The sequence below is a fragment of the Oryx dammah genome, unplaced genomic scaffold (genome assembly GCF_014754425.2).
Source record: "Oryx dammah isolate SB20612 unplaced genomic scaffold, SCBI_Odam_1.1 HiC_scaffold_11, whole genome shotgun sequence".
Taxonomy (NCBI): Eukaryota; Metazoa; Chordata; class Mammalia; order Artiodactyla; family Bovidae; genus Oryx; species Oryx dammah.
The window spans coordinates 12,052,361-12,268,303 of NW_024070195.1; the positions used below are offsets into that span (position 1 = coordinate 12,052,361).

Consider the following 215,943-nt stretch of genomic DNA (forward strand, 5'->3'; position numbering starts at 1 on the left):
CTGCACGTCTCTATTTGCACGTTTCTCCCTCAATGTGGGTCACTCCTACTGATGGGTCTTTGGGAGAAGTAACCAAGTTGAAGAAGGGATGCAGCCTGCACCGCTAACCACAAGTCGGGTACCAGGTACTTAAATGTGAAGTAAGTAATGGTATCTTCAGTTCGATCCCTGGGTTGGGAAGATCCCCTGGAGAAGGGAAAGGCAGCCCACTCCAGTTTTCTGGCCTGGAGAATTCCATGGACTATATAGTCCATGGGGTGGCAAAGAGTCGGACACGACTGAGCGACCTTCACTTTCACTTTCAATGGTATCCCCAACTGTCCGGTGAGCAGCCTGCCCCAAGCCACAGCTTCAGCGTGGCGCAGAACCGAGTTTCAAGGTGGGGTGGCCTGAAACCACTTCCTCTGTGCCCGCCACCTTACCACCTGCTTCTAAACTTGTTCTTTCTCGTGAACCCTTGGTGCTTCCCCTGGGTTCCTCAAACAGAGCCACTGGTCCTCAATCTCCTGTGACATACCTGCTAATCAGTGGGGACCCATATTACAAAATCTAATGCCAATTTTCTGTACTCTGCTTACTTCATCAATCGATAATTTAAAAACACTCCATGTGGGACTTCCCTGTGGTCTAGTGGCCAAGACTCCTACAGGTTCCCAACCCACTGGATCCCTGGGTTAGATCCCTGGTCAAGGAACTAGATCCCACATGCCACAGCTAAAGATCCTGTCTGCTTGCAGTAACCAAGACCAGGAGCATCCAAATAAATAAATATTAAAAACAGAAAACAAAAAAACAAGCACTCTGTGAACAATCTAGTGGCTACCAGTGGGGAGAAAGGAAGGGGAAGGGACAACATAGGAGTAAGGGATTTAAGAGGTACAAACCACTATGTGTAAAATAAATAAGCTACAAGGGTATATTGTACAGCACAGAAAATATAGCCAATATTTTATAACTGTAAATGGAACATGATCTTTAAAAATTGTAAATCACTGTTATATACCTGAAAATACAAAATATGAAAGTATTAGTCACTCAGTTGTGTCCTACTCTTTGCGATCCCATGGACATATGTTACAGGTATACAGTACGAGTCACAATTTTTAAAGGTTTTACTCTATTTATAATTCCCTGGTGGCTCAGTGGCTAAGACTCTTCACTCCAAATGCAGGGGGCATAGGTTCGATCCCTTGATAAAGAATCTGCCTGCAATGCAGGAGACCCAGGTTCGAACCCTGGGTTGGGAAGATCTTCTGGAGAAGGGAATGGCAATCCACTCCAGTATTCTTGCCTGGGAGAACCCCATGAACAGAGGAGCTTGGTGGGCTATAGTCCATGGGATTGCAAGGAGTTGGACACGACTGAGTGACTAACACTACTACTCTATTTATAGTTATCATATATAAAATATTGAATATATTCCCTGTGTTATACAGTATATCCTTGTAACCTATTTTATGCCTAATAGTTTGTACTTCTCACTCTCCTTACTCTTCGCTATCTTGCCTCTCCTTTCTTCCATCTCCCCATTGGTAAACATTAGTTTGTTCTCTTAAGTCTGCTTCTGTTTTGTTTTATTCACTAGTTTGTTGTATTTTTCAGAGCCCAGGTGTAAGTGATATCACACAATATTTGTCTTTCTGATTTATTTTACTTAGCATGATGCCCTCTAAGTCCATCCATGTTGCTGCAAATGGCATTATTGCATTCTTTTTTATGACTGAGTAGTATTCCAGTGTATATATATACACACCACATCTTCTTTGTCCATTTCTCTATTGGTGGACACTTAGGTTGCTTCCATATCTTCGCTAATATAAATAACTGCATACATTATCTTAAATCCTCACAGTCTCACTATAGACTTGGTGTTATTATCTTCACTTGTTTTAGAGGCTGATATAATTTCCTTAAAGTCGTAACTGAAGGTGATAGAACTGTGAGTTGAAACCCAGGTCTGGGTGATGCCAAAGACTAACTGCCACAGGGTTATTTTAGCAGTCTCTTTCTGTGTCACTAGGAATTGTCTCAGAAATTCTAAGGCAAGTTTAACAAACATGCTTTTAATCTATAGACCCTTCAAAACCAAATCTAAGGACCCTAAGGCAAGTTATTTACATGATTAAAATCCTTTAAAATATATAAAGATACATATAAAGATAGCATAGCACAAATGCGTCTGTGCTCATTCTCTGAATTTAATTTCTGTGGTCAGCCTTTATGTAGTCACTATACTAAGGGTTACGGAGAAGGCGATGGCACCCCACTCCAGTACTCTTGCCTGGAAAACCCCATGGATGGAGGAGCCTGGTAGGTTGCAGTCCATGGGGTCGTGAAGAGTTGGACATGAATGAGCGAATTCACTTTCACGCATTGGAGAAGGAAATAGCAACCCACTCCATTGTTCTTGCCTGGAGAATCCCAGGGACGAGGGAGCCTGGTGGGCTGCCGTCTATGGGGTTGCACAGAGTCAGACACGACTGAAGCGACTTAGCAGCAGCAGTATACTAAGGGTTATAATGACTGTTAATGACTGTTTAGTCATCTTGACCTCCATCCATTTGTGCTTTTGGGGGAAATGTATTATACTGTGATTTATTATAAGAAATGACCATAAAATTGAATGAGTATATGTCTTGGACTGCAAGGAGATCCAACCAGTCCATTCTGAAGGAGATCAACCCTGGGATTTCTTTGGAAGGAATGATGCTAAAGCTGAAACTCCAGTACTTTGGCCACCTCATGCGAAGAGTTGACTCATTGGAAAAGACTCTGATGCTGGGAGGGATTGGGAGCAGGAGGAGAAGGGGACGACAGAGGATGAGATGGCTGGATGGCATCACTGACTCGATGGACATGAGTCTGAGTGAACTCCGGGAGTTGGTGATGGACAGGGAGGCCTGGCGTGCTGCGATTCATGGGGTCGCAAAGAGTCGGACACAACTGAGTGACTGAACTGAATTGATGTCAAAGAATGTCAAATAGTTATACACTTTTAATAAATATTGCCAACTTTAATAATAACAACATGGAGTTTCAATGGAGAATATGGATATTAAAGGTATATGGTTCAAGTCATCTGCCATGCATGAGCTAGAGTAGTGAGCTTGACTGTCTCCATGCCAGTTAAGAAAAGACAAAGGAGGGAAGGAGAACTTGATGAAGAAATAGTGCCCAAACCAGGAGCCGTAGCAGCTTGGGAACGGCTGAATGGGAGGTACGTACTTGCAGAGTTTGAGGACTGAGATTGACCGGTGAAAGACGTCTCTGTGCTCGCCCCTCAGGCACACATGGGGAATGGCTTTCCATCCAGGGTATACCAGGAATCTTGATAATTCACACTTTCCTAACAGCTGCATTTCTTATCATCTTTGGCATATTTCTCCAGATTGCACAAAGCTTCTTATCTTGCGAACATTCTCTCTCTGGACTCCTGTCTCTTTCAGCTGCTTAGAAGCCACGTCTCTTAAATCTCCCAGCTGTCTTTCTTACCTTTCAGCCCTTGTTTTCTTTATCTGTACTTTTTTTTTTTAATCTTCCCCAGCTGCCACTTTTGGCACAGTAGTTGTCTCTGTTCTCTCAGAGTGAGACATTTCAGCACGCTGATGTGGGGAGGGAACATAACCATTATAACAATGCATTTCCAAATTAGCCCTGAAATCTAGCAAGAAAAAAATTCATCTCAGCATTCCTCCAACCTGGTGCACTGCATGAATCAACTCACGCAATTCTGAAAAGATGAGACATCTAAGAGACTTGCACAGAGAAATGCCAAAGAGAACCGCAGGGCACTTAATTGTCCAAAACAAGAGATTTCTCCCCTTAGAAATGTGGAATCTCTGTGGCAACAGCGTCATCAAGTTTATGTAACACCTTCTCAGTGGCATAAAATGTTAACTGGCATCCCAACTGTGTACAGAAAGGTGAATGCCAGAAGCTGGTGACAAATTTCAGTTCATATTGGAAACTCCTTGGTTTTACTTGCCTATCACCAATACCTATAGCTGACTCTAAGTTTTTGTAATCAATGTGATTGTCACACCTCATGGTAATTCTCTTGGGAGAATATTAGTGGTTCTGTGAGGTTATCAGATTTTCTTACCATGATGGATTCTGAGGGATTGAGAGAAATAACATAATTTTAGTTTGAGGGAATTTTTTAAAAATTACATAATAAGGGCTTGAGGACCTCTGAAAAAGAGGGAAAACTTTGGGGATGCTACACTGCTAGGCAGCTAGGAGTTTCTGGTTTGGCAGCAATCATTCATTTATTCCCACTCAAGAAATGCTCCAGGACTTCCCTTGAGGTCCAGTGGTTTAGACTCCCAAGTTTCCAATGCACAGATGGCATGTTCAATTCCTGGTCAGAGAACTAAGATCCCACATGCCACACAGTATGGCCAAACAAATATTAAAAACAAAACAACAACTGAAAAAAAAAAAAAAAACCTAAAGAAATACTCCAAAAGTAAAACGTCCTGGGTAATCTCTAGGTTCTCTTTGGAGCTGGCCAATAACCTCAGAAATTTGAACAAATCTGTTAAACTATCTTTGTGTTGCTAGTATGCTAATAAGTGTGTCATTCCAAAGAATGATATCAACCCATATTGAAAGTAAGTCTCTTGATTGTCCGAAATACATACCCACTATGATTTGAAGTAAATGGAACTTTTTATATACTTAATTAAGTCCAGGTTCTTGAGATGAGGGGAAAATCAACAAGCAAGGTCCATTTGAACTGGATTTACTCTCTTTGACTGTCATCTCAATCAGATTAATTGCCATATCTGAATATATTCTATAAAAACCTGCATTAATTATAATATGCCAGAATGAATAGTTGAACACACACACACATGTCTCCAAGTTACAAAGGGCAAACCCTTTCTGGCTATTGCTAATTAGATAACAATATGGATCCTGGTAAAAAAAAAAATAGTCTGTGTTAGGATAGAAGTTCATAGCTTGGTGTTCTGTGATGACCCAGAGGGGTAGGATGGAAAGAATGAGAGGGAGCTTCAAGAGGGAAGGGTTAGATGTATGCATATGGCCAATTTACTTTGTTGTACAGCAGAAACTAACACAACATTGTAAAGCGATTATAGTAAACTAAAAACAAATATTTTAAAAAAGGATAAAAGCTCTATAACTCTAAATGATGAATTGATATCATATTTGAGATCCTGAAGTTCCAGACATTATCAACTCAGTACTTCATAGCTCCAGGGAAGACAGGTCATACAGCCAGTGGAGTCTATGCTAAAGCTGAAGCTCCAGTACTTTGGCCACCTCAGGCGAAGAGTTGACTCATTGGAAAAGACCCTGATGCTGGGAGGGATTGGGGGCAGGAGGAGAAGGGGACAACAGAGGATGAGATGGCTGGATGGCATCACTGACTCGACGGACGTGAGTCTGAGTGAACTCCGGGAGTTGGTGATGGACAGGGAGGCCTGGTGTGCTGCGATTCATGGGGTCGCAAAGAGTCGGACACGACTGAGCGACTGAACTGAACTGAACTGACACACTAAAGTCATAATTATTTTTCAGAATCACTCGTATTCTTTCTCGTCTTGACAGTGTTCCACTTTCCTTTTCTGCCCCAATGACATCAACACTGGAATCTCACCTTCCTCGGGTATTACTGGGCATTTCCTGTGTATGCATGCTTGTGTGCTAAGTCCTTCAGTCATGCCCAACTTGCTGGGACCCCATGGACTGGAACCCTCCAGGCTCCTCTGGCCATGGGGTTCTCCAGGCAATACTAGAGTGGGTTACTGTTCCTTCCTCCAGGGGAATCTTCTGGATCCAGGGATCGAAACACTTCTCTTATATCTCCTGCATTGGCAGGCAGGTTCTTTACTACTAGCACCACCTGGAAGCTTCTTTCCTGTGTGTAAGGCATGTTAAATATACAATTAATGCATCTTTCTGGGATTTGGCTTCTGTGGAATAGCCAATGTATGACAGCTAACATTCCCTTGACATTACTCATTTTTATGAGATCTTTGAATAAATGACTTTTAAAAATCTCTGATAGAATAAGGTAGGAGTAACTAAAGTGGTGGGAACTGGTATTAAAACTAAAATATTCACTGTTTTATAGATCAGTTATCTTTCTTATAATTATTTCAGAGGAATTATTTGCAGTGGTAACCATAAAATTGTAATCATTTTTGTGATTTCGGTTATGTTAAGTTAGATAGCTAGTATGTGTTTACAGATTCTAAAGACACAGAGGAGATGTCAGTCTGGACATGAATGCAAGCACAAAGGCTATAAAAAGACTATGGGAACATGCAAGTGCATTGAAGAATGATGCAAACTGTTCTCTAAGGGTGGGAAAATGAAACTAATGTGCACCATAGTGTGAAGAATCGTAAATCTGAACAAAGAAACACTGAGCTGTTGAACTGTTCCAGGGTCTATTGCAGTATTACACACCATCCTGAAACAGAGTGTACAAAATAAAAAACATCCATTTGTTCATATTTGCTGTCCTTGTGGGTCAGAAATTCAGAGGGGGACAGCCCTTCTCTGCTATACAGTGTCTGCCCTAGACCAGCAGTCACGGTTAGAATGGCCAACGTGTCTGGAATGCATAGTGACCCAAATAGCTGGGCCTGGGAGGATCACTTCCAGGATGAGCTTGAGCATGGCAGTCTCAGGGCTTTCTGACTTCCTGCACAACACTTCAGACTTCACTGAACAAGGTGAAGGTTGGGTGACCTCTTTTGGCCCAGCCTGAGAAGTTACGTGGCAGTGCTTATGCTGTGTTCTATGGATTCCAAGTAAGTCACAAAGACCATGCTGCACTTAGTAGACAGAGGACTTAGACCCTACCTCTTGATGGGAGGAATAAAAAATATTTGGTGCCATCTTTAAAACTACCGTCTTAGGGACATCCCTGGCAGTCAAGTAGTTAAGACTTTGCCTTCCAATGCAGGGGGATATGGTTGGGGAGCTAAGATCCTCCCATGCCTCATGGCCATAAATAAATAAATATACATACAACAGAATCAATATAATAACAAATTATAACTTTAAAAATAGTCCATATTAAAAAAAATTTTTTAAACCCAGCCATATTAATAAAGGTTTTTTTTCAGTTACCTTGAATGCCTTTTTCATTCTAGTTCTCTTCCCCTTTCTGTGGCTGTGTTTGCTCATTTTTGAAATGTAGAATTGGTGTGCTGAGTTATGAGTAGTAGAGCCCTGGGATTTAGCTGTATAAAAGGTTACTTCTGATATAAACTAGTTTTAATAATAATCAAGTACTTTAATAACCAATACTTTGGCCACCTGATGCAAAGAACTAGCTCATTGGAAAAGACCCTGATCCTGGGAAAGATTGAAGGCGGGAGAAAAAGGGGACAACAGAGGAAGAGATGACTGGATGGCATGACAGACTCAATGGACATGAGTTTGAGCAAGCTCCGGGAGTGGGTGATGGACAGGGAAGCTATGAGGTCTCAAAGTGTCACACACGACTGAGCAACTGAACTGAATAGTCAAATAGAAATTCAGAAGTCAGCAGGGTATAGTAGTTATTCGATATAATTTATCACAACTGTTTAGGAGACTGACAGGTTTTCTAAATCTGATAACCAACTAGCCAGATGTTAGATTATGAGTCCAAATTCCTAGAGCTGGGATATGCACTGGAGGAAAATTAGCCAGATCTATGGGGCACAGTGACCGTGACACCAACAGCAGGAACCGACATCCTGAGGAAGCCAGCAGCCTACACAATTAGAAGGGCACTGTAGGGGGAGGTCAAAGGCTACAAGTTCAATTCCTGCCCCACCAGTAATTGCCATTATGCATCTGGGCAAGTCTCTTCTTTCTTCGTCTTCTGTTTCCTCATCTGTAAAAGATTTGACTAGAGAACCTCAGGATTCCCTTTCTTCCAGTTACAGTGACAGTGATTTTCATGCAGGTCCGTCCTACTGTGCTCCTAACAGGGCAGCTCTTAAAGCGTGTATGAAGAAAAGCTAGGGGAAAAAAAACTAAAAAGCATTTTTTTGGTGACTATCTTACAGTAGAGCTTCCAGCCCTTTGGCTGTTTCAGTGCAATCTTGCCTGTATTAAAATACCTACATGAGGAAAAGAAAGACATGAGAAAGAGCTTGAAGAGAAGGTATTTGATGCCAATAGGCCATAATTAAGATAATGGGTCCCTATGACTCAGGCAGTAGAGAATCTGCCAGCAATGCAGGAGACCAAGGTTCGATCTCTGGGTGGGAAAGATCCCCTGGAGAAGGAAATGGCAACCCACACCAGTATTCTTGCCTAGAGAGTTTCAAGGACAGAGGAATGTATGGGGTCACAAAGAGTCGGACACAACTGAGCGACTAACACTACATCAATTTAAAAATTAAAATAAAATGGCAGGTTAAATATATTAAAATTGAAAAAAAAAAAAAGATTTGAGTCTAAAGAGAGCTTCCTGGTCAACCTGAGAGGTACCCGAGAGTGATGTCTCTCCAGAGCAATGAGGACAATGGCCAGGTCCCTTCCCACCCACTCTGCACACTCAGCCAGGGAAAAGCTGCTCTTCCTCTGAGAGGTAGCATAAACAACAGCCACCTTCACATGGCCTGGGGTAAGTACACAAGTAGGCTACTGGAGGGGACATCTGGGCCTGCTGAAGTCAGGCCGAAAAGCTGTGTCATATTTGTCTAAGGCAACAGGGGCCTCGCTTAACAGTGAGATCCATCAATAATCCATGGCCCTGTGGAGAAAGAACCCTATTAATAAGATATGTCGCTGTTTGTGGAAGACAGAGCCAATGAGGCCCTCGTTCCAGGGAAACTGAATATGCTCAGAGTGACGCAGCACTCTCTGAACTTTCCAGTGACACCACCAGATAGCTTAGATCAGAAGCAATTTTAGAAGATACGTTCAACACACAGCAGTCCTTTCTGCCAGCCTCATTTGTTGGGGTCAAAGGCTGGTCAGAAACACACTTGACCAATGGGTCATTTATACCTCAATAGAAAGAGAAAAGGGAACTTCCCTGTAGCTCATAGGGTAAAGAATCTGCTTGTAATGCAGGAGACCCAGGTTTGATCCCTGGATCAGGAAGATCCTCTGGAGAAGGGAACGGCAACCCACTCTAGTATTCTTGCCTGAAGAATCCCATGGACACAGGAGCCTGGCAGGCTACAGTCCATGGACTCCCAAAGAATCGGACATGACTGAGAGACTAAGCACACAGAAGGCGGAGGGGGAGAGAGAAAGAAAAGGAAAGGGGGAGGGGGCAGGGGAGGAAGGAAAGAAACTTGACCGGAGGTTTTCTTGTTTGTTTGTCTTTAAGAACGGTCAAGGGCACTGAGTTATTTGGGGGCCTTAGGCTTTATATTAGGTCACTGTATAAGCATAAAAATGTTATCTGCCTGGTTTTAGACCCAATATGGAAGACTGAAAATCAACAGAATTCCCAAATCTATTTTTCATTCCATTTCGAGCTCATCATCTTCTAGATCTGTCTAGTTCTTCTTTATGGTAACATTTAATTATTAATTCTTCCTTACTTTTAGCTTCTAATTTAAGAATACATTAATAGATTGCTCACTAGGGAGTTTGCCAGAATTGTGGCAGGACAAGGTCATTAGTGTATGATGGCTAGGAGCTCGGACTTGGAGGCAGATGGATCTGGGACTGAGACTGGCCTCCACCATGCACCAGCGAGTGACCTTAGGCAGGTTCTATACCCTCTCTAAGTCTGTTTCCTCCTCTGTAAGAGGGGGATGATGCCTTCCTCATAAAGTATGATAATGCAAAGCATTAATAAAGGCAAGGAGTAAGCACTCAATAAAGGTTTTATATTTTGTTTTTCTTAATTATTCATCTGACAAATATTAAGTGTTTAATATGTGCTGGATATTGTCTTAGGCATTGGGGACATAGGAGCAGAAAAAAGTACAGCTTTGGTGCTCATGGAACTTATATTCTTGGAGGAGAAGAGACCAAAAATAAACAAACAAGTAAATATAAGAGGTGAAAAAGTAATCATAGAGAATAAAAAAGGAAAAGGAATTGAGGGTGATAGAGGTAGGAAGGAGGGTAGTGGCATCTTATTAGTTTCTCTGATAAGATAACATTTAAACCAGGAATAAGAATATATAAGGAGTAAGCCATGTGGGCATTTGTAGGAAGATCATTTGAGGTACAGGGCACTGCATGTTCAAAGGCCCTGCGGCAGGAGCATGCTTGATGTGTTCAAGGAAGGGCAAGGAAGACAGTGTAGCTAGAGCAGAGAAAGTACGGGCGAGAAGTGGTAGGAGATGAGGTCAGGGAGATGGAAGGGAGCAGCCAGAACATCATACAACTTTATAGAAGATGGTGACTTGGGATTTTACTGTGGGTGAGGTAGGAAGCCACCAACAGGTAGAAGAGTATCGATGTCACTGACATGCAGAGGGGGTGAGCTAGCATTCAAGAGTTGAGGCGGAAGTGTGGGCAGTCTCCCATGGTCAGAGGAGAGAAGACAAATTGTAAGGGCACAGATACAGATAGGGTAGTACGTGGGGTGGTGAGGGACAAGTTCACTTGTGATTGGTTCGATTTTTTTCAATGCAGTAAGTAAATAGTAATGTCATTATCTAAGAGCAAGGGCGGCAACGCATGTTCTGCAAGGTTCTGTGTGTTCTGGCTGCTCCCTGACCTCATCTCCTGCCACTCCTGCCCATTACTTTCTCCACTGTAGCTGCACTGTCTTCCTTGAACATACCATGCACACTCCTGCCCCAGGGCCTTTGCACGTGTAGCTCCCAGTGCCTGGAATGGTCCTCCTGCAAGTACCCATGTGGCTTACCTCTCTTATTCTTGTTCTGTGTTTAAATGTCATCTTATCAGAAAAGCTTCCCAGACTTGCCCACTTCCTATCTCTGTCTCTCCTTTTATACCCTCTTTCCTCCTTTATTCCTTGTTATTATCTTTATTACCTATCTGAAAAGTATATTTGCATGGTGATTTATTTTTGGTCTTCATGCCCCCGGAATTTAAGCAGCACAAGTACCAAAATTTTGTGTTTTGAGAAGGGAGGTGAAAAATCTAAGAGAACGGGCTTGTGGTGAGACAGAATAGGATCAACAAGCAGTTGTTCTGGTAAGGTTAATGGCCATGAACTTAAAGCACTGTATCTTTTTTAAAAATATGCCAATATTCAGAAGTATCTTGTTTTCTATCTGAAAAAATATTTGTACAGTTTCATGAACAAACAGGAGAAGTTAAAAAAAAAATCATGAGATTCCTAATGAAACGTTTCGGTTGTCATTCAAATGATGCTTACAATAAGTATTCCAAGAGTATTCCAAAGTATTCCAAGAACCTGATAGTTTAGGTCTTTGCTCCCAGGATGCTTTTCCACTTCATCTACCTCCCATTAGACACTATCTAGGAGATTCAGAAAAGCCATCTGGACCAAGGAACAGACTCTGACTCTCACTATAGAAGGCTGAACAATAGAAAGGAACTGCCTTTACTTACAGCTTTTCAGGTCTATATGTAGAAGGTTGAGTGTTTGATTTGCCCCTTTTAGGATAGAGCAAGGGACAGTCCTTGTTTATAATATGGCTAATTTATACATAAGTGTGGATTTGCAATTGTGTCAACTTTTCCCTGGTGGCTCAGATGGTAAAGAGTCTGCCCTCAATGTGGGAGACTCGAGTTTAATCCCTGGGTCAGGAAGATCCCCTGGAGAAGGAAATGGCAACCCACTCCAGTATTCTTGCCTGAAAAATCCCATGGACGGAGGAGCCTGGCAGGCCACAGTCCATAGGGTCACAAAGAGTCAGACACGCCTGAGTGACTTCACTTTCACTTTCAACTAAACTAAAAGGATAATATGACAGAAATTGTTTCCTCATCACTGGCTGAGAGAGAAATGTGTTTCTCTCTGGAACAAAGGTGAACTACATCAAGATAATGTGCTCTCCTTCCCAGGACCTATCTTGGGTTGCCTTGTTCATGAATGGTATGGTTTGAGTGCTGCTGATCCCTGATATTTTAGTATTATGGCCTTGAATTTCTTTCAAGGGAAGAAATGGAAAAAAAAAATGATGGGAAGACTCAGCCCATCATTGATCAGCCCCCAAAGGTGTGCAGTGTGACTAGATTACCAAATCTCAGTGGCTTATAATAACAAAGTTGAATCTCAGTCAAGCTACAAGCCCATTGTGTTTGGCTGCCATGCTGCTTCATGTTATCTTCACACCACAACTAAGGATACCCTGGCAGAGACTATCTGGAATGTGGCTGGTGACAGGGGAAAAAGATGCAGCAAAGCACAAACTCCTCAGGAATTCCCTGGTGGTCCAGTGATTAAGACACGGACTTTCAGTGTCATGGGCCCAGGTTTGATCCCCAGTCAGGGAACTAAGATCCCCACAAACCATGCAGTGTGGCCAAAAATAAATTAAAAAGCACAAACTCCTCTTAAACTTTTGAGTGAATGTGATACATATCACTTCTCATACTCCATTGGCCAAGCATGATTTCAGAAGGTTGAGAAGGTAGAATCTTCTCCCAGGAAGGACAGAAATTGGTAAACTGTAGTATAATCTATAATAGATGCTTTATTGAATTAAGTAGTACTGGATGAATTGATTAAGATTGGCTGAATTGAATAGACTTGGATTGGATCAGCCTGATGTAAAAGCAGAGTATTTGAATCAATGTGTTGGTGTGTAGTGTCAATAATTAAGCCTGAATTGAATATAGCATAAGACAAAATTGACTTAGATGGGACTTTGAATGCAGAGAACTGTATACTTAATGATGATGCTTTACTGATGAGAAAAGTAAAGCCTACATAGAAGAGTTGACTGGTCCCACATCACACAGAGTCAGTGAAGAAACCAGATTTTCACTTTTCCTAGTTTGGTTCTCGTTCTGTCATAACTGGAAGCCCCTCTGGAAAAATAACAATACCACCACAGTCCCCACCTATGTATTTACCTGATATTTATTTATAAAATGCACATTTTAGGTAAAATTTGAAATAATAAAGAGATAAGCAAAATCCACCCTCCCCACATCGTACCTCAGCTTTACCTCCAGACAAATAACCACCACTGACACCTGTTTATATATCTTCCAGAAACTTTCTGTCCGTGCACAAGCATGCATATGTGATGCATTTATACAAATTATATGATATATGTGCCATTTGCTTTTAAAATTTAACAATATGGACAGCAGAAATTAATACAATATTGTAAAATCAGCTATACTTCAATAAATAGATAATTAATTTAACAATTATCCTGAACATATTTCAGTTCAGTTCAGTTGCTCAGTCGCGTCCGACTGTTTGCAACCCCATGAATCACAGCGCACCAGGCCTCCCTGTTCATCACCATCTCCTGGAGTTCACTCAGACTCACGTCCATCGAGTTGGTGATGCCATCCAGCCATCTCATCCTCTGTCGTCCCCTTCTCCTCCTGCCCCCAATCCCTCCCAGCATCAGAGTCTTTTCCAATGAGTCAACTTTCTGCATGAGGTGGCCAAAGTACTGGCGTTTCAGCTTTAGCATCATGCCTTCCAAAGAAATCCCAGGGCTGATCTCCTTCAGAATGGACTGGTTGGATCTCCTTGCAGTCCAAGGGACTCTCCAGAGTTGTCTTTGTGAATCTAACCCTTGTTTAATGGCTATGTGATATTCTCCTATGAATACCACTATCTATATAACCAGCTAGCTATTATACACATTTAAACATTTCATATGTTTTCATATTACAAATGATGAAATACATCACCCATATGCTCAGACTTTGTAATTCATGTCTCAAGCCTGACCTTTCCTCTGGATTATTATACGACTTATCTACTGTGCATACTACTTATACTACTTTGTATTGTCACCTTTTTTTTTTTTTTTTTTTAGTTTTTAGAAAGTGTGGGTCATGTTTAAAATCTTTATTGAATTTTTAACTTCACTGGACTTTATTGAATTTTTAAAGTCTTTTAATGAATCCCCAACCAGGGATTGATCCCGCATGCTTTGTGGCCAAAAAGTCAAAACATTAAAAAAAAAAAAAAGGAAGCAGTACTGTAACAAATTCAGTAAAGACTTTAAACATGATCCACATTTAAAAAGAAAAAAAAATTGAAGCTACAAAGTAGATAAGTAGTATAATAATCCAGAGGAAAGGTCAAGTGGGAGTTTAGCTCCCCAACCAGGGATTGAGGGCTTCCCTGGTGGCTCAGCCGGTAAAGAATCCATCTGCCTGCAATCCAGCAGACCTGGGTTCAGTCCTTGGGTTGGGACGATCCCCTGGAGAAGGGAATGGCTACCCACTCTAGTATCCTGGCCTGGAGAATTCCGTGGACTATATAGTCCACGAGGTTGCAAAGAGTTGGACAGGACTGAGCAATTTTCACTTTCACTTTCAACTAGGGATTGAACTCACACACCCTGCATTGGAAGGTGAAGTCTTAACCACTGGACTGCCAGGGAAGTCCTTGTATCTTCACTTTGAATATTTAATAGCTATCAAAACTGAGATGGTCAGAAAAGAGAATTTTTGTGCGTCCCAATCAAATTTTTCCTTTCCTAATCTTCTTCTTCGCAGTTAATGACATTTCTGTCCACCCAATAATATAGGCTAAAATATTAGCAGTCATTCTTATTTCCTATCTTTCTTCAGTTCTGATATCCAATTTCTTGTTGGCTCCCGCTCCAAATTAAATCATGACTTCAGCCACTTTCCCTGACCTCCACTGCTGTTACTGCAGGCTAAGTTCTCATCATGCTTCACTTAGTTCATTGCAATCGCCTGCTTGCTGGGTTCCCTTGACCCTTTTGGTCCATTCACATTCACTGCAAAGTAGCCGGAGTGATCTATTATTTTTATTATCAAACAGCAATGTATTGGCTTGGCCAAAATGTTCATTTGGATTTTTCCAACCCAAACATTTTGTGCTACACGTCTGTGTACATTCTGTCTAGCGCACACAAGGCTAGGCAGACAACAAGCAAATACATACTATAATTCCTTATGGCGATAAGAGCTAAGAGAAAATTAAAGCCTATTGGGATAAAGCGTGATTGGGAGGGAGGAAGGTTACTTCGGATGCCCAAGTCAGAAAAAGATATTAAAGATAAGAAAGAGGCAGCCAGGTGGAAGAATCAGCAATATCCTAAGATGGAGAAAGTTGGCTGTGTCTCAGGACCAGAAAGAAAGCCCACGTAGCAGAAGTGGGCTGCATGACAGCGTGCACAACGTACACAGTGCTTCACTTGGGTCAACCCAATATACAAAAACGTATATATGGACATCAGTTCAGTTCAGTCGCTCGGTCGTGTCCGACTCTTTGCAACCCCATGAATCGCAGCATGCCAGGCCTCCCTGTCCATCACCAACTCCCAGAGTTCACCCAAACTCACGTCCATCGAGTCGGTGATGCCCTCCAGCCATCTCATATATATGGATCTATACATCCATAAAATTTAAGTGAAATGACACATATAAACTTTAATTCTTCTGTTTTACAGCTTTAATCCTATTATATCGATAGAACACTAACACAACATCAGAACCTTTTCTCACGTCTCTTTATAGTCAGTCCATGTCCCCTATCTCCAGACATAGCGATATAAAAAAATTTGTTCAGATTTTTTCCTCCTTAGATAAATTTAGCTTGTTGTAGAATTTCATATACATAGAATCAATTGTGTTCTTTTGTGTGAATCTTCTTTCACTTAGCATAGTGTTTTTGAGATTTATTTGCATTGTTAGATATATCAATAGTTTGTTCCTTTTTATTGCTAGCTAGTACTCTATTGTATACATATACCACAATTTTCTTACCCATTTTTGGGTTAATGAACACTTGGGCTGTTTCCAGTTTAAGGTTATTAGAAATAAAGCTTCTGTGAACATTTCCATACAAATCAGTTTTCGGACATGTATTTTCATTTCTGTTGGGTAAAGACCTCAGGAGTAGAATTGCTGGGTTATAGGGTAGGATTATGCTAGGTTTTATAAGGAACAGTCAGATCATCTTTCAAAGCTGTTATACCATTTTATACTCCCAGCAACAAAGTATGGGAGTGCCTGCTTTCTCTTTCTGCACTGTGGTTTTATTCCTTGTTCACTTTTTTATCCAGTATTTGGGGATGTGAGCTTTATATAGGCGTTCCCTACAATACTCCCAGGGCTTCCCTGGCGGCTCAGTGGTAAGGAATCTGCCTGCCTGCCAAGCAGGAGATGTGGGTTCGATCCCTGGGTGGGGAAAAATCCCTTGGAGAAGGAAATGGCAACCCACTCCAGTATTCTTGCCTGAAAAATCCCATGGACAGAGAAGCCTGGTAGGCTACAGTCCATGGGGTCACAAAAGAGTTGGACACGACTTAGTGCCTAGATGACAATACTCCTGCCTTGACTGGACAGTCGACTTTATCTCCTTCTCTGTGCCCTGAGCATCAATCAAATTAGAGATTAAATTCACCAAAGTTAAGCATATACCCTTAGGATAAAAGCCAGTTTCAGGGATGTACCAACTAGGATTCTGGTCTTATTTCATTTTGGCATCTGCAAATCCCTTACTTATTTGCTAGATCTTGAAAGCATTAAACATATAAAATTATCTGGAATTTTTAGTTGTTTTTAATGAGAAAGATTCATTTCACATTTTAATTGGATTAGACTTCATTTGGGACATCTAGTCTACCTTGCTGTTGTAATTGGAAGTCTCCAGAATGTACTTTAAAAACTGTAAACACAGGTTACATCACATCTCTGATTAAAATTTTCCAATGGTTTCCTATGGCCCTTAGAACAAAACTGCAGCTTCCTCTTTGACCTTCATGGCCCTGTGTTGTATGACCTGTGCTTACTCCTGTGATTTCATTTTAAAACACTACACTTCTGCTACGTGGGCTTTCTTTCTGGTCCTGAGATGCAGCCAACTTTCTCCATCTTAGAATATTGCTGATTCTTCCACCTGGCTGCCTCTTTTTTATCTTTAATATCTTTTCCTGACTTGGGCATCCGAAGTAACCTTCCTCCCTCTCAATCACTCTTTATCCCAATAGGCTTTTATTTTCTCTTAGCTCTTATCACCATAAGAAATTATAGTATTTATTTGCTTGTTGTCTGCCTAGCCTTGTGTGTGCATGCTAAGTCGCTTTCAGTCATGTCCAACTCTGTGCAACCCCATGGACTGTAGCCTGCCAGGCTCCTCTACCCGTGGGATCCTTCAGGCAAGACTACTGGAGTGGAGTACTCTTGCTATGCCCTCCTCCAGGCGATCTTCCCAACCCAGGGATCAATCCCATGTCTCATGTCTAACCTGCATTGGCAGATGGGTTCTTTATCACTAGCACCACCTGGGAAGCCCTAGCCCTGTAAAAGAATGTAGATTCCATGAGCACAGAGACTGTGTCTCTTTTTGTTTTCCTGCAGTTTTCCCAGTGCCTAAAATTGTACTGATAACCTGGAAACACTCAGTGAGGACTTGTTAAATGGAAGCACAAATAAACACATTGTGAAGGGACTAACCTCTGTTTACAATAAATGTAGCCATGCTGGAATATGTAAATATTAAATTTCCATTTAAAAATGAAGCTGACTTTCTTTTATTTCTCCTTTACCTAGTGTTATTTGGATTCTTAAGAGATTTACTAGGGACTTCCTGGTGGCCCAGTGATTAAGAATCCGCCTTCCAAGGCAGGGGACACAGGTTTGATCCCTGGTTCAGGGAACTAAGATCCCACATGCCGTGGGGCAACTAAGCCAGCGCACTGCAACTGCTGAACACTCGAGTTCACTGGCCACAACTAGAAAGAAGCCCATGTGCTGCAACTGAGGCCAATGCAGCCAAATAAATAAATTTTTAAAAATATTTACTATATGTGTGTATTATCTATGATTTACAGGGGAATTATTATTTGTTGTATAAAGAAGATGCTAAAAAAAAAAAATAGTTAAGGAATTTCCTGGCAGTCTGGTGGTTAGAACTCTATGCTTCCATTGCTGGAGGCCTGGATTCAATCCCTAGTTGGGGAACTAAGATCCCACAAGCCTTGTGGTGTGGAGGAAAAAAAAACAAACTGGTTTTCAAAGGGTTGAGAACCATTGTGTTAAGCTCTCCTGTGCTGTGCTTAGTTGCTCAGTCATGTCTCTTTGCAACTGACACACTCCTGTATCCATGGGGATTCTTCAGGCAATAATACTGGAGCTGGTTGCCATGGCCTCCTCCAGGGGATCTTCCCAACCCTGGGATTGAACCCAGACCTCCTGCATTTCAGGTGGATTCTTTACCGTCTGAGCCACCAGAGAAGCCCTAAGTGCTCATGACTGCCTATAACCTAAGCACCAGACCCGTATTTCTCCATGTTCTACTGAACAGCTTGCCCTCAGACACTGCACGGCATTCTAGATGTGTCCAAAGCAAATTTCATCATCTGGCTTCACAAAACTTTCTCTTTGTGCTTGGTTCCCACGTGTTTCACTCTTGGTCACAATGTCCCTAGCCTCACCATCATTTAATCAGTCATCTATGGCACCCCACTCCAGTACTCTTGTCTGGAAAATCCCATGGATGGAGGAGCCTGGTAGGCTCCAATCCGTGGGGTCGCAGAGTCGGACACAACTGAAGTGACTTAGCAGCAGCAGCAGTGTTATCTTTGGAGAAGGAAATGGCAACCCACTCCAGTGTTCTTGCCTGGAGAATCCCAGGGATGGGGGAGCCTGTTGGGCTGCCGTCTATGGGGTCACACAGAGTCAGACACGACTGAAGCAACTTAGCAGCAGGGTTATCTTTGTACCTCTTCAAATTACTTATGACTATTCTTTTCCATCCTCATTTCCATGACATAGTTCAAATGCTCATCATCTTACCTGTAGAACCTTGAAACATTCTTCTTTTGCATCTTCTCGCCACCTTCTATCTCTGTTATTCATAGACTATATAAATATCTCTCATATTATGGGCATGGAATAACAAAGAGGCTACTGTGTATAACATTGACCATATTACAAAATTCACATTACACAGCGCCCTTTCTAAAGTTTCAAATCTGGTCATATTCCTAGCACCACATTGCCTGCCAAAGTAAATCCATTCCCCTCAGCATGGTTATACCACCCAGGCTCCATCTTAGTTCTTTAGCTTCTTCCCCAACTCCATCCATGCCCTATACTCCAGCTATACAGACCAGATCTGCAGTTCTCAAGACAAGTTCTTATGTTGCCTGAACGGACTTGGACATATTTTCTCAGCCAGAGTCATTCCCATCCCATCTCCTCTGTTTTGCTGCCAGAATCTATAAACATCCTCCAAAACTTAGCTCAGCCTTCACTCCCACTGTGGAGTTTTTCATCTCATCAGACTGGATTGCCTGGGTCTGAAAAAGCCTGAAATCTCCCATAAGTCCTTGAAGTATTACACTTCTGTGCTGTCCTGTAACTTCTCATATATATCCCCCAACTGTAATGCTAGCTCCTGATAAAATCACAACCAGCCCCATGTTTATAAAAGACTAGACAATAAGAGTTATATAACAAGTATTTCTTGAGTAGATTAATGAATCTTGTATGGTATATTTCTTCTAAGGAACATAATTTTCAATCTCTAGTTTGTGAGCTTGAATTAATATTTCCCCATGGTACTTGAGATTTCTTTTATATGTCCTCAGAGTGGAATTTAATTAAACCATACTTAATATAATTACTGTATATCTGCCACAGGCAAAGCAATCTGGGCTTGAAAACAAACAAAAGACAGAATCCATAGTGTTGTGAAGCTCACAGTTGTGAGGTCATGGTGGCATCACAGACTTTTGAACTTTAATCAAAGTTCATTTTAAGGAGTGGAAAGTAAGTGAGGTGAAGTCTCAAAGACAGCTTGTAGCAGAATTAGACTAGAGCCAAAATTTCCAAGTAGGAAAAGCACAACATTGCACACACACACAGAAACACAGAGAGTAGAAGAGTGCTGTAAGTGCAGGAAACATTTATATTTAGCCAGTAAATGACACCTATTTTATTTTTTTATTTTCAAAGATTTATTTATTGTTATTTATGTTTGGCTATGCTGGGTCTTCGTTGCTGCACACAGGCTTTCTCTAGTTGCCATGATTGAGGGCTACTCTCCAGTTGCAGTACACAGGCTTCTCTTGTTGTGGAGCACAGGCTCTAGAGTGCTCAAAGCTTCAGAAATTGCAGCACCTGGGCTCTCAAGCACAGGCTCAATAGTTGTGGTGCGTGGGCTCAGTTGCTCCTCGGGGATCAAACCCGTGTCTCCTTCTTTGGCTGGCGGACTCCCAAACTGCTGAACCACCAGGGAAGTCCTGTTTTTATTTTTTTAATTTATTATTATTATTATTTTGCCATACTGTGTGGCATGTAGGATCTTAGTTCCCTGGTCAGGGATTGAACCTGCGCCCCCTGCATTGGAAGTGCAGAGTCTTAACCATTTGACTGCCAGGGAAGCCCCATGACACCTTTTTAAAAATTGGAAACACTAGTAAAGTGATGAGATCATTCATAGCCTCAGACAAGTCAGTTAGGCTCTGTGCCTCACTTTCTCTCGTTTATAAATCAGGGGTAATAATGGCTGCCATCTGGAGTGTTGAGGGAATTATAAATATTGCAGGTGAAACACTCCATCAGCTAGGCATGCTTTGGCTGTGAGCAGCATAAAACCCAGTAATACCTGAAGAAGGAAATGGCAACCCACACCAGTATTCCTGCCTGGGAAATTCCATGGACAGAGGAGCCTGGTGGGCTACAGTCCATGGGGTCGCAAAGAGTCAGACGTGACTGAGCGACTGAACACATTGAGGACTAAGAAATACAAGATATATCACTAATATAACACTTATTTGTACATATTATCACTTATTAGAACATCTGTAGGATATGTCAGCTATCACTTTGGAGAATCACATTATCATACTGAAATTATACTCAAAGAAGCCTAGGAAAAACAGTGGAAATATTTAAAGTATATTTTCCCTATGAAGGAGCATTCATAAATCTTACAGATTTCAAAGAATATAAAACATGAACTGGAAAACCCATGAAAAATATATTAAGTCTTTGGGTATAATAATTATATCTCTCGACTAAGTGATGTGTTATATGTTGTATCACATGCTTTTCACAAAATAAAACATGAGATTTAATGAATGTTTTTATTGTGAAAAAAAATCGTAACATCTTAAGCAAAGAAGCTTTTTTTTATAATATATATTAAAAGTCTGAATGGAGGAAGTTGCTGGCCTTAATCCAGCAGCATGAGTCTTTGAAAGTTTCTTGGCCTTTTCTTTATGTTGGTGGCCTCCTGCTGGTCACATGAGGGTTAAAGGGCCTGCCATCATGCCTGCATTCCAGACTGAAATGATGGGGGAAGGAGAAAGGTCCTGCTGGAACACCTGTCCCTTGTTATGGGGACAGCAAGTTCATCTAGAAATGCACAGCAGAATTCTACTTCTAACAGTGCTATCCTTTCACCATCCATAGCTAAACAAAAAGCTACAAAAGCAGCAGGTTGACTTTTAAGCGTCTGGAGTAGAAATATCAGGAGAAAGGGAATGGGGAGTAGCTTTAATTTTTTTTTTATTTATTTGGCTGTGCTGGGTCTTAGTTGTGGCATGCAGAATCTTTTAGTTGTGGCTTCTTGTAGGATCTAGTTCCTTGACCAGGGATAGAACTCAGGCCCCTGCATTGGGAGCATATAGTGTTAGTCCCCGGACCACTAGGCAAGTCCTGGGAATAGCTTTTCAGTAGCCAACAAGGCCTTTCACAGGAACCTACCATAAGAGGCTTAATTTTCGTTCTTGTTGTTTAGTTGCTAAGTTGTATCTGACTCTTTGTGACCTCATGGACTGTAGCCTGCCAGGCTTCTCCATCCATGGGATTTCCCAGGCAAGGACACTGGAGTGGGTTGCCATTTCCTTCTCCAGGGTATCTTCCCCACCCAGAGATCAAAGCCACATCTTCCGCATTGGCAGGTGGATTCTTTACCGTTGAGCCATCTGGGAAGCCCCAAGAGGGTTAATGATGAGCAGTAGTTGAAATTTTAAATAAATCTTTGAGGTTTGCTATGAATTTTGCAGTCGTCTTGATCTCTGCTCTCTTAAACAATGAACTTCTCATTACAAGGAGTAAACAAAGAATTGGCTGGTTTTGCTGTGTGGTCTGTGGCTTCATCACATATCTTACACATTTCTTGAGGCTGCCTGGGATGGTGGGGATTTGGCGACTTGGGTCATGAATGCCATTATTTTGTCATTAGCCATCATGGTAAAGATCCAGTATTAAGCTGGTCTTTATATCTATTTTTAACACCTTAGATTTGGAGGTAGAGGAAATTAGATGAAACCCCCAAACACACCGAAGATCATGAAATAATGAAAATGTAAGTGGAAACATGCAGAATCAATGCATCCTTTATCATTCTTAACAGCTTAAATAAAATGACTGACTATTCCCAAAGTCAAAAATAATTCAGAATTTAATTGGCAAGGGTATTTTAAGGTTCTGTCTTTTTCTATTTTTCTCCCGCTTTGGTGAAGCTATGAATTATGTTGCAGGCACTGAGCATCTTGAAATAGTAGTTACTAAGACAACGTCTTGAATTAAGAATTAATTGAATCTTTAAAAATTCTCCTATGTGCAGATACAAACATACTGGTATTGTGCTTCTCATCTTGCCTTGGCACAACATCTTCCTAAGAGGAGATTATATTCTTTAAATTTTGAAAGTTAACATTTTCACACCTCCATAAGTAAGTAGAATCCTTTCCACATGATAGAGAATCTTCTTCCAAAAGGAAAGCTACTTGCTACACATAACGGAGTCATATTATATGACTCAACTACCACCAAATTATGGTAAATAGCTGCTGTTATCTGAAAGCTGATTCCAGAGTTCCTGTGATTATTTGTCAACGATACCTGGGCCTGTTAACTGTTTGCTTTTCTTGATTTCTTGTTGTGAGCATGAGGTTCCTCCAACATGGTAAATTATGGACACTGAATTTGAGCTATGTAAGAGCTGGAAGACGCTCCTGATGATATGAACTAAGTATTCCGGCAGAATATTTCTGTTCTTTAGGGAAGCATAAGTCTTCCTATAGTCACAGAAGTTTAGAGGTAAAAGATACTGTCAAGGACACACGACTCAACCTACTTAATGTTATTCATAGAGAATCAAAGTACCGATTAGCTAAGTCACTTTCCCAGCACTGTAAACTAGTGGCAGGGGGAAACCAAAATCCCAGGTCTTCATAAACTTGAACTCCTTCACACTGTTTTACAGAAATAATAATGGTCCTCTACCATCTGCTTCCGGAGAAGGCAATGGCAACCCACTCCAGTGTTCTTGCCTGGAGAATCAATCCCAGGGACGGGGGAGCCTGGTGGGCTGCTGTCTATGGGGTCGCACAGAGTCAGACACGACTGAAGTGACTTAGCAGCAACAACAACCATCTGCTTCATTCTCTACCTCCAGGCTGTATGTCAACCACTGTGCTAGGTGCTATGGACACAAAAGGTGTTGAGACGTGATCTTGCCCTTAAAGAGCTCATAATCTTTAGAATCTTTAAGAGGAATGAGAAAAATGGGAAGGCCTTGGTCTAAGTAAAGTCATCTCTGCCCATATAAGAGAGGAAACAGTCACAGTGGTAGTGATTTAAATTAAATGAAGACTTTTTTCTTACTAATTCTGTCTCCTCTACAAAATCTGTCTTAAAAGGTTGTATAATAGCTTTGTGTCCAGCAGAATGAGAAAACGAATCTCCGGTCAGCCTTTTGTCTTTCTGCCTCTCAATGTCTTTGTCAATAAATAAGGATGATGACAGTGCTTAACCCCTAGACTTGTGACAGTTATAACACAGAATCTCTAATATGTGCATTACAGGAAGAATTTACTATAGACCAGGTGGTCTTCAGAGACTCTGATTTCTTTCTTATATTTATGCAGTCCAATTTTCATCTCTCAAACAATTTGCCCTTCAAGACTACAAGGTAAAGTTTTCTCAATACCCTTCCTTTTATGCCTTCAGGATCTGGTGACTCCCGAAGCTGTTGGCAATGCAAAGCTCTTAGAAATTTACAGGAGTGAGTGTGGATTAGGGGTGGGAGTGGGAAGAGTTGAGTAGGATGTGTGGAGTGGGAAAATGGAAGGAAAGTTGTAGCCAGCAACCACTGCAGGCTCCCCTGCCATGAGAGACGTGTGGCTGCCAGTCCTCCAATCCAGGCCAACTCTAGAGCAGCCAACTGAACTAAGAGCCTTCAGCTCCAGTGTTCAGGATTTCCATTCCATTCTCATTTCTCATCCACTGCCATATGAGTATCAACAGGAGCTAGTTTAGCATGATTTAGGCAAATGTCATTCTCTATGCTGGGAATAGTTAGAAATTTCTGAGGGTTTTTTTATTATTATTATCATAAAATAATGATGGCTTTCTTCATTGTAAAAAGAATATGTCATTTTTAAAAATTGGAAAGAAAAATGTTGAAATATAAACAGAATATTTTGAAATGTCACCATCTTCTAAACACAAGCATGGCAGTGAATTGCTGAGCAAAGATTTGATAGATGAATAATCAGTATTTCACCAGGGCTTCCCTCGTGGCTCAGTGGTAAAGAACCCGCCTGCCAATGCAGAAGACATGAGTTCGATCCCTAGGTAGGGAAGATCCCCTGGAGAAGGCAACTCACTCCAGTATTCTTGCCCGGGAAATCCCACGGACAGAGGAGACTGGTTGGCTACAATCCATGAGGTGGCAAAAGAGTTGGACATGATTTTGCAACTAAACAACAACATTTCACCACTGTTTCAGGAAAAAATGTTTTTCTTAGCTTAAGCTTTAAAGTGTCACAATCAGTCAGTCAGTTCAGTCACTCAGTCGTGTCCGAGTCTTTGCGACCCCATGGACTGCAGCATGCCAGGCTGCCCTGTCTATCACCAACTCCCGGAGCTTGCTCAAACAATAATAAATATATTCAGAGAATTCATTTGCATCATTTCAGGTATCTTGATTGGTATGTATATTAGTATAGTATGTATATTTTGTTCCCATAAATTTGTGAAACGTAAGTGAATATGTGTATGTCAAGGACAACTTTGATCTGTAATCATAATGAATTAATATCTAGTACTCTATGCTTTCTGGACATTATGAAATACAAAAATAAATGCCCTCAAAATGCTCAGAGTCTAGTTGGGGAAACAACCATTTCATTGCTGCCAGAAACTGACCTCATTGTCTTGCTAGCAGCTACTGACTGTGGTCCAAGATTCTAAAAAAAGACATCCCAACTCACAAGTCAGCTCCAAATTGCAGAAGAAATACAGTTGCACATTTACCACCAGTCCTCTTGTCTTCCTTTTCTATCTCCCGGTGCTCCCTCATCTACAGTCTATTCAAGGAGAAATGTGTTGCTGAGCCTTTGTTCTACTTATACATTAAAATGTAGGATTGAGGACATCCATTCACATGGGTCAGGACACTGGGCTTTAAAATTTTTAGATTATTCATAGAAATTTTTGCTCTCAGTTACCTAAATATCTGCCTTACTTCTTTAAAAGTATACTCGTAGGATAAAATTGAGTCATAGTCAAAAGAATGTTTGTTTATCCACTTAGCTGGTACACCAGAAAAGGGAGCCATATTTATCCAAATCTGAGTTGCTTGGCAACTGCATCAGCCTTCCATTCTAGTTAACCAGCTGTGGATGGAGCTGTTAGAGTCCAAGGACTGAGCTAACACTCGCATATTCACAGAAGGCCTAGATCTACAGCCAACCTGGCCTATGATCTCAAAAGAATCAATGCTTCTGGCATTTATAAGATAATAAGCTCCCAGATTTGAAAGGGGCCCACAATATTATTTAATCTAAGTGCCATCCTGTCTATAACTTCACTGCTGAACTCTGGACCAACTGCTGCATAAACGTCTGCCAAATTCAATGAACTATTAAACGCAGAACTTTTTTCAACAGTGCATTAGCATGCTTGAGTTTAAACAGATGGTGAGATTTCCAAATAATAACAGTGTTTATGTTTCAACATTTTTTGTTCTCCGATTTTCTTAAAAGGACACATATTCTTTTTACCATGAAGAAAACCATTATTGTTTATCCCATCTTTGGACAGTTTTTACACTTAAAAATTCTTCCTTAGACTGAGACAAAAATCTCTCTTTTAATTCTCCCCATTAAAGATAGTTTACCTCTTGGTGTCTTATAGATCAAATCTAATTTCTTTCCCACATAACAACGTAGCAACATTTTATCTTCATCTAAGTTTTTCTTCGAGGCTAAATTCTCCTTTTCTTTAATGAAACCTTGCATACATAGTGCTGAGTCCTTCATGATTTTGATTACTTGTCTCTAAATTTAAACTAGTTTTCGTATATTGTTTTGCAGGTGCTACTCTGAAGAGTAGATCATAGCCTTCCAGGGGTCACAGAATAAGTCAGGACTGTGCCTTAACTTGAACTGATGCCTCGCTTTTAGTAAGGCAACTCAAAATTGCATGACCTTGTTAATACACATAATATTTGAACTTGATACATTTTGAGTTATTGAAGACAAAAACTTCTATGGCTTGTCCACATACAAGCTATTAAACAAAGTCTCCTCCATCATGTTTTAGATTTTGGGGACCCAAATGTAAGGCCTTAAATTTACCCTGCTAAATCTCATTTTATTTAATTCTGTCTCTTGGGTTAATCAGTCAAAGTCTCTTGATTCTTCTCTCCAGGGTATCCTTTCTTTCAGCTTAAGTGAAGTAGCTCAGTCGTGTCCGACTCTTTGCAATCCCGTGGACTGTAGTCTACCAGGTTTCTCTGTCTATGGGATTTTCCAAGGCAAGAGTACTGGAGTGGGTTGCCATTTCCTTCTCTTTCAGCTTGCTGCTGCTAAGCTGCTTCAGTTGTGTCCCACTCTGTGTGACCCCATAGACGGCAGCCCACCAGGCTCCTCCGTCCATGGGATTCTCCAGGCAAGAGTACTTAGGGTCATATAAATATGTGATGAACCACACTGTTTATACTCTTCCCCAAGTAGATGACAAAAATGTTTAATGGATGCAGAGGACAGAATCCCACTGTAAATCTTGAAACCTATCACCAGACTGAGAGTGATCCATTAATCCACCTTTGATTACAGTCATTGAAGCAGTTACTCATCTTTGCCTCTAGCCCATAATCCACTCTTCATGAGGGATATATATATCAGGAAGAACCTTGTCAAATGCCTTCCAGGAGCCAGAAGAAGAGAACTAAGATATACTGGTCACCTCTTGCCTTCAAGTAATTTATATTACCTCATTTAATTCATTTGGTTAATTAACAAATATTTATTGATCATGTATTATATTCCAGGTGCTATTCTAGGCTTTGGGGCTATATAACAATACAAGATTTTTTTAAATTCCCATACATACAAGTATTATCCTCATTTTGCAGAGTAGGAAGTTGAGGCCTAGAGATGTGAACCAATTCCCAAAGTGAACATATAATTCACACACACACACACACACACACACACAATGAGGTGTGGAAAAACACAGAAATAATTACAATCAGCAGTTGTTTCTCGGTGGCACAGAGACTTGGGGATTTGGGAGGCTTCTTCTTTTTATTATTATAATAATATACCCTTTTTTCTGCTAAAAAAAATCCAGTTTCAGTTATTACTTTTTCAATAAAACTCTGATTCATTATGGTTTTATTAGTGGCAGGGTGGGGGAAGGGGGAAGGATAATGGTGAAAGATTAAGGACATGAACTTAAATTCGTTACCTAGAAGAATAAAGACAAATATAAGATACTCTAAATTACTTTGCTGGTATCTTCTGAATTAAATATAGTATTAGTGTTCTCTTTGGGAACTGAGAGCACTAAACATCCTCAATCCTCATCTTCTAAGCCATGGCTTGGGGCCATGGTACAGTATATATCAGGCTTCCCTGATAGCTCAGTTGGTAAAGAATCCGCCTACAATGCAGGAGACCTGGGTTCGATTCCTGGGTCAGGAAGAGCCCCTGGAGAAGGGATAGGCTACCCACTCCAGTATTCTTGGGCTTCCCTTGTGGCTCAGCTGGTAAAGAATCCACCTGTAATGCGGGAGACCTGGGTTGGGAAGATGCCCTGGAGAAGAGAAAGGCTATCCACTCCAGTATTCTGGCCTGGAGAATTCCATGGACTATACAGTTGCAAAGAGTGTCAGACACAACAGAACAACTTTCATTTTCACAGTATATATAAAAGCATATGTGTATCTTTTTTCTTGAAGCTCTTCCCATGTAAGATAGGGAAACTTGCCACATTCTTTTTAATACTTACATTGTATAATCCTGTAGGAATGTACTATATCTGATTAATACCAGCCTCCTGTTGATGGAATTGCCTTGTTTCTAGCATTCACAATTGAGGGCAATTATTTTAATTTAGTTACTTCAAAATATATAACATATACCAAGTCAAGCTGTATTCCAAGCAGTTTACAAAAGTGAGCTCATTTAATCTCTAAAATAACCCTTTGTGGTAGGCACTGCTACTATCACGTCTGCTCTGCAGATGAGGAAACTGAGAATAGAGCAATGAAGTGATTTGTCCCTGGTCACACAGCTTAAAAGCTAGAGCTAGCATTCAAACCCAGGCTGTTCTGGCTGATAATATGTCTTAACCTTTGATGGGATTTGATTCCTCTTCATTGCTGCAACATAATTGTCTATTCCTGAAGTAGATCGGTTGCTAGGCGTAAGGAATGAAGCATGCTTTTAGTGGCCAGCATTAGCATGTGGGAAAAAACTGAGAAGAGAAAAAATAGATGACAAAATACATCTAGAGCCACTTTCATTCCACTCTACCGTGCCTACTCCCAACAACCTCTGCAAAGCATGTTGAAAGGCAGGCAGACCAAACCCTCCCAAGTGCTGTTTCCCTACAAGTAGAAAGTCTCTTCAATCAGGCACACCGAAGTAGAAATGACAGCCCAACAAAGCTCATCAGCTTTTAAATCTTGCAGAAAAATAGTATAGACACTAATGTAATTTTGTATAAAGTTTCATTAGGGTGCATAATTTTAAGTTAAGGGTAAACAATCTAAGTTCTCTAAAAGAAGAATTTGTTTCAAGAAAAAAAATTTTTTTTTCCCCAGAACTACAATTATAGCTTCTCAGTCAGAAGAGAAGTAATTTTGTTGTGATGAAAAACTCAAAAGCCAAAATGCACTCAATTCTTTTTCCCAGATGTAGTGCCATTGGTTTTCTGGTGCCAGTTTTTATATTTCTTAAAGATGACTTTGCATGCTGCCAGTAGTAATACTATTTGAAACTCATAAGTCTTCAGGGGAACCTTGTCAACGCTTTGGGTTTTAAACTTGACAAGCTCCACTCTCTCATGCTCAAGTGGTAAATACAAAAAATAACTTCCAGTTTCTTTTAGTACATACAATGCTAATTAGTTCATTGCTCTAATTTTACATCTGGCCTTTGGTACAGCTGAAGCTTTGCCTGTATATTAGTAATGACATAAATGTTTGTCATTATGTCATTGACAACTTTCAGACATCTTTGAAAGTCAGAATATGAATCACCTTAAGAGAAACAGATTTGATTGGAACAGAAGAGCTACATCTGAACAATTTCTTTACTGTTGTTAATGGTAGTAGAAATGCAATTTGAACTTCAAGATGAAAAAAAATTATGGAGAATAAATGAAGAGAGGGAGTGACTGCAAAGTATATGCAACTCTTAGCAGTCAAAAGAGAAAAATTCAGAAAATTAATAGCTCATGTGGGAGACGTGAATTAATTTGGTGTTCTAAGCAAAAAGATAACATTTCCCAAGTATAGAATTTATAAATTCTGCCATTTTGAATTAAGCTGTGGTATCTGCACACAGCCGACAGAGCTGTGCTGCAGATATAGCCATTTCACACTAGGAACTCTCTGGCCTGAAGTGATGGGTGCAAGGCCTCTGCACACAGCACCCTGTGAGTAAGCAGAATGACTAAGCACAAAGGAAAGAGAAGGGGAAAAAAGATTTTATTTTATTACCCAGATTCTGTTTTTTTTTTTACCAGGAATTGTTAGTGGGCTTTGCTGGTGACACTTTCCCAAGTAAACAATGAATCTTCACCCTCCAAAACATAGATGTAATTCATTGCTCTGTGTATTTGGAATGAAATCAAATCTGATAAGGCTTCATATACATCAGAAATGTGAAGAAATTTAGATAGTCATGGGAATAATTCTGCCTGATCTCATATCACCTGTGTAGGAAAAAATTCTGATGGCCTTTGAAATGTACTGAAAGGTTCAGTTCAGTTCAGTCTAGTTGCTCAGTCGTGTCCGACTCTGCGGTCCCATGGACTGCAGTACACCAGGCTTCCCTGTCCCTCACCAACTCCTGGAGCTTGCTCAAACTCATGTTACTAGTGGTTTTCACGGAAAACTATGTTCAGTTTAGAGCACATTCTTTTGGACTATCTCGTTCTAGAGGGCTTGTGTCCTTCTTTGCCTTTGAGCTATTTTACAGCTCTGTAATTTGTAGATAATGAATGCAATGCAAATATTTTTTGTCAGTAGTCCCACAAATAAATTTTGGAGCATTTAGGAGACGATTGCTTTCTCTCTCTTACCCTGCAGACATAGCCAATTTTTGCATCTATTTACATATTTATTTCATGATTTTCCTGTACCTCCCTCCACCTTTGAAATTCTCCTTGAAACCAGCTGTAACATCTTATTGGTTCCTTTATTAATTAATGAGTTAAATGTCTTGGTACTTATTGATTTTAGATGTACTATATAAAATTCACAGTTTCTCTTTTGTGAAAATTATTTTTAATGATTTAACAAATTGCTATATATTCCAATTTAATTAACATTTAAAATTACTCAAGCCATCACTTCATTTTGAAAGAGAACCTCCAGGTTCCATTTCCAAAGAACAGAATATGGAAATATGGCTATTTCCCCCAGCTCTGCTCATCATCCCTATCTTGCAAGTAATTTTTTCTCATAATTTAATAAGATCTTTTGTTTTCCTTATAAATGTTTCATTCATCAACTTCCTTGGAGCTTTAAGTCAAGAAAACTTGTCAAAGAGACACAGCCTTCTGTGAGTGGAGTAAGTTTTCTTTTTCCCCCCTTTCCTTGTTTTTGTTACTTTTTAATATATACTTTTAACATCAGTGCTATCTTTCTTTTTTTCTTTTTATTTTACAATGTCTAAGCCGACTGATATTATATATAGTTTAATATTTACGTAGAAAGTATACTTGTGGTGGGGGTCAAATTCAAGAAACGCCCCCCCAAGGAGGTCTTTCAATTATATAGGTCTTGCATAATCTGTTCAGATTCTCCTGGTGCATAAATTAATGCTGAGAGTATTGAATATTTGAGAAAATAGAATCTCTAGCTTCCAGGAAATCTTTTAATAAATGAATATTACAAATCTTTCAGCAATTATTACTAAGGTCTTATATATTAGGTAACCATACACACATATGCTCTCACCCCAAAATACTGAAAAGAAAACATATTTTTCATTGAACTTGATTTCAGTTTTAGACTTCCTTTAAATCTGCAATCAGTATACCTTTGAAATAATGGGCTTCCCTGGTGCCTCAGACAGTGAAGAATCTTCCTGCAATGCAAGAAACCAGGTTCGATCCCTGGGTTGGGAAGATCCCCTGGAGAAGAAAATGGCAACTCACTCCAGTATTCTTGCCTGGAGAATTCTATGGGCAGAGGAGCCTGGTGGGCTGTAGTCCATGGGGTTGCAAAGAGTTGGACACGACTGAGTGACTAGCATACGCGCTCGCACACACACACACACACACACACACCTTTGAAATAAGTGGAAACATTTGAGGTGTTCCTATAGTATTCTGATTATCAGGAGCAAACAGGAACCAGCAGTTTGTAGTGACAGAATTTTATAAACAGCTTAAAACTATTCTTATGGAATCTACAGCTCAAGGGTCATAGAAGACTCAAGAAGGACTGTGAAGGTTCGGTTACTTAACCCTCATAGTGAACCATGGTACTTCTTGCATCCACAGCAGTCTTTTCAAGAACTGAGAGTCCTGTTTAGTTTTTTTTTTTTTACTTTAACTTACTCTTTTAAAAAATCTAGAAATAGGAACTGTTGTCAACTCTGTTCCCTGAGCTCCCCAGGAAACAGTATATTATAAGAATAAATAGATCCAAGAATGCTACTTACATTTATAGCTAAAGCAATTTTGTTTTAGTTTTATATTTCCTAATACTATAAATGATAACACTTTCTATAATACTGTTTACTTAACAGCAGAGTTATCCTTCACATTAAAAATCCTCAGTCCTGCTGAGTCCCTTTCTGATCCTTCCAGTAGTTCTACTGGTCACCTGGGGGAAGTATAGGGTGGTATCTGAGAGTCAAGCCAGACCCTACCATTAACTTAATCACTTATTTCAATCCCCATTCTGGAAAATGACTAATAATGGTGTCTGTCTTAGAGGGCTGGTTTGAGGATTAAGAAAATCAATGTGGGGACTTCCCAGGGGTCCAGTGGCTGGGACTCTGAGCTCCCAATGCAGGAGGCCCAGGTTCTATCCCTGGTTGGGGAACTGGATCCCATATGTAATTGGGAGTTTGTATGTTGCAACTAAAGAAAGGAAAAGAAAAAAGATCCTGCCTGCCACAACTAAAGATCTTGTGTCCCACTACAATGATCTAAGATCCCATGTGTCACAGTAAGACCCAGCATAGCCAAATAAATAAATAAAAATAAATATTTTAAAAGGAAAATTGCTGTGTGTAAAGCATGGTAGCTGGGCTGCAGTAGGCACTCAATAAACATTAACGTGTGCAGGTCAAAGATTGACTCAAAAACTGTTGTGAACCAAGGCAAATAACCCAGGAACAACCCACTCCATTTAACAATCCACTCCACTTAGAGTCTGCTTTCCTCCCCCGAGACAGGTAGCAGAAATGAGCTCTCTTTGCCTTGAGACCTGGTAGATGTAGAAGACAGAGGCAGCGGAGGCAATCCCTCCCAACCCCCTCTGCCCCGAGCATTTGTTAACGCATCCTCTGAGGCAGTGGTTCTCAAGCGTGGCACAACTCTCTCTCTAACGGCTCTTCAGTATCCTCCGGGTGGTTTGTGAACATCCTCCTAGATTGAAGCCCAAGCAAGAAGACTTAAAGAAAAAAATCTCACTGCTCTAAATAAATTCAGGTCTCCCAACCCAGACAGATTATTTGAAATTTTTTAAACAAGTTAATTTTTAAAAATTTCTCTTTATATAAAATCATCTCTGTGCTTTATTCACCCTGTAATGGCACTTCACATGGAAAATATAAAGATATTTTTCTTCTGTATCCTACAGGACAGCCAAACGCTGTATTGTCCAAAACAGTAGCCACTAGCTCATGTTGGCTATTGAGCCAATAGTGTGTCCAGTGAGGAGCTGAACTTTTCACTTAAGTCAATAAAAATTATAATAGCCACCTGTGACTAGAAGCTACCATATTGGGCAGAACAACTCTAGAACCCTTGTTACCAGAAATCTGTTTCATCTTCATTCTTTCCCTGTCTGGTTGCTATTTTAACTTTTCAGCCCTCACCAAAGGGGGACTGATAAAAATGATTCCTGGGAGCAGTGGTGGACATTTCTGCTTTGGGAGGTGAAGTGCGTGGGATGGGGTAGGGAAGCACACCCGAGCTTTTCAAATCACACTTAGATGAACACCTCCATCATTACAGAAAGTTCTTTTGGACAGCACTGCTCTCTAGAGGGTGGCTGAAGGTGTTTGAACATGACAGGTTTGAACTAATGGACAAAATGAAATCTGCTGCCTGCACACTTCCAAAGCCAGGACCAGGAAGAGTTACTGAATTATACTGGCTGCCTATCTTAAAATACACAGAGCAAATGCTAGAGTGAATCAGCCATCCTCAAGCAGGCTCGAAACACAACCTGGTCATCATTGCTCTGGACACCAGGGAAAGATGAGCTTTGGGACCTTGGCACATAGGCTGGATTTTATGTGGATAGTTGAAAAACTATCTACAGAATGTACTCTTACATAATGAATAAGCTTCCCTCACTGATAAATGCCAACTTTCCAGTGGACCATGGAAAATTGGCTATTTTTGGCCACTCAGTGGGAGCCCATGGAGCTCTTACTTGTGCTTTGAAGAACCCTGGAAAATGCAAATCTGTGTCAGCATTTGCTCCAATTTGCAACCAGTTCCATGTTTTGGGGTGGGTGTGTTGGTTGCTCAGTCATGTCTGACTCTTCGAGACCCCATGGACTGGGGCTCACTGTCCGTGGGATTCTTCAGGCAAGAATACTGAAGTAGGTTGCCATTTGGGTGGGTGGGAGGGCGAAAATCTCTCAATGGACATTTGAAATCAGACTGAAATACTTGAAAAGCTTATGTCGCTGCTGTTCTTTGTAAGTTTTATTCAGGTTCTTGCTAGACATGATCAAGGAGGCAATGACTAAACATTTCAGCCACACAGCTACTTCCTGACATCAGTTGTTTTTAGATTACAAGAGGGTTATGATTATAGTTACTTTTCCTTGCAGTCTTTTTAAATGACCACATCAGTATTTAAGCAGTATTCCCAAATTCAGGAAAAATCAGGCACTAGAATCTTTTTTGAGGTATAGAAGTTGAAATAAAGAAAAATACAGTTAATTTGATTTTAAAATATGAGTTTTCATGACACTAAACGAGTTTGTGTAGTTGAGTGCTTCAGTCATGTCCGACTCTGCAACACTATGGACTGCAGCCCGCCAGGCTCCTCTGTCCGGGGGATCCTCCAGGCAAGAATACTGGAGTGGGTTGCCATTTCCTTCTCCAGGGGATCTTCCTGACCCAGGGATCGAGCTCACGTCTCCTGGATTGGCAGGTGGGTTCTTTACCACTAGCACCACTGGGAAGCATCTAAATACAAGAAAATACATACGACAAGAAAAGTCCAAGTGCATACTTAGGATTGTAGAAGGCTTATCAAATAGTTGTGTTTGAATGGTACCACACAACTATTCAGACTTTTCTATAGTTACTTTTTTAAAGAATGTGGGCAGACTGGTCTTGTTTTACAGATCTCTTTGACACTTTTAATGAGGTTGTAGTAAATCATTTAAGACTTGTCTGAAGATCAAGTTTCATTTGAGTGAGGAATGAATTTTCATTGCTGCATCTGTGAGAGGTAAGAAGTTAATCACTTTTTTCTCCCCAAAGTAAACTTAGAATTAAACCCCACATCTTCTCCTTCCTCCTCATGTTAGAAACTGGAATTATATACTATACTCCATCTGGGCTATAGAATCCTCCCCCTTCCCTGGGTCTTTCCTGGTGGTCCAGTGGCTAAGACTCAGCACTCCCAATGCAGGGGGCCCAGGTTCCATCCCTGGTCAGCGGACTAGATCCCATGTGCCACAACTAAAGATCCCAAATGCCACCCCTAAAAAAAAAGATCCTTCACGATGCAACAAAGATTGAAGACCCCCAAGTGCCACAACTATGACCTGACACAGCCAAAGAAAGAATCCTTTTTCTCATCCATCAACCTTTCCCACAGGTATTTGCAGAGGTCACATTGATTTTATTTCATCCACTATTATTTCATCAACACTGGGAGAAAATCACAAAAGTATAGATACTTATTAAAGCTTCAGAAATGTACAATTTCACCCATTCATGCCTTCTTTATCCTTAAAACAGGGAATAGAAAATGGAGCTCTCCTAAACTCCTTCCAATTAGATTTAGGACTGCATAGGGAGACCTGCCACATGGTCACAGGTGGTAAACTTGGAGGTTTTTATCCCAGGCCTTGGTTCGGCCCCACCCAAGACACCCACAGCCATGCCAGCCAATGCTGGCACCACACGCTGGTCCTGGCTCTGGCTCCATCCATCCTGTCTGCCCTGTAGAGAGTCCCAGACCTTTTCTGCTGCCCCCTCCAGGCCTCCCTCCACACATGCACTGCCAGATGGATCTAAAGTATTTTCACCTTTTTCCTCACTGTCATGTACCTCCCATTTCTCCAGTCTGCAGCCCTATTGATCCTTGAAAAGTAGAAGCGTAGTCCATCCTAGAAGCCTGGTCCAAGGGCCAACACTGAACCAGATCCCAGCTCCTCAGTCAGAGCCTCCTCCCTTCCACCCACCACTGGTCCACTAACTATTAACAGGTCCAACAGGACCCAGAGAATTTCTGAAATGGCATAAAGTGAACAATATGTTCTCTCTGTTTCATATAAAATCTAGCTGCCAGTGGTCCATGGGGATATTCAAAAGGACAGTTAAGCAAAAGCAGAAAGAATAATAACAAAAAGCTGAGTATTTACTGTAGCTTCAGACATGCTTCAGGGAGCACTGGTGGATGTAGGCAGAGGTACCCATGATGACCACCAGCAGAAGCCCACGTGGTATAAGCAGAAATGTGCATGTTGACTCTCTGTCCTTAATTCCTCTGTATGCTCAGGTTCTTGTGTTGGCAGCTGAGAAAGCCACTGACAGCTGGGGAGTTATTTTCTCCTTTGGTCACAAGATGATGGAGATGATCTAGGGTGGGAAGTGAGGGGGAGAGAAGGAGGAGACAAAGGCTCACTGCTCTGACCAGAACTGGTAAGAAGGCTCATAGGTCTTCCTTTCATGTAGGTCAGACACCTAAATAACTCGAGTCTACCCCTTGTATTTGACTAGAAACAGCAGGAACACACCAGCAAAACTCTTGAGGTGTCATAAAGAAGGATCAGGTTTAAATCAGCCTTTTTTTTCTTTTCTTTTTTTCCCTTGGATCATTACAAAATACTTAATCCAGATTGTATTATTTCCAAAAAACCTGAGGAATCCACAGAACTCAATAGAATACTATTTTCCAAGTATGAGAGCTAGCCAGGAAAATTATTAAAAGTTAATCTTTCCTGTTTTGTTGATGACTGTTGAACTAAAACAGGCAGAAACTTGGATATCTAGAGTCGTCCATTGTAAAATGTTTTCAGGCACCCTGACTAGGAATATACCTGATGAGAGGGAGCTATTGTTTTGGAATTTTCCACTTGCTGTCTTAGTGAGTCCATGAATTTGCAGATCAACCCACTCTTTATTTTACATGTGTTAAACATACTCTGTATTTAATACATACTGCATATATAATACATCTGTAAATGTTAAATTCATAATGGACCACTGATTATTATATTTACTGCTTAGAATTATCTTGAACAATGAAAGTTTCTTCCAGACATTGCATATTTTTTAGATTGTTCCCTAACTGAATGTTGTTGTTGTGGATAGATATTTTGGCATTTCCATCATTTAAAAGAGGGTTGTTAGTTCTGGCCACATTCTCGATACACTTCTCCACATTCTTCAGTCTTTCTTCCCCATCATTAGCTACTCCTCTTAGAGCAGTTCTGTGTAAGCATTACTTCTGCTGTGATCAAATTAGGCAAGTGTGCTCTACTTAATAAACATAATCTTATTTTTTAAAGTAAAATATAATTCTCTATTTTGGCTATACATTATGACTTCACCTTTAAACTTACGGCAACAAAGTATATCATGTAAAAAATATGAAAAGTGGAAGAACATACAAATACTACTGTGTCGTGTTAGGGTGATATGATTATTTTTGCTGTATATTTTCATTATTTTTTGTTTGTTTGGTTGGGTGTTTTGTTTGTTTTTGGCTGCACCATGCAGCTTGTGGGATTTTAGTTTCCCCACCAGGGATTGAACCTGGGCCCATGGCACTGAAAGCACCAAGTCTTAACAACTGGACTGCCAGGGAATTTCCTGTTTTCTTTAGTTTTAAGATATTCCATTAAAATGAAAGGTAAACTTGCCTTCTTACTAATAAAACCTTGCATAACCATTGGTCTCAGGCAATTCAATTTCTCAGGCCTTCTTTATACTCAGAATTAAATACTGTGTTGGCACCTTTCTCTATCCTCTTTCTGGATTCATATTGAGACCACTAGGTCTCTTAAATTCTCTTGGATAATCTCTCCCTTAGGCTGCCTCTAAACTTTTGAATCTTGTTTTATTAATTATGTTTTATTACTGTGGTTTTATTTTTATAATTACTGATTGTTAGTCGCTCAGTCGTGTCCAACTGTTTTTGACCCCATGGACTGTAGCCCATCAGGCTCTTCTGTCCATGGGATTCTCCAGGCAAGGATACTGGAGTGAGTTGTCATTCCTTCTCCAGTAATTATAACAAATTATAATTAAATCTGTTACTTCTAACATTCACCATATTTTCAAATTCATTATCTTATTTCTTCTCAATAGTTAGAATTTTTAAAAATATAGTAAATGTCATGAACAACAGTTACATTTTCTGTACTATCTCAAACAGACTGGTCTATTTCTCTGAGCTCTGACTAAATCTGGATTTGTTTCAGTAAGCAAACCAATGAAAACTGCTTACTGACCATGGATTGCATGTCATGTTCTCATTGGTTAGGACCACTGTGTACAGCTATGCAGGTGTCCCCTGCACAAGGGCCCCTGGCCAACAGATGAATGGAGGCTCTTTGTTAACATCTGTCAAGAGAAGGAGGCTATGGGCAGCCCTTTCTTTAGCATTACATAATGATTAACAGTAAATTGGAACTGTGTATGGTTCTACTTTTAGGCACTTAAATATAGATAGATGAGACCTGGAAAAAAATTTAAGAAAGTGATTTCTATATATTGTAATGAATAAACTGTAAATGTATTCAATTTCAAAGGTATTTAATGACAGAAGGGATGAATGTGGACTGGAGTATTTAGATATAACTCTAACAAATCAGCAGAATATAAAAACAATCCTTAGGTTTAAGCCCAGCAGTCTTATCTATTTCTAACTACATAAAATTTTCATGCAGGAACAGTCTTATCAGCAAAGTGGGTTAATAGAGACGTGCCCGGTGGTCTGAGTGGTGTCCACCAGCCCTCTTCATCGTCTCAAATGCCGCTGAACCTTTCCCCATGCTCTCCTTGATGCCTGAGATTAGTGAGTTAGCCCTTTGAGTTAAGGTATGGCCATCACAAGATGCCCTTTAAATAAAGAAGATATTCCCCAAAGATTGAACATACCAAACATGGTTGGCCAGGATGATTCTGATCAGCAAGGCTGATCACACCTTTGTTCTGGAGAGCCAGAGACTCTGTTCACCTAAGCCTGAGATGCTGGCTTTGTGGAGGGACTTGGAAAGAAAAAGCAGGAAGGAACCTCTTCTCTGCACTTCTGTAAAATCATTGATACCGTGATCAATTTTTAGACATAGATGACTCTGAAAAACATGATGAAAGCTGTAGAGTATCTTCCCAGATAAATGCATAAAACCTAAAACATTGCACATGCCTTATGGAGCTCACAGACTCCTGAAGCCTGTCTAGGGATCTCGGGTTAAGAATCTCTCTTCACCGAACGAATAAAAAGTGCTATTTTTATTGTCTGTAGTGCTGTGGAAACTGGCATTGCTCCTCTTCATTTTCTTCCATTTATAGTTCATCCACTCACCTTTCATGCTCGTCTTTCCCACCCCCTACCCCCATCCCCACCCTCATTGGTGGGTGGACAGAATCATCAAAATAATGACTAAGAATCCTCACCTTGGGAAGAAGAGGTATGCTGCTGCCTCCAATTTATTTCCATGTGCTAGAACTATGTAACCAAGAACAAGGTGTAGCCAAAGGAGGCTGGGGCTGTGTGTGGTGGTGGAGGGGAAGGTGGGTGATGGAGGTGATGATGCAAAGGTTATATGGTGTGGCCAGCTCTGGCATACATTGTAACGGCTCCATCCACTGAAAACTCAGTTTAACTCCTCCACCCCAGGGAACAATCAGACCCCAAAACGTAGCCATTAAGGAGTCTTATAGATGCTGCTGGGTCAGGACAGATGGAAGTAAATTAGATAGAATTCTTTACTAAGGACCTTCACATGGCAAAAGTTTGGACTATTTTAAATTTGTTTTTAGAGTCTTTGACTTCTGGAACACACACTTCCAATGGAGAGGAGAGGGTCAGGATGCAAGAGCTGAGCTCTCAGGGTTCCCTATTTGAGAAGAAACAATGTAAAGAACTCATTCACATGGTAAGTGTAACTCTATGATTATCAGGCTCTGTTTGCCTAGAGTGTGGTTATTCTCAGTACCCACAATGTGTGGATCAGCTGCTGGTAAATTACCATTGATAACTTTCCACTTGGGAGTAACTAAAATGAAAGGCAGTGTCTCATTGGACATTGGTAATGTTTTTTCTTCAAAACTCTTGAGGAGTGTTTGTAGAGACCTGTCCTTATTATTCTTTCTTCCTCATGGACTGGGAAAAGCTCCAAAAAACCTGTGAAGACTTCCCTGGTGGTCCAGTGGCTAAGATTCCATGCTCCCAGTGAGGGGGTTCAGGGTTTGATCCCTGCTCAGGGAACTAGATCCCATGAGCTAAAACTAAGAGATTGCATGCTGCAACTGAAAGATCTCAACTGCTGCCACTAAGACATGGTGGGTGCAGCCAAAGAAATATTTTTTTTTAAAAGGCAACCTTGGCCATTCACTCATTAGAAATCTGCATTAAAAACTAAACATAAAAAAAGAACCCTGTGTTCATTAGCCCTTTGAGTTAGGGTATGGCCATCACATTCCATGTTCATTAGCTGTTTTCCGCTTACTAGTATGATCTCTTACTGGAAAACGGGAAAGGGGATATAGGTAAAATATCAAAGGGACTATAATCTGGTCTCAGTATGTCAGCAGCCGTGAGGGTAGGAGATCCTAGCAAAGCCCCTTCTTATAAAATTGTCAGTTTAAACGTTTTATACTATATAAAGGAATGTAGAACAGCAGAACCATTCCAGTGATGGGTCCCTCTCTTCCCCACGTGTCTGTCATGTTACCAGCTTTCTGGTATAGCCTGGCCGGTAGCAACCAGAATGTTATCCAGAGAGACAAAATCAGTGGGAAGGAGAAGGCTCGATTGCAATGTAGAGGTGGAATAAAACAAGAATATTGTTAGCTTAGGCAATGAAGGGGAACTTAATTCAAATGTAATGTAATGAAAGGGTGTAGAGGTTAGCATGGCACCAGCCTCCTTGTAAAGCAGATAATATGATATCTGTTAAGGAGAAAGGCAAGGGTTTGGGTTGGAATCTCAAGGTTCAAAAAGATTTAGAAGAACCCAGTGTCTGCCCTGTTCTTTCCAACTCTACCACCTTCAGAACTAATTCTGTAAAAGAAAAATGTATCAATAAGTGTGTACTCAATGATTTTTTAAGTGTCAGGCTTGAGAAAATAGCCTTGAACCTTTAAACAGGCACGATCCTTGGTTTCTTGGAACTTTTGAATCTAGTTGGAAAATATGGACAGTAAGTGTTAGAGGGCTGTGAGGAAGAAGAGCTCACTGCGGCGGGGGCGTGGGGGGGGTCCCCCCATGCAGGCACCTGTCTCATAGCAGACAGATGCCATGCCAGGTGCAATTCGTGAAGGGAAGGATTCAGGCACAGGTTAAGACTCATTACTTTCCCATTCAAACTAGTGAGTTATTTCTTAGAAAACTTCTCTGTCTCCTGTCTCTTTCCAGTCCTGGATGGCACCACCAAATCAACTGTGTCATGATTCTCGTCCAAAACTGTCAATAATACCCCAGTACCTGCCCCTTAGGGTTCAGAGAACTTAGGCTAAGATTGAAGGTCTCCATCTGCTGGGGCCTAAACTTTTTTTTTTCCCAGATCTGGGTCCCACAACTCTGCGTTCATGTAAGTTCACTGATTCTCCTTCATACATGTCCCATCCTTCATCACCTCTCCACTTTTGCCCCGTTTCCTTTCATCTTGAGTGCCCTTCCCCCCACTGCCCTTTCTTACTGTCCTGTTTCTGCTTGAAAGATCAACTCTTACTTCCACCAGAATGCATTCTCTGGTTCCGGGAACTAGAAAAAACCTCCCTCCCCTGCATAGCCACAAACTTTGTTCCTACTTCTCTTGGACCATGTTTTAAAGTCTTTCTTACACTGTGGTTATTTTTATACTCTTTATCTTCTTACTAGCTTATAAATCCAAGGGGAGGATTTGTGCCTCATTCATTCACCTTTATACTCCATAATACTTTATACTCCAGTGCAAAATACACTTAGCCAAAAGAAATGCTCTATTAATGCTTGCTGAAGTTAATGCTAGAGAAAAAAAAAAAAGTCATGTTAAACTGGAAGCTTGGAAGTTTCCTGTGAACCTGTAAAAATTGGTTCTTAGGGATATATTAATTTTTGTATTCCTGGAACATATATGTATGTATATATATATTTTAAAGATTCATCTGTTCATTCATTCTTCAGTAAAAATGTATTGAATACCTAGCAAATGCAAGGCATGTGCATGGCAGGGACAGCACTGGTCCTGGATATGTGTAATGTATCCATTCACTTAGCGATGTGATCAATGCCGTAAACAATGTCATTCTGTTTCCCTTCTTTCCAGACAAAGGGGAACAAGAAGGCACCCCTCATCACCAATGTTGGACAAAGAACAGTATGTGATAGGAAAAAACCTTAAGTTATGACCTCTGGGGTCAGAATAGCCTTGTCATTCACAGAACCAAATTACATGCAATTTTATCACCGACAGAAAATGCTGGCTTTTTAGACACTCATCCTAGTATTTGCTTAGAAATTTTGCTTTAAGAAATGTTGATGCAACCCCGCCCCCCCTTCTTCTCTGTAATTATTTTCCTAGCATTCATTCAATGAAGAGCTTCAAGTCTACTTTTTCAGATTGAAATAAACTAATGAAAATTGAAAAATCAATGTTTTCTTTCTAACAGCGGTAACAAAAAACGTAAAAATCTCCAGTTTTGTAATTGTAGTCAACATACCAAGGGGAATGGCCACAAATACAATAAAAGTAAATTGGTTTAGGGTACCAGGAAGTGGGCTTCCCTGTTGGCTCAGACGGTGAAGAATCTGCCTGCAATGTGGGAGACCTGGGTTCGATCCCTGGGTAGGAAAGATTCCCCTGGCGGAGGGCTTGGCAACCCACTCCAGTATTTTGGCCTGGAGAATCCCCATGAACAGAGGGGCCTGGCATACTACAGTTTAGGAGGTCACTAAGCACAGCACTTTTATCCTTAAACAATCAGGCAATTTTTACAAAAAGATGTTGTATGTAAAGTACATTTGGGAACGCATGTACACCTGTGGTGGATTCATGTCAATCTATGCCAAACCAATACAGAATTGTAAAGTAAAAATTAAAAATAAATTAATTAATTAATTTAATTTAAAAAAAAATAAAATACATTGTTAAAATGTTGTTACAAAATATGAATGCATCTGAACTTGGTGTCTAGCTGAAGTGTTGCTTCTCCACCTCCCTCTCCAGCCAGGAACTTTATCCCTCTCCTGGGGTTGGGGAGAACACAGGCTGGTCTGTAGCTCCCCAAGGACCCATCCTTTCTCTGCACAAGCCTTTGAGGATCCAGTCTTCGGCTCCTTCAGCCAGGAGCCTCCCGGATCTTTCCAGACTTCTTTGCAAGGCTGCCTGATGCAGCGAATTCATTCCTGTCTGAGCCTGCCGCCCTCTGCCTTCCTCCTCTCGCTCTTTTCTCCCACGGCCCATCTGCCCCTCCTCTCCTCCATCCCCCCTCTCCCCTCCGCTCCCCTTTATTTCCACTCCCCACCGGCGGAGCTTGGCTCCCCTCCCTTCCCCCCTCTCCCTCTCTCTCCCTCTCAGCGAGTCAGTATTTGGAGCTCCCGGAAGCCGCCGGCCACTCTCCCCGGGAGCAGCGTGACCGACACCGACTCCTGCTGGGGGGGGCGGTGAGGAGGAGGAGGGGAGGAGGGCGCGCGAGTGGCCGAGCGCGGATTGGCATCGCCCAGCACCGGACCGCAGAACCCGAGGGGAGGTAATCCAGAGCTGCCGGGCCGGGCCGGGCCGGGAGGGGCGCGGGGTGGAGTGGGGGGAGCACCCCGCGGCCGCGCTCGGAAGTTGCGCTCCATGGGTGGGGTGCAGAGGAGCCCGGGCCGAGGCGCGCGGGGAATAAAGGCGCTTGCTGGCCCGCAAGCGGGGGAAGCAGGAGGCCGCGGGGCCTGGGTGCAGGGCCCGGACGCGGGGGTGCGGGCGTGAGGGGGGCACCCCATCTGGGTCAGCGCAACGGCGCTCCCCACCCCCGCCGCCTGCCCGGTGCGCGCCGCGCAGGCCGGGCTGGAAAGCGGGTGCGGGCGTGGAGCGGGCTCGGGGCTGGACCCATGGCTGAGGCCTCGCAGCCGCACTCCAGGCGGGTCTAACTTTGGGGGTGCTCGCCCCCTCTGCTCTGAGCTTCAGGGGGTGCGGGGTATTGGGGAAGGGGGGGTTGTCATTGGACTGAATTTGATCCTAGCCATGAAGTGTTGGAAAGAAATGGACCTGGCTTGTCTGCAGAACCTGACCTGAGGTCTTGAGTCACTTTGAAAAAAATGTACTGGCCACTGAGGCATTTAGGGACAGCTCGGAAGAGGTCACCTCGCCACCACTGAGTCTTTCCTTGGGTAAAGGGGTTTGGTGGAAGCAGCTTCATTATCTTCGCTTTGGGGACTAATAATCACATATGCAAATAGCCTTGCCTTTATTGCCATCAGAGTGGTGTCAGACATCACAAATAGGCTGCAGGGTTTAGCAATATGTGAATTATTGCATTCTCTAAAAGAAATGAATGTGGATATTGAACTAGAATTAGGTCCAAACAGCCAAAGCGGAGATGAACACAGCAGAAAAGATCAAGAACCTCTGGTTATATAGTGAGAGGAATGCAGAAGTCTATGGGACTTAAACCACAAAAGTTAACCAGAATTGTTTGCAGAGTACTATTTCTTTACTGCTTATATAAGACTTTTTAAATTTAAGGAACATGGCTTAGAATTCTTGGCAGAATATCTAAGCCCGTGTAATGTAAGGTTATGGCTGTGGAGTGATCTTTGGGGGAATTGTTCTTATAGTTATTAAAGTCCAGTTAGACTGTAAGCCTCCTGAGGGCAAGGGTGGGTTGTTTTTTTTTTTTTTTTTAAGATTTTACTGCTCCAAGCAGTATTTGACTCCGACCCTTTCATGAACAGGCAGTAAAAGTTTGTTAAAATGATTAACCCAACAGTTTGAGTGTGGTTGTGACTTTTTGAAGATACTACATTATTTTTTAAGGAAACACTACTCTTTGATCTCCAAATCTAAAAGTCCTTAATAAATTACAACTGAGGTATCATAAATATTTATTAAAATTAAAGAGGAAAAAATTGAGAAATCATGAAGGTAAATGTCAAGGCAGTCTTTGCTAGTAGGAAACAGGTTTTTGCTGCTCGTTGTAGAAGTGAAAAGTATTTTAACTTGTTGATATAAGGTAAGGTTTAGAGTAAAGGGCTGGATAGTAAACTTGTAGGCTTTCTTGGCTTTGGTCTCTGTAGTAACTACTCATCTGTGCTGTTGTAGCTTAAAACCAGCCACAGAAAATGACTAAAGAAATGATGTGGCTGTATTTCACTTTATTCATGGACACTGAAATTTGAAGTTCATATAATTTTCATCAGTATTGAAATTTGTTATCCAACTCTGTGACCCCCGTGAACTGTAGCATCTGCCAGGCACCCCTGTCCTTGAAATAGTACTGAAATAGTCTTTTTTTTTTTTTTCTTCAGGCAGTAAAAACTGTAAAATTCATTTTTATCTTGGGAGAGGATGGGAGACACAAAAGCAGCTGGAGAAAGAGGGCAGGTTTGTCACGTTGGTAGTAGGTTACTATTCCCTCCTACCATGTGTAGAGTTTGGAGGGGGACCTGTTTTTTTTTTTTTTTAAGATTTTTTTCTTTTTTTGTTGTGGACCATTTTTAAAGTCTTTATTGAATTTGTTACATTATTGCTTCTGTTTTATAGTTTGGTTTTTTGGCCAGAAGGCATGTAGGATCTTAGCTCCCTAACCAGGGATTGAACCCTCACTCCCTGCATTGGAAGGCAGAATCTTAACCACTGACCTCCAGGGAAGTGCTTGAAGAGGCACCTTTTGAAAGGGTCAATGGGCCAGATTAACCGGGAGCTTAAGTCATACCCGGAGAAGGCAATGGCACCCCACTCCAGTACTCTTGCCTAGAAAATCCCATGGACGGAGGACCTGGTAGGCTGCAGTCCATGGGGTCGCTGAGGGTCGGACATGACTGAGCGACTTCACTTTCATGCATTGGAGAAGGAAATGGCAACCCACTCCAGTGTTCTTGCCTGGAGAATCCCAGGGACGGGGGAGCCTGGTGGGCTGCCGTCTATGGGGTCGCACAGAGTCGGAGACAACTGAAGTGACTTAGTAGTAGTAGTAGTAGTAAGTCATACCCAGGAGTTAAGTTAATACCTTCAAGAGTAGCATTAACTTGTTTAGGGCATTGCAGTGTTTTGTTTTGTGTCAAATATTTCCTAACAGACATCTTTATGTATGAAGTTTCCTTTTTAATTCAATTATGTGATATACATAAAAATAATTGGGTAAGTTTATGTAAACTGTAAATATAATATTCAAATAACCGCCTGTAGCCCTGTCATGGGCTTCCCAGGTGGTGCTAGTGGTAAATAACCCGTCTATCAATGCAGGAGACATAAGAGACTCAGGCTCGCTCCCCGGGTCAGGAAGATCCCCTGGAGGGCAGCATGGCAACCCACTCCAGTGTTCTTGTCTGGAGAATCCCATGAACAGAGGAACCTGCCAGGCTCCAGTCTGTGGGGTCTCAAAGAGTCAGACATGACTGAAGCAACTTAACATGGCAGCCCTTTCACTAGGGCTTTCAGCCCTTAAAATCTAGGGCTTATGAACTAGATAATTGTGAAAATATAACCCACAGAATGGGAGAAAATATTTTAAAATCCTATATTTTATAAGGAACTTGTATCCAAATATATAGAGTTCTTACAACTCAATAATAAAAAGTAACCCACTATAGAAATAGTCAAGATATCTGAATGAAATTTCTCCCAAGAACATATACAAATGGCCATAAGCACATGAAAAGATAGCTCAACATCATTATTCGTCAGAAAACGCATATCAAAACCACAGTGGGATACACCTCACACCCACTAGGATGGCTTGAATCGAAAAGTCCGATAAGTGTTGGTGAGCATGGGAAGGAGTTAGAACCCCTGCCACCCTTATATGTTGCTGGTAGAAATATTTCTTGTACAGTTGCTTTGGAAAACAATTGGGCAGTTCCTCAAAAATTAAACAGAGTTACCATGTGAAACAACAGTTTCACTCTTAAGTATATATATCCCAGAGAAATGAAAGCACATGTCAGCACAAAAACCTGTACATAAATGTTTATACCAGCACCATTCATAACAACCAAATTAAAAATAACTGAGATGTCCATTGACTGATGAATAACAGCCAAATTAAAAATAACTGAGATGTCCATAGGCTGAGGAATGGATAAATAAAATGTGATATATCCATACAATGGGATTTTATTTGGCTATAAAAAAGAATGAAATACTGATTACATGTACCTTGAAACCATTATTCTAAGTGAAAGAATTTAATCACGAAAGACCACACATTGTATGATTCTATTCATATGGAAATGTTCAGAACGGGGCAATGTATGGAGACTGAGAGTAGGGTAGTGGTTTCTTAGGTATGGAGGTTGCTGGTGGGGGTGGGTGTGATAGTGAAGGCTGCAGGGTTTCTTTTTGAACTGGCAAAATGTTCTAAAATTAGTGATGGTTGTGAACATCATCAGATGGTACACTTCAGATGGGTGAATTATACAGTAAGTCCCCTACATACAGACCTTCAAGTTGCAACCTTTCAAAGATGCATATGTATTATAAACCTATTATAGTACTATAATCATATGTGAGCCATATCTCAATAAAGTTGTTAAACAGAAGGCTAGAAAAAGAGGACTAGATTGCTACCCATACTGTTGTATATTTCTTTATGCCCTTCTCCTATGACATTCACTGTACCCATCCTTACACTAGATTTTGTATTGACCCTTCCTGATTTTATTGTAAAACAGTTTTGTGACATGTATACGTTCCTAATCAAGTTTGTCTACATTTGCTTGTTTTTCTAAAACCATGTCTTTTATTTTACATTTCTTTAGGAGGGACCTTTTATTTTGTTTCTGTCACTGGAGGTTTTTTTTTTTTTTTTGGCTGTGCTGGGTCTTTATTGCAGTACTCCGTCTTTCTCTAGTTGTAGCACACAGGCTCTGGAGCGCGGGCTCAGTGGTTGTGGCAAGTGGCTTAGTTTCCCCTTGGCGTGCAGGATCGTAGTTGTCAGACCACAGACCAAACCTGTGTCCCCCACATTGGAAGGAGGATTCTTATCCACTGGACCACCAAGGAAGTCCCTTTGTTTTTTTTTAATTTATAAAAAGGGTATATGTATATTATAACCTCACTTTTAAAAAGCTCAAAACTAAGTTTTCAAGGATTATCCATGTTGTTGCATGTAACTATGTATTATTGTTGGCAAATATTCCACAGTTTATCCTTTCTCTTATTGATGGATGTTAGGGTTGGTGCCCATGTTTTGTTGCTTTGGAGAATTTTTCCCATGTGTCTTGGCACACATGTGTCTTCTGTGTGAATGTGCCATGTATTTTAATTACCAAAAAGAGAGTTGATTGACATATACAATAGTGGTATAACCCCAGCTTATTCATTCCCCTAAACCAAGTGGTTTAATCTGATACCCTATTATAAATCTCATCCTATTTAAATTCTAGTTGTAATATCTGGTTTCTCATAACCTAAGAAGCATGGAAAAACACTATTTTAAAATGCTAAAAAGAATTTGCTTAATAGATATAAGCAAGCTTCTTCCACTGTGGAAGAGGGAAGTCCAATGAAGTTCCACAGGATAAATGTTACTTGTGTGAAAAAAGTGTTGGTTCCTCAGTCATATCTGACTCTTTGCAACCCATGGACTGTAGCTCTCCAAGCTCCCCGTCCATGGAATTCTTCAGGCTGGAATACTGGAGTGGGTAGCCATTTCCTTCTCTAGGGAATCTTCTCAATATTTGCATGCCAATACACAATTATTACTTGCTTTATTATCAATTTTCTACAAGTTCACTTTTAACTACAACAGCAGAGTCGTGGACCAGAAATGACTGAAATAACCCAGAAGGATGAGTAATTATGCTACTCAACTAAATTTCAGTTGAAAAAACTGAACTAAACTTCAACTAAATTTTTCCTTACATTGATAATTTAAATAATTTTAATATTTTATCACCATGTGATGTTAAGTATATAACTCAAGGAGTTCAAAAAAATTGAGTGACATTTCTATTACAAAATTTCATCCATTTGCATCTCATTATATGAATAGTTTGCCAGGATTTACATTGATAAAAACAAAAATTGAGAATCAAATTGATTTTCAACCTTGACTCTTTCTAGCAATAAGTATACTGATCCCATATGCATGAGACAAATGAAAAATAAGACCTCTAAAGAGAGAGGTTTTCAATGAAAAAAATACCTTTTATCTACATTTACTAATATTTGTCAACATTTGTAGTATTTGTTTTGTTTTGGTAAGTTCATTCTAGTAAGAGTTACAGTGGTAACAACCAGGAGAGCACTCTTTACCATTGAATTTAAATACATGCATATATATATATATATATATATATATATATATCAGAAGACACCACCCTTATGGCAGAAAGTGAAGAAAAACTAAAAGCCTCTTGATGAAAGTGAAAGGGGAGAGTGAAAAAGCTGGCTTAAAGCTCAACATTCAGAAAACGAAGATCATGGCATCTGGTCCCATCACTTCATGGCAAATAAATGGGGAAACAGTGGAGACAACAGAGACTTTATTTTTCTGGGCTCCAAAATCACTGCAGATGGTGACTGCAGCCATGAAATTAAAAGATGCTTACTCCTTGGAAGGAAAGTTATGACCAACCTAGACAGCATATTAAAAAGCAGAAACATTACTTTGCCAACAAAGGTCCCTCTAGTCAAGGCAATGGTTTTTCCCCAGTAGTCATGTATGGATGTGAGAGTTGGAATATGGAGAAAGCTGAGCGCCGAAGAATCGATGCTTTTGAACTGTGGTGTTGGAGAAGACTCTTGAGAGTCCCTTGGACTATAAGGAGATCCAACCAGTCCATCCTAAAGGAGATCGGTCCTGGGTGTTCAATAGAAGGGGGGACGACAGAGGATGAGATGGTTGAATGGCATCATTGACTCAATGGACGTGGGTTTGGGTGGACTCCAGGAGTTGGTGATGGACAGGGACACCTGGTGTGCTGCGGTTCATGGGGTCGCAAAAGAGTCAGACACGACTGAGTGATTGAACTGAACTGATATATGTATACATATATACATACTTTTGATACAGAAAAGTATGATAGGGTAATGAATAAAAGACGTTAAAGCATAAAATATGTAAATCTAGGATAAACTTTTGTAGAGTGAGAAGAATGGAAATGTAAATTAATGGAGAAATATAATCATGCAAGATTTTTGACTGTCAAAGAACAACCTCTTTATGTATTCTTTTAAAGTAAATGATGATGAGTTTCAATGGATGTATTTCAGCAAGTGATAAAATAGTTTTGGTTTTACATGTCAATATTTACAGAATACTGGCAGCTACATTCTTCATAACAGTTCACATTTTGGTGAAAATTTTTACATGTCAACCTAAAAATGTGAAAGAGGGATTTACAAAATTCTTTTAGGTTATATACATGTAAGAATTTGAAAATCCCTTTGAAACTCATCCTGCTTCCATTTTCTGACCGAAAATAAGAGTCTCAGTTCAGTTCAGTTCAGTTTAGTTGCTCAGTCGTGTACAACTCTGCGACCTCATGAACCGCAGCATGCCAGGCCTCCCTGTCCATCACCAACTCCCAGAGTTCACCCAAACCCATGTCCATCAAGTCGGTGATGCCATCCAACCATCTCATCCTTCTGCTCTCAATCCCTCCCAGCATCAGGGTCTTTTCCAATGAGTCAGCTCTTCTCATCAGGTGGCCAAAGTATTGGAGTTTCAGCTTCAACATCAGTCCTTCCAATGAACACCCAGGATTGATCTCCTTTAGGATGGACTGGTTGGATCTCTTATAGTCCAAGGGACTCTCAAGAGTCTTCTCCAGCACCACAGTTCAAAAACATCAATTCTTCGGCACTCAGCTTTCTCCATATTCCAACTCTCACATCCATACATGACCACTGGAGAAACCATAGCCTTGACTAGACAGACCTTTGTTGGCCAAGTAATGTCTCTGCTTTTTAATATGCTGTCTAGGTTGGTCATAACTTTCCTTCCAAGGAGTAAGCATCTTTTAATTTCATGGCTGCAATCACCATCTGCAGTGATTTTGGAGCACCCCAAAATAAAGTCAGCCACTGTTTCCACTGTTTCCCCATCTATTTGCCATGAAGTGATGGGACCGGATGCCATGATCTTAGTTTTCTAAATGTTGAGCTTTAAGCCAACTTTTTCACTCTCCACTTTCGCTTTCATCAAGAGGCTTTTAGTTCTTCACTTTCTGCCATAAGAGTGGTGTCATCTGCATATCTGAGGTTATTGATGTTTCTCGCAGCAGTCTTGATTCCAGCTTGTGCTTCCTCCAGCCCAGCGTTTCTCATGATGTAATCTGCATATAAGTTAAATAAGCAGGGGGACAATATACAGCCTTGAAGTACTCCTTTTCCTATTTGGAAGCAGGCTGTTGTTCCATGTCCAGTTCTAACTGTTGCTTCCTGACCTGCATACAGGTTTCTCAAGAGGCAGGTCAGGTGGTCTGGTATTCCCATCTCTCTCAGAATTTTCCACAGTTTATTGTGATCCACACAGTCAAAGGCTTTGGCTTAGTCAATAAAGCAGAAATAGATGTTTTTCTGGAACTCTTTTGCTTTTTCGATGATCCAGCGGATGTTGGCAATTTGATCTCTGGTTCCTCTGCCTTTTCTAAAACCAGCTTGAACATCTGGAAGTTCACGGTTCACGTACTGTTGAAGCCTGAAAATAAGAGTCTGTGATGTGGCAAACCATTTCTGCAGGTTTAGTGTTGATAAATTAACCGATTCATTGATTGATAGTGACTCCTTGTTCTATTAGATTCAGAGAAGGTTTTTGAAAACTCAAGTTCTTGATACTTATGACACCTCTCCAAAGAGGATGATAGCCCATTACATTTTCTTTCTTTCTTTTCAGACAGTTATGTTAATATCTTTATTCATTTTTCTTGTTCTTCCCTTGGAGGCATTCGCTGTAATGCATTGCATTTGTGTATATATATGTGTATAATAACGAGACAGATAGCACTCTGGATCTATAAATGTATAGCTTTCTCCAAGTTTGGGAAGTTTTTGGCTGTTTTTTTTTCAAGTATGTTTCCTACCTCAGGCTCTTTGTCCTCTCCTGAAATTCCAGTGAGACTAATATCAAAACTTTTCATATTATCCCACAGGCTTTTTAGGCTCAGTTCACTTTTTTGTTCCGCAGAAGGCGATGGCACCCCGCTCAAGTACTCTTGCCTGGAAAATCCCATGGACGGAGGAGCCTGGTGGGCTGCAGTCTATGGGGTTACTAAAAGTCAGACACAACTAAGCACCTTCACTTTCACTTTTCACTTTCATGCATTGGAGGAGGAAGTGGCAACCCACTCCAGTGTTCTTGCCTGGAGAATCCCAGGGACAGGGGAGCCTAGTGGGCTGCCGTCTATGGGGTCGCACAGAGTCGGACACGACTGAAGTGACTTAGCAGCAGCAGCAGCAGCAGCAGCGGCACTTTTTTTTTTCAACTTTTTTCTCTTCTTTAGATTGGATAGTATTTACATCAATTTATTGACATTTTTTTTCATCTCTGTGCTGCTTTTGATCCCATCCCATGCATTTTGTGCTTGTTATTGTATATTTCAGTTCTAAAATTTTCACTTGTTTCTTTTTTGTAGGTTTTGTGTCTCTATTGAGAACTCTGATCTTTCCATTTATGTTGAGAGTGTTTACCTTTATTTCTTAGAACATAGTTAAAAACAGCTTCTGTAAATCTATCTGATAATTTCAACATCTGTATCATCTTGGAGTTGGTGTGTGATAATTGTCTTTTCTTTTAAGGGTTGACCATGTTCTCCTGGTCTCCTGCATGTTACTAATAATTTTTTTTAACTGAATTCTAAACATTTTGAGTATTATGTTGTGAGACCTCTGGGTCCTTTTGAAATGCTCAATGTTTTCTTTTACCAAGCAATCAACACAGTTCTATCTTGCATCCTGTGGGAATGGTTCCAATATCAGTTCAGTTTTCAAAGCCTTTGCACTGTTGCGTTGGATCCCATGGAAGCACTGTTTAGGGGTTAGTCTGGGACTTGAGCGCGAGATTCAGGCAGAGCTTAAATCGTAGTTTAGTTCTCAAAGCCTTTGGATCTGTCCCACACATACATAGCTCAGGGGCAAGACTGGGGGGTGTCCACTGGTTCATGTACAAAGTCAGGGGACCCCCTTCTTCAGCTGTCTCCATTCTGAGGTTCCTCCCACACTCTCCTGCCCCTGGGAGCCTTTTGCTGCTCTTCTGGCCAGAAGGACTAGATTTCTCTTGGGGTGTCAGCTACTTCTGCTGCCGTTAAGTGTCCTCAAACAGCAGCCATCCTTAGGACAAAGAAGTAACAGAAAATAAGAGGGAAAATGACAGGGGTTCTGACTACACTCTGGATCACAAAGGGCCCTTTCCCTGCTCCTCTGGCAATACGACTAGGATTTGGGGGAGATATTTTAGCTGTCTGTGCTGCGGCTTGCTCTTCTACCATGCAGTTCTCTGATGGGCAGCCACTCTTGGAAAAGAAAAAAGGAAAACAAACAAACAAACAATCCAGACTTTCCCTCACATTCTTCCATTTATATGGGCCTCCTATTCAAGGCTTCTGATTGAAAAGAGGAGGATTCTCTCAGAGATTTTTTGTTGCCACACCATGCAGCATGGATGACTACCCTGACCAGGGATCGAAGCCACACTCCCTGCATTGGCGACACAGAGTCTTAATCATTGGACCCCCAGGGAAGCCCTCTCTTGGAGTTTTTGTTGCTTGTATCCTGTGTGTAGTTCCAACTGCAAGTCACCTCTGAAGAGAAAAGAGGAACAAGCCTGGAAATGTACTCCCAAATGGATTCCTTTTCCCAGTTTTGATTGCCCTTCTCAATCCTCCTGCTGTTTATCCGTCAGGGTCAGGAGTTGCCTCTTGCGTTTGAACACAGTTTAGAGATAGGCTGTAGTGAGCGTATTCCCTCTGAATCATCTCTGGGAGCCCCTCCTCCTTTCTTACTCCCTTTTTCCTCTTTTTTCCCATCCCTCACCATTCTTTCCTTTCTGCTTCTCCCTCTTTCTCTCTTTCCTCTTTAAGCTCCCAGGTCCAAAGAGCAAAAAAGAACTTTGCGTCTTCTGGTGGTCCACAGCTCTATTTAAAAACTGATCTTGTCATAAGTAGTAAATCAAAGTCAGGTATGGAAGTGGTCAAGTATTTTGAAAGTCAAGTATTTTGGCCCCTACAGCTAGTTCCAGGAGCAAGGGGTGTGGCCATTCAGAGCAACCTCTGGTCAAGTTTAATTACTACCTGTGACTTTGTAGGGAGATGATAGAGGCAGAATCACTCAGATTTAACCAGTTTTCAACCACCTCTTTAGAAAAAGAAGTACTTATTTTTGTTTTGTTTTTCGTAGCTTTGGTGGTGGTGGTGGTTTAGTCACTAAGTTGTGTATGACTCTTGTGACCCAATGACTGTAGCCTGCCAGGCTCCTCCGTCCATGGGATACTCCAGGCAAGAATACTGGAGTGGGTTGCCACTTCCTTCTCCATTTTGAAGCTTTATTGAGGTATAATTTTGCATACTGTAAAATTACCCACTTAAAGTGCACAATTCAATGATTATTAGTGCATTATACAACAGCCACCGAAATCCTGGCTTAGATCATTTCTATCTCTTCAAATAGAAATTTTGTACCCATTTTCAGTCACTCCCCGTTTCTCTCCCCAGCCCAAAAGTGAAAGTCACTCAGTCGTGTCCAACTCTTTGCGACCTCATGGACTGTAGCCTGTCAGGCTCCCCTGTCCATGGAATTCTCCAGGTCAGAATACTGGAGTGGGTAGCCGTTCCCTTCTCTAGGGGATCTTCCCAACCCAGGGTTTGAACCCAGGTCTCCTACGTTGCAGGTGGATTCTTTACCTTCTGAGCAGCCAGGGAAGCCCCTCCCCAACCCAAGGCACCCACTAAACTACTTTCTGTCTCTACAGATTTGCTTTTTCTGGAAAGTCATATAAATGGAATTATACAATACATGGTCTTCTGTGTCTGCTTCTTTCACCAAGCATAGTGTTCTTAAGGTTTGTTTATGTTGTAGTATGTATCCATACTTCACTCCTTTTTATTGTTGAGTAATAAATACTCCATTGTATGGATAGACCACGTTTTGTTCATTCATCCATCAGCTGATGGACATTTGGGTTGTTTCCATCTTGTGTGTGTGTGTATGTGTGGCCATTGTGAATGATGTTGTCATAAACATTTGTGTCCAAGTCTTTGTGTGTGTGGACACATTTTTCTTTTTTTAATCTTTATTTGTTTGGCTGGGTCTTAGTTATGGCATGTGGGATCTAGTTCCCTGACCAGGGATCAAACCCAGGCCCCCTGAATTAGGAGCAGGGAGTCTTTGCCTCTAGACCACCAGGGCCATCTCTGGATATATGTTTTCATTCCTCTTAAGTAGGTAAATATGAGTAGAATGGCTGAACAGTATGGTAAAAATGTGCTTAACTTTTTAGGAAACTTTCAACCTTTTTCCACAGCAGCTGCGCTATTTTACATTCCCACCAGCAATGTAGGAAAGTTCCAATTTCTTCACAACCTTACTGCTGCTGCTGCTAAGTCGCTTCAGTCGTGTCTGACTCTGTACAACCCCAGAGACCCACCAGACTCCCCCGTCCCTGGGATTCTCCAGGCAAGAACACTGGAGTGGGTTGCCATTTTCTTCTCCAATGTATGAAAGTGAAAAGTGAAAGTGAAGTCGCTCAGTCCTGTCCAACTCTTAGCGACCCCATGGCCTGCAGCCTACCAGACTCCTCCGTCCATGGGATTTTCCAGGCAAGAGTACTGGAGTGGGGTTCCATTGCCTTCTCCACACAACCTTACTAGCACTTGTTTGTCTCTTTGATTGTAGCCATCCTAATGGGTATTTTCACTTCCCCTAGTGAAAGGTGTAACCTGGTGGTTACAGATAGAAAAGATAGCCTGGTGTCATTGTGGCTTTCATTGGGATTTTCCTGGTGACTTGATGTTGAGTGTTTTTATAGGCAGTATTGGCTATTTGCATATCTTCTTTGGAAAAATGTCTCTTCAAATATTTTGCCCACTTTTAAGTTGGTGTACTTGTCTTCTTCTCATTGAGTTTTAGGTGTTCTTTATGTATTCTGGGTACAAGGCGAACAGCTCATTTACTTTAAGGAGGAACAAAAGGTCCATGGAAACCCTGCCTGGGCCCTGGTAGCCTGGCCAGTGGGGACTCCATGGTTCTTCTTTTCCCAGTGCCAGAATGTGGCCCTGGGGGGAACTGCTAGAAGCATCTCTTTGACCTCTACCTCCTTCATGGCCTCAGCAGAGCAAATAGAAAAGCTCAGGAATAGAAAGAGTCCTCAGTAGCATAGGAGTGCAGAAAGTGGGTGGGAAGGGAGAGCAAAAGGTCTCCAGCAAAAGGTCCTTACTTCATGTTTAAGAGAGCACCTCCTTCAGGAAGGGGATGTGTTAGGGGTCTGTTCCGGTCCCAGTTAGCATTCAGAGTCTGTGATTTTATGTCTCTGTCCTTACCCAGCCCCATCACCCCAAGTCCGGGCACAGCGTCAGCCTTCAGGATATAGTTAGACGTCCCACATGGTTTCTGATTCCACTGGACTCTCTTCTGCTGAAATAGCCCAGTGTCCTGTGTCCTGGTGTCCTTCAGGGCCAGCTGTCCTTAACAGCCAAACCGTCTGCTCCCCAGTGAAATCATGGTGCCTTGAAAATAGAATCTGTGTCTCATCCACATACGTAGCCCCGGAAACTGCGCTCAAGACACATAGAATTGTCATAAGTCCGAATGAAGAGGAAGGAATGAGTTCATTGTATTGGAAGTGAGAAAACTGAGACTCAGGTTAAACAATCACCCAGAGTCACACAGGTTGTCAGTGAAGGGATTGGGTCTCAGATTAAGATTCTCTGATGCCAAAAATACTTTTTCCACTATGTCAAGTTATGAGTCCTAGCCTCTCATCTTCAGAGATTCCAACTTAGAGAAGAAGTATTTATACTAATAGACTGAACAGGGATGGATCTGGGGAGTGATGCCACCGTGTGGAGAGGGCAAATGGGCTGAGGAGGTCATTTTTCTATGTGGTTTGTTTATGAAGGCCTTCTGTACCTTGAAGTATGAAGTGCTTCAAGGAAGGTTATCTCTGATGTGTAGGATGAGGGATGACCTCTTAGAGGGTTGGGTGCAGCAGGGCCTGAAGGGGTCCTAGGAGAAGTGGAAATGGCAGGACTGTAGTATAGAAGGGCTGTGGGGTTGTGTTTGGGAAGGGGTGAGTTGTCTCGCTGATGGACTCTTAGGAACCTAGTGAGGTACAGAGGTAGGGGAAGGGCCTTTTGAAAATCAAGCTGAAGTTTGCTTGTTTGCTTTTTTCTCTGCAGTGGAACATTGTTAGAGGCTTTGTAGGAATCAGTTGGCTAATCAGGATCATGTGTATTTTCTCCAGTTCCGTGAAAAATTTAAAGTGTTCTTTTATTCATGTAACTCTGATCTTTCCTCTTCTGATTCCACTGTTTCAGAGCTCAGAGACTCTTGAAACTTCTTTGCAGTAAAAAGAAAACAGTGGCTTTGAGACCTCCCTGGTGGTCCAATGGCTAAGACTCTCACTCCCAATGCAGGGGACCTGGGTTCAAACCCTGGTTGGGAAACTAGATCTCACATGCTTCAACTGAAAGATCCCATGTGCTGCAACTAAGGCCTGGCGCAGCCAAATAAAAAGTATAAATACATATTTAAAAAATAATAAAAATGGTGACTTTTTTTTCCTGTTTGGTGAGAAACTGGCTCCAGACAGTCCCTTTGGAGGCTAAGGGAAAGATGAAGGCAGGTACCTTGATAATGTGAATGTGTCTCTTGGTGGAACAACTCCCAGACTTGACTGAGCAGTGTCTGTCTGCAGCCTCCTACCACTACAGCTGGCAGGATATGTATTTTAATCACTCTTGATTTTCTAGGTGTGAGTATTTTCATAGCAGATAGTGGGAACTATCTTGATGAATGATATAGCGTATTCAATGAGCCAGTCAATGAACGGATGAATAATGCCATGATTTGTTTCTTCTATACATACCATTACCCTAATTAGTAATAGTGAACCACAGATCACTTCCCCCAGTGACTGGTAATTTGCAGAGGAAAGAACAAAGATAATTGTCTCAATAGTCTCAATAAAGAGAAACCACAATCTAGGAAAGCCTGGTGTGAAGATAGTTAACCAAATATTTTTGAATTTGGGTGGACTTATAGAGAAAGTCAGAGAAGGCGATGGCACCCCACTCCAGTACTCTTGCCTGGAAAATCCCATGGACGGAGGAGCCTGGTAGGCTGCAGTCCATGGGGTCGCTAAGAGTCAGACACGACTGAGCGACTTCACTTTCACTTTTCACTTTCATGCATTGGAGAAGAAAATGGCAACCCACTCCAGTGTTCTTGCCTGGAGAATCCCAGGGATGGGGGAGCCTGGTGGGCTTCCGTCTCTGGGGTTGCACAGAGTCAGACACGACTGAAGCGACTTAGCAGCAGCAGCAGCAGAGAAAGTATTCCATTGTGACTTTTTATTGTTTGCAGAGAGCTCACATAAAAGCCAACTGCCCAGCCTTACCATAAGAAAAAGTTTGAAAGTCTTCAATTTCCTGTCACTTCAAGTCTATTTTCTATTTAATGTTAGGCTCATGATCTTTGAAATCCCTTGGATCTGGGTTTCTCTTACAGAGGAGAAACTCCCCATGATTATTTCTGCATCTTTGGCCTAGTGAGAAGTTTAAACCAGCAACCCAGAAGACTTGGCTCTTTCATTAACCTGAAAATATTACCAAAGGACTTCCCTGGTGGCTCAGATGGTTAAGCGTCTGTCTACAATGTGGGAGACTTGGGTTCAATCCCTAAGTCGGGAAGATCTTCTGGAGAAGGAAATGGCAACCCACTCCAGTATTCTTGCCTGGAAAATCCCATGGATGGAGGATCCTGGTAGGCTACAGTCCATGGGGTCGCAAAGAGTCGGACACGACTGAGTGAACTCACTCACTCACTCATTTATTTGTTTTATGAACTTGCTGTGGGAAATTTATAAAACTGTATAGACAATGTGGAGTTTTTTTAAAAAAAAAATTTGAAAACCTAAAGAAAAAGCTATGGAGAGACTTCCCCAGTGGTCCTGTGGTTAAGACTCTCCCTTCCAATGCAGGGGGCATGGATTTGGTCCCTGGTCAGGGAATTAAGGTCCCACATCCCACAGGGTGCAACCAAAAATTAAAAAGCAAACAAAACACCAACAGCAAAAAGAACTATGGAAAACCCAGAGGCTTGGAGGGAGCAGGCGTGCTCTTTCATATCACGGGAGGAAGCCACTGTAGGTCTCCATAGGAAAAACTAATCTCGTGTCTCCTTTTAAATGGAAATTTCTTCTGCGAAAATTTGGCTTTCCGCCTGATCTAAGATTATACCAGTGAGTGGGCAGGCGAGGGAAAGGCAGTGAGGGGTAGCCAGTTAGTCAATCAAAAAATATGTATAGAATTCTTCATGCACCCAACAGCATGCAGACTCAGTGGGAGATACAAAGAAAGTGAGGTACAGCCTCAGCCCATGGGAAGCTTGTACTGGTTTCCTTTTGAGGCAAGGTATACATGTGCTAGCAGGAAAGATGGCACGAGGCAGCGTTTGCATTCGGCAATCTATCTCGTAGATACCAAGTGTATAATACAGACAAATAGGCTGCTATTCTGGGCTTATCACTACTTCCTCTGTGCCATGGGGTGTCAGTGTTTAAGGTAGCTACGGAAGCTGCTTTTCATAACTGGTTGGACTGAGTAGCTAGGAACTTAGCAGACCTCTTACCACCGAACATAAGATGGTTTGATTGAGAAAATAGGAGGGATGAAAGAGGTTTTCTTCCCCCCCCCCAAAAAAAATAGTTCCACAGAGATTGTGCTTATGTCCTCAGAGGACTAACTAAAAGCAAAAGTCACATGAAGATGTTTGGGGTGGGGGGAAACTTTGTGACTACAAAATGACTAATTACACAGCAGATTTTTTGTTTTTATAATAACCATTACACATAGCCTTGAGAAAACCTCTTTTAGAAGTGTTGAAGGAATAAGTACATGGACAGAGAAAAGTGAAATGTTGAAAAAAGTAATGATAAAGGTGTATTGACCTGAAGTTTTCAGCTGGTCATTTCCATTGTTTAGGTCTTCTAGCTGATAGCTCAGTGTTTCAAGTTCATGACAGCCAGGTGTAGCAGTATGCAGGCTAACTATTCCCATGAGAGCAAGGTGGAGATGGGAGATCTCATGAGAGTAGCTGACATGTCTGTCACTCACCTCCTGCCAGACTTTTTATGTTTTGGTATGCACGTTTATAGCAATCCTATGCACTGCTGCTGCTGCTGCTAAGTCACTTCAGTCGTGTCCGACTCTGCGCGACCCCATAGACGGCAGCCCACCAGGCTCCCCCCGTCCCTGGGATTCTCCAGGCAAAAACACTGGAGTGGGTTGCCAAATCCTATGTACAGGTGGTAACTAAAGTAAAACAAAATTAAGCTCTTTTCCCAAAGTCCTCCAGCTAATAATTCCAAAGCCAGGCCACCTCTATGCTACCTCAGTTAAAGATGAGCAAAACAATTGAGACTTTATAAAAAGGTTAAAATGTGTAGGGAACTCTACACTTTCATAGTGGTTCTGGAAGCCACTATGAAAAAAAGGATAGGAATACTGTTTCTCCTAGTGTTGTAAGTGTAGTCATTGTACTATTGGCATAACATTGGACATTGGATATAAAACTGGACAGTGTGTGTGTGTGTGTGTCTGTGTGTGTGTGTGTGTTAAGTCACTTCAGTCATGTTGACTCTTTGTGACCCTGTGGACCATAGCCCACTAGGCTCCTCTGTCCATGGGATTCTCCAGGCATAAATACTGGAGTGGGTTGCCATGCCCTCCTCCAGGGGATCTTCCTAACCCAGGGATTAAAACTGTGTCTCTTGCATCTCCCTGCATTGGCAAGCGGGTTCTTTACCACTAGCACCACCTGGGAAGCCCTAAAGTTAAACAATATTAGGAACTAAATATCTGCAATTTAACAATGGGTTTTATAAGATGACCAATGAGGGAAAAAAAACAGTATTTTTAAACAATAACAGCTGGATTTTCCTGGGGGCTCAGTGGTAAAGAATCCACCTGTCAGTGCAGGACACACAAATTCGATTCCTGGTCTGGGAAGATCCCACATGCCTCAGAGCGACTAAGCCATGCATCACAACTATTGAGCCTGTGCTCCAGTGCAGGAGCCAGAACTAGTGAGCCCGTGTGTCCTAGAGCCCGCGCTCCGCAACAAGAGTAGCCGCCGCAATGGGAAGCTCGCAAACTGCAACTTTCAAGTAGCCCCTGCTTGCCACAACTAAACAAAAGACCACACAGCAGCGAAGACCCAGCACATCCAAAAGTAAATAAGTAAATAAAAACAATGACAGCTACCTTTCCTCCTAGGAAACTGTCTCCAGAACACCTTATTATTCCAAGAACAGTATATGAGAAAATACTGATTAGCTGTATTCTTACTGAAGTGCATGAAGTTTTTGTAAATGTATACAGTTGATGTAAGAGAAGTTTGAATTGTTTAAATATTTAGAATGCTAACTTCTTTATTTGAAAACAAATAGACTTGTTTTATTAACTCACCCAGAGACAAACTATATGCATTGTTCATTCTCCAGTCTTTTCTACACTCCTGAAAATCATTGATAAGAAATTATTTGAGGGAAAAAATGTTTGGTCAACAACAGAACACATCATCGTGAAAGTTCAAAACACTGGGGATAAAGAGAAGATCCCGTAAACTTCCTCCAGAAAGGAAAACACAGATTACATCCAAAGGAAGAAGGATCAGAATGGCTTTGGACTTATCAGCAGCCGCCTAGGAAGCTAGAAGAGAATGGAGTGAAAATCAAAATTGCAAGGAAAATTTCCAGCCTAGAATTCTACACTCTACAAAACCAGCAGTCACATGTGAGGGTAAAGTATAGATATTATCAGACTGCTAAGGTCTCAAAAAAATTGCCCTTTCACGTACATGTTTTCGAGGGTAATACTCTTCCCAGTTACGAAAGTATCTCCAGAAAGAGGAAGATGTAAAATTCAAGAAACAGGTGATACTGCACTGGAGGGGGAGTAAGGAGAGTGAAGGTAGAGGCAGACCCCAGGGGACAGGTGTGTAGCAGGCCTGCAGAGCAGTCCTGCAGTTGGAGTGATCTCCAGAAGAGATGCCTCTGAAAAGAAAAAGCTAAGACAATTCTGAGTGTGTTTGGCCCTCTGGAAAGGAGACTTATTCAACTCTGGGAAAAGCTTGGAGATGAGTGATTAAGTATAAAGAAAACTGAGAAGCTGAACATCATGGCTGTAGGAAAACAGGTTGTGCAAAAACTGAAACGCGATCTTAGCAAACCTCATGACTCAGCTGTGAATAGTCATAATTGTTTTAACACTGATGACGAGCCACAGGAAAATTGTGATATCACAGTGTTGGGAGGATGGGACAAGAGGAGATGTGCATCGATGTGCTGGTGCAGATTAAGCAAGAGAAAAGTAAACCCTCATGTTTCTGGAGGGAACTCAATGGATAATGCCTAAAACTGAAGGAAATAAACAAGACGTAGAGATAGAACCATGCTACTTAGAGATAAGGAGGTAATTACTAAAAAAAACAGCTGAAATAATTGAACATGGTTGACTCTTAAGGGAAAGAATGGAAGAAGGCATTCAGGGGACTGTTGTGGTGATAAGCCTTGTAGAATTATTGACTCTTTACATTCTGTGTATTCTTTGATAAAAATAAAAAACTTTTTAAAAAGTAAGGGGTGATTCAGATAAGAGAAAAGGACAAGGATGAGTTACCGTTCCCATTATAAAGAAATTCAAAATAAAATACTTAAAAATTAATATAAAATAAGAAATTAAGATTCATCTCAAGTATAATTTCCTAAGCATTCAAAAGAGACAGTCATGAAATTCCATGTTCCTCTCCCTTCCCCCCCACCCCCCCAATCCTCACTCTCTGGTCAAATGTTTGGGCTTCGTCTCTGTAAGCCATAGGTTATAGGGGAATTTCAACTTAGAGTTGGCTTCTATTTGAATTAGAATAACTAGAAAATGTGGAGGCCAAGTTTGAGCTGTATTGTCTAAGCCAGTCTCTTGGTTGTCCAGCTGTGTATCTGGTTTCTCTTTGTATATCCTCAGATTCTTAGAATATCTTAGGTTCAGCCATTCTGCCCTGTCCCCCTCCTCTGCTGGCTTCCTGATCCAGGCTCATCTGTCTGTCCACCCGGCCCTGACACATTCCTTCCTCTGACCTTGCTGCCTACATTTGCTTTGACCGTCCTCTCCACTTCCTCAGCCTAATTCTTAATTCCTGGCTCCCCACCTCCTTATCTGAACATGGCTAAATCCACTTTGGAGAACCAAGGCGAATGGAACTGCCTGAGAGGAATGTGGAGAATCTGTAGCTCTGTCCTTTCTTCATTCTTGAGAGCCCAGCTGCCAGCTGAGGGCACATGTGGGGGAAGTGTGTGTGTGTGTGTGTGTGTGTGTGTGTGTGTGTGTGTGGTGTGGTGTGGTGTGGTGTGGTGTGGTGTGGGGCAGTGCGGGGGTGGGGGGTGAGTGGGGAGAAGAGAGCACAGCCGTCTTGGACTCCGTCATTTGCCCTGGGAATACTCATGTGTATTTTTGATATCCTGGTGTCGTCTTTCTTTTATTTGTTCTGCATGTCTCTTAGATACCGCTCTAAAATTTAAAACCCAGAGGCATCTTTCCAGCTTCCTTGCATGAGCAGTGTTTTGACCTCTTAAGAGGCCATGGCCAGACTTCAGCTCCTGGTGATCTTACATGAAGTGACATCTGATTCGCTATTAGACTGCATTCCACACCAATCTGCCCAGCCCTGCAGTTTATGGGCTCACTCCTGTTGTCTTTCAACATATGGAGCACTGTGAGATAGTGTGAGTTTGAATCTTGTCAGGGAGGCTGATTAAGCCACCATCAGGGACAGCAGTCCTATGTGTGAAATGTCCCAGGCCTTCCCGAACAGCTCTGGGAGCAGCTGGGGGTGGTTGGTGCTTCTCTATTGCGGGGCAGAGAGACCTTGCTAACAAAGCAAACACATTGTTTTTGTATCACCGGCTAGGTCCATGGTGGTAACATTTGGCACGTTGAGTAACAGGGAACATAGATAACTGTGAACAGATGGGCAACTATTAAAAGATCCAAGGGCTTTTATCATTTCTCAGTTGGCCTTCACCCACCTACAGGATACCCAGTTCCCTTGTTAAATTACATAAAGAGCTCAAATAAATTTATTCTCCCTCCTTTTTTTTTTTTTCATTGCAATGGAAGCAAAAGCTCTGACGTTGAAGAAGAGAATAGATGAGAAACTTCTAATTTTGAATCCCCTTGGGATTAGATGCTGATTTCAGCTGCACACAGAACACTGCCCCATATTTTGAAAGAGTAGCTGCTGGCAGTTTCAGGGGAGATGACTTTCCAAAATAGACAGTGAACTCCCCCGTCCGTATCTGGTGACCATCTGACATTTGGGACACAGAATTACAGAGCCATCCACGTGTTTTGATGCGTATAACCTCGCTGTTAAAAAATGGCCGTGGCATGTCATTATTATGCTTACGCTCAGAACTAATGGAATACAAAATACAAAAGAGAAACACCTTACCTGGTTCTCAGAAGCAGTGGAAAATATTTACACATCTTAGAGCAATAAAATTTTTCCACACTCTGGGGAAGTGTTGTCTCTGGTATAGGAGTATGCTAGTCTCTTTGGCTCAGAATGACACTTGGAGAGTTCATAAGAGTAGAAGTGGGACTTCCCTGGTAGTCCAGTGATTAAGACTTTGCCTTCCAATGCAGAGGGTGTGGGTTTGACCTCCGGAAGCTAAGATCCCACATATCTCATGGCCAAAAAACCAAAACTTTGAAACAGAAGCAATATTGTAACAGACTCAGTAAAGACTTAAAAAGAACGAGTGAGAAGTCCAGACACTGACTGAGATGAGACATGTCTTTCTCTGTCTGGGGCAGCAGCCTGATTTTGCCCAAAGCAGTCATAGGTTGGTACGGTCAGTTATGGTACATATACCTGAATCTGATGAACCTGGCCAAATTAGATTGGGTTCATCAGAGGTGGCCTTAATAACATTACATTCCAGGGCCAGTAATTTTAAAGTATATCCTGTGTGGGCCTCCTGGTGGTTCAGTGGGAAAGAATCTGCCTGCCAATGTAGGAAACCCAGATTGGATTCCTGCGTCAGGAAGATCCCCTGGAGAAGGAATGGCTACCCACTCCAGTATTCTTGCCTGGGAAGTTCCATAGACAGAGGAGCCTGGACGGGCTACAGTCCATGGGGTCTCAAAGACTCACGCGACTGAGTATGCACACGCATGTACACTAAGTGTAGCTGTCGAAGATCTCTTTGGAAGCAGGAAGGGTAGGTACCCAGCCCACTTTTATTTTCAGTCCCTTAACTTTGAAACCAATTTATCCCAGCCAGGAGTGCTGGGTAGCTAAAGATCCATGTGTCCAAAAACAACCCCAACAAAATCTAACTTTTTTTCTAAAAATAACCAGTGGAAAATGGAAATAACCATTTTTATTATTTTATTTATTTATTCATGTATTTTTATTGTTATTTTTGGCTCTGCTGGGTCTTCGTTGCTGTGCATGGGCTTTTTCTAGCTGCGCAGACTTAGTTGCCCCATGCTATGTGGAATCCTCCTGGAACAAATGTTGAACCTGTGTCCCCAGCATTGGCAGGCAGACTCCCAATCACTGGACCACCAGGGAGGTTCTCTCATCCTTATTATTTTAAACTAAAACCTACACTATTAAAAAAATAATGTAAAACAAGTCATCTACAAAAGCACTGAAACCAATGATAGTAAGTAGAAGACAGTTAGCTGTTGGAGGGAATGACATCTGTTGCCAAATGATACAGTTTGATAAACGCATACTTCTTCTGTGCTGGGCTCTTTGGTTTAAGATAAGTGAGTAAGCAAGGGTTATCGCTGGGTTTAGTGTCCCCTGTAGAATTATACTTTAACAGAATCATTGGAAATAGATAAAGCATGCTAACACCATTTAGCAGGAACGTTGGTAATGTTAATTATGAGATAGATGTTCCCGGGATTTTTTTCTCTTCCTTATTTTTTAAATTATGAAAGTATGATAGCACATTTACAGGAGACTTGGAAAATACAGAACACAGGTACATAGTTCCTGCATATTACAATTATTTTTAAGTAGATAAATGGAGATTTTTAGTTGGAGTTTGAGTATCAAACTCTCAAAAATTAATAGAACGAATATACAGAAAAGTAGAAGGAGATAGTAGACCTGAAAAGCACCATGAACCAATTCAACATAATTAAGATTTATACAATTTTCACACAATGGTAGGATATAATTCTATTCAAGTTCCCATAGACTATAAACTAGGAGAAACTGGAACATATCCAGGGACATAAAACAAGGCACAAAATTTTCATCGTCTGAAGATATTGAAATCATAGAGTCTGTTCTCTTATCAAATCAATATCAAAAGACATTTGAAAATAACCCACATATTTTCAAGTGCAGTGGTTCACAGGCTTTTAAGTAAATGTTATACATCAGTTTATCATAGAATTAAGACATCCATGGAGACAAATGATAATGGTATAAAGAGAGTGAATATTTGTGTATTGCAATATGATTCTTATAAACATCCCTGAATTGAATAGAAAATAAAATGAGCTCAATATAATTAGTTTTTATTCTGCTGTAAGTTTTATGTTTTTTTGAATTTCACCTATTTCCCTGACATATATACTCTCAAGGTAATTAAAGCCATAGCCATTACGAATAATTTTTATTTTCTTTCTCGCTGCCATTAAGTTTAATGGTGTCAGCTTGCTAATCCTCCCTGATGCTCACATGGCCTCCATTTGTGCCGGCAGTTTCCTAGGATGGCAGAAATGCAGGGGCTCATGGAAAGACTGGAGCGGGCTGTCGGCCGACTGGAGTTGCTGTCTGCAGGGTCACACAGGCCTCCTGGGGACTGCGGGGAAGTTAACGGTGTCAACGGAGGTAGGACTATACAGTTGTCGTTACCGGTCTCTTTGTGGGTCACTTAACTTTGTTCCCATCATTGAGTTCTCATGAAACATTTCTATGAACTTTAACTGCTCCATTTCTTCCTTTCTATGTGACCATGACATTAACCAGATGCAAGCGATCCCCCCAAAAAAGAAAAAGAAAGTCTCAATCCACAGTCCACAAAAATTACCTCTCTCTGTGCCTGTTAAGAGCACAATGCATGAGCTGAATGTCATTATTCTCTCATTTTAGTGTTTGTACTGCTCTTCCACATTCAGTGACTAAATATGTTATCTAAGTTGTTATCAAAAAGAAGCTAATGTTCTCTATTAGACTGTAAATTGGAAGAAATTATCATTCTGTACGTTTTAATTTTAAAGAGAACAAGGCATTAATTGTAAGAACTGCAGTTTTGAAGGAAGAGAATCTGATGTGTAACCAAATATTATTTTGAGGTAGCATGATCACATCACATTGCTTTACGTTTACCATTTCTCACCAAATATGTTTTTAAAATTATATGCTAATGCCACACATTTTTAAAAAGAGTTAAAAAATTATGTGATCAAACATATAAAAAGTTAACTACTTCTTTAAACAGATGCTATGCATGGCCAACTCTGTTATCTCCAGTAATTTTTCCAAATTTTTTTGTCTAAGGTTGCAGATTTAGCAAATAAGAATACAAGACACCCAGTTAAATTTGCATTTCAGACAAACTACCTTTTTTTGGTCGAAGTGTGTTCTGAATACTGCATGGGATATACTGCATGATACATACTTCCTCTAAAAATTTATTCCGTGTTTATTTGAAATTCAAATATAAATGGACAATCTGTATTTAATCTGGCAACTCTATTCTTGTCTCACACCCATTGCTTCCATATCTGACCCATTTTGAATTTTGTCAGTCTTTTGGGGCTTGAGAAAAGCCTTGGGGAAGAGGGGGCTTCGAAAAAAAAAGCTTTCACTGGGCAAGATCCACATTGGTGCTTCTAGAATTTCAGGCGTATTTGGAGCTGTGCCTTGCATTACATGCCTTGGGACAGAAATTACTGTGTGAACACAAATGCACAGGCTGGATTTTTTCCCTCTCCCTACCCCTCAAACATAATGAAAATTAAAATGCTCTGAAAGAATTGAAAGGGGATGTTGTTTAAGGGAAGGCTGCCAGGGGCCTGTAAGTTTTTTCCGCATCAAATGAGACACATCTATGATTTCATTTTAAGCTTCTTTTTGTTAACTATACAGTTGGTATATGAGATTCAATAGAATTTATTTATAAAGAAATATTTTCATGTTCTTCTTCAGTAACTTTGTTTCCTTATGCCTTTGGCATCAGGTGACCAAAAGACATTTCTGAGATTGCTGCCCACAAATATAAAGCCTGTGAATACATAAAATAAACTCCAACTCCCAGGAGGCTGTGTAGTGTTGCTGAGTAAAGAAAAAAGAAACCCCAATAATTCAAACCTCACTTACACAAAGAGGTACTAGACTGCTCTTTGTACTTTCTTCATAGAAGAAGAATTTCCTGGGAAAATTAATAAGCTAAGCAAATTTGGAAGGCATATACTTAAATTAAATTACTTAAATATTTAAACACAGTTTCTAGTATAACAAATCATTCCAAACTGGTTATTTAAGTTCTCTTTTAAAAACTTAGCCAGCAATTTACTATTCTACTGATAGTATGAAATGAAGACAGGTACTTGGTTAGTAGGATAATTAGTAAAAGGTCTAAATGATGTCCATCCTTAAAATCTTTGCTTATCCCGAACAACATCACTTCTACTTCTTCTAAATTAGTCAGCTTTGGTAATTTTCTAAATTTTATTTTTAACAAATCCTTAAGGACAATCTTCTCACCTTCATTTACACCTTCAAATGTAAATACCATCATTACAATAATGTTATAACTAAAGTTATTTTTTTTTAATTTAAAAAGAAACTTGTAGAAGGAACCAGTTCATTACAGATCCATAGTATGCACAGACCAAAGAACTGCCCTGTGAGACTGGTGTTATGTTGTGCTTTGTGATGTGTTTTTTGCTTACTTTGACAATCAGGTAAGTTAGGCTCAGTTCTTGAAGAAATATTTTCATGCCTGCCAATTGACAAGTACTGTGGTAGATGCAGGGGAATGTAAGATGAATTATAAAACTGTCCTAAATCTTCCAAAATCTTTGGTCTCCATGCATTACTATTCTGGGCCTCAAATGCTTTGATTAAGAGATGCTCAAAGGATGCAGACTGGGGAGAAACACAAGTCATTAAAGCTGCCCGGAAGAGGTGTGAGCAGAGCTGAGTGATGAAAGGAAATTGAAAAATATTCCCTTTTTATCATTGTCCCTTCTGCTATGTAGAGACCTCCATCACATTTTAAAACCTTTTCCCACTTTAAACACTAGGCAGAGACCCCTCAGACCTCTTCTACGGCAACAAACAGGTTTATCTGTTTCCAAATGGATCCATAAGGAATCTTTGGGTTTGCACCTCTTTTATGTTATAGAAGTTGGTACATACTGCATTTTAAACTTAGGATGATAACTCAGCTTCAATACCCTTCCTAGAAGTGAGACTTAGAAATAGGTGCAGAGAACTGTGAACAACTGTTTCCATCACTCTCTCGGCCTGTGGAAAGGGCAACTGGGAACCAGGGAAAAGGAAGTTTATCCTATGCATTTATGAACTTGGATATTTCTGTCCAGTATAAGAATGGGACTCCTAAGTTTGACTTTGAATCTTAATAGGCTGTACTGCTGAATTTGTCAGTATTAACTTTCTCAATATTAGAGATGCAGTCAGGGACTTAGACAAAAGTCTTTTTTTAAATGAAAAGTCAGGGAAAGAAATACAGAGCACCCCAGGTTGGGCCATTGCCACTTCAGCTTTAGAGTAATTTAGCAGATCAGAATTCACTGTGGGTTAGCACACCAGTCATTTTTACACCCACCCTCAATGTTGCTCTTACCCTGGGAAGTGAAGGAGGAAGTAAATAAATGTGTGAAATCAACTGACTTCCTATTTTGCCCAGAGTTCATTATTACCTTTTAGTTGTCCTGAATAATCTTGGTAACTATTTGCAAGGTCATTATAGAACTTGGATAGGTCGGTGTAGATGTAAGTACACTGGCTTTGGATTCAGAAGGTGTGATCAGTTTTTGGATCTGCCACTTACTTGGTGTATAGCCCTTAACAAGTCATATGCTCTGTTGCATCTTCATTTCCTCATCAGTGAAAGTGTGACAGTGCTACCTACCCCATGGGTTTGGGGGAGAATCAAATGAAAGTGTGTAGGTGAAAGTACCTACTCAACGAAGTATGTCAGAAAGAGAAAAATGAGTATCGTATATTAATGCATATGTGTGAAATCTAGAAAGAAGGTACAGATGAACCTGTTTCCAGGGCAGGAATAGAGACACAGATGTAGAGAATGGACATGTGGCTCCAGGAGCCAGGGAGGAGAGGGTGGGACAAATTGGGAGATTGGAATTGATGAATATATACTACCGTGTGTAAAATAATTAGCTGGTGGGAACCTGCTGTATATGGCACAGAGAGCTCAGCTCTGTGATGACCTAGAAGGGTGAGATTGGGTGGGTGAGAGGGAGGCTCAAGAAGGGGATATATGTGTATATATAGCTGATTTACTTCATTGTACAGCAGAAACCAACACAACATTGTAAAGCAATTATATTCCAATTAAAAGAGTTTTAAGAAAGGAAGTAATTATTCAGGAGAACAAAAATAGAGGAAAACAAAAAATTTAGGAAAACACTGCTTTCTTGAGCCATTGAGAAGTGTTTAATAAGTACTGATTGGGTGAATGAATGAATTAGTGAATAGAAAGAAAATTATGTGAATGACCTGAGACTTCCCTATTACTTATGGCAGAGCAGTGCCAGCTTTCACTAAATTACCAGGGAATAACACAATGTTCTTTTCTAAAGGTGTGGCACCCTCTGTGGAGGCCTTCGATAAGCTGATGAACAGCATGGTGGCTGAGTTTTTAAAGAAGAGTAGGATCCTGGCTGGTGACGTGGAGACCCACGTGAGTACTTTCCTCTGTTGTACTCTGTGGAAAGATTGACTGCTATTAAAATATTTTTAAAATAATGGTCATAACCAGGGCTGGCGAAGGATGGAGGGATTGAGACCCTTGTGTGCTGCTGGTGGGAATGTAAAAGGTGCAGCCCATGTGGAAAAGAATATGGCAGTCCTGCAGAACATTAAAAGCAGAATTACCATATGATCCAGCCATTTTACTTCTGGATATAGACCCCAGAGAATTGAAAGCAATATCTCAAAGAGATATTTGTGTACCCACGTTCGTAGCACCTTATTCACAGTAGCCAGCGTGTGGAAGCAACCCAAGTTTCTGTTGACACGTGACTGGATAAACAAATGTGGTCTGTGCATACGATGGAATATTATTCTTTCATAAAAGAGGAAATTCTCACACAGTGAAAACATGGATGAACCTTGAGGACATTATGCTAAGTAAAATAAGCCTGTCACAAAAAGATACTGTATTGGGGAATTTCCTGGCAGTCCAGTGGTTAGGAACCGGCACTTTCACTGTTGGGGAACCACAATCCCACAAGCCATGTGACATGGCCGGAAAAAGAAAAAAAGGTACTTGTGATTTCATTTATATGAGGTATTTAGAGAAGTCATACTCATAGAAACAAAAAGTAGAATGGTGGTTGCCAGAGGCTAGAGGGAAGGATAAAAACAGGAACTTGTTTAATGGGTATTGTTTTACTTCTATGATGCAGACTAAACTCCAGAAGAAATTCTGGCAGTCTGATGCATAACAATGTGAATATAGTTAACGCTACTGAACTGTATACTTTAGAAATGGTTAGTGTGATACATTTTGCATTATATATATTTTACCACACTTGTTTTTAAAACTGCAGCCTGAGGAAAAGCAGAGTTGTAGAATTTGATAATCTCTGGATTGGTAGAGACTTTTAATGCTATCTAGGCCAGCCTCCCAGTTTAGACACTTTTCTATACATTTAAAAAATCTTTAGCATTTTCTCTGAGGCTAGACATTGTGTCCTTTTAATGAAAGTAAAAGCCAAACCAATTAACAACCTAAAAGAAAAAAAAAATTTATTCAGGTTCTTTTTATTCATTTGCCTTTTTATTCATTGCCTTTTTATTCATTTGTCTTTTTATTCATTTGAACTTTGTTTCTTTCAAGGATTGAATTCAAAATCCATCTGCTTATAGATTTCTCAGCAAGAGAGCATCCTGGCAAAACCATTTTCAGTATAGACTCACAGAAAATCTGATTCTTGAATAAAGTTGTGGTTTGTGGTTTAAAAGAAAAAACACCACCACTTTTTTTGCTCCTTCTTCAATTAGACATTATACGCAACACTCAACACCAGTCTTCCAGGGGATCTGGCAACTCAGATTATACCCTTGGTTCCAGAATTGTAATTAAATAGGCATTTATCTCATCACATTTGCAATGTATTTGCTCATCACATCTAAGAAAAATGAAGATTAGTCTCATGGACCTTTTTATTAAATATTCTTGTTGAAATCCTCATTGGCAAAAGAAAGGAAGCTCTGATATTCAGGAGTTCTAGAAAAGTCTGTGTAGTAAGACCTACTTGAGATGTATCACAGAACTCTAGAATTGCTCTGGTTTGTTCTTGAGCTTGATGTCTGTGTTTACAGAAACCTGGTCTGCACTAACATGGTAGCTGAGCTTCTGATATGTTGTCTCATGATCGTACTTGAAATCTAACATATAAAATGGAGTATCAGCCCCAGGACACTAAAAGAGATTCTTAAATAATTGAAGAACAATTTACTCTCTTGAAAACTATTATAATAATTATTATAATTAGTATTGTTACCATTAATATTGACATTATATTATATATAATGTGTACTTAGGAACACAGTACATTATAATTTTTGTTAGTAATGTCACAAAATTCTATATAGTGTTCTTTTACAGGGGAATAATGAAGCCTGTAAATATGTATATTTAACTTTGCATTTTAAGAAATGTAGGGTTTGCATACTAAGTAATTCTCTTCAAGCTGCATAATAAACAGTTCCTTTAAATTTTTTGTAGAACGAAGTGAGTTATCAATAAAGTGTAGCTTGATTTATATGAAGTTTTTCCTTCTCCCTGCTCATCAGCCTGAGAACAGCATGACTCAAAGGAAGGAATATTCTCAATAATGAATAGATAATACTTAAAGAAATGTGTGTTTTTCACTAATTAGTTTTTTAACAAGGAAGGAAGGTAGGGAAAGAAGAAAGGAAAGAAGGGAAGAAAGAGAAGACAAAGAGAGAAAAACACTTGTCATCTGAAAATGTAGACTCGGTTTCTATAACACAAAGAAGAGCGCAGGCAGCTTTTGTCCATCTGCCCATGACTTTAATACGTTGAACAAGCAGTTTATTTTTTCTCTCTTATAGAACCATGTGTCACTGACATTAGGCTTGCAGCTGCTGCCTCTCCCATAAGCCAGAAGTAGGGGTTGAACTTTGTTCCAAGAACACACCTGTTGCTTAGGGGAAAAAAAACCCCACATACCTGATTGTACAGTATGGAAATTTGAGAATGACACAAATGTGCATCACGTTAACTCCTGTCCCTGTGTGTAAAAGCTGTTCCACAGACACTAACAATGAAAAAGGACAGCCGAACTATGATTTAACGTCTGTCTTGTGTTGGCTGCTGGTCGGGCTTAATTTACTGAACACTCAATAGTCTATTGACAGAACAGACCACAAAAAAAAGGGAACTAATAGCTACAATTAGGAAGCTCTGTTGAACCAAAGAACATAGCAGGTTTAGAAAAGATTAGATCTTGTAAAGCCGCCCTGTATGTGGCATAAACTGAAGGGCTTATTTAAATTACCCTTCAACCCAGGAACGCTGACACAGCTTCCACCCTTTTTAAGAGATAAACAAACAATGCACAATTTTATAATAGATGTTTGGGGTAAATATTGTCCTCAATGTCAAAGAAAAGGATCCCCCAGAAACTGGGCCTACAGAATTGTAAGCCCTTAGTCAACAATCACTTATCCTTAGATGGATGAATGTGTTTTTTTTTTTTTTTTTAAACAAAGCTGTCCTGTTGTTATTCATGGTATATGGAACTAATCTTGGGTCTGTTTCTAAATGATTTGACCGTCATGAAACAACTGCAAATCATATAGCTCTTCCTAACTCTAGCCCTTTTTGGAGATTTATAGAATTTACATATTAATGTTTGTAAAGGTCTGCAATATTTATTTCTTATCATGATTAAGATGGATACAAAAGAAATATTCTTTTTTTAATTGTTCAATAAAAATGAGAGACCCACAATTTGAACAAAAGGGCAATAAAATTCAGCAAAAATATATAATACACTACACATGGTAAGATTAAATGGTATTAAACAATATTATAGCTTTGAGTTCCTGGACTTTATAAAGGATGGACCTATTTAGACAGTTATTATAGCTCTACTTTTAATGGGCCATGGTGACTCTTGTAGATGTTCCTAGAACTTGTTACTTACTTAAATCATCTATAGAATGTCTTGTTCATTTTATGCCTTGCAGGTTAGGTAACATGTCCAAAGGGTGTGTAAGTTAAGGATGATCTCTTGTTTGTATTTGGATTTCAAAGCTGGCTCTTACTTTTATAGCATGACCTTGAGCTAGTCCTTACCCTTCTCAGTAATGAGACTGGACCACATCACTTCCAAGGGCTCTCAGAGCCCCTTTGAGTGACTCACCCGTTGTCTCAGTGTGAAAGCATGAGGGAGTTACTCAGTTGCCAAATGAAGAGCTTGAGATAGAACAGCTTCATCACCAATATAAAGAAAAAAAAAAAAATCTTGAGCCATGCCAGGGAAAGAACCTCAAACAAGCAAAACAAGCAGAAGGAAACATGTCAGAAAAAGGATACACAGAACACTAAAGATAACATATCATCCTGCTTTATGATAATATAGAAAAAAAAATCAGACTCCTTCATTTAAAAAGACCTTGAGGGACTTCCTTGGCAGTCCAGGGGCTAAGAAGACTTCATGCCCCGAATGTAGGAGCCCAGGTTCCATCCCCACTCAGGGAATTAGATCCCACACACCACAAGTAAAGGTCCTGCATGCCACAGCTAAGACCTGGTGTGGCCAAATAAATAAATACAAAAAAATTAAAACTACAAATAAAAAGACCTTGCAGCCTCCGTGAGTCTGTCCTTCTTGGTCTTACTGGTTCTTACTTCTTCCTTGACATGGACCTATCCCTAGAATAAAAAACGTAAAAATGGCTATATATTTATTTTACTAATTGTATCCATATTCTTTCTTCAATTTTAGAAAACCTTTACAGGTAGTTTGTACTCAAAAAGAAGAACCATTTGCATTTTTGGTGCTTTATAATCTGGGTCTATGTAGAAACCCTCCTGCCCCCACCAAAAAAACAAAAAACAATCAGAAGCACAAGTTTGGTGCCTCCTGAGAAACCTGTATGCAGGTCAAGAAGCAACAGTTAGAACCTGACATGGAACAATGGACTGGTTCCAAATTGGGAAAGGAGTATGTCAAAGCTATATATTGTCACCTTGCTTATTTAACTTAAGGGCTTCCCTGGTAGCTCAGCTGGTAAGGAATCTGCCTGCAGAGCAGGAAACCCTGTTTTGATTCCTGGGTTGGAAGATCTGCTGGCGAGGGGATAGGCTACCCACTCCAGTATTCTTGGGCTTCCCCGGTGGCTCAACTGGTAAAGAATCTGCCTGGATTGTGGGAGACCTGGGTTCGATCCCTGGGTTGGGAATATCTCCTGGAGAAGGGAATGGCTACCCACTCCAGTATTCTGGCCTGGAGAATTATTTATATGCAGAATACATGATGCGAAGTGCCAGGCTGGATGAATCACAAGCTGGAATCAAGATTGATGGGAGAAATATCAACAACCTCACATATGCAGATGATACCACCCTTATGGCAGAAAGTTAAGAGGAACTAAAGAGCCTCTTGATGAAGGTGAAAGAGGAGAGTGAAAAAGTTAGCTTAAAACTCAACATTCAGAAAACTAAGATCATGGCATCTGGTCCCATCACTTCATGGCAAATAGATGGGGAAACAATGGAAACAGTGACGGATTTTCTTTTCTTGGGCTCCAAAATCACCGCGGATGGTGACTGCAGCCATGAAATTAAAAGACACTTGCTCCTTGGAAGAAAAGTTATGACCAACCCAGACAGTGTATTGAAAAGCAGAGACATCACTTTGCCAACAAAGTTCTGTTTAGTGAAAAACCAAAGTGAAAAATCAAAGCTATGGTTTCTCCAGTAGTCATGTTGGATATGAGAATTGGACCATAAAGGCTCAGCACCTTTGAATTGTGGTGCTGGAGAAGACTCCTTGAAAGTCCCTTGGACTCTCTCACAAGGAGATCAAACCAGTCAATCCTAAAGGAAGTCAACCTTGAATATTCATTGGAAGGACTGATGCTGAAGTTCCCAATATTTTGGCTCCCTGATGTGAAGAGCCCACTCATTGGAAAAGACCCTGGGGAAAGATTAAGGGCAGGAGGAGAAGGGGGCGACAGAGGATGAAATGGTTGGATGGCACCACTGACTCAATGGACATGAGTTTCTGCTAGCTCCGAGAGATAGTGGAGGACAGAGGAGCCTGGCATGCTGCAGTCGGTGGGGTCGCCAAGAGTGAGACATGACAGAGCAACTGAACAACAGCAGTGAAACAGCCCACTCCACACAGATCCATCCTCCTCAATCCCCTGCTTGCCTTCAGTCAAGATGGCCCTCCCATTGACTAGTTTCTTGCTAATAGTTTTAATCTGAACATTTATTTTTATTATAATTAAACGTAAATACACCTTGGCATGGAGAAGGCAATGGCACCTCACTCCAGTACTCCCGCCTGAAAAATCCCATGGATGGAGGAGCCTGGTAGGCTGCAGTCCGTGGGGTTGCTAAGAGTCAGACACAACTGAGCGACTTCCCTTTCACTTTTCACTTTCATGCATTGGAGAAGGAAATGGCAACCCACTCCAGCATTCTTGCCTGGAGAATCCCAGGGATGGGGGAGCCTGGTGGGCTGCTGTCTCTGGGGTCGCACAGAGTCGGACACGACTGAAGCGACTTAGCAGCAGCAGACACCTTGGCAATCTCAAGCTCAAAGGATCACGTGACATCCGTCACATTCTCCAGACGGCAGAGACCCCCTCCACCAAAAAATTACTTGTACAAAGAATTCTGCATCTAGGTTTCAAACAGGCTTTATATCAGGGATCTTTTGTCTTACAGTCTTGGCCAGTTACGATAGAATTATTAGAGAAGAAAATACCTTGGAAACCATCCATTCCAATATACATCCTCATTCCTTTTTCTTTGTCTTTCTGCCTCCCTCCCCCTCTCCATCCGTCCCTCTCTCCCTTCTCTTCTTTATCTCCTAACACCCAGGGACAACTCTCTGAAAGAGAATGTACCTGATGGTGTCCGACTCTTTGGGATTCCATGGACTGTAGTCCTGTAGGCTCCTCTGTCCATGGGATTTCTCAGGCAAGAATACTGGAGTGGACTGCCATTTCCTTCTCCAAGGAATCTTCCTGACCCAGGGATTGAACCTGGGTCTCCTGCATTGCAGGTAGACTCTTTACCATGACTCTCAGATGACTCTCTGAGCCATCAGGGAAGCCCTCCAATATGCATCCTCATTTCTCTTTCTTTGTCTTTCTGTCTCCCTCTCTCTCTCCATCCCTCCTTCTCTCCCTTCTCTTCCTTCTTTTCTTCCTCTCTGCTGCTGCTGCTAAGTCGATTCAGTCATGTCCAACTCTGTGCGACCCCAGAGACGGCAGCCCACCAGGCTCCCCTGTCCCTGGGATTCTCCAGGCAAGAATACTGGAGTGGATTGCCATTTCCTTCTCCAATGCAGGAAAGTGAAAAGGGAAAGTGAAGTCGTGTCTGACTTTCGAGACCCCATGGACTGCAGCCCACCAGGCTCCTCCGTCCATGGGAATTTCCAGGCAGGAGTACTGGAGTGGGGTGCCATTGCCTTCTCTGTTCTTCCTGTCTTTTTCTCATCCTTTTTCAAAAAAAAGAAACTGCAACCTAGAGGGGTTGGTGATATAGGTGCCATGTTGTATACATGGCAGAGGAGGAATCTGGTCTCCAACATCTCCATCTGTGGTTTGGGAGATGCCTGGCTTAGACCTCCCTGGGTCAGCTGTCTCTCACTGCCTTTGCAGGCAACTGAATCACTAGTAAGACGCAGTGGCATGTATCTGCCACCTCTTCTTGTCCTCGGCACTCAACAGCTGGCGCCGTTCCCCCTATCAAATTTCCATAATGGGTCAAGAAAAGGGTGGACTTGGGCGCAGCAGGTGAGGAGAGGAGTTACAGTGAACATCACCATAACTCGTGTCCTTCATATGTCTCCTCAGAGCCGCGCTGAGTGAGGCAGCAGAACAGTGACCTCTAGGACAGATGAACTGTGTCCCTCATGGGTCTTTGCTTCTCCCCAGTCACTAAGCCAGCCTGCTCTCAGCCTGGTCATCACTCACTGTGCTGTTGACACCAAATTGACAGAATTCAGAAAGATCACAGATCAGTTCATCTCTGTTATGATTTCTTTCCAAGAAGGTGGAGAATTTTGACTCTCAGCACTGAACACATACTTTGTTCTTAAGAATGTTTGCTTTTAGAACATCTAATGCCCGTCTCTGCCCTTGAACATCCCAGTTTCATAGCACATTTTAAGCCTAGGGAAGGCTCTTTATCAGGAACTGGACTTGGAATCTCAGCATCTCTGCCTGAAGAGACACCAGGCATAACTAATCGCCAGAATCTCCCTGTTTACTCCACCAAAAATAAATATCTCCGGAATATTTTGCTGAGACAATGAGTTGGGTTCCATGAATCTCTCAGGTTAAGATGAGACCTGTGCTTTTCTTTTCTTTCTGCTTCTTAAAGGAAACCTGTGGAACACCAGCCCTGATTATTCTCTTCTGGTCTGTGATCACTGGTGTAAGCAAAATGTAAGAACCGAAATATGCAGAGATGTGTTCTGAACGTACTCAGACTTCTGTGTGCACATTGCTATATTTAAAATGGATGGGCAGCAAGGTCCTACTCTATAGCATAGGGAACTCTACTCAATGTTATATGGTAGCCTGGATGGGAGGGAGGTTTGGGGGAGAATGGATACATGTATATGTATGGCTGAGTTGCTCTGTTGTGCACCTGAAACTCTCACATTGTTAAGCAGCTATACTCCAATATAGAATAAAAAGTTAAAAAAAAACAACCCTGAAATACCTTTCAGAAGATTGTTTTCCATGTGAGAATTTAATCATGTTACTTAGAACTGCACAATAGAGGTCCTTTTCCTTTCTCTTGCCTTTTTCTTTTTTCCCCCTGTCTTTCCTTCTTCCTAAAACTATGCCAATAATGCGAACATTTGTTGTTGTTTTCTATCTAGACTTCAGGATAATTTAATTGTTTGCCTGGAGGCTGCTTCAGCGTCTGAAAATTAATACTTTGTCTAAAAGTAATGACCTGATCTCATTTAGATTATCTTATTATTGCTATTCTAGCAACCATACCCACAGAATACACCACACACAGAGACACACACAGAGACATGCCCCTCCACACATGTATATCTTCTATGCACCTATGAATTCCTTATAATACTGTATTAACTACATATAAGAAAAAACAGCCTTGATCAAATAGATGGGCACTCTGACCTGAGTCACTAATCGTAGTGTATGTGTTTGCAGATTTCTTAGTGTGCATAAGGCAACTACAAAATATGCTTTTTAACCTGTAGTATATTTTCCCCTTTCCAGTTGTATTTAGAATATGGTTGAAAATTGTAAGTTTTGAAACATGGCAGTTTACACTTTCATAACATATTACAGAGAAGGCAATGGCAACCTACTCCAGTACTCTTGCCTGGAAAATCCCTTCGACGGGGGAGCCTGATAGGCTGCAGTCCATGGGGTTGTTAAGAGTCGGACACGACTGAGCAACATCACTTTCACTTTTCACTTTCATGCACTGGAGAAGGAAATGGCAACCCACTCAGTGTTCTTGTCTGGAGAATCCCAGGGACGGGGGAGCCTGGTAGGCTGCCATCTATGGGGTCGCACAGAGTTGGACACAACTGAAGCGACTTAGCAGCAACAGCAGCAGTGCTGCAAAAAAAAAAAAAAACAAAAACGGTACTCAGTGAATTAATAATTTATTACTCTGTGTATGTGTTTGCAATAGAATTACTTTCCTTTTTAGAAAACACTGCAAAATAAATATTTTAAACGGTAAGGTACTTGGATGGAGAAGGCAATGGCACCCTACTCCAGTACTCTTGCCTGGAAAATCCCGTGGACGGAGGAGGCTGGTAGGCTGCAGTCCATGGGGTCGCTAAGAGTCGGACACGACTGAGCAACTTCACTTTCACTTTTCACTTTTCACTTTCCTGCATTGGAGAAGGAAATGGCAACCCAGTCCAGTGTTCTTGCCTGGAGAATCCCAGGGACGGGGGAGCCTGGTGGGCTTCCGTCTATGGGGTCGCACAGAGTCGGACACGACTGACGTGACTTAGCAGCAGCAGCAGCATGGCAAAAACCACCATAATATTGTAATTAGCCTCCAATTAAAATTAATTAATTAATTTTTAAAAAACTTAAAAAAGAAAGCTAGGTGGGAATTCATAAGTAACAGGAAGATCCATCAATATATTGACTTGTAGTCCAATAGAAATCCCATGAGCTCTGTCTGTGACAGTACATTTTTGTGAGCCTTACTGTAAGTATTTTAAACTGAAGGTCAGAGTTAGAAAAAGGATAACTCTGGATTTTGTTTGATGTTTCTGTTTGGATTGGGTTTTACCATGTTGCTTTCCCCTCCAATCATTAAAGTGATAGCTATCAGGCAAGAAATAACTTGGGAGTCAAAAGAGCCAGTTGAGAAATTGAATTTTTGTCCAGGACTTCATATTTCTAATAATTAATTACTCCTGGTTTCAAGAGTCTTTAGTTGTATTTATATAATTTTAAATATCTGGATGAAAAGTGAAAAATTCAATTGTTGTTGTTTAGTAGCTAAGTCGTGTCCAACTCTTTCATGGCCTCACAGACTGTAGCCCACCAGGCTGCTCTTTCTGTGGGATTTCCCACGCAAGAATACTGGAGTGGGTTGCCATTTTCTTCTCCAGGGGATGGATCTTCCTGACCCAGGGACTGAACTTGCATCTCCTGCTTGGCAGGCAGATTCTTTACCACTGAGCCACCTGGGAAGTGAAAAATTCAGTAGATTGTTTCAATATATCCAGGTCAGACAGTCCCAAACTTTTAGATGAGGACTCTCACCCCAAAGTTCATCTGTAAGTTAGTTCTTAGAAACTTGGAAAACATTTGCCTATAGACCTAATGTAAGGGATGGGTGGTTCATTTCATATGCTAAGATGAAGAAGAATATTACTTTGTGTGTAGTACACAAACCACTGCCATCCACAGATTCTGCTAATGGTCTGCCACGAAATGAGTACAGAAATTGTAAGACATTGAGAACTTTTATAACAATCCAACACAGTCATTTTAAAGGCTGCTAAATCTGATAATTTAAGAAACTTGGACTTGTGCTTTGTGTGTCTTTATTTCATTTTTCTAGTAAGGCTCTTTTATTAATATTTCTTTTATAAAACTATCAGTCTGTGAGAGATAAGAAATTAAAAAGAAAGTCTTCACCAAAGGTTTTTTGAGTAGCACCATGTAATGCAGAATGTTGGGGAAGAAACATGACTCAATGACTCTTCCACCATGATTTTAGTTAAATGAAGCAGGAAAACAATAATATTAAATGAAAAACACTCATTTATTATGAATGCTGATACCTGGGAGTGTGCATTTAATTAGAGAAGGACTTAGCACCAGATAAGGATTTCTGTACAGATTCTGTGTACTTCCAGCTGATGATGGGCCTGGTTCCTTTCTACTTTTGCTACCACGCATAGGATTTTTCTTTTTCTTTGTGTGAGTATATAATTACTCTCCTTTGATTATCAGAATAAATTCAGAATTGACATGTGGGACCAATAAAAAAGGAAAGAAGAAATTTTTCCAAGGATAACAGAGCAAGAATTGAAAGGGTAGAGAGGTGATGTATACACTTACCAAAAGATTTGCCTTATTGAAAAGTGAAGTCTGCTGGCTTCCCTGATGGCTCAGTGGCTCAGACTCCAGGTGCCCAATGCCAGGAACCTGGATCTAATCCCTGGTCAGGGAACTAGATCCCATATGCCAAAATGAAGAGTTTACCTGGCCAACTAAAGATCCCACATGCTGCAAATAAGACCCGGTACAACCAAATTCATAATAAATAAATAAAAATAAGTATTTTAAAAACATTATGATTATATAGTTTGCTTTAAAAATGATGAAATACATTATACATATACATATATATATATATTTATGAAAACAAAGGCTGGAAGGGTACTTATTAAATTGCTGAGAGTGGTCATTTTTGGGAATCAAACTTGCCAAAATCTTTACATCCTAAACATCCATGTCTTTTGAACTTTTGTAACAAGCATGTGTAAACTGTTATCAGAAGAAAAGGAAAGGAAGATTTGGTATTTTAAGAAAAAGATCTTGGAATCGAGGTATTGCCTGGAAGAAGTTCACTGAGCAGCAAAAGACAAGTGAGAAAACATGGGTACCAAGTAGTGTTGGTCCCACACAACTTGGCTGCATGCTGGTCAGGAGTGGTCAGGAGTCCAAGATGCCGCAGAATCCATGGGGACCTGGGGAACCAGTGTTCAGCAAGGACGTTCATGGACTGAGTGTTCCATCGTAAGATCTCAGTGGTTGTCAGGTCTGTACGGTTGATGAATGAACAAAGTCTGGTTTGTAGCTAAATTCTGTGGTCACCGGAGATCTATTTCATTTCCCTGCCATATTTAAATTTTCTGTATTAGTAAGAGAGGCAAAGGGGGAAGAGAACTAGCATTTATTGAGGACCTGCTATGTTAAGCACTTCGTACAGCTGCCAATGCATAGCTTTACTTGATCATCAGGAGAACACTTTAAGGTAGGTAAATTCGAGATAAAGAAGCCAGGTGTCAGGAAGGTTGGATAACTTGCTTATAGCCCTACGTCAATGGGTAGAGTTGGATTCTATCTCAGGCCTATCAGAAGATCGGAAGCTCAAGGATTCTCTGCTGTGCCGTACCCTTTTCTAAGAATTTCAAATCATTCATTATTTACTGGTAGTTATTGAGCTTCTGGTGTAATAAAGGCCCTTCTGTGTAGGCACTAGGCTTCCCAAGTGGCTCAGTGGTTAAGAATCCTGCTAATGTAGGAGACATGGATTTAATCACTAGGTCGGGAAGATTCCCTCGAGAAGGAAATGGCAACCTGATCTGGTATTCTTGCCTGGGAAATCCCATGGACAGAGGAGCCTGGTGGACTACAGTCCATGAGGTTGCAGAGTTGGACACGACTTAGCGAGTAAACAACATGTAGGCACCCAGGGGCCTAGTCTTCAAGAGTTTATTACCTACTCGGAGACTCAAGGCATACACACATGCATGAAGCTTAAATAAGCATACGACTTAAATAATGCAAAGTGAAAGGACAGTGCTTAGTGTTACAGTGCATTCTAGAATAAGGAGTACTTGCTGCCTCTAATTTTTCTGATTCATTGCAGCAGCCAAGTATCCTTTACTTGTATAGACCCCAAAATTCAGCAACCATGCAGTACTTCTGGCTTTGAGAGTCAAAGGATTTAGTTTAAACATGTTAGTAAAATGCTTTCGATTCCTTAAGTGTTAGAAAAGCAAGTTAGAGAATTTTGAGAGTGGCGAATTTGCCAAGTGTCTTGTCACTATGCATTGACTAAATTTGAAAATGAAATTAATTTCAGAGAAGAGTTTTGTTCAGATTACAAACTTATTCTGCCTGTCAGAAAAGCAAACAGATTTAAATATACAATAGTGTTTTCTTTTTTCCTATTCTGATGTCTTAAGAAATACTCTCTGGTTTTAATTATTTCAAACAGTTGGGTTTTTAAAAGGTCATCTGCTACAATTAATTATTTAGAAAAGTCTTATATTGGGTTTTTAAAGTTACAGTGATTAGTTTTATACTGTAGATTTTACAAACTTTTCTACCCATTCTGTTGTTTGTGACCTGCTCGTTTTGACCACGTGTTCCGGGCCTCTTTCCATGTCAGTAAGTTGAGGTCTGTAATATCACTTTTAATGACTGCATAGTGTTTCATTGCATGGTTATACCATCATTGATGTCAACAATCAAAATCATAGGTGGAGGAAATAATATGTGCAAGGATGCAGAGCCCAAATGAGGGTAAGACGATCAAGGCCTTAGGGTGTGACTCTGAAAGTTCGTACACCTGGGCTCCACAATCGCCTCACCTGGTCTCTTCCCTGAAAGGATGGGCATCTAGTGGTATTTCAATTCAATTCAGCCGCTCAGTTGTGTCTGACTCTTTGAGACCCCATGGACTGCAGAACACCAGGCTTCCCTGTCCATCACCAACTCCCGGAGCTTACTTAAACTCATGTCCATCCAGTTAGTGGTATTTGTAATCATTTTAAAAATTACTGACATTTGACTTTTTTCGTTTTTTTTCCTATTATAAATGAAGTTACAGTGCAAATCCTTGTACAAATACTATTCTATAATTGTACAATTATTTTCTCAAGGAAAAGTCCAAGGATTGGTAGTGCTGGGTCAGTGATAAATGCTCCCTAATACTTACTGTTGTCCCCCCAACCCCATCCCGCCCTTCCTGCCCTCCACACACATTGTACTGATTCATACTCTCGGTGTCTAAAAGTGCTTTAGGCTGTTGGGTGATAATTACAAACTAGCAAAATAAGAATTTTAGGGACACAATGCATGATTTGAACAGACATTATTATTCATGGAATTAATTGTTTAAAAATACTTTGCCCTCTGTTACACAGCAAGAAGATAAAAACAAAGCTTTATGTCCCCCTGTATTTTTTGCCAGAGAAGATCATTTATCAGTTCTACCTTTTATTTATTTGACATGGGAGGAAGTTTGTTTAAATTGGTTCTCTGGGGCTGGATGTGACATGTTCTGGATGGGGTGTTACTTTAATGGAAACCGATAATGCAGCTGAGCTATGTAATAGAAGATTGCAGGCCTGAATGCAGAAAGGACATGTTGGAGCTGTTCCTTAGTGTCAGAACTGTGCACTGTGGCTGATGTAAACTACTTATGTGAGCTGGAAGTTGCCTAGGCAACAGTCCTATTAATGAAGAATGAACCTCTCTTATTATCAGTGCCTGGATGAATTTTTTTTTTTTAATAAAATGTGCCTAGTAGTCTCACATTGACATTTTCAATCTACCTACTCATCTTTCCTTTCTAGGCTGCAAAACTATTTAGCTCTATTCAATAAGGATGCATTCTTTCTCTGCTAATGAAAGTGAAATCATTGGGGGAAAAAAAAAAAAACAGTCAACTGTAAGGGCAGTAAAAATACTAATTTATAACAATTACCTAATATAAAATTATTGTCCTTTTGATATATTCTTTGACTAAGGCAGAGCCTGAAATTGACTGGGACTTGGTAGGTATTTGAGCAGGCCAGAGTCTTTAAATTAACTTGTCTTTATGATTTAATGGAGTGTTGCCAACATATTTATAAATAAGTGGAGTGTGACATTGCTTCTTCCTTCTCCTTGTCAGACTGTAAATTTAGACTCCATTTCATTGTGTGCACACTAGAAATTAAAAAAAAAAAAAAGCTGTTGTTGTCTTGGAAGAGCGAGAGACCATGTTAAGGGGGACGATGGTTAGAATGCCTGGGTACCAAGCATTGTGCTTCCTGAGGTCTAGAAAGAAGGAAATCATTTCTTCAAAAAAGAATACATTCCTGGGACTTCCCTGGCCATCCAGTGGTTAAGACTCCACGCAGAGAATGTGGATTCAATCTCTGGTCAGGGAACAAAGGTCCCAAGTGCGTGGCCAAAGTAAAAAAAAAAAAGAATACATGCCCTTTTATAATGACAATTCTTCTTGTGTTTTGTCAAGCTAACCGGGTGAGGAACTTACCTTTCAGTTATGGTTATCGGCAACCCATTCCTTTCAAAATGGAACGTTTGTTGTCTGTTCTACCTTGTCGCCTGTTACAGTCATTAGTCATTCTCAGCTTGTTTCCCCTGGGGAAGGTACTCAAAACTTTCTGATTATGAAATTAAATAATAAACTTCGATTGTGTTCTCATCACATCTTTTTGATAATTATTTTCTGGTAGTAAAATTTAAATGTTTGAGGTGGAAAATTTGACAATAAATGTATGAAGAAGAAAATTTTAAAAACCACTCATAATCCCACTACTCCGTTAACTGCCACTGAAATCATGGCATATTTACTTCACCAGGACATTGTTCAAAGTCCTCCTTGGTAAGATAGAATCAACACTGATCTGTGAGGGCCATATGTATAAGGACAAGTGACACATACCAACGGAGATGTGAAGATGCTGACTGAAATTAAGGGGACAGTTGTAATCTAAGCAAAACTTGGCCCTTCTATGTCACTGTGGCAATTCCAGGGTCAACAACAAGTAGCAGTTAATCTGATTTCTCATTTCTTAACTTATATCATTAGACCAAAACAGATTTTGCCATCAGAACAAGTTTCAGCACAAGCATGCCTCGAATTTTCTTTGTTAAAAGTAATCCTGGCTTGCTTCTTTGTGCCTTTCCTATTGGCACGTAGGGAAGGGAGAGCTGTTTCCCAAACATATGCAAAATAGGCCAAAGTTCATGGGAACTAAAGATGTCATGGTGAAGAGACGTTGTGTACTTGCATGTTTATTCTTGGCAGTGATGGCATAAAGAGGCAGTTTGGGTGTTGCTTTAGTCCCCTTCAAGCATCCCCAGATAAATATGATAAAAATAACAATAATAAGCACAAAGAATAAAACTCTCATGCACTGATAGGATAAAAGCTTCTTGAGAGAACTTTGCTATTTTTAACAAACTGAAACAATCCAAGGAAAAATAGAGTGTTTATCATTGAGTCTCTTAGTGACCCCCTGTCAGCACAGTCCCACCATCCCTTCCACCAGATAATGCCCCTAAGCCCCTCTCGCATAGCTGTTCATAACCACCCCCAACTTCAATTCCATAATCCAAGATGCATATATCACAAGGCAGGTAATGGGGAAATGCTCTGTCATCAGAAGGATGAAGTTGGGATGGAAGTTCCAAAATGTCTGAAAATGGAAACAGAATACGTTTTTTCTCCTTTGAAAAAGAAGCAGAAAGTTCATACCAATGTCAGTTCCCTGGTTTTGATGTTGTACTATATTTAAGCAAGATATAACCAGTGAAGTAACTTAGGACTTCCCTGGTGGCTCAGAAGGTAAAGAATCTGCCTGCAATGCAGGAGACCCAGGTTCGATTCCTGGGTGGGGAAGACCCCCTGGAGAAAGGAACAGCAACCCACTCCAATACTCTTCCCTGGAGAATCCCATGGACAGAGGAACCTGGAGGGCCACAGTCCATGGGGCTGCAAAGAGTCAGACACGACTGAGCAACTGGCACACACACACAGTGGAGTAAACTGGCTCCTGAGAGCACAGCACCTCTCTTGTACTGTCCTTTCAACTTCCTGTGAACCTATAGTTATTTCAAAATAGGTAAGAATAAAAATCTTTTGATCTGTAAAGTGTAGGAATTTCAGAAAATTACAGCAGTGTAATAGAAACATTTTAAAAACTTTAAGATGTTAGTGAACTGATATCTCTTTATAAATAAATAGTTGTTTCTTGGAGAAAGAAATGGCAGCCCACTCATGTTCTTGCCTGGAGAAGCCCAGGGATGGGGGAGCCTGGTGGCTACAGTCCATGGGGTCACAAAGAGTCAGACATGACTTGAATGAGTGACTGAGCAGTTATTTCTTGAAAAAATAAAAAAGAAGTGGAAGAAGGACTTTCAGTCTCTGGTTCTGCATGTAAAGAGCCTTGAAGTCACCACTCCATCCAAACAACAAGGAAAAAGCTGAACTCTGAAAAAGCAACTCTTGTTGGGTCCTTAAAGGAGGACACAGAGAAAACTGCTGTCCCAAAGACCAAAGAAACAGGTGAAGTTTGGGCTTAATGGAGCAGAGACTCATGAGTGAAACTGTCAAGGGAACCAGTTGTTCAGTCGCTAAGTTGTATCTGACTCTTTGCGACCCCATGGACTGCAGCACACCAGGCTCCTCTGCCCTTCACTATCTCCTGGAATTTGCTCAAACTCCTCTGCTGCCCTTTTCTCCTCCTGTCCACAGTCCTTCCCAGCATCAAGGGCTTTTCCAGCGTATCAGCTCTTCATATCAGGTGGCTAAAGTATTGGAGTATTTGTTGAGGTAGAAAAACCTGAATTATAATTGGCAAATTATTGGAAGCTCAATGCAGACACCTCAGAGTTAAGAACTCCGGTGGAACCCATTCATAGGCAGCCCCCACAATATTTTGAGATTTACCTCTAACAGCTCAACTAGGTTCCCACAGTAAATCCTGGAGAAAAATCTGCTTGGGCCTTTGGCAGGTAGAGGGCAAAAAGAAGCATTTTGAAATAAGCCAGAGCACTGGGTTCTTAGTAAGGCCCTAGCATTACCCTACTACCAAAATAAAACAAAGACATTATAAGAAAACTACAGACCTATATTTCTGTGAACATAGATGCAAAAATCCTCAGCAAAATATTAATTAAATCTAAAAAAGTATAAAAAAGAATTATATACCATGATCAAGTTGGATTTATTTTTCCCAAGTATGCAAGGTTGGTTCAACATTCAAAAATCAATTCCTGTAATCTGTCACATCAGCAGAAAAAGAAAAATCAATAGATGCAGGGAAAGCATTTGACAAAATCCAACACCTATTCCCTGGTGGTCCAGCGATAAATAATCTGCCTGCAATGCAGGATACTCGGGTTTGATCCTTGGCTCGGGAAGATCCCCTGGAGAAGGAAATGGCAACCCACTCCAGTAATCTTGCCTGGGAAATCCCATGGACAGAGGAGCCTAGAGGGCTACAGTCCCTGGGGTCACATAGAGTCAGACATGGCTAAGCAACTAACAACAGTAACAAATTCTTTGTTGGGAAGATCCTCTGGAGAAGGGATAGACTACCCACTCCAGTATTCTTGGGCTTCCCTTCTGGCTCAGCTGGTAAAGAATCCACCTGCCGTGTGAGAGACCTGGGTTTGATCCCTGGGTTGGGAATATCCCCTGGAGAAGGGAAAGGCTACCCACTCCAGTATTCTGGCCTGGAAAATTCCATAGACTGTATAGACCATCTTTTAGGACTTGAAATAGCTCAACTGGAATTCTGTCACCTCCACTAGCGTTGTTCATAGTGATGTTTCCTAAGGCCCACTTGACTTCACATACCAGGATGTCTGGCTCTAGGTGAGTGATCACACCATCCTGATTATCTGGGTCGTGAAGATCTTTTTTGTACAGTTCTTCTGTGTGGAATTCTAGTTGAGCTATTTCAAATCCTGAAAGATGATGCTGTGAAAGTGCTGCACTCAATATGCCAGCAAATTTGGAAAACTCAGCAGTGGCCACAGGACTGGAAAAGGTCAGTTTTCATTCCAGTCCCTAAGAAAGGCAATGCCAAAGAATGCTCAAACTAACACACAGTTGCACTCATCTCACACGCTAGCAAAGTAGTGCTCAAAATTCTCCAAGCCAGGCTTCAGCAATACATTAACCGTGAACTCCCTGATGTTCAAGCTGGTTTTAGAAAAGGCAGAGGAACCACAGATCAAATTGCCAACATCCGCTGGATCATCGAAAAAGCAAGAGAGTTCCAGAAAAACGTCTCTTTCTGCTTTCTTGACTATGCCAAAGCCTTTGACTGTGTGGATCACAATAAACTGTGGAAAGTTCTTTAAGAGATGGGAATACCAGACCACCTGACCTGCCTCTTGAGAAACCTATATTCCGCAACAGTTAGAACTGGACATGGAACAACAGACTGGTTCCAAATAGGAAAAGGAGTATATCAAGGCTGTGTAGTGTCACCCTGCTTATTTAACTTATATGCAGATTACATCATGAGAAACGCTGGGCTGCAGGAAGCACTAGTTGGAATCAAGATTGCCAGGAGAAATATCAATAACATCAGATACGCAGATGACACCACTTTATGGCAAAAAGTGAAGAAGAACTAAAGAGCCTCTTGATGAAAGTGAAAGAGGAGAGTGAAAAAGTTAGCTTAAAGCTCAACATTTAGAAAACTAAGATCATGGCATCCAGTCCCATCACTTCATGGCAAATAGATGGGCAAACAGTGGAAACAGTGTCAGACTTTATGTTCGGGGGCTCCAAAATCACTGCAGATGGTGACTGCAGCCATGAAATTAAAAGACACTTACTCCTTGGAAGAAAAGTTATGACAAACCTAGATAGCATATTAAAAAGCAGAATCATTACTTTGCCAACAAAGGTCCATCTAGTCCAGGCTGTGGTTTTTCCAGTAGTCATGTATGGATGTGAGAGTTGGACTATAAAGAAAGCTGAGCGCTGAAGAATTGATGCTTTTGAACTGTGGTGTTGGTGAAGGTGCTTGAGAGTCCCTTAGACTGCAAGGAGATCCAACAAATCCATCCTAAAGGAGATCAGTCCTGAATGTTCGTTGGAAGGACTGATGTTGAAGCTGAAACTCCAGTACTTTGGCCACCTGATGCAAAGAGCTGACTCATTTGAAAAGACCCTGATGCTGGGAAGGATTGAAGGCATGAGGAGAAGGGGACGACAGAGGATGAAATGGTTGGATTGCATCACTGACTCAATGGACATGAGTTTGGGTAAACTCCGGGAGTTGGTGATGGACAGAGAGGCCTGGCGTGCTGCAGTCCATGGGGTCGCAAGGAGTCAGACCCAAGTGAGTGACTTTCACTTTCAACACCTGTTCATGATAAAAACTCCATAAACTAGCACTAGAGGGAAACTTTCTCAATTTAAAAGTTTCCCTCTAGTCCTAGTTTATGGAGTTTTCTTACAATGACAAGAAACTGAGAACTAACATCATATTTAATGGTGAGAATATCAGAGATCAGGTGCAAGGCAAGGATGTCCCCTCTCACCAATCATTTTTAACATCAAACTAGAAATTTTTGCCAATGCAAATAGGTGAGAAAAAGAATTAAAATGCACCCCGACTGGGAAGGAAGATATAAAACTGTCTTATCACAGATGACATGACCTTCATCTATGTAGAAAGTTCAAACGAATCAACAGAAACTCTCCTGAAACTTAATTAAGTGATTACAGCATGCAGTATTTGTTAGAGAATTCATCAGAAATGTGAATTCTTGGGCCCACCCAAAGCTACTGAATCTGAAACCCTGGGGGTGAATCGTGACAATCTCTGTTTTAACAGAGCCTCCAGGTGACTATGTGACTCAGCTGGTAAAGAATCTGCCAGCAATGTGGGAGACCTGTGTTCAATCCCTGAATTGGGAAGATCCTCTGGAGAAGGGAAAGGCTACCCACTCCAGTAATCTTGACTGGAGAATCCCATGGACAGGGGAAGCTGGTGGGCTACAGTCCATGGGGTCGCAAAGAGTCGGACATGACTGAGCGACTTTCACTTTCACATTCTTTCACCAGGTGACTATAATGCAAACTTAATGCAGACCAGTTGAGAAATGCTGGTGTCGGCCTTCTTCGTGGCTCTTTATGTCAACCCAGACGGCTTTGATAACCTGACTTTGTAGGGTTGGGTCTTATGTTCTTTTCTATAAGGTTAAGCATCTTCAATATTGTTTTAAGCAAAATCGTGAAGTGGGTGAAACTTGGCTTTGGCATCCTGTCACCTCTTTTTGTCGGCTCATCTTCCTGCCTTGCTTTCATCTGTCGGGTTCTCTCTTACCTTTTTGTTGGGTGAAACTCAAGAGACTCCACCGTTAGGATAGATTAAAGGGTCCTAAGGAATCAGGTCTAAAAACACAGCACCTCTAATTATAAAATATGGGACTTTGGCAGACTCACTGGGGAGGAATGGGAAGGTGGTGTTGATAGTGACCTTCCCAGAGCCCCGAAATTGCACCTGATGAGCAGATGCCCGTTCCCTTGACCTTCAGTCAGAGAAAGAGGACCCTCTTCCCTTTGCTGTCAGGTTCCCAAGAAGAGGGCTGATACAGTCATAAGATCTGGAAATATCTTCAGCACAGGCATCCTAGCTGGATGCTTTTTGCTTCTCCTCCAAGTCTTACCTGTGCCCTCTCTCCCACCTGCACCTTGCTCATTTATCATCCACATGGTGCTTTGTGGCCTATAGATTTCCCAGTGAAATAATGCAAAGCTTTCATGGGTGTTCAGAGACCAATTGGGCTTCCCCAGGGAGCCAGTTCTCTCTCAGGGGGAGTAGATGAAAATAAGTCATATTAACTGGTGTCTGTTTATCCCGAGGGTTGCTTTAAACTGATGACTGAAATTCATTCTCCTACTCTTTCCCCTCAGACCACAGGTCAAGATTGTACCCCAACCTGTCTGTCCAAGAATTCTAGTCGCCTGAGTGAAAATTGATAGAATCCAAGCAAAATGCACAACTTTGCCTCTTACCAACACTGTCCCTTTCCTCTCTGCACACACGTGCTCACAGGCAGATAGATGTGCATGTATATCCACAAAGGTCACTGAGGCGCTCTGAGCCTGGCACACGTGTGATCAACAAACTCAGCAGAAACCCTCAATTATTTGTCGTTACCGAAAATCCCTACGTTGGACTTTTTCTTTCACAATGTTTTGCACGGCCTGAGTGAGCCAAATTCTTCCTTTCAAGTTATCAGAACTCAGCAGGTTCAGAGGAATTGTTACTGATGCTGTCTGGTTGAGGGGACTCATGGAACTTTCCAGAAGTAAGAAGCAGGTGAATCAGAATGCCTCAAAGATGGAATAAAAATTCTTTGAAATGTGAATGGATTAGATTAAAAATGAATGTAGTTTAGAGTCTGCTAGTCACGCCCAGCGTTCCAGGGAGCCGGAAGAGGTACACAGCTGAATCCTCAGAAAGATTTGTCTACATAAGCACATCGAAAGGGAGAGTGGAAGCGGATAGCTAAATATTCAGCCTTTCTGTCCTCCAACCTCCGCTGCTGTTGTTGAGTGAAAGGCCATGTGGAGGGAGAGACTAATTAATTAAATTGGCCATCTTCACCTAATCAGACCTGCCAGAAAATTGTTCTGTTAACAAAGAGCTAAATGTTGTTGCTCAGGAAAGTAAAAAAGGGCAGTGATAATGTTCATCTTGGGATAACTACAAAAATATTGTTAATGCCACCTCTGAGCTGCAATTTTAACTGTAGCAGTCAGGCAATCCCAAATTACTGTTCCCACAGCAACTATGATTCAGCTGACTCCTCAAGGCTTGTCATAGATCAGGACCATACTTCTGTATCATCATTGTGGGAGAAGTGCAGTTCTTTTATTTATGTCTAAGCCATGGAAAGTTTTATTTCATAAGCTTCTATTTGGAAATGTGGTTATTAGAGACTGACAAAAGTCCTTCTGAACCACTGAAAATAAATGTTTTGATGTATGGATAAGCATTCATGCCACTCTTGAGCTTCATGTTCAGAAGGTCATAATGGTCTCCAGGACAGTAAAATTTGAAAATCCTCTATTTCCCTAAGGAATATCCAAAATTTGAGATTTTTGAGCAACATAATCCCAGCATTCAGACTGCCAGGACAAAGAGGAGATGGTGTACTCCAAAAAGGAAAATATACCCTCATTTAAATATTCATAAGATTTAATCTGTTATGTTTATGATGATGAATTTGTCATTCTAAATGTAAATGATCTACAAATCTTGGTTTTATTTTAAGCATTTTCTTGTCAGTAAGGGGGAAAAAAAACCCTTGGATGAGAAATGAGAAAAGTTAAGCCTTCCCTTTTCCTGTCTCCTATTCCATCAGGCCCTAGAAGATTAGGAAGAACACTTTTGCTTGAAGTGGAAAATAAACCAGTCTCCAGTAAGGTGGCAAAATGCTCAAGGAATCACCCACAGGGTTACTAGAAATGGTGTATCAGAGAGGAACAGAGCAGGCAAAGGAAAGTCATGGGCTTGCCCTCAGAGGAAATGAGACAATGAACAGAAACAGAGTTCTCGCTATAGCTTAATTAGAGTGTAACTTAGACTCTTAAAACTTAATAAGAGTATTAGCATATTTTTCGGAGAAGGCAGTGGCAACCCACTCCAGTACTCTTGCCTGGAAAATCCCATGGACGGAGGAGCCTGGTAGGCTGCAGTCCATGGGGTCGCTAAGAGTCGGACCTGACTGAGCAACTTCACTTTCACTTTCCACTTTCATGCATTGGAGAAGGAAATGGCAACCCACTCCAGTGTTCTTGCCTGGAGAATCCCAGGGACGGAGGAACCTGGTGGGCTGCCGTCTATGGGGTCGCACAGAGTCGGACACGACTGAAGCGACTTAGCAGAAGCGGCAGCAGCATATTTTAAAAATATTTTTCAGGGGCTTCCCAGACGGTGCAGTGGTAAAGAATCCACCTGCTAGTGCAGGAGATGCAAGAGACACAGGTTCAGCCTGTGGGTCGGGAAGATCCCCTGGAGAAGGAAGTAGCAACCTGCTGCAGTTTTCTTGCCTGGAAAGTTCCATGGACAGAGGAGTCAGGTGGGTTACAGTCTGTGGAGTTGTAATGAGTTGGACGTGACTGAGTGAGCACACAGCATAGCTTAAGGTGATAGAACAATAAGAATGAAATAAAAAGGGAAATTGAAGTCTAATGAATCAAAATAAAAAACAACATTAATACAGAAATGAAATATAAATTAGTAATGTTAATGTATATGAGACCCTACTGAATATCCGTTTATCAGCAATAGAGAAAAGTATTGATATAATCCCAGTAATTACAGATGACAGATAAGGAAATGAAGGGCAGAGAGAATCTAAAAGGTACAAAATCATTCAAATATTATACAGTATGAAGATAATTGTTGGAACCCCTGAGTAGAAAATCTAACAAATGGAACAAAACATATTTTGAAAGATAAAGTTATATAAGAAAATTTACCATAAATGACCAAATCTATTCCAAGAAATATAACACAGATTGCTCAAAATCCAGACATAACTTAAGTTGTTAAGCTTCAAGGATAAAGAAATAATTCTTCAGGTGTCAGAATAGAAAAGTCAGTTTCCTACAAAGGAGAAAAAAGTCAAGCTGGCTTAGATTTGCACATTGCCACATTCACTGCTATCCTTTCTGCACATGGTGAGAGAGAGACCCAAGGATGTTATATCTAGACAAGATGTTGTTAAAATATATAGACAGCAGGGAGGCATGCTTCATACTGACGAATTTAAGCAACTTTGAAACCTTTTTGAGGAACATACTTGATAATGGGAGTCTAGCCAGAAAAAAAATCAAAACTCAGAAATGAAGAAGTCATGGTAAAACAACTGGTGAGAACCACTAGGTATGTCTAAATGTAGAAGTAATTCTCAGTAGCTATGGGATTAGCATTACAGTAAGAATAATAACTAAAAATGAAAAATGGAGACCAGAGATAGAAAGAACTGGGAAAGGCCTGTGTTCTTGTCTTTCCCAACAAGGAGTCAATTAGTATCATCTAAAATTACAGTATGTCATTCAAAATATAAATACATAAGTATTCCAGTCTCTTAATGTTTTATATTTTTATCTTAGAATGATCATTTGTGTGCATACTCAGTTGCTAAGTCGTGTCCAACTCTTTGCAACCCCACAGATTGTAGCCTCCACGCTCCTCTGTCCATGGAGTTCTCCAGGCAAGAATACTGGAGTGGGTTGCCATTTCCTTCTCCAGGGAATCTTCCCTTCCCAGGGATCGAACCTGCCTCTCCCACATTGACAGGCGGGTTCTTTATCACTGAGCCACCAGGGAAGTCCAGAATGGTCATTTAGATCATTTAGAATGATCCACAATAATTATAGTGCAGAAACTTTTATTTGAAGCTTATCAGTTCTTTCTCTTTCATCTTTAGTATTCAATTATAATGAAAATTTATACTTTCATTTTAAAAAATAGTACTTAAGGTATGGCCCCATTTTACCAATGTCTGTCTGCATATGGATTTTTAAAGGTGGATGCTGTGATGTTCATCTTGTATTAATAATGATTATTTCTAGGTTACGAGGTATTTTTAAAAAATTTTTAATCTTTGTAACTTACGGCATCTAAACAAATATTCTGAATCATTGTGCTTTGTCTTATGAAAACAACTGGATGACTTTTCTTAAAAACTAATTGTGTGTGATATAAACATTTGGAATTATTTTCTTCTTGATACTCTTCTGTAACTTTTTGAATTTAAAAAAATTAAAGAATTAATCAACTAGTTAGTGCGTAGATGGCAAGAATAAGAGAATATGGTACCATATATTTGAAGACTTTCCCACCTGCTCAACTCCTTTTAGGGTGTTGAGTCCAGGTAGATCTGAACTCTCCTCCAGAACCATCTAACTGAACAGTTGTAGCAACTACTATTACCAGGTCTTAGTTGCCACATGCAAATCTTTAGTTGCAGCGTGGGAACTAGATGTGGGATCTAGTTCCCCAACCAGAGATCAAACCTGAATCTTCTGCATTGAGAGCAGAGTCTTAGCCATGGGCCATCAGGAAAAGTCCCAGGTGACCGTATCTTTATGGGGATGGCTTAAGGGACAGTTTTCTTTCCATTATCAAGTGTAGAACAAATTGGGGTATGAAAGAGACACCCTTTGGAAAATAGTTACACTTTGGGGCTCAAAGATTTTTTTAATAGCTTTGTTGAGATATACTTCACATATCATAACATTCACTCTTTTAAAGTATATGATTTGGTGATCCTCAGTATATTCACCACGTTGTGAAACCATCACCACTGTCTAATTCTGGAACATTTTCATTGCCCCCGAAAGAAGCTCCATACTCATTAGCAGTCACTGCCCATTCCTCCCTCCCGCCAGCCCCTGGCAACCAGTAATCTGCTTTCTCTCTGTAGATGTGCTTATTCTGGACATTTCATATAAACGGAATCATACAAATGTGGTCTTTTGTGACTGGCTTCATTCGCTCAGCATAATGTTTTCAAGGTTTCCCCCATGTTGTAGCATGGATCAGCACTTCATTTCTTTCTATTGCAGCGTAATATTCCATTGTTATGGATATATCACATTTTGTTTATCCATTCATCAGTTGATGGACATTCCGGTTCTTTCTGCTCTCTGGCTATTATGAATAATGATGCTGTGAGCATTTATTTACAAGTTTTTTGTGTGGACAGGCATTTTCATTTTTCTTGGATATATACCTAGAGATGGGACTGCTGGATCATATGGTAAGTCTCTGTGCAGGCATTCACACAACTAAACTGTTCCCTTTTTGTTTTTGTTGCCAGGCAGAAATGGTGCATAGTGCTTTCCAGGCCCAGCGAGCGTTCCTTCTGATGGCCTCTCAGTACCAGCAACCCCAAGAGGTAAGAGTGTATCCTGAGAACCGAGGGTGCCTGGGGAATGGGCAGTGTAAGATAGAAAACAGACAAGCAACAGAACCAGTTACTGTGAGACACATCCTGAAAATGAGATGTGTAGGACTGAAAGTTCTGTCTCTAATCCAGATCATAGTACAAAACATTTCTTTGGCCTTTACAGTCTTATTATGACCAAATTTATACTGTGACATTCAACATCACCTATTTAAAGGGTCAGTTTATCTATGTGGCCTGTATTCTATTTGTTTTTACTAGTCTCACAACCAATTTGTAATTTAGGGAGTATTTACTACTAATTTTTAGTTCATACTTGGTGCTTCTTTGTTATCAAAAACTATTAGATTGCTGCTTCTCAAACTCTAATCTTCATCTGAGTCAGTCTGGATTCAGTGATTTGTTAAAGTGCGGAGTCTGAGTCGTAGGTCTAGAATAGAGCCCAGGAGTCTGTAGTTCTAACAAGCTCTCGGTGATGCTGATGCTGCTGGTCTGTTGCTACATTTTGAGTAGCAAGACTCAGGCATCCCCACCTGAAATGCCCACAAGCATGAAATCCTTTTGTAGACAAATACCAAACTCGTGTTCTTTATTCCTGTCGTGTCTATATAAAGCAGGCTGTTATGCTGCATTAACAAACATTCGCAAAATCTTAGTGATTTACAGCCCTGATTGACAGTGATGACATCCAGCTCCAAATTCCCTGTCTCATTTTGGACTAACACACATGGTTCTTATAGTCTCTATTACAAAGGATTTCAAATTTTTCAACCTTGATCTATAGGAAAAAGCGTATTTTATTTCACTATCCAGTTGCACAAAACAACAGTTGTAATGTGCATTTCGTTATGATGTATTTCACATAGTCCATTCTGTTGCTCTGTTCTTTTCTTCTTTTTCAAAGATTGTCACCCACTGAATTGATTTCATGATGTACTTATGAGTCATCCCATCTTGCACCTTGCAAGCACCCCTCTTGTCTTACAGACATATTACAGTGATCCTGATATAGAACAACTTGTGAAACATGTGCAGAACATCTCATGCTTTTCTCCCCTTGTTGTAATTTATAAAAATGATCTTTGGGCAAAAGATTGTTCTAATCCTTACAGTATTGTCGCTAAGAATTCTAGTGACACAGAAGAGCAAATACTGTACAATCCCACTTATATGAGAGATCTTAATTAGTCATATTCTCAGAGACAGAAAGTAGAATGGTGATTACCAGGAGCTGTGGGGAGAAACAGATTATTGTTGAATGGATAGATGGTTTCCCTTCTGCAAGATGAGAAAGTTCTGGGGATCTGTTTCATAACAGTGTGCATATACTGAACACTGCTGAACTGTGCACTTAAAAAAAAGGCATATATAGGAAGCCTTTTTGGGTATTACAGACCAGGTGCTGCCAAACTATGGCCCATGGCTCAGATGCCTGCTTTTTTGAATTAAATGTTACTAGAACATGGAAAAAAAAAAAGAACTCTAGTGATAATTTATCAAGCCCATCTTTTCCCAATTGATGGAGTCTCACATAAAAAATGGCCAAGAAACCCCTTTTCTATATGTGTAGAATTTTGGTGCATTCAGCTCTTCACTGGGTCCAGGGAAAATAGGATATTTCTAATTTGCGAGCATGAAAAATGAAGTTCAGTGATAAATTTTAATGCCCTGGCCATGGAATCTAGACCTGGGCCCATTACTTTACTCACCATCCAAAGTTCTCTTCATGGATACGACACATAAAAAGAGCTGCAATGCATAGTCATTTATAAGAGTTATGTGGTGAAATAAAACTGTAGAAGATGTTTATAGTTAGTAGGGAGAGGTGAAACAAGTGCTTCTGGCATGGAGACATCTCCCATCACCTGGGAGAGGTGTAGAAGATGATCTTTAATCATCTCTACCATTTGTCGTTGTTCATTCGCTCAGCCATGTCTTAGTCTTTGCGGTTCCATCGACTGCGGCGTGCCATGCTTTCCTGTCCTTCACTATCTGCTGGAGTTTGCTCAAATTCATGTCCGTTGAGTTTATTATGCCATCCAACCATCTCACCCTGTCACCCCCTTCTCCTCCTACCATTAATCTTTCCCAGCATCAGGGTCTTTTCTAATGAGTTGGCCCTTGGCATCAGGTGGCCAATGTATTGGAGCTTCAGTATCAGTCCTTCCAATGAATGTTCAGGGTTGATTTCCTTTAGGATTGATTGGTTTAATCTTGCAGTCCAAGAGTCTCTCAACAGCCCCACAGTTCGAAAGCATCAATTCTTCAGCTCAGCCTTCTTTATGGTCCAACTCTTACATCCATACATGACTACTGGAAAAACCATAGCTTTGATTATATGGATCTTTGTCAGCAAAGTGATGTCTCTGCTTTTGAATATGCTGTCTAGGTTTGTCATAGCTTTTCTTACAAGAAGCAAGTGTCTTCTAATTTGTTGGCTGCAGTCACCATCTGCAGTGATTTTGGAGCCCAAGAAAATAAAATCTGTCACTGCTTCCACTTTTCCTCCTTCTATTTGCCATGAAGTGATGGGACTGGATGACATGATCTTTTTTTCTTAATGTTGAGTTTCAAGCCAGCTTTTTTTACTTTCCTCTTTCACCCCTATCAAGAGGCTGTTTAGTTCCTCTTCACTTTCTAAGTTAAGTAAGCAGGAAAGAAACAATATACAGTCTCATCATACTCCTTTCCCATTTGAACCAGTCCATTTTTCCATGTTTACTTCTAACTGTTGCTTCTTGACCCACGTATGTGTTTCTCAGGAGTCAGGTAAGGTGGTCTGGTATTCCCATCTCTTTAACAATTTTCCAGTTTGTTGTGATCCACATACTCCAAGGCTTTAGTGGAGTCAATGAAGCAGAAGTAGATGTTTTTCTGGAATTCCCTTGTTTTCTCTGTGATCCAATGAATGTTGGCAATTTGATCTCTCATCTCTACTGTGAGTGACCCCAAAACTTTGGCCACAGCTGAAAATGTAAGTTCTGCTAGCCCAGTGCCTCTAAAGTCCTGGAATGGGCACCACTGCCAGTCTGCCAGAGTGGGTAAGTTGGCTTGACTAAAATGAGGTCTGTCTCAGTGGAAATATCTTTCTAAACTCTCAAGTGGGTTTTTCTGGGCTAATCCCCTAGGAGGCATCCAGAGAAAGACAAGAAAACTTTCAAATCTAACCACTGAATTTGTTTTCACTGTACTTGAGTATAGAGAGATCTAGAGATATAGATACATGTATATAGAGATCTCAACGTTTCTTTTAATTAGAGTGAGTTCATCCCCCCCCTCGCTTTTTTTTTTTTTTTTGCCTCTGTATTGTTTAACACAAGGTGTCAAATTATTGCCCAATATTTTGAAATGGCAAGCAAAGTAGTCATGTGACTTTGATCTCAGAACATGCCTTGAGTAAATTAGGTGGAGCTAGTGGCAGGTCTGGAAATTGTAAAGAAAAAGCAAACGAATGAACAAAGACAGACTCCCAAGTGTTCCTTAAGTCCCTGCCCAGAAAATGTCACAGCATAGCTCAGTCACGATTGCTGAATCTTGAAAGATTTGGCCACAATGAGTACTGCCGAGTTCTGTTGTTAGGGGGCATATGACAGGTAACATAATGCAACAGAGCAATTCTGGCCCTAATACAAAGTGAAATGCCTACTTTAAAATATTGCCTTAAAGCTTTCTGTCTTCATGTAAAGGTATCAAGAAAATATTCTGTTGAGTAACTGCTGTTATTTATATGTGTTGAACAAGTCTTTTTAATGGTTTTTTAAATATGTAAGTCTACACTTATCTGGAAAACAGAAAAATAAAACTGCAAGAGAAGTAAAAGGTAACAAGTTTTCATCTTTTGTGTCTTGGTCAGTTATGTTTACATTTGACAGTAGTATTTCCCAGTGTTCAGAGTTTCAAAAAGGAGTAGTATCTTAGAACCTAATCAGTGACTCACTTTATGGCCTTTTCCAAATTAACTGTCTCACTTCATAAATATGCATAAGTTTGGACTCACTGATATTACTAAGTGGGTGGTTCTCTTAGCTATCAACTCAAAAGCACTCAAAGGCAATGCATGCTTTTAATTTCTGAAGAGATAGGCTTAAACCCAACTGAAATGTCTGCCCAAGTACAATCTATGATGAGCAGGTAAGAACAGGTTACAGAGACAGGATTGAATTTTTTGTAACCAGCAGCTTTCTGAATAGCATTTTGTGTTGTATTTGGAGAAGTGAGGCAAAAAGAAGCCTTTGCTTTTCACATGAGCCTTTCCAGGGCCAGAAAATTGCCTTGGTAATTACACCCGGGCTTCATGTGTAGGCTGAATGTTGATGCTGGTTCATGAAGAATGAAGCACCCGGGAAGGAAGGAGAGGAAGAGGTTTGTGTGATATCATCAGGGTCTGCTTGAGTTGACAGCTTGAAGCTACCCAGTCGGGGCTGAATCCCAACAGGAAAGCGAATCATTAGTTTATCAGGATGCAGAGAGGAGGATAATCAGAAAGGAGGGTAATGCTGTCATTCTTCTGCCCAGACTGTTTGCTTTAGCAACATAAAGCTGTGAATGAGCCTGTGAGCTGTGACAGTGGGTTAGTAGCTTTATAGGTATTTAGAAACCCAGGACTATGGAGGCAAAAGGGATTTGCTAAGATCCTGTCCTGTTGGACATCACTCATGGTGACTATTTTTTTTTTTAATCTGATAAGGCACATTAGCTCATTTCTCTTTGTGTAAGACATGAATTAGATAATGAATGATTGCCCAAAGGAAGTGAGGTGGTTATCACACACATGGGATTTGGGGGATTATCCAAGGGGGTAAAGGTTAATAAAGAAGGATAATATCCTTTGTTTTATCCACTATTTCATACTAGATTGTTACAGTTCCAGACTGCCTCAATGGCAAATTCTGCAAAGAGGTTAGGGCTACGTATATGGCTAGGGAATTTTTCATTTTCCCTTTGAGTTAAGTTTTGGGATCACATTGCATTTTTCATAACATGATTATCAACTATTTTTCATTCTCCACTGTGAAGCTTCCTATCTGTTTGCTGGACACCATAAATCTGATATTTCAAAATTGGTAGGGTTACAAGTTTTTCTCTTACAAGTTGATTCAAAAATTAATTTTAAAAGAGGTTATTAACATCGTTCAACAAATCTTTTTAAAAGCCAAACATGTTTTAGCCTTTGGGTTTGCTACTTGTTCGTCATTTCAGCAGCCTTAACATGAGTCCTCTCTGCAAGACGTAGCTTCTGTCATCTGTACAAAGCTGTATATGCGAAAATAGCAGACAGGGAGAAGGTAATTCCAGCTGGCATTCCAGTCTGGATCCGCTGTCATAAATTACTTAGCAGAGGGCATGGTCCGTTACTTTTTATGGTCATGTTCTATATTTGTATGTGCTGCGAGTTGGGTCACATGACAAAACCATCATTTGATATTAGTGTTTATGTGCACCAGCCAGTGAGGGCTGGATTTAAGCTACACTCTGCAGCACTTTTAATCTGTACACTTAGCTCTTAATTGAAAATGCAGACACTTCCCTAATTACTAAAATTACAAATACCTCAGAATAAATTTTACATAATTATTTTTAGGAGAAGACAAACTACTGTATAGTCTCACTAATTGAAATGCACTGTGCCTTCCAGAGATTTGAAAACATAAATTTTGGACGGGAACAGGCCAACATTGCCAGAATAATAAAGACCCATATTCATCACTTAATGTCTTCCAGCCCCTCTCCTAAGTTGAACAAGAGAGCATCTTACTGATGACAGGTTTTTTTTAGTGAAGATGCCTTTCCCAAACTAATGGAGAGAAGAAAGCACACACATGCTTTCCCCCTTCTGTTTCCCACTTTGCTTCCCCCCGACTGGCAGCAAACACCTAGAGAATGTACTCCTTCCTGGACGATTACCTCTTTTCATAAACTGAACAGGAAAAAAGAATGTTCTTGTCAGGTTTTTGGTAGATTAACTGCTGCCAGGATTAGTGTTTCTATATCTGGAATCGCTTATTAGGTAAATTTGCCTGTTAAGTAGTTACTTCAGATCTTTGTTAAACCCTGTTTACCTTACATATTCCAGCCCTCTTTAATTTCCTCCACTCTATTAATTTATTTCTTGGGTCTTTTTTTTTTTTTTTAGCCAAACGTTTACTGGATCCCCTGCTATATAGCAGTCACAGCATTTGGCATTTCTGCATCTATCATTAGCTCATTTGTGGGAGAAAATACTTCGGGAAATTAGGGTCTGGGTGATGTTATTTACCATGATTCGTATATTTCTGTACTTTGCACTTATCTTTGTAATTACTGCGCTCTTTACCACCATGACCACTATTTCAACTTTCCTACCCACTCTCCTCTATTAAGGAACATATTCAACATGCCTTCTGATGGTCTCTTTGTAGCTTTTAACTTCCCAGCACCTTTCTAGTAGTTTCTGTCAACACAGAAGTAACTCATTTACATGACATTTTAGGAACATCCCACCATTACTTTTTGTGAATGTTTTCTATCCCCTCAACAAGATTCTAAGAGCTTCAGGGAGCTTGAGAGTTGATGTGTCTTTGCTTTTATGACTTGTTGTGGTCTTAACTATATTTTATTTGATGTCAAGTTTGATTAAAAAAAGACCAGCTCCGGCTTCTGACACTTTGGGTTGGTTTGAGGAATAAAAGCTAGGTTAATAGATTCCAGTAGTAAAGAAAGGGAACGGAAGAACAGGGTGAAATGACATTTTAATTTAGTGGTACTGTTATCTTAAAAAAAAAAAAAGAAAACTTGATATTGGGAGATTTATATGGTATGGATTGAGATATCAGTTGAAGGTATAACTGCTAAAATAAGTTGTGGATCAGCCACATCAGATTCGCCTTGAAAAAGTGTTCTTCAGGGGAATTTGGAAAAGGGAAAGTTAGAGGAAGAACGGGGGCCTGGGGTTAGGAAGGCATTTCATTTCAAGGATGCCGTTTCACTGCTGCACACTTCACAAAATGAGTGCCTCTGAGGCTACCACCGAATGTTTCGTTTCTGGATGTTCAGAGCGAATGACAAGAAATGAGCTCGGCCAGATTTGGGTGACAGATGTAGCTCAAGCATTCAGTGATGATAGAATATAGGTTCTGAGAAGTGTGCTGATTCAATTCACACGGGCTGTAGCGATCCAGCTGGCCTGGTATTTAAATGCTGTTGAAAATATTCCAATTAGATTTCCCTATATAGAGTTTTCATGTAAATTGTGAAGCGTGGTACTTTCTTGAGGCGGTGACATTGTTGTGAGTGTCCAGCATCAGTCCTCTAAAACTGGTAATTTCACAGTTAGAACCGAAGTGACTGCAGTGCAGAAGAACTTCAGGCTTGATCCCATCTTGGTCCATCTGGATTCTCTATATAGGATAATGGGTAGCGCCTCACCCAAAATGGATTTCAGTTGGTTCAAACAGCAGGAGTCCCATCGTTTCCTTTGGCTGGATAGCTTACGGTTGAATGTGCTTAGTGTTCCTTTTGGAAAGTCATAAGTTGGAACAGGAACAAGGATATAATTTGAAACTTCACATGTTACCAGCCTGACAGCAAATGAAGCACAGAGAGGGCAAACTACACATAAGAAAAACCAAGGTACAGCTAAAACATTATCATTACTTAAAACGGGGGAACGTAGCTCCAAGTCCTATGAAGAGGTTATAAATATATTGTTAACTTTGAGTCCCTAATGGATTTTACAGCTTCCGAGATGGCTCGGAGGTAAAGAATACAGCTGCAGTGCAGGAGATGCAGGAGATATGGGTTTGATCCTTCCTGAGTCAGGAAGATCCCCTGGAGAAGGAAACGGCAACCCACTCTAATATTCTTGTTGGAAATCCCATGGATAGAGGAGCCTGGCAGACTACAGTCCACGGGTTGCAAAAGGGTTGGACACGACTGAGCAGCTGAGCAACAACTACAAATGAATTTTAACTTCATATGCCACTCAGTTAAAATTCTGAAAGAGACGGGAATACCAGGCCACCTGACCTGCCTCTTGAGAAATCTGTGTGCAGGTCAGGAAGCAACAGTTAGAACTAGACATGGAACAACAGACTGGTCCCAAATAGGAAAAGGAGTACGTCAAGGCTGTATATTGTCACCCTGCTTATTTAACTTCTATGCAGAGTACATCATGAGAAATGCTGGGCTGGAAGAAACACAAGCTGGAATCAAGACTGCTGGGAGAAATATCAATAACCTCAGATATGCAGATGACACCACCCTTATGGCAGAAAGTGAAGAGGAGCTAAAAAGCCTCTTGATGAAAGTGAAAGTGGAGAGTGAAAAAGTTGGCTTAAAGCTCAACATTCAGAAAATGAAGATCATGGCATCTGGTCCCATCACTTCATGGGAAATAGATGGGGAAACAGTAGAAACAGTGTCAGACTTTATTTTTTTGGGCTCCAAAATCACTGCAGATGGTGACTGCAGCCATGAAATTAAAAGACACTTACTCCTTGGAAGAAAAGTTATGACCAACCTAGACAGCATATTGAAAAGCAGAGACATTAGTTTGCCAACAAAGGTCTGTCTAGTCAAGGCTATGGTTTTTCCAGTGGTCATGTATGGATGTGAGAGTTGGACTGTGAAGAAGGCTGAGTGCTGAAGAATTGATGCTTTTGAACTGTGGTGTTGGAGAAGACTCTTGAGAGTCCCTCGGACTGCAAGGAGATCCAACCAGTCCATCCTAAAGGAGATCAGTCCTGGGTGTTCTTTGGAAGGAATGATGCTAAAGCTGAAACTCCAGTACTTTGGCCATCTCATGCGAAGAGTTGACTCATTGGAAAAGACTCTGATGCTGGGAGGGATTGGGGACAGGAGGAGAAGGGGACGACTGAGGATGAGATGGCTGGATGGCATCACTGACTCAATGGACGTGAGTCTGAGTGAACTCCGGGAGTTGGTGATGGGCAGGGAGGCCTGGCGTGCTGCAATTCATGGGTTTGAAAAGAGTCGGACACGACTGAATGACTGAACTGAACTGATATCATAGCTTACCTATCTGAAACTGATAAACACTATAGTAAATAGTCATCAATAAAAATTTACCTGACATTTTAAAAATTTGAAGGATCTTTTTATAGAGACATACTGGATAATTATTGTTAAAATACGTTTTGTGGAAAAATGAGAACTCTTGCCTTTCCTTTTTCTCTTTTGACAGGATTTCTCTGGGGACAGAGACATTCAGAATCATTCTATAATTCTCTAATACTGTACCTGAGACTGAATCACCTTTTTTTTTTTTTTTAAAATGTTGTTGTTCAGTTGCTAAGTCGTATCAGACTGCAACCCCAAGGACTGTAGCCCACCAGGCTCCTCTGTCCATGGGATTTTCCAGGCAAGAATATTCGAGTGAGTTGTCATTTGCTTTCCCAGGGGATCTTCCTGGATCAGGGATTGAACCCGCATCTCCTCCACTGGCAGGCAGATTCGTTACCGCTGAGCTACCAGGGAAGCCCAAGCAACCGAAGAGTCACAGCATTCAGTGATCTGTGCTTGAGACAGGACTCTTGTTTCTGATCATTCCAATCAACTTTCCTTTGTTGATATCTGGAGATGTATTTGGTATGGATTGGAGTACTCTCTTGGTTGAGTCACAGAAGAGCAATGGGAAGAAAGAGAGCCGAGAAGGATCAGCGTATCTCCTTTTTTATATCAGTCAGGAGAGAGAGAGGAGGTTGTCAGCCAGGCACGTGGCTGTGCACCTGGGGACCTTTTAGCACATGACTTCCCTGAACCACTCTGCACTTATTTTCTTCTTTGTGTTTTTGTCCATCGTTTGTAGCCTCAAGGCCCTGAAAGTATTAGAAAGTAGGTGTTAATTAGTAAGAAGGTAGTGATAAAGGAGTGAAACTGTGAAATACAGGGCTGTCTGTTGTGTTACAACATGTCGTGAAAGCAGCTTTATTTCCTTTGATTTGTTATTAATATCTTTATTTCCAGTCAGGTTACCCTAAACTTCGTTGTTTTCCCTAGATCGATTGACTCATCATGCTCTTAGGTTGCCCCTGGCACCACAACAGTTTGATTGTTGACTTAGGTTGTGAGTAATGCCTTCAGTGACTGCCAGTCAGTACCAGGGAGGGATTAATACAATAGAATGCGATTATTCAGTACTGCCGAGTGATGAACACCCAGCCCTGTGTCCAGTGGCCATAGTAGGTGCTCAGTAAGAGGCTGAGTGAGTTACCCATCTAAAGCCAACAGGACACTCAAGATGATTAAGACCTTCTCCCCAGATCACTTATTAAATGAATACCTGGGAACCTTCTCTTATCTTTGTGGAAATAAACAGTACATGGAAAGTCAACCCCAATTGCATTTTACAGTGAGAGAATCTCAGTGCGACAGGAAGAGGAGAGTCTTCTCTCTTTACTTATTGGATAGATGTTCTCTGGCAAAAAGGAGATTCATACTCAACAAGACCATAGGAAGACCTTAGCATAATCATCTCCTGGCCTATAAAAATAAATATTATTATTTCCATATAGATAAGGAATAAAACACAGAGATTACTTGTTTGGTATCCCTCAATAAAGCAAAAAAAAAAATTGAATGCCAGGTTTTTCTAATTCTAATTATGAATTTATCACCTCAGTCTGTCTTTCATTTGGCTTTTTGGTTCCTTTTAATCTTCTTTAAAATGCTAATTAAATTATGTTCTTCCTACCTGAACATCAAGATAATTGGCTTATAAGATCTCCCAATGTGTGAGTGTCACCACACATTTCACCCGTGGTCTTTTTTTTTTTTTTTTTTTGCTCTGAAAGGTTTTAGGTGGTTTTAATCTTGTTTGGTTTTTTCCTCTGTGGAACATTTATTTCACTAATAATGGGACTTCAAGATAGATTTAGCTCATTTAAAAAGAGTACATTTGCTGAAATTTCCATGACCTTCTCATTTTCTTGACCTCAAAGAAGATGAATATCATTCCATTTTGTCCCTGATTTTTTTTGGTTTTGTTTTTAAAAAAGTGAATTTAAGAAATTCTAAAGGTAACAAATACTTTGCTCAAATGACTTACATTACTTCACACCCTTCTCAGTTCTATGTCAAAGTATTTTTTCTGCTTTTCCCATAGAACATAATTAAATATTCACATTTTCTCATATCAAGCAAATTTTAATAGACAGTGTAATTTTAAGGGACATATACTGTATCCAATAATTATATATGATGCTATTTAATTGGGCATTCTATTTCTGAGTTACTTTTGGTTGATCATAGGTTCTTATGATCCATATATTAGTTTTTTATTCTATTCTCCAATAAATGTTCAGTTCAGTTCAGTCGCTCAGTCGTATCTGACTCTTTGCGACCCCATGAACCGCAGCACACCAGGCCTCCCTGCCCATCATCAACTCCCAGAGTTCGCTCAGAGTCGCGAAAATCGAGTCAGTGATGCCATCCAGCCATCTCATCCTCAGTCGTCCCCTTCTCCTCCTGCCCCCAATCCCTCCCAGCATCAGAGTCTGCTCCAGTGAGTCAACTCTTTGCATGAGGTGGCCAAAGTACTGGAGTTTCAGCTTTAGCATCATTCCTTCCAAAGAAATCCCAGGGTTGATCTTCAGAATGGACTGGTTGGATCTCCTTGCAGTCCGAGGGACTCTCAAGAGTCTTCTCCAACACCACAGTTCAAAAGCATCAATTCTTCAGCGCTCAGCCTTCTTCACAGCCCAACTCTCACATCCATACATGACTACTGGAAAAACCATAGCCTTGACTAGACAGACCTTAGTTGGCAAAGTAATGTCTCTGCTTTTGAATATGCTATCTAGGTTGGTCATAACTTTTCTTCCAAGGAGTAAGTGTCTTTTAATTTCATGGCTGCAGTCACCATCTGCAGTGATTTTGGAGCCCAAAAACATAAAGTCTGACACTGTTTCCACTGTTTCCCCATCTATTTCCCATGGAGTGATGGGACCGGATGCCATGATCTTCGTTTTCTGAATGTTGAGCTTTAAGCCAGCTTTTTCACTCTTCACTTTCACTTTCATCAAGAGGCTTTTTAGCTCCTCTTCACTTTCTGCCATAAGGGTGGTGTCATCTGCATATCTGAGGTTATTGATATTTCTCCCAGCAGTCTTGATTCCAGCTTGTGTTTCTTCCAGCCCAGCATTTCTCATGATGTACTCTGCATAGAAGTTAAATAAGCAGGGTGACAATATACAGCCTTGACGTACTCCTTTTCCTATTTGGAACCAGTCTGATGTTCCATGTCCAGTTCTAACTGTTGCTTCCTGTCCTGCATACAGATTTCTCAAGAGGCAGGTCAGTTGGTCTGGTATTCCCATCTCTTTCAGAATTTTCCACAGGTTATTGTGATCCACACAGTCAAAAGCTTTGGCATAGGCAATAAAGCAGAAAGAGATGTTTTTCTGGAACTCTGTTGCTTTTTCCATGATCCAGCGGATGTTGGCAATTTGATCTGTGGTTCCTCTGCCTTTTCTAAAACCAGCTTGAACATCAGGAAGTTCACGATTCACGTATTGCTGAAGCCTGGCTTGGAGAATTTTGAGCACTACTTTACTAGCGTGTGAGATGAGTGCAACTGTGTGTTAGTTTGAGCATTCTTTGGCATTGCCTTTCTTTGGGATTGGAATGAAAACTGACCTTTTCCAGTCCTGTGGCCACTGCTGAGTTTTCCAAATTTGCTGGCATATTGAGTGCAGCACTTTCACAGCATCATCTTTCAGGATTTGAAATAGCTCTACTGGAATTCCATCACCTCCACTAGCTTTGTTCATAGTGATGCTTTCTAAGGCCCACTTGACTTCACATTCCAGGATGTCTGGCTCTAGATGCGTGATCACACCATCGTGATTATCCGGGTCATGAAGATCCATTTGTACAGTTCTGTGTATTCTTGCCACCTCTTCTTAATATCTTCTGCTTCTGTTAGGTCCATACCATTTCTGTCCTTTATCGAGCCCATCTTTGCATGGAATGTTCCCGTGGTATTTCTAATTTTCTTGAAGAGATCTCTAGTCTTTCCCATTCTGTTCTTTTCCTCTATTTCTTTGCATTGATCGCTGAAGAAGGCTTTCTTATCTCTTCTTGCTATTCTTTGAAACTCTGCATTCAGATGCTTATATCTTTCCTTTTCTCCTTGACTTTTCACTTCTCTTCTTTTCACAGCTATTTGTAAGGCTTCTCCAGACAGCCATTTTGCTTTTTTGCATTTCTTTTCCATGGGGATGGTCTTGATCCCTGTCTCCTGTACAATGTCACGAACCTCAGTCCATAGTTCATCAGGCACTCTATCAGATCTAGGCCCTTTAATCTATTTCTCACTTCCACTGTATAATCATAAGGGATTTGGTTAAGGTCATACCTGAATGGTCTAGCGGTTTTCCCTGTTTTCTTCAATTTAAGTCTGAATTTGGCAATAAGGAGTTCATGATCTGAGCCACGGTCAGCTCCTGGTCTTGTTTTTTGCTGACTGTATAGAGCTTCTCCATCTTTGGCTGCACAGAATATAATCAATCTGATTTCGATGTTGACCATCTGGTAATGTCCATGTGTAGAGTCTTCTCTTGTGTTGTTGGAAGAAGGTGTTTGCTATGACCAGTGCATTTTCTTGGCAAAACTCTATTAGTCTTTCCCCTGCGTCATTCCATATTCCAAGTCCAAATTTGCCTGTTACTCTAGGTGTTTCTTGACTTCCTACTTTTGCATTCCAGTCCCCTATAATGAAAAGGACATCTTTTTTGGGTGTTAGTTCTAAAAGGTCTTGTAGGTCTTCATATAACCATTCAACTTCAGCTTCTTCAGCGTTACTGGTTGGGGCATAGACTTGGATCACTGTGGTATTGAATGGTTTGCCTTGGAAACGAACAGAGATCATTCTGTCATTTTTGAGACTACATCCACGTACTGCATTTCAGACTCTTCTGTTGACCATGATGGCTACTCCATTTCTTCTGAGGGATTCTTGCCTGCAGTAGTAGATATAGTGGTCATCTGAGTTAAATTCACCCATTCCAGTCCATTTTAGTTCACTGATTCCTAGAATGTTGATGTTCACTCTTGCCATCTCCTGTTTGACCATTTCCAATTTGCCTTGATTCATGGATCTGACATTCCAGGTTCCTATGCAATATTGCTCTTTACAGCATTGGACCTTGCTTCTATCACCAGTCACATCCACAGCTGGGTATTGTTTTTGCTTTGGCTCCAACCCTTCATTCTTTCTGGAGTTATTTCTCCACAGACCTCCAGTAGCATATTGGGCACCTACTGACCTGGGGAGTACCTCTTTCAGTATCCTATCATTTTGCCTTTTCATACTGTTCATGGAGTTCTCAAGGCAAGAATACTGAAGTGGTTTGTCATTCCCTTCTCCAGTGGACCATATTCTGTCAGACCTCTCCACCATGACCCACCCGTCTTGGGTTGCCCCACGGGCATGGCTTAGTTTCATTGAGTTAGACAAGGCTGTGGTCCTAGTGTGATTAGATTGACTAGATTTCTGTGAGTATGGTTTCAGTGTGTCTGCCCTCTGATGCCCTCTTGCAACACCTACCATCTTACTTGAGTTTCTCTTACCTTGGGCATGGAGTATCTCTTCACGGCTGCTCCAGCAAAGCCCAGCTGCTGCTCCTTACCTTGGATGAGGAGTGGTGGCTGTGCGGGCACAGGAGGGCCTAGAGGAGCCATCCCACATTGAAGGTCAGGAAGGGCGGCTGGAGGAGATACTCCTCATCCAACAATGTTAGCCTGTACATATAAAACATTTTTTTGTATTTATAAAGTAGAATGAGTAGAGAAGATCATCAAATAATAATCAGTCTTTATGCAGAACAAACACCCTCCAGTGTCCTCAGCTAAGCTTAGGGAGAAATACTGAAGAGATGAGGTGAAAGGATTGTTTCAAGAGGTGAAATTCTAAAAGAAATTTAACCCACAGGGGTTGGGTCATGGCTTGCCTCTTTTATTGCTATTGTTTATGAGAAAAAAACTTTACTCATATAATATTGCTTAAATAGAATTAAGTTGATATTGTTTTTCTAATATTTATGAGTATTGTTGTGCTTCCCTAGTATATCAGTGGTAAAGAATCCAGCTGCCAATCTAGGAGACATGGGTTCGATCCCTGGGTTGTGAAGATTCCCCGGAGGAAGAAATGGCAACCCACTCCAGTATTCTTGCCTGGGAAATCCTAAAAGCCTGGTGGGCTTCCATGGGGTCTCAAAAGAATTGGACACGACTTAACAACTAAACAACAACATGAATGCTCTGGGTATATGTTTATTAAGTGTGACTTTGTCCCCCATATGTGCTAGATATTGGTGCTAGACCTATTTCTATTGAAAAGAAAATATTTTCATTTCTGTCATTCAGGTTGTCTCATATACTGGTTATTGCAATTTTCATTTTTGTTTCTCTTTGTTCAGCTTTATCTCTGTTCTTTATTCAGGCATGTCTTGAGCAGAGTTTGTTATGCAATTACTAGCTTTATTTCTTCTTGCAACTTCCTCACGGTTATCATATATTTTTTTATGTTGCTTGGTACACAGATATTTACTATGTTAGATAGTTTGTGTCTTTTGCAATCCTATAATGATCCTTCATGGAGTTTTATTCAGAATACCTTTTTTTAATCTGATAGCATTATAAGTTTTCTTATTTATTTGATCTCCTCCTAATTTCTTTGGAAACTTATCTAATCAATCATTCCCTTCTTTCTCTCCCTACTGACTCCTGTTTAATCTGCAAACCAAATCGTTTCTCTCTCCTTTAAAAAATAAAAATGGCTTCCTTGACCACGTGCACCGTCTCTTTCCTCCCTTTGCTAGCAGATGTCTCAGGAAGCCTGTCCTTCCTCTCCGTCACTTCTCTGTCACTGTTCCGTCTCCTTCATCTGTCCTCTCTCCTTATCATTTTACCAGAAAAGCCTTTCTCGTTGGCGTGGTATCTTCCTAATTGTCCTCGTTCCATTTACCTTCCTTAAAGAATGTTTATCAATGACTGTCCTTCTCCTCAAAGATTTTCCGTCCTTTGGGAGTGAACTTTATTCTTTCTAAGTTGTCTGTTTCATTTAATTTCTTTGTCTGACTTCTCTCCCTTCCTCTGCCCTTTAAATGTATATATTCCTTCAAAATTTCATTCTTTGTCAGCCAAAGAGGATTTTCTTGAGTACAGTCTGTCCCTGGTCAATTTCAACCATGTCCCTGATAGTATCTGGCACCCCTACACTAGTGGTGCCGACTGTCCATCTCCAGATTCCAGGCCTTACTCCTTAATCCTGGGTCTGGATTAACGCTGCATGAGCTGTAAATGCACTTTTTTCGGAGCCACACACAGAGACTGTGTTCTCCCTTCTGGATCTTTGTCTCAGGTGTTGGAACTCCAAATACTCCGCCCCATCACCTGACTTCTTTTCCTTCACCCCCTCATGTCTAACCCATCTCTGCATCCTGACAACACTCTGACCACAAGAATCTACAGGATCTAAAACCTTTGCTCCATTCCCAGGGCCCTAGTGCAGGAAAAAAAAGAGGGGAGAAGTATGAGAAAGAGGGAAGGAAGGAAAAAAGAAGAGAGAGAGAAAGGAGAGGAGGAGGAAGAAAGGATAAAGAAAAGTGAGAAAAAGAAAAAAAGTTGAAAAGAGAAAGATAGAAGAGAGAAAGAAGGGGAAGATAGAAAAAGATCACCTGCTTTTTAAATTTTTTAAGTAAAGGTATTACAAGCATGCCTTTTGAAAAAACTAAAATAAAAAGATGTAAGAAGAAAAAAATGCCACCACTCACTGACAAACACTATTGGTTTAGCCTCTTAAAACTGATTTCTCTGCCGCAAAACTTCTCCAACCTGTTCCCCATTCTCTCATCATAGGTACTGTTACAAAACAAAGTGAAGAAATAGAAAACAGAATTAGTCTGGAATCTTGCCATTGTTTCCCATGACCTGTGCAGTGAAATCTGTAGGCTCTGCAGGATGGTATTCAAGGCCCTTTGCACTACACTGTTTCTGCATGTGGGCCCTCGCCCCAAAACTCCTCTCCCACAATAAATCCAATATCCCAATCACACTGGAGGACCAAGTTCTGGGAGAAGAATGATGGACCCGAAATGTCCTCTTCCTAATCCATACCTTTGTCATTATAATAGATATATCATATTCATAATTTGATTAGCTGTGTTTGGAAACACCAAGAGCTGCTTTCTTCAAGAGTTCGAGGTCTTATGAGGGCAAAAGATCAATCTAAAGGGGGTACATCATAATCTCTGTTGAGCTGGTGGGCGCTCATAGGTGGCAATCTTGAACACTGCCTGAAGGTTGGAGAAGTTGGAGACAGAGTCACAAAGAAGGGGCCCCTCGAACCAAGTCTTGCAAGATAAGTAGGATTTAAGTCTGTGAAATTGCATCTAACACAGGAAGAAGCCCAGGTATCTCTGCTCTAGTCTTTAAGTGGGTTAAATCTTAGACAGTCCTCTCCCATCCTACCTATTATAATTGACGTGGTGCTAATGTGTTTTGTTTAAACAATAGATTGTTGAGTTTTATTTTTAATTCAGTCAATAACTTCTTTTGTTTTAATAATAAGCAAGTTTAGTCTGTTCATATTTTAAGCTAGGCCAAAAGGTAAGCTTAAGTGGTCTACTTCTTAACACTTTAATGTATTTCAGGGGAAAAAAAGCATTTTAATTGCTCCTATTTATTTTTATTATTAACTAAATAAACTTTTATTCCCTTTCAGGAAATAAAAGGAGTCTTTCATTTCCCTCATTCAAATGTGTTTGTATGAATAGTCCCAGGTCCATGAGGCTTTTGCTCATTCCCTTTGAAGTTGCAAAACTATTACATAGAGTTCAGTCTGGTAACTGGGGATTTTGACTTATTTATTCTTTATGAAATTTATCATACATATCTGTTGTATCTTTTTAAAATTAATTTTTTAAAATATGTATTTATTTATTTTTAGCTGCATTGGGTCTTTGTTGCAGTACATGGCTCTTCATTGTGGTGTGGGGCTTCTCTCTAGCTGTGGCTTATGGGTTCCAGAGCTCATGGGCTCCATAGTTGCTACATGCAGGCTCTCTAGTTATGGCACATGTGCTTAGTTGGGGAATCCCAGTTCCCTGACCAGGGAGTGAACCTGCCTCCCTGAATTGGAAGGCAGATTCCTAACCACTAGACCACCAGAAAAGTCCCCATTTTTATATCCTGTTGTTTGTCTTTTTCAGATCATTTTATTGGCAACGGGGTTACTATCCCACAGATATTTCTCAAATCTGTGTACCCCAAGGTACACAGCATACAGCTCTTTTATTTTATTTAATTCTTCTTTTCCCTCCTTTGTTTGCTTTCCAGTTCTTATAGACAGTTCTGTGAGAGTCTTTTGGCTTCCTAAGATGTCATGTGTATACATGTCAATGTAAAGGACTTAGTTGGTATGCACGTGGCCACACTCCAGGGAGACATAATGAACAGTTGACTCACCCTATTGGGTGCAGATAAGGTGATGACAAAGCATCCAGTTTAACTGAAATTCATTATTACTATGGAATGAGATGGGCTTGGGCACCTGGGCCAGAGAACCAAATACTAGTCCATAAAGGGAAGGTGTGAAAGGATGGACATTCAAAGCTGCACAGAGCCTCAGGACCCCTCAAAGTCACATTCTCAGATAGCCAGCCTCCATCGTGGGAGGAGTCCTTAGAGAGGCTGGCTTTATAGATAGATTAGAGATCTTCTTCTGGGATTGCCAGCACTATTGTTTTCACACCAGGAACCACCAGCTCCTTGTTCAGTTATAAGAAAAGTGGACTATCCTAATAAACTATATACGAGAGGAGCCTGAATAAAACCAGAAGAGTATACCCTAGAAAAAGCCCTACAGGTTCTCTGCTGTGTCTTTCCTGTATGTCTTCTGGACACATGCAGGCCACTTCTGTTTGGAGTTCTGGAAGTTCAGTGGGAAGACGAGTCCAGAGAGCATAGTGGGAAACTCAGAACCATTCCCATACCTGTGTCTGTGGAAGCGTGTTGTTTGCTAGTCTGAATTGAGAACAATTTTTGCAGACCAAAATTGAAGGTGATTGATTCGATTTGTTTTCCTTCCAGAATGCTCCCGTGACAGTGAGGATGTTTGTGGGTCTGGAGAGGTAGAAAAGATTCATTTCTATACCCCTTTTCATGAGTCTGCTTCTGTGTATTCAGTTCTTGACGCCCCTCCCCTTAGGCAAGGCCTTGTAATGAGCTCTCCTGTCATGAATTGCTGGAACCCACAGCCTGGCTCAAATGACCAAGGAGTGCCTCTTTGTCAGACACACGCTGTGCATCTGGCAGCATCACCAGGGGTAACCTGATAGGGCTCACGATTTTAATTTTAACCAAAAATACATCTGCCGGGTTCATTTCAACTGACAGGATAAATATCGTATTTCTTTACGAGTTTGTAAACACCTTGCTTTTCATCTCCATCTAACATGTTCCCTGGTGTTTTACAAATAGAAAAATCAAGTTGGAGCCATATGGGACTGAACATATGTGTTGTGAGTGTCGGTCAAGTGTGGGGGTAGCTTTACGTGGAACTGGGTGCAGTGCGAGCAAGGCATGTGCACCTGACCAAGAGGTGTGGCGTGACAGCACCGTGGAACTGTCTGAGTGACAGTGAGTCTCTCAGTTGTGTCCGACTCTTTGAGACCCCGTGGACTGTCCTCCACCGGGCTCCTCTGCCCATGGGATTCTCCAGGCAAGAATACTGGAGTGGGTTGCCATTCCATCCTCGAGGGGATCTTCCCAACCCAGGGAAGAATTGTCTAAGAAAACCCCACAGACAGTATGGTGTTGGGACCACTCAGCAGCTGCCTGTGGACAGCTGGAGTTGTCCCTGTTACAGATGAAGGATGGAGCGTGTTATTCTCAGGGTCCACATCCCGTTGCTTCTTCGGACCCAAATTGTTCTTAACTGGAGTTGATTTTCTTTCACCACCTTTGAAAATCATTCTTTATGATATTCTACTGTGAAGATTCTTCTGAATGAATCTAAAATGTGTGTGCTGTACTCTCACGTCCAGTTCTTTGCCACCCCGTTGACTGTGGCCCACCAGGCTTCTCTGTCCATGGGATTCTCTAGGCAAGAGTACTGGAGTGGGTTTCCATGCCCTCCTCCAGGGGATCTTCCAATCCAGGGATCAAACCCATGTCTCCGCATCTCCTGTGCTGCAGACAGATTCTTTACCTCTAAGCCATCAGAGAAGCCTCTGAATGCAAAATGCAAGGCACAAATGCTGTTTTTGACAATGAGACGGCCAATAGAGGAGGGACGGCACTTATTTTGTGAAATCAGGAAGATAATTTGACATGAATAAAATAGCATATAGAAGTAATAAACAGATTTCCCAGTTCTGAGCCACCCCCCTCCCAATCCTAACATAAATGGCCTAAGTACTGATGGCCTTTTGTGTGAATATTTAAAAGAGGAGACCTTTTAATTAATCTCAAAATTTTTTATCGCCTATTAATTTTCACAGTGTCACGCTAGAGCACAAGGGTAGTAATGTTATACTCCATCTACAGATGGAGAGATCAAAGCTCACAGATGTTCAGTTTCAGAACTTGCCAGAGACCCGGAGCTGGGCTCTTCCCAATCCAGAGTACAAGCCTCTGGTTCCCACCCAGCTTTGTCCCACCAGACTTGGTAGCCCAGGGTACTCTGACCCAACAAAGGCTGGTTCTGTGAAATCAGGTCTAGGATTAGCCCTGGGATCCCATGGGCATGCCGGATTCGGACCTCACCTCAGCGTCCTTTTCCTGCAGGACAAGCTCTTCTCTCCCCTCTACTCCTTCTTTTGTATTCAGTGCTTTCTTGCTCTTGGTTGATTTCCACTGACCCTGGAAAAGGGTCAAATGATAACTAAGGAGTTATTAATTATAATAAGGTCACAGTTTTCCAAAAAAAGTATAGGCATTTTGAAAGGAAAATCTGAATGGCAGTCAGGTCTCAACCTTACTTTCTTTTCCCTGTTTCAAATGTTCTTTCCCTTTATTATCAGAAACCAGAGCTTCATAGAACTTTATATGGAAGTCCCCTTGAAACTACACCTCCATGCGGGCTCTGCCAGGCCCTCACATAGTGCAGGGACTTCTGAGGATGAGGGGAACGAGGGAAGAAGGAATGGAAGGAGGACATGCATGTTCCCACCGTCCACAGTGCCATCATGCTGTGAAAGCTTAAAAACCTAAACATCCCTCATATCCAGCAATGTCCTATGTGTGTGTGCATGCTAAGTCCCTTCAAGGGTGTCCAACTCTTGCAACCCTATGGATCATAGCCCACCAGGCTCCTCTGTCTGTGGAATTTTCTAGGCAAAAAATACTGTAGTGGGTGTCCTTGCCCTCCTCCAGGGGATCTTCCTGACTCAAGAGTTGAACCCCATCTTCCGTCTCCTGCATTGGCAGGTTGGTTCTTTACCACTAGCGCCACCTGGGAAGCCTCTGTTTGTGGCCAGATAGGTTCTAAGGCCCAACATGATAGAAAAATCCTACAAAATGATATGAAGTAAAACTCTGGAAATTTGTGACTGTTGATCATTTAAATTTTTTCAAGAGAAAAATACCTAGATAAATAATTTTTAAGCATGGCCAGGATATCATAAAAAGACCGTAGGAATAATAAAAAAGACTCTTCCTTAAAAAGAGTCCCTAATACCATCACATGGGATCATTAAAGGCTAGGGATCTAAAAACGTTTGCTCTTACTGACTCTGACCATAACTGTGACTGTAGTCCAAAGGCCAGCTGAAGAATTAGCAGCTATGGAGGTAGAAACCGTTGTATCAGTCCCATTGTGGCATCTCACTGAATAGTAACTGGTGTATGTCACTCAAGTGTGCACTTTGAGTGGCCACTGCTCTGCTGCTGCTGCTAAGTCGCTTCAGTCGTGTCCGACTCTGTGTGACCCCATAGACTGCAGCCCACCAGGCTCCCCCATCCCTGGAATTCTCCAGGCAAGAACACTGGAGTGGATTGCCATTTCCTTCTCCAATGCATGAAGGTGAAAAGTGAAAGTGAAGTTGCTCAGTCATGTCCAACCCTTAGCAACCCCATGGACTGCAGCCCACCAGGCTCCTCCACCCATGGGATTTTCCAGGCAAGAGTACTGGAGTGGGTTGCCATTTCCTTTTCCGTTGAGTGACCGCAGTTGACCTCAAATTATACCCTGCAGAAGTGTAGGGAGGAAGGGTATTAGCGACTGTGGAGCACCTGTTGCTTGACACCTGTTCTGTGAGGTGGATATTATTCTCTTGGTTAATAAGGGGCAGAATGAAGACCAGAATTCAGGACTGACCTGTGCCCAGCTGTGCAGGCCCTCTGCTATGCTGCTCCTTATGCCAGAGAGTTGATCCCCAGCAAACAGGACCTTCTACCACTAGAGGGTAACATGTGTTTTTTGCTTGTGGTCCTCTCCTGCAAACATAAGTCTGGAAACTGATATTAAATAATTCTAGAATTTATGAAACTGATGGCTGCCATGCACCACAAGAGAAACTGCTTTTGAACAAGTCAACAGCACAGTATCTACTATTTAGTACTAGTTCCCTCTGGAAAGGCTTGTACAGACTTGTGGGGCTCTTAACATGGCCTCCTGTTGAGGACCAAAACCCAGTGGCTCAGCTCCAGCCTGTCTCTATGTTTATTCTGGGAGGAACATTCCGTGTACCAGGAGGAAGGAAAGAGTTTGATCTTTTGGCCTGTCCTTTGCAGAGTTGTATTTTGTACTTTGCAATACTGATGCTCGAAAGTTACCTCTTAGATATTCAGAGAAATCATTTAAAACCGACTGTGGAAAATGTTTATATATTTTACCTCTCTGAAACTTACCAGCTTCTCTTATGATGTTGGCCAGTGTATGCATATTTTAATTTTTTATTTTGGGGTCACCATAAAAAAAACAAGGAACAGGTGATATTTCGTAAAGTAACTTTGTGGGCTGGAAAACAGAAGGACCCAGAGCTGACAAAAGATAACCTAAAATAAAAAACTAAGATTGGTAAGACAGCACAATGATCAAATGGGGACTTGAGACTGCAGCTGGTGGACTTTATTCTGTAATTCTAATCAGCAGCAAGTATCTTATCCTCTACCATGTGCCAAGGTCAAGAGTGTTTGGAATTGAAAGTGAACTATACAGCCTGTGAGTGGCGGAATTCAAGTTAGATAGGGGGGAAAGCAACGTTTATCCCCTTCTAGTTTCTGTTTTGCCCTCCTGGATGCTCCGTATTCTACTCTGATCAGCTGCTAGCATGTGACAGATGGGCTAGATCAAATAGAATTAACCAAATAATCTGTCAAATATTTCAGCCAGCCAAAAGTTCTACTTAAGCCTTTTTACATTAATTAAAAACTCCAGCACCCATTCCCTTTTTACTGAGCTGCTCCTTTTTTATAGTATGATGTATTTATTATGTGTATTGTTTGCTCTCTGTTTATAAACTCTGGAGGAAAGGTCTTTCTTTTCTCACTGATGTATTCCAAATACATAGGATTATACCTAGTACTTAATAGGTGCTCAATAAACATTTTAACAGATAATGGGAACAAAAAAGGGCTTTCCCAGTGACTCAACAGCAAAGAACTTGCCTGCAATGCAGGAACCTCAGGGTTCGGTCCCTAGGTAGGGAAGATCCTCTGGAGAAGGGCATGGCAACCCACTCTAGTATTCTTGCCTGGAGAATCCCATGGACAGAGGAGCCTGGCGGGCTACAGTCCATGGGGTTGCAAAGGGTCATACATGACTGAAATGACTTAGCACTCATGCACAGGAGCAAAAAAAGGCATGATGAGGTCAGGGGAAGCGGACACCCAGCCCCCCGAAAAGAAGCTTATGAAGGAAGAAAGAAGACAATGTAAAAGAAAATGCCTGATAATTTTGCTCACTTAAGAATAAGAAATACACATATCAAAACAAGATAAACTATTAACATCTTAGATAGGTAAGTTTATTTCTGATACCCAGATTACATCTGTTTTTCTCAGAAGGTTCATTTTTATTTATCGCTTCAACATTAGTTTGCTTATTCATTCACTCACCTCTTATGTGACAAGCACTGTCTTTGGCATCAAAAGGCAAAGCAGGTCTCCAGTGTACTCTCATATGAGTGGGTCTATCCCAGATCAGCCATCTTAAACAAGTATGTCTCCATCCATTACCACAATTTGATAAAATATGGCACAGATAAAGCCAGGTCCAAAGATGGGATAGCTCTGTGTGCCAGCTTGTTTCAGGATAGAATAAGCAATTAGCCTGGGAAATTAACAAACATAATTTTACTGCCAGCCACAGAACAAACTCATAATCCATGGTGACTGTCTTCACAAACGTTTGCTGCTGGCCAGAGTGGATGACTCAGCACAGGCCGTCACCGGGAGAGAAACAGCACAGAGCTCACTCCTTGCTGACTGGGGTTCAAAAGCACTATCCTCATATGTGAGAAACAGCTCACTTATCCAATGTGTTGTACTGAACTGAGAGTGTGAGAAGATGCTCCCAAGCAAAGGCACACTGAGGGGTGGACACCAGAAAAAGACTCAGCTAGTGAGGGAGGAGGGAAAGCTGAGGACACCAACAGCTGCATCACAGATCGTATAGTAATGAATTGTAGCCCCTGGGAAAGGTTGATTAAGGAGAAACAGTGTGTCTAAATTGACGCTCCTGGCCTTCCTGCCAAATCCTGTTCCTTCTGCAGTGTCTCCTTGTCCCGATGATGGCATCTCCACCCTTATAATTTGCTCAAGTCCAGAACCAAGGAGTTATTCTGTACTCCTCGTTTACTCAATCACCCACCTCCAATCCAGAATCTACTTCTCAGAATCTCCACTACGGTCACTTTGGTCGCAGCTACCTTCGTCTCTCATCCAAATTACTGACGTCTCTGGGACTTGGCAGTGCAGTGGTTAAGATCTGCCCTTACAATGCAGGGGGTGTGGGTTCAATCCCTGGTGAGGGAGCTAGGATCCCACATACCGTGCATCATGGCCAAAAAAAAATTTTTTTTAATAAAATAGCAAATTATCGCAAAGTCTCAAACGTGACCTTCCTGCTTCCACCTCATCCCACCCTCTGACAGTCTAGTCTCAATACCGCAGCTGGAGTGATTCTCATAAAGGAAGACCACATCATGTCATTGCTACTGCTACTGCTGCTAAGTCACTTCAGTCGTGTCCGACTCTGTGCGACCCCATAGACGGCAGCTCACCAGGCTCCCCCGTCCCTGGGATTCTCCTGGCAAGAACACGGGAGTGGGTTGCCATTTCCTTCTCCAATGCATGAAAGTGAAAAGTGAAAGTGAAGTCGCTCAGTCATGTCCGACTCTTCGAGACCCCATGGACTGCAGCCTACCAGGCTCCTCCATCCATGGGATTTTCCAGGCAAGAGTACTGGAAAATCCCATCATGTCATTGCTCTGCTCAAAACTCTCGGGTGATTTCCATTTCTTTGAGGAAAAAAGCCAAAATCCTGTCAACAGCCTTCATGATTTCTGCCCCTCTCGCTGCCTCTTCCCCTCCCACTTGGTATCCCACCACTTTCGCCACACTCATCCGGCTCCTCTATCCTGCCTACCGGTCCTTGAGCTCTGGAGACACATTCCAGCCTTAGGATCTTTGCATTGGTTCTTTCCTCTTGTGGTGGTTGTGTCTGCCTTCCCCAGATACCCACATGGCTAAAGCCTCGTCCAACTATTTATGCAAATATCACATTGGCTGTGAGACTGACTCTGGCCCTATTGTAAACTGAAACCCATCCCCGACATATATCTGATTCCCTTCTTTTGATTCTATTTTCTTCCCTATGACTTTTAACAGCTAACATACCATATAATTTAGTTATTCATTACATTTACCGTCTATCTTCCCCCAGTGACGCATCTTATACGTCAGCTTGACCGGGCCATGGGATGCCCAAATATTTGGGCAGACATTATTCTGGACTTTTCTGTGAGGATGCTTTTTGGATGAGATTAACATTTAAATCAGTAGACTAGACAAAGCACACTCGTGCGTGGGCCTCATCCGATGGGCTGAAGGCCTGAATAGAACAAAAAGGCTGAGCCTCCCCTGAGTAAGGGAGAATTCCTCCTGCCTGACTGCCTTCAAACTGGGGCTATCAGCTTTTTCTGTGTTTGGACTCAAAGTGAACATGAGTTTGCTGGGTCTCAAGCCTGCTTCAGATGGGAAAACTTAAGCCATCATGCCTCCTGGGTCTCCAGTTTGCTGACTCACTCTGCAGATCTTGGGAGTTGACAGCCTCCGTAATCCCATGAGCCAGTTCCTTATAAAGCCCTGTATGTAGTCGCATCCTAGTGGTGCTGCTTCTATGGAAAATTCTGACCAGTCCACTCCCCACCCTACTTGGACAGAAGAGGACAAGGGACATGAGAGACCTTATCTTGTTGCCACTCTGTTCCACCTCTTCTCTCCAGCCCTGGCACATAGATGTGGCGCTCAGTATATATTTGTTGAATAAATGCAGAAATAAATGAACCGATAGGTAGCAGTCTTTAGATGTATCTTTAGAGGTGTGAACACTATCTCCTCCACGTTATTACACAGTCGAGAGCTGTAGGCTTTCGGTCTAAAGAGCTGAGCCAAAGATCAAAAATGGTCTTCTTGATGTGCCTCATAGAATTCTGGATGTACATCACGTTTTTGGTTTCTTGTGGGTGGGGGTGGAGGGGTTGGTAGCTTTACACATGGCATTAGCCACACTTTCCCTTTGGGGGTCAGTGTGAAAAACCAAGCACAGCCATCTTCCAGCACTGATAGTATTTCGAGTGTATGTGATCTGTGGCATGAGGGAGACTTAATGTCAGGAGAAGCTATGGGAGTCCTCTGGACTTGGAAGGAGCCAAAAATCCCTCTTGGGTAACAAAAAAGCATCGCACAGCCATGGGGCAGCACTTAGGAAAAGATAGCTCAAGACTTGAAGACGAAGGGCAAGCAAATGCCATTAGCCCTCAGTTTGCTCTGTAGAAGGAATACTGTGATGCAGGGGCGTTGTTTCTAAATGGTCTGCCTTTCCGAACACAAGGTTCAGTGTGAGCAAGAAGAAAGAAAAAAGATGAGGAAAAAGGCAAGGAAAGAGATTCTGACTGCCAGTGGTGATTGGAAGTGGGGGCAGGGCTGACCAGAAAACGACTGACTGTGAAGCAGCAAGAGAAGATAGACTCTCAGTGCAGAGTGGGGAGGGTCATGCCAGCAGTCCTCTCAGAGATGATTATAGCTCCTGAAAACAGCCTGTGTATGTGTGTGTTAGAAATGCGAGCGAAGAGACTTCTTTGCCTGCATTAAAAGCCCCTGAAAGTGTTTCCATGGTAATGAACAAGCATAACTGGAGGACAAATGAACACACAGGGAGCAGCCCAGCGCATCCCAGTGACTCTCTGAAGCCACTTCACAGGCTTCCGCTGCCAACCTTTCCTGGAGTCTGTTCTACAGAAAACCAATTCCCTACAAAACTGAGGGAGACGGGTGGGTGGAATGAAACATTCTGTGAGCCAAAAAACTTGAGAAACATCAAGGTAAACAAGATAAATGGACTTCTTTAGTGACTCCATTAGTATTCTGAGGTGGGTCCTGACTCGCCAAAAGGGAGATGCTGTGTGCAGAGTCCTCTCAAACTCCATGGACCAGGATGCTCTGTTTGTATTGAGCTGTTCACCAAACTGGAACTGGGGCTCTGTTGGATGTTCTGTGGGAAGCATGGCTCTTGAGAACAGCGATCAGTAGAATCTGACGAAGATTCTACTAACCTTAACAGAGAAAGCCGAGGGACTTCCCTAGTGGACCCATGGTTAAGGCTCTGTGCTTCCAATGCAAGATACGCAGGTTCAATCCCTGGTCGGGGAACTAAGATCCCACATACCGCATGCCTAAAACATTAAAAATAAATTAAGTGTACAACTTGAAGAGTTTCAACAGACATTTTTTAAAAGGAGAGAGGAAGCTGATTTCTGATTAAGGACAATTAGAGTGCTGTATCAGTGCGTGCTAAGTCACTTCAGTTGGGTCTGACTCTGTGTGACCCTATGGACTGTAGCCCACCAGGCTCCTCTGTTTATGGGATTCTCCAGGCAAGAATATTGGAGTGGGTTGCCATTCCTTCTCCAGGGGATCTTCCTGACCCGAGGATTGAACCCTCATCTTTTATGTCTCCTGTATTGGCAAGTGGGTTCTTTACCACTAGTGCCACCTGGCAAGTCCTGTGTCTGTGTTAGTAGCTTGGTATAATTATTGGTAAACCCACCTTGTGAGATGTCTTAAGACACAGAGCAGCTGTTGCAATTTTTTGCACCTCCTGAGACTGAACTGGAAACTAAAGATTTACATCATCTCAGCCATGTCCTGCACAAATGAATCTCAAAGAAAAGATCTAACGATCCCTTTGTCATGGGCCTGTTTATCCAGGGGAACAACAATGACCCGGGAAATGCAGTTGACTGTGCAGGGATCCTTCAGATGTTGACACTGGTGGTTTAAACTGAGATTTGTCATTAGGAAGCAGACAGAACTAGGGAAAACCAATCAATATGATGAATGGCATACAGTCCATACTCTACAAACATTGGTAGAAAAAAATTTATAGTACTTTGGGAAAGGGGGGAGATAAATTAAGAGTTTGGGATTAGCAGACACAAACTACTATATATAAAGTAGATAAACAACAAGGTCTTACTGTATAGTAAATATAGTACAGGGAACTATAGTCAATATCTTACAATAACCTACAATGAAAAAGTATGAAAATTAATATATATGTATAACTGAATCCCTTTGCTGTATACCACGAACTAACACAACATTGTACATCAAATATTCTTTCATTTTAAAAATGTATAGCAATTTGGATTCTTTTTCATCTCAGAGAACTAGTTTCTGATATATTATTTTAGATTTTATAAGGCTGGTGAATTTGAATGGTTTGGGCAATTCTCTCCAATTTTAGAAATTGTTAGTTAGTGAAGTCCTGTGTGTTCAAGTAAAGCACAGTGAGATTGCTGTTCAGCTTTAATGTTCAGAATCCCTTAAAGTAAAATTATAGGTGATTATAAAATTCATCATTGTCAGAAGCCAGACAGTACCTACCCAGAGAGGGAGAATGTTGATGTCTTTTCGGCTAGGTCCATAAAATAAGTTGAAACAATGACAAGGTACAAGATGAGATTCTTCTTGACCATCCAGTCTACTCTCTTATGCTGATTGTGGGTAACCAGGTTAAGCTTTTGATTTTCAACTTAATTTTCGCTTCTGGTTTCTCTCTGCCATGATTTTGTATGTCTTTATTGATCATTGCCCGTTATTGACCACTGCTTCCTTCCTGGATCTCAAATAATCTAGCTAATCCCATGTACCTGCCATGAATCCAGCATTTTCTTGGAATGCATTTTGTCAAGTCCAGTTATACAGAAGAGAGGCACTAGAGCTTCGTATGTGCCTCACACACAGTTGTTAGCAGCACAACAATCCGTGAATGGAAAAGACGTGTTTTCTGTGACTGGACTATCATCTTTCTGTATTAGCAGGGAAAGACTCTTCCTATCAGAACCTATATAATGAAAATTATAAATCTCAATATGAAGAGCAGCTAATGTTAAGTTTGTTCATTTTTATCATCTTCTGACCCCTGTTGTTGCAGCACGATTCAGGAGATGAGATATTCCGTTCAGTCGCTCAGTCGTGTCCGACTCTTTGTGACCCCATGAACCACAGCATGCCAAGCCTCCCTCTCCATCACCAACTCCTGGAGTTTACCCCAACTCATGTCCATTGAGTCAGTGATGCCATCTAGCCATCTCGTCTTCTGTCATCCCCTTCTCCTCCTGCCTTCAGTCTTTCCCAACATCAGGATCTTTTCAAATGAGTCAGCTCTTCTCATCAGATGGCCAAAATATTAGAGTTTCAGCTTCAACATCAGTCCTTCCAATGAACACCCAGGACTGATTTCCTTTAGAATGGACTGGTTGGATCTCCTTGCAATCTAAGGGACTCTCAAGAGTCTTCTCCAACACCACAGTTCAAAAGCATCAGTTCTGCACTCAGCTTTCTTTATGACGTGATAACTCACCTAGAGCCAGACATCCTGGAATGTGAAGTCAAGTGGGCCTTGGGAAGCCTCACTACGAACAAAACTAGTGGAGGTGATGGAATTCCAGTTGAGCTATTTCAGATCCTAAAAGATGATGCTGTAAAAGTGCTGTACTCAATATGTCAGCAAATTGGGAAAACTCAGCAGCGGCCACAGGACTGGAAAAGGTCAGTTTTCATTCCAATCACAAAAAAGGCAATGCCAAAGAATGCTCAAACTACCGCACAATTGCACTCATCTCACACGCTAGTAAAGTAATGCTCAAAATTCTCCAAGCCAGACTTCAGCAATATGTGAACCATGAACTTCCAGATGTTCAGGTTGGTTTTAGAAAAGGCAGAGGAACCAGAGATCAAATTGCCAACATCTGCTGGATCATCGAAAAAGCAAGAGAGTTCCAGAAAAACATCTTTCTGCTTTATTGACTATGCCAAAGCCTTTGACTGTGTGGATCACAATAAACTGTGGAAAATTCTTTAAGAGATGGGAATACCAGACCACCTGACCTGCCTCTTGAGAAATCTGTATTCAGGTCAGGAAGCAACAGAACTGGACATGGAACAACAAACTGGTTCCAAATAGGAAAAGGAGTACGTCAAGGCTGTATATTGTCACCCTGCTTATTTAACTTATATGCAGAGTACATCATGAGAAATACTGGGCTGGAGGAAGCACAAGCTGGAATCAAGATTGCCAGGAGAAATATCAATAACCTGGCTCAGACGGTAAAGCGTCTGTCTACAATGTGGCAGAGCCAGGTTCGATCCCTGGGTTGGGAAGATCCCCTGGAGAAGGAAATGGCAATCCACTCCAGTAATATTGCCTGGAAAATCCCATGGACAGAGGAGCCTGGTAGGCTACACTCCGTGGGGTTGCAAAGAGTCGGACATGACTGAGTGACTTCACTTTCAGACATGCAGATGACACCACCCTTATGGCAGAAAGTGAAGAGGAACTAAAGAGCCTCTTGAAAATGAAAGAGGAGAGTAAAAAAGTTGGCTTAAAGTTCAACATTCAGAAAACTAAGATCAGGGCATCTGGTCCCATCACTTCATGGCAAATAGATGGGGAAACAGGGGAAACAGTGGCTGACTTTATTTTTCTAGGCTCCAAAATCACTGCAGATGGTGATTGCAGCCATGAAATTAAAAGACGTTTACTCCTTGGAAGGAAAGTTATAACCAACCTAGACAGTATATTAAGAAGCAGAGATATTACTCTGTCAACAAAGGTCCGTCTAGTCAAGGCTATGGTTTTTCCAGTAGTCGTGTATGGATGTGAGAGTTGGACTATAAAGAAAGCTGAGTGCAGAAGAATTGATGAGATATTATAAGGATACAAATTATTGTGAATCACTGTATAAACTTTTAGATTTCCATCGAACTTGACTTTTTGTATCACATACCTACCCTTTTGAGACAGGTGACACATTGAGAGCTTGGAGAAAATAGCAGCCTATGTATCATGTCAGCAAAACTGTGTTCTTGTTCTGATAATAAAATGTAAGTTTTAGAGTGAGGGCTTCCCACCATAGTGTAGGACAGAAACTAGAAATGATGAGAAATTGGGTTCACACTTGTGAACAGTGGCAAAGAAAAAAAACAAAACAAAATAGGAAGTTGGAACTGACAAACATACATTGTTTGTTGGGTCAGTGGCTCCAAAACCCTAAAAAAGACTTTGAATGATTCTGAGAAGTTAAAGCATATTGATAAGCAACAGTGTAAGTTGTTATCTGAAAAGTAAAAAAATTACTTTAGAAAAGGTTCTTTAGCCTGTAGTTTGCTAAATGTTTTGGCAGAAAAAAATTACACTAAAAATGCCTGATTTGCAACTATTCTACCTTTATAAGAAAAATACAACAATTTGGCATCAAGCTTCAGTGCTACCCCTGAGGTTCTTTCTGAAGAAGTATCTGTCCTGGGCTCCAGACCTCTGCGTTTCCAGCTGTTTTTTGGAAATGTCAGTAAAGGGATGTTAGAGATGATCCTTGGCCCCAATGAAATATTAAATTATGTTTCATATACAGAGATGCCTGTCATTATTTTCTATGTTTTCCTGTATCTTTGAAATAGTTTATTTCTCAGGTATTATTACTGGGGGAGGATGTGCTGATGAGTATAATGGGTTGTGATAGATTTGTATTAAAAATTTAAGTAGGAATTTATGCATATTGGAAGTTTCTCTCATAGGTATCAGGGCAATGCAATTCATTCTCAAACATAGTTCATTCATTTTACTCTTTAAGAAGACTTGTTTTTAATTGAAGTATAGTTGGGGACTTCTCCAGAGTCCAGGGGTTAAGGCACCCCCTTCCAATGCAGGGGATGTGGGTTCAGTCCCTGGTCAGGGAACTAAGATCCCACATGCCACAGAGTGCAGCCAAAAGAATTTTTTATTTGAATTAAAATTGATTTACAATGTTATATTCAGTATTCAACATAATGATTCAATATTTTTATAGATTAAAATCCATTTAAAGTTATTATAAAATACTGGCTATATTCCCAGTGCTATACATTACATACATGTATCCTGTTTATTTTAAACCTAATAGTTTGTACTTCTTAATTCCCTTCCCCATTTTGCTCTTTCTCCCACCTCTCTTTCCCGGTAACCAGTTTGTTCTCTGTGTCTATGAGTCAGTTTTTGTTTTGTTATATTCATTTATTTTTAAATTTTTTAGATTCCATATGTATGTGAAAACGTATAATATTTGTCTTTCTCTGTCTGAATTATTTTTCTAAGCATAATACCCTCCAGGTCCATTCATTGTTACAAATGGCAGTTTGTTTCTTTAAGAAGGATTTTTAAGGAATAAAAGCAAAAAAAGCCTTTGGAATTCTTGAGTATATTTTTAAGTGTTTTGTTGCTGTGGTTGTTCAGTTGCTAAGTTATGTCTGACTCTGCAACCCCATGGACTGCAGCATGCCAGTCTCTCCTATCCTTCACTATCTCCTGAAGTTTGCTCAAATTCATGTCCATCAAGTCGGTGATGTCATATAATCACTTCATCCTCTGCCGCTCCCTTCTCCTTTTGCCCTCACTCTTTCCCAGCATCAGGGTCTTTTCCAATGAGTTGGCTCTTCCCATCAGGTGGCCAAAGTATTGGAGCTTCAGCTTCAGCATCAGTCTTTCCAGTGAATATTCAGGGTTGATTTCCTTTAGGATTGACTGGTTTGATCTTCTTGCAGTCCAAGGGACTCTGAAGAGTCTTTTCCAGCTCCACAATTCAAAAGCATCAGTTCTTCGGTGCTCAGCCTCCTTTTTGGTCCAACTCTCATGTCTGTACATGACTACTGGAAAAACCATAGCTTTGACTATACGCACCTTTGTTAGCAAAGTGATGTCTCTACTTTTTAATACACTGTGTAGGTTTGTCATAGCTTTCCTCCTAAGGAATAAGCGTCTTTTAATTTCATGGCTGTAGTCACCATCTGCAGTGATTTTGGAGCCCAAGAAACTAAAATCCCTCATTGCTTCCACTTTTTCCCTTTCTAGTTGCCATGAAGTGATGGAACCAGATGCCATGATCTTAATTTTTTTTATGTTTAATTTTAAGCCAGCTTTTTCGCTTTTCCTCTTTCACCCTCACCAGGGGGATCTTTAGTTCCTCTTCACTTTCTGTGGTATCATCTGCATATCTGAAGTTGTTGATATATCTGCTGGCAATCTTGATTCCAGTGTGTGATTGATCCAGTCTGGCATTTCACATGATATACTCTTCATATAAGTTAAATAAGCAGAGTGACAGTATACAAGCTTGTCATACTCCTTTCCCAACTTTGAACCAGTCAGTTTAAGAGTTTAACAGTCATAAAATAAGACACATATGGAATATAAAGTCTTAAGGACATATAAAAATATTTTCCAAGGAATTTGTCATAATACAATATAATGGCAGCTACCATAGTATCATGTACATCCATGGAGCTTAGTTGGTTTAATTTATTTAGATTGACTTCTGTAACAGTTTTGCAGATGTCTTTAATTTTCAAGTTGTCTTAAATGTGCAGATGTTTCTGAAAGTATGATTAGGAGGATATTCTGAAACCTCCCAAATATTCCTGGACAGTGGAAATTTCTAAATTAGAGGAACAATGAAGGGAAATCAGTCTAGAGAAATATCTACAAAGCAAGTTAATGCAAATTAACACTTCTGATTTTTTTTTAAAAATTGCTTTTGACTTAAAATGGTAAAAACAATTGCTCCATTTATTAGGATGTGCCCAAATGATATATTTTAGGTGCAAACACTGTTGCTGATTTGGATAACCTTTGCCTGAGAAAATGTTAACTGTTCTTCTTCATCCGAATAATTTATTCTAATAATTTCTGAACATATTTTCCTGAAGCTACTTCCCTAATGGTGAGAGTCTTAATATTTTTATATCTATAAATTTAATAGCACCTATATAAATTTTTTTCCACCATTAAAGGTGCAAAACTGGTTAATATGCTTTAAAACTTTTCCATTCATTACAAAGGAAGTGCACGTACTTAATTAGAAAATTTAGTATGTATGGATTAGGCAATAAAATTGAATGAAAATCCTGGGTTAACACTTTGATGAGTATCTTTCTATGTTTTCTGTGCAATATACTCATGCGTACTCAAGTGGAATCAAGTGGTAAAATTTGTTGATTCAAAAACACCTAAGTCAAAGTAATCATGATTGATATTTGGTAGTTTGGTTGGCTAAGATGTACTGCTTGATATGAGCTTTCTTAGGATTTTTTAACATTGGTGGGATTCAAATATTTAAAAAGTCCAATTTTTACTTTAATGCTGTTAAATTTGCCTGAGTGGTAACAGTAATGTCTTTGTAGCATTTATATTTAAAATATCCTTTCTAAAAATGATAGTTTCACAGAACTTGCCAATATATGGGTGGATTTTTATCTGTTTTTTGTGCCTGCTTGTTTTAATTAAACCTCTTAAATTCAACTCAAGACTACTCCTTATGGTCTTAATAGCCATTATTTACAAAGAAAGCATTGCTATTTTTGAAGATATCTCTAGTAATTGTATATACAAGAAAAAAAAATAAACATTTAGCAGTGTTTTTCTCCTTGTGGTGGATTTAGGGATGTTTATTGTTTACTTAGGGTGGAAGGAGAAGAGGGCGTCAGCAATCCAATGGATATGAACTTGGGCAAACTTTGGAAGATGGTGAGGGATAGGGAGGCCTGATGTGCTGCAGTCCATGGGGTTGCAAAGAGTCGGACATGACTGGGTGGCTGAACAACAACATCGTTTACTTATGTTTATCTCTTTATTCTCCAATTTTCACATAAAGAGGATAATCAAGAAAAGAAATTATTTAAAAGAAATAACAGCAGATTGATCCATTTTCTACCTGACATAGAACTACACAAGAACCATGGATTCCAGAAATAACAAGCTTATTTTGTTTTACTCAATGGCACATCTTTAAGGTCAAACTCCCAGAGTTTGTTCCCTCCCTTACAAAACAGCATGAGTGGGAATTTGGTTTTCCTTTTTGGGTAAAGTTTCTACAAAGCTCACTGATAAAGCTCTTTAGTTTTACTTTCTGCAAAACAATTATTTCTGGAGCTAAACTGAGATGAATCTGATAATGGGTCTCAATTCTTCAACTTTAAAGCATTTAGAAACTAGGGTCATAAAGATATGGAGTCCTGAAATACTCTCCCAAGTACAGTCCCATCAAGCTAAGACAGCCCTTGGAAAAGCACTCGCTGAAACTTGCAGTTTGCACATGCATCTTCTCTAGTTTGGCCATTTTGACCTTCTGTTCAAGCCACAGAAACCTGGAGAAGGGAAAGGGAGATTTTTTGGCTAATTTTCACATAAGTCTTGAAAAATAATTTTCTTTCAGGGAAGTGTCTCTTGGAATTAAAAAAAAAAAAACTTGAGTGATAAGTTTTTTAGAAAGTAATCTGGGTGAGACATGTAAAACTGGCCAATTTAAAGTCATTCCAGGCACTTCCCTGGTGGTCCAAAGGTTCAATTCCTGGTGTGGGAACCAAGATCCCACATTCCACAGAGCAACTGAGCCTGCATGCCACCAACTAGAGAATCCATGCACCACCATGAAAGATCCTGCGTGATGTGACAAAGATCCCAGGTACCATGGCTAAGACCCGTGGCTACTTGTCTAAATAAATAGATAAAAATAAAGTCATTCCAAAGCACACTAGCTTCTAGCTCTGTCTGAAAAGCCAGCACCAATGCATTCCATTGGGGGAAAAAAAAAAAAACAGATGCTTCTAAAATAATCTATCAGTGGAAAGCCTTGATGTAGAGGTAACTGACCTCAGTGCAATTCAGACTCTTAAGTATTGAGTATGCTTGTGTGTGTGCTCAGTCATGTCCAACTCTGTGTGACCCTATGGACTGTAGGCTAACTACTGTCCATGGAATTTTCCAGGCAAGAATGCCAGAGTGGGTTGCCATTTTTTACTCCAGGGGATCCTTCCAACCCAGGGCTTGAACCCACATCTCTTGAGTCTCCTGCATTGGCAGGTGGCTTCTTTACCACTGTGCCACCTGGGAAGCTCATGTGCTTGATGTATAAACAGGTGGGAGGAGTTCCTCTAACAGCTCCCCTCCCCCCTCCCACCATTCGCTTTCCACCTGATATCCCACAGGATCAGCCTTGATGGAAATCACACCATAACTCGAATGTTCTCTCTGTGTTTTCGATTCCAGCTGTGAAAGTTCAGGATGAGCTGGAAAATGTAAGCCTCCTTTAAAGCACATGAGAAATCTATTGGCACAGAATAAAAGCTGTACTGTTTATTAGGGTTTTGCAAGTAGCCGTTGTACTTAGTTCTCTCAACATTGCTTTCTTTTTTTTTTTTTAAATGAGGACAATTCTTCACGCAATTGCCAAACTAAGGCAAAAGAAAACTTTCTCAATCTTTATGGTGCTTTCATCAGATAACCAATATAAAATATCTTCCAGAATACTCTGTCTCCTCAGACTTTAGAGTTTGTTCTTGGGAAGTTAGAGATAAACAAGGATGGCCTTAATAAATCTAGTGAACATTGTAAAAACACAGTTTCTGGTTCTTTTTCCTCTTGGGGCAATAGGCCAGATATCACTAACAATTCAATTATTCTGGCCTTTCTCAAAAATGTCATTGCATCAAGAGCACCATGGCTGAGCAAGTCATGGGAGAAAATTAGGATGCTTTCTACTGGTATTCCCATAATTAAAAATCAACTGCCTTCTGGGGAAACCTGTATAACACACCTTTGATTGGGTGTTGAATTTGGACTTAAAAAAAAAAAAAAAAACGTCTCTCAAAGAGGGAAATGTTTGCCTTCTAAAGAGTGAAATTCCAGGAAGGGCATTTCAACCCGACTGTGGCCATCATTAGCCAAGAAACGTGGAAGAGCTGTGTTTGGGGCAGGGACTGTTTAGAGAGGTTTTATCTGTCTGTTTATTGAGGGTTTGGGGGTGTTTACTTTTCCTGCACTGTCATTGTGTGTGTGCAGTCGTACCCCGTGGACTGTAGACCTTCAGATTCCTCTGTCCATAGCATTCTCTGAGCAGGAATACTATAGTGGGTTGCAATTTCCTCCTCCAGGAGATCTTCCTGGCCCAGGGATTGAACCTGAGTCTCCTGCCTTGGCAGGGGGCTTCTTTACCACTGAGCCACCTGGGAAACCTATACTGTCATTACATCCTTACCTTAGTTTGCCAGCGTTGCCAGAACAAAGCACTGCAGACTGGATGGCTTAAACAAATAAAGGTGCGTTGTCACAATTCTGGAGATTCATAGTCCAAGATCAAGGTGTCAGCAGGGTTGGCTTCTTCTGAAGCCTCTCTCCTTGACTTGTGGATGGCCGTCTTCTCTCTGTGTCGTCACCTGATCTTCCCTTGTGAGTCTCTGCATCCTCATCTTCTCTTCTTACAAGGACACCTGTCAGATTGGTTTAGGGTCCACGCTGATGACCTCAGTTTTAACATAAGTACCTCTTTAAAGATCCTGCCTCCTAATAGTCACATTCTGAGGGTCCAGGGGTTAGGACTTCAACATTTGAATTTGGGAAGGACGCAATACAGCACATAACAACCCTGGTTCAGGGTCTTCCTCAAATCTCTAAAACCTTTCCTTCATAATGGCCAGGAAGGGAAAGTAAGAAGGTAAGAAGGTATTCATGAATTTTCTACAAGACCTGGCTTGCTTTTGAAGCAACCTTTTTTTTTTTCACCTTCTTCAATATGGAAGAATTTTAAAAGTCTACTGACTTTGAAGGCATCATGTTAAGTGAAATAAGTCTGAGAAAGAAATCCTGTGTGATCTCACTTACATGTGGAATCTAAACAAACAAAAACCCATCAGACTCACAGAAAAAAAAAAAGAGTAGATTTGTGGTTACCAGAAGTAGGGGCTATGTAGAGGGGGAGTCAGAGGAAGAGAGTCATAAGGTATAAACCTCCAGTTACAAATAAGCACTAGGATGAATTACAGCATGATGACAGTAGTTAACACTGCTGTGTCATCTGTAGGAAAGTTGTTAAGAGAACAACAGATCCTTGGAATTCTCATCACAGGGATAAACGTATTGATTAACTAAACCTATTGTGGTAATAACTTCACAGTATATGTAAATAAACCACTACACTGGTTTGATTTGCATGTATTTACACCTTAAACCCATACAGTGATGTAGGTCAATTATTTCTCAATAAAACAGAAGACATAAAAGCCCACTGAGAACTTTAAGAACACTTTGTTTTCTTTCCGTGTATTTCTGTTTCTTCCAAAGGAAAACATTCCTCTGTTCACCTGCAGATCTCAGTTAGGAAGTGTTTTGCTTGCGTTTGTGTATCAGTGATAGGAAAGACCTGGTCAGTGAATCTTGTCAATCGGAGACTTTTACACTGGCAGAAACCCTGGAGATCACTTACTGGGTTGGCCAAAAAGTTCCTTTGGGTTTTTCCCATAACATCTTACAGGGTTTGGACCAACCCAACATAAATATTGTAAGCCATCACCTTCTTACAAAGAACCTCAGTGAAAGAGTTCTACTTTTTTGCGTGGGTTATCGTAATTATGGTAAAAACCAAGGACTCTCCCTCATGTCATTTCATTTCAAGGACTCTCCCTCCCTCATGTCACAGGAATAGGAAGATATCTGTTTACTAACCTCTACCTATGCCGATTTTAGGTGTGTGTTATTCTGATCCTTCCATTAGACGGTATATCTATGTGTTCCATTAGAAAATATAACTTGATCTGCACTCAATTTCACTGTGTTGCATTCAGAAGTCTTCAAAACAGGGGCCATACTGTACTGCTGGATTTTTTTCAGTGCCTACGGAAGCAGCATTAATAATGTAAGAAATCCATGCAATTTTCATACTTCAGAGAGTGAAAATACAGTATGACCATAAGGGGAAAAAAAACCCGCTCTATTCTGAAGAAGTGAAGTCGCTCAGTCGTGTCCGACTCTTTGCGACCCCATGGACTGTAGCCTACCAGGCTCCTCCATCCGTGGGATTTTCCAGGCAAGAGTACTGGAGTGGATTGCCCCTGACAAGTGCTGAGTCCTCCTGCTTAGGTCAGTGTGAATGGAGGCACTGCATTTCTGCCTGTCCTCAGTAACAGTGCTCCATGTTTGCTTACAGAACGACGTGGCTGCACTTCTGAAACCAATATCGGAAAAGATTCAGGAGATCCAGACATTCAGAGAGAGGAACCGAGGGAGTACGATGTTTAATCATCTCTCAGCCGTCAGCGAAAGCATTCCCGCCCTTGGGTGGATAGCCGTGGTGAGTCCGGCTGGAATGTCGTCCCTGCACCTCGTCGCATTTTTGGAGTGTTTGGGGGAGCTCCTGGCCACCTCCAGCCTCCTTCATCCTTCATCCTTCATGAAAGGAAGGTTCCTTTTAGGCTGAACACAGCAGCTCTTTCTTACCCCCACTTGAAGTTCAGGGCTTTGTGTTCTGAGATACAGGAAGCATTTCATCAATCCTTACAGAACAAAATTTGCCTCCAGTTTTCCACTTGACATCTCCATTGCTTCTCTTCCTCTTTAAGACATTTTCTTTCTTATCCTATATTTTTTTTCTTTCTATGCTTGGGTGATGGCCCTCTTCTCTCAGTCCCCCAAACCTGGTCCTTATGTCAAGGAGATGAACGACGCGGCCACCTTTTACACTAACAGGGTCTTAAAGGACTACAAACACAGGTACGTACCTTCTTTTACTGACCAAATCTTCAATTGATCGTTTGTTAAACATTTGTCCCCAGACTTCATGCAGTTCATTATTGATTCCTTTCAAAGGCTAATTGACTATAAACATTAAGGAAAAATACCATCTGTGTAGGTAAAGCAAAGTAGAAAGTGAAATCAATGATCCAGATAATATGTATGTTTTAGAAAGTCTTGCCTCAGTTCTCTGGTAACGAATAAACTCTCCCAACAGGAATGCATGTCACTCTGTTACCTGTCACCACAATAAGGAGAGGTCTGTGGTGACTTGTGATGGACCAGCCCTAAATGGACAAAACTTGAGTGAGTGTTAGTCACTCAGTTGTGTCTGACTCTTTGCAACCTCATGGACTGTAGCCCGCCAGGCTCCTCTGTCCTTGAGACTCTCGAAGCAAGAATACTGGAGTGGGTTGCCATTTCCTCCTCCAGGGGATCTTCCCAACCAAGGGATCGAACCCTGGTCTCCTGCATTGCAGGTGGATTCTTTTACCGTCTGAGCCACCAGGGAAGCCTATTGATGAAAATAGAGTTGGTGAATGAGCAGAGAGAAGATAGGGGGTTTCAGGAAAGGAACTAGACGTGAGGAACAGAAATGAAATGAGACAGTAAACTAGGTCAGTGGGAGGGAGACCAGAGCTTGCATTCAGATGAAATGAGTTGGGTGGACAGAGATATCAGTAAGAACAGCCGCCATTCAGAGAGCTGTTGAAAGTTTACAGATAAGGCTGAATCAGCAGGTTTTGCCTGGAGAGTGAGCTTAAAAGGACATGCAGTCTCCAGCACAAATAACAGGTCCTAGAGAGCCTCAGACTGGGGCTAGAATTGGAAATGGGACTGAATGAGGACAAATATAAAGAAATATCAACTGGGGTTTCCCTGGTGGTCCAGTGGCTAAAATTCTGTGCTCCCAGTGTAGGAGGCCCAGGCTCAATCCCTGGTCAGGGAACTAGATCCCACATGCCACAATTAAGACCTGGCATGGCCAAAATAAGTAAGTAAATAATTTAAAAAAAAACAGAAATACGTACCAATACATTTTTTGCTACAAAAGAAAAAAAAAAACAGTTACACTCAGCAATCCCACTCCTAGATGTATTTCCAAAAGAAATGAAAACATAGGTCCACACAAAGGCATGTACCTGTTTTCGTAGCAGCATCAATTATGGTTGGCAAAATGTGGAAACAATCCAGACATCCATCAGCTGATGAACAGATAAGTAAAATGTATATCCGTACAAGGTTATATTATTCAGCCATTTAAAAAATTAAGTAGTAAAAGTAATAAAAGTAAAAAAGCAAAATGGCTGTCTGGGGAGGCCTTAAAAATAGCTGTGAAAAGAAGAGAAGCGAAAAGCAAAGGAGAAAAGGAAAGATATAAGCATCCGAATGCAGAGTTCCAAAGAATAGCAAGAAGAGATAAGAAAGCCTTCCTCAGCAATCAATGCAAAGAAATAGAGGAAAAGAACAGAATGGGAAAGACTAGAGATCTCTTCAAGAAAACTAAAGATACAAAGGGAACATTTCATGCAAAGATGGGCTCGATAAAGGACAGAAATGGTATGGACCTAACAGAAGCAGAAGATATTAAGAAGAGGTGGCAAGAATACACAGAAGAACTGTACAAAAAAGAGCTTCATGACCCAGATAATCACAATGGTGTGATCACTCACTAGAGCCAGACATCCCAGAATGTGAAGTCAAGTGGGCCTTAAAAAGCATCACTAGGGACAAAGCTAGTGGAGGTGATGGAATTCCAGTTGAGCTATTTCAAATCCTGAAAGATGATGCTGTGAAAGTGCTGCACCCAATATGCCAGCAAATTTGGAAAACTCAGCAGTGGCCACAGGACTGGAAAAGGTCAGTTTTCTTTCCAACCCCAAAGAAAGGCAATGCCAAAGAATGCTCAAACTAACGCACAATTGCACTCATCTCACATGCTGGTAAAGTAATGCTCAAAATTCTCCAAGCCAGCCTTCAGCAATACATGAACCATGAACTTCCAGATGTTCAAGCTGGTTTTAGAAAAGGCAGAGGAAGCAGTGATCAAATTGCCAACATCTCCTGGATCATGGAAAAAGCAAGAGTTCCAGAAAAACATCTCTTTCTGCTTTATTGACTATGCTAAAGCCTTTGACTGTGTGGATCACAAAAAACTGTGGAAAATTCCTTAAGAGATGGGAATACCAGACCACCTGACCTGCCTCTTGAGAAACCCATATGCAGGTCAGGAAGCAACAGTTAGAACTGGACATGGAACAACAGACTGCTTCCAAATAGGAAAAGGAGTGCGTCAAGGCTGTATATTGTCACCCTGTTTATTTAACTTACATGCAGAGTACATCATGAGAAACTCTGGGCTGGAAGAAGCACAAGCTGGAATCAAGATTGCCAGGAGAAATATCAATAACCTCAGATATGCAGATGACACCACCCTTATGGCAGAAAGTGAAGAGGCACTAAAGAGCCTCTTGATGAAAGTGAAAGTGAAGAGTGAAAAAGTTGGCTTAAAGCTCAACATTCAGAAAATGAAGATCATGGCATCTGGTCCCATCACTTCATGGGAAATAGATGGGGAAACAGTGGAAACAGTGTCAGACTTTATTTTGGGGGGGCTCCAAAATCACTGCAGATGGTGATTGCAGCCATGAAATTAAAAGACACTTACTCCTTGGAAGGAAAGTTATGACCAACCTAGACAGCATATTCAAATGCAGAGACATTACTTTGCCAACAAAGGTCCGTCTAGTCAAGGCTATGGTTTTTCCAGTAGTCATGTATGGATGTGAGAGTTGGACTGTGAAGAAAGCTGAGTGCAGAAGCATTGATGCTTTTGAACTGTGGTGTTGGAGAAAACTCTTGAGAGTCCCTTGGACTGCAAGGAGATCCAACCAGTCCATTCTGAAGGAGATCAACCCTGGGATTTCTTTGGAAGGAATGATGCTGAAGCTGAAACTCCAGTACTTTGGCCACCTCATGCGAAGAGTTGACTCATGGAAAAAGACTCTGATGCTAGGAGGGATTGGGGGCAGGAGGAGAAGGGGACGACAGAAGATGAGATGGCTGGATGGCATCACCAACTCGATGGACATGAGTTTGAGTGAACTCTGGGAGTTGGTGATGGACCGGGAGGCCTGGAGAGCTGCAATTCATGGGGTTGCAAAGAGTCGGAGATGACTGAGCGACTGAACTGAAATTAACTGAACTGATATGGATGAGCCTTGAAAACATTATGTTGAATGAAAGAAGTCAAACACAAAAGACCACATATTGTATTCCATTTATATAAAATTCCAGAACTGGCAAATCCATAAAGACAGAAAGTTGATTAACAGTTGTCTGGGGCTGGGGAAATTGGGGAGAAATGTGGAGTAACTGCTAATGAGTATCGGGTTTCTTTGGGGGGTGATGAAAATGTTTTAAAACTGACTGTGGTAATGATTGCACAGTTCAAACTGAGCTATTGAATTGTATGCCTTGAATGGATGAATTGCCTAGGATATGAGTTATATCCCAGGAAAGCTATTATACTAAACAGAATAAGACAAAAAGCAACCACAGTACTCTCCTCCTCTCATAGAGTTTAGTTATTCTGTGTTAGCTCTTCTAGGAAGAGCAGCTCTAGAGACTTCTGACTTCCACACACCTTTTTCCCTCCTGAGGTCTCTTCCACCCTAAGGAAGCTTCCCTTAAGCTCTGATACTCAGTAACAGACTCCCTGCACCCCTAGAACTGTGGTTGAGTGCCCAGTGATACAACTCTAAGTGTTGCCACTTTGTGTTAGAGACGACAGAACTGTGCAGTATGAATGAGAACAGGCATCAGAAATGCAAGACAATCTGCCCACATAAAAATAGCAGTTCAGGAAAGAACAAGTTTAAGTTGCAAAAGTATGTCAGCATTAACATAAAAGACCTCTTTACCTAGTCCCTTCTTGGGGTGTACAGACACACACCTGTACCTGCCTATTCAGGACACCTTAGCCACCTCTGAGCCTCTGCCTTTTTGCACATCACCCTTGGAAGCCATTTTTGTTCTTATCTCAGTTTCTTAGCTCCTGTCCTCCCCGTCCCTACTTGAGTGTGTCTTGGGGGCCATGGTGTGAGTGATTCTCTGCAGGTGTCGTACAGCCAAGAGAGTTAAGAATTTGCACTTTTTTGTGCACACACAAGAAAGTCTAGTATTTGTTCCTCTTGATCAGCTGTTAGGTAGAAAAACTACTTCTGACAGCATCAAGGGCAATCCGTTTAAACTTAATGGACCACCCGAAGACTGTGTAGTGTGCTGGGGAAGTGCATTCAGTCCTAAGTCACCATGGAGCTTCCAGGAGTGCCAACCTGAACAAAGCCCAATGCTCCACAGCCACTTACTCACACCCATTTATGTGCACACCCAAGACGGCAGCGCCTGCACTTTGGGTGGGCTCAGTGAGGGCTGTGGGGTGTTGCGGACTTGTTGATGAGGTATCACCAGTGTGGCAGGCTGACTGCTGCCTGCCTGACAGACAAGCCATGGGTGGAGGACTAGAAAGCCAGGCTTCCTTGTGGTATACACAGAAGGGCTGTGGGCAGTGGACACTACATCTGTGCAGCCTTTTCAGCTGGCTTGACTGGCTGCTCAGCTATTTTGTCAATAAATGAAAAGAGCAAGTTAATTATTTTGACTTTCCAGAGGCAAGACTTTTCTGCATCATAGTCATTAAAAGTCACTCATCCCTCCCATAGCTTCTTCCAGGGGAAGTGGAACTGAGGCTGAGTTGTCAGCTCCGGAAGCATAGTTAAGTCCTCCTCAATTTGTTGTCTCTTAGACACTGGCTTCCCTGGTGGGACAGATGGTAAAGAATACACCTACAATGTGGGAGACCTGGGTTCGGTCCCTGATCTGGGAAGATCCCCTGGAGAAGGGAAAGGCTACCCACTCCAGTATTCTTGCCTGGAGAATCCCCATGGACAGAGGAGTCTTGTGGGCTACAGTCCATGGGGTCGCAAAGAATTGGACACAGCTAAGCACAGAGTCTGCCTTTGGGTTAAACGGGACCATGTTGTTATTCCTTACTACACGTTTAGCTAGAACTGTCTTCAAGTTAAAATGGTACTATAATAGTTAAAAGAAAAATAGTTTGCCTGTGCAGGTTTGGACTTCATGTGTTAAGCTTTTTAATAGAAGTATATTGAATGTGCAATCTGCTTTTTCTAGAATGCCTACAGACTGTATTGTGCATACATATGTACATATGCACATGTATGAATTAAATGACCATATAATAGATAAATATGTGGATTTGGGGGTTTGACTGTAAAATTGAGAGGAAGTGACAATGAAATATTTCATAGATTTGATTAATGTAGTCAGTAAATCTAAAAATGTGGAACAAAATCACTCATGTTTTTCCTTTTTGAGGGGTAGATAGTTATGAGTTCAGTTCCCCATTTTCCTTCTCTTAAGTGGCATGACTTAATACGCTGGAGTTCTAAACATGCTCATGGTACTTAGAACTTTTCAAGGAAAACAAAATATATCCAGAGACAAGTCATTATTGACAAAGGTGAAATAATAAAGATTTCCTTCTGATATTGTCTTCAGATTAATGGCCCAGGTTTGTGATTAAATTTTTGGTGATAGATTTCATCATTTTCTCATTTTCTACTACTTTATTCAAAGCAGAAAAAAATGTGTGGTTGGAAATTACCCAAAGGAAATGAAACTATTTTTGCCTGTTTATATCATAAGTTTAATGTTTCTAACTGTTCTCCCAATCCTATATGTTAATCTAGTTTTAAAAGGTAAGTATTTTATCACTTCTCGGTTGAGTAAAATAGGAATAAAAATACTGGCCGTGCCCTGCCTTGCTTTCATTGTCATTATGAGTATCAACTTAAGGTAATCTAAGTGATTGTCCCTTTACAACTATTGAGTGTTACCTATTTGTAGGAAATCATTTTTCTTACTATAGCAACTTTCCTTATCAGTCCAGAATTCTCCAATTTGGTTACCCTTTCAATCGAATAATTCCACAAATTATTAGAAAACAAGCCAAAGGACCTTTTTCCTTTTGAGTACCATTCTCCTGCCTGAAAGCACATTGTTTTTCATTTTGCATCAGAAGCAGTACAGAAAGAAATGATCTCCCCTCCGTGTTCATCTCCCCGTGAGAGAGATGACACGAGAATGAACTGACTGGGTTTGGTGGATGCTCTCTCCGCGGGCCTCTCTGCTCCACACCAGACCTCAGGGCACTCGGCTCCCCTCAGGGCAGACCTGGACCATATCCTTTCGAGGTTCTTTTCAGACTTAGTTCACAGCTACTGGACTAGAAAGACCGTTGTTCCAGAGTCATTTGGTGCTTTAGTTATTAGATTGCCATGTGCCTTCCAGTGTTATTAAATTTTTATTTTAGATCCTAATTCCCCTCTCTTCCACTCTCTTTTATGACAAAGTGATCTACGCCATGTGGATTGGGTGAAGTCATATCTGAACATTTGGAGCGAGCTTCAAGCGTACATCAAGGAACACCACACCACAGGCCTTACTTGGAGCAAAACAGTAAGTACCCAGCCCTGTTCCCCCCGGGTAACAAAAGGTTATGAGGATACTCATTCTCAGTAGCCTGGTAATTTTAGAATTTACCTTAAGGAAAACATAAGATAAAATATACATGTAGAAGCTGCTTATAAAAAATGCCGTTGGCATAGGAAAGTCTGGAAACTGCCTGCATGACAGACAAAAAGAAAATGGTTGAGTTGTCAGCAGTAAGAACGTAGTGGAATGCTCTGCAGCCATCAAAATAACAGATATGGTGATTACAGATGATGAGATGTACCAGTCAAAGTTAAGTAATAGAGTGCAAAAGTTAATGAGCTCTAAGATGACATGTTTATTAAGAAACTGTGTAAGTAAAATTGAAGGAAACAAGATTTTAAAATAGATAGAATTATGAATATAATGTTTTAATGTTTTAAATTTCCTTTTGGCATTTTAAAGTTTACTAAGTAGTATTTTTCAATACGGCAATCCTAGTGATTTGAATGGTATCCTAGTCCTAGGATAAAACCCCATCCTGAGTCTGTTCCGGCTTGAATTCCCACAGAAGATTCTGATTTGATACTTGCCCTTTCCACCTTGTCTCTCTCGTTTTCCACTCTCACTGATCCTGCGCTACCAAACTACCTGCAGAGTTCTGAACACGTGCAGTGCTTAGACTGAACCAAATCACACTATTGTTTTTCAAATTTTGCAGGTCTCATATTTAACCTTATTTGCAATGTCCTGAATATCTATTGTATAAGCATTAGTGGTTCAGTGGTAGAATTCTCACCTGCCATGGGGGAGGCCTGGTTCGATTCCCAGTGAATGCAAAAGCACACAAGTTTTAGATTTTCCCAGGTAGCACCAGTGGTAAAGAACCTGCCTGCTGATGCAGGAGACATAAGAGACATGGGTTCAATCCCTGGATTGGGAAGATCCCCTGGAAGAGGGCACAGCAACCCACTCCAGTGAATTTGCCTGGAGAATCCCACAGACAGAGGAGCCCTACTGGACATAGGGTCGCAAAGGGTCGAACACGACTGTATCAACTTAGCATGAACATATATCATGCTCTATGACCCAAGTTCCTTGGGGAACTCTTTTCTCTAAGACTGAGTTCCAACATCACCTCTTTAAGAAACTTCACTGATCTCCATTGGCACCCTATCTGGGTTGGTGATCTTCCGCTATGCTTTCTTCACATCTTGAATATACCTCAGGCATAGCCTGTAGCATATAGAATTATAAAAATTTATGTTTTTAGATCTCGCCCACTGGATTGGAAACATCTGTGTCTCCAGGTCCTCACATAGTGCCTGGGATGGAGTAGGTACTCAGTAAATCGTCTGAACTCAATTGTAACTTAGGAGACTCTTAAGACCTTCCCTGCTCTTTAAAATCTCTGCACTTGTTATGAAAAGGCTTCCTGTGGGAACTTCCTTCCATTTGAAATGAATGTTAGGGGCTTCCATGGTGGTCCAGTGGGTAAGACTCTGCACTCCTAATGAAAGGGGCCCCAGTTCAATCCCTGGTCAGGGAATTAGATCCCACATTCTACAGCTAAGACCTGGTGCAAATTAAAAATAATAAATATATTTTTTGAATTTTTATTTTTACTTTATTTTACTTTACAATACTGTATTGGTTTTGCCACACATTGACATGAATCAGCCACGGGTGTACATGAGTTCCCAATCCTGAACCCCCCTCCCACCTCCCACCCCATATCATCTCTCTGGATCATCCCCGTGCACCAGCCCCAAGCATCCTGTATCCTGTATCGAACATAGACTGGCGATTTGTTTCTTACATGATAGTATACATGTTTCAGTGCCATTCTCCCAAATCATCCCACCCTCTCCCTCTCCCTCAGAGTCCAAAAGTCCATTCTATACATCTGTGTCTCTTTTGCTGTCTCGCATACAGGGTTATCATTACCATCTTTCTAAATTCCATATATACGTGTTAGTATACTATATTGGTGTTTTTCTTTCTGGCTTACTTCACTCTGTATAAGCGGCTCCAGTTTCATCCATCTCATTCGAACTGATTCAAATGTATTCTTTTTAATGGCTGAGTATATATATAATGTTTTTTATTTTTGAAAAAGAAATAAAAAGACAGCTTTAAGTTGTCACAGTGGATGGTCTAACCAGAATAAATGCTGAGAAGATGAAGTGGCATATTTGTGAATTCAGTTTGGAGGTAGAATGCTCACTCTCCCCACAGTCATAACCAGCAACTAACTCTCATGCTGAATGTTGATGTCAGTAGCACAGGATTAATACCAAGACAGAGTTTGTGATTTTTCAAGGGAGTGTGGAACTCCTGTATTTGTTCCCCAACCCTTGACCTCTAATGACTGATGCTTCTTTTTATATTCTACTTGGCCTGTTTTCTCCATAAGAAATGCAAGATATTGCATACCAGTTATTTTTCTTCTGCCCACGATATTATGATTTCTGTGAGGAGAGTTCAAAAAGCATTGAAGGGTTTTAATATGGATGAGTATATGTGGTAGGTAGGTCTTTGTGTAGATTAATTAGAATTATTTTTCATAATTTCCAATGAAATGCTATTTGGCTATAGATCAGTTTGTCATAAAAGGGAATTGTCACATGTTTGCCATGGAGATAGGACATCGGGAGAGAACAGAAAACTAAATATCAAGATTCCTTGGATGTCTTATTATTTCATAGTTAGATAAATGGAAAAGGAATGCGAATCCATTTGTGGAAAATAATTGTGTCAACAAATGCTGGCCTATTAATTCTCTAATAGAGCTCATGGAAAATGAATGGAAAATTACTTTTAAATGGTTTGAATACTTCTAATGCAATATAAAAAACTGAGTAATTGTGCTTTGAATATAAAAGAGAAGGATTGACTATTACAGAAAAATAAATGTGGTTGTTTTCCTTTGTTCCAGAGTAAATACCTATCTTTTCATTATGTTCTTTAGAAATATATACTTTGTAACAATCAGCCTTAAACTTGTAAAGGCAACCCATAGTAAGAAATACCTTTTAGATACACACACACATCCCCCTCCTTACAATACTACAAAGTTTCACAGAATACTTTGTCTTACCACGTGGAATGCATTCAGATATTTTGTTTTGTGTTTTACTTTCTTTTTTAAATAAAATCTTGGCTGAGACCCACAAATTGACATCATGATCAATTTGAAGAACATGTTATAAAACAGAATGTTATATTTATATAAGCGTAAATATTTATTTTGTTGTTGCTCAGTCTCTCAGTCATGTCCAGCTCTTTGCAACCCCATGGACTGTAAAATGCCAGGCTTCCCTGTCCCTGTGTCTTGGAGTTTGCTCAGATTCATGTCCATTGACTTGGTGATGCAATCCAACCAGCTTCTCATCCTGCCTTCAGTCTTTCCCAGCATCAGGGCTTTTCCAATAAGTTGGCTGTTTGTATCTGGTGGCCACAGTATTGGAGTTTCAGCTTCAACATCAGTCCTTCCAATGAAAACCCAGGACTGATCTCCTTTAGGATGGACTGGTTGGATCTCCTTGCAGTCCAAGGGACTCTCAAGAGTCTTCTCCAACACCACAGCTCAAAAGCATCAGTTCTTTGGTGCTCAGTCTTCTTTACAGTCCAACTCTCACATCTAAATGTTTATTTGTTTATATAAAATATAATCCTTAGAGCATACATTAGGAGACATGGATTGCCATAATAATAGTGACAGCTGTTATTTATTGAGCATAAGTTATGATATGGGCAAATTCTATTTAAAATGGTAACTGTTATAAAGCAGAGCAGCTGTTTCACTTCTTTCATGGAAACATTGTATGATAAAGTTTTGACCAGATACTAAAAGTGAGGAAAAAATATATAAGAGAATGTTGGCTCAGCAATCACATCATATGTCAAAATCTTTCAAGAAGTTTTAAGATATTGTATAGAAATATATTTCCTATTATTTTTGCCCTCATGGGCACAATAAAGGACAGAAATGGAAGCAGAAGAAATTAAGAAGAGGTGGCAAGAATACACAGAAGAATTGTACACAAAAGATCTTCACGACCCAGATAATCACGATGGTATGATCACTCAACTAGAGCCAAACATCCTGGAATGTGAAGTCAAGTGGGCCTTAGAAAGCATCACTATGAACAAAACTAGTGGAGGTAATAGAATACCAGTTGAGCTATTTCAAATCCTGAAAGATGATGCTGTGAAAGTGCTGCACTCAATATGCCTGCAAATTTGGAAAACTCAGCAGCGGCCACAGGACTGGAAAAGGTCAGTTTTCATTCCAATCCCAAAGAAAGGCAATGCCAAAGAATGCTCAAATTAACGCACAATTGCACTCATCTCCCACGCTATTAAAGTAATGCTCAAAATTTTCCAAGCCAGTCTTCAGCAATACCTGAACCGTGAACTTCCAGATGTTCAAGCTGGTTTTAGAAAAGGCAGAGGAACCACAGATCAAATTGCCAACATCTGCTGGATCATGGAAAAAGCAACAGAGTTCCAGAAAAACGTCTCTTTCTGCTTTATTGACTATGCCAAAGCCTTTGACTGTGTGGATCACAATAAACTATGGAAAATTCTTTAAGAGATGGGAATACCAGACCACCTGACCTGCCTCTTGAGAAACCTATATGCAGGTCAGGAAGCAACAGTTAGAACTGGACATGGAACAACAAACTGGTTCTAGATAGGAAAAGGAGTATGTCAAGGCTGTATATTATCACCCTGCTTATTTAACTTATATGCAGAGTACATCATGAGAAACACTGGGCTGGAGGAAGCACAAGCTGGAATCAAGATTGCCGGGAGAAATCTCAATAACCTCAGATATGCAGATGACACCACCCTTATGGCAGAAAGTGAAGAGGAACTAAAAAGCCTCTTGATGAAAGTGAAAGAGGAGAGTGAAAAAGTTGGCTTAAAGCTCAACATTCAGAACACAAAGATCATGGCATCCAGTCCCATCACTTTATGGCAAATAGATGGGGAAACAATGGAAACGGTGTCAGACTTTATTTTTTTGGGCTCCAAAATCACTGCAGATGGTGATTGCAGCCATGAAATTAAAAGATGCTTAGTCCTTGGAAGGAAAGTTATGACCAACCTAGATAGCATATTCAAAAGCAGAGACATTACTTTGCCAACAAAGGTCCGTCTAGTCAAGGCTGTCGTTTTTCCAGTGGTCATGTATGGATGTGAGAGTTGGCCTATAAAGAAAGCTGAGTACAGAAGAATTGATGCTTTTGAACTGTGGTGTTGGAGAAGACTGTTGAGAGTCTCTTGGACTGCAAGGAGATCCAACCAGTCCATTCTAAAGGAGATCAGTCCTGGCTGTTCTTTGGAAGGACTGATGTTAAAGCTGAAACTCCAATACTTTGGCCACATAATGTGAAGAGCTGACTCATTTGAAAAGACCCTGATGCTGGGAAATATTGAGGGCAGGAGGAGAAGGGGACGACAGAGGATGAGATGGTTGGATTCCATCACCAACTCGATGGACATGGGTTTGGGTGAACTCCAGGAGTTGGTGATGGACAGGGAGGCCTGGTGTGTTGTGGTTCATGGGGTGGCAAAGAGTCAGACACGACTGAGCGACTGAACTGAACTGAAAAGTTGAGGTTAAAAAAACTATTACCAACTATATTATAAGAATTATAGTTTTTAATTTTAAATCTAAATTATTAAAAACCACATAAAAGATTCTAAAACATAATCCCTAGCATAGATCAAACTAATTTCTTCTCATTTACTATGGCCTGGTGACTTAACCAGAAAAGGAAATCATAAACAATTATAGCCAGTATCACAGCATTCTTTTTATTTTTATTTTTTGTCTGTTTCAGTTATCTGCTGTAAATGTAGCAGTGCGTATGTGCCAATACCAAATTCCCAGCCTACCTCTTTCCTCCACCCTTCCTCCCTGGTCACCAGCCATGAGTTCATTCTCTGAGTATCACAGCATTCGTGCAAAGAAGAAGGAAAAGGCTATTAGAATTATCTGATAAAATAGTCTTTGGGAGGCAAAAATGAATAAAAATAATTTCATTTATTTGCCCACTGATCACAACTCTGCAAAAAGTATGTATTTCTAAAACGATAAGGATCAGAGAGATTACAGAAAGGTGAGGTGTTGGCCTTCATTGACACTACAATATTCAGAAGTTTTAAGGAATCCATTCCATCTCAATGGGCAAAGTCGAAAGGCTTATGGTTATGCACATCTCAAGTATTTTGAGGAACTGCCCGTTTCTTCTGTTTTCAGATTGGCCCTTGAGATTTGAGCTCTGTGGGGTTTGAGTGACCAACAACATGCTGCTCTGGGCTGAGTTTCCAAGCGTGCATTACTCTGAGAAATCTTTCCCTTGAGTTAACAGTTGGAACTGAACATACTGCTCCCACCATCCAGCCTTTGCGTTCAGACTGCAGCTGTGCCAGGCAACTGTTGCTCCTTTCAGTTGTCCCACGAAATATAAATCTTTGAGGCCAGCGATCTTTCGGGACGGTGATTGGAGAGAAGGCCCATGTGTGTGCGCACGAGTGTGTTGGCGTCGGGATGGGTGTGTTTGAGGGGAAGACACAGCTGTTTAGTCATGTATCTGGAATTTCTTGTTACATTTACTGTGGTAAATGGAATCTTCTCGTTCTGTAAGCGTTTCTTCACATGACCGTGGACTGGAAAGACTCTACACCAGAAACGACCTGCGGTTTTCAGTTAGTTTAATTATTGGGAACTCTTTCTCCATATTCATTTAGTCTCCTCAGCACTGGGTTTCAAACACACTTTGTTGAATAAATTGATCTTTTGGCAGGAACCCCAAAGAGACACTGTTATATATTATCCCTTGCAGTTGGTGAGATTTGTAATATTGGTTGGCAGTTCCTGCAAACCAGATAACTTAAGCTAAAAGAAGGGAGACCTAATCTTTATACTTATAATGACCAAAATAACTGATTCTTTCCATGAATTGTCCAGATCAGCATTCCAACTTTCATTCTGTTCTCTGTAGATCTAGCCAGGAAAAGGTCATGACAGGAATTCTATGAATAGGATACAGCATGGTTGTTTTCTTAACTTTCTGGTGTGAAATTTGTTGACATATTTTTGTCCTCTTATGTGTCTTTCCAAATTAGTTTTGAGAACAGCCGGTGTATAATTATTTATAGAATAGAATAAAACTACACATAGATGAATGTGTATGGTGTTGTGGTGATTTAATTCTTTCTGTTAATAATGTGGATTTTTAAAACCTATCCTCAGGGACTTCCACTGGCAGTCCAGTGGTTAAGACTTCACCTTCCATTGCAGGGGCTGTGGGTTCAATCACTAAGTCAGGGAGCTATGCTCTCACGTGCCTCGTGGCCAAAAAAAACAAAACATAAAACAGTAGCAATATTGTAGCAAATTCAATGAAGACTTTAGAAATGGTCCACATTGGAAAAAATCTAAATAAAAAAGAAAGAAATAGTAAAGTCTATCCATTACACCAGGTGTCAACCATCCTAACCTCCCCTGAACCTCCAGTGAATGAAATCACCGGCAGTGGTCACAATTAGACAAGGTGGGGTTTGATTTTTCAGGATACTCTATAATCACTTCTTTTCCTCCAGGCAGATATTTCTTTTCAGCCTATTTCTCGATGTAAAGGCCAGATGTCCATTAACAGAGCGAAAGTTTAACAGTTAGCTGGTGATCAAATTAAAACACAGCCAGAGGGCAGCCTGACTCATAAATAATGCAGAGTCTGTAGCACATCATTAAATATGTATGTCTCGTAAATTTTCAAGTCTTCTGGCCTCCCTGGTTTCTTCTTGATTTTTACAAGCAAAAATTGTCCTCAATCTTTTATATCAAAATTTTCATTTAGAATTCGTACCAAATTTGTGCCTTAGGTTTAATAATCAAAGTAAATAGGTGATACCTCAGCCAGTGTGTTGTTTGTTTGGACCACAAGCTCATTGATTTCCTCTACGGGTCTATGGAGAGTGGCTCTCTCCGGTCTCCCTGACCACCAGTGTGGTAATTACTCCTGGGTTTTTAGCTCCTTTGGGGGGCTTTGGGTAGCCAGTTCCTTTCATTCTCCTGTGGAAGAGATCTAGACTGCTCAAAAGGAGTTAGGTGTGTTCTTGACTGAAAATTAGAGATGCCAAGGGAACATTTCATGCAAAGATAGGCACAATAAGGACAGCAGCACTATGGACCTAACAGAAGATATTAAGAAGAGGTGGCAAGAATACACAGAAGAACTATACAAAAAAGATCTTAATGACCCAGATAACCACAATGGTGTGATCACTCACCTAGAGCCAGACATCCTGGAGTGTGAAGTGAAGTGGGCCTTAGGAAGCATCACTATGACCACAACTAGTGGAGGTGATGGAATTCCAGCTGAGCTATTTCAAATCCTAAAAGATGATGCTGTGAAAGTGCTACACTCAATATGCCAGCAAATTTGGAAAACTCAGCAGTGGACTGGAAAAGGTCAGTTTTCACTTCAATCCCAAAGAAAGGCAATGCCAAAGAATGCTCAAACTACCGCACAATTGCACTCATCTCACATGCTAGTAAAGTAATGCTCAAAATTCTCCAAGCCAGACTTCAATAGTATATGAACCAAGAACTTCCAGATGTTCAAGCTAGATTTAGAAAAGGCAGAGGAACTAGAGATCAAATTGCTAGCATCCAGTGGATCATAGAAAAAGCAAGAGAATTCCAGAAAGACATCTACTTCTGCTTCATTGACTATGCCAAAACCTTTGATTGTATGGATCACAATAGACTGTGGAAAATTCTTCAAGAGATGGGAACACCAGACCACCTTACCTGCCTTGTGAGAAATATGTATGCAGGTCAAGAAGCAACAGTTAGAACTGGACATGGAACAACAGGCTGGCCTCAAATTGGGAAAGGAGTACGTCAAGGCTATATATTCTCATCCTGCTTATTTAACTTATATGCAGAGTACATCATGAGAAATGCTGGGCTGGATAAAGCACAAGCTGTAATCAAGATTGCCAGGAGAAATATCAATAACCTCAGATATGTAGATGACACCACCCTTATGGCAGAAAGCAAAGAGGAACTGAAGAGCTTCTTGATGAAAGTAAAAGAGGAGAGTGAAAATGTTGGCTTAAAACTCAACATTCAGAAAACTAAGATCATGGCACCTGGTCCCATCACTTCATGGCACATAGAATGAAAACAGTGAGAGACTTTATTTTCTTGGGCTCCAAAATCACTGCAGATGGTGACTGTAGCCATGAAATTAAAAGATACTTGCTCCTTGAAAGAAAAACTGACCAGCCTAGACAGTGTATTAAAAAGCAGAGACATTACTTTGCCAGCAAAGGTCCGTCTACTCAAAGCTATGGTTTTTCCAGTCATCATGTACGGATATAAGAGTTGGACCATAAAGAAAGCTGAGCACCGAAGAATTGATGATTTTGAACTGTGGTGTTGGAGAAGACTCTTGAGAGTCCCTTGGACTGCAAGTAGATCAATCTATCCTAAAGGAAATCAGTCCTGAATATTCATTGGAGGACTGATGCTGAAGCTGAAGCTCCAATACTTTGGCCACCTGATTCGAAGAACTGACTCACTAGAAAAGACCCAGATTCTGGAAAGGATTGAAGGCAAGAGAAGGGGACAACAGAGGATGAAATGGTTGGATGGCATCACCGACTCAATGGACATGAGTTTGAGCACGCTCCGGGAGTCAGTGATGTATCAGAAAACCTCGTGTGCTACAGTCCATGGCGTTGCAAGGAGTCAGACACAACTGAGCAGCTGAACTGAACTGACTAACAAAGGAACTCTAAATTCACTGATAATGAAGTTAGGTTGTAAAGGGCTCTGAGTTCAGCTTGAACGAGCCTGCAGAAATTATGGGACTTCCCTGGGTCATGGCAACCAACTCCAGTATTCTTGCCTGGAGAACCCATACTCCCTGCATTGGAAGGTGAAGTCTTAACCTCTAGATCGCCAAGTGTGTGTGTGCTAAGTCACTTCAGTCATATCCAGCTCTTTGTGACCCTATGGATTGTAGGGTCAGAGAAGCCTGGTAGGCTTCTCTGTCCATGGGGATTCTCCAGGCAGGAATACTGGAGTGGGTTGCCATGCTCTCCTCCAGGGATCTCCCTATCCCAGGAATCAAACTGGAGTCTCCCACATCTCCTGCATTAGCAGGCAGATTCTTTACCACTAGCGCCACCTGGAAAGCTCGTGTTGGACGTAAACCTTGTTAATTAGACTTCTTGGTGGGTAGGCAGGGCAACAGAGGGCTACATTTGATTTGCGTCTTGTGTTTTGTTTCTTTGGGGGGGTTGTTGTGGTTGTTGTTCTGTTCTGTTTTCATTGAAGTGTAGTTGACTTATAATATTATATTAGTTTCAGGTATACTGATTTGGGTCCTGAAGGATGAGTAAGAGTTCCCTAACTGACAGTAAAGGAAAGGGCAGTTCTTAGCAGAGAATGCAGCACATGGCCATAGGACATGAAATAAGTGCTTTGAGAGCAAGAAAAATATTCACCTGAGTTTTCACCATGTTGCATTTGAGACACAGGTGAGATGTCCATCTCGACGGGGAGGTGAAGCAGGCAGGTAAAATGCAGGTCTGAAATTCAGTGAAAGGGGAGACTTAGAGAGGATAATTAAATATTTCCAAGAGAAGACAGAAAAAAAGAATATGATGAAGGATAAAACCCTGTGGTACACTGTTACTTAGAGAATGGAATAAATCAATCAAAGAAACAGAAAGAGGAGGAGAGCTAAGAGTCCGGGGTCTAAAGCTCTAAGAACAATAGGCTGGCCTATCGACTATGACAGCTGGGGGAGGGTAAGGATGGAAAAAAGACTTTGTGTAATGATCTCTTCATTATTTATAGACCAGGTGTCTGATTTGAAGGATTATTGCTTATAGCTTCAATCTCTGCCTTTTGAAATTTGGGGATTATTCATGGATTTTATTTTTACCTTCACTGTATCTTTAGCAGAATAAGTGTAAGTCAGAAATAAAATATCTACAATTTCATAAACAGCAGTTTAGAGTTAGGTGTACTATGAAGCTGTATGCAAGCTTTTTATATTTAGGACTATTTTTATTATCTCATAAATACCTTTGAGTTTTGTTAGTCAGTCAGAATGCATAAATATTTTTAGAGTATTTAAATCTTTATCTCCCTAAATCAACCCAGTAGTGACTTTTGAAACTGCCTAATTTAAGGATGAAGATTATTTTATTAACTAGGACTTTTTCATAACCAAGAATGCAAACTCTCTAAACCCTGGGGCCAGCAAGTTAATAAATGTTCTCAATTTATTGAAATCATCATCTCGGGAATATTTTAATTAAGATGTGTGCATTTCAGATTCTTTAAGATGTTAATGTTGAAGGCAGTGGTGTAATTGAGGGTGTCCTGTTGACTACTCTGTCCTCCAGCCCTTCACAGTCAGGAGGTTGTGGCTTAAACGTGCAGGCAGAAGTGCTTCCTGGAGCAGAGCTAGGGGGTGCCTGGATAGGAGGAGACTTTGAGTGAACTTGGCTTTCAGTCCCAGCCTAGAGCAAGCTATTATACAATACCCCCACTCACTGCCCCCCCAGTTCTCATTCACCCCTGTGGTGCCACACCTCTGGGTCCAACCTCAGCCTTCACTCCCAGGGGAACGCCTCTACTTCCTAATAATTGCTGCCAGGGCTGAATGGCTTTATCCACCTCCTTGTCCCTCCCCACCTCCAAGGAGAAAGACAATGGCAGATGAAGTTTTTGGCCCACCCTTCTTGGGATACTAAGTGGTAGCAATTTTTCCTTCTTTACAAGGCAGTTTTATCTTTTCAAATGACCAAAAGCTATTGAGACCCTCTTTGGAGAGGGGTTAATTCGGGTAATACTCTTTGGTCAAAAGGAGCAGAATACAAAGGCATAAGTGATTATTTGGTATGTGTGTGTGTTTCTGCAAACGGTCTGAAGGCAATCCTAAAATGAAGTTTTAAATACTGGTAGTTTCATCCAACAAGTGTGGTGCCTCAGAAGCTAGTGCTTTGAAAGGCAGTGCTTTAGTGGATCTGTGAGTTCTTGAGTGATTAGTAACAATTCGGTTGCATTTGTTCATTGTAATGACAGTGCTCGTGTACCCTCCTCCTGGAATCCCCTTCCTCTTGCTTCCCTCTGTCAAATCTGATCCAACTATCTTTCAGGGTCTATTTCGAATGGTCTTCCCTCTCTGACCTACCCCTGCTTATCACTTTGCCCTTCCTAGCTGGAACAGAACTTCTTTAATACTTCTTAAAACCTGTACTTCTTTTATGTTGTTCATCGCTTACTACCTTATAAAGCAGTTACTTGTTCACTTTAGTAAATATTTATGAAGCACCTACCGTGTTTCAGGCACCGGGCGCATTACTGGTGACATTAAGATGAATAATGAGTGGTTTTTCAGAGCTCTGGCTCAAGAGATGACCAAACCTGAACTCACAGACAAATAATTTCACTTTTAATGTGAAGTATTATAATAAGGGTATTCCTAACAGGTCCTTGAAATAGGGAAACAGAAAACTTCCTCTTAGAAGAGTTCCAGAAAGCCTACAAAAAGAAGAGAACTTTGAATTGAGCCTTGAAGATTTTTTTTTAATTGGAATTGCAATTAAATTTTTTTTTTGTAAGAATTTTCCAGATAGTAAATTGGGTGAGAGCCTTCCAAACAAAGGCACAGGCTGAGCAGAGACGCGAAGGCTAAGAGCCAGGCTCCTGTTGTCGGGGAGCACAGACGTATCTTCTCTCTCCTCCAAGAGAGCTCTTTGAAAGCATCGTTCTTCTCCACTCTGCCTGAGATCTGCAGCAGTGACTAGTACAGGGCCTTCAGTTCAGTTCAGTTCAGTCGCTCAGTCGTGTCTGACTCTTTGAGACCCCATGAACTGCAGCACGCCAGGCCTCCCTGTCCATCACCAACTCCTGGAGTCCACCCAAACCCATGTCCATCGAGTCAGTGATGCCATCCAACCATCTCATCCTCTGTCATCCCCTTCTCCTCCTGCCCTCAATCTTTCCCAGCATCAGGGTCTTTTCAAATGAGTCAGCTCTTCGCATCAGGTGGCCAAAGTATTGGAGTTTCAGTTTCAACATCAGTCCTTCCAATGAACACCCAGGACTGATCTCCTTTAGGCCAATGAACACCCAGGACTGATCTCCTTTAGGATGGACTGGTTGGATCTCCTTGCAGTCCAAGGGACTCTCAAGAGTCTTCTCCAACACCACAGTTCAAAAGCATCAGTTCTTCGGCTGTCAGCTTTCTTTATAGTCCAGCTCTCACATCCATCCAGGGCCTTAAACACAGACAGTATCCAAAAGCTTTTGCTAAATTGAACACAGTAATTGGTAATCATATTTCTTCACAGTGAAATTTCCAGAGGGTTATTCCACTAACTACATATTGTGTTCATTGTTTAAGAGCCATGTAAATACTATTCCTTTATTTCTTTTCGACAGTGCCTTTTCATATCAATCAGTTCAGCCACTCAGTCGTATTCAACTCTTTGCACCCTAAAAGAACTGCAGCATGCCAGGCTTCCCTGTCCATCACCAATTCCCAGAGCTTGCTCACACTCACGTTCATCAAATTGGTGATGCCATCCATCTCATCCTCCGTCATCCCCTTCTCCTCCTGCCTTCAATCTTTCCCAGCATCAGGGTTTTTCCAAGGAGTCAGTTCTTGCCTTTTCTTATAGGAAGCAGCAAATGCCTTCCCTGCACCTGTCCCTGTCCCTGGCCATCTGCATGCTCCTAATTCCCAGTTGGTATAAACTCAGGAAATGCAAGCTAATATTAGATGAAGCAAAAGCTTTTCTTATGAAGAGATGGAGGAAAGGTACAGATTGTCTTTTAAAGGTAAAACAAGCCCTTCATAGAATATAACCTAGAGCTAAGCCCAGACTTATGGTCCAGGTTGCATCGTTGATTTAAGCAGAGCTAATCACAGACTCTTTCCCAGACCTTTCCCGTGAAATTTAGAACTGAAATTGAGACAAAAGTTACTTTATCTTAGTGTGCCTCAGCTGTAAACCTCAGAAGATGTTGATGCTTCTGTTTACTTTTCGTAAGTAAATGCAAATAATACAGTGTGTGCATTCTCAGTCGTGTCTGACTCTTTGCGACCCCAAGGACTATAGCCCGCCAGGCTCCTTCTGTCCATGGAATCTTCCAGGCAAGGATACTGGAGTGGGCTGCCATTCCTTCTCCAGGGGATCTTCCCGAACCAGGGGTTGAAGCCAAGTGTCTTTGAGTCTTCTGCATCGGGGGGCAGATTATTTATCACTGCACTACCTGGGAAGCAAATAATACAGAGTCAGATGTAAATCATATCTCGTGACCAAAAAAACCAAAGCATGAAACAAACAGAAGCAATATTGTAACAAATTCAGTAAAGAGTTTGAAAATAGCCCATATTGAAAAAACATCTTTAGAAAAAGATGATTTACAGATAATACAGAGCCAAACATAAATCCTCTTTTTTTAAAGATTTTTTTTTTTAATGTGGACCATCTTCAAAGTCTGTGTTGAGTTTGTTACAATATTGCTTCTGTTTCATGTTTTGGTGTTTTGGCCACGAGATATATGGGACCTTAGTTCCCTGACCAGGGACAGAGCCTGCACCCTCTGCATTGGAAGGTGAAGTCTTAACCACTGGACCGCCAGGGATGTCCCTCAAGTCATCTTCATAACAGCTTTCATTTTGCCTCAGCTCCCACCCCAACTTCTGCCATTTACCAAGTATGGATAACCTAAGAAATACAGTTCTCTATAACCCTAAAATCCAAAAGCAAAACAAAAACTTTAATGCAGTGATAGTTCAGACCTAGGCTTTTCTGACCGAATGAAGTCATTGTCCAGATAATTCAAGCTCCATCTCATTCTTGGTCTTACAATTGCTGGCTATCTGTAGCGTGTGTCTTTGATGGATATACTCTGCTATCTTTAACTCTGGAAATTTTTCCCATAGAAAATTTAATTTTATCTTTCCTTTTTTATGATAAGTTGTATTTTCAAGCTGCCACGGCTGGCAGACAGGAAGAAAAAACAATCTGGGTATCCCAGATTTGGTCCACAGAGCAATAGCAAAAAAAGGCCAAACTCATCATTAAAGCTACTGATGAAGACAATTTATGCAAAAGAGCTGGGTCACTTGAGCAATTAGATTGTGTTCCACGTATTCTTCTGGAATCCGCTTTGAGGGTTTGGTCAGCTCTTGTCAGACTTCTCTGCTTTGGGCATTGTAAAGCAGAAATCACCAGCTATGTTTTTGAAGGGTCACATCCAGATTTATAAATTAGGAAATGATAAGCATAAAGATAAGCTTCCCTGGTGGCTCAGTTGGTAAAGAACCCGCCTGCAATGCAGGAGACTTGGGTTCAATCCCTGGGTTGGGAAGATCCCCTGGAAGAGGGTATGGCAACCCACTCCAGTATTCCTGCCTGGAGAATCCCCAGGGACAAAGAAGCCTGGCGGGCTACAGTGTATCGGATCGCAAAGAGTCAGGCAGGACTGAGCCACTAAGCACACACACGCCTAAAGACACTAAGTTACTGGTTTGTAGACTGTGTAAGGTATTCGCAGGCCCTTTTCCAGTTTACAGCTGTTTTTCCTTCTCTGAAGGGACTTTGTTTCTTGTTCTTTTTTCATCTGCTGCCATATTTCACATCTTTCCAGGTCATCAAAGTAACATACAGAGAGTCCAAGAAGGGTGGGAAGAATGGAGATGGGGAAACCATCAGAGATCATTGGCGAAACCATGAGATCTGGGTTCTCAGTATCTTTCCTCTTGTACGTGTCTTGAGTTAGGGAGGTTAGCTTCTCAAGAAAAGTGATCAAAATATGCCCTATATTTCCTTCATAATTGTGGAAACATCTTTTTATTCTGATGGTCTATAAGTATCCTGGAGAAGGCAGTGGCACCCCACTCCAGTACTCTTGCCTGGAAAATCCCATGGACAGAGGAGCCTGGTGGGCTGCAGTCCATAGGGTCGCTAAGAGTCGGACACAACTGAGCAACTTCACTTTCACTTTTCATTTTCATACATTGGAGAAGGAAATGGCAACCCACTCCAGTGTTCTTGCCTAGAGAATCCCAGGGATGGTGGGAGCCTGGTGGGCTGCCGTCTATGGGGTCACACAGAGTCGGACACGACTGAAGCGACTTAGCAGCAGCATAAGTACCCTTGGTATTTTTACGGAAACTTGAAATTCAGTTCTGTTAATATGGTTCTGTTACCATAGGTGAAATAGAAAATATTCCCTAAATTGACTTTAAAAATTATTAACAAATATATGCTTAAAATATTATGTAGCTCTTCATTGTAATATTTTTTTTTTACAATTCTCTTTTCTTGGAAAAGCCCCCAGAAATTTTGTTTTCCTTGGCAGAAGTCTCAAAATTATAGGAAGTGATAAGAATAGGAGATTAGAGACTAAAATCACAAATTCACTTTGGTTTATACTCATGTTGCAGAGGATGATCGTCCGTTAGTTTATGTGCAATCTTTTTTCTTGAATATGGTTGTCTGCCAATAAAAGCGTGATATAAATATGAATGTAAAATTTGTAAGTACTTATGGAAATTGAAGAATCTGGAAATGTATCAATTTCACCAAGTTCTTAATCAAAGTACATCTTGCAGAAAATAGAAAGAAACTAGTTTTAACATCTAAAATATAAACAACCCTAAATCATGAATTCGTGAAGTATTTTTTACTGCTATGAAAGCTAGTTTATGTATATGGAAAGTCAGTCTTTAGTTATGAAACTGCAATTCTTTCTTTTAATCCCTCCCTCTTATTGTGGTATGTGAGAGGCTTATCCTATTTATGTGCCATGTTATACAAGATCATTTGAGAATCTTTTTCTTTGGAAAAACTAATAGACAGCATTGGTCAAAAAGTTCCATTATAAAATACTGTGAATTCCTGTAGTCTTAGTAGGTTAATGTAAGTGCATTTGTGACTGCAATGGCTTTATGATTTCTAAACGCTTTTTTTAGTGTGCAATTGGACACACGTACCTGGAGAGCATTAACTGTAAGCCAGGTGATTAATGGACCAAGCTGGCTCTGAGATGGACAGCGAAAGACAGAACCTGACTACGAAATTGAAGACAGTAATCCGTGTGGGCATAAAGGGGAATTGAGGTGGTGGCCATAAGGAAAGGGTGTGAGGTGGGCAGGAAAACCCATACACAGTGCCACGGCGTGTCAGCTGTTCCATTTTCTCTCTTTATCTATGATCTCCACGAATACTTAAAGGCAGGTGGCTCAAAATATTACTATCACTAAGCTGGTTTTCTAGAAGAAACATCATAACTAAAGCTCTGTTGTGTGGGCCAGAATCCACCTGTTCCAAGAGACCGTCACAGAATATTTTTATTTTCTTGGTCTCTAGCTTTTAAGAAGTCAGTGAAAACACAGACCAAATGTGGGTCGCCAGGCCTGTTCATGAAGTTGGAGATTACTGTTACCTGCATGTGCACCCGTCCCTCAGTGTCTCTCCTTACAGGACCTCTGTGCTCTGTAGAGCATTCGATGCCATGGCCCCAGCTTAAGCCACCCCAGCAATTCTCTGGCTCTCTTGACCCACTGTCCTGAGAAGAGCCAGCCACAGCCCACTTCGGGCCGCCAGGGACTCCTGTTCATGTGAGTCACAACACGTGAAACTTCATCTGCAACTACTATTTTGTGCACTCAGCGTTCCCACTAGATTATGACTTTATTAACAAACAAGACGTATGCCTGCTTCTTCATCATCCACCCAATTCCTTTCAAGGTTGCTCTTGGCAAATGTTGAATGGACAAATGAGTCTATTCAAATTCACTTTCAATCTATTGAAGAGTTAGGTTCTACTTAGATCAGATCATTTGCTATTGCTATTGTTGAATTTGAAAAATCTTAGACTTTAAAAAGTGAAAGTTGAAAATTTCCGCAAAAGGGTAATTATCAAGTAGAATATCTTCAATGGAAAATTTTTCTTTGAAGCTGATTTTCTTTTTTTGCTTAAATAGCTATATTTCACATTTTGCTCAATTTTTGTCACAAAGACATAAAAACCTCCATATAAAGGCACCCTATTAGTCCTACTTTCAACAAACTCAACAAAATGGATAATTGGAGTCCTGTTTGTAGATTATTTAAATCCAAAGCTAGACTATCCCAAATTAACTGGATAACTAAGACAATGGTGTGTGTTGCAGAAGATAGAAGTGGTTGTTTAATTACACCAGCAAAACAAAGTGGAAATTTCATTTAAGAACTAGAAGTAGTTTCCCTTTCAGAATAAAACCTAAATTCCGAAGTAATAAGTAATTATTTCAAGTAACATTTAATAAAAATATTCTGATTCACTTTAGTATATAAATATATTACATGCGATCTAATTATATAGAGAGTATACATAACCAAAACTTTAGAAGCTTTCCACATGCCCACATACAATGGTTTCATTATTTCATAGTTATCATTCATATATTTAAAGTCAGAGGAAGCAGCTGTTCCCAAGACAGTTGAAATTAATTTAGAGAAAGGGATTTGCAGACATTTTTAAAAGTCTTTGTGCCTCCCTTCCCTGACTCAAAAGTAAATAATCAAGCATCTGCTCTCAAAATTAATCTTAATAGAGCTTTCAAAAGCAGCATTTGTAGGTTATGTGCTGTGTTCGTACAACATAAGTTAACTTTTGTACCCTGAATATAGCCATTTAAAATCATAAATTTGAGAGCAAGTACCTCATTACTGGCACCAATGGGTACTCAGGAAAAGTGGATGAGCAAGAGTCTAACTGCTAGAACGAGGGTACAGAGTCTGAACAAACCAGCGTCGGGGGTGACTTGCTGCTGAGATGCCAATACTGAAGACTTCTTTATCCCATGGGATAAGGCCCAGCTCCGGAGTTGGCTGTAGGAGCCTGGTCAGCTGCTGAGGCACTGGAGGGATGGAGCAAGTAGTGGAGACAAAAATTAACCACCACCCAATACTTCATGGATATTCAAGCCAGAGGCCCACGAGCAGCACTATGTACATGTTAGTAGTAGCAGTGTTAGTTGCTCAGTCGTCTCCGACTTTTTGCGACCCCTTGGGCTTTAGCCTGCTAGGCTTCTTTGTCCACGGACTCCTCCAGGCAAGAATACTGGAGTGGGTAGCCATTCCCTTCTCCAGTGGATCCTCCGGACTCAGAGATTGAACCTAGGTCTCCCACATTGCGGGCAGATTCTTTACCGGTTGAGCCATCAGGAAGCCCTCGTATATCATGGGTAACCCATGCCTCTGGTTTTTTAATTGATTGATTCCTTTTTTTTTACACCTGAATATAGCAAAAAGGATTTCCCCTGAAGAAAATTTTAGGATCGTGCAGATACATGTTTGAATTACATCGCTGCCATTTACTGGCCATTGGCTATTTGGTCAGCCTTTCTGACTTCCTGCTTTATTTTCTGTTAGAGGGAGAATTTCAATCTTACTAATATTGTGATGACTAAGATTAATCTCAGCACAAAGCATAGAGTATTTCTTCCCAAACTTGTTCACACACTGGAATCACCTAGGGAGCTTCAGAAAGAACAGAGGCCCATGTTCCACCTCCCCAGAGTGTTCCTGCTTGGGAATTTCTAACAGATCCCCAGATGATTCTAAAGTTCAGATAAATTTGGGGACCTTGGCATTGAGCCTGTCCTACACTGAGCATTAAAGTGAGTAAAGTGAAGTCGCTCAGTCGTGTCCAACTCTTTGTGACCCCATGGACTGTAGCCTACCAGGCTCCTCCCTCCATGGGATTCTCCAGGCAAGAGTACTGGAGTGGGTTATCATTTCCTTCTCCAGGGGACCTTCCCGACCCAGGGATTGAACCCAGGTCTCCTGCATTCCAGGCAGATGCTTTAACCTCTAAGCCACCAGGGAAGCCCACTGAGCATTAAGTATCTGTTAAATGAGTGGGAACAACCAGTGCCTGGCAAGTGTGAGATTTTCCAGAATTCGTGGCCCCCTTCCTTCCCTGACCATCTCCCTGTCTTAAGGGAACACCTGAAAACAGTGTCAAGCTGTGATTCCAGTCGATGCGGCTGCCACTCATGCCAGGCACAGGAGAGTGCAGAGAGCTCTGGTCCCACATGCCTGCAGAAGAAGAGCAGGAGGCAGAGATCAGTTCATTGTATGGCGCAGCCTAGGGCAAGCCTGCTAAGGGAATGCCTGATTTGCCTTCCAGGACACTGCACAAGGAAAGCCCCTGAGCGCTGCTTGTCACGTCACCCTGGAAACTATAGAGCCTGGGCTGCACCCTTATTGGAGCCAGAAACCAGCCAGAACGCACAAAGGATAAACCAAAGTCAGAGTTTCAACTGGTCCTGAGTTCTCTTTATTTTTTTGGCTTTTATAGTCAACATTTGTTGCAGTAAATCCTTTGTTTGGTGTTCCCAGGTCAGCCATCCGAATGCATCATAGTTCCAAGACGCTGAATATGTGGCTTAATTGGTTTCAGTGTCCTTTAATGGCTCTTGGAGAGAGACTGTGAATTCTGAGAGCAAGTCGTTCTAAGATTTAGAAGCCAGTCTCCCCTTTCCACAAAATAGGAGATCTTTAAAGCTGCAGTGTTTCAGATGTGGGGGAGGGGCCTGGCTGAGTTATGATGTGCTTATGAGTAAAAGTAATACGTTGTGGCTCTGAGTGCCTGGAACCGAGGACTGGAATAGTGTTAGATGTGCAAAACTTGTATTTTATGCTGTTTATGATTGAGAGCAAATTCTCAAATTTCACCCCAGTAACAAAATAGGGAATGTTTAAGATACTGAAAAAAAATTGGTCTGTCTCAAGAACTGTGCAGTTATTTTCTACTTGATTCAAGAATCCCAATGGAGTCAGACTGTTCTTCCTGATAAACAAACAAAAAAATCACAAATTACAGTTTCAAAAGATGAGAACTCCCAGCCTACTCAGTTTTAAAGATATTCATTCTCAATAAGAGAAGAATCTCATATTTTCAGGATAATTCTACACTTAATAGGGATTATATAAGTACTTCGAAAAGAGTGTAGATTTTTCAACTGAAAACTACCACAGGTAAAAAGTTCCTGATATTGACACTTTGTAATACTGCCATGTTTATGAAAATAAGGATCTGCTGTCTTTGTTAATATTTAACAGTTATGTTGATGTTTTACGTATTGTATTTGGTATTGAAAACATTTTAATATAAGCCTCAACCACATTTTCATCACTCTCAATTTTTAAAGTTTCTGATCTTTTCATTGAACTAACTTATCATTCTTTATCATAGGCATACAGCTTTTCTCCAGGTTTAAAAATAAAATGGGATATAACACAAGGTTATAGTATATGTGTGCTTCTGTCCTACTAGTTTTAAACTCTGTGACAACTTTGTCTATGGGGTCCTCTCAAAACATTGAGACAAATCCCTCTATTTTCTATCAATCACCTTTTAGTGACATCTGAATTTGTTAGAACTTCATATTGAAAACAAAGATCAAACTTTACATAGCAGAGAAAAGAGAAAGCATGAGCCTTGATCAGGCAAAAATACAGTTTTCTCTGGTTTACGAACAGTTAGCATTAGACGAACCAAATCATCAGAAGGGTCCCAGGCCCTCATCACCTGCGTGTTTGACAGACGTGCCGATCATATGTTATCCTCGCTTGGGGTTCAGTTTGAGGCTTGCATGCTTGAAAAACAAGTCCTGGAGAATGTTTCAGCATTTCTTTTTTTTAGCTGCTCAAAAAGCTAGCCACTGAAACGTTTTCACCTCCCTCTCTCTCGTTGGATGGTTGCAATTCCCGTGTCCCCAAAAGAATCCTCTTATCAGTTGCTCCACTTGTTTCTTGTGATTATCAATTGGCCAAAGCCCAGTTTCACTCATATCCCCGAGCTTTGGACATGAACCTGTGGCTTTGTTTTCCTGATGCTGGGGAAGATTGAAGGCAGGAGGAGAGGATGAGATGGTTGGATGGCATCACCAACTGGATGGACATGAGTTTGAGCAAGCTCCAGAAGTTGGTGATGGACAGGGAACCCTGGCATGCTGTAGTCCAAGGGGTCGCAGAGTGGGACACTACTGAGCACTGAACTGAGCTGAGCTGGCAAGCTCCTGTACATGCAGTTTCTACATCATGCTCTATGTTCCCAAGACAAACCCCGACTTGGTCCCAGGTCTTCAGAAACAGACCCATGATGCACAGGTGTATTCCTAGGTGCCCTCTGTGAATCTCGAACCCTAACCTCTCACTGACCACAGGTTCTCAGTGATGCTGGCAGAATCTCAGTTCTCAGCAAGGGCATCATTTCAGTAACGTGCTTTCCATCTTCTCTCTCCCGCAGGGTCCGGTCGCATCAACTGCATCAGCATTGTCTGTCCTCTCCCTTGGGCCTGGCCTTCCTCCACCCCCGCCTCCCCCGCCTCCTCCAGGGCCACCTCTGCTTTTTGAGAGTGAGGGCATGAAAGAAGCGTCCTCTCCTTCACGCTCAGCTTTATTTGCACAACTTAACCAAGGGGAGGCAATTACGAAAGGTGAGAAAACCAGGCCTTGAGGCTGTCTCCCTCTGGCTCCAGGCACACAGATCCCCTGGAGCCCACAGTGATGGATACATCATTCCATTTTAGTCTCCAGTATACGGGGAACTATGAGAAGATGGGCTCAGTGGGCTTCTGGGTGGACCAAAAAGAACTCAAGGGATTCTAGTTTCAAGTTGACCAAAGCACTGTATCACTATTTCAGCCCCTGATACTCCAACACCAGCTCCAACCAAGGCATCAAGATCAAGTATTTAGAACCTCTGTCCTCAAGCAGTGTATGGGCTTGTCAAAGAATTATATCATTGAACTACCTTTGTCTTCACAGTGAATGGTTACTTTTTTTAAATCATACACTTAATAAAGTCATTATTGACTATGCCAAAGACTTTGACTGTGTGGATCACAATAAACTGTGGAAAATTCTGAAAGAGATGGGAATACCAGACCACCTGACCTGCCTCTTGAGAAACCTATATGCAGGTCAGGAAGCAACAGTTAAAACCGGACATGGAACAACAGACTGCTTCCAAATAGGAAAAGGAGTGCGTCAAGGCTGTATATTGTCACTCTGCTTATTTAACTTATATGCAGAGTACATCATAAGAAACGCTGGGCTGGAAGAAGCACAAGCTGGAATCAAGATTGCCAGGAGAAATCTCAATAACCTCAGATATGCAGATGACACCACCCTTATGGCAGAAAGTGAAGAGAAACTAAAGAGCCTCTTGATGAAAGTGAAAGAGGAGAGTGAAAAAGTTGGCTTAAAGCTCAACATTCAGAAAACAAAGATCATGGCATCCAGTCCCATCACTTCATGGGAAATAGATGGGGAAACAGTGGAAATGGTGACAGACTTTTATTTTGGGGGGCTCCAAAATCACTGCGGATGGTGATTGCAGCCATGAAATTAAAAGACACTTACTCCTTGGAAGGAAAGTTATGACCAACCTAGACAGCATATTAAAAAACAGAGACATTACTTTGTCAACAAGCTATGGTTTTTCCAGTGGTCATGTATGGATGTGAGAGTTGGACTATAAAGAAAGCTGAGCGCCGTAGAATTGATGCTTTTGAATTGTGTTGTTGGAGAAGACTCTTGAGAGTCTCTTGGACTGCAAGGAGATTCAATTGTCCATCCTAAAGGAGATCAGCCCTGGGTGTTCATTGGAAGGACTGATGTTGAAGTTGAAACTCCAATATTTGGGCACCTGAGGCGAAGAGCTGACTCATTTGAAAAGACCCTGATGCTGGGAAAGATTGAGGGCAGGAGGAGAAGGGGACGACAGAGGATGAGATGGTTGGATGGCATCACCCACTCAATGCACATGAGTTTGGATAAACTACGGGAGTTGGTGATGGACAGGGAGGCCTGGCGTTCGTGGGGTTGCAAAGAATCGGACACAACTGAGCGACTGAACTGAACTGAATAAAGTCATGTTGCCAAAAATCTTATGCAAATATATTTTTGTTTTGTATGAGCAATAGGAATTATGATATAAGTGTTCTTATGCGCTGGGCTGGGAGCCAAGGACCGAAAAATTGAACAGTTCTGGCTCCAGCTGGCTGCATTGTCCCCTCATCTGTAAAGGAAGAGAATGAACTTATAACTGTTAAATCAGTTCTGACCTATGTTTGCTGAAATGCCCTAACTTTTTAGACTATATCTAGGGAATGATTTGGCCACAACAGAAGTAAATCATAGAATTCTTTCTGGTGAGGTAGCTTTTTGCATAATTTTATCTATCATCTTATCTCCTTCAAAAAGAAGTTCCTCCAATTAAAAACTACTTAACAGTGCTTATATCAACTCTAAACATTTGCAGGTCTCAGACTCTGCATACTAACCTTGAGAAAACACTCAACTGCTAAAATAGCATTACCAAAAATTCTTAGGCCATTTACATCATGTTCATCCAAAAAGTCAGGGATGTTTCCCTTTGCATATGGTGTAAAGAAATGTATCTCTGTTTTACCTTCCCAGGACTCCGGCATGTTACAGATGACCAGAAGACATACAAGAATCCCAACCTACGGGCTCATGGAGGACAATCTCCATCTCCTACAAAAAGCCACACTCCAGGCCCCAAGTCTCCCCAGTCTCATCCTCCTAAGAAACATGCTCCTGTGTTAGAGCTGGAAGGGAAGAAATGGAGAGTGGTGAGTGAAGCCCTTTAACTTTATTCCTGATATACTCTAATGAAAGGAGCAATGACTAAAGGCTTCCCAGGTGGTGCTAGTAATAAAGAACCTGCTTGCCAATGCAGGCAGTGTAAGAGACACAGGTTTGATCCCTGAGTTGAAAAGATCCCTTGGAGGAAGGCATGGCAACTCACTCCTGTATTCTTGCCTGAAGAATCCCATGGACAGAGGAGCCTGGCGGACTACAGTCCATGGGGTCACAGAGTCGTACATGACTGAAGCGACTTAGCAGTAGCACTAAGAATTTCTAAGTGAAAAGACAGAGACACAAGTCACTGGCTAGAATAGAAACCAGGGCCTTTCTGAATGCTTCCATAGGGTTTTTTGGTTTTCATTATTCTCATGCATTTTTTTTTTCTTCAACTTCTTCAAAATTATTCTTTAAACTGTGGTAAAGTACACATAACACAAAATTTACCATCTTAACCTTGACGTGTACAGTTCAGTGGCATTAAGTACCATCAGACTGCTGTGCGGCCATCACCACTGTCCATCCACAGAACTCTTTTCATCTGTTAGAACTGAAGCTCTGTACACCATCAACAGTAATTCTCCACTTCCCCCCTCTTCAGCCCCTGGCAACCACCTTTCTACTTTCTGTCTCTATGAATCTGACTCCTCTGTCAGTGGACTTGTAATCTGTGCCCCATCTACTGTAGGATCCACTGTAGGATGTTTCATTCCGTTCCACTGACCAAGGCGCTGATATAACCTACTGAGTCACCCACCCCTTTCACCGTTGTCTGAGCAGGACAGGACACTTTGTATGTGGATGGAAGCTGGTACCCCCTGTCAATCCAGTGTGAAAATGTTAGTTACTCAGTCGTGTCGGACTCTTTGCAGCCCCATGGATTGCAGCCCATGGAAGGAATTCTCCAAGCAAGAATGCTTAAGTGGATAGCCATTCCCTTCTCCAGGAGATCTTCCCAACCCAGGGATTGAACCCAGGTCTTCTATATTGCAAGTGGATTCATTATGTGAGCCATCAGGGAAACCCTGCCAATCCAGGGGGCTTCCCTAAAGGTGGAGGAACAAAGTCCCCAGAAAGGTTGTTGTGGTCTGAGAATACACTGGGACTTGGACCATTGCTAGTCTATTAACCCAACTCCTATTTGCAGATATTGCTACAGTATCAACTCCAGACTCAGCATCCGGACTTAACCAAAAGCTCTCACATCCCTGGTCCAGCCCCTACCCACTAGCCCTGGTGCCTGACGCCTGACTGTTCACAAAGGACCCTGGACTCCCCGCCTTCCAAGTAACCATTCCCAACATCACAGAGACAAAGGAAGTCCTGTGGTTTAGTCTGTAAGAAAAAGGTTCCTAAAGAAAGAACATACTGAGAAGCTCTAATTGGTGAATGCTCCACAGTAATTTCAGTTTGCAGTGGACTTCATTTATCTGTCTGTCCTTATATTTAGTATTTGCCTGTGTTTTAATTTTAGGAATACCAAGAGGACAGGAATGACCTTGTGATTTCAGAGACTGAACTGAGACAGGTGGCTTACGTTTTCAAGTGCGGCAAGTCTACTCTGCAGATAAAAGGGAAAATAAATTCCATTATAATTGGTAGGGCAGAACTATGGATCTGTACTCATTATGATAAATTGCTTTGCATAAATATGCTGTCTGTATTTAGGATTTTGTTTTGTTTTTGTTTTCCTAGACAACTGTAAGAAGTTTGGCCTGGTGTTTGACAATGTGGTGGGCATCGTGGAAGTGATCAACTCCAAGGACATTCAAATGCAGGTAAGTGGTCCTTTCAACCTTGCCCAGCCACCACCAGACCACCCCTTCTGTTTACAAGAGGCCCTCCATGTCCAATTAGAAAACTCTTAAAGCTCTGTCTTCACCTCCTCTCTGAAGCCCTTTCTTACTTCTCAGACAGTGTTATTTCCCCCTTTTCACCCTCTTATAACCCACCCTGTTTTGCACAGCAATTACAAGTTTACCACTTCTATTTCAGGAACAGCTAATTAATCTTTACAGCTCCAGAAATTTGCATAATACTGGCACACAGTAGGTGTTCAGTAAATGTTTGATTGAGTGAGTGATTGGAATGAATCGACTAATGAATGAACCGAAATAGTAAGAGATTTACTTTGCATAATAGTACCCTGCCAAAGAGGATGTTTTTCCTTCAGGAGAAAAAACGATTCTGGATAAAGTTTTTCTGAAGAGTCAATGAGATTATCAGCAAAACAACCTGGAAAGTAGAATTGGAATTGAATTTGCAAAACAGAAGAAAATCTGCACTGTTTAAGCAATTTTAATTTAGCCAAATGGGATTTTATAATATGCCCAAAGCTAAATGACTTCTTACTTTGGCCAGCTGTGACTACTGTCTTTGATTATACCCTTTTCATATTGTTAATCACCCCTGATTATCTGATGTTTCCTGATAATATTTGTTAGACTTGGCTTCCAGTTCTATAGATGGTTCTCTTTGGCTTTATAGGCTTTTCACCACTGCCTCTTTTAACTGGAGCAGTACAGTTAATAGTTGGCACGTACATGGAGATATATTTTAGGACCCTCCATGTAAAGAAAGAATATCTAATCTCTACCTCATACTGTACATGAAAAGTGAAGTCCTAATTGTGAAAAGAAATACTTTTAAACTTTGAGAAAAAAATATAGAAGAAAAGGACAAATGAATTTAACTTCATTAAAATATATATGTTCAACAGAAGACATCAGATGCAAAGCTAAAAGACAAGGCATGGATTGAAGAAAGATACTTGCAATGCAGATTACCTAAAAGGATTTATAACCAGAATTTATAAAGTTAACACAAATCAAATAGAAGAAGACTAACAACCCAAAAGAAAAATGGGCAAAGAATATTAAGGCAATTCAGAGGAGGAAAAACTGAAGTGTTTGATAAATACATGAAAATACACATAACCTGCCTAATAGAAGAAATGCAGATGAACTGGGCATGTCCCCTTACACTCGCCAGTGTTGGACTCAGGCTGTGCTTACTTTGCAAAGGGCTTGTGAGCTGAAATTCATGCCTATCGGAACTGTGCAATTTGACGACTGCCTATATGTTAAAAAGTCTCCTGGTATAAAAGTTGTTACAAGAATCCTGATACATCAGTGTTAAAAGAGCAAAGCTATTACACTCACCGTGCAGAGAAATTGGCACCATCTAATAAAGTCAAAGACAGTCATAGCCTGTAACTGACCAATTTCACTCTTGGGTGTGTGCACCTAAAAAGCTCCAATACATATGCTGATGAGACGTGTAAAACTGTTTATTGCAGTATTATTCATAATGGCAATAAAACCCAGAACAATTTAAATGTCCAACAGCTGGTAAATGAACAAATAAATCTACCTAATAGAATACTGTACAGTAGTTAAAATAATTGAATACACTTACATGTTTAAAAACAGGGAAATCTCAAAAGCAACCTTGAGTGATAAAGGCAAATTACAGAACAACAGGCACTGTATAATGTGTCCCTTTATATAAAGATCAAAAACATGCAAGACAATATGCACATGTGAAATATACTAATGCAGTCTTGAGTTCAGCTCAGGAGACAAACCTGCTGTGAACTGTAAACACAAAATTCAGAAGAGTAGTTAAGTCTGTGGAGGGAAGAAGGGAGGACAGGGAGATGGTGGATGGTATAGAGGGGATTTCAACTATAGTATAAGATTACAGCCCTACAAATAAGGCAAATAAGCTAAAAAGTTAAAATCTGATAAAGCTTTTTAACAGACATATATATATATATATATACTCACACACATATTTGTTTTATTATTCTTTGTGTGCGCCCATGTTTGAAATATATCCTAGTTTTTTCAAGGCTATGAGCCTTAAAATAATCTGGAAGGATGAATCATGGTTATCTGTCCAAGAGGGATAGAAACTTGGCAGCCTGGCTCAGAAACAAGAGAGAGACATTTTACTGAACACTTCTCAAACTTCTGGATGTTCAAACCAAGTGAATTTCATTACCTATTTAAAACATTTAATAAACTATTTTAAAAGGGCCTGGACACAATGAAGACAGAAAGCAGATTAGTGCAGGCTGCCTGGCGATGAGGACAAATTGACTATAAATGGGCATTGGGGATATTTGAGGGATGAAGGAAATATTCTAAAACTGAATTGAAGTGATGGTTACACGAATTTACTGAGTACCATTAAACTGTACACTTAAAGCAGGTGAATTTTATGTTTGCACATTTTACTTCCATAATGCTGTTTAAAAGATTCCAAGGGGATTTCCCTGGTGGTCCAGTGGCTAAGACTCTGCTCCCAATTCGGGGGGCCCAGATTCTATCCCTGGTCAGGAAACTAGATCTCACATGCTGCAACCAAGAACTCACATGATGCAATTAAAGATCCTGAATGCCCAGGCTTCCATGGTGGCTTAGTGGTGAGGAATCTGCCTGCTAATGCAAGAGACATGGGTTCAAAGATACAACATTCAGAGACGCCCCTGAGTCCATGTGCCAGAACTTTTGAGGAACCTGTGTTCTAGAGACCAGGACCCACAACTGCTGCAGCTGCTGAAGTTCACGCATTCTAGAGCCCGTGCTCTGCAGCAAGTGAAGCCACCACAGCGAGAAGCCTGAGCACCACAGCCAGAGAGCAGCGCCAGCTCGCTGCAACTAGAGAAAGCGTGAGAACAGCAGCGAAGACCCAGCACGGTAAAAACAATCAATAAATAACTGTTTCAGAAAGATCCTGAATGCCACAACTAAGACCCGGCACAGCCACATTAATTAATTTTAAAAGATTGAAAGGAAGAAAAGGACATGGATTCATGTGGTTTAGTTCAGTGATGCTGTTTTTTTGGCAAACTATCCCAGAAAAAAATCGTACAAATTGTGCGAGAGAGAAGAGACCAAGCTATTATGTGGAAATTTTAAAAATTTTTATAGAAAAATAAATTGAAGAAAAAGAAAGTTAATACAAATATATGCATTAAATGTTACAGCATTGGCCTGGGCAAGGTCACATATCACCTGTCACTCAACAGAGAAGCTACTTGTTAGCCCAGTTCTCCTGGTAAGAACCAATCTCTGTTCTCAAAATGTTTACAGACTACAAGGGATAAAAGGCATATATTGTATGTAATTTGCTCTAAGGAAATACTGACTAAAATGCTGTGGAAATGACAGTTCTTATCCTATCAGGACTATTTTTTTTTTAATTGTACTGTTTCTCAGATTTTTCATAGATGTTCTAGCATTTGTAAGGTAATACAGTGATACATAAACAAAACTAAAATGTCTCTGCATACTGTGCTATCCTCATGAGACCCCGCTCTGTCTCATAAACGAATTGCCTAAGACACACTGACAAATTACTTGTGTTTCCCTTTGCTTGCCAGGTATTCATACAGTTCTGGGCAGTATGGAAATGCTCTCCATCATCACAAAATAAATCTAGAAATTGTCAAAACATTACTGCTGACACATTCTTGATATATAGATATAGGTATTATTTTATTTAATTTATGGCAAAGCCTTGTTGCTTAGCTGACCTTAAACTACCTCTGCTTTTTTTTTTCCCCTCGCTGTGGCTCAGTTCCAACTCAGTGTCCAGTTTCTACGGGGAGAGGAGAAAACAGAGCAGTGTGGTGCCCTGCTAGGCTCCCCCGAGGAATTCTTTACAGCACCTGCACCATCACAAGCCTTGCTCTTTAATTTGCAACCCAGTCTTTTCTTCAGAGTGAAAGAGGAGATGTTTTTATCGCTCCAGTTACCATTACAAGAAGGAAAATTATAGAGTTGTAATATGGTCGTTGGGGGAACAGTCTGTCCCTGTAGAGATTTGGGGGCGGGGGGTTGGGGGGGGCTGTGTCTGAAAACAGGGCTGTAAAAAAGAAATTTTAAACTGATCAGAATTTTTATAGCACTTGATATTTGTAATAATACAAAGAACCGCCTTCTCTTGTGTATGATACTATTTACCCATACAATGAGTGGCCTGAACCAAGTCTCCAGTTTGGGCTCCTGAAATGAATACATTTCAAAATACCTAGACACTCATTATCTCATTTAAGCTCCGCATTCAGCCAATGTGATTTTTATCTAGCAAAGGACTTATGTGAGAAGAATTGTAGTGATTTTTACTTATTCTTACTTAGATTGAGGAAAAAATCTACTCGTTTACAGAATAATTTACTCTTAAAGGACAGTATTCATGCGTGCATCCAAGTTTCCTAGAGATGTGTCAAAACTAAAATTTTAAGCACATAAAAGCAAAAGCATCTTGTTTCTTATATCATGAAATCAAATATATGCTTCATTTCCACTGTTAGGGTTGTGAAACGTCTTCTGAACATTTAGCTGCTGCTTTCAAATTAGTCCCTTTGTTTTGTGTCAGGAAAGAGACCCTGAGGTTTGAGAATCCTCTTGTGTGTGGTCCTTTCATTCTGTCCCCAAATGACACCTACTAATTCACCTTGGAGACACTGTCGTCAACCAGCCTCCCCAGCCCTGACCTAGCTATTCCTAACGCTTGCTTAGGCCCGTGGACTGTACTTATTTGGGGATATTGGAATTTCTATTTATTTGCTTTGGCCCTAGACTTTTTTTTCTATTTCAGGTAATGGGAAAAGTGCCAACAATTTCCATTAATAAGACAGAAGGCTGCCACATATACCTCAGTGAAGATGCGTTAGACTGTGAGATTGTGAGTGCCAAGTCATCTGAAATGAATATACTTATCCCTCAGGATGGTGATTATGTAAGTACCTTTTAGAAGACTGTAAAGAAGTTTTCATGATTCACATTCTTAGAGACTGGTTAGTCACCTACCAACAATTTGCAGTTAAGAAAGGAACTCAAGAGAATGGCCTTTCACAATTCGGCTCTCCTGTTAGTTTCTTGACTGTGCCCAGTCCTGGATTTGTGGTTCTCAAAGCGGTTTCCTAATAATTACCTTAATGGCCTAGCTTTCATCAAACAGTAAGGGCCCTTGTGGCTCAGAAGGTAAGAATCTGCCTGCAGTGCAGGAGACCTGGGCTCAATCCCTGCGTCGGGAAGATCCCCTGGAGAAGGAAATGGCAACTCACTCCCATACTCTTGCCTGGAGAATCCCATGGACAGAGGAGCCTGGTGAGCCACAATCCATGGGGGCCTCAAAGAGTCAGACACGACTGAGCGACTAACGCATCTTCATCATCATCAAATAGGAGACCAGGTGGCTGAGCTCATTTTACTAGGATTGATTGTTTTCCTTTGGTATGATGGGGGCATGGGCTTCCTGGTGGCTCAGATGGTAAAGAATCTGCCTACGATACAGGAAACCTGGGTTCCATCCCTGGGTCGGGAAGACCTCCTGGAGAAGGGAATGGCAACCCACTCCAGTATTCTTGCCTGGAGAATTCCATGGACAGAGGAGCCTGGCGGGCTACAGTCCACAGGGTCACAAAGAGTCAGACACGACTGAGGACCTGACACGTGGTGGAGGCAAAAGGAAAGAAGGAGAAATGCTTTGGGGGCAAGCAGAGGGAAAGGAGGTAATAATAACTGAACCTATTTGTACAGTGGTTCTCAAACCCAGCATGAGAACCAGCTAAGGATTTCTCTGGCTGTTGAGTGGTTAAGACACAGTGCTTCCAAGGTAGGTCGATCCTTGGTCAGGGAACTAAGATTCCACTTGCCACATGGCACAGTACAAAAAAAAAAAACATCAGCTGGGAAACATGATGAAAATACCAGGTCCCAAACTTTGCACCCAGAGGTTAGAATCAGGAGGCTTGCAATGGGGTCCAGGAATCCGTGGTTTAATATATCCCAGATGATTCTGATGCTATCAGCCCATCCAGTGGCCTTCTGAGAAACACTCACCAAAGCTACCAGGTATTTTCTTTGTCTCTTCTCCTCAGCAAAGCCGTTTCTAAAAGATGCAAGCACATAGTCTCACATTGAAAAGGAAGTATAAACAAATACACTTTTTGTGTCACACAACGTGGTGGACTTGCTTGTTGTTGCCAATTTGGTAGCAAGTTATTAATATTTCTTCCTACTAGTCTTTGCTTCTTGAAAGAGAAATAAATCCAGAGATCATTCCCTCTGGTTCTAACTGTACAGTGAACCAGGGAAGTATGGGCTAAAACATAACTTAGCCAGGCACACCTTTGAAAGGGAAGCCCCCACAACCCCATCAGCCTGTAGGTCAGTCACTGGTGGTCTACACAGCAGTCAGTGCTTGGGTTAATGTCTTTAAGTGGACAGTGAGATTGCTGCCATGTTTTCAGTAAGCGCTTTTCAGGTGCAAACCACATACTGCTGCCCAGAATTCATTCTTTAAGTCTGAAAAGCAAAACTGCAAGCACTGGGCCATGCTACATGAGGTGTTCAGACTGCCTACCCCTGAGCTAGAAAGCATCTCGTCTTGGGCTCTCCACCTGAAGAAGCTACTGAAGAGCTGAAGCCAATACAGAGCAGCTTCAGAAGAAGGAAGCCAAAAGTTAGAGAGACTCCTGCCCTTTGCAGCTATCGAAGCAGAAGGCTCAGCTGCAGGGGAACTGGATCTGCTAAGAAAAGCTGTGAGGGTTTGCATGAACACTTCAGACTACTTAAACTAGAACCCCTGGAAGTGGTACCCTGACATCTGTCTTGGTTAAAGCTTCCTTGGTGATTCCAGGGTGGAGCCAAGATTGAGATCCGGTGACCTAAAGGATGAGGAGAGCTCAAAACCTAAGCTTTCATGCTGAGAATGTAATCTCCCCCCAACAGGTGGATGATCTGTGCCCTCAGTGAATGGGCCCTCAGTGCGTTTTCCTGTTGGAGGTAGAAGGGAGCAATAGAGAGGTCCTGCCGTGGGCATGGTGATCTGGGAGTGGATGGTGGGGATGACTCATCTGAAAGAAATCGGTCTCCCAGAGAAGATCTGTCATCCCTTTGCTATCACGGCACTGCCCAGAAAGATCGGCAACAGCTGTAGTACAGTTACGATCAAAGAGGCACCTTCACTCTGGAGCATTCTCCACCTGGCTTGGTGCTTAAGGACAAACACCAAGCCTGGTTTACTCATGAAGAGCCCCAGAAGGGGTGTTGGACACACACACACACACATGCCCACACGCACACGCGTGTGCATGCACACACACACACATTCAGACTGTAGCTTCTTTGCTTCACAGTAAGACTCCATTGCAGGGAATTCCCTGGTGGTCCAGTGGTTAAGACTCGGTGCTTTCACTGCCATGGGTCCACTTTCCATCCCTGGCCAGGGAACTAAGATGCCACAAACCAAGCAATTGTTGTTGAGTCGCTAAGTCGTGAATGACTCTTTGCCACCCCATGAACTGCGAGCACACCAGGCTTCCCTGTCCTTCACTATCTCCCAGAGTTTGCTCAAATTCATGTCCAAGGAGAGCAGCCAAAAAAGAAAAAGAAAAGACTCCATTCCAAATTTCGCTCGAGAATTCACCGATCATGACAGAAAGGGCTTTTCCCTTTAAAGTAAATAAATAGCTTCTTACAAAAGAAACAGCTGGATCCTACATCAAGGAAGCTATTGTGTCCATGTGTGTTTTCCACTGAAACAGCACATCTCACCAACAGATGAGCACCAGCCCTTCAAACTGTGGTTTGTACAGGAAGTCCAGAGAGGCCACAAAACCAGAAGCAAGGAGACTGCTCCTCACCTTCCTTTTCTGCTCTCTTCTGTAACGACTGGGGACTCACTCTCTACGAAAAGGAGAGACCCCAAGCTAATTTTATTTTGTCTCGTCTACAATTTTTAATGCTTTTTAAAAAAATCATATGGTTTTTATGGCTCATGAAGCTTGAGGGATCTTAGTTCACCAACCAGGGGTTGAACCAGCACCCCCTGCAATGGAAGCCCAGAATCCTAACCACTGGCATGCTAATTCGCTTCAGTCATGTCCAACTCTGCGAGCCTATGGACTGTAGCCCACCAGGCTCCTCTGTCCATGGAATTCTCCAGGCACGAATACTGGAGTGGGTTGCCATGCCCTCCTCCAGGGGATCTTCCATACCTAGGGATTGAACCTGTGTCTCTTATGTCTCCTCCATTGGCAGGTTCTTTACCACTTAGCGCCACCTGGGAAGCCCCCTAACCACTGGACTACCAGGGAATTCCCTATTCTGCAGTTTTCTTTGTGTATGTGTGAGTGTGTGAGGGAGGGGGGAGGATATGGTGTGTAGTGTATCTGGGTGGCATGTGTGCGTGTGTTGCCCAATGGAAAGAGTAGGAAAGCAGGATGTATAAGAAATGTATATGCAACTTGCAGCACATTTTTATATTTCATCAAAGAGTAGATAGACATAACACTGGGACAAAGCCCTTATCAGTGTGACTGGGGACCAGCAACCTCAGCATCCCCTGGGGACTTGTTGAAAACATAGACTGTCATCCTGTGTGTGATCTACTGAATCAGAGTCTACCTTTCAACAAGGTCACCAGCTGATGGCTGTGCATGTTTGAGTCTGGTGCAGAGTCATGGGTAAGAGAGGATGTCTAAGGTTTGAACTCTGGCTGCTCAGGCTTGACCTCTCAGGCCTCTGTTTCCTGTAGGTGGCATTTCAATAATATCTAGTTCTTAGTGTTTCTTGTCAGAGAAGGCAATGGCAGCCCACTCCAGTACTCTCACCTGGAAAATCCCATGAACGGAGGAGCCTAGTAGGCTGCAGTCCATGAGGTTGCTAAGAGTCGGACACGACTGAGTGACTTCACTTTCACTTTTCCTTTCATGCATTGGAAAAGGAAATGGCAACCGACTCCAGTGTTCTTGCCTGGAGAATCCCAGGGACGGCGGAGCCTGGTGGGCTGCCGTCTGTGGGGTCGTACAGAGTCGGACACGACTGAAGCGACTTAGCAGCAGCAGCAGCAGCGTTCTTGTAGATTAACTTGAGTTCACTCATACCTGGTGTTCCACAGAACACCTGGTTCTTAGTAAGTTCTGGCATTAATGAGGATGCTGGCAGGCAGTCACGGAGCTGTCGTATGACCATGCAGGTTTGGGTTCTCTAAAATGTCTTTGTCCATCATGTAACAGGGCTTCCCTGGTGTCTCTTGCCAATGCAGGTTTGATCCTTGGGCCAGGAACATTGCCTGGAGAAGCAAATGGCAACCTAGTCCAGTATTCTGGCCTGGGAAATCCCATGAACAGAAGAACAGTCCCATGGACTGGCGGGCTATAGTCCATGGGGTTGTAGAGTCAGACACACCTGAGTGACTGAGCATGACACTAATCAGCCATCCATCCATTTGCAGAGCCTTGGTTTAAATAATCTTGTTTTTATCGCTTTTTTTCCAGAGAGAATTTCCTGTTCCTGAACAGTTCAAGACAGCCTGGGATGGAGCCAAGCTAATCACTGAACCTACAGAAATCATGGTTTCCGAGAGACCACCAAAGCCCCTGACCTGAATCCCCACCCCAACATGAAAAAAAGAAAAACAAAAGCAGCAGCATTAAGGACCTAGAAGTTGCGGTAGCACCTACTGCTTAGTTTTGGCCTCCAACAATTCTGTGCTGTAGAAACAGCATCATTTCTGGCACACCTCTGAGGGCTTTTGAAATATTCAGCATTTCTTCATGATTTGCCTTTGTGTGTGATTTGAGTTCCACATGATGACTTGTGAGCATTACATATTTTAAGGGAAAAAAAGAGAGAATTCTGTTCCCCTCATATCATTTTCACAGTAGCTGAGAGTTAGGGGTACTGCATGACTCACTTTTACGCTTATGTTTTAATTGCTAGTTGAAAAATAAAACCTTTGAGAATTTAAGATGTACATTTTTATCTTTTAGACAATTTCCTTATATATAGTAGTAGTATGCTCTAAAAAGGTACGATTTCTGTTTTCTTATTTTTACCACCTTTATCAGCATGAATACACTGCCAGCCTGAATACATATTTGTTTTAAAAATATAAAGTTCCATACTAAGAACCATATCCAGTTTCTTGGTCCTTGAAAAGACCTGTATTCTTTACAGTTACCAAAAACCTAAAGTAAACTCTAATAATTCATCTTAAATATTTTTCTGCCATGTCACTTGGGAAACTTTTACTTCTCTGTATAAAGATTTTTATGCAAAAACATTGATAGGAAGAAGCAGGGTGTTTTTGTTTTGTTTTGTTTTCTGCTAATACCTCAGAATTTTGCTCTAGGATCAAGCTCAGTGGTTGTTTTCCAGTTTTGAACCTGTGAAATATCAGATGCCTTGTAAGTGGTGTCTTTAACGTTTTATTATAGACTTTCTTCTTTTCCACTTGCCAGACTTGCTAACCAGTCTCAAAAATGAAAATAAAAAAGCCATAGTTATATTACAACTTCTAAAATCTAAAGAATTGTTTGTTGGCTTGGCTCGCTGCTCCTGTTTTGTCTTATTGATAGTACATGCTTTTTCCATAGAAAAGTAACTCTGATAATCCTTTTTATCTTTTTAGTACCTAATGCTGAAAGCCTGCAACTTCTTGGATCACTTGTAGTGAATTCTAGTATAATGCTTGCAGACCCTATACAAGCATATATATTGTGCCTATTACAGCCTTTGGAATACATCATTTCTGTTTTTTAAATATCTTCTATAACCATATAGTACTCAAATTACTAATGCTCGTGTACCACAGTTTTGCTATAAAAGTTTTTGTCCAAATGAATAATGTTGTGGCTTTAGTAAATATCTTTTTTTCAACAGTAAACTTATTCTGAAATAAAGTAAAATTCTAATTGTTTAAATACTGTGATGAATTCAGGGTGTTAAAATTTTTTTCTTCTTTGATTTGCCCTTTGCTCATATGTCAGCTTTGGTAAAGAGAGCTGAGTCTTTCTAGTTGAATTAGAGAATTTATCCAGCATGCCATCAGCTTCTCTGAAGAACAGCTTCTTCTAAACATCAGATAAAGCCAAATGTAGTAGGAAGGACTGTCAGAAAATTTTAGAATCAAGTTTTTTTTTTAATTGAAGTATAGTTGATTTGCACTATTGCATTCATTTCAGGTGTACAGCGTAGTGATTCAGTTATATTTTTTGCAGATTATATTCCATTACAGATTATTACAAAATATTGACTATAATTCCCTAGCCTATACAATAAATCCTCATTGCTTACCTGTTTTTCATATTGTAGTTTGTTGTTCTTGAGTCGCTAAGTCGTGTTCAACTCTTTTGCGACCCCAGGGACTGTTTCCCCCCAGGCTCCTCTGTCCATGAGAAGGAACTCTCAAAGGTCATTAACTTTAGTGGCTTTATCTCATTTCTCATCCACTGAGAATGTTTTTCCCAGTGATTTTTTTTATTTAGTTTTAGCTGTGCTGGGTCTCCATTGTTCCATGGGCTTTTGAGCAGCGGCTACTCTCCAGTTACATTGCACAGGCTTCTCATTGTGGTGGCTTCTCTTCTTTCTGAGCACAGGCTCTAGAGTGCACATGCTTCAGAAGGTGTGCACGTGGGCTCAGTAGTTGTGGCATATGGGCATATGTTGCCCCCCGGCATGTGGGATCTTCCTGGGTCAGGGATTGAACCTGTGTCTCCTGCATTGGCAGGCAGACTCTTTACCACTGAGCCACCAGGGAAGCCCTGAGATTCTTGATGCTGCTCTTTTCTCATTAAACGTCCTTTGATTTGGTGATACACAATACACTTCCCAGACTCTTGTCCCTTTTATCTTCCCCTTCCTCTCAAGGGCTCAGCCATCTCCCTTAACTTCATCTATCACCTCTATCTATGTAGATGACTCCTCCAGAGTCAAATACTCTCTGAGAGTATTTCAGTCTGCCTGTCCCAACTCCACTCAACATGATAAAATGAATGCATGTTGCCCACACATACCGTCTTTTCCTCATCTGCATTTCTAGTTTCAGTCACGGTCTCTGCATACCTTTCATCATAGATGTAAAATCATCCATTTCCTGTGATAGGAGACACTGAAAGAGAACCATGAGCTAGAGAAAACCATGGTTCAGTCCCGACCATGTTTAACCCAGTGCATCTTTGTGATGTTTAATTGGAAGTGGAGAATAGACGGTTGAATATGGATTTGGAGTCTTTTCATTGTGTCTCATACCAAATCTTTAAGGATCATTTCAGAAGTAAAATATATTTAAAAATGACTTTTATGAAACATGTTCATTTCCAAAGAATTATTTTAAACCATTGGCACTCTCTGTACCATTTGATATACAGATATAATTTTAAAGGCTTTAATTGCCTTAACCGAGACAAGTTGATTTTATAGTCTTTCACAGATTTCTTTTGCAAGTTTAACTATTTTAATGTTTCTGTGTGTGATGAAGCTTATATCTATGTTACAAGTGAAAAGTAAACCAACTCAGATTAGCCCTCAATAATTCATCCATATTTCTCCAAATGATTTTTTATTCCTGTGCTGTTTAGTAACTTGGCACAGAATAGGTAACGAATGAAGGACTGTTTGCTTAGTGGTAGAGAACTTTTTCCAGGTTTCCCTCCAGAACAAGGTATTTATATTTAAAGATAATTTTTGCCTAAAACTACAACTTTGGATATTTGGGTTCTAAGTCCACTTTTAATTTAATATCTTGTTTTTTAGGATCATCATAGTTTTAAAAAAAAAAGATATCTCTTGCTGACATGAAGATCCAGATGAAACACATCATCGACAATGCTTACTTAGCCATGATACTAATTATTAAGTCTCATTCACCAATATCACAAGGGTTTTTTAATTAAAATTCAATTAGTAATTTCCCATAGTGTCAGTATTTCATCTTGGAAGCTAATCAGAAGACATACATTTAAACTTTTTTGTTATTTTAAATAATAACTCTACAGACTCATTTCAGCTCCTAAGTCACTAAACGTACAATAGGAAATCTTTACATGAACAACAGTTCTATAGATTTATTTGGTAAGAGTGAGATTCGTTTGGGAAGACTGTACTTTCTCGCTCATGCTCTCTGTGGGGCATAGTCATGCCCACACATAATGAATGGCACACATCCCTAGCAGGGGTGAGCTAATGGCCCGCATTCCCCAGTAACCTGCCCTGCATACCGCCAACATTCCTCTTTAACTTTAAAGCTATAGAGAAAAGATCAGAGTTCGTTACATGCAGACAGTCAGTTCTGGGGCAGTGATTACCTTCTGCAATCAAGCATGATAAAATCTATAATCCTTTATGGATATTTGAAGACATTGTCCTATAGCATTATAAAAGATATATAGAGGTCCAGAGAAATATTTTACAAGAGCCATGTACAATATATATCTTCAGGAAAATGATACAAGTTTATGGAAATATATTTAAAGGGGTTGTTTTATATATATATATATATATGTATTATATTTCCCATATCCTGAGATAGAGAAAAGTTGGATAAAATAACCAGGAGTTTCCTCCACCATTATGAATCTCGCTTTTTTAGCTCTAAGTGTAATGGCAAATCAAAACAGATTTTTATATTTATCTGACAAACTTAAGCAAAAAGAAAGCAATTGTATATGCCCTATTGGGAAAGAAATAGTATTTGAAAACCTCAGGTATCCAAATTACCCATGCAAATTATCTGACTAAATAAGGGGTCACTACTTTACTATATGCTCATTCATGGGTCACATGTAATTATCTGAAGCCTTTAAGAAGAATGTTAATATAAGCCCATTCACTCGATGTGGAATTCAGGGGGTGATGTCCTAAGATTAACAATTAAAATCTGGTTCTCTAGAGAGTTATCAAAATGTTCCTTTGTTAGCATCTAAAATAATTACACCAGCAATATGGTCTACGTTCTGCAGGCTGTTTCTACCAACTGGCTAGACAACTATTTTCTCAAATTAATTCCATACTGTATAGTTTACAGAAATAAGTCTCTCTTCGACATCTACTAGACAGACATATTGCCAATAAAGCTTATCTTCAGGGGGGAAAAAAGTTCAAGCTTCATTAACTCTTCACAAAAAGTAAATGTTGCACTAATTAGAGCTTTGGCATGGAACCAGAAAATACAATTTTCATTCTGAATCTGCCACTAACCAGAGATGTGCCCCCTTGACAAATACCTGTGACACCTTTAAAGACGTGATTCTTTTAATATGAGATCAGTGTGTCAAAATGTTTTTAAAATATAATTAAACAAATACACAACAAAACTGTGTCAGAGTCACCTAGTCGTCCACCACAATCTATCCTTCTTTCCTTACTAGGCTACATTTCTCAGTCTCCACTGCAGTCTGATGGCCGTGAGAATAGATGCTCCTTGAGGGAATGTGAGTATTAAGTAACGCAAATCCCACTTCAGGACTTCATCTTTGAAGAGCGTATATTTTCTCATCTTCCATTTCCCTTCTACCAGTCATATCCTGAATGTGGCAACCAGTCTTAATCATGCAGATATTAATATGCTTCTGTTATGCAAGAATACCAGTTAGAAGGAGCCTGGGTCCTTGAATCACAATATGGAAGACAGCCACTCACTGACCTGCTTTAAGCAATTGCATGGGAGATAAACTTAACTTGTGCTTAAGCTATTACATAGTTGGATTTATTTATCAGAGAACATTAACCTACCAAAATTAATATGCCAGCCAAGGAAGCCCATGTTTTTACTGATTCGGTCATTAGAAATACCTGTTAAGAATTTGAAAGGTGTACAGAATACATTAAATAAAATGAGCATATATCGGAAAAATATTGTAAGAATATTTTTATTAAAATATATATCAATTAAAAGAACTGTATTTGCATAAGTGTGCTCAGTCATATCTGACTCTTTGTGATGCCATGGACTGAAGCCCACCAGGCTCCTCTGTCCTTGGGATTTCCCAGGTAAGAATACTGGAGTGAGTTTTCATTTCCTTCTCCGGGGGAATCTTCCCCCCCCAGGGTTTGAACTCAAGTCTCTTGTGTCTCCTGCATTGCCAGGTGGATTCTTTACCACTGTGCCTCCTGGGAAACCCTACACTTGTACATAAAAGTATGTAAGTATATATTGGATGAGAGACAATTTAGTATTGTTGTTACCGTTCAGTCTCTTAAGTTGTGTCCAACTCTTTGCAACCACATAGACTGCAGCCCGCCAGGCTTCCCTGTCCTTCACTATCTCCCACAGTTTGCTCAGACTCATGTCCCATGCAACCATCTCATCCCCTGCCGCCCCCCCTTCTCCTCCTGCCCTCAATCTTTCCCAGCATCAGGGTCTTTTCCAATGAGTCAATTTAGTATGGGTTAGTGGTTGAGAGTATGGATCCTAGTTTTATCATTTACTGGCTGTATGATTTTGAGGAAAAAAATAGCTTAACTTCTCTACACTTTGGTTTGTTTATCTTTAATGTAGCGACATGATGATAATAGTATTTACCTTCCCTTTGGGTTGTTTTTGGGAGTAAATGAATTAATATATGTATCAGTTCAGTTCAGTTCAGTCACTCAGTCATGTCCGAGTCTTTGCGACCCCATGAACCACAGGACACCAGGCCTCCCTGTTCATCACCAACTCCCGGAGTTTATCCAAACTCGGGTCCATTGAGTCAGTGATGCCATCCAACCATCTCATCCTCTGTCGTCCCCTTCTCCTCCTGCCCTCAATCTTTCCCAGCATCAGGGTCTTTTCCAATGAGTCAGCTCTTTGCACCAGGTGGCCAAAGTATTGGAGTTTCAGCTTCAACATCAGTCCTTCCAATGAACACCCAGGACTGATCTCCTTTAGGATGGACTGGTTGGATCTCCTTGCAGTCCAAGGGACTCTCAAGAGTCTTCAACACCACAGTTCAAAAGCATCAATTCTTCTGCACTCAGCTTTCTTTATAGTCCAACTCTCACATCCGTACATGACCACTGGAAAAACCATAGCTTTGACTAGATGTACCTTTATTGGCAAAGTAATGTCTCTGCTTTTTAATATGCTGTCTGGGTTGGTCATAACTTTCCTTCCAAGGAGTAAGCATCTTTTAATTTCATGGCTGCAGTCACCATCTGCAGTGATTTTGGAGCCCCCAAAAATAAAGTCTGACACTATTTCTACTGTTTCCCCATCTTAGTTTTATGAATGTTGAGCTTTAAGCCAACTTTTTCACTCTCCTCTTTTGCTTTCATCAAGAGGCTCTTTAGTTCTTCTTCACTTTCTGCCATAAGGGTGGTGTCATCTGCATACCTGCGGTTATTGATATTTCTCCCGGCAATCTTGATTCCAGCTTGTGCTTCCTCCAGCCCAGCATTTCTCATGATGTACTCTGCATATAAATTAAATATATGTATACCACATAGTAGATATTATAGATGTTTTAGTCAATATTATTTTCATCATCATTATAACAGAGAAAAATATAGAAAGGCTATCTTTGGAGTATGGGGTTAGAGGAAAAAAAATCTTCACTCTTTCTATTCTTATTATTGTTTGAATTTATCGGACTAAACATGAGCACTTGATTATTAAATTTCTCATAGTTCTTAGTGATTACTAAACATCCAATAATTTTAAAGACATATTCAAAACGTATACCTTTTAATAATGTTTTAGTTGTAATATCTTCTTTTTTCTTAATTAGCATTGCCAGAATTTTATGTATTATTTTCTTTTCTGAAAACTAGTTATTGGATTTGTTGACAAGTTATACTATCATTCTGCTTTCTAATCTTTTAATTTTGATGACTAGCTCATTTTTTTATTGTTTTAGTATTATAAATAATCCTACAGGAAATATGCTTGACTTGCATCTTTGTACCCTAATGCTTATATTTCTATAAGGTAGATTTCTAAAAGGGGGATTAATGAGTCACTAGTCTAGTTCTTTTTAATGTTAATGAATACTGCCAAATTGTCCTTTTAAAAAGTTGTGAAATCTTACACTTCCACAAACTATGAGTGAATCTGTTTTTCCATATCTCGTCAACACTCGGTACCATCAGTCTTTGTGATGTTCCCAGTCTGATAGGTAAAAATATGGTATGGCCTATTTATGCACAAAGCTGACAGAGTGGAGGTGGGGCAGCCTACTATATAAAAAGCACGTATGTTATCATGGTTAGCAAATGAGGTCAAATGAGCCAGGATATTAAATTTAGAAGAGTGTACAGATCAACAAACTCTCTGATAACGGGGAAAATGGAGAAGAAACCAGCAGAATTATGGAATTTTTCATTCTTTAAAAAGAATGATGGGGGCCAAGAACAGAGGTGGCATTAAATGAAGCTGATATGCCGTTTCAGTTAATGTCCTACATGTTATGACTCCAAATTGGCCTTCAGGGGGAATCCCACTTTATCATGAAGATAAGAAAAACCATGTAAAAAAAGTAATAATGGTGCTGTGGAGGGAACTCAGGAAGAAGTTTGGCAGGAGGTGTGAAAGGTCAAGGGGGAAATTTCAAGGGAAGAATCTGAGTTAGTGAGATGAGGGCTAAATTGATCTGGTGGTCAAAACTTCCATGGTTTTTCCCCTTGGGTTGGTTGCTTCCAGTGTTAATAAATAAAGGAGCAGCAGCAGCTCCTGCTGCTGCTAATTCACTTTAGTCGTGTCCGACTCTGTGCGACCCCATAGACGACAGCTCCACTGTCCCTGGGATTCTCCAGGCAAGAATGCTGGAGTGGGTTGCCATTTCCTTCTCCCATGCATGAAAGTGAAAAGTGAAAGTGAAGTCGCTCAGTCGTGCAGACAGAGGCAAATCAATGATTTTCATGTACATCATGATGTATCAACACTCAATAGTTTATAAATATTTTTCTTTGTGTTTCATAACAGTGTTCCATTGCTGACTGTATGAAAACCAAACTCAGCCCCCTTTCTTGACCCTTCTGTATATCCTAACACTTTCCAACATCTCACCGGGGCTCTCTCTTTCTGGCTTCTTTCCTCCCTTACATCATAGTCACCCTACTTCAGTTCAGTTCAGTTCAGTTCAGTCACTCAGTCGTGTCCGACTCTTTGCAACTCCATGAATCGCAGCACACCAGGCTTCCCTGTCCATCACCAACTCCCAGAGTTCACTCAGACTCACGTCCATCGAGTCCGTGATGCCATCCAGCCATCTCATCCTTGCTCATCCCCTTCTCCTCCTGCCCCCAATCCCTCCCAGCATCAAAGTCTTTTCAATGAGTCAACTCTTCACATCAGGTGGCCAAAGTACTGGAGTCTCAGCTGTAGCATCATTCCTTGCAAAGAAATCCCAGGGTTGATCTCCTTCAGAATGGACTGGTTGGATCTCCTTGCAGTCCAAGGGACTCTCAAGAGTCCTCCAACACCACAGCTCAAAAGCATCAATTCTTTGGCGCTCAGCCTTCTTCACAGTCCAACTCTCACATCCATACATAACCACTGGGAAAACCATAGCCTTGACTAGACAGACCTTAGTCGGCAAAGTAATGTCTCTGCTTTTGAATATACTATCTAGGTTGGTCATAACTTTTCTTCCAAGGAGTAAGCGTCTTTTATTTTCAGCTTTTTATCTCAAGCTTGAAAGTTGAAAGTGAAAGTCATTCAGTCATGTCTGACTCTTTGCAACCCCATAGACTGTAACCTCTATCCATGGAATTCTCAAGGCATGATCAGTGGAGTGGGTAGTGGGCATGCCTTGGAGGATTCCCCTTCTCAAGGGGAATCTTCCCAACCCAAGGATCAAACCATTCATACCTAAAAAGCTTTCACCTCACCCCCAATTCTCATATTTCACAAGTAAAATCTAATCCTAACCTAAAATAGTCTTTCTTTTTACTGGAATTTCCTGGGCACTATGTATATGTATGGGCTTCCCAGGTAGCACAATGAAAGAATATGCCTGTCAAGCAGGAGACATGGGTTCAATCCTTGGGTCAGGAAGATAACCTGGAGAAGGAAATGGGAACCCACTCCAGTTTTCTTGCCTGTAGAATCCCATGGACAGAAGAGCCTGGCAGGCTACAGTCCATGGGGCCGCAAGAGTTGCAGTCCATGGGCCTGCAAAAGAGTTGCGCACGACTTAGCAACTCAACAACAACAATGTGTGTGTATACATGACTCAGAGCTAGTCTCCAGTTCTTGGTTTCTGTCCGTATAAATGGACAAAATTGGAGGGATGATTTTTAAGATCTCAGGTTCTGAAATCGGGTTTCAAGAGTGTGGTGGTTCTTAGCTTTGGAAATTCCTCCACCTACTGGTTGTCTGAAGTCAGTTTACACTGAGATCAATGTTGCTTTATGAGTCTGCCCATTTTCAAGAATATCGTGTGCCTCTATGGATGCTGACACATTTATAAATCACTTTGAATTCCTAAAATTCTCTTATGAAGAGAATGTATTCTTAAACAATATTATAAAGCAGATGATAAATTTCTTAATGTTGTTTGACAACCACTGGAGGGCAGAAAAGCATCATATAGTGACTTGCTGCAAGTCTGGCTAGAGAAGGAAAAGATATCTTGTTTTATGTAAATTTCTAAAAGAAATCAAATTATCTTAATATTTAATCTTTTATTGGGTGCATGGAACATCTTTTCAGATGAAACTTCTGATAGTGGTTATATACCTTTTTTCAAATTATTTTCCACCAGCATATCAGATTAGACAAAAGCAATTTGTCATCAGGCAGTGGGTTTGTCAATATTACTAAGAAGAATAGTTGAAATATGTAGATAAACTAAATATCACTAAAGATTAAAGAAATCAATTCTAAAACAACAGTTCCATGGCTGCCCAATTTTTAGGAACTCCTCAGTTACCCTAACATAGAAAAAGTAAAAATGTTAGTCACTCAGTCATGTCTGACTTTATGACCCCATGGACTGTAGCCCACCAGGCTCCTCTGCCCATGGAATTCTCCAGGCAAGAATCCCGGAGTGGGTTGCCATTTCCTTCATGAATTCAAACATGGCTTACAATTATTAGCTACTTTCCTAATGCCTCCTCTTCCAAAATAAACTCCTGGAAGATTAGAATGCAAGTACAATGTCTCCTTCCTCACCTTCAATCAGCCTTTTGCCCTTCACCCCAAGGAACTACTCAGGTAAAGCCATCGATGACTCTTTAATGGCTGAATCCAATTAAGTTTCTTTAGTTAAAGGATCATAAACCAGCCTGTGCTAACTTAACATGTAAGAGGAATTTACTAGAAGAACATCAGTCTCTAAACTTAAAGGAAGACATGCAGGTAGCAAGAGCTAATCAAAAGTCTTATCAGGGATCTCTGCTGGCATTACATTTGTGCCATCCCTGGATCACTTGGTTCAAGTTTCCAAGTCCCAGGTGAGCCCGTCCAACTTGCTAAGCTCGGGTCGCACGCTCATCCCATGACTCAGAATGACAGAACAGAAGTCCCAGTTTGAGATGTCAATGACTGAGTGACTTAATGAGATCAGCCCTGAGCTGACATTCTTTCCCCCACTTCCTCTATTTCCCGTTCTCTCATAGTAAATACATCACAAGTTCTGGTTAAAATAACTGTATTGATATTATTATGACTGTGAATATTATTTGCTGATGGGCTGAGTAGTAACTGTGATTAATGTTTCCTGTCCTGGGTCTTTTTATTTTTTTTCTTGGTATTTTTTTCATGGTTTCTTTTCTCTCATCCTTATTTCCTCTCTCTGTTGAAGCGTCTGTAGGAGAACAGCTTAAGCCCCACTTGGAGGTGGCTCTTCCTCATTCAGGGTCCCGAGTGGTAGAAGCTGGGGATGAGACTCCAGTGGCCTGATCAGCGCTCCAGTCCTCAGCAGGGAACTGCTGGTCTGCGTCTACAGGGGGCACCTGTGCGCCTCGAGACCAGTCTGTGCCCTCAGGCTGAGTAGCCATCAGCCCAGGAGCTGGAGCAGCCCGTTCACCCCGAAATTCTCCCTAGTCACAGCCTTTCTCAGCAGCAGCCTGCTCTTCCTTTGCAGCCTCCTCAGGGTCTTTTTCAGAAGTAGAGCTCAGTCTTCCCTGGTGGTACAGACAGTAATAAACCCTCCTGTGATGCAGGAGACCCGGGTTCCCATGTCTCCTTCATTGGCAGGTGCGTTCTTTACCCCTAGTGCCACCTGGGGAGCCCCCCAGGTTCTCTGTATATCTCTATCCAGTCATCTTTTTAATTGTCAAGTACTCATCAATTATTATGCTCCACAACTCATAGATTGAGATCTATAGATTTCACTTTTGTGTAGGAGACTCTTTTCATAAGCTTTTCTACTCTTATTTTTATATGCTAATAGGTTTCAGTGTGGAGTGATCAGCTGGTAAACCAAACTTTTGCTCTTGGAACTCCAAACGGCAACATATAGAAGGCTTTCTCTGCAACCATTTGGTTTCTCCAAAGAACACTCCAATATTCAGTTTGGGAGGCATGGGTTTGGCTGATGGGATTTCAAAAAAGGACCAGGAAAAAAGTGGGGTGTGGGGAGTCACATATTCAGCTTTCCCGATGGTTCAGTGGTAAAGGATCCGCCTGCCAATGCAGGAGATGCAAGACGGAGCTTTGATCCCTGAGTTGGGACAATTCCCTGGGGTAGGAAGTGGCAACCTACTCCAGTATTCTTGCCTGGAAAATTCCATGGACAGAGGAGCCTGGCGGGCTAAAGTCCATATAGTCCATGTGGTCTCAAAGTGTTGGATACGACTGGGCGAATGAACACACAAACACACACATTCAGCATGGAGACTCACTTATCATTTCCCTGTGAACACTGTACTCCACTTCCAGTTCCCAAAGAACCCATATGTACCTCCAAGTTCTGAGCCTGTCAAGTCAGTGACCTTCTGTCTTGCAAAACTGCAGCCACCTTGTTAATTCTGTAACTTTATTCCTCTGTTTCATTTCAGTGGGTGCTTTGGAAAGAAAAGGAGTGAATGTGACCAATTCACCATGCTTTTCAAGACTCCCAAATTTATTTAACTCAGGAATTAGATCCTTAGGATCTGATTTTCTCAAAGTCATTTCTTTTTTGCCTTTAATCCCTTGCTTTTGAGTTCCATTTCCCTCTTACTAAAGTATGTCCTTTAGATTTTAGGTATGTGAATGAAAAATTCTCCATCTTTTATCACTTTCACTAACAGCTTGATGGGTTTTTACCAGGTGAACATATTTGTATTTGCTTCCCAAATCAGAGTTTTGTCAGCCACACAATAAGCCTGTGTTCTCTATTCCAATCACAAACCCCTCACTGACCCAAATGTCGTCACTAAAGCGTCTGCCTGCAATGTGGGAGACGTGGGTTTGATTCCTGGGTTGGGAAGATCCCCTGGAGAAGGAAATGGCAACCCACTCCAGTATTCTTGCCTGGAGAACTCCATGGACGAAGGAGCCTGCTGGGCTACAGTCCATGGGGTTGCAAAGAGTCGGACACGACTGAATGACTTCACTTCACTTCATCCTAACTATGATAGTCACAATTTTAAAAACTCTTTAAGTATATATTTAGACTCTATCATCTTACTCTTATTTTTTAATTTGATGTCTTTTAAAAAATATTTTATTGAGGCATAGTTGATTCATAGTGTTGTCTTAATTTCTACTATACCGCAAAGTGATTCAGTTAGACATATTAGTTTTCCTATTATTTTCCATTATAGTTTATCACAGTGTATTGAATCCCTGTGCTATACAGTGGGACATTATTGTTTATCCTATTATAATAATTTGTATCTGCTAATCCCAAGCTCCCAACCCTTACGTCTCCCACCCTTTCACCCCTTGGGAGTGTACAAAGGAAAATAGTATTCCATTGTATGTATATATGTGTATGATAACGAAGATGTATATATATCACGTCTTCTTTATCCATTCGTTTCTATATGGACATTTAGGTTGTCTCCATGTCTTGGCTGTTGTGAATAGTGCTGCTATGAACACTGGGGATGCATGTTTCTTTTTGAATTATAATTTTGTCCAGATACATACCCAGGGGTGGAATTGCTGGGTCATAAGGTAACTCTATTTTTAGCTTTTCAAGAAAGCTTCATACTGTTCTCCATAATGACTGCATCAATTTACTTTCCTTCCAACAGTGTAAGAGGGTTTCCTTTTCTCTACCCCCTCTCTAGAATTTCTTATATGTAGGCTTTTTAAAGATGGCTATTCTGACTGGTGTGAGGTGGTACCTCCTTGTAGTTTTGATTTGCGTTTCTCCAATAGTTACGTTGAGCATCTTTTCACATGTCTTTTGGGCATCTGTGCGTCTTCTCTGGAAAAATGTCTATGTCTCCTGACCACTTTTTGATTGGGTTATTTGCTTTTTAATATTGAGTTGTCTGAGCTGTTTTAACATTTTGGAAATTAAGCCTTTGTCAGTCATTTCATTTGTAAATATGTTCTCCTAGTCTGTAGGTTTTCTTTTCATTTGTTTATGGTTTCCTTTGCTCGTGTTTGATTAGGTCCCATTTTAAAATTTTGTCTCTATTTCTATTGCCTTGGGAGTTAGATAATATCAATGTTTTCTTAGGTCTGTATCAGAGAATAATTTACCTATGTTCTCTTCTAGGAGTTTTATGGTGTCGTGTCTTATATTTAAGTCTTTAAGCTATTTTGTGTTTATTTTTGTGTTATAGAAAGAGTGTGGTGGGTCCAGCTGCTTGTCGCTCAAAAACCAGTAAGCAGGCCAAGGTGGTGGAAAGGAAAATTTGCTTTCTTTCAGATGCCAGCAACTGAGGGTGGGGGAGGGTAGGGGACATCAGTCCAAAAGCCAACTCCTTCCTCCTCAACAAGCAGTGGGGCAAGAAATTTTATAAACAGAAGTGGGGGGCGGCCACATGCAGAAATAGCACAGTCATCCCTAACAGTCATCTTCAAACTGATCATCAGTGGTCTGACCAGCGTCATCTTGGTGGTTTTAGGTACAGTTAATCTCCAGTTCCAGGGTTCATTTGTTCCCGTTTCTTTGTGGCCAGTTCTTGGAATTGCGGCAGCTCCCTTCCTGGGTATAGTCTGGCCATCCTGCAGTTAACTTCTCCACCTGGTGTTTTAGTATCTGTAAGACAGCTCACAGGATATGGCTCAGAATATTATGTACAGCCCTTGAGAAAGAACTAAAGGTCCTTGACTCTGCTTAATGACTACATTATTGTTATTTAGTCTCCTTTGACTGTTATCCTTTGTTTCTACATTTCTCTCTTCTCTGATTAAACTTCTTTGGCTAAAGTTTTCCACAGGCAAAAGGCAGGCAGAAGACATGGTTGGGGCTGGGGGCTGGGGGGCAAGGATCATATGGTCCTGCTCCATTTCAATCCCCGCTTTTCTTTGGAGGAGGGACAGGTACAGAACAAGACCAGGAATAAACTTTCATAGTACCTGCACAAACTTTGGAAAATCACTAGACACATTAAAATGAGGATAATAATAAAAATTCATCTTTGTATTTTTCTCTGAATAGATTTTTCTCTTAATAGTTAAAGCAGATGTACATATATATTTCATAGGCCACAAACAGGCTGCTTTGGCTAGCCTAAAGTTCAAAGTAAAGGTCAGAATGACTTCCCCACACCTCAGTATGTGAAAATTTCTTCCATCATTTTCCCCTTTTAACTGTAACTCCTTTCATAGGCAGCATTGATAATCAATATATTTTTCCAGTGTTGCCAGAGTGGTTCTGCTTGCTCTGGCCCGTCCACATCCCTCATTGCTAGGCCTTCTTTTTATTTATATGTTTGCCTAGTTGTCCATGTTGGGGGGAAACTAATCAGATACCATGAACAGGCTCAGAGGTTAATAAGGAAATGCTTTGTAGGCCACACAGTTTATCATCTATACCCAACTGTCACACAAACATGTGCTTTAAGCAGTAAATTAAAGGCAGCATTGCTACAGATCATGCGTAGTTATACTCTGTAACATCTTTACTGGACAACTTTTCCATCTTGAATATTAGGGTCAAAAGTATGGTTAGAAACAACACAATTATTTTCCATTAGAAGTCTGTGTTAATCAAAATCAGATCAATATTCCAGGAGAACTTTGCTTTCTTAACAGAGAGACAAAACCAAGTTCAGTCTTGCATCAATTTACTGTTAATAACAAAATTCATTTACCTAATTAAATTCAGTCTAATCTTAATCCTGACAACATACAAAACTCCTTTCTCAGAGTTCCTTTTCAATAAACCTTTTATCATCTTCTGGATCCAAAGAAATTTGTCCTGTATTTCCTCATCCAGAAACAAACAACTGTAGGACAAAATTATTATCATTTTTTTCTAACCAAGAACATCTCCATTTTTTATACCTTTTCTTCACACACAACACGTATCTGACTTGCTTTACAGACTAAAATGGTTCCCTTATCATTTTGATATATCACAATTTTTGATTCTTGAATACATTAACAAAACCAAGAAACAAGTGACTAAAATGTTACACCAGCATTTTCTATTTGGCAAACTTAAGAATATATTCTATAACCTTAAAAAAAAACTTTTTTTCATAGCATAATTTTTCTTCAGTGTTACAACATGCATGTTTAATAAACCAAAACATCTTTAGTTTCCCTCTTGGTCTTACAAGAAGACAAAAGCAGGTAAATTTAGATTTGTTTGATTTATAAGTGCTTATTTCTGTTTAAGGCCAATTAAATAGAGCTCTTTTACAAATAAACCTCAGCAATATTACCCAAAGACAAAAACACATACTGAGACATACAAACATCCAGATAAACAGAGATCTCATTGTTTCACTTTTTTTTACATTTCATGAATTAGGCATTGCAATTACACTTATCAGTCAGAATAGCCAAATCCACACACTCAATTTTAAAAGGCTTCCCTCCTTTTCTGTTTTCTTTTTGATTTGAATTTTTACTATCAACCCAAGGCTGAAGATCCAGGCAAAGTGGACTGTGTTTGTATTTCAAGGACATGATAAGTGTTAACTTTAGATTTTCTGCTAGGCATATTTTTGTTTCCTCAGGGTCTGAAAAAAAGTGTTTTATCAAGCTGGCTTTCCCTAACAGCATATGCACAATGAAGCATTTTTGTATTTTTTTTTTAATTTCAAGAGTTTCATCTTAATGTATCTTCTCCAGACTCTAAAGAATATTGTTGCCAAACATACATTGTCAAAAAAAAATCATTTCTTTTTAGTCATAATTTCATGGGTAAAATTTTTCTTAATGAATTGAACCTGAATGGACCATTTTATATAAGTCAACAAGAGTACCAATCATACAAATAGAGTGCACACTCACACAGCTATTACAAACACTCTTTGAAGGTGACCGGTACGAAATCCCAAACAAACACTTCCCCAACATAAACAGTCCTCAACAGTAGTCAGATGTCGGAATCAATTGGCAAGAATGCCCAAATAGTACTTCATGCTTCAAAATGGTCCTCAAAGGCAGACAGACATCAGAAGCAATTGGCAAAAATGTCCAAATAGCAGTCAGTGCTCACAAACAGTCCTCAACGGCCGTCAAAACCAATTGACAAGAATGCCCAAACAGCGTTAGTACTCACATATGGGAAGGTTGCCCGTGTGCACACCAGTGGATTTACCTGGTTTTGGAGTGTGTCAGCTCATCCCAAATGCAAGTTTCCATTCCACCAAAGAAAAGCATAAGTTGGCAACCAGTGCTGAGCAGGGGAGAAACAGGGAGGATCCTCAAAACAAATGGTTTTGGCAGCAGCTAGGAATGTCCCCCAGATTCCCTACTTGGGGCTGGCTAGCCATAAACAACTGGAGAAGGAAATGGCAACCCACTCCAGTATTCTTGCCTAGAGACTCCCATGGACAGAGGAGCCTAGTGGGCTGCTGTCCATGGGGTCGCACAGAGTCAGACATGACTGAAGCGACTTAGCATGCATGCATGCATTGGAGAAGGAAACGGCAACGCACTCCAGTATTCTTGCCTGGAGAATCCCAGGGACGGAGGAGCCTGGTGGGCTGCCGTCTATGGGGTCGCACAGAGTTGGACACACCTGAAGCGACTTAGCAGCAGCAGCAGCATAGATTTTGTATGGTTGTGTTTTCATTGTCATTTGTCTCAAGGTATTTTAAAATTTCCTCTTTGATTTCATCGTTGACCCATTGGGTTCTTAGTAGTATGTTGTTTAGTCTCAATGTAATCTTTTTCTTCTCATTTCTTTTTCTCTGGTTGATTTCTAGTTTCATGCTGTTTAATGCTTTTGTGGTCAGAAAAGATGACTGAAATAATTTATATATTCTCAAATTTGTTGAAGCTTGCTTTGTGTCTTAGTATGTGGTATGAGGATGTTCCACAGATGCAATGCACAGGAACTTGGGCAAACTCTGGGAGATGGTGAGGGACAGGGAGGCCTGCAATCCATGGGGTTGTGAAGAGTTGGACATGACTTGGCAACTGACCAACAACAACATGAGGATATTCCATGTGCACTTGAAAAGCACGTGTGTTCTACGTTTTGTTAATGTAATGTCCTGAAACTATCAATTAGTCTAACTGTTCTAATGTATCATTCAGGATAATCTGATGCCTTTTAATCTAATGTCTTTTATTTCCTTTAATCTAATGGTTCTCCTCACTCTTTTTCATACAATTTATCTACTGAACTCAGCTGTCTGACTTGGGTTCCCCACAGTCTGGATTTTGCAGAATGTGCACTAATGGTACTTCCCTTGTGGCTCAGCTGGTAAAGAATCCGCCTGCAACGCAAGAGACCTGGGTTTGATCCCTGGGTTGGGAAGACCTCCTGAAGAACGGAAAGGCTACCCACCCCAGTATTCTGACCTGGAGAATTCCATGGACCACAGTCCATGGGGTTGCAAGCAGCTGGACATGACTGAGCAACTTTCATACTAATGGCGTATTTCAGTATGTCTTTGTCCTCTATTTCCCGTAAACTGGCCGTTGAATCCAAAGACTTGATCAGATTCAGGTTTAATCTCTTTGGTAAGACTACATATTATTATTAATTTATGTATGTAAACTTATTTAATCCATTCTAATTATTACCCTTATTGAAACTCAAATTGTCCCATCTTTGACCAATGGAGAACTTCTTCAAGTTAGCCTTCCTGGGTCCTCTGGACGTGACCCTAGAAGTATTTAATAGTTCCTCTGCTCTCTGGTATTACAAGATATATTATGTTGATTCTATACTTTTCCTCCCCCAGATCTAGAATCATCCAATTCTCCAAGTAATCTTTGCTTCTTTCAGTGGGAGTTGGTATTTCAAAACTGCAGTCCGGCTGGTAAGAGTGAACACTGCTAGTGAAAATAATGCAGGGAACTAGATATTTGATACTCATGATAATTACTCATTTCACCCCATATTACATATATATGCGTGTGTGTGTGTGCGCGCGCACACGCACGCACACACACGCTCAGTCGTGTCTGACCCTTTGCAACCCCATGGACTGTAGCCTGCCAGACTCCTCTGTCCATGGGATTTCCCAGGCAAGAATACTGGAGTGGGTTGCCATTTCCTCTAATATTGCCATCATCAATACACTGAAAAGTTAAATTTTTGCTAATGCTCTTCCCAAACTCCTCCCCAGTTTTACAGTAATTTTGTATCAATATTTCAGATTATAAATCCATCTCAGATTATACTCTTTGTGGCTCTCAGCTGCAAATCTTTGTTTGCTGTGCAATAATGGAGCTGAACTCTGCAAATACTTCTCCAATATCAGCTGGTTTAATGTTAGGCTTTGTTAATGGAGGATGCTCTTGGGAGTAGAGGCGCGGAGGCACTGGAGAAGAAAGAGGCTTCTCTTTCTGATTCTTGTGTGCTTATCTCTTTGGGCTCCCCCTGCAGAGCCTGTGGTTCCTTTCGGCAGTGCCCACAACAAGCAGCAGCTTCCCAGGGCAGTCTTCCCCAAAACACGGTGTTTTAGATGGCATCATGGCGTGTTATGCTGCTGGCATATCACCTTCCTGTAAGTGGCTGCTCTGGGCACTTTTCAGTAAACTCTGATAAAGTCACTTCTCTCTGGATAGCTTCTCCAAGAACTCCGGGGAGGATTTAATGGGTTCCATGGGGGCCACCGAGGAATTGATGCTTTTGAATTGTAGTGTTGGAGAAAACCCTTGAGAGTCCCTTGGACTGCAAGGAGATCCAACCAGTCCAGCCTAAAGGAGATCAGTCCTGAGTGTTCATTGGAAGGACTGATGTTGAAGCTGAAGCTCCAATAATTTGGCCACCTGATGCGAAGAACTGACTCATTTGAAAAGACCCTGGTGCTGGGAAAGATTGAAGGCGGGAGGAGAAGGGGACGACAGAGGACGAGATGGCTGGATGGCATCACCGACTCGATGGACATGAGTTTGGGTGAACTCCGGGAGTTGGTGATGAACAGGGAGGCCTGGCGTGCTGCAGTCCATGGAGTCACAAAGAGTCGGACACAACAAAGCAACTGAACTGACTGACTGACTGACTGACTGACTGACTGACGGGGGCCACAGCAGTGAGCCACAGTCATGCCCTCTTCAAGTAGGAGGTAGCTGGGGTGTGGGGTCGGGGGCCAGGGCCAGGGTGTTTCTTAGTTTCAGAGTGGTGGCTTCTCTCTGTATCTACTCTTCCTCCCATATGTTATAAGTGTTCTCTTTGCCTGTTTGCAGTCAGCCTCCTTTTATTCCAGTTCTATTAATAATTCTTCATAGTATTGAACATAGTCCTCGGTTCAAATTACTATGTAGTTTCTATCTCTTGACTAGACCCTGACTGAGACAAACCTTCTTTTAGTCTTGGTTCTAAATGTAATATTTCAAGTCACTGTGAGTAATTTTGGTTACTGAGCTTCACTCCTCAGGAAAAAATTCAAATAAATGATAGTCTGAGTTCTTTCATTTTGATAACAAATACATTTTTATATTTGAAAGTCAGTTTTGCTGGACACAGAGCTCTTGGTTCTCATTTTCTTTCTTTGAGTATTTTAGATATTTCACCATTTTCTCCTCACATGAAGTAGTAATTTTGAAGTATTATGGTAATCCAATTTTCTTTCGGAAATATTTTTTTACCTAAATGACCATTTTAAGAAACGTAAAGTAGAGTAATTTTACTACCTAGAATATATCTTGTTTATTCTCAGTGTTTTCAGGTACATAGTATACTCTTTCAGCATGAGACTTCAAATACACATATGAATATATATGTGAATATATATATAAATAGAATATATGTACATATGTTCTATTTCAGGGAAGGTTCTCTTGAATTATAATGTGTTATGTTCTGTTAGCTAGCTATGGTTTTATCAAGAACTTTTAATCCATATGTTGGATTTTCTTTACTTGTCCTCAATGTTTATCTTTTCTCTAAAATCATTCCTACCTGTTTTATTTATGTAAAATCTCATCTTCAAAGTCTAGTTTTCTTGAGCATCATCTGTGGTCCTTCTAGATCAGTATTTATCTGAAACTACTTTTCCCCCTTATTTGTAATTCTTTCCCCAATTGTTACTTTCTGAAGGTTTTTAAATTCTAATTTCTCTTTCACATTTTATATAATTTTCTTAGTATCTTCACAGTTTTGATCTGATTTTTTCTGGCATTGACACTATGTAATTTTGCATTTGTGGTTTGATCTCATACTCTTGTATTTGGGGGTCTGTGGCGTTATCTATTATCTAGTTTTGTAAACATTGCCCCATCCATGCATTTTTGGTTTCACTATACAGTCTGTTTTGAATTGGTGATTCATGGAGATTCGAGATTCATGTACTGCTTTCTTCCCAGAATCTGTTTATATTTTACAGACTCATGAATACTTCCTTTCAGTCCTTAGCTGGGTATGACAGGAAGGTACTAAAGTTGTTCAGGGTGTTGTCTGGATTGGCAGTGGTGTGTTACATCACATCCTCATTCTTGACTGATGACTTACTTGGTTATAACATTTTAGGTTGTCCGCAGTTTCCCCTCTGTACTATAAATGTTCCGCTATCTTCAGGATATTTTTACTTTTGACAATATGGCTTCCATTGTAAATGCCATTTCTTTCTAGTTAGGTTATGTTTTAACTGCTCCTATTTAAGATCATTATTTTTCTTTTTGTTTAAATTCATCATGTATGTGTTATATGTATATGTTATTTTCCCAAGACTTGATGTGTGGCTTCAATGTAAAGAGTCATCTTTCTTCAATTCTGGAAAATTACTGGCCATTATTGCTTTTTCCCTCTTTTGGAATGCCTATTAGATATACTTTCGAACCTTCTTATATAAAACCTCTGAATTTGTTGGTTACAAAAGGCAATAATTTTATTCTTGGCTTAAGCCAATTAGAATTAGGTTTATTACTGAAACAGGAACACTCTTACTTTCTCAAAAGCAAAGAAAAAGGTGGTCCCTGAAGCTATTTGATTAACTGTAACTAGGTATCCTTGAAACTTAAACTATTTCTTAACTTTCTATGCAAGTCAATAAATTCATTTACTTTTTCTCCTGTAAATCAATTACAGTTGGCTTCCTGACAACTGCAGCGGAGTCCTGATTAATATAAATGTCTATGTGAGCAGCACTATGCCAGGTGCTACCTAATCAGTGGTATTCAAAACAAAGTCTGTGTCTCCAATAATCACAGTATTTACACTCATTCCATTTTCTCTTCATTTATTTGTTCTTTCTTCCTTCCCTTTCCTCCCCTACCCAAACTTGGAATGCATGTTTAAACGTTACAATTTCTTCACAGTTGACTTTTAAAAAGTTATTTACTTATGATTAATTTTTGGCTGCATTGTGTCTTCATCGCTACACTTGGGCTTTCTCTAGCTGCGGCCAGCGCGGGAGAACCGAGGCTACTCTTCCTTGCCGCGCATGGCCTTCTCATTGCGGTGGCTTCACTTGTTCTGGAGCCCTAGCTCTAGGCGTAGGCCTCAGCATTTGGGGTTTACAGGCATAGTTGCCCCAAGGCATGGCGGATCTTCCCAGAGCAGGGATCCAACCTGTGTCCTCTCCATTGGCAGGTGGATTCTTAACCACTGGACCACCAGGAAAGTTGATTTTTAATACCACATTTGTAAGAATAAACCTAGCTATAGGCCACCACGATCTTTCCCTTGTTTTGGATACATACTATATTGGTATTGATTTAAATAGGTCTTCCAGTGCTTCATAAAAGTCTTTCCCTATAACCTATCCATTAGCTCCTTAAGGCCAAGAGTTAAGCCTTTTACTTTCATTTCCCAGAGCAGAGTCAAGAATGATTCTGGGATTCATCATGTTGACAACTATACCCACAGTACCTGGCCCCTGTGGATCTCCTTCCTGTGTGGGACAGGGGAAACAAAGATATATACCTATCACTTAACCAACTTAAGGACTTCGGAAGGCATACTAAAATATAAATACGTTAAGGTGCCATAGATAGTTCAGAGGAAAGGGAAATCATGCCTGGGCTATGGCACTCAGAGGACGTTCCAAAGCTCCGAGATATGAACAAGGCCTTTCCTGAACAGAAAATGAAAGGCAGGCGCCAAAGGTTTGAGACAACGGGTCTGAGGAAAGGCACAGTTTTGCTGAGGCAGGCTTGTGTCTGCAGCAGTGGTAAGTAAGATATTGCAGACTCAGGTTAGCTCCAGGACAAGGACAGAATCTAGCTCTTAAATCAACATAACCCCTTTTCTCTTACAATCAAGATCGCTGCAGCTGAGCCATACTACCTTGATAGGTCCTAGTTTGGTTATTAATTTCTTAACCTCTGAGGATAAGCCTTGTATCACCTTGAGTACAAATGGGTGAAGGGACCAGTTAACTGGAATGAATGCAGGCGGAAATAAGTAACAGGTCCCGTGCTTAGAGACCAAAACTCGCGGCTGCAAACGGAAAAAGCAGCGCTGACCCCGGGACCTCTCTCCGAAATCCTAAATCCATCAGCTGTTCCTCCAGGAGCAGCCGGAGTCTACAACCCGTGAGACTATCTGGAGAAGCCTTGGGCCTTCAACTTCGTTAAAATCCGCAAGAGGTGTGTGTGTGGGGTGGGGGCAGTGGGGGGCGCGGAGGGGTGACAGTTGAGCGGAACTAGCGATAATCCCAGGACGCCCAGCTGAGTAGCGCCTCAACAACGATAGCCAGCTTGGCAGCTCCGAGCGCCGTTCCACGCCCCGCCTCCTTGCTCCGCTCCTTCCCGGCGACGTCCACGGGGGCGGGGTTTCCGCTTCCGGTGGCGGATTGTTGACGCCTGCGGCTGCTGCGGTGGCCACCGGGCCGTTGGGGAGGGGCCAGTAGGGAAGGGAGACGGCGCAGTGACCGAACCGCCGAGGGTGCCGCTGAGGCGACGATGGCGGAGGGGCCAGAGGAAGCCAGAGGCCGCCCTCCCGGGCAGGACGACGGCGGAGGGAACCAAGAGTCCGTTCCTTCCCTAAGAGGCCTTCCTGCCGCCGCCGCCCCACTGTCCCGGGACGGCCCGCAGGCCGAACCCCAGGCCCCGGGCCGGCCCCCAGCCTTGGGCCTCGCGGCCGCGGCTGAGGAATCGGAGCCGCCGCGCGAGCTCGAGAATCGCGGGGAGGCGGCCTCCGGCTCCGACTCTGGCTCCAGCGCGGGGCTGCGGGAGCCGGCAAGCTGTGAGGCGCCCGAGGCCGCGGCCCCGCCGGAGAAGCCGGCGCGGCTGAGCGCCCGCGAGTACTCCCGGCAGGTGCACGAGTGGCTGTGGCAGTCCTACTGCGGCTACCTCACCTGGCACAGCGGCCTGGCCGCCTTCCCCGCCTACTGCAGCCCCCAGCCGCCCGCGCCCAGCTGCCTCCCGGCCGCCGGAGCCGCCGCCGCTCCCCCGGCAGCCGCGCCGCCGCCCCTCCAGCTGGGCTATTACAACCCCTTCTACTTCCTAAGCGCCGCGGCAGCCGGGCCCGAGCCGGGGGCGTCCGCCGGTATCACCACCCCGGCTCCGGTCGCCGGCGCGGCAGCCCGCGCCCCTCACCTGCAGCCGCCGGCCCGCGCAGCCGCGGCCACGACCGTGGGACCGGCCGCCGCTTCGCGAGCCCCGAGCGAGACCGGGCGGCAGGCAGGTGAGAGGCTCTTCGGGGCACGTGCTGGGGTGGGAGGTGGGGGGCGGGAGCCCGCAGGCTCTGCCCGGCGCTTGTCGCTGTTGCTGCCATTCGCCGTTGTTTGGCCGCGTCTCTCAGTTCCCAGGGTGTCCAGCGAGGCCCCACTTTCCTCTTAATTTAGACCTGGCTCCGGATCCATTCCCTTACTCCCCGGACTAGTCCCTTCCAAATGTAAAGAAATGTTTGCTGCTCAAACCACTTGCTGTTTTACCTTGCACTCCACTTTCTGGAGTGAGACCCAGGCTTAATATTATCTCAGATGGCAAAGCCGGTTTGGGGGGAGGGGAGGTGTTGGCCGGTAATGCTGGTAATAATCCAGACATGGATTTATAGTTTATATGATAACTTTTATAAATTAGCGACAATGGAACTGACGGATATTAGAGATTTTCATGAATTCAAATGGAATTATGAACCTTGGCTTAATCCTGTATATTGTCCGTATTGTCTCTTTACTTCTGTATGGATATTAGAATGTTTTGAATTATTGACACCTTTTAGTTTATTTTTATTTTATTCAGGTAATATGGGACAAGACCTAGTTGCCTGAATTTGATCCAGAATTTAGGATGGCAGCTTATTAATCACTGAATCTGTTAAATACATAGAAAGCGAGACAAATGAATAGGGGTAAGATGAGCCGCACAGGGTTTAATTTTCTGTCATAGGCTTGTAATTACTCGGGTTCTCATTTGAATTCCTGGTGAAATGTACTGAGTACTTTAAATAATGAAATTTACCTGTGAAATAATTTTTAAACATTAAGGGGGTAAAAACAGCTTTAAATTGCTATGAAGTAACATTGCTGTGATTTAATAACATGCCCTATTGAAGTCAATACCAGTAGTTGTTTCAAGGTTATAAAATTTTTTTATCAGTAAGTTGTACCTTGACTTTACATTCCCCATTCATTGCCTAACGATTAGTTTTCTTAACTTTTTTTTTTTTTTTTTTTAAATTTACAGGCAGAGAGTATGTTATTCCATCCTTGGCCCACAGATTTATGGCAGAGATGGTGGATTTCTTTATTCTCTTCTTTATAAAAGCGACCATTGTCTTAAGCATTATGCACCTGAGTGGAATAAAGTAAGTTAAGGCTACTTGCAGAAAGGTTTTAATGTGTACTGTCTAGAAGGTCTTGTTTTAAGTTTTTTTCCATGCTTGCCAGTGATTGTACGGATAACTCGTTTGCCAGGGTCAACAGTTTCTTTATAGGAACTTTGTCAGGTTTACTTTCTTGTTGGTTTTAAGAAATAACCACAAAAGAGAAAAACAACAAATTCTGCAAGATGTGGGAGAATTTCACCTATAAAAGTAGCTAAAAGCTATCCCCAACCCTGGTTTGATTTTATTCACTATTTTCTTAGGCTAGGTACAAATTTTTCTCTTATAATTGTTTTCAGAGTAGAGTACCTAAAGACAAAGGCATAAACTGTTAATAATCAGCTAGATGCCATTTCCAAATGGGGCTGCCTGTATACTTCAGGCAAGTTCTAAATGATTGCAAAGTGAGCCATTTATTTGAATAGTCTTCCTTTCAGAATAATAGTCATAATAGCAGTTATCACTTGGTAAGCACTTTCTACGTGCTGGGCTTTGTATGGACTTATTTTTTTGGCCACACCACAGCATGTAGGTAACCGGCACCACCGGCAGTGAAAGGGTGGACTCCAGGGAAAGCATGGTCTCCACTGGACACAAGTGGGGGTCCCTGTATGGATTCATAATCTTGTTACCACTTTTAAGTAGAGATTAATACCTCCATTTTATAGAGATTGAAATTTGGACTTAAAAAAGGTTAAGCCCAGAATTTACAAAGGTAAATTTACAAAAACAGAGTTAAGTTCAGACCCTGATAGTTCAATTTCAGGGCCTTTGTCAAGAACCTGAATGGTTACCATGATTATATCTCTCCCTCCCTTAGCCCTACACATCCAGTCAAGTACTAGCTCGTTTCTGTCAGAATTTCAGTTTTCATCATCTTTGCTTCTCCCTGGTCCCAGTCACATCATCACTTGCTTGGATTGTAACACAAGTCTTCTAACCGATATCTCAGTTTACCATGTCCTGTCTTACATCTAATCTCATAAATTCTGATTCTGCCACTCTGCCGCCTTAAAATCCTTCAGTAATTTCTCATTGTCATCATAAGTCTTAATGTCTTCATATGTTTTAACAGATACCCTTGTTTCTTAAACTCCCTTCCACGATGGCTCAGCAGTAGAGTCTGCCTGTAATGCAGGACATGGGGTTCAGTCCCTGGGTCGGGAAGATCCCCTGGAGGAGGACATGGCAGCCCACTCCAGTATTCTTGCCTGAAAACTCCCATGGACAGAGGCGCCTGGCATGCTGCAGTCTGAAGGGTCAGAGTCGCACATGACTGAGCATGAATGCTTTATTTCCTACTCACTCACTTCTCACACAATATTTGAGCCACACGGAAATGGCTATAGCTTCCATCATACTCTCCAAGTCCTTCTCTCATATGTTTCCCTTAGGCAGGGCCAACTTCTTTTCATCCTTCAGATCTCAACTTAAATGTCATTTTTTCGAAGCCTCCACTAAGATGTGTTCCTGATATGTGTTTCCAAGTACCCAGTGCTTCTCTGTTATTCCTTTCCCCACTTCATTCACTTGCCATTTTATCCCCAGAGCTAGTACAGCGCTTACTCATGGTAGTGCTACTTATTTGTTGAATAAGATGTTTTGTGAAACTAGATAATTAGAAAAGATTAGTTAGTGATTTCAGTTAGAGTTTATGGCTTATACTGATGAAAAAATACCAGTGCAACTGCTCTGGTAACACATTCTCTATAACCCCAAACTGTTTTTTGTAGGGATATCTCTAAGTTTGTTATGCATTATATAATAGAAGAAATAGATGAAGACACATCAATGGAAGACTTGCAGAAAATGATGGTTGTGGCACTTATATACAGATTATTAGTTTGTTTCTATGAGGTAAGCTACTGACTTCAACAAGTATTTAACAGTATAATTTTAGATTATCAGCCCAAGACAGAAATATTGTAATGGAGATTTTTCATCTTGTATTTGTCAGATGTCTTTTTTTCTAAATTTTAACATAGTACCTTTTCAAGTTAAAATTTTCTGAGCGGAGAAATTTTACAATTTCTTGGTAATACATTTCAGTCGTTTGTCCAAAAATATTTTAAGTTAAAATATTTTAAGCTAAAAAATATGGCTTATAGAGAAATAACTGCAGTAGACATCTTGTGGTATTTGAGGATGTTAGAGACCTACAGAAATGCATTAAAAGATTAAACTTTAAGTATTTCTATGGAATTCTTCGAACTTGAAAATGTTAAAACATGAATCATATGGCAGGAAAATAATATTGGTATAGTTGAGCCAGTAAATTATTTTACAATTATCCTTCTTTCCTTAGATAATTTACATTTGGGGAGCAGGTGGAGCTACTCCAGGGAAGTTCCTGCTAGGACTTCGAGTTGTGACATGTGATACATCAGTGCTTATTGCACCAAGTCGGGTTTTAGTGATTCCGTCCTCAAATGTTAGCATTACAACGTAAGTTCTTTTCTTAATCTACTATGTACTTATGAATTACTGTACTTAAATGTTATCAAATGATGTTACTTTAAAAAAGTGTTTTTAGGATGTTGACGTTCTTCTTGGCATATAATAGGCTTACATTTAATAGGTTTAAAACAAAGTTTGAATGTTTTTCAATAGCATTTATTGACTCCTTTTCAGTATACACATCTTCAAGGGTAAGCATTTTATGAACTGGAGGCCACAATAATGAGAAGCTTGGGGTGTGCTGCTCTCTGTATCAGTGCTCCAGGCCTACCTTTGCTTATGTTCTCTAGGTCAGTTATTATGGAGTTAACTATTCTGCCTTAAAGCTTCCTTTTGGTAACACTTGTCAGTACCCCATCTTAAATAGGCAATAGGAGTTTTGACATGCTCCTGCTCTTCAGTGAAAGAGGTTGTAATACTAAAGTATTCATGGCTAGCTGTTGGTATCTGGCTCTGGGGTAAGGTGTCAGTTCAGTTAAGTCAGTCGTGTCCGACTCTTTGCGACCCCATGAATAGCAGCACACCAGGCCTCCCTGTCCATCACCAACTCCCAGAGTTCACCCAAACTCATGTGCATCGAGTCGGTGATGCCATCCAGCCATCTCATCCTCTGTCGTCCCCTTCTCCTCCTACCCCCAATCTCTCCCAGCATCAGAGTCTTTTCCAATGAGTCAACTCTTCGCATGAGGTGGCCAAAGTATTGGAGTTTCAGCCTCAGCATCAGCCCTTCCAGTGCACACCCAGGACTAGTCTCCTTTAGGATGGACTGGTTGGATCTCCTTGCAGTCCAAGGGACTCGCAAGAGTCTTCTCCAGCACCACAATTCAAAAGCATCAATTCTTCGGTGTTCAGCTTTCTTCACAGTCCCAACTCTCACATCCATACATGATCACTGGAAAAACTACAGCCTTGACTAGACGGACCTTTGTTGGCAAAGTAGTATCTCTGCTTTTTAATATGCTATCTAGGTTGGTCATCTGAGGTTATTGATATTTCTCCCGGCAATCCAGCTTGTGCCTCTTCCAGCCCAGCGTTTCTCATGATGTACTCTGCATAAAAGTTAAATAAGCAGGGTGACAATATATAGCCTTGACATACTCCTTTTCCTATTTGAAGCCAGTCTGTTGTTCCATGTCCAGTCCTAACTGTTGCTTCCTGACCTGCATATAGGTTTCTCAAGAGGCCAGTCAGGTAATCTGGTAGTCAAGGCCATGGTTTTTCCAGTAGTCATGTATGGATATGAGAGTTGGACTGTGAAGAAAGCTGAGCGCTGAAGAATTGATGCTTTTGAACTGTGGTGTTGGAGAAGACTCTTGAGAGTCCCTTGGACTGCAAGGAGATCCAACCAGTCCATTCTAAAGATCAGTCCTGGGTGTTCTTTGGAAGGAATGATGCTAAAGCTGAAACTCCAGTACTTTGGCCACCTCATGCGAAGAGTTGACTCACTGGAAAAGACTCTGATGCTGGGATTGATTGGGGGCAGGAGTAGAAGAGGATGACAGAGGATGAGATGGCTGGATGGCGTCACCAACTCAATGGACATGAGTTTGAGTGAACGCTGGGAGTTGGTGATGGACAGGGAGGCCTGGCGTGCTGCGATTCCTGGGGTCGCAAAGAGTTGGACACCACTGAGCAGCTGAACTGAACTGAGGTTGGTCATAACTTTCCTTCCAAGGAGTAAACATCTTTTGATTTCATGGCTGCAGTCACCAACTGCAGTGATTTTGGAGCCCCCCAAAATAAAGTCTGACACTGTTTCCCCATCTATTTGCCATGAAGTGATGGGACCAGATGCCATGATCTTCGTTTTCTGAACGTTGAGCTTTAAGCCAACTTTTTCACTCTCCTCTTTCACTTTCATCAAGAGGCTTTTTAGTTCCTCTTCGCTTTCTGCCGTAAGGGTGGTGTACAGATAGTGCTAATGGAAGTTGTGGAGGTGAGTAGATGGTCATCAGCTGAGCAAAACAAGGTTCCGACTGGAATTGCTGCCAGAATGATTGAGAGTCAGATGGTTATATAAAGAAATATAAACAAGAGACTTTAGAAGAACCCTGGGCTTTGCTGTTATCTTCAAAATTTCCTTATTTTTGTGATTCTAATATCTTGGGCTACTACTTTTACTGAGAATCAATATTGGCTAATATTTGTTGAAGATCTTGTAAACCAGGCACTGTTTGGACACAACTAATAGTTGGTAGAAAATGAACCTAAAACCAAGTCAGTCTGGATTCAGAGCCCACATTCAGCTGCTGTGCTATTCTGTAACTGTTCAGTGCACTAAAAGGTAAAAATCTAATGAAAGTAGAATAATATCCCATTCTAAGCTCCTGTTGAAAGCTTTTTAAAGTTTTCCTTAATCACAGGACAACAGGGACTTCTGTGGTGGTCCAGTGGTTGAGACTTCTCACTTCCACTGCACGGGGTGGGTGCAGGTAGAATTCCTGATCAGGGAACTAAGATCCCACAGCACAGCCAAAAATAAACCACAGGACCCCGCAAAGAGAGTTGATAAACCAGTACAGCAATTTGAAATGCTGGTGCTCTTCACAGAAGGTAGAAAACAGTACTGTACTAAACCTACTCAGTTTAGAAGATAGTGAAAACATACAGAAAATAAAGACATTAAAAGTAGTGAGTGACCACAGAAAAGGTAAGTAAAGGGAAGTTACTCTGTTCTTTTGGCAAAATACTTTTCTAGACTGTAAACTTTTAGCCCATATTCTCAGACATTATTGCTTTTCATGTGAAAGTTCTAAAGTCTAATTTTATGTTATAAAGTCTTTACAACTGGCCCAGGTGGTTTGATCATAATATAATGCTGCTGCTAAGTCGCTTCAGTCGTGTCTGACTCTGTGCGACCCCACAGACGGCAGCCCACCAGGCTCCCACGTCCCTGGGATTCTCCAGGCAAGAACACTGGAGTCGGTTGCCATTTCCTTCTCTTAATGCACGAAAGTGAAAAGTGAAAGTGAAGTCGCTCAGTTGTGTCCAACTCCTAGCGACCCCATGGACTGCAGCCCACCAGGCTCCTGCGTCCATGGGATTTTCCAGGCAAGAGTACTGGAGTGGGTTGCCATAAAAGGTTAAAACTCTCAATTATACTTTGAATGTTTTAAATACATTTTGAACTTGATAGTCTACTAATCTATGATTTTTCTTTTTTTTGCTTTAATTTCTTTAGGTCCACTATACGAGCTTTGATCAAGAATTTTTCTATTGCTTCTTTTTTCCCTGCCTTCATCACACTGCTGTTTTTTCAGCATAATCGAACAGCCTATGACATTGTAGCAGGAACCATTGTAGTAAAAAGAAATGGGGTCAGATGATGCCCAAAAGCCGTGAATTCCGTATTCTCTGGAATAATGACAAGACTAAATTATGTGTCAAGGCCATCAGTGTCCCTGGGTTACATTAATTGATTTAGAAATTAAAGCAGTCGATCCAGTGTGATGCAGGTGACTATGCTGAAAGTATTGATGTTACCTGAATGCCAAAGACCTTTTCCAGAAGAAAAACCTGTTGAGTCCAAGTGTTAAAATTTGTATATCGAACAGAAAGCAAGTGGTGTCATCATCAACAACAGACAGTATATACTTAAGATCTAAGGTGTTAAAATTTGCTGAATACACTTTCAGCTTTGAAATCTCCAAATGAAACTTTAAATTATTTTGGTTTATCCCAAAATGATGGAATACATCCAGTTGTGTTTTGTAAACACATTATTCTTTTAGTTAACAGTCTTGAGGAAATTTTCGTCTTTGCTTTTTGCGGGGAGGGAATTGGGGACACACACTTTATAATCCACTTAGCTCCCATCCCAGGAGGCGGTGACTTAACTACAAGGGGAAGGTAGAGGCCAGTGGAGCAGTTCCCTGATCTGAAATGTTAACACCTGTACTGCAGTTTACCGCAGGAGTGATGACTTAACAGCTATTCTTAATGCCTACACATGTATTTCAGGATAAGTATTGCATGATGAAAAAGTATTAAGTCATGTTGCTATCTTATTTTTTTTTTTTTAAGAAAAAGGTAAGTTAGTGATTGCTTTTAATGGGGTGGGGTGGGGGGTAAATTTTCACTGTAAATTTAAATTGAAATTCATGTGCAGATGTCTTCCGTACCCTAAATCAAACTATAAATATGTGGGGGAAAGTTAGTTCCATCAAACTGTGGCATATTTACTGTAAAACAATACTCCCAGTATGTGTGCAGCATGAAGTATTAGTGCTCTTCAGTGTTCTGAGTGTAACTTCTCTTTATATACAGGATATTCACATACTAGTTTTAGTTTATGACACTCCATAACTTTTGAAACATCAAGGAGTTCAGTAATCCTAGCATTTCATGATTAAATATAGTAGCCTATGAAATACTTAGCAATTTTCCCATTAGGGACTATTCTCTAACAAGAGTAGCATGTCCAGACACTGTTCTAAGTTCTTTGGTTCTGAAGGCCACCAGCTCATGTGGAGTCTGTCAGGGATGATGTTTTGAGGGAAATGTGTACTAGTGTGTGTGTTGCTATTTTATTCTGTCGCTGAATTGTGTGTGTGCGCGCGCTTCTGTTAGATAGCCTAGTTAGCTGTGCTGAGGTATATCTGAACTACAAGTTTTCTTTCTTAGGCATTTTCTGCATTGTCTCTATTTTTTCCCCCCGAAACACTAAGCTGTACTGAACAGTTCATATCTCAGGTGCTTACAGGATCAATGGAGGCTTTATTTTGGTCATAATAAATACACTGCTATATTACTGTATCAGTTTTTTAAGTGGGTCTTTTTGACATTTAAAATGTATTTTCGGTTTATGGAAACCTTAACAATGTCCTTAATACTTCTGATTGTAAAATTTCATAAACCATGGATTTAATATAAAATTATTTTAAAAAACATCACAGAAAGCCTGTTAGTTAAATGTGTTAAAATACTAAACAGATCATTCACTTGTCGTTTCTGGGAAGATAAAGTGTTATGGCCCTTCACAGTAAACAAACCAAAACCATCCATTAACTTTTTAAAAGCAGATTATTAGGAAATGTTACATACTTGGTTACATAAATGGTTACATACTTAACTGATTAGTAGTGTATACCTTATTGACATACACACCTCTTTGCCCTGGATTGGGAATTCGAGTTGAAATATACTCTTACATATAGCTGTGGAATCCATCTTTAATGTATACTTTCCTCTCAGATAACTGGATGGTTAACTACCTGGGCTATTTTTACTTATACAGTAAAACAAAAGCAAATACATAGTCCAGTTTGATTGATACATGAAAATATTGCACATCTGCTCTACACAGTTGATTCAGATTAATATCTATCTAGATCCATTAGAGCTATCTCAGGATTCAAGTTAAATTATGTAGCCCTACAAAATAAACATTACTACTACTATGTCTGCCTTTACATGAAAATCCAAGTCTGATTATGAATGTAGGACTTAGGGAGATTTTGGATTCCCAAATTTGAGGGGAAATAAATGACAAAATGGGGAAGGTTTTTGGGGGTGGAGCCCTCTTTATTTTCAGTATACTTTATTATACTTCATTTATAGAAATGCTGACTTTTCTGTATAGAGCCTCATACTGCAGCTCTACAGCCTAAAAAGGCAAAAAGCAAGCTGTCTTCATAGTATATTATTCATCACTTGTACAAGATAATAAAGGAACAAAAATTAGAAATCATGCCGAGAATATGATTTCAATGACCATACCATACATAAAACGACAAAACAGGCAGATAATTTAGGCATCTAGAAAACCTACCCATTACTAAAGCAGCTTGAGTGGCCCCAGGACCTTGAGAAAAATAAGTGTATGCTGGGCTGAGGCAGGTGAGAGTGAGTGGTGGCAAGCAAGCTGTGCTTTTAAATCTGTGACTAGAGAGAAAGCCAGTACTTTCTGTGATACTCATGTGGCACTGGTTCAGAAGCTACTGCTTTCTACCTAGTCACCTCATTTCTCACCAAATATTTAGGATTGAAAAAAAAATGCATTATATTTGAGAATTTTGTTTAAATTTGTAAAAGTCTTCAGTGTTTGTTTCAAATGACAATAAAAATTGTTTCAACTCTTAAAAAAGGATTTTTTCCCTTATGTAACTTGCTTGGGTGTATGGAAGCATAAATAGTTCCAGCAAAACAAAGACAGGAGTTGAAAAATTGTTGCTACTTGGGGATAAAGGGCTTTTTGATGGGAGCATGGGTATTAAATATATTTTCCTTCTATACTTATCTCTATGAAAATAGGCTATTCTTCCTTTTAAAGAATATTCCTAAATAATGGCAGTATTCCTAAAATCTGGCAAGTATTTCAAGTACTTGCCACTTTTCACCCCTCTATGCCAAAGGCCAAAATTTATCAATATGTACTTGCCTGGGTAAAATTCATCTCAGATTGTATGCGTATTTCCTTGCAGTTTCATTTATAGTACGGTGTGACCCACAAACAGTAATCTGATGGCCTGTCTACTAAAAATTCAGTATTCTATTTTTAATAATTTATATGCCACCACTTTGTATTGTCTCAATAAATACCTGGTCACCAATGCTTTTGTGTTTTGCCTGTTTCTTTGAGGTTTGCTCTAAAATCTCTTGCTTCCAAATACAGCTGCTCTAGCATTCTCTGCCTTCAGGAGACGAGTGCTTTCAGAAATAGAAGTCTATCCAAAAAAAAAAAAAAAAATCATCCACTTTGAGGTATATTCTTTTAGCAAGTCACTCAAGTTAGCTGTAGATGACTAAGCTTTTGATGTTAAACTAATCCTGTCCATTCCGTAAAAGCTGTTAACCATTCCAGCCACCATGCAAGATATTAAAGACCCACATGACACGAGGAATAAGAATTCAGTCACAGCTAGTCAAGGAGCTGGGCAATTTAATCTCATTCCGGTCTTATGAGCATTCCCGATTCAAACATTTACAACAAAACTAGATCAACAGGATACAAAACAGGTTCCTCAGGAAATAAAAAGATAATAAAAGGTAAACTTAAATGAAGTTAAACTACAGTGTGG

At 41.0% G+C, this 215,943-nt stretch overlaps 2 protein-coding genes, 1 long non-coding RNA gene and 1 other non-coding gene across 4 annotated transcripts; 2 read left to right on the top strand and 2 right to left on the bottom strand.

Annotated features, from left to right (window-relative positions):
- Positions 1 to 20,367: 20,367 nt before the first annotated feature.
- TRNAG-UCC lies at positions 20,368 to 20,440 on the bottom strand. The gene has a single exon. It is a non-coding gene; the product is annotated as a tRNA-Gly (tRNA).
- Positions 20,441 to 43,416: 22,976 nt separating this feature from the next.
- Positions 43,417 to 182,619, top strand: CAP2 (cyclase associated actin cytoskeleton regulatory protein 2). Its single transcript, XM_040249316.1, has 13 exons — positions 43,417 to 43,866; positions 67,262 to 67,391; positions 71,354 to 71,454; positions 97,857 to 97,934; positions 137,681 to 137,824; positions 138,158 to 138,243; positions 144,702 to 144,807; positions 167,147 to 167,336; positions 169,324 to 169,499; positions 170,987 to 171,110; positions 171,208 to 171,290; positions 176,122 to 176,262; positions 180,809 to 182,619. The coding sequence occupies exons 2-13, from the start codon at positions 67,271 to 67,273 to the stop codon at positions 180,917 to 180,919; spliced, it is 1,461 nt and encodes a 486-aa protein (XP_040105250.1). The 5' UTR covers positions 43,417 to 43,866; positions 67,262 to 67,270; the 3' UTR covers positions 180,920 to 182,619.
- On the bottom strand, positions 95,563 to 122,465 carry LOC120869951. Its single transcript, XR_005722683.1, has 4 exons — positions 122,004 to 122,465; positions 118,710 to 118,805; positions 108,857 to 108,859; positions 95,563 to 95,635 (listed from the first exon to the last, which is right to left on the bottom strand). It is a non-coding gene; the product is annotated as an uncharacterized LOC120869951 (long non-coding RNA).
- A 21,897-nt stretch (positions 182,620 to 204,516) lies between the features above and the next one.
- FAM8A1 (family with sequence similarity 8 member A1) lies at positions 204,517 to 215,403 on the top strand. The gene is made up of 5 exons (XM_040249319.1): positions 204,517 to 205,324; positions 206,329 to 206,449; positions 208,201 to 208,324; positions 208,773 to 208,912; positions 212,106 to 215,403. The coding sequence occupies exons 1-5, from the start codon at positions 204,601 to 204,603 to the stop codon at positions 212,248 to 212,250; spliced, it is 1,254 nt and encodes a 417-aa protein (XP_040105253.1). The 5' UTR covers positions 204,517 to 204,600; the 3' UTR covers positions 212,251 to 215,403.
- Positions 215,404 to 215,943: the final 540 nt, after the last annotated feature.

Excerpts from the sequence above, each read along its gene's own strand:
- CAP2 (XM_040249316.1), top strand. The coding sequence starts at position 67,271 with ATGGCAGAAATGCAGGGGCTCATGGAAAGACTGGAGCGGGCTGTCGGC. Across the intron at positions 167,337-169,323 it reads AGGGGAGGCAATTACGAAAG|GACTCCGGCATGTTACAGAT; the intron begins GTGAGAAAACCA and ends TTACCTTCCCAG. Across the intron at positions 171,291-176,121 it reads CCAAGGACATTCAAATGCAG|GTAATGGGAAAAGTGCCAAC; the intron begins GTAAGTGGTCCT and ends TTTCTATTTCAG.
- FAM8A1 (XM_040249319.1), top strand. The coding sequence starts at position 204,601 with ATGGCGGAGGGGCCAGAGGAAGCCAGAGGCCGCCCTCCCGGGCAGGAC. Across the intron at positions 205,325-206,328 it reads CGAGACCGGGCGGCAGGCAG|GCAGAGAGTATGTTATTCCA; the intron begins GTGAGAGGCTCT and ends TTAAATTTACAG. Across the intron at positions 208,913-212,105 it reads TCAAATGTTAGCATTACAAC|GTCCACTATACGAGCTTTGA; the intron begins GTAAGTTCTTTT and ends TAATTTCTTTAG.